Genomic DNA, 288,358 nt, shown 5'->3' with positions numbered 1-288,358 from the left:
CTTTGTGGTTGCCTGTTGAAGTGCCATCGTTCATACTGACCTCTGCTCCTTGAAGCTTACCTTTAAGGTACCTTAATAGCCATAGCCTAGCACAACATTTGACAAGTAGGAAACGATATAACCGCAATTGTGTGGTCCGAAACTCCTTACATTATATCTTAAAATGATGTTAAAATCTTAAGAGGTCATTTTAATCCTTACCTGAGGCTCTTGAAGCAACCAAAGCTCAGAAATATTGGAATCTCATTTTTATGGGCAAAACATCATAAATGAGGTCTCTGCTGGAACCAAAGTATCCAGTCTGTACTGAAAACATATAGAGCAGTCCAATTAGAAATAGTATGTAGAACTAAGTTTTCAAGTTTTGCCTATTTTGTTTATTCAGCTTCAAATTTTTTGCTAAAGGCCAGAGAATCCATCTCAGAACTTGGTTTTCTTATTTTAAATTTAGTAATATCACTAAATTTTAAATTTAGTGATAACTTTGGAAAAGAAGTTAAATAAAGTGTTAATTTTTACTCCTATAGACATTTTTCTTAAAATGTGTTTAGGGTTAGGGAGCAAAGGCATTTTCCTTGCCCTTTTGTCTCTGCTAATTACTTGACTGACTATAATGGTGCATGGTATGTAATCATGTACTGAACCCTTCACAGTACATTTTTTTAGACATCATGAAGAAAGTCCATCTTCACTGTGATTCAGGCAGTAGTCAATGTCCTCTTTTATTTTTCGTTTCTTTTGCTCCTGATGTCCCATACTAGGGTTTGGTAAACATGCTGCTCTGTTCTTAGGATCAACTGCAAGCAGCATTTTGTTGCACCAGATACTGCTTTTATAACTTAATGATCTCTATTGCCTCTTTAGAGACACTTCCAAGTGATGCTCACTGCCATTTTTTTTTTCTATTTCTTCTTATTTTTTTGTGTTTGTGTGAGTTATTGAAAATAGCTGTTATATAACAACAACACATTATCTTAATTTTCCAGTCTTTATTGGATCTGTTAAATTCAACAAGTGCTATCAAGTGAGCAGATTTGGGAGAATGCCAGTTTACTTGGTGATGAAGCTGCTTTATCATCTTAATTGATTTAGCTGAAGTTCATAGGTTGATGGTGAACTTCTTAAAAGCCACAGTTTTAGATGTATGCCTGACAGTACCTGTCAGTGTACCTTTGCTTTCTTATGGATTACCCCTTTCTTTACAATCAGCTTAATGAAGTTCTTTAGCCCTTTGGTTATTGAGCTAAGATTTTTTTAAAAAATAAATTTATTTGTTTTAATTTTTTTTTTGGCTGTGTTGGGTCTTTGTTCTGTGTGCGGGCTTCTCATTGTTGTGGCTTCTCTTGTTGCAGAGCACGGGCTCTAGAGCGCAGGCTCAGTAGTCGTGGCACACGGGCTTAGTTGCTCCGCGGCATGTGGGAATCTTCCCGGGCCAGGGATCGGACCCGTGTCCCCTGCATTGGCAGGCAGATTCCCACCCACTGCACCACCAGGGAAGCCCCAGAGCTAAGATTTAAAAAAAAAAACTCAAAATATATTTATAAAACTCATTTATGCATATTATATGGCAGATATTAGGCAGAGTTAACAATGTATTTTTTACTGGAGAGAAGTCTCTAATATTTTATAACCCCAATAGATTATAGTTAATGATAGCAACTGTGTTCTTCCAGAAGTGTAATTTTCTTGAGGGCAAGATATCTTTGTATTGTTATTAACCATAAGAGTACATTGTTTATAGCTTATGTTCAGTTGTTGGCTGAGCGAATGAAGTGAACCATGCCCATAGGAATGAATAGCTACTAACCTGTCATTTCTGTTTATAGGTATTGCAATTTAAGGAAACCTTCTTGCCAGCAAATCTATGATAAAAAATATATGTAACAGAGGAAACTGTAACTGTTATTTGTCAAGTGACAAGCTTTTAATGTCAGAATGGCTCACCTAAAACGACTAGTAAAACTACATCTTAAAAGACATTACCATAAAAAGTTCTGGAAACTTGGTGCAGTAGTTTTTTTCTTTATAATATTTTTGATTTTAATGCAAAGAGAAGTAAGTGTTCAATATTCCAAAGAGGAATCAAGGATGGAAAGAAACATGAAAAACAAAAACAAGATGTTTGATTTAATGCTAGAAGCTGTAAACAATATTAAAGATGCAATGCCAAAAATGCAAATAGGAGCACCTGTCAGGCAAAACATTGATGCTGGTGAGAGACCCTGTTTGCAAGGATATTATACAGCAGCAGAACTGAAACCCATTCTTGACCGCCCGCCTCAGGATTCTAATGCACCTGGTGCTTCTGGCAAAGCATTCAAGACAACCAATTTAAGTATTGAAGAGCAGAAGGAAAAAGAACGTGGAGAAGCAAAACACTGTTTTAATGCTTTTGCAAGTGACAGGATTTCTTTACACCGAGATCTTGGACCAGACACTCGACCTCCTGAGTATGTTGAAGAATATTCACTGTTTAGTGTTTATCAGGAGGGTTTTCAGGGGAGGGGCATTAGTTAAGGAAGTTGCTTGGTCTTTAGTCACTTTGAGGCAAAGAATCGACAAATACCATTTATTTAACCTGTCTTAATTATTTTTTGCTTATTGTTATTGAGGCTAGATTTCTATATCTATGTTTAGTGAGGCATTGCAGATGTGAAAAATTATCATCTTAGAAATTAGAAAACTGAATTCTAGATCTGACCTCTATAGAACCACAAGGAAATCCTTTATTCTTAAATGCTTTAGTTTTCTCATCCATTTAGGAGGAAATATGAGGTGGATTTTATGGGAAATGTGGGAGGTGGAGGAGTTGTTTCTGTTCTTCTGTGTATTGCTATAGAATAGAAATATTAAAAACTGTGCCAAGATTTTGGGGCTATGATAGTTTATGAGCTAAGTCATGGACTTTGTGGCTACTTTTAGTGCTATAACTACATTTCAGAATATCCTGTGTTTTGTAACCTTTCTTTTAAGAGACAGTATTGTTTTTTTGTCTGTTTGTTTTTGCGGTACATGGGCCTCTCACTGTTGTGGCCTCTCCCGTTGCGGAGCACAGGCTCCAGATGCACAGGCTCAGCGACCAAGGCTCACGGGCCCAGCCGCTCTGCGGCATGTAGGGATCCTCCCGGACCGGGGCACGAACCCGCGTCCCCTGCATCATCAGGCAGACTCTCAACCACTGCGCCACCAGGGAAGCCCGACAGTATTGTTTTAATTACTAGTTCAACTGTGATTCTTTCTCTGGAGTTTTGTTGAATAAGCTCTTGTATTTATAGAGTTTTCTCCCTTTCTCTTCTGAGAGGCCAACATTGCTTTTCATTGTCACTTTGTTTACATGTTAATCTCAAATATACAGTATTTTGATTAAAATCCCCCCCAGCCCCCGATTCTACTGTGCTGTCTCTTTGTTCTTAGTTAACCGTCTTGTTATCTTTGAGGTAGTATTCAAATGCTCTATTTGAACTGAAATACCTAAAATGAATTTCAGCACTTTTAAACAATCTGTAGATTTGTTAAAAGTGCAAGATAGACAAACTGTAAGCAAACAGTGCTTACATATTTTGCTTTCTAGTTATGAGAATTAAATTTATAAGTGAACCTGAAGAAAAGTACTTTAGTAGACTTAGGTCTATTGCTTCCTTCATATTTTTCTAGGTTTATGATCATGAATACCTGCTCCAACTATGAGTTCCTCAATATTGAAGCTGTGTAGATTAGATTTCTGTGGCTCTATTCTAATCTGTGTGATTCAAGGTTAAATTGCTCATCATTTTAAATGAATGTGTGAAGAAACAAATGAATGTAAAATATTCTAGTTGTTCTGACAGGGCATAGTATAGTTCCTTTTTTATGCTAATAGGTTAAAATGCAATATGGCCCTTTACTGATTTTGGGAGAGGTCTTGATTGAAAAGCAATTCCCATCACAAATCAAGAAGCATGATTTTTATTCTCTGACATGACAAAGGGAGCTCAGGATAAGCCTTTTCTCCAATATAGCTTTGAGAAACTGCAGTAATATTCAATAATGTTAATCAATAAGTAAGTGCAAAATAGCTATGCACACAAAGAACCTTTTTTTTTGGACAGGAATGTGTACCTAGAACTGTGAAGATTTAATACTTTCATACTTTAAATTTAACTTATATCATCAAGGAACACATTTTCTGAAGAACTGCTAATCTTTTACATGCTCATTAGAAATATAGATCCAGTCTCTCCCGAAGCCAGATGGTCTTGTGACTGATAATTTAAGCACATTTCTGGATGCCAAATTTTTCAAATGGTTTGACTGGGAATCTGTAATCACTTTGGCAAGTTATTTGAATTTCACTACTTTAAATGACATGTGAAACAACTTTTAAACATAAGTTGAGCATGCTAATTGTTTCAAAATAAATGGGGCTTATGAAATCATACTGTGAAATTTTATTATCACTTGCATTGATGATATAACATGACACTTTTACTTGATATTAGTACTTATCAGTTAAGCAAATAAATCCTTGCTTAAACTGAGGGAAAGCCTTGTGAGATTAAGGAGATAACACTTTATTAGTGTGAATTTTTTTTTTTTTTTTTTTTTTTTTTGGCGGTACGCGGGCCTCTCACTGCTGTGGCCTCTCCCATTGCGGAGCACAGGCTCCGGATGCGCAGGCTCAGCGGCCATGGCTCACAGGCCCAGCCGCTCCACGGTATGTGGGATCCTTCCGGACCGGGGCACGAACCCGTGTCCCCTGCATCGGCAGGCGGACTCTCAACCACTGTGCCACCAGGGAAGCCCTAGTGTGAATTTTTGTAAAGTGTCATACTTTAAATCTTCAAAACCTTTTCATAATTCTATATTAATACTATATTAATTAGTCACGTGGCAAATAAATATAGGAAAAAAATTTTTTTAAATCCCCAAACTCACTCCCCAAAATGCTTATAAGACAAAATTATAAATATTTTTCCTAAAAAAGAAATACTATAGTATGGAGCTTTTCATAATTTTTACTTATACTTTTATGTTGGCTTATAAGACTTTATGTATTAAAAATACAAGCTTATATTTAGTCATTTGTTTCCGTGTAATTTTAATTCGAAGATAGATAAATAGGTAGTTTGTGTTTGGACTTTATTTTTAATTGATAGTTTATCCAAAATTCACTTTAGAATAAATCATTTGCTTTCATCTACCAGTGAGGATGAATGTGATTATTTTCTTCTGGCTATGCATGTATGTTACACTTTAAAATCATGATGGTCCTAGAAAGCAAAATCAGTTTCACCTTCCTCCTCTTTTCCTACTCAGTGGTGTTGACACCCTCTCAGTATTTTATCCCTAATTTAATTCCTTTCTTATCACTACAAATATTTCGACCTAAAGACGTCCTCTCAGGAAAGGATTTGAAACACATTCATACTGAGGTATGGCTGTAAACGTAGTAATTAATGAGAGTTTGTAGAATCTCTCTTTTAGGGTGGCTTTCCCAGGCCACCATTCTGGGGGCTCTGGTTTCCCCATTGGCCCTGGCAGGGCAACCAAAGTGTGCTGGGCTCCTATCTCCATGAGTGAATGGTTTACTTCCTTATCTTTGGGTTTGAACAGCACTGTTTGATTGTTCACACACTACTTATAGTGGCTTTTGACTGTGTAGGAGGATTTCATAGTCTGTTGTCTAAAATTGTACAACCATTTATGGTTATCAAAGATCCAGTTATTTTACTTATTTATCTCTACCATAGATCACACATGTTTTATGTCCCAGCTTCACTCTGTTTGATTTTACAGTGTTTTGAAGCCCTCTCCTATATGTTATTTCATTTGATCCTCACCTCAACTCAGCAGGTGAGGGACTGTGGTCATCTCCATTCTCAAAGCCTGGAGATTGTACAGACCCACACACACCCCAATGGCTTCATATGAAGATTATTTTCATTGAGGATGACATTGCTATCAAAATGAATTCAAGATAAATTTATAACTAAAGTTTTTAGTGAATGAGTAATACCGCTGATCAGTCAAAAACTATTTAGGGTCTCTCTCCTTACTGGAGCAAAATCTTTAACACAGCATGGCATGTGACATATGGTAGGTACTTAAGTTTTTGCTGAAGGAAATAGGATTTTTAGTAAGCAATTTTTTCCCCTTTTGGTTCAGTTACCGGTTAAGGAAATTGATTAAACTTAGAAAATATTACATTCCTAGGAAAGTATCTAATTTAAGATAATCTCTACAAAGATGAATATTCATTTAATAATTAAAAATTGCAAATGTTAAGAAAAATGCATGATTTCTACAAGGAAAGAAAAAAACTTGGTTTGTATTTGAGCAGTTACAAGTATTTGCTATTTTTACAGGTTGTCTCCCTTCTAGGTTATTTTTCTTATTTAAAATGTTATTTGTATTTAAAATTATATTATGGAGAAAGCTTACAATAGCATGTTTTAATTCGTGACATGTGATCAATATCAGTGGACATGATCTCTGGGTAAGTGGTCTATTTGTAAGAAATTTTGTTTTGATCTATTTGCCTTTATATAGCATTAAGATCATCTTACATATAAATAAAGTGTCCACTATCATTTCTATTGTTTTAAAGGTTTAAATAATGATAATTTAGTAATGGTATAGCTGTGAAATAAAGTAATAAAATTCATAATTGTTCTTCTACTTTGACTTTTTCTAGATGTATTGAACAAAAATTTAAGCGCTGTCCTCCCCTGCCTACCACCAGTGTCATAATAGTTTTTCATAATGAAGCATGGTCCACGCTGCTTAGAACTGTCCACAGCGTGCTCTATTCTTCACCTGCCATACTGCTGAAGGAGATCATTTTGGTGGATGATGCTAGTGTAGATGGTAAGAAAGCACATGCAAATTACATTGTTTCCTAAGTAAATCCATGTGGCGTTGTCCAAAGTCTATTTGGGTATATGGTGCTCTCTGTATGCCACCTCAGATCTTGAATATAGTGTCTTGGATGCTATATATGATGGATGAAGGGAGAATCCAAGGAAGTCCATATTCAAATATTTTGGAGTTCAGAACTGTGTAAAACGTGTGAAACACCATTATTTATAACTTTGTAGTCCTCAATATGAGACTTTTATTGTAAGACATAGTGGTTAAGAGCACACACTTGAGCCTTGAGTTAGGCTGCCTTGATTTGAATCCCAGTTCTGGTCCTAACCAGCTATGTAACTTGGGAAAGTTATTTAACCCCCCTATACCTCAGTTTCATTATCTGTAAAATGGGGGAAATGCCATATTTCATCAAATTTATTGTATAATACATCATTAGTTTACATACCAATAGAATAAAAGACCCTTACAGCCAATTAAACGAACATGCCATCGCTTATAAGAAGTATATAATTGTATAGCTTAGAAATGAGGGAATACATTAGTACATAACTCCTAGGGTTGTTTTAAAGATTAGAAGTATTCATATAAATAATCTATTAATTAATAATATCAAAGAGTAGTTAAAAATTACTGAAGAGTTACCACATCCTGTTTTATTTTGGCGCTTTTAAATATTCCAATACCATTTACAAAGCTAGCCAAAATCTTTAATGAATTTTCACTTAATTTTATGTCAATAATCAGTTGCTAAGTTACACATTTTAAATTGGACTCACAAGGATAATCAGACAAATACTATAATTTGCTGAGTTTTCAAACATTACAAGTATTTTAAGTACCAAACAAATACATATTATTTCAACGATTGCAAAATTTATTCCTGAAAGAGCCCAAGTTTGGAACTAGATTCCTTAAAGTCAAATTCTAGCTCCAGCACTAATGAGCAGTTTCCTTATATCTGTAAACTGAGGATAACACTCTTCCGTCAAATCCAAAGCACCATCTACTGTAAGGTAAGTCATTACTTTACAGACCATGGGGAAAAAAAACCCACTACCTATTAGATGACATGTCATCAATTAATTATAAGATGTATCCAGACTTTAGACGTGGTTGTAAGTGAATAAAGCATAACATTTTTAACCTAATGTTTCAACCATTTTAATCTTTTCTTTCCTAATCACTGTCTACATAAACATATAATGTTTATCTAATTATATCCATGTCAGAAATCTAGTTTTGAAATCTGACATTTTCATGTAACATTATTAGCCTGTTTCTGTTACCTTCAAAACTTTAATTTTAATGACAAAAATGGACTAGATACATTTTACTTAACCATTCACTTTTATTTACCCCTTAGCCTTACTATATGTAATACTACAATAAATATCCTTGTGCTTATGTTATTTTCTCTTTTTTTGAATTATATCCTTAGATAAGTTAGGAGAGGTAGGACTGCTTGGTCAAAGGGTCTGAGTATTTTTTATAATTCTTTATAGCAATCAACAATAGATTTGGAAAAGTTTTCTTGGCGAGGGCTATCTTTGAATAGTAGTGTAATTTGTCTTATTAAATCAGTCAAAGAACTATCTAATGAGTCCCCCACTGTGGAAAATGTGTCCCTCGTTACCATAGAAGAGCTTGTGAAGTAGAAACCATAGTCCCTGACTTCAATTTGCTTAAGGAAAAGCAGCATAAATATGTAGGTACTCAGTTAACTGATAGCTAAATCCCAATGATAGCAAACAAAATATAATTAAGATTTTCAGAGCATAGACCATGTGCTAGTTAGTTCTTGTCTTAAATGTTTTATTTGTACAATAATCTCTCATTGTATCCTCCTAACAATTCCCTGTGAGGGTTAGTCCTATTAGCCCCATTTTTTCTATTATCTCACTTTATAGGTAAAGAAACCGAGGTACAGTAAGGTAAAATAATTTGCCCAGGGTCACATAGCTAAAAGTAATGGTGCTATAAATCAAACCCAGGAAATCTGATTTCACGGCTTTGTGTTTTTAACTTCATAAAATTAGGGTGTGGATGGGGGCTAAATTTAAAGGGCAGGTAAGAATTTATAGGAAGTTCAGAAGTTGTGGATGAATAAAAATTTCTTAACATATGAACAGTGGGAGGGTTTATTGAAGAAATCTGTAGTGACTCCGTTTTAAAAATCATCTCCCATTAAGACCTTTAAAATGTTTCTATTTTTAAGTTGCTGCTCTATAAGTCTATGATTAAAGCAGAAATAGCTATGATTATATTTTTAAGACAAATTACAATCCTACTTGTCTTTCGGAGTATTAATTCTGAGGTACTTAGAAGGTGTTAAATAAGTTAATCTGTTACTCTGAGACGATAATGTTTAGATAGGCTTATTTTTCCGCAAAAGTTATTCCTGGACTCTTACCTCCTTCATGAATGTTTAAGCTTTAAATAAGCAACTCTCTTATCTGCACCACTGGAGAATTTTTAAAAATATGTAATTACAGATAAAGTCAAAGTCACCTGCAATTGCTTCTGAAATCTGGTAGAAGCAAACATCTACCCAGGATGTTTGCTGGTGTTCTCAATATTCCCAAATCTTTTTGAGTCTGTGCTATGGGTCCAAGAAGGCCACTTGAAGAACTGCATTATATACTCAACAAAGAGTCAAGAATTCAATGGTGAACAAGCAGGATTAAGACATTGTTTAAAAATATGGACAACACTTGATTGACTTGATTGATGTGTTTTTCTTTTACCTGCTATTTTAACTCTTGCCTAGTATGTATGTCATCCAAATTGGACTATGGAGTATTAAGACATTGTTTAAAAATATGGACAACACTTGATTGACTTGATTGATGTGTTTTTCTTTTACCTGCTATTTTAACTCTTGCCTAGTATGTATGTCATCCAAATTGGACTATGGAGTATCTTAAATTATACACACCCATGACTAAAATTTTGCCTGTTTCTAACCTCATTCCTGATTTACATACTCTTTTCTTCCTTCGTATTTTTACTGGAAAAAATTCTGTGTCAGGAGACTCTAGAGTTTTCAAAAATTTTTTGCTGATTCTTTGTAGAAATATTCCCAAACTGCTGTAGCCCTGGATTTTCCTACTCATCTTTCTCTCAAGATTTTGGTCTTAAATTATTTTGACCACTGCCTAAATATCAGATAATTTTTTTGATACTTGAAACTTTTCTATACATTTGCAGATTTAAATGCCAATTTAAATAAGAATCAAATATCTTTTTGGCCAAATTCAGTTTCTTTCACTCCTTTGTCCCTTTCCTCTGGCTTCTAAATGAGTCTTCTTAACTCCTGGGGCCTATTCCTTTGGAAGTCTCCCCCTCCAAACACATTGTGTTTACTGATATGACATGGGCAGGATAACTATGTGTGGTAATGTCACGCATTATAATCGTTCAAAAGTTAAGATCTGTATATATAATTTTTGTTTTCCAATAAGAGTTGAAGATATAATTTTTGTCTTAAGGATGGATGTGTACAACCGTTAAGATTATGCATGTGGAGGACCCATTGCTCTGTGGTTTCTTTATTAGCTTTCATATATATGAAAATATACTTAGAAAGGAGTTAATCTTGATTTTTTTTCTTACAGAGTACTTGCATGGTAAACTAGAGGAATATATAAAACAATTTTCTATCGTAAAAATAGTCAGACAAAAGGAGAGAAAAGGTCTGATCACTGCAAGGTTGCTAGGAGCAGCAGTAGCAACAGCTGAAACACTCACATTTTTAGATGCTCACTGTAAGTATACAAGTATAGACATAGTTGTAATATTTTCCCTCCCCCTCCCTCTAACTTAAAAGGTAAGGAAGCATTTTCTTTAAATGCCTAATTGCATTTTCTTTAACATCATTTTCAGCTAGTGATTATAGCAGTGACAGCCCAAGCAGATTACAGCTCTGGGTAGGAAATTCCTTTCACTTATTCAAAGATCTTACGTCCTTTTGTTTGAGGCTCCTTAACTTTATGGCCTCCAGTGAACAGCTTCCCCAGCGACTTATCCATGCCTAGGATTTTTTCATATGCTCATTTTGTCAAAAAAATGTGGTTTTCCTTATTATTCTTGATTACTACACTTTAAAGTTTTGTTTAAGTGTAGTCAACCCTATCATTAAACTTTGTCCTAACACTTTTACTTTTTATATTTCAGTTTTTTTTTCCCCCAAAGATTCACACACTCCTTTTTGTGCCAAGTTAGGGGTGCCCCTTTACAGCTTCTGGTATCTTTCCCATGAATGTTGTTAGTTTTTGTTGCTGCTGGGGTTTTTCTCTTTGTATTTTGATTTTTTTTCAGTGTCAGTGATTTTAAATAAAGTACTTAGACAGTATTTTTAGAGTCAATGTTTAATGTACATGTTAGGTATTATTAAAATGTCACTTATTCCCTCGAGCTCTAAGTTTAGTGAGTTTTACTCTTTGTGTGAGTGTTTAGCTTTGGATTGGCCAGCCTTTAGGTTATGTTTGACCAAGCAAATGGTTTTGAGCATACGCTAATTTTTACAGAAGGGCTTTTGGATTTGCTTGAGTCTCTTTAGAGCTTTCACATTCAGTATTCTCTTTTTTTATTCTTTTTTTTAAATGGTAGAATGGGAACTGCCTTGTCCTGTGACTATTTTTTTTTTTTAATAAATTTATTTATTTATTTTTGGCTGTGTTGGGTCTTCGTTTCTGTGCGAGGGCTTTCTCTAGTTGCAGCGAGGCGGTGGCGGCGCGGGGGGGGGCACTCTTCATCGCGGTGCGCGGGCCTCTCACTGTCTCGGCCTCTCTTGTTGCGGAGCACAGGCTCCAGACGCGCAGGCTCAGTAGCCGTGGTTCACGGGCCCAGCCGCTCCGCGGCATGTGGGATCCTCCCAGACCAGGGCTCGAACCCGTGTCCCCTGCATCCACAGGCAGACTCTCAACCACTGCGCCACCAGGGAAGCCCTCAGTATTCTCTTAATACCCAGCATTTAAGAAAGGTCTAAAGGTAATCCAGGAGAGGTGTTTTCAAAAGGAAATGGCTGCTTCTCCAGCATTCCCTCTCCTGGTCCAAAAATTACAATACTGTCAGACTGGGCATTCTTCCCCTCCAGGCAAATGAGTCTGATGGTCCTCCTGGACCATGACTGCCAAACTCCACTGAATGATGGGAAGCCCTGAGTAGCATTGTACATGCCACATCTCCTGAACTCTATGTGTGATGTGAGACAGCCTGGCCTGGGGCCAGAACCCAGACCTTTCATGCCACTCCTCCACTCTCTTTCATTAGCGCTGGGCAGGTTTGAATGGTACTTCGTCTCCAACTGCTAAAATCAGAATATTCTGATTCCTTTACTTATTTTCTCCTAAGAACCTGTCAGAGAAATAAAGATTTCAGTTACTCTACTCAGGGAGACAAGTTTAAGTAAATCAGAACACTTCTGGAGCTAGGTGGTATGGATCAGCAAAACATTATCCTTGATTCATGGCCCATTTTAAACAGAAATACACAGTCTGAAACTTAAATATATCAGTATCATTTTGCTTCCATTGTAAGGTTAAAAAAAATCAGTCATTTCCTAACTATGCTTAATCTTGTCTTATATTTTTCATCCTACCCTTATCTCACAAGAAACCTTTAAGAAATCTCCCCTATATAAATGTTCAAAACACTAAAGACTTGGTTATTCTCATTTCTCTGTAAACCCTCTTCCAAAACACAAAAGGAAAAAAACCCTGAGTGTTTTCATTGAATTAATTAAAATTGTATTCCTTCTAGGTGAGTGTTTCTATGGCTGGTTAGAACCTTTGTTGGCCAGAATAGCTGAGAACTACACTGCTGTCGTGAGCCCAGATATTGCATCCATAGATCTGAACACGTTTGAATTCAACAAACCTTCTCCTTATGGAAGTAACCACAACCGTGGGAATTTTGACTGGAGTCTTTCATTTGGCTGGGAGTCACTTCCCGATCATGAGCAGCAAAGAAGGAAGGATGAAACTTATCCAATTAAGTAAGATGATTGCTCTCAAAGTCTTATATACAGTTCAAGTATTTGAATATGTATGCATTCTTTGCTTTTTACAGTAATTTCTACAAAGGTAATTCACATTAACAAAATAAAGAATACACATATTCTGTATAGAAGGAATAGGAAAGTCATTTATATATTTATGTACTTGTTTATACATGATGTTACTGAGTAGGAAGTAGAATTAAGTGAGCTCTTATGTCTTCCTTATAATCATTACTTAAGAATCTTTTTTGTTTTTGGCCGAGCCATGAGGCCAGAATCTTGGTTTCCTTACCAGGGATCGAACCCGGGCCCCCAGCAGTGGAAGCACGGAGTCCTAACTACTGACCACCAGGGAATTCCCTTGAGAATCTTTTAAGTTTGGTTAGAAGACACAATAATTTTGTTCCGCTAGGGAAGGATACTTAAAGTTCTTCCTCCCCATCCCCCAAAACTTGACTTTGAAGATAGCATTTTTAGTTTTTATTAATCTATATAAAGCCTTGAAATTGTCATCTCTCTTTAATTTATTTGTACATTTGATTCAGTTGCTCTTAAAATATGTTTTTTTCCTTATTTGGTTTTTATAACAAAGTTTAACAATGGATTATTTTTCAGAACACCCACTTTTGCAGGAGGCCTTTTTTCCATATCAAAAGACTATTTTGAACATATTGGAACTTACGATGAAGAAATGGAAATTTGGGGAGGTGAAAATATAGAAATGTCTTTCAGAGTAAGTTTATAAATATAGCGCTTATACTAAACAATGAAATATATATTTCTAGTTGGCTGATACAGATTATCATGGATGAATGTAGTCTTTACTTTTTGTGCTTTCTAAAATTTAATTGTTAGAAATTTTAGAATAAATATATTTCCTCTTAAAGTGTAACTTAATATATTTATTTATTGCTGCCAGTGTAACAAGAAGAATCAGTTAAACGCCTGTGTCCAGGCAGTAACACCAATTAATGCACTTGTAGCTACTGAATTCCAGCCAAGATAAATATAATTAAATCTACTGCTTCAGGAAATTGGTTGATTATCAAGCGAGTCAGCATGGAAAAACATTTATGTATAATTTTAAAGGACATTGAACTTAACTCTTCGGATTAAACAAGCTTTTTTTCCCTATACATATTAAACGTTAATATGAGAAATAAAAGAAAGGTGTTAGATGGTCTCCACATATACGTATTTGATTTCATGAGTTCATTTTCTACAATGATTTTGTCATTCATTTCTTATCACTTAGGCTGGAATGTAGTGGAAAAAGAACTGAACTAGGAGTTGGAAGATTTAAGTTTTGGCTCTGGCTTCATCACATAATGGCAGTGATGATCTTGGCCAAGTTTGAGCTGCTTAAGGGCAGGGGTCTTGTTTTATTCATTTAAGTATTCCTAACCCCCAGCACATGTTGGATCTTAAGCAGTCTGTTGAACAAAACATATCACCAAGCTTTCTCACTTGTTTAAAAAAAAAGAGAGAGAGAGAGAATACAACCACTGCCCTAATATTAGCACATATTATTAAACATGACTTTTAGATTTTTCATTTATGGCAGAACAAACTGTCAAGATATTTAAGTGAGTAGGTATTGATTTAGTGATTTGCCATTTTAGAGTTAATGCAAATAAGTTCTTTGACCCTCTATCTCTAAATAGTATGAAGTTTTTATAATGATCAAGTTTAATAGATTGTGCTTTGGTAATAATGACTGTCTGGAATTTGTTTCTTGATCACAAAATTGAATATACAAGAGATAAATAGAGTCTGGGCTCACTTTCTCCAAGTCTGCTGTGGAAGTCAAATGCAGAAGAGCCATTGGTCTTCTGTGTGGATACTAGATAGCTTGAATAATTTTTGCAAAAAAAAAAAAAAGAAGAAGAAATTGTGGACTTTTACTTTTATGAGAGATCTGAAATCACTATTTTGTTAAAGTAATTTCTGAAAATGTGAGGGGTTTTTGTCTCTTGGGTCTGTACCATTTAATAATAGTTCTTTATCTTTGAGAACTTAAATTGAACTGGCAGTGAACAGAGACTATTTGTAAAGCTGCAATAAATCTCTTATTTTGTTTTTATTAGTATCTTAAAGGTGAACTTAAAAGCAACACTTTGATTTTCCTAAAATACTGTAAATTTAAACAAATATCATTAATTATCAGGTGTGGCAATGTGGTGGGCAGTTGGAGATTATGCCTTGCTCTGTTGTTGGACATGTTTTTCGCAGCAAAAGCCCTCATACCTTTCCAAAAGGCACTCAGGTGATTGCTCGCAACCAAGTTCGCCTTGCAGAAGTCTGGATGGATGAATATAAGGAAATATTTTATAGGAGAAACACAGATGCAGCAAAAATTGTTAAACAAGTAAGTTAGGACTAAATAATTAAATTATGGTAAAAATCCACAAGTTCACATGTCCTTTTACCTGTTTGAGTCAACTCAAGCCTAAAACATTTTTTTAAAAAGTTATTTTTAAAGCTGGGCTTTTGAACTCAAAAATATATAACTCATTGATGTCAGTTTTCTTTTCTTTCTTTCTTTTTTTTTTTTTGAAAAAGTCAAGTAAACTGCATTTAAAAAGTTGAGGCATTCTACCTGATGTTACCCTTTTAATATGGAAGATATTTAGTTTTTGTAACTGCTTTGATTCAGTATTTTACTCAAAGAAAATAAGATTAAGTGGAACTGCTTTTAACTGGTTTTAGGTGATGTGATTAGCACCTAAATCAAGGTGCTTAGTGACATTTTGAACTGGAGAGCTAGACAGTGTCAGAATGGGGCAGGAAAATGAACCAGAAGTATCAAGCTTTCTTATTTCCAGTTCTGGTTCCACTGCTCCCTGGAGGGGTGACTTTGGCAAAGCCCCTTGAGACTGTGAAATGGTTATGGTGCTTCATAGGGTGGTTGACAGATTGGCCTGACATGGAGCATGTGCTCCACCACGTTTCTTCTCTCTCCCTCCCTGTCTTGAGATAAAATACTTGCCTGTCTCCCAGAGCAGCTGTGAAATAAGGAAATAATTGCTAACAAATGCATGGCACTGTGGTTGTTATTGACCTGTCCTAGATCAAAGCTCTGCAGAATCATCATGCCTAATGCATTAGAACTGAGTCCCAACAGTTTCAACATTGGATGTGGTAAATAAACTGGAGAGTTTAAGGACATGCTTCGGCAAATGGCACCGAACTCTTTGTAAGAAACAGTGCCGATTTGCAAGCCGGTATATATTGGGATTAAAGGGCATCAACATTTCGAATGTCATAAAGAAAGATCTGGTTACCTCATTTCACCTTTTCTTTGGTCTCTGGTATCTCCCTGTAACATGTCAGTACCATGCAAAGTCAGAGCACTACTGGGTCAGATTGCTAACTTTTTACCCAGGGCCACCAAAACAAATCGGGCAGATTGTGTACTGCACAAAAGTGCTTGGCTAACCAGGCGAGTGGATGCTAAATACAGTTTATGCTCTCTTGTCACCAACAGAGGGGCAAGTGAGCCAGCAAACCCTTGTTTTTAACATAGGGCAAGTAGATCCATACGGTAAAATGCATAAGCTACCCAGAAGTCCTTCAGAGTTTCATACTTTTTGCTAAAACACCTGGGTTCAAAACATTGAAGGTGGCAGAGAAAATATTTTCCTTAGTTGAACTGATAAGCTTGAGTATTTACTTTTTCATATATTTAGGCACCCACTGTAAATTTTCTTTAAAATTTTGCCTGTACCAAATACCTTTTCAATTTTAGTGCTTTTTTTTTTTTAAGTTTTCTTAGTCCTTTTAAATAAGGTAAAGGAAAATAAAATACAATTGATTAAAAACTTGACTTTTTCTACTAAAACATTGTTATTGTTAGGATATTATTAGAAGATAGTGTTAGGAGTAAGCAATACCCTTAAAACTAGAAAAAAATATTCCCAACTGCGTTGCTTTTTGTGGTCTTGACTGGAGAAGAGATATGTTACATGATGCACAGTTGGCACTGTTTCTCTGTACCTGCTTTCTCACACCACACTTTACAGACCACTTTTGCGTATAAAACCAGGATCAGTTTTGGATGCCCCCACTACCATTTTTTGCCTTCAGCATTTCGCTAGGGATCTTTGTCCCATGACAGAGGTTTGTGGCACAAAGGAAGAACAAAATAGCACTAGGTCGGCACTGCAGTGGTCCTTGATTCTCTTTGAAGCCAGAAGTGAGCAGCCAGGCATACTTGTTGCCTGAATGAATGGTGACTGTAGTTAAATCGCATCTTATATTTTGGCCCACAATTTTTTTTTTTAAGACCTAAATGTAAATACAAATAGTAGCATTCGAAGTACTTTATCAGTTGTGTTTTAATTAAACATCCGCCTTCACTTCTCATCTTTCTCCAGAAGTCATTTGGTGATCTTTCAAAAAGATTTGAAATAAAGCACCGCCTTCAGTGTAAAAATTTTACATGGTATCTGAACAATATTTATCCAGAAGCGTACGTGCCAGACCTTAATCCTGTTATAGCTGGATATGTGAGTATTTTCCTGTTCCTTTTTAGTTGGTATATTCCCTTCCACCAATATTTATGTGATTCAGAAAAATTGCTGAAATATTTTCTGTTTTATTGCTTTTGAGATTTTACATTATTATTAACACCACTTCCTGAAATTAACTGCGAAAAAATATAAACCACATAGATTTTTAAAAAAATTTATAACTTGAAAATTTCCCTTTAGATTAAGAGTCTTGGTCAGCCTCTATGTCTGGATGTTGGAGAAAATAATCAAGGAGGCAAACCATTAATTTTGTATACGTGTCATGGACTTGGGGGAAACCAGGTGAGCACTGCACTAAAAATCCTCCCTTCTCTTTAGTACCTACAAACAGAAGTAAGTTGTTGCGCGTTTTTCAGAATCCCTAAATCAATTTTATGTTCCGGTAAACTGGTATGTGAAACGTTTTTAGATTAAGTTTGGCAATTCATATAGAAGTTGTAGAGTACTTTATTTTGATTTTCACTCTGCCTCTGAGAGCAGTTTGAGGTTGCTTACCCATTTAGTAGAAAGGTAAATGAGAAAATAATAGAATAATACCATTTGAAATGAAAAACAGGATCTTCTATGTGAATCTTTGATGTTGCATGACTATTAGCATGGTGATTTTGCTAAATTATACGTAAAGGCTATATTTAACTGGATTTGACAGCAAATAACATCATGTTCATACTGTATTTTTGTGGTTCATGATATTAAAAGTTTGATGGAGGTACACACACACACACAGATATATACATATACATATATGTACATATATGTCGATGTGTATATATATTCATATCTTAAAAATTTTCCTTATACACTATATATTAGAAGAAAACATAATTATATAAATAGTTACATTCTTTTAGAAATAACACTGGCCTATCCTAGTAAAAATTAAGGTTTTGAGCAATGAGAAATATTTCCTCATTTGTAAAAATCTTATCACTAAATATAAATACTTATAAATTTATTTCAGGCTTCTTCTAGCATTACATCTATTTTATCGTAAAAGTTGAAGATATATTTTATACATTGTTCTGTTTTTCTCCTATCATTGCCATAAAGATGTTTTTATAGTTCTGTCTCTAAAATAATTTTTAAATTATAAATAGCATATAGCCATCTTTTAGAAATTTGGGGATGCTGAAATAATTCACATATTCTTTCAACAAGTGTTTGTTTGGCGCCTATAATGTAACTCACACTCTTATAGTAGTGAAAAAGACAAAGTCTCTATCTTGTTGAGCTTATATTCTAGAAGGAAAGGAAAAAATAAATATGTAATTTTAGGTATAAAGAAAAATAAAGCAGAGTAGGGGGATAATGTGTGTGCGGGGGGGTTGTTAATTTTGGAGGTTCAGGAAGACGTTTTTGAGAAGGTGACCTTAGAGTGGAGGCCTGAGGAGTTGGGAGAGGAACCATGTTCCAGGAGGAGAGCATCTTGGCAGAGGACGCAAGGCCAGAGGCCCAGCGGCAGGTAAAAAGAGCAAGCATAAAGCCAGTGTGGCTGGAGCAGAGTGGTCCAGGAAGAGAGGGGTGGAAAATGAGGTCAGAGACATGAATTAGGGGCCAGGTCATATAAGGCTTTGCTGGCCTCGTTAAGGAACTTGAATTTAATTCCAAGTGTGACAGAAGCCACCTGAGGATTTTGAGCTAAAGAATTATATTTTCTAGTTTATATTTTAAGAAGATAACTCTGGCTTCTATCACCCTGACATAGCCATTGATTTTATTTTGATTTATTTCCTTTAAATGTTATTTTCAATCAAGCATTGCATTTAAACTAGTTTGGGAATTGTAGTTCCTTGAGTGCTAGATGTTTTTGAGATATCATCTAACTCGATCATTTCCTCATGTTCCCTTCTACTGTTTTGACCAGATAATGATATTTTTTTTATAGCATAAAACTCCATTGTAACAGTATTGCACTATGCCAAATGAAAATAAGTATTCTGATAATGTGACTAAATTGACTAATATACTGGTGCAGTGCCGTTTAATTCATTATGGCTTTGTAACACAATGCTTTGCCTCTTCCCCTTTCTCTTCCAGTGTAGTTGTCCTGGTTCTAAGGTAAAATTCTCTCCAGTGTTCTCAACTAGATAATAACATACTCTTTGGTTGTCTAAGTATCTTCAACTATTCTCCATTCCTTATAACTTCCGTTTTAGTGGTTTTTAAAAAATAATATGAGTAATGTAAAGTTCTGGTCAGCCTTTCTTCTCATCTTTGAAATCCTAAGGTTTATCTTTCTTAAAGAAGTACAGCCAGAGTGCTGTTCTCGTGATCTAAACCCATTTTTTTTCAATGTCTCCATCTGAAGAGCTATCAGTTATAAAAATGATCTTATATTTATGGAATGAGATAAATTAAGCATGAGGCTAAGACCAGGGGAACTCAAGATTAATTCGGCTAATGTTTGTGGAGTGCCTACTCTAATACACATAAAGGGTTTAGAACAGTCCCTGCCTAGCACATAATAAGGGCTCAATAAATATTAGTGCTAAGACTAATAATTTCGCTATTGAAAATCAATTATGTTCACTCATTTTTTCTTTGGAATGTCAACATTATGAAATATTTGATGTATAATGGATGTTATTACTAGATACACTGCCTGACTTTGTTCTATGGTGAAGTCAGCTAGCTACACACACAATTCCAATAGAGTGCTATGAAGGTTATCTCTGATGCACTATGGGAAGCCTGAGAAAAGTGTAATTTTGTGCATAAGACAAATTCAGGGAAAACTAAAGAAGGAAGGTAATATTTGAATTGGCTTTTGAAGGATCAAAAGGAGTTAGCTAGGCAGAAAAGGACCCAGAAAGATATTCTAGGGAGTAAAGCAAAGTGGAGTTATGGATACATATGTTCTGCATTGGTAGAATTGTGTGAAAGGAGCATAGTGTATAATTGGGACAATGGTTGGTGTTAGACTGAAAGTGGAAGATTTCACGTACCGATTAAGAAGTGTGGGGGCTTCCCTGGTAGCGCAGTGGTTGAGAATCTGCCTGCTAATGCAGGGGACACGGGTTCGAGCCCTGGGCTGGGAGGATCCCACATGCCGTGGAGCAACTAGGCCTGTGAGCCACAACTACTGAGCCTGCACGCCTGGAGCCTGTGCTCTGCTACAAGAGAGGCCGCGACAGTGAGAGGCCCGCACACCGCGATGAAGAGTGGCCCCCGCTTGCCACAACTAGAGAAAGCCCTCGCACAGAAACGAAGACCCAACACAGCCAAAAATAAATAAATAAATTAATTAAAGTACCCTTAATTTAAAAAAAAAAGAAGTGTGGACTTCATCTTAGCAACAGTAGTGATTGTGAATCACTAAGCAGGGAATGTAAAGGATCAAATCAATGCTACAAAAGAATAACTGGCAGCAGAGTGGACCAAATTATAGGAGCAGAAATTGGAGGTACCTGGAGGTATTGCAGTAGAGATTTTGAGTGCCTGAACAAAAGAAGTGAGGATGTGGAAGTAAGGATCGGTGGGATGGTAACATCTGAGAGGAAACTTCAGTAAGACTAAGGGGCCACTTAATTGGACATGTGGGGAGAGAGAAACATCAATAATAGTAACAATAGCTAAAAATGTATTGAATGCTTACCATGTACCAGTTATTGGTCTAAATGTTTTACATGTATTAAACCATTTATCTTCATAACCCTATGAGGTAGGAGTTATTAAATTACCCATTTTACAGGCAAGGAAACTGAGGCAGGAAAAGTGTCATCGTGTGCCCCCCGCCCCCCACCTTCGTGCGGCTTGCAGGATCTTAATTCCCCAACCAGGGACTGAACATGGGCCATGGCAGTGAAAGCAGAGAGTCCTAACCACTGGACCACCAGGGAATTCCCAAGAGTACCCTGTTCAAATGTTTCTAGTTTAAATGAAAATGCCATTAATTGAGATGAATAAGAGAGAAGAAACACTTGTGGAGAGAAAGAGGTAGTTAATGGGCTTGCTAAACGTTTCCAGACTCTTTTCTGTGGCAAACCTATTCTAGCCTCCATCCTACCTGATAGCTTCCAATTTCTGACATGGGAAGGAAGACAATGCCTTCTTAATTAAGTAACTATCTGTTGGTGATAGGCTGGAGAAAGGCTATAATATCTTCTGTCCCAAAAACTCAGGTTACGATTCTGATACTTACTTCATTGTATTATTTTGGTGAAGTACACCTGACTCCATTATTCAGTGAGTTGCTGATTTTTTTTTTTTTTTGGCTGACAATTTTGCAACTGAGGATATAGAGCACTCTCGTCAGTAACAGCATTCTTCCTTTCACAGTACTTTGAATACTCTGTTCAACATGAAATTCGGCATAACATCCAGAAGGAATTATGTCTTCATGCTGCTCAAGGTGTCGTTCAGCTGAAGGCATGTGCTTACAAAGGTCACAAGACATTTGTCACTGGAGAACAGATATGGGAGATCCAGAAGGTACCTCAGTACAATTAATTCACCCCTTTATGTAATTATTTTGATTAGCTCTAATTGCTTATCTGGGAAAATACATGAAACATACTGTATTGATATTATCTGTCAGAATTTCTGTCTTTGTTAACTTTGTCATTACGTATGTCTACCCATGTGGTAAGAAAGAAGATATCTATGAATTAAATACTCTTAGGAGCAAAATAGTTATAAAATATCTTACAGCATGATTTATGCAGTTCAACATGTCTGTGGATTATTAGTAATATTTGTTTGTATATGTTTTAGAATTTCTTATGATGCTTCTTGTGACAGTCATACTTTTGTTTTCCTGGCAGAGAAGAGAAAAATAATTATTTTTTCTTACCTAAAGTGATTAATTCTTTCCTTCCCTATTTTAGTACTTTTTCATGAATCTAGAATTGAGAGAATATGTGAAAGGCTTTTTTTCTGTTTTTAAACATATGTTTTAAAACTTAGCTGGAAACTAACAGTTCCTACCTGAATATTGTTTTGTGTAATTCTAGAACACTATAAAACTGACTTTTATGACTGGATTTTTTAGAGTTTTATCACTTATATCAATGAAATATTTGTTATTTGAGAACTTGATTGAGACCTTTTTCTGCATACCTCTCTTCATTTATATAACACCTTCTGTGAATTGAACAGTGGTGGCATAAATGATGTTGCCTACACCAAAAACCAACAAGATTTTATCAGACATAGTAGATATTAGAAAGATTAAAAGTTAAGAATGGTGTATATTCGTTACATAAGTCTCTCTTTGGCTTCCATGAGACCATAAATTGTTTTTATATTTCTCCGTTAACTTTGAGTTTTGAAACTTAATGTCTGTTGTATTTCTTTTTATTCTAGGACCAACTTCTATATAATTCATTCTTTAAAATGTGCCTTTCAGCAAGTGGAGAGCATCCAAGCTTAGTGTCATGCAATCCATCAGATCCACTCCAAAAATGGATTTTTAGCCAAAATGGTTAAGTGTTCCTTAAAATTAAGGAGTTGAAAAAGGAGATATTCTTTCTTATAAAACTGTGACTAGGCATACACTGTAGTTTTTGAAAATTATGCAAAAGCAGCTAACTGTAACTTATTCCAAGTGCATTTTTCTTATTTATATCTTAAAATGTCTATGTAGCACCGCTACAGAAATCCCTTAAGTTTCCATTTCAAAGCACAATAGCTAGTAATACCAAAGACTATTTTGAAAAGTCCAGATGCAGAGGAAAAGATGTTTACAGTATGATGAAAATAATTTTCCAAGTAAAGTGATGTTCGTGTGCTTTGTACGCTTGAGAATATGCATAGCTACATTCACACACTCACAATTAAAAATTTTTCTTCTAGTTTTTTTGGGGGGGAGGGAGAAAGATTTGATACTGTATTTTTTTAACTACATAGAAATGGATCAATGAAGGTCAAAAATTGGCCTTTGTGTAAAACCAGGAAATTTTTTATAGAGCTAGAATTTATTATATAAAAATGCAGGTAAACTTCTTTTGCATTTTGTTAACTTATCTGTCAAATATTTCCTTAAACATGAAATTAAATGAATAAGGAGAAGACTATTTTTAACACTTCAATTTCTTGGCAAATTTAAAAAATTTCTTAGTCTAAAGTTCACTTGACTTGAAGCAAAAGACTTAAAAAAATAACTATACTGTGTGTTTTCCCAAAGAAATTTAAAAAAAACCTCTAAGTCGCTATCTGTTAAAAAGGTGTCTTTTTCCTTTCTGTTAGTCTTTTTTCCTATCAAAATTCACTAATCTTGAATGTTTATGAAATTGAATTTCAAATGCAGAATACTTGACTCATTTAAAGCAAAAATTTTTTTGTTACTGATTCAATTATAGATTGTCTTTGTAATGAATTTTTTCACCAAAAAACCTTATTACTATCTATGGAAAACACAATAAAACAAATTCTTATCACTATTGTAACTATTTGTTTTTTTATTTTTTGGATAAAATATATAATTGATAATAGCTAGGGAAAGCATGAATTTTGTATCCTGAATTTCTAAGCACCCACTGCAGAGTCATCAGATATTTCTGAAGGGAAAAAACATTTAATAGTAATGGCATAAAAAGTGGGGAATGGAGAAGATTACGTGTTAGGTATTTAGAAAATTTTGTACCAATTTCTGATAACTTTCCTTGAGCATATGATAGAGTAATTTTTTAAAAATGTGATGCTTACTGAGAAGATTTAACAATTTTTGGTCATTTTATATATAGATCTATTCTTATTGAAGAAGTAATGTATGATTGGCTTTATGTTTTAAACCTGGTTTCAGTTGTACATAAGAAAATATTTTACAATTATTGACTCCATCTTCTCATTGTTTGTACTTTGAACTTACATTAAAAAAAAACTCTGCACTCTTTAATTTATTACAATGCCAACTTTTATTTTAATTCAACTGATATTTATTGTGTGTCTAACTTTGTGCCAGAAGTTATGGTAGGCATAGTAAGACTTATATTGCCTTTGAGCTTAGGTCTTATGGAGCAGGAAGACAAATAATTTTGAAATAGCACAGTGAGTGACATTATGATGTTATATTTTATGATGCAAATGACAGTTCACTATTCATATTGAATATTTCTTTAGTAAGTAAAGGTATTTCTTTATTACTTTTTCTAATACTAATTCTGAAATATACAATAGAGCCCACATACATGTATAATTTCTGTTTCTCAATTTATTAACTCTAGAGTGAACATCCAGGAGCAAATATTGCTCTTAGAGTTCATTGTATCTCACAAAACAAAACAAATCCCCAAAGGTATTTTATAAATTATGAGCTTAAGTCAAGCATATTAAAAAAAACCAAAAAACAAATCTGAGCTCCCTCTGTGTATTAGTCATGTATCGTCATGTTAAGATCCAACCAAAATCTATATAGGTTAGGTTGATTTTATTATGTCTTCATTATATGCATTCAAAGGGAGAATCCTTTTTACCTGATTTGGGAGCCTCAGGCTGTTGCTCAAGGGTCATATAATTCATTTCATTAAGAATTTGCCCTTCAGGGAGAGGGTAGTATCTTTTAAAATCTGAATTTTGAAACGGTGCTAGCAGGAAGTTATTTATGGAATCTGGTTGCCATCTACCTGAGAGATTTGAATGCACTCAAGTGTGAAATTGTGGAACTCTTGTTCAGTTTGAAGCTACCTGGGAAATGATCTAGTGGCTGCAGAAGACCTGGTATGTTGCCTTCATTCCAGAGGACCAAACCTACTCAGGTAAACCTTATGGGTGTAAAGCCGTGACGTGACCACACAATTAACCACAGTAGAAAATAAGCAGTAAACTAAAATTGCCTACTACTACAATTGATGGTAATGAACTTTTAAGTCCCTGTATTGACAGAGAACTGGTCTTACTGTTGATAGACAACTTAATTAAATACTATGTGAACCATCAAAATATAAGTTCAAAAAGATAGGAGCTACTATTTCTGAGAAAATAAAGTTGGATGCTTTGAAGAAGCTAGAAAAAAGTCAAATTATTTTTAAAAACGTTCCTAAGTTATGTGTGGATAAGAATTAGAAAAGAGAAAACAAAAATCAAATTGCTTCACAACTGACCTTAAAGAAAGCAAAACAAAGTATCTTCAGATGATACATTTTTAGTGTGGTTATGCAGAAAACTTGTTGTATAATTCTTGTAAACCAATTCATATTTATTTAATGCTTCTTGTATACCATTCTGTTATTTCATGAATGCAATTTTTCTTTTATTTTGCCGAGAATATTAATGGAATTTGAAAATTTTTGTGTTTTCATCTACTGTATTGACTGTTTCCTCTGAGCTACATTTTTCCCATATTGTTTTACTTTCTGCATTTCATAATGGATACTTTCCTTAAATGTCTGGTGATTCTTTATTGTCTGTTTATCTTTAACAGAGAATCACTGAATACTTATTGGAAAACTTTGTAGTATGGGGAGGGCTTGTTGACTGTGGTCTTTTGTAGTAGATGACGTTACTGGGACTCTTGTACTAAGAAACAAAATGGCTGGTTAGATCCCCAGAGAAGAATTTTCCAATCACCTTCCTGGAGGGTATAGACCCAAATGTCCTTGGGAGAAGAAGACTGGGGGTATGTTTCCAATATAAGACTCCTGTCCTCAACTGTGCTTTGTGTTACCTGTTCTAGATACCCTCTCTGTTTCACCCTCTCCAGTGAGTGAATCTCTCAGCTGCTGCTTGAGTACAGGAGAGGAACTAGGGGTCTACATGTCTGGCAAATAGACTTTTAGCTAGTCCTCCTTTTTCGACTCTATTTTCTCCCTCACTTCCAGAGGCACCTAGTACCAACAGTTCTTTATTATTTCAGCGGACTTGCAGTGTAAAATGGATTACTGCTCTGTTTTCTCCACTGCTAGCTTTGAATTAACCTTCCTTCATTCTGTTGACACTCACTACTAATTGGTTTGCTTTCCAAACTCTGAAATTTTGTCACTGAAACTCTTCTCTTTCTTCCTATGAACTTATGAACTTTCTCTATATCTTTACTGTCATTTTCATAGGACTTTGGATGTTACCAGAAGAGAATGAGGGTCAAATCTGGTATTCTTAATGAAAAACTTCCATTCATTCTTCAATGACCTCCAATCTACCTCTGTCACTGACAACTTCCAAGTTGCCAAATCCAATATCCCTTTTCCTGTCCTCATATAACTAAGCACCGCAACATGTGAAATGATTGACTACAACCTCGTTTTTTAAAATTTTTGAAACCCTTTTGTCTCTGGGCTTCTCTGGCACCACATACTTCTATCTCCAGTCCTACTGCCCTTCTCCAAACCATCATATCTCACATGGAGTAAGATGATCTTTTAACTAAGTTCCCTGATTTTTTTTGTCATCCTGACCCAGTCCATGCCTCTTTCGTGCCTCATCTATGACCAGGTTTCTCTGGCTCGTTGGGCTCCAGATACAGCAGTTGCCTCTTCCATTTATCTCATGTCAAGCTTGTTCTTGTTTCAGAGCCTATGCTTTCTTTGTCTGGATGCTCTTCACAACAGTATCTTTTACATGCTTCAGGTCTTAGATCAAATAACATATTCTCAGAAGAGATTACCTTTATAAAGTAACTCAATCACTACTCATCACCCTGTTTATTTCCTTTATTACATTTACAATTGCCTGAAATTATTGTCTTATTTTATATGTGAACTTGTCTTTTATCTCCACTAAGTGTAAGCTTCATGAGGGCAAGGTAAGAAACAATGAAATTCATGTCACATTACAATTTAGGTAATGTGTACATCTTCTACATAAAACCACTCTGTATTTTAAACACAGAGTGGGTGCCAGTGAGGAAGGGCTATAAGCATAGGAGCGGAGGATGCGGAGGAACAATGGGCAAAAATAAAAAGAACAACAACAAAGAAAGGATTGTGCTTGGACTGATGAAGATAGATACAAATTTTTTAAAAAGTCTTGATAGGAGGGCTTCCCTGGTGGCACAGTGGTTGAGAGTCCGCCTGCCGATGCAGGGGACGCGGGTTTGTGCCCCGGTCCGGGAGGATCCCACATGCCGCGGAGCGGCTGGGCCCGTGAGCCACAGCCGCTGAGCCTGCGCGTCCGGAGCCTGTGCTCCGCAACGGGAGAGGCCACAACAGTGAGAGGCCCGTGTACCGCAAAAAAAAAAAAAAAAAAAAAAAGTCTTGATAGGAAAAATTATCTGAGTCTATACATTATTTCTTCAAAAGATGTTTTACAGAGAGCATAGATTTATTTATAAAATCCTATAGTACAAGAATTTATGGAACCAAAAAATAACAGTACTAATTCACATAGCAAACAGTAAATTTATAAAACTCATTACCTAAAGAGTTTATGTACGTGGAAATTTTGCGTAGATATAAAATAAACTCAGCAAAATTGATGGTTGATCAATTCACAATTGATAAGGAAAGGTAAGATGTTTAGCATGCTCCCAAGATTTTAGGGTGACACAAAGGCTGATAGGCATGTCCCCAGACCTATCCCTTGAGCACATCAGTCACAGACGCTTCTTTGAATGTTAGCTATGAGAGTGCTTTTTTCTATTTAACAGTTTCTTAGTTTTAAGGTGTTCCTTTGGAACCTCAGCTATCCATTGTGTGAATTATGGAGATGTCTATTTTTTTTTCCGGTGGATATTTTGAAAATGTCTCCCCTTTTAAAACAACATTAATTGTGAAAAACACTTTTCTTTGAAAGTATGAGAGGAATCCAAGGTGTTTAAAAAAAAGTTATTTTCAACGACTTAATTAAAAGAACAAAAAAAGACCAAATAACTTCTACTTATTTGTAAAATCTTGTTAACTGAAAGGACCAGTATTTCACATTCTGTATTAGAGTGCTTTTATTATTTTATTTTTCCATCAAGTTCTTAACTCCGGATGACTTCTGTGGAAAAGGAATTTGTTGAAAGGATACTGAGTAGGTTCACAGAATCATTTGGAACACTGGAGATAACGCTAGAAAAATGGGCAGGACAAAGCAAAGCGTGTAGCTTTGAAGCTAAAATCATGCTGCAGAAGGATGCTGGTGAGGATACCATTTCCACTACTACCAAACACCAGATGAATGGTTTGCCCCTCTTACTCACCTGGCATTGGCATTGGCCACTGCTGACACTGGCTACTAGATGACCCTCCTGCTATAGTTGTGACTGGATTCCCGAAGTTACTGCCATGGCTGCTAGCGTGAATTCCCACTGCCAGTATCCAGGCTGTTCGTGTGCCCTCCCTGCAAGGGAATGGAGCTTATGAAAGTTGGTATCTGGCTTTGGGGCTTCTGCAGCAGAAGGCAGAAATTTCACAGGCATAGGAAGGGAGTTCAGATGCCAGGGAGCTAAAAAAAAAAATGACAGATGACTTTAGAACAAATCCTAGGATTTGTAAACTATAACATGATTTCTTTCCTTGCTATCTTTTCCTTTAAAGTTTAAAGCACACATATTTAAATGATTATACATATTATATGTATGAAAATGCTTCCACTTAATCATATTGTGAGCACTTTCTCACTGTCCTCTTTTTTGCCTCTCAGGTCAAAAATATTCTATTTTTTTCATTCCTGTGCTGTGTAGAGTTAGATAATTTGTTTTCTACCAGTAGAAATTTTTAGTTTGTCTTATAAAGTTAAGTTTTTATTGAGACATAATTTATACACAATAAAATGCACAGAGCTTTTGTTGTCCATCATAATGTTTTTGAGATTCATCCATGAAGTTTTATGTATCTGTAGGCTTGCCTTTTAACTGCCAAGTAATATTCCATGTATGGATACACCATGCTTTGTTTATCCATCTTCCATTGATGGACATTTCAGTTGTTTTTAGTTTTTGGCTATTTTGAACAACAGTGCTATGAACATTCACGTACAAGTCTTTCTGTGAATGTATGGTTTTACTTCTTTTAGATAGATACCTAGGAATGGATCATAGATTTGATGTATGTTTAACTTTAAAAGATACTGTCAGTAGTTTAAAAAACATTTTTTATTTATTTTTGATTTTATTTATTAATTTTTTTGGTCACACCACACAGCTTGCGGGATCTTAGTTCCCCAACCAGGGATTGAATCTGGGCCCCCAGCAGTGGAAGCGTAGCATCCTAACCACTGGACCACCAAGGAATTCCCCAAGTAGTTGTTTTTTAAATGGTTGTAATAGTTTATATTCCCACCGGCAGTATATGAGAGTTCCCACTGGCTCTGAGTCCTCACTAACATTTAGTATTTTCAACCTTTTTGATTTTAGGCATTCTAGTGAGTGTGGACATGTATCTTATGGTGGTTTTAATTTTTATTTCTCTGATAAGGAATGATTTTGAACACCTTTTCATGTTCATTTTGGACAGACATATCTTTTTTGGTAAAGTGTTTAAGTTTTTTGTGCATGTTTATTGAGTAGATTTTGTTATTATTGATTTGTAGAAGATCTTCATATATTATGAATAAAAGTCCTTAGTTAGACATACGTATTGTAAATATTTTCCCCCAGTCGGAAGCTTGATTGTTTATTTTCTTAATGATGTGTTTTAGTGTACAGAACTTCTTTTTATTGAAGTGTAATTTTTCCCATTTTCTTTTCTGTTTCTTGCTTTGTGTGTTCTAAGAAATCTTTACCTGCTCCAAGGGTGTGAAGATATATTTCTATTTCTTCTAGACACTTTATTGTCTTAGCTTTTATTTTAGGTGAATAATTCATCTTGAAATACTTTTTATATATGGAGTGGTGTAGGAGTTTGAGATTTATTTATTTAATTTTCATAAGGCTAGCTAGTTGTTCTAATATCATTTGTGAACTTTCTTTCCCCAAAGAATTACATTGGTGCCCTTTTTGAGAAATCCGTGCACTCTGTGTGTCTATTTGTGGGCTGTCTAGTCTATTTTATCTAGATCTACATGTCTTTCCTTATGGCAATACTACACTATCTTGGTTACTACAGTTCTATAATAGGTTATGAAATCCTGTAGAACAAGTTGCCCAACTTTATTATTCCTTTTCTCGAGATTGTTTTGGCTATTCTAGATTCTTGATCTTTGATTTTATATCCTGTATTTGCATTTGCATTTATCTTGTAGGCTGCAAAGTTACTGAACTTGTTTATCAGTTCCAATAGTTTGTTAATGAAATACTTAAGGTTTTATGTACATAAGATTGTGCCATAACTGAATAGAAATAGTTTTACTTTTTTCTTTCCAATCTTTATGTATTTTGTTTCTTTCTTGTCTAGGTGCTCTGGCCAAAACCTCCATTACAATGTCCTTTTTATATATCAAAAGATTTAATTTGCCAGTACTTTGTTAGGGATTTTGTATCTATGTTCATGAAAGACATTCGTTTGGAATTTTCTTGTAATGTCTTTGTTAGGTTTTGTTATTCAGGTTATGTTGACTCATAAAACTATTTGGGGGCTTCCCTGGTGGTGCAGTGGTTGAGAGTCCGCCTGCCGATGCAGGGGACGTGGGTTCGTGCCCCGGTCCGGGAAGATCCCACATGCCGCGGAGCGGCTGGGCCCGTGAGCCATGGCAGCTGGGCCTGTGCGTCCGGAGCCTGTGCTCCACAACGGGAGAGGCCACAACAGTGAGAGGCCCGCGTACCACACAAAAAAACAAAAAATCAAAAAAAAAACAACTATTTGGGAAGTTGTTTCCTCCTCCTTTATTTTCTGAAAGACAATGTGTAATAGAAATATTATTTTTTCCTTAAATGATAGGATTTACTAGAGAAGCCATCTTGGCCTGGATTGCTTTCTTTTTTTAAAAATTTTGACTCCTTTCACCCATTTTACCCACCCCTCCCCACACTCTATTTCTGGAGCCTCAATCTGTTTTCTGTATCTTTGAGTTTGGTTTTTTTTTGGGGGGGGGTGTTCCATGTATATGTGAAATTGTAAAATGTTTGTCTTTGTTTGTCAGACTTATTTCACTTAACATAATGTCCTCAAAGTTCATTCAAATTGTTGCAAATGGCAGGATTTCCTTCTTTTTTATGGCTGAATAATAGTCCATTTGTATATATACCACATTTTCTTTATCCATTCATCTCTTGGTGGACACTTAGGTTGTTTTCCTGTCTTGGCTATTGTAAACACTGCTGCAATGAACATGGGGGTAGAGATATCTTTACAAGATAGTGATTTTGTTTCTTTTGGATATATATCATATGGTAGTTCTAATTTTTTTTTTTTTTTTTTTTTGGTACACGGGCCTCTCACTGTTGTGGCCTCTCCCGTTATGGAGCACAGGCTCCAGACGCACAGGCTCAGCAGCGATGGCACACGGGCCTAGCCGCTCCACGGCATGTGGGATCTTCCTGGACCGGGTCACGAACCTGTGTCCCCTGCATTGGCAGGCAGACTCACAACCACTGCACCACCAGGGAAGCCCTAGTTCTAATTTTTTGAGAATCATATGATAGTTCTAATTTTTTGACGAACCTTCATACTGTTTTCCACAGTAGCTGTACCAATTTACATTCCCACCAATAGTGCACAGGGATTCTCTTTTCTCCACATCCTCATCAACACTTCTCATCTCTTATATGTCTGATGATAGCCATTTTAATGGGACTGAGGTGATATCTCATTGTAGTTTTGATTGGCATTTCCTTGTTGATTAGTGATGCTGAGCACATTTTCATGTTGTACCTGTTGGCCATTTGTATATTTCTTTGGCAAAATGTCTATTCAATTCCTCTGCCTATTTTTTAACCTTTTTTTTTTTTTGGTTTCGTTTTGCTATTTTTTTGCTGTTGAGTTGTCTGACTTCTTTTACATATCTTAGAGATTAACCCTCTCTTTTTAATGAAGGGTTAATTTAGTGTTCTTTAAGTATTTCAACTTTTCTTATATCAACTTTGCTGTATACTTTTGAGGAATTAGTTTATTCTCTCTAAATTGCAAATTTATTGGTATAAATTTATCTAAAACATCCCCTTTATCATCCTTTTAATATCTGGAAGATTGCTAGTGATGTGCCTCTTTTATGCCTGATACTGGTAATTTACACTTTTTTTTCTTACTCTTTTGATTAGTCTTGGTATATGTTTATCAATTTTATTAATTTATATCAAAGAACCATGTTTTGACTGTTGATTTTCTTTATTTTTCTATTTTCTGTTCATGTATTTCTATTCTTATTGGTTTCCTTTTTCTATTTAATTGGACTTTAATGTGTTCTCTCTCTTTTTTTCTTTTGGTTTTTCAAGATGGAAGCTTAAATAGTTGATCTTAAATCATTTTTGTTTAAAAGCTATAAATTTCTTTATTACTTCAGGTGCATCTTACAAATTATGATGTGTTTTCACTCAGTTCAAATTATTTTCCAATTTTCATTTTACAATTTGTATGGAAACACAAAAGACCCTGAATAGCCAAAGCAATCTTGAGAAAGAAAAATGAAGCTGGAGGAATCAGGCTCCCTGACTTAAGACTGTACTACAAAGCTGCAGTAGTCAAGACAGTATGGTACTGGCACAAAAACAGAAATATAGATCAATGGAACAGGATAGAAAGCCCAGAGATAAACCCACACACCTATGGTCACCTAATCTATGAAAAAGGAGGCAAGAATATACAATGGAGAAAAGACAGACTCTTCAATAAGTGGTGCTGGAAAACTGGACAGCTATATGTAAAAAAATGAAATTAGAACACTCCTTAACACCATACACAAAAATAAACTCAAAATGGATTAAAGACCAAAATGTAAGGCCAGACACTATAAAACTCTTAGAGGAAAACATAGGCAGAACACTCTTTGACATAAATCGCAGCAAGATCTCTTTTGACCCATCTCCTAGATTAATGAGAATAAAATCAAAAATAAACAAATGGGACCTAATGAAACTTAAAAGCTTTTGCACAGCAAAGGAAACTATAAACAAGATGAAGAGACAACCCTCAGAATGGGAGAAAATATTTGTAAACAAAGCAACTGACAAGGGATTAATCTCCAAAATATACAAACAGCTCATGCAGCTCAATATCAGAAAAACAAACAACCCAATTGAAAAATGGGTGGAAGACATAAATAGACACTTCTCCAAAGAAGACAAACCAATGGCTAACAAACACATGAGAAGATGTTCAACATCACTAATTATTAGAGAAATGCACATCAAGACTACAATGAGGTAACACCTAACACCAGTCAGAATGGCCATCATCAAAAAATATACAAACAACAAATGCTGGAGAGCGTGTGGAGAAAAGGGAACTCTCTTGCACTGTTGGTGGGAATGTAAATTGATACAGCCACTAAGGAGAACAGTATGGAGGTTCCTTAAAATACTAAAAATAGAACTACCATATGACCCAGCAATCCAACTACTTGGCATCTATCCAGAGAAAACCATAATTCAAAAAGACACATGCACCCCAATGTTCATTGCAGCACTATTTACAATAGCCAGGATATGGAAGCAACCTAAATGTCGATCGACAGAGGAATGGATAAAGAAAATGTGGTACATATATACAATGGAATATTACTCAGCCATAAAAAGGAACGAAATTGGGTCATTTGTAGAGATGTGGATGGACCTAGAGACTGTCATACAGAGTGAAGTAAATCAGAAAGAGAAAAACAAATATCGTATATTAAAGCATATATGTGGAATCTAGAAAAATGGTATAGCTGATCTTCTTTGCAAAGCAGAAATAGGGACACAGATGTAGAGAACAAATGTATGGACACCAAGGGGGAAGGGAGGGTAGGAGGAACTGGGAGATTGGGATTGACATATATACACTATTGTTACTATGTATAAAATAGATAGCTAATAAGAACCTACTGTATAGCACAGGGAACTCTACTCAATGCTCTGTGGTGACCTAAATGGGAAGGAAATCCAAGAAAGAGGAGATATATGTACAGGTATAGCTGATTCATTTTGCTGTACAGTAGAAACTAACACAATATTGTAAAGCAACTATACTCCAATAAAAATTAATTTAAAAAAAGAAATATCTTGTTTTAGTGCACTGTATTTTTGGAACTGTATTTTAGTTCAATTTAGTTGGACTGTATTTTCTATGCTTAAAATATTTTTAACCACTAACTCGCAGGCTTGAACACATTATTTGCCTACCTAAGAGCCTGTAATGGTTTTTCACTCTCAGATAATGCCAAAAGACCCTGTGTGGAATATAAACATCTTTATAATTTGATCCCAAATTATATTTTCAGGCATTTCTTCTTCTCACTATGTTTATTACAGTCACATATATCCAATGTACTGACTTCATTATTCCCAGAAAATGCCCTTTCCTTTTTGTCCTTCTAACCTCCTTAGCCCCCAGGCCACCTCCAAGAGAAGGGAAAGGAAAAAGAAGTGAAGAGAAAACAGCCTCTTGTTTTTTATAAACAGTTTTTGAAACAGAGAAAAATTTATTTGAAGCCAAACTAGACCAGTTGTGTTTTTGATCAAATCTCATCTGTTTCACTGTAGGTGAGAATATAATAATACAGTGAATACATTTTAAAAAGCACACGTCACAAGGGGCGCTTTGGTAGCTTTGTAAATATTCTGTACATTAAACATTGGAAAAACATATGCAACATGTGTATCAGTTTCCTATTGCTGCTATAATAAGTTACCACAATCTTGGTGGTTTGAAACAATACAAATTTAATATCTTATAGTTTTGGAGATCAGAAGCCCTAAACAGGTCTCACTGGGCAAAAAATCAATCTGTTGGCAGGGCTGTGCTCCTGGGAGCTCTAGGTGAGAATCTGTTTCCTTGCCTTTTCCATCCTCTAGAGGCCACTCACATTCTTTGGTTTGTGGCTCCACTTCTCCATCCCCAAAGCCAGCATCTTCACATCTCTGTGACTGATCCTTCCTCTGTCCCTCTCTCCCACTTTTAAGAATGTCTATGATTACTTTGAGTCCACTGGATAATCCAGGATAATCTCCTTATTTTAAGGCCAGTTGATTAGCAACCTTACTTCCATCTGCAACCTTAAGTCCTTTTGACATGTAACGTAACATATTTAGAGGTCGTAGGGACTAGGACATGAACATTTTTGGGAGGCCATTATTTTGCCTCACACAATATAAGACAGAAGTTTGACATCTTGAATTATATAAGGACCTCTTACAGATCAATAAGAATAATAACACTAGCAGAAAAATAAGCAAAGAATATTCACAAGTAATTCATAAAAGAAAAAGTAGAAATAGCTCAAAACTTAAAAGGTTTAATCTAGTAATTAAAGATATACAAATTAGAAAAAATATAGAAGACAAGTTTTTCACTAGCCACACTGGAAGAGAGTTTTTTTCTCCCCCCTAATTACGCTTAGTGTTGGTGAGGGCTGAGAGAAAAGGACACTCACAAGTTGCTGGTGGGATTTGAAATTGGCATAATCTTTCTGAATGGCAGTTCAGCAATATGTGTTAATGGTCTTAAAATTGTGCAAACTATTTGACTCAGCAATTCAGTTTCTAGAACTTTATCTTAGGATATAAAGAAAAGTTTTTATAACTTTTAGTGTAAGAATATTCATCGGAATGTTATTTAGTGAAAGATTGTAACAATATAAATGCTTATTAGAAGAAGATTGTGAATAAGGTTTTGTATATCTATACTATGAAATAGTATATGTATATAAATTTTATATATAAAATATCATGTAAAAAAATAATGAAAAATATTTATGTCTTTAAAATCATGGCTAGACTCGTCACAGATCCAATCTCCCCCCTGTAAAAACACCCACTTTTCTGAGTTTCGTGTTTATTTTCCTTTGTTTTTTATTATAATTTTACTATACATGTATAGATTCATATACAGACACTAAACATTACTGCTTTAGAAGTGTATTTATCGAGATGGGAAGACATGTAGGACATACTGAATTTTTAAAAATCCAGTTAAAAATCAGTGTTCAGAATGATCTCATTTTTGGGGGGGAAAAATCTGGGAGGATATACAGTAATGTAATATGGTTAATTCTGGGTGGTGGGGTAATATCTGATAATCTAGATACCTAATTTTTACTAATTTTTATCTTATAGATTAGTTAAATCAGTAAAGGTGCTTATCTCATAGAAAACTATGGTTAGTAAAGATTATTTAAAAGGCAGTGGCATTCTTAATACATTGTTCACCTTCTAATTATAAAAGTAAAAACAACTACTAGCTGTGTTAGGAAAAGTAGAAGATGATTACATCATACTTTTATTTACTTAGTACAATATACTCGTGTTTGGTTTTAGGCACAAATGAGGGCAAAAATATTTTTGTGACACCTTTATTTCATGCGCATCACTGTGGAGAGGTCTCCTTGCCTGTGCCAAAGACAGTACTGAAATATTTGTATAAGATGTGACATGCCTGAAGCCAGGAGAATGCAAGAAGAATTCACAGGAGCACTTTAACAGAAGAGATTCCCCCAATCCCCTGTTCCTAATAAGGGCGGGGTAGCAAGACCACATATTGTGCCTCATGCTTATCAAGTCTTGGTATTTAGTTTCAATGAAATGTGTACACGTTAGTAAGTTAGGCAAACATTAGGTGACTTATTAAAATGAGTAAGATATGATCTATTCCCTCAAGGAGTGTCCGGTTCAACGAGGAAGTGGACAACTGATCATATGATTACAGTTGAGGTAGGAGTTGGCACCTACCAAAGTTAGATGTTAGAAGTTAGCACAGAGTGCAAAGAGAGTTACAGGGGTGACCCTGCACACAACGGTGTGTGTGTGTGTGTGTGTGTGTCAGGGAAGTTTTACTGGAAGACATGCCCAGGAGCTGTACTTTGAAGAACAACCTAGTGTTAGCCAGGTTGACTGCCCTTCAGCTTCTCCCAGTAATCTGGCATTTATTCTTTGAATCGGGTAAAAGAGGGTCATCTTTCACCCACTCTTGAGAGCAGGAGGTGGGCCACGGTGAGCTTAGACGCAGAGAGGGCAGAGCTGGCCCCTCTCCTGACTTTATTACTTCCAGACCTCCACCTCCGGACTCACACCCAGATGCCCTAGCATTGACAGTCCCTCCCTCCCGGTCTATTTTCCTCTGCTTCCGTATTAGTGACTTTTGTAAACTCCCAGGGAAACTGAAGGCATGCTATGACAGAGAGCCTCTGTCAGCTTATTTTCTTCTGGGAGATGTCCTCTATCAGCAGCAATATTGATCTTTTTCTTACACAGATATGTTGTGGTTGCTACTGAGTTTTTAAAAACTAAACTGTGCGTTGTTGGAGGTAAATCATAGGTAGTAAAAAACCTAAAGAATAGCAAAAGTCAATGACTAACATGAAAGTCAGTGTTTACTGAGAATGTGGAAGGACAGGGCTATGATTTGGAGGGGACACACAAAGACTGTCTAAGGTACATTCTGTTTCTTAAGGTGGGTGCTCATTTCATTCTTCTTGAAAATGAAGATTTATATTTCATACAGTCTTCTGTATTTATGAAGCATTTTATAATTAAAAGAAAACATGGTTAGGTAAAGACGGCAGGAGGGTGAAGATGATGGAGGGTTGGGGGTGCCGGCGGAGGTGGGGTATGCATCACGAGGAGGGTCTGCTTTGCTTACTACTATTCTTATTTTCTCTAAAATGGCCCTGTTGTCTCTACTATGTCCTAAAGCATTCATGATAAATATGTATCTGTGTAAGAGGCTTTGCTAAGCAAAACGCTTGGTGAATTAGATGTGGAACTTAGAATACTTCAGAAGGGCCTACCGGATATGAACACTGTAGAGCCAAAGCGACGAGCATTGAACAAATGCAGCATAAAAGGATTTGCATTATGATCTGACCACAGAGCAAGTGCATTTTGGGAGTTATGAGGGAACCATGGGAACTGTGTGTTTATATAAAGTAGAGTTCAAAGGGAGCTGCCACGGTTTCAGTTGGGAAAGGCTTTGTGAAAGAGGCAGGATTGCTGGAGCCATCTAACGGAAGCAGGAGAGTTTGAACTGGAGGGAAGAAAACGTCTCGGGCTTTGAATTATTTGTGGTCCTGTTGCTATTTTGACGATTAGGGGAGCAGCAGCTGCCTGCATGGTGATCTCCCCAGGCCTGCGATAGATTGTCCAGGAATGCTCCACTGTGGCTTCAACTCCTCTCTGGCAGCTCTTTCCCCAAACCACAAAACCCAAATGAATGTGTTTTTCTTCTAAATGGGCATGGCTTTGAATACGAAACCAAAATTTTTGGTTTGAGAAGAGTCAACATTTTGATGGCATTTATATTTCTGGTGTTTATTTTTCAAGCAGCAGCAAAGATAAACTATCCTCCTCCATCTGTGCTTACATCTTCTATAGTTAGCTGAAAAGTGCTGCTCATCATGTTTATCACCCATTTTTGTCTGCTTGGTACTTACTTTTAGATCTGTTTCTCAACAACGGGAGCGTGCCCGCCCGCTGGCATTCAAATTCACTTTGTGATGGAGGCAGAGAAAATGTTACCAAAGGCCTTATGAATCAGTGTTCAGGAAGATGATTTCAGCATCCTCTCATCTAACTCTGTTTTCTGCTTCTTTTTTTATGCTCTTGTCCCTTTTCATTGTCCGTCCTTCTCCCCCAAGTCCCAAGGTCCTCTGGTTCTTCTACCCTCACTCTGGCAAAAGGCTCCACATTTAGAAAGTCTGATCAAAGTTTCTCCAAGAGAAGACTTGACATAATATATCACTCCCAACCTGTTGTGCGTCACAGGAGAATTTTGCCAGTACTGTCGAGGGTGAGGGACGTACTTGTAAAAAGAAGTCTAAATCACTGCTTAAAATTGGCCCTAATAAAGGAGTCAGTTTATTTATTTTTGATAGAAATTTTATCCATTCATGGTAGAGGTGTGATGGAATTATTTTTATATTCTCTATGTAGAAAATGACATTAAAATATCATTGTATGGAGAGAGCATGCAGCTAAAAAATGCAGGAAAATATAGAGGCATATTAGTTAATTAACCAAGCTTATTTTTATTGATTTTATGGCATTTATGATATTTGTCAGTTTTTTAAAATGTGTCATTTGTTGAGATTTAAATTCTCATTATGGGTATTTACCTTTGTACTCTATGTTCATAATTCTATGTTTTATTTGCATAACAAGAAGCTCCCAAATTGTAACAGCTTCAGCCTCCACAACACTTGCAACTGCCCTTGGTGCTCAAGGAAATGAACAGTTGCAAACGTGAAAGCTGAACAATAAACGAAGGAGACTTCTTTCCAAATCCACATAGGAAGATGAAATGTAGCTTCTCTTCCACTGTATTTATGATGTTTCTGGTTCTGCTTTTTAACCCACTTAAAAGAAAAGTGGGCTCCTGCTATCGTGTAGAACCATTTTTCCAAATACTCAAGTTCTTGTTACACTTTTCAGAGCATCAGTCACCCTCCTAATGCCGAGCTGTGCATTTTGATGTACCGAAAACCTGCCCGGTAGGCTTTGCCCTTGTGTACCCATTTTGATATAGTGTTTCCACAAACTGATGTTTAATAAATACTTAATAGGGTGTGTTCAGCTACATTAGGTCAGCAGCTAAGGTGGGAGGGGAACTGTATTTTTTTTTTTTTTTTTTTTTTAATACTGGAGCAGCTTTGGATGTCGAAAAGCATTAGAAAACAAAGGCCCTGACAGGGTAGACAATAGTTACTGCCCTTTTTTTTTTTTTTCCGGGGGATTCCAGGAGCTGCTCTAAATTCCTGAAACATTGAGATGTTTCAGTCAATAGAAGCTTGGGTCTAATGCTGATATGAAAACCCAGGGACAGAGGCATTCTAACCCTCCAGCCTGTGTGCTTCAGGGGGTATGGGAACTCACCTAGCTAGCAGAGCGGATCCAAATCTCTGTGGAACATTGAAGGATTTAGTGGTGAAGGGGCATCATTTCCGCAACTTACACTCTACCGGTTCAGGAGGAAAAATGTTTGAAAGAGAAAGCAAAGATGATGAAATTTCACACGGGGGAGACTGGGTGACTGGTAGACGTAAATTTTCTGTATTACTCTTGAAATTTTTCTATAAATCTGAAATTATGTAAAAATAAAAAGTTAAACAATGACAACTACAACAAACTAAAAACAGAGCAAAACATAAAGCACTATGGATCTCTATTTTGACCCTACCTTTTTCCTTAGTATAATGAAAACACCACCACAAACAATTTAAATAAAGGATTGAGTCCATCTCTCTTTATGGCACATATTACAGAAAGCTGGGCACCACTGAGTTTTTGGTAACAAATTATTTTAAATGCTGCCCACCTGAGAGAATTGGAACTATCTGTGAATGAAAGGAATTTGAGTCTTTTAGTACTTGACAGAGAATTTCACATTTCAATCCACGTAGATACTACCCCTCAAGTTTTTTGAAAAGTGGGGTAAAGTTAGAGGTCCTAGCGTTCCTGCCTATATCCTGATTTCATTGTTGTTATCATTGTTCTTCACTGTTTTATATTCCCTAATTAATTTTATATATATATGTGTGTGTTTATCTTGGGTTATGGCCTTTGTAAAACAAGATAGGTTCCATTGAAATTGTAAAAGGGTTATAGATGAGATCAAGGTTTTCCAGCTAAGCTTAGCTGAAGTTTTTGCACTGTGCTGGAAGAACAAGTGTTCTGTTCACTAAGCTTAGGAGAGCTTTGACTGGGGTAGTGCCAGCCGACCTGTGGTTTGGCTATGAGGACAATACAGGCCAAAGAAAGGGGTACAGAAAAGGCAAAGAAAGATGCAAAACCACTTTCCTTATGGTGGACCCTGCATTCAGAAAAGAAGAGGAGACACATTTTCCCTTTGTTTCCTCTTTTCTCACCTCTTGTGCCTTCTTCTTGCCTTCTCTCCATGACCTTCTATTTCCAGAACTTCAGATAGGTTTATTGAACTGTTTTTCTGCTATATTATTTTAAATAGACATTTAATATGCTGCAAAAAATTCTAAAAGTGTATTAAACATTTTCACCATTTACTACATCTCCTAAAAGATATTTATGTGGTTCTAAGCAACTAATCTAGAGGTAACTTTAGGAACAAAGACTGTAAACTAAGAAATGCACTGTACATTTTTACTTTTGAATTGAAACAACTTTTCAGTTTTTCACATACTCAGTTATGTAACAGCTATGGAAGAGGAAACCTGACCTGGCAGGGAAATTGGGACTTTTAAGTTTCATGTTCCATATACAACAGCATTTGATGAAGTGTGTCCCCAGTAAATTTTTGCCTTCCCTCTTCTTGATACAATAGATCTTTAGCAACTCGTTCTTACAGTCCTGACAAAAGTTCCTATTAAATTATTTAGCATCATTTCTATCCCAGGAGTCAAACCAACTGCATTCAGACTATCTTTAATGTTTAACTTTGAGGTGTTTAGTCTTTCTGGAAAAGAAATAAAACATATAGCATCGATTTTCTATACTTGGCCAATCACTAGGATCCTTGAAGAGCTTTTAAGCTTCAGGTCTCCAGGTTACTACCTGGAGGACTGGAGCAGATTCCAGAATCTGCGTTCTCAAATAACATCTCCTTATCTAGCTAAGTTTGGGAAACAACATCAATGGAAAGCGGAAACTGGAAAGTCTCCAAATGGTACCAAGTCCCCAAGTCACTCCTACAGTGAAACAGCTTTTATTTATTTTTATTGAAGTATAGTTGATTTACAATATTAGTTTCAAAGGTACAGCATAGTGATTCAATATCTCTATAGATTATATTCCATTTAAACTTATTGCTGTACAATATATCTTTGTATCTTATTTATTTTATACATAGTAGTTTGTACCTCTTTATCCCCTATCTCTTTCTTGCCCCTCCATCATCTCTCTTCCCACTGATAACCACTGGTTTGTTCTCTATGTCTGTGAGTCTGTTTTGTTATATTTATTCATTTGTTTTATTTTTTAGATTCCACATATAAGTGATATCATACAGTATTTGTCTTTGGCAGTACCTCAAAAAGTTATACATAGGTTATCACATGACCCAACAATTCTACCCCTAGTTATATACCAAATGGAATTAAAAGCATATTTTAACACACACACACACACAAATTGGTGCACAAATGTTCGTAACAACATTATTCGTATTAGCTAAAAAGTAGAAATGACCCAAATATCTATTCACCGATGAATGGGTAAAAAAATGTGATATATCCATAGAATGGAATGTTATTCAACCATAAAAAGAAATGAGATCCTGATACAATCTACAACATGGATGAACCTTAAAAACATTAAACTTAGTAAAAGAAACCAGCTACAAAAGATCACTTATTGGATGATTTAATTTACATGAAATAGACATATCCATAGAGAGAAAAAATTGATTAGTGGTTGCCAGAGGCTGGGGAAGTGGAGAGAGAATGGGGAGTATCTATTAATGGTTAAAAGATTTCTTTTGGGCGTAAAGAAAATGTTCTGGAATTAGATAATCGTGATTGTTGCACAGCTCTGTGAATATACTAAAGACAACTTTTAAATGGTGCATTTTATGGTATGTGAATTATATCTCAATAAGAAATATGTTTTAAAAAACTTTTACTCTAATGAGATGTAAATATTGAGGTTGCTATCTATAAATCAAGGCACTTAGAAGATTTTAATTATTGAACAAGGAAAGTCCGGGCGCTCGACTTGGATTAAACATCTTCAGTTATCCATTCCTGCCTCATTATTACTTTACAGAGTATCCATAAGCCCCAGAGTTAATCAGATCATCGTATTGAGGAATAAATAGAGTGACCGGGGAGTCTTCATCATGATCCCTACAGAGCAGCTGTACTGACGCCACAAGAGTCAGAGGCCAACGTTCATCTGATGCTGGATAGCTCAAGAAGGGGCAGGACTTGACTTCGAATGAAACTTAACATTTAAGAATGTGAGGACTTAAGGAAGAGGGAAATACATGTGCCAAGGTAGTGAAACAGAACATATAGGGCCTATCCAGGGGGAGAAATGTGTCTCCTAGTTTGCTCTTCCATAGGAGTGAGGATATAGGAGTACTGGGATAATATGGAAAAGGTTGGGTTAGATTGAGGAGTTACACCTTGAGCGCCAGGTTAAAGAGATAGAACCAAACTAAGAAAATTTCACTTTTCTCCTGGACTTTCCACAGGTCTGTGAGTGAAGTTAGCTAATTTACTTCACTCTTTGTGCTCAAGGTTACTTTTCTATAATGGGAGGTATTGAAGCTGATTTCTACAGCTTTTTATTTGAGTTAATGCCTGGATCACTGTACTAGTTTCCTATTACTGCTGTAACAAATTAGCACAAACTTAGTGGCTTAAAACAACATAAAGCTATTCTTTTACAGTTCTAGAAGTCAGAAGTCTAAAATCAAGATGTTGGCAGAGCAGCATTCCTTCTGGAGTTTTTAAGAGACAATCAGAGAATCTATTTGCTTGTCTTTTCCAGCTTCTAGAGGCTGTCTGCATTCCTTGGCTCGTGGCTCCTTCATCTTCAAAGTGCCTCATTTCAACCTCTGGTCCCATTGTCACATTTCCTTTTTAAACTTTGACCCTCTTGCTTCCCTCTTATAAAGGCCCTTGTAGTTACATTGGGCCCCCCTGGATGACCAGGATAGTCTTCCCAGCTTAAGATCCTTATTTTAATCACATCCGCAAAGTCTCTTTTGTTATTTAAGCTAACTTATTCACACATTCTGAGAATTACAATGTGAACGTCTTATGGGGACCATTACTCAGCCTACCATGATCACTTAGAACAGATTTACTGGAATCCTTAAAATATACAGATTTCAAATAGGTTCCACTCTAGACCTCCAGGAGTGGGATCCAGAAATATGCATTTTAAACAAACTTCTCCAAGTTTGAGAATCAGTGCTGTGAGAAAAGGCATGTCACTCAAAATTTTTGAGAATGATAAACTTGAGCTCTTTAAAATCATGTCAGAATTAAGCTCTGTTGAGGGCTACTGAAGTTTTGGTCTACTTCTGCTCATTTTTTTGGTAACAGAAAATTCTGCACAGAATTCAGATTGAAAAAAAGGAAAACAAAAGCAACTGGTTTCGGTGTGAGAAGATGGGCAAGCCTATTTTTCTAGTCTATGAACCAACCTAACTACTAAATTCCTTTGCCCGTTGGAGGAATCCCACTTTAGCATACCTGCTCTCTGTGGCATTACCTGCCAGGAGGGAAGCCTTTCGAACGCTGCTGCAATCTGAAGTTGGACTTGCCCTGTTATAGCTCCTATGCACATGGAAAGAAATTCAGAATGAAGTTGGCAAGTCCTTTCTCCCATCAGATAATTACTCTTTTTGCACTACTTTCCTTCCAATTTTGTGTGTGACAGAGGCTTAGCGATCCTCAGGCTCAGGATGAAAATATTCCTCTGGTGTCATGGTTCACCAGTCTTTAGGAGGAGAAGCTTGTTTGTGTGAGACTGCTTCGTCATCTCCACACGGCAGTTGCTCCCAGCACATGTCCGTAAAATGAAACACATCAACCAAGATGCCAAGGGGCTTTCTCCTGGACGCAGGTTCATGAAGTTCTAGCAGGTGGCTCAACAGAGCCAGGTTTCTGCAACTTCCACACCTGGTAGATCAGTTCTCAGCCCTGCTGCACATTGGTACCACGTGACGGTCTTAAAACAAGCTGTCCCTGGGCCCCATTCCTGGAAATTCTGATTTTATTAGTTTGGGAAAGATCCCTGGCATCCGTATTTTAAAAGAAACTCTCCAAATAATTCTAATGTGAAGCCAGGATTGAAAGCCACGAAACTGGGGCATCTTAGATGGGTCCGGCTGGGGAAGTATCTAATAGTTACAGTTATTATAATGTTTTTAAAACTGGAGTACAGTTAAGAATTCTATTTTTGCTTGTTTGCAAAGCTCATTCAATACGTTTAAATACATGGCACTCAGTTTAGTGATAATCAAGAGTTGGAAGGGATTATAGAAACATTCTAATGATATTTCGTAGAAAGAACTTGGGTTTTGGAGACAGACTTGAGTTGGAAGGTCGTTTGGTTCTTAAAATTACTAGCTGAGAAATCTTAACCACTTAACCCTCCTAAGCTTCAGTTTCCTCATCTGTACATTGTACATAATAAATCCTAATTTACTGACTCGTTAAAAGGAATAAGTGAGACTTAAAGCCTCTGTCATGTGAGTAAACACACAGTAAATATTATTATCCCCCTTTTCATACAGAGGAGAAATTTTAGGCAAAAAATAAAAATAAAAAAAAAAACCCTCTGCTGTGTGTCTTCCCTAAATAATACAGTTAACTAGCCTAAACTCTGGGACTAGAACTGATGACTTCTAGTGAGAATCTTGTTCTTTTGCAGAATTACAGTAATGTGGCCAGTATATTAATTAGAAACAGTAACATCTTTCCCATTATTAAGGTTTGCTTCTAGATGACTATTACCTTTAATGGCCCAAATCATCATATTTCCTTTTACTCCTCTTTCTTTGGCTGCATAATTAAATTTACAAGAAGCAAGGAGGTTAGTGCAGGGCAAGGCATACCTTATGCGGCAGTAGCAGTAATATGCTTTAGAACAGATAATACGCTGCTCCAAATGAGAGGAAGCTGCTAAGGATGGTTCCCTTCTGGGCAGCTGTATGTCGTACAACTCCCTGAGCTTAAATATGATTCTAGAACTGTGCTGTTCAATGCTATCGTCCTAGCCACATGTAGCTAATTAAAATAAAATTAAAATGAGCTAAAATTAAATAAATTTTAAAAATTTAGTGACTCAGTTGTATTGACCACACTTCAAATGCTGACTAGGCACATGTGGCCAGTGGCTGCTGTATTGAATGGCACAGACATAGAACATTTTCATCATCACAGAAAGTTCTACTGGTCAGCGTTGTATTAGAGGACATACGTGTTGAGGTTGCTCTATTAAGAATTGTTAATTATGTAACTATAAAATGGGGAAAAGGGTGGGCTGTGATATGAAAATAAGCTGCAAGGAAGAGTACAGGAAGAAAGAGAAAATAGAGTTTGTCTTTCTGAATTGACATCTGATAATTGACAGTTGAAGCAAGAATAAACTGTCCCCTAGGATAGGAAGCAGAAACACCCTGGCTAAAGAGTTCATTATGCTTATGTCTGAAAGGCTGGGGATGGTATGTCTGATACAAAGGTCTGGCAGCCAGTGCACCTACTGGGCTCCCAGTGGGTTCCTGCTGGCAGCTGTCACCATGGCAACACTCAAGCTTAAGGCCAGAGCCCTGAAAGCAGCTGCTCTCGCACCGTTGCCCCACGTCTCACACTTATCCTGAGTGGCCCTAACCACAGTCTAATCAATCAATCACTGTGAAATCCCCAGAGAGCTCAATTTAAGTACAATTTATCTCAGTAAAAAGTAAGACTTGGAAAGAAGTTCAGGCATTAAATCTAATCAGCAAATATTATGTTCAGCCTCTTTCTGTTAAAAAATCAAAACATAAATTTCACTGTATCCTGTTGCTGTATTTGATTCTCAGGTAGGAAGCAATGTCCCCTTTCCTTGTATTAAGATAAAGTTCTTCATTCAGTGTAAGTGTGGTAGTTTTTCACGCTGTTCACAGTGTTTCTGTTCTCTTTCCAAGCACATAGTAGGATAGCATTACCCAACCCCCTTTGTTTCTATGAAAGATTAAAGTATTTTTGTTGGGAGTCAACTAAGACAATAGGAAGTAAAATGCAATTCTATTTCTGCCCATCTGACTTATTTTGGTCACTGCAATTGTAGTGGAAGTGACGTGTTACTTCCAGCCAAAAATCCTTAAGAAAGAGTGAGCGATTAACCACCTTCCTCCCGCTGCCTGCAATGTTTCAGATGCTGGAAGTTTCCATCAGTCTCAATACTTGCGTGAGGACGGCTTGGAGCAGAGTGCCCCTCTCATCTAAGATGGACCTGATGTGAGACCAGGTTTCAAACCATTGAGATTTAGAGGCTTGTTGCCCCTAAACATAAGTTCGAATCTCTTGACTAACACGGTGGATATAGTAAAATAAAAAGAAAAGAGTGAAAAATCTAATGAGAGTGAATAATTTCAATGTGAACTGTTAATCTCAAGAGTATCCTATCTCTTGCTGGTCAGCTTAAATTAAAAAAATCAGTTTAATAGTGTGATTACTTCCATGCCAATATCATTTGTCTTGCAAGCAAAATTTACTAGTCTTGGTTTAAAGGAAAAAATTAGTCTTGTAGTAGCAACTGAATTTTTCTACTCAGACTTCTTGACAGCAGAGTGCATATGAAGATATCTGACCATACCTATATATAGATTTTAAATTTTTAAATAAAATATTCCTGTCCTTACGTTTAAATTAAAAAAACACGTACACAACCTGTGGGAAAGGTGGATGATATATATAGCACCTAATGTGCTAAGTTAGCACATTATTTGACATTTTAAAGATTATTTGGGGGGAAATCCTGGGGAACATTGTGGAAGACATATATTTTATTTTTATTATTTTAGATACAATTGTTTAACTTTACTAGTTCATTCACAATTCAACATAGTTGATTCTGAATGATTTTTGGATGTTACAAAATGCCAAAAAGATTTTTAAAGTATTAATACTTGCCACAAAGTTATAGTCCAAACAATAGAATAAAAAAGAAATTCAAGATTGCTTTGAACAATGAGTCTCCTTATTGTAAGCATATAGTCTTCAAAAAATGCAGCTCATTTATATATATCAATCCTGATGTGTGTGTGTGTGTGTGTGTGTGTGTGTGCTTGTGTGTACCTCATCCATCACCTCAAGTCGTTTTTGAAATTAGATGTAACTATAAAAGTTTAAAGAATTAAAACATTTAAAGCAATCATATTACTTTATAAATCACAAATCCTATCATTGGACTCTACCAACCACTGGGGATAATTAATATAAAGATCAAAGAATAAGTCTGGTGGATTTTATAAATGCCATGGCTGAAATTTCCCTTCTTTTACTTTGATATTCAGAAAATAAAATCTACTTTAGCAAATTTTTTTTTTTTTTTTTTTTTTTTTTTTTTTTTTAACGCAGGAGACTTAGAAGTTAAGCAGGACGCCTCGGTGTTATGTATGTCCTCCCACTTGTCTTCAGAATGGGATCTAGGACGTTCTGCCTGTCGGCCAGTAAGGGGAGCCATCACAAAGTAATTATGAACACATTTCCATGACAACCTTTCCTCCTAGAATGAAAGTTTGTGAGGGTTTTTCTAATGTACGTCTTGCTCTTCCGCGAATTTTCTAGGTCATCACTGACCATGCTTTGTCTGTGCGCTCGCAGGCTGTCATAGCAGTGGGCCAGCAGATAGTAAATGCTGTGGAAAAGCTCAGACGCTGTGCTGTTTCTTTGGAGTCCTTTTTTCCCCATGTCCCACGCTTTTTGAAAAAGCCTCTATAACATAGGATCCAGGCCAAAGGCTCTGATCTGAGTCCTGCTGTTGCTTTAATGTGTGCCCCTACTCAGGTCTCTTTATTAACTCCTCTCACCCCTCCAATAATAAATGTAAATTACATGTTTCTTTCAAGTCCACCTACCCACTTCTTTCAGGAAAAGCCATTTGTTTCCATGCACCTGGAGCTAATTCTCACTTCTCGCATCTTATCCACTGAGCCAACCTCCTGCCCTGCCGCCTCCCCCCCAGACTCCCCTAGATGCCATTTTACCTCTTCTGGTGGCCTGAGCCCCTCTGTTTTCAGGCTGGCCCAGAATGAAAGAATTCAAACACTGAGTTTTCCCAGGGATGGTATTTCTCTGCATTGTTAGTGATACCTCAAGAGACGAGGTATAGCGTTTGGGTGTGGCACCTAGCCAAGCATAGACGTTTCAGGAGAAGTCAATAATGCATATTACAAACATGTTTTGGTGATCAAACGCAGCCTCCCAGCTATAGGTCTCCCCTAGAAAAGTGAGGCAATTATCTCAATCAGTCAAGTGAAAAGGTCCATTTATGCTTCAATTCTCTGGCTAATTCAGGCAAAAGTAAAATTTTCATCTGAATGATCTCAGTAATTGGCTTGCTGCTTTGCTTTACCAGTGAAAGCTTGACAAAGAGGCAGAGGCTGTTCCATACCGATAGGGAGGTGCTGATCATCGAGAACTCGTGCATACAAAACGGCTATGAGAAAGTGCGTTAGCAGCGGAGACTTGGTTGAGAAATTTCAACAAAGGCAGCTCTTAACCATAGATTATTAGGTGAACCTTAGAATTCAGTCTTTCTTTCCTTCTTTCCCTTCCCTTGTCCACCGTTACTCCTCTTCTAGTGTTTCTGGTCTAGAGCAAGTGTACCTCTACGTGCAAATCAGGGAATCTCTGCATTACCCTTCAATTCTTCCTCTCCCTTCCTCTGCATTCAGCCTTTGACATATGTTTTGAACAGGTTGCCCCCTCGATGTTCCCATGGCCCTTGTCTTGGTTCAGGTGAGCGTTGGTACTTGGCTTGAGGATACACTCATTTAATGGTGATTTATGGAGGCTCTTCCATGTCCAGCCACCATGCTAGGTACTGCAAATACAATGATGAGCAAGGCAGAACTGCTTCCATCGATCACGGCTACTCTTTTTTTTTAAAATAAATTTATTTATTTTATTTATTTACTTTTGGTTGCGTTGGGTCTTCGTTGCTGTGAGCGGGCTTTCTCTAGTTGCGGTGAGTGGGGCCTACTCTTCGTTGCGGTGCATGGGCTTCTCATTGCGGTGGCTTCTGTTGTTGCGGAGCACGGGTTCTAGGGGCGCGGGCTGCAGTAGTTGTGGCGTGTGGGCTCAGTAGTTGTGGCTCACGGGCTCTAGAGCGCGGGATCAGTAGTTGTGGTGCACGGACTTATTTGTTCCGCGTCATGTGAGATCTTCCCGGACCAGGGCTCAAACCTGTGTCTCCTGCATTGGCAGGCAATTCTTAACCACTGCACCACCAGGGAAGCCCCCGATCATGGCTACTCTTAATCGGTTTCTCTGCTTCCTGTCTTGTACACCTCTCTTAATCCATTCTATTTTGCTGTCAGACGTACCCTTTTAAAACTCTGAGTGGAATAAAACTCGCCACTGCTTAATAGCCAAAGTCCTAAATATGACATACAAAGACCTTGATGATTTGATGATATTATATATGGAGGACAGATACTTCCTGGCCCAAGGTGGCAGTCCAATGGGGATGGTAGAACTCTAAAACAATAGAGGACAGGTAGTGGCACATAACTGCTAAAAACCGGGAGGTTGCAATTATCATAATTAGTGGCAGAGTCAGAGTGGCAGTGAAGGATCCTGAGACAAAAAATAGGTGGGCAGCCAACACAAGTACTACTCAGTTTATACCATCACAAGAAATTAGGATGGATGTCTAGGAGCCTGAAGGCAATCACCCCAATAAAAGATCAAATATCTCTTGCCCATTTTCTAGACCTGGGTTAGTTTTCAGACTCAGGCTGATTGACCCAAGAGGAGGCCAGATCCCTAGGAGGAAGGACCCAGCTATATCATACAAGTATACATGGTAATGGTTCCCCCAGTCCTCCTGAAAAGGGACCTACAACCATTTACTCAGATGCCTGTGCACCAGGGAAAGGGGAATATCCCAACATTTAAGGACTATTTGACACTGGATTAGACTTGACAATGACCTGGAGAACTGAAGCCTCACTGTGAGCCCCCTGTTCAAGAGGGGGCCTATAAGAACCAGGAAATAAACAGTGACCTAGTTAAGGTCCGGCTTAAGTCCACTGGGTCTGTAGACCCATCCAGTGGCCAGTTCCCCTGTCTCCGACTACATAATTGAGATTGGCGTATTTGGTATGTATGCAATCCCCACATAGGACCTTTGGCTTGTGGGATAAAGGCTATAATAGTGAGGAAGCCCAAGAGGAAATCTCTGAAACCGTTCCTGTGCCCTCCCCCTAATCAAGGTAAAATTAAAAAACAAGTTTGCATTCCAGGGAGGATAGTGGAAATTAGTGGTACCCTTAAAGACCTAAGGATGCAGGGGTGGAGGTCCCATCACATCTCCATTTAAGTCACCTGAGCCCCTGCAGAATGCAGATGAATCCTGGAGAATGAGAGTATTTTACTGCAAATTCAACCAAGTGGTAACCGCAATTGCAGTTGCTGTGCCAGATGTAATATCTTTGCTAGAGAAGGCTAACCAACCTCAGGTACATGGGTGAGACCATTGATTTGGCAAATGTATTCCTTTCGATTCCAATTAGAAAAGAGGATTGAAATTATTTGCCTTCACATGGAATGGGTGACAATATGTATTTAGTTTTGTACTCTGTCATAATACAGTACAAAGAAATCTTGACTCTCTGGATATCCTGCAGAATACCGCCCCATTTATGATACTATGCTAATCAGGCCAGATGAGTAATAAATGGTCATCATGAATGCTGAAGGCCTTGGTAAAACACAGGAGCTCTAAAGGGCAGGAGATAAACACTCTGAAGATTCAGAAGCCTGCCACACCAGTATAATCGTTGGGGACCCTGTGGTCTGGGGCATTCCAGGACATCTCCTTCACAGTAGAGATAAATGATTGCACTTCCCACCATGAAGAGGGATAAGTACTGGTGTAGGCAGAAGAACTCGGCCAGCGGACAGCAGCCAGCCTCAGCCATTGGCTACTCCAGTGCTGCCGTGATAGGCACATGAATTGGGTGGCAGTGGGAGATAGGAAGGCTAGGCCCATGGGCATGGCCTCCAATTTACCAAGGTTGATGAAGCTACAACTACTGCCGAATCTATAGAAGGCCAGCAACAGAGCCTCATGCTGGGCCCTCGATATGGCACTGTTCTTCCGAAATCTAACCAGACACTTGCTGGCAAATTGATTACATTGGACTTTCTTACATCCTGGATGGAAAGAGGTTGCTTTTTGCTATTGTTGTTGTTTGTTTGCTTTTAATTAAAAAAATATATATTCTAAGTCTGATTTTGCCTTTCTTAGCTGCAGGGCTTACAGTATATATGATCTGCCCATATGGGGTCCCATTTAACATCGTATCAGAGCCGTGAACTCACTTATAGGAAAGGAGGTATGGAGTGGGCCCATGACCACAAGATCCACTGGTCATATCATGGACTCAGTAGCCGCCAGCCTGACAGAGTGTTGACTGACCTGCTAAAGTTTGGAGGTGATACTCTATAGCAGGGGTCCCCAACCCCCGGGTCACAGGCCACTTCTGGCCTGTGGCCTGTTAGGAACAGGGCTGCCCGGCAGGAGGTGAGTGGTGGGCGAGCGAGCGAAGCTTCATCTGCTGCTCCCCATGGCTCGCGTTACTGCCAGAACACCCCTTGGACCCCACCTCACCCCCCTGTCAGTGGAAAAACTGTCTTTCACGAAACAGGTCCCTGGTGCCAAAAAGGTTGGTGACTGCTGCTCTATAGGATGGGGTACCGTGCTTCAGGATGCAGTATACACATTGGATCAAAAACCTTTATATACTATTACATCCCCAGGAGAAAGAACACACGGGTCTAGGAACCCAAGTGTTCCTTCCATGGGGTGAAGGAAGTGGCCCCACTTAACATGACCCACTGGGGAAAACTGTGCATCCTATTCCACAACTCTATAGGCTCTTCTGGGTTAAAGGCCCTAGTTCCCAAAGGAGGCACACTTTGTTTTGTTTGTTTGTTTTTTGTGGTACGCGGGCCTCTCACTGTTGTGGCCTCTCCCGTTGCGGAGCAACAGGCTCCGGACGCACAGGCTCAGCGGCCATGGCTCACGGGCGCAGCCGCTCCGCGGCATGTGGGATCTTCCCGGACCGGGGCACGAACCCGTGTCCCCTGCACCGGCAGGCAGACTCTCAACCACTGCGCCACCAGGGAAGCCCTAAGAGTCGTCATCTTGATCATCAGGAAGAGATGGGTCTACTATTACACGATGGGGGCCAGGAAGGAGTATCAGTGCACTAAGATGCCTCTTGGGTCTGAGTCATACCACCAAGTAAGCCACTGAGATTAGCAGAAGTGGTTGCTGAAGATGAGGAGAATGTAGAAATTATAGTGAACTGGGGAGATGATGAATATCAGTGGTGGTACTAAGGCCAATTGCAGTGGCAAGAGCTGTAGTTTATTCTACTAACGAAGCTCTTCTAAGTATTCCTGAATCCTGGAGGGCCTGCTCCTTGAAATTCAAATGAAGAAGTGGGTCTGAATTATGGACTGTGGAAGACACAGAGCCGTGCCACCTTCAAGGATTCCCCTTCAAGGAAGGACTTTCCCAGCTTCTGAGAGTGTTCCTAGCAAACAGCCTCCAGTCTTTGGCTCTTTTTGGGCATTTCTTCTATTACAGAGTACCAACTCGCCCCAGAGCACTCCCATCCCAGGGGACCACATCCAGTAACTGACTGTGGGATGACTATAAAAGCCCAGCCATTTTCAGCCCCCAGGCTTGGAGGAGCCCTTTATGCTTCAGAGCACCCAGGTGGGAATGGCTGGTCGGGGCTTTGTTGCATCTGTTTTGTAGCTTGAGTTCTCCCTCTTCCTCACCTGCGTCCTCCTCCAGCTTCCATGAGTATTGGTCCCTGACAAAAATCCTGCTTGCTAAACTCTGTCTCAGCACCGCTGCCTGAGAGCACAACCTGCAACCCCAGCCTTTGAAAGGTTCAGTCCTCTCCTCTGTACATTTCTCATTCTCTCTCTCTGGTTTCCTCTTAAAACACCCATTCATTCCCAATCTCACATCTTCATCTAAGCTCTAGATTCATATTTCCTTCTGTCCATTTGGTATTTTCACTGAGTATTCCAGCCACAATTCAATGTCCAAAATGAACACACCTCTTCCTCCTTGTAACATCGTCATTTCTGTTAACGATATAGCCATTCTCTTAAGTCCTTCCCTGTACTCCACCTGTCGTATTTTAAGCTCATCATCTTTTTGCTGCTCTTAATCTCTCACACCTAAGTAGGCTTTCAAATAAGCAACATTTTCTTTGTCATCATCATCAGGACCCCTATCTTTGTTCGTCTGGAGGGGATCTGCCTGTCTTGCTCAGCTCTGCCCCCTTGTAATCTAGCAAAGTGTCCTAAACAGAGTAGGTCCTTGACAATGATTTTCTGAATGAGTAATGACTGCAATACCTACAAGGATGATTTTTACTCTGGTGTTCCCATCTTCCCAAACTGTCTGTGTCCTGCAACCACAGTGATTCCACTCTGCTAAACATCACTCTTCTTTGGTTGAACTTCCTCTTCTAATCCCTTCAAGATTTCCCTGTTTCCCTAAGGATACAAGTCAGACTCTCTAGACTGGTCTTCAAAGCTTTGCAATATCTGAATCGATTCTCCTCACCTGATGCTCGTTTGTTCCTGAATGTAAATCATCTGCTCTTAGCAACTTCCTTCTACCCTACACAGAAGTGGGTGATTTGGTCCTGACTCAGCCCTTCCTCAAGCTGTTCCACAACGTGGAACCTAGAATGTCCCCTACCAGCCGAATTTCTTCCTCCTCCTGAATCTGACACCCTCTCCACACTTTCAGCCACCCATCCTTCCCTCATCTGAACTCCTACAAATGCACCACTCAGTTTTGTACTGCACATCCGTCAGTAAACATACTTTAAGCATCTACTATGGTCTGGGCGCTAAGCTGGATGCCAAGGACATGGCGAGTAAGAAGACACATTTTCTGTTCTCAGGGAGTTCTGTAGAGGGATTAGGTACCTAAATAAGTGCAGTGAGACCTGAAGGGAGGGGTGCTAATAAACGTCTGCATTAGGCATAAAAGAGCAGGTAATCAATCTTCAGGAAAATCAGAAAGGCAACATAAAGGAAGGGGCATTTGTGTTTTCTCTTGAAAAATAAGAAGTCATTATAATTGTGTTGTCAGGATGGGGTGTGGAGTGTATACTCTGGGCAAAAAGGGAGGCAGGAAAAAAATAGGGTCGTAGGCAAAGTCTAAGTGGTCTGTCTGTGGGCAAGGGAAGCAAAGAGAGAGCCTGATGAGCAAAATGGCTGGGGAGGTTTGCTGTACCCAGATCTTAGGTGATCTCGTGGGGGCATTCCAAAGAGTTTGGGTGTTATCTTGTTGGCAATGAGGAAGGAAGCGTACAGAAGAGTTGTTAAGTGAGCAACACGATCCAATTTGCCTTTGGGGATGATCACACAATCACATATTATTATTTAACTTTCAAAAATGTAGACCAGTGTCCAGATGTAAGAAAAACAAGTTGTTTGAAGACAGTGACCTGCACATCGTAGGAGATTAGGAAGGATCCATTTTCTTTTCTCTTCATTCTACTGCCAATAAAAAGGAGTTTGGTTACCTTAAGTCGGCATTATCAAATAGGTAGGCATATATATGTACTTATGTGTACATATATATTCTAAACCCCAAATCACACAGATTCTGCTTTAAGCAAAGCAAAACACAAATACTACTAAACAGGTGAATTGCAGGATACTACTTGCAAAGGATTGGATTTGTCTTGGTAAAAATATCCTCCCCAGTTTCCTTGGGATAAGATGCTCCTCTCTGGCCCTCATCTTTGTTTACATGTCATTACGTGATGACAGGGTTGAAAGGTTGAGGAGGAAACATTTTATTAAGCATGTCCACTTAAAGACCAATCATAATAAAGTTAGCACATCTTTGAGATGATAAGGTAATGAGCCATTTCACAGGAACTGGCTTCACACACAACTTTTCAGGAATGTATCTTTTGCACCAGAGGAGGGAGGTATTCTTGTGTGTGTGTGACGGCTCAGAAGGTAAAAACAAAGGATTTACACAAAATGCAACAAAAATGCAACAGTAGATACAACTTAGAAACCGGTTTTACTCTGCTGCAAACAAATGGACAAGATATTGTACGATATATAATAAAAAGTACAGCATAATACAAGTGCCACTAATAAAAGAAACTTAAGGATCAGACTTAAAAATGCTTATTTGTAATAGATATATATATATACACACTGCAATAAAAAGCCACAATAAATACACGAATTTCCATGTCATTCATAATAAATACTGAAAATATAAATACAGAAGACTACAGCTAATATGAATAAATTATTACAACATAAGGTCCAGGTTAAGTTCTGTTGAATATTATTGTAGCTTATTTTATATACCCTTTGGCATCTTTGATGTTGTAACTTATACACAAGAGAAATCAATCTAGAAACTACGTGACGTAGAACATGACAACTTAGTGTAAAGTGAAGTTATGTATGAATTGTAGTTTGATTCTCTTCCCTTTCAACCTTTCTAAATGATTATATTGAACATAACAGTAATAAAACATCTATTGAAATACTGTTGAAATTGAGTAAAACTCATAATAGCAATCAACTAAAAGATAAAACCAATCACAATGTTGAAAATGTTACGGCGGATTGATCTCACTGGTTTTAGATTACTTTTTTTTGGCCAGCGAAATCCAAAAGACACAAAACAAAACAAAACAACCCTCTCCCCCCCACAAATACTCTCAAAAGACTTCCCTTGTGTAAAAACCATTCCCAATGTCCGAATGGTTCAATGTAGACTGAAAGATAACACCCAAGTGCTTTGGATCATTTGATCTACCATTACATTCAGCTCACTAGATTTCACCAGAATTTGCAAATGTACCAAATTTCTACGGCAGCTGGAAAGTGGGCACACAGTTGATGTCTAAGACTATGATGGAGATAAAGATACTGCAAAAGGTGACATTTGTCTATGCAACCAATTATACATATACATTTTAAATGGGGAGAATGCATTTTTGACCAATGTCAAATGACCTTTTCCTATCAAATTGTTATACCCTGTGACATTGAGGGAAACACATTGAAATAACAAAGTGCATTTTCTGCATTAACAGGCATTAACCAGTACATATGTATTAATAGTTCTATCTTAAGAGGCTATTACACCAGAAATGCAATAAACTAAAATGAAAGCAGATCAACTTTACTAAGACACGATAAAGGCTGAGGTTCTCAGGAACGGAGTTGTAATCTACAGGTTTTTTTTTTTTTTTTTTAAACTATTTCTGTACTGTAAATGTCTAGCGTTTATTTTACATCAAACACTTTTGAAACATGTTTCACAAACTACGCCTCGGACTTATTTCCAAAGAGGTGTCTAGAGTCAATTAAAACATGGGCCAAATGATTCAACATTCTTTACATAAGCATTCTATAGCTTTTTTTTTTTTTTAAAGCAAAAAAGGTTATTTCCCCTAATGTTATTTGTGGGGAGCAACCACGCACTGATGTGGCTGTCATTTCACAAGAGCATCTGAGTTGGGGGGCATAAGCAGCTGTACCTAGATTGGAAAAAATCCCATGGAGAAAGGAAACATCGATTTTGAGGGTGTTCTTCATTTTCCGGTTAGTTCTGACTCTGAGTTGGAGGCAACTCTGAACAAACAGAAGAAGCTCTCTGCAGGGGGTGCTTGGGTCAAGTGATGTAATCAGGAAAAAATCACCACCCTCCCGGATTCCTTTCGTTTTCAGGCCTTGTCAAGATGACAAATATTTAAATCATTTTGCTGATCCCTGAGAAGGCAAGCAGCCACTGTTTTAACAACATGGGGACAAAGGCTGGGATCAAATGGTAGCTGAGTAATTCTCTGGAGTCGTTTCATTCCACACCAGACTCACCACAACCAGTCACTTCCCCAGAAAAAGTGGAAAAATTTGAGATTCTCATTTGTCATTTTTAGGGTATAGAAAGATGAATAAGAAGGTACTTATTTAGAAGCAAGAAGGTGGAAAATGCTCACTTTTTGTAATTGTAACTTCTCAGAAAATTGAACAGTTAAAAAGTTGAGTCACTTGATCCTAGTGTTGATGTCTGTCACCGGGGATCTGAAACAGTCACTTTCCCTGACATCATAGCAATGGTAAAACAAAAGAGAAAATAAAAACGAACGAACAAAAACTACAGCCATATTTGTTGAGAGCAGGTCACGTTACTGAACACTGTCCCAATACCCACATCTTTATTTTTAAAACTCTGATTTCTTAGGAGACTTATGGAATCATCAAATGTAACAAACATCAAAGGTAGGGGAAACCTAACTTTCCGATTCTCCCAGTACAATGGCCCAAATCACCACAACTGTTGCCAGGTGCCTAACTCACAAAGACTGGCCAAGATATTTTCGTACTGTGAGAAAAACCTAGGAGGACTGGATTGTGTTGCCAAGGAAACTGCCTTCCCTAGAGATGTTAAGAATAGATGGGTGTCTATCCTGTAGAGCATGCCTGAGTGACTGTCCTCCCTGGAGGTAGATGGATGAGCCAGATGACCTCTGGAGATCTCTTCTAGTCTCAGGGCTATAAAATTTGAAGAATACAGAAGAATCTCAAACTTTCCATTATTCACACACAGTTGGCCATTGTGAGTATCTTTGAAAAGATGAAACTATTCTGAGATACCCGTTTGGCATGACTAGTGCCTAATGAATCAAGATTCAGACAGTAACCTTTGGCAGTGGACCCTATTTGATTATGGTACAAAGGAAATGACTTTGCCAGCTACTAAAATTTAAAATCCATTATATTCAGATATAATTTGGGTATCGTTAAACCATCCAAGGATCAACACTAGATTAAAAACAAAACCAACAAATCGCAGGCAATTTATTTTCTAGGTTTAAGTATTTAGATTTTTCCTCTTCAGGAGAATTCAGATTTGGATTTTATTTTATTTCTTCCTTCTCTTTCATATTTAAGTATCATTTCAAAATGGTATATAGATCTTTGATTTCTTTTTAAAAGATGGGCACTTTATATATGGCTAAGGAGGAAAGCTTGGTGGCCAACATAAAATGGAAGAGCAAAACAAAATTGGATAAATTATGCTACAAAGTTAGAAATTTCAACCTTATTTTTTTTAAAATAAATTTATTTTATTTGTTTACTTTTGGCTGTGTTGGGTCTTCGTTGCTGCATGCGGGCTTTCTCTAGTTGCAGCCAGCAGGGGCCACTCTTCACTGTGGTGTGCGGGCTTCTCACTGTGGTGGCTTCTCTTGTTGCGGAGCACAGGCTCTAGGCATGCGGGCTTCAGTAGTTGTGGCACGTGGGCTCAGTAGTTGTGGCTCGCGGGCTCTAGAGTGCAGGCTCAGTAGTTGTGGTGCACGGGCTTAGTTGCTCCACGTCATGTGGGATCTTCCCAGACCAGGGCTTGAACCCGTGTCCCTGGCATTGGCAGGCAGATTCTTAACCACTGTGTCACCAGGGAAGCCCCTCAACCGTATTTTTTATAGGTTCCCTATTTAGAGACAACAGCAAAATCATATTAGGAGGCCACATCCCTGACAAGGTTGTTTCAGGTCTTACCCAGTGTGGCAGGAGGGCTTGATGAAGATCTCTGGTGATAGAAGCTCCCAGACAATTTTTAAAGAGATATTTTCTATATCAATTTCCTTCCTAATACTCATCAATAAATAACTTTTAAGATACTGCTAAGCCAGATAAAAATATTGGGAGAAAGCCACAAGAGAAAGGAGAGGAATACCTAGCAAAGAAGTATTCCAAAATTGCAACTAAAACCATTCAAACAAGGTCACATAAATTAACTTAGACAAAGGCAAGGCTAATTTCTACCATAAATTTGTCTTTTCCTAAATGCTTCTAATCAATATACATTATCTTAAAAATATTTAAGTGGCCTCACACATGTCACTAAAATGAGAGTCATTGAACTGACTTGACTATCACCATGGTAACAAGAAATGCAAAGAAAGGAATGCCACCATTAGCATGTTGAATACAAATACTGTCCAAAATACATTCTATCATACTCTTTTGAAACTTCACTTCTGCCAGAAACTTTTATGAGATGAAATAAAATGACACACCAGAGTTGGCTTTTCTTGAATTATAAGCAAGTGTCAAGTATCAAGTGAAAACAACTACCTTGTATAGTGGTATATTTATCACAAGTGAAAGAAAGTAGTCAACAACCTGACTTAAATCTTCGAGATTCATTTTCCATGAATGTAACAAGTACCTGTATTTACTAAAATCCCAGGCTATAAGTTAGATTACAAAAATTGCATATAATAGATGAACTGGTTTAGGCTTTGAATCTGGTTGTATAGACCTTCCTGCTTCCCATCATTCTGTCTGAATCACCACTGTCAGGATACAGAAATCAAGGCATTATTACACTTACTATCCAGACAGCACAAAGTTAGAGTAACACCAGGACTGCTCACCAGGTAAAACCCAGTTCATATCAAACTTTTGAATTTGAATTTCTGGTAAGAAAGAAAAAAACCAAAACACTTGCATTGGTTAGAAAGGGGGAGGGGAGCCTCATGCTCCCCTTTCTATGAGAGGAGTTGAAATAAAACTTAGAAGTGACTGTTTTAAACAGTCACATTGAATATACAGATTTGGCAGGTAAAATATTAAAGAGCTCTTTTATTTCCATATTCATTACTTTTGACGAGAGTCTATCAGTCTTTTTAATATAAAATGTGTTTAAATCTTTAAAACAGTTTCTTTAGCATGCTGTAGCTCTGTGTTTTTATTTTTTTTAAGCATCAAATGATTTTTAGATCGGAAGGTGAAATTGATGGGGATAGTAGGTCACAGATGGGAACACCAACTGGGCTGTGAGTGTCCACATTGTAATTGACCCTTCTAGGTTTTGGGCTGCCATTTATGAATCTAGTTTTTCCAGTATAATAAAATTCTAGTTTGTCAGCTCTGTTGAAACTTTATGGTTCCTAGGAGACACCACCACTTACTAAGCTTATATTCCATCCTCAACCCCCCGACATGTCTATAATTCTAGTGAGTTTTCAAATTGCTGATATTCAGTTAAATTGTCAATTACATTCTTTAATGCTACGGAAAACATCTGATGAGCTGCGCTGTCTGTGCAAAGCTGTGGCATTTGGCTTAGGCATTTAAGTCACTCAAGTTAGCAGATCTCAGAAAGAATAATGTAATCAGTAGTTGCAAATTTGTGTTAGAACTAAGAGTGATCAAGGCTTTAAGCTTTTGGTGTTGGTTGTGGTAAGAATACATAGATTTGTTCCAGTTTTGAATTACAGTTAAGTCTTGCCTAAGAAAGCATGAAGGTACTTCCCATTTAAGGTTGGTATTTCATACACTGACTACAATAATATACTCTAAACTGTCTTGGAGACAAGGAGCAGATGCCATTTTAAAGAGAAAGATTAAGTCTGTATTTGGAGAAATGGAAGGCTCATGGCACCTTTTAAAAAGGCTGTCTCAACTTCTGAGGATGTTAATTTTCTACTTACTAATTCAATGGTTTGTATCCCTGGCTAAAAGTGAGGGCGCTGAATGACCAATGTGTTTTCTACAAGCTGCAAGGCAATGCCTTTGGAACTAGGAACTCAGGCTTAGCTATTTTGATAGGCTGTTTATAAACAGAAGGAAGAGTGATGGTGTTCTACATTGTTGTTTCAAAGGTTTCCTGAAATGTTTCCTGGGTTATGTGTGAGTCAACCTGCCTTTGAAACTGTCGGGTAGGAGTTTGTTGGTATAAATTTAGCATCACTTACATAGGTCTAACAGGGAAGAAGCAATTATCTGACAATCTCTTTTTCATTGGATTACAGTTCTTCTAGCTGAGTCCAGATTTAATTCATAAATTTCAGATGGGGAGAGAGGGGAGAAGGAGGGTCCATTGAGTTCCATTAATTTAGGCAAAAGAAGTTCTCTCTTTAGTCGCAGTTTGAATGTAATTAGACAAGAATTGATGTCATTATTTCTAATATCACTTTATAAAATCACAGATTAAAACGATCAGAATGGGGCTTGATTATTTCATTCATCATTATCATAATCCCTTAGAATTTGTAGTGTTTTCCCCCTCTTTTTTAACCACCTGGGACAGTTCCTCTAACATAGTAGGTGTTCAATAAATATTTGTTAAAAGAAAGAAGTGATACTTAGTACATTCTAAAGATCAAGAACAAAGGATTTTAACTTGTACAACAATCTCAGAAGTTTAAACAAAGAATCAGTGATATATGTTTATAGAAAATAAATCATATATTTTCCTGTTTAATGATAACCAAACCAGAATGTTGCCTAGAAGTCATCTGTTGGAGTATAAAAATTTAAAGAGCACAATCACTTATAATCCTCTTTTTTCTTGATTAATTTGCGGCCAGTGTTTCTGTAATTCAGCTTTTATTGGGGGAGGTATTGCTGGGCCATATACGATTGTGAAGATTTTAATAATAAAATTTAATTAGTAAGTATTAATTTCACATTTTATATGTGATTGGCACTCTGGGAAAAATATAGTTTCATCACAAAGAAAAGACTGGCTTTCAAAAAGTAACCATATTCTTCAATTAACCAAAAGACAAGAGACAAATGGATTTTACTAACGTCTTTATAATCAATGATCAAGAGATGGGAAAAACTTAAGTAATTCTCTTTCATTGACTTCTTTCTCCCAGAAGAAACCTAAAATGACAAAGGAAATGCAAGCTGCTCCAGCCACTTGACTTGCAAATCAATTTGGCCTGGATTATAAACTGGGAATTAAGCCCTAATAAAAAGTAGAGGGCTGATGCTAAAACAACAGGGACCAAAGCACGAAGCTTTGCCATTGACAGTGAATGACTAAAAAGCTGTGTGTCAAAAAAGACTATAATTTGGTTAGCTATACTACGGGGGCAATACAACAGCTGCAGGTCAGGTTACTGTGTCTTGGTATAAAGATCTGAAGAATCCACTGGCTGCATCCAGCTTGATCCCCATTTAAAAACCTTAGAAAAACTGTAGCGCTTTCCTGGCATGTGGGCAGTTTTTGTTGAATAGAAGGTCTATTAATGGAAAAAAAAAAGTCCATTGGCACACACTGCTCTCTCAGCTTTTCTGGGAAAGGAAGTGACAATGAAATGATTCCCTCATTAGTATTACTTGCAACTTTGAACCAATATTTTTAAACTATAGCTTTAAAAATTATCTTTATTTTTAAACCACATTTTTAGATCATAAAACCCAACCAGATGCTAGGGTGGGAAAAATTCAGTACTCATTACTGGCCATTGCCTAAAATCTGTCATTCGCCAATGTGTGGTATACACCTACTATGTATGTGTGTGTGTGTACGTGTGTGTGTGTGTGTGTGTGTGCATGCATGTGCAACGTCCCGGGGTGATTTAATAGGTAATCTGTGTGTGTAGTTTGTGGGAGACGTTTAGGGGTTAGGTTATGTATATGAACATTTGGAATAGAAGCTGTTGTGGCTGGAAGGTTAATCCTTCTGTGTGGCAGTGACTTTCCACCCCAGTTGGACAGATAGGGGCAAAAGCTCTGTTTTTGTTTGCTTGTTTGCCTGTTTCTAGGTTAAACATCTTTTTGGAAATGAAGCTACAAAACAGAGACCCAGCCAAACATAAACAAGTAGGTGTCAACCTTCTCGTGAAAATAAAGCTAAACTAAATTAAATATCTATCATTTCAGAATCTGGACTGGCATTCTACCCTTCAACTCTGCCCAGCCAGAGTCACCTCTGCCCCACTCTGCCACACTGTGTTCCAAGAATAAGCTGAATACGTCACACGTAGCTGCTTCCAAGGCTTGTAATGGCCCAGCCAATATGGCACACGTGATTCTTTCACGTGCTCAAATGAAGGAACCATAGCCTCCTGTCATTTTCTTTTTGGGCCTGTGCTCTTTAGATTATATAATAGGGGGAAAAATTTGGAGATCAAGCACTAAAAACTGTAACTTTGTAGACAACATGGGATATACTATCAAGATTTGAGCAAAACCCCAATCTGATTAGTCCAAAGGGCTTGTCATTCAAAAGGAACATCCCTGCCCTCATTACTGCTACCTCCATAAGGACCAACCCAAAGCTGCTGTACTGTTAATACTAATGGTTCTAGTTTGGCCCAGTGGTGGGGTAGAGTAGGGGCAGGAACCAACTGCACAGTGGAAGAGCTGCCAAGTAAACATGTTTTCCCCAAATCAAGTCTTAGTAGAAACTTTTCCATTGGAGGACTTTCTCTAGATCAAACATTTTTTAAGTTCAGTGAAATAAAATAGTATTTTTTAAGGACTTGAGATCTACAATATATTTATATCCATATTTCCAAACATCCAAGTCTAAAAGACATAAAAAATAAGTAGCGATGCAGTCACTGAATAGCAAGGCATGTCCACATTTCAAAGAGGCATAAAATGTGAAATGATATAATAGAAGGTCAAAAATATGAAACAGATTTAGCATAGTCATATTGCATTGGAAAAAAAAAAAAAGTAGAACACACTATTTAGTTACCTAAATTAATTTACAGGAAAACGGGATCTTAGAAGTCCTCCGACGAACCAAGCGCAGATAATCTAAAGGCGGGGAGTGCATGTTTTGTTTCTATCTGTCCCCTTTAATAAGAGAACATGAGGTAATTAGAAAGTATTCAATGCATTCTGGACTGTTCTGCTAATTGTCCCAGGCAAGAGAAATCAAAATGCTTCAGAAAAGTAAGGCCTAGTTGAGTATTTGGGTAGAGGCCCCCCCTTCAATCAGCTAGTCACTAAATGGAAATTTCATTATACGCTCATTGTGTAGAGATGGATTGATCACGCTGTAGAAAAAGGCTGGTTGCTGAGGTTCTGTCTCTTCCGTGTTTTCTCGGCCTCCTCTGCTTTTACCGAGTTAGGTCTTGAGAGTGGTGAAGGAAAACAGGTCAATTTTCCTTCATAAAGTATCACTGGGTGATTCCTCTATTTAATTATATGAACCTTATAATAGTTACAGATTAAAAAATGTTTTTTTAAAATTTTTCATCTCAAAGAGTTCTTAGTCCCCACCCCTCACAAGGTACCATGAAGGGGCACTAAAGTGCATTTTGATGCAGGGGAGTAGAGTTTGAAGGTGCTGTCCAAGCTAAGAACCAAGATGATGCTGTTTAAAAAAGAAAGGCAATTCCTTCTACCTCCATCTCTGGAGTCAACTGAGGGAGGGCAATGAACTAGACCCTCACCAGAGGATTGTCCTAACTGTTAACTTTAGAGAAAACTGTGTAAGGACCTGCACATATAGACTCATTTATTTGTCCAAAATAGCAAAAATAGGCCTATTTCACCCTTAAGAAAGTATTTGCAAATTTGATCAGACACGATCATAAAAATGTGAATGGATTCCAGAGGCAATCCATGTGGGCATGCTCGGTGGTACTAACTATGTGTCTTCAGCTTAAAAGAACATGCTGCTGTTCGTTTTCATCAAAACATGACTTCTAACTACCATAAATAAAATACGCATGGAACAATTAAATCTTTTTCTTACAATAATTACTTTTACATTAAAAAGTCACCATCATCTTCAGATATATCGAAAATTAGGACTCTAAATCTTATTATTTCCCAGTCTTAGTTAACAATCTTGCACAGGCCCGATAATCCAAAACTTGGAGCTCTGATCTACACAGCTTGGCAGGTTTCACACAGTTTCACAGGTAGGCAACTGTGAGATACGCTTTTTTAAAATTAGCATTTTCTATCAAAACAGTCTGAAATCGTTTAAAACCCTCATAGAGACTGCATTTGTGCAACGGCACAGTCACGTAGCTAGAAGGGAGAAAACAAAATACAGTCTGGAAGATTCACCACGGTCCAAGTTTTCTTGGTCCTCAGCTGAAACCACGATGAGCCCAGGAAATCCAATTAAATACAGTGCTTTACACAGGAGAAGAGTTGGTCCAAGAATAACTTAAGCTACTAAACAGGGACAGTCTCCACCACGGGCGATTTGATGCACTCTTCATGCAATCTGCTCTTTTCTGAGAGGCTCAAAGAATCTTCAGCAGGATGCTCTGAAATGTGACTGTCCCCATTCAATGCAGAGCCAAACCCTTCCTGGGAGGGGCCTTTCAAGTATGAGTGAAATTCCACTTGAGGATGATTGGACCTGTGTTCGGGATATAAGCTATTGCAGGGCACACCGCTGTCGTTTTCCGAAGAGGAGCAGCAAACGATGACAGAGGGGTTGGCAGCTGGGTAGTGGGAGGCGCCGTACGCCTCTTCCGCTTGTCGGGCATAGTCCACGAATTGCTCCGGGGTCATGGTGTAAGGCACCAGCGAGAGGGCACCGCTTTTGACAGTCTCTCTTTCCGAGTAGTTCTCGGGGATCTGGTTGGGAGTTCCTGGAATGTGGCTGTCTATTTGGTAATAGAGGGTAGAAGAGTTGGCATAAAAGGGAGCGCTTTTCGCGTGGCTTTCGTGGACGGCCGTGCCATCGGAGTAACAAAGGACGGAAGGAAGAGGGACCCCTTCGGCATGGGGACCCAAAGCTTCCACGAAACTGTCCCCTTTCTCGTCGTCGTCCTCCTCTTCCTCCTCGTCGTCCTCGTCTTCCTCCTCGTCTGACTCGCTGGGGGCCAAGCTTTGGGTGCTGGAGTCCGTGACTCCGCTGCAGAAGCTGCTACCGTCCTCCTCTTCCTCTCCTTGGCAATCTAATTCCTCCGCCGACTGCAGGTGCAGCACTGCAGCCTGGGGTTCCGTTTCAATCTCAAAATTGTCTGCGATGGAATATCCGACGGAGTGAGCCACAGGGCCCATGGAACTACTGTGGGCACTTATCTCCCCGTGGCAGCCGTTCAGCGTGGGGATTTGCTGCTCTCGGTTTTTCTCCAGTTCAAGTTTCATTATTGTGTGCAAAAAGTGAGTCCGGACACGGATAGGATTAAATTCAATTCTACCTGCTGTGTTACTACATCCTTCTTTAGTGCAGCCACATGGGAAAGACATTCGATCCACCTTGGAGGGAAGAACACAGATTAGCCCCCTGGAACTCTTACAAATCAAATAAAAATCCAGTACCTCAGGGCAAAGCCTTTGAAATCTGGGATGACTTAAACCCACTTACGCCAGAACAAACGACAATCAAACTGCAGACAGAAACAAAAAGGGAAGTGAAGGCTTAGAACATGAGTTAACCTAATTTTAAACCCATACTCGAAATAAAAATGAGTTATGGTGTGTAGTTTTGTTCATTTATCCCTCCTGTGCTTTCTTTACTTCTGTCGCCATTCTCCGTTTCCCTCTTCTCTCCATCCCATTAATTTTGCTCCCATTTTTTTCAATGCTTGTCCTTTCCCCAAGCTCCCTTTTTTTCTGCTGCATGCCAGCTCACAGGCTCAGTTTGAAACAAACTTACTGCCCTCATCCCCACCTGCTATTTTTAGTCTAAATGACATGACATTCCTCATTCTAGCCAGGAGTTTTTTTTTGCTTATTATAAAATGAACTTCTCTGCCCAAGGTGTCCATTTTGACACCACCTTAGTATCAAGCAGTGTGATAACTCACTCTCATTGGTGTACCTTCTCATTCTTTCGGATCCTTGGTAGGTGATGCACGTACGCAACTGCAGGCTGCGATGCGTACGCACATTCATGACGGTGACTGGTGGATTTCTGTTTAGTTGCTGGCTCCCCGGCCTTCCCTACCCCTCCCTTAGACTACAAGCTTTGGGAGAGAAGGAGATGTTCATTTAATCAATATCCCATGATTATTCGAGGGTTTGGACTCTGTAGATAGAGTGATTAGGTTCAGCAAGTGTTGTTGGACTGAGCTCTTCACTCAGGTGATGAGTGGAATTCTGGGCAATCTAAGGGACTCCTAAGATATTGGCTGGCTTAGATTCCGCCTTTATGCAGACCAGAGCACAGGCAACCAGACAGAACTTGCCCTTCTTTCCACCTTATCCAAGCATGGGGTATTTCCCACGCAAGAGAGGGGAAAGTGGATTCTAGCACAGTCATCCCGGTTCCCACAAAAGTAGTAGCAGATGTCGAGCCAGAATCTATAGCTACTTTCTTACCTGTGATTCCAGTTTCTGTGAATCTACCTCAAGCAACTGTTCAGCTGATAAGAACTGTCCTCTCCTTTTGTCTGCCTGAGAGGCTCTTATTGAAAAAGTTGAGTTTCTGCATACAATAAAAACCCCTAACTAATCATGGCGCACCAATGATATAGATGGATAGGAACCTGAGAGGCATCTAGTTCAGGGGTTGGTAAGCTCTTTTTTTGTAAAAAGGCCAGAGAATAATTATTTTAGCCTTTGTGGGCCATACAGTCTCTGCGACAACGACTCAAGCTCTGCTGTAGAAGTATGAAAGCAGTTATAGGCAACATGTAAACACACACAAAAAATACATGGCTGTGCTTCAATAAAACTTTACTTACAAAAACAGGGCGGCAGGCTAGATCTGACCTGTGAGTTATCGTTTCCCAACCCCTGATCCAGCCCAGCCCATTCATTTTAGAAGTGGGAAAACGGAACCCAGTAAGTTTACCTGACTTGCCAATTTCACATCGTGGCAAAAGGCAGAGCCAGGAGGAAAACTCAGTTTTCTTAAGTCCCAGTCTAGTAATTTTTCCACTAATCTACACTACCTCTAAGCAATCATCAGTTTATACCCCATGGATGGATCAGAGAATACAAACTTTAAATGTCAGGGATGTCATGATCTCCCTGAATGCTTGTAAGAAGACAAAATAAGTTTGCATAATAAATGAATCCAAGAGCAAACAATTTCAACTGACAACTGCAGCTTGGATTGCCTTTCACACTATACCATATACATACATACATATATATATATATATTACATATACCCCTAAATGTTATTGAATTAGTTTTTCTCTCTTCTTGAATCATGTGTCTTGCCTTACCCCAGAATTTTCCTCCACGTGTGGGAAACTTTATTACATGGAACACAACTGCCTCTTTAGGGGTTGGTGTATAATGTCATGCCTTCGGATTCCTTGAAATCCCAATCCTTACCTGACACTTAATGCCTGCCAGGCTGCAGGTACACGTTTCTGGATCACAGAACACCCGGCAGTCACAGCCACAGTCCTCTCGAGATAGGCGGATGGCTCGTAGCTCATGCTTTTCCTCCACATCAATCTTTTTCACCCCAGAGGCCCGCAGCAGTGCTCTCCGTTTTTTTGTTGGCAGGGGTTGGAGAAAGAAGTACTCGTCTACCTCGGTGTTGTCTAAATCGATATCATCATCAGAAATGTCATCCACTGTAAGAGTGCTAGCTTCTTCAGATTCCACGGTGCCATTCTTCGTCATCTAGAAATACAAAGCAGCAAAAAAGAGACTTAGCATGGACAGGGTCTAAAATCCCTACTTCTGCACTTGGTAAGAATGAAGCTATTATATAACATTGTGTCCCCATAATCCATAAGTGTTTGTGGATAGGTGTGGGAGATTAAGAGGCATAAACTTCCAGTTACAAAATAAATGATTCATAGGGATGAAGAAAATGTTTGTGAGTCAAACCATTTCCTTTTACTTTTCTCTTTAGAGAAATTACAGGAAGGAAAATGAATGCATCAAAATGATAGGCTTTTAAATGGACACAAGACTTGTTAATTGGAACTCTTAACCTCTTAATGTTAGGAGGTATAGTTGCTGGAGCTTTCAGCCTGCGCGATGTGAAAAAGGCCAGAGGTTACAGATGCCCATCAGTGAAAGCTATTGTTAGACTCAGTTTGTGATGGGCAGATTTGATGTTGGAATAAATGTGTCCTTGTTCAGAGGTGATAGCATCTTAGCGGAAGCTACTGCCACCTAAATAAGCAAACATGTCCTTGAAATAACAACCCTGTCTTTTGGGCTCCAGAGAAACTATGTACTAGGAAGTAAAGTTTTGCTGTCCTGTGCTGTTGGGATTACAAACACGGTTTCCCTACAGAATGTTCCATGAACGAGAGCTTGATATGACGCACTTAGTCAGGTCACTGTGCTCTCAGTAAGACAAGGAGCAGAGGGCAGCGTGGCAGGCTCTTGCCAACAGGCAACCCAAACAATGAACTCCTCCCTCGAAGGAGTTCATAGGAAACTGCCCAGAGCAATACCTTCCACATAATAGCACCTGTGGACGACTGTGTCTCATACCCATAACTTTTCTGCTTCTGTGTATATTTCTTTTCTAAATTAATTTCACCCATCGGGAAACCCTGAGTCAGTATTTCACTTCTTACTGCCATATCACCACATAATATATTTTCTTCGTGAAAAAACATTTAGAAAGAGACATTTCCTCTGAATATAAGCAAGAACTATATTCTGGGAAGCAGCACAGGAATAAATGAAGAAACTCAGAGATTATTCAAGGAAGTTCTAGATAGGTAAGCTATTTTGATTCTTTAAGTTTTATATGTATCACTTCATGAACTTCATTAACTGCAATTATTACTATGCCTTTTGATCTTAATAACAATTCAGTTATTACACAGTTAAAATACCCTGGTGACACCAGACATCAGTTTCTTATCTTCCTAGGAAAAATCCTATATTTAGATAAGAATATTTATTACTGACCAAAAATCCCAACCTGGACAACTCTGAATGTATTGAAAAACAAAGAGAAGACTGATTTTTGCCCTCAGGTAGAGGAAACAACACAGTAGCAAGTGTATATTAAAATATATTGCAAAGGGTCCCTGAAATGCATTGTCAAAAGCTACTAATTTATGTATTTTTTTATATTTCAGAGCTTAAATCTGCGTTCCTATAAAGTTGGGCATTTCCTTTTATTGGGTTTTGTTTCTTGGTGTGATCTGTAATTTATTTCCTTCCTTGGAATTTCTTTATAAATGTATTGGTTAAGCTGTTTTCATTTTTCTGTGATGTCCACTAACAGTAACTGGTAACATCACAAAAACAACAAAAAACTTCATTTCATATCAACAGGGTTTGATTTTTTAAAAAATAATGGTTGCTCTCATATAATACATGAAATCTAAAAATCAACAAAAAGTAAGACTTCAGCAAACATTTAAAAACGTGACAATTTTTAAGGCAACATGACTAACCAAATGGCATCTAAGAATGAAAAAGAAACAACTGTATCTCAAATAAACTACAGATGATGCTTATTCCAATACCGTATGATCCCACTCCTGGGCATATATCTGGAGAAAACTCTAATTCGAAAAGATACATGCACCCCAGTGTTCACAGCAGCACTATTTACAATAGCCAAGACATGGAAGCGACCTAAGTGTCATTGACAGATGAATTGATAAAGAAGATATATATAAACACACACACACACACACATATATACATACACATATATGTGATGAAATATTACTCAGCCATGAAAAAGGATGAAATAATGCCATTTGTAGCAATGTGGATAGACCTAGAGATTATCATACTAAGTGAAGTCAGACAAAGACAAACATCATATGAAATTGCTTATATGTGGAATCTAAAACATGATACAAATGAACTTATTTACAAAAGAGAAACAGACTCACAGACAGAAAGGAAATTTATGATTACCAAAGGGGAAAGGGGAGGGGAGGGATAAATTAGGAGTTTGGGATTAAAATACACACACTACTATATACAAAATAGATAACCAACAAGGACCTACTATATAGCACAGGGAACTATACTCAATATCTTGTAATAACCTATAATGGAAAAGAATCTGAAAAAGATATATCTATATATACATATATATATGAAGATATATATACATATTCAGTTACATATATATATAAACTGAATCACTTTGCTGTATACCTGAAACTAACACATTGTAAATCAACCATATTTCAATAAAAATTAAAAAAATACAATAAAACAATTCTTCACTCATAAAAAAACAAATATAAGAGCCCTTAGAAATAAAATCTGCATTTCTTATTCCCACACTTAAATTACAATAAACAGTTTCATTTTTAAATAAAAATTCAATTAAGAATCTAAAAGTCCTTGATACACAGCTAGCTACATACTGTTCTTACTCTTGTTCAAGAACCCACAAGGGCCCTAATTTAGATTTTCAAAAAAATCTCACATTATCATTGAAGTGATCTGGCAAGGTTTTCTCCTCATCTATCCAATATCATCTCTGCCATTTCTAGTGAAGACTGGAAATATTCTAGTTCAACCCGGTTAATTGGCTTATCTCTTTGTCCTCACGGTTTCTGGTTTGGTTACATAACCACTGACAGATACTATTCTCTGCTGTCCCCTTGGAAGTCCTTCCCCAGCCCTCTCCTCCAGGATATGCCCATTTGCCCCTTTAAAACGCAGACCAAACCTATCGAGTTTAAATGCTCCTTTAAATCAGAGTATTACATACATTATTTTCAAATGCATTTTTCTATATTAGAGCAACGGGGCAATAAGTCAATGAGCTCTCTATTTCTGTCCATCAACTCATGTTCATCATGCTTTCAAGATCTTGTACAACAAACTCTAGGGAGTCTTCCATGATTTCCTCATCTGTTTTTGCTGACTCCTTTACCCCACTGGCCCATCTTCACAAGAATATTTATTTTGTACATTTTGTCTCTTTGACATGAGTGATACCTATAAATGTCTTCTTCCTATCTCAAAATAGAATCATTGAATTTTCAGATGTTAGTTCATCAAATACAGCCTCCTTATTTTATGCATTACTGAGGCTCAGATTAATTGTGTCCCCTCCAAGACATGCTTATAGAACCTAATTCCCTGACCCCTATTCTAGCATGCTTTTCCCTGTGTAAAACAGATAGATTCCAAGTTTTCAATGGTACCTAATGCAGTACAGGGACTGTAATGTGGAGTTAAACCTCAATGTGTCTAACAAGCTATTTTGTTTACAAAATAAATACATACAGAGTAACCAGCATATTCAAAGGAATGCTCTCTTTTGAAGTAGATTCCTTAGAAGCCAGTCTGGGATTTGGACCATTTCTATCTCAGTGTTCTTTTCCCAAAGAACACTGCCTTTCCAAGAGCTCAAACAAAGCTTGCCAAAAATGTGGTTTAAGGAGACCACCAAAGGATCCTGACCTTCAAGCCTGCTCGTGTGTGTGTGTGTGTGTGTGTGTGTGTGTGTGTGTGAGAGAGAGAGAGAGAGAGAGAGAGAGAGAGAGAGAGAGAAAAGAAGAGAGATTGGAGCTGGAGGTGAAAGAAAGGTGAGAGAATCATACATGAGACGATAATAGTAACAGTTCTGAATCTGTGTGTCACTGCTGCAAGCACTTTACCTGCGTTTACTCACTGACCATCACAAAAATCTCATGAAGTAGATATTAGCATTCTACCCATTTAACTGATGGGGAAACTGAGGCACAGGAATGCTAAATAACTTGTCCAAGATCATAAGCAGTGAGGTGTGTACCACATCAGAATCCTAAATATTTAACTCTACAGCTTGGGTTCTTAACTGTCTTGATAATTATATAGACATACTTTTTATATATTGAATATATATTCAGTGATCTTTTGTGCTTATTTTACATTAGGCTCTAAGTGTGTTGGTGCACAAGACATGGGTCTTGAAATCAATGGATTAGAGTAAAGAGAAGAGGAATCTAGTAATTTCAATCCAATTTATAAGGATTTCCTAGCTGAGCTTGAACACAAGGCATTGAAACCATGCAGGAGGGCCACCTTGAGGTGGGGCTGGTGATGGGGTGAGGAGGGTAGACTTTCACACCTAAGCTTGAATCTGAAGGTGGAGTAGCAGTTAGCTGAACAGGTGGAGGCAGAAGGTATTCCCCACTGAGCAACAACAGCTTCAAAGGCCTGAGATGGGACAGAGCATGCATTCGTTGGCTTGCAAATTAGCCAGACTGGCTGAACTTTTGTGACATCACTTCCTGTCTTGATCCATAAGCAAAAAACAAAAAAGTAAATAAACATTAGGTTTTCAGAAAGTAGCATCTCCCTTCCCCTGCCTTAGCCATTTTACAGGTGAAAAGTAATGACTTAACTCATAATTTGATTTAGTGATCCTTATCTTATTTTATATTTATCTCACATATATGTGCATTTATTTATACTGTATTGGAAGTATCTTAAGGTGTGTGTGTGTGTGTGTGTGTGTGTGTGTGTGTGTACTTGCTTTGTTCCAATGATGCTACTTAAGATAGGACTTAGTTCTTGAGCCACTGTGTAAACTTGTCCAGACTCACTCTACAAATGAAAGGACTATAACTTTTCTTAAACCGAATTGAAACATCTTACTTTTGCAAATCTGTCTGATATGTACTGTTACGTATGAGTAAACAGTTCCCAAAGCGCAACAGAGTAAAACCTTTGCCCATCTAAATACATTTGCGGGATGGGACACATTACACATTACTGTCAGAATCGGCAGAGTGACTCTCAGACTATCCTGAATCAAGTACCAGGTCAGGCGGGGGAGTGAGTGAGTGTGGGGGGGAGGGGATTATCAACTCAGCATTCAATCTTTTGTGTTTTTTTTTGGCTATAGCATGTAGTGGATATATTCCATTGTAAATTGCTACAAGATGAACTTTTTGATGAATTAAGTGCTTGAAGAAACTAATTTAGTGCAAAATGATTATGGAGAGGGAAACAATACTGAAAATGTAGATGGACTATAATGCTGAAAACAAAACAAAATAAAACCCACAGAAATAAAAACACTTCCCTTCAGTGGTTAAAAGGTGTTCTTAGTAATAAAATCTCCTGGTTATTACAAAGTTCTTAACACATGTAACAATGACAGTGGAAACAAGAATGTGAAAGAATAATTCAATTCCACAAACACTGATTCCTGCCTATTATAATGATGATGATCTGTATAATGAGTGGGCCAAGCTATCATATACTGAAAACAAGGTACTGAACTCCCTCCATACTTTATATAAATTATCTCACCTGATTTGCAAACAATCTTAGGAAGTATTTTTGCAGTTGAGAAAACTGGAGCTTTTGTTTTTGGTTTTGTTTTGCAACAGTGCTTTTTTCTTTTTTTTAAAATTGATCTTTATTGGAGTATAATTGCCTCACAATACCGTGTTAGTTTCTGTTGTACACCAAAGTGAATCAGCCACATGCATACATATGTCCCCATATCCCCTCCCCTTTGAGCCTCCCTCCCATTCTCCCTATCCCACACCCCTAGGTCATCACAAAGCATGGAGCTGACCTCCCTGTGCTATGCTGCTGCTTCCCACTAGCTAACTATTTTACATTCGGTAGTGTATATATGTCGATGCTACTGCCACTTGGCCCCAGCTTCCCCCTCCCACCCCGTGTCCTCAAGTCCATTCTCTATGTCTACAGCTTTATTCCTGCCCTGCAACTAGGTTCCTCAGTACCATTTCTCTTTTTTTTTTTTTTTAGATTCCATATATATGCCTTCGAATACGGTATTTGGAGAAAACTGGAGCCTTGAGAAGATAATTTGCCAACGTCTAGTTACATAGATAATTAGTGATTGCACTGAGAATCAAACTCAGGTCTATTTGACTCCAAAGCTTGAGCCAGGCTCACGAGACCAGTTTGGAGTTAAAATTCTTAGAGTAATAGGAAACCTGTATGGAAGAAAAGGATATGGTTGCAGCCACGCTCTAAGAGCTGATCTCAGCACGGCAGGGCAGGAGGCAAAGAGCAGACAAGCTTCCTTATAATTAGCTCATTCAGAAATAAAAAAATATATGACTCATATACAGAGAACAGGAGCTCAAAAAAGAAGACAGGAAGCCAGCTGAAGATATGACATTCTCACCAGTTAGCATTTCCTTTGAGTTTTTATTTTGTGGGCTTGCGGAGGTGTTCTTTCTAATAGATATGCCAGCAAAAGAAGCTGGTCCAAGTGACAGCTACCACTGTTGAAATAATGTTACTTTTGATTTCCTCAGCTGACTTTTAACTCTTTTACCCTGGCCTGCGTTTAATCAGCATAGTATGCTGCCTAATTTTGTAGTAATATATTAGTGTTGGTAATTGGTTTTATGTATACCTCCCTCATTCATTCTACTGTGAATACATTGAGAACAAGGACCATATCTGTCTTGCTCATAATTCTGTCTCCAGCACTGTGTTAACTGCAACCTCATACTAATTGATTAATAAATATTTTTGAATGAATGAATGAATATCCTTAATCACTATGCTATGCTGCCAGCCGCTGTATTAGGTATCAGGGTTTACACATGTATAACAGTGCTTCCATCTAAGTAGCTTCTAGTCTGCTGGGGAGATGACCATGTAACAAATATGATACAGTGTGGCAAGTTCAATAAAATATATGAGCAAGTTATAGAAGCAGTGGGAAGGAGGAAATGATTGACAAATAAAATGGGAGGGGAGGTACAAAGACACAAAGTAGAATTATTTACTTCTTATTCTGATTCCACAGTCTCTATCAAGGAGAAAGACCTTTAAACAAGAAATGGGAAAACAGCTAGGAAGGATTTCATGTAAAAACAAGAGGTGGGAGAGAGTGAAAGAGTACTCAGCTGTTTTATGTAAGAATACCCAGGCCCAGGGTATTCATGTTTTAGAGCAATGAAAAAGCTTAAAGTTATGATTGCTCAGTCAAATATCTGTGAAGAGTCATAGGGAAAGGAATTAAAAGGTAGTCAAAATGCAAGTGAATTATTATTTTAAAAAGTGCTAATTCTAGGGCTTCCCTGGTGGAGCAGTGGTTGAGAGTCTGCCTGCCGATGCAGGGGTCACGGGTTCGTGTCCCGGTCCGGGAAGATCCCACATGCCGCAGAGCGGCTGGGCCCGTAAGCCATGGCTGCTGAGCCTGTGCATCCGGAGCCTGTGCTCCGCAACGGGAGAGGTCACAACGGTGAGAGGCCCGCGTATCGCAAAAAAAAAGAAAACTAAAAAAAATAAATAAATAAAAATAAAAAGTGCTAATTCTAGATAAAATTCCAGAAAAGATGATTTAAACAGATGGTCTGTACATGTGAAAAGAGGGAACAGTGACTGTTGCCTGGGCTCACTAGGGAGAAAATGTCCATTTGTCAAATTAAAGCCCATGAAGAATCTTAATATATAAAACAGACAAAAGCAAGAGTGAGGCACCCAGAGCCCTGACCCCACGGAACATAATTAGAAAACCAGTGATCTAGTCTTGAGATTCTCTGACAAAATTTCTTATGTTCTGTACATGGAAGGATGGAATACAAGATGATTAATAAGGGTATGGTTGAATGCATGGATTTTTAGTTAGTTGAAACGTTGAAAATGTTTCAAAGAACAGCGATGCTCGGCTCCTTTGCACCACCAATGAGGGATGTGGCACCTACACATCCTATCGGCAGCGGTGACCCACCTGGCAAGGAATCTCCAGGGAGGTCGCTGTGGGGTGGTGACAGGAAAGTCTCCCCCTTTTCCTCTTGAGGGTCACTACTCTGAGAGGGTATCCTGAACTTGGCCCTGTCTTGTTAAATATAGTTTTTAAATAATATATTGGATGGATAACTAAAAGGCAGGCTAATCATATCTTCAGATGACAAGATTAGGTTCATTAAAATAGAAAACAAAACTTTATTGATCCTTCTCTGTACACCATGTCTAGCGCTGAAGAGGATTCTTGCCCAGGAGACGTTAAAATGTTTTAATTTATGTAATGATGCAGACCTGATTTACCTGGATTTTGTGTGTTTGCTTGCTTGTTTTTTGTTTGTTGTTGTTGTTTTACTTACCACCAGCATAATATGAACAAAAAAATTGATTAAGGTCCAGAAAGCTACTGTACCTTTAGTGTATACTGTGGATAGAGTATCCACGACTTGGGAGAATGTAATGTAACATACTGAACAAATCTCACTAGGAGTACAATGTCCAGATCGAGTACCATATTGTGAGGTGGACATAAATAAATAGCATTATATCCAGAAGAAGGTAACCAAGGCCATAAAGTGTCTGAAAAACAGCAGGATTAGTGAAAAGAACTAGGGATGTTTAATCTTATAGAACAGAGACACATGGAGCCCACCCATATAGCCTATTATCAAATATTTGCGTGTCCATCAACACTGCTTTCAAACACTTGGAGTTTGGAGAACTGGGACAAGATTTATTCTACGACCTTAGAGGCCAGAATTAGGGTCAAAAGGTATAATTAGATGATAGCAGTTTGATCAACAGAAAGAAGAGCTTTCTAACAATTTACAGCTACAAAATGGAATTGGCTTTCTCAAAAAGCAGTGTGCTTTTATATATAGTAGTGTATATATGTTAATCCCAACCTCCTAATTTATCCCTCCCCCCTTTTCCTCTTTGGTAACCATAATCAACTATGCTACAATAAAATTTTTTAAAAATCAGTGTGCTTTGGGTTGCCGGAGATGTATAGTAAGGGGCTGGATATACAAATCTGCATATGTATTTGATGAAAGGAATTCCTGGTTACATGCTACGAGCTGGATAGATAACCTGGTCATTAAGGTCTCTGGCAAACTGAAGTAAAACATTCATATCATTTTGACATTCAGTCAAATCTTATAGTATAATTCTTTGGCTCATTAGTTGTTAATTGCAGGTGGCAAATTGGAACCAGATTAATCATGTCCTTGAAATGTTAGGTTGTTTTGTCAGCTAATAAATATTTCAACAACCTGAATTTACAATGAGTCTTTGGTTTACATATCGCCCCAAAAGTCACCAGAAAAGATGATAATATCAACAATAAGACATATAAATTTTTCATACATTCCTTTATCCTCCCTTCTGGTTCAGACAAACTTTGTCTCTTTTAGCAGCAGCTAATAAGCTAAATGAATCCAAGAGTGTGGCTGATAAATATTTAACAACTGGGTCTCTGAAAAAAAAAGGGAGGGGTGTTTCTAATTTGTTGTCGAATTTGTTTGTCTAATTGTGCTGTTAGTTTTGTGTTTGGCAAGTCGCACGGTGTGAATACTCCCATCGTGGGTGAATACCCACGGGGAAGAGATGAGACAATCCTCTTTAGTGAAGAACTTTTACAAGCTGGCTACAGACACCGCTGCATGAACCCCATATTTTAACCAGGAGAATCAGTTCAACAGATTTCTCCTCAATGAGAAGATCAATGTTTACTGTACAGGAAGAATGTAGAGATGTGATTACATATGCTTAAGTTTTCCATTTAAATGAAAATGCCAGCAATATTTTGAAAGAACCTATTCTTAAATATATTGCATTTGCTCAGGGCTGAAGCCCAGTCTCTCAGGATGCATCGCTTTGGTTAGGTGTGTCTTCTCTGTTCTTGTCAAAATAGGCTGTACATGTGACATGGCAAATGGAAATCAGAGTTTTGCATTCAGTGTTGGAGCAGGCCTCCACTGAGGGTTGCATTCTGGAAGCACTGGTGCTACGTATGCTCCTGAGTAATCTCTACAGAGGCTGACAAAGAAGTTCTGTAGGAATAAGTGGAGCTTAAGACTACCAAGATCAGCAGATTCTGACCCGTCTAATAAGAACTGTGGTATAAGGAAACAGTTAAAACCACATCCCCAAATTTTGAAACTATAGGTTAGAGATATTCGGTGTCAACCACCTCTCACAAACCTCTAATCCCTCCTATCTCCTAGGTATTTAAGAACTTTACCTGTAGGTTAGTTAAATCACAAGACTCTTAAGAGGATACAAGGGGCAAGGCTGGGGGTGAAGAGGAAGAATTATAATATTGTACAGGTAAATTTCTAAATGAATAACACACAGTCATAAATCTAAGATTTGGGGCGAAGGAGATTTAGATAGAGATATTTTCAAGGTTGCTCCTTAAAGGAAGAGTCACCATCTGGTAACTTTTTTTATGAAGAAAGACAGCAAACAACCAAGCATTAGTCAAGGGACGCATGAGAAAACTGTATAGCTTTGGAAAACCTCTGGAAATGGTACAAGAGTAGAGAAAGGCTTGATCTTAGAAAGGAGAGGAAAAACAATCAATGTTGAAAAAACATTAAGAAAGAGAGTCCAGTGAAAGCTGTGAAAACTAAGGTACATTTCCTACACCAAGGTAGTAGAATCCAGTAAGATATAACCCCAGAGGCAATTCGAATGCCAAGGCTCTTTTGAAACATATAAATAGCCCCCTAATGCATTTTACAGACCCATGTGAAATGGGAATAAAGTCTAATGTAATTGTTCAACAATGTGGTGCAGATGATGAAATCTAAGTACTTAATTTGGAAAAAAGTATAGTATTAAGATGACTGCATTGATTACTGTGAAGAGTACAACATGTCTGAATGGGCTTGACAGGAAAAAAGTACTGTGCGCTGTAATTTAGAAATCTAAAGCTAGTTATTTCTTCTAGAAACATGCACTTTATTCAATAAGCTTTCTCTATTAATTGTTTCTAGGCAATGTTTGGAACACCAATGCCAACAACAAAAAAGACACACTTGAACCCCCCAAATAAAATTGGATTTGTTCTACAAATCTAATTGCATATATTATTTCTTAATATATTTAACTCATAATTTGATTAAGAGATGAATCACTAAATAAGAAGACATTTTACAATGAAGAGCTAAATTTCTATCTTATTTTGTTTCCAAAGAAACATCAAGAAACATCAAGATGCGTGTCTGTGTTCTTTTTACTAACCTTTCACTATGAAGGCCCCATGGGAGGAGGTGTTGTTGTATAAATGGGCTCACTATTTAGAACCTAGAGAGACACCCTGGAAAGACGCACAGGTAGAATGGAAAGAGAAACTTCTTACTCTTCTGGGGCTGTTGATTCTGAAGTAAGTAGGAAGGAAACTACCCAGTTCCAAGTCCAATGAGTTTCCTAGCAAGGGCTTAGGAAAAAGTTTGGTGCTGAGAGCTTTGGAAAGTGTTTTTTGTCAGATGCTGCCTTCTCTTTCCTTACTCAATGGGCAGCTCGCTGTCACCCACAGAGGGCCACCTCCAGGCAAAACCAAAGTGGCAAAGTTTGTCTTTAATAATCCTCCCTTTCCTCTTTGGACCCCTCTCTCAGCTACTGACCCTCTCTTGCTGCTCCAGCCAAAAAATGGAATCAATTTAGTCACATTTCGTTGCTTATGCCAGAGGTATATTTCAAAACAAACGTCACATTAAAAGTGAAATTTCAAGTATCAGAGTGAAATTTTTGGATAGGTAATGTTTTTGGATAGCTAATGTTAGATTTGGGGTAGTTAAACCTTAGACAAGCATAGTCAATGATATTTAAAAACTCATAAAAGTTAATACACTAGAGGAATCACAATTAAAATATATGTTTTCCTTCATTAATTTCCCTCAGCTTTTTTTAGCCAGTGAGTCCACATTGCCGTGATCTTTCATTCGTTTTATGTGACATGTGTTTCCGAGTTTTTGAATACTTTCAGTATAGGGAGGCTTAGATCAGATCACCTTAGAATCCCATTATCTTTTTGCTTGATATTCATTTGGAAGGAGTGATGATGTCCTAATGCCTTTTGTTTATATCTTCACCAAAAGGGAAAGCTGCATGTTTTCGGTTATCAATGACAAACCAAGACATGACACCCACTCGGATGAATGTCTTCCCAACTTCCAAAACTAAGCACAATGACAAAAGTAAATCAATAATAGAAGCCTCTTTTTTGCTTCTTCTTTAGCTTGTTAAAAATAAAAGGGTAGAAGTAACTGAATACAAATTATAGTATCAGAATATATCATTGCCTGGTATGGAGGAAGGACCCTGCAGGTGTGTAGCTCCCCCTAATAGTCATGGAATGTACAATGTGCTTCAAAGGTCACCACAATAAATCTTCTCTCAGATAGAATTACAGTCCCCCAGCTGTTAAAAAACCACTGCACACAGTACCAAACCCCAGAAAGGGACAACTCCCTATAGGTACAGAGATTGTCTTTCCCAATGCCTATAGGGAATAATCAATTAATTTTAGAATAGTAAGGAACAGGATAACAAAACCAGTTTTCTATTGAGTGAGCCAGTTACTTAACATCTTTGTGCTTCTTCTTCTTTGGCTGTACACATGGTCTCATAATTTACCTACCAGTGGGGTTTTGTTAGGGTTAAATAATGTTTATTAAATGCCTGGCAAATAAAAATCACTTAATGAAGAGCAGCCATCACTATTGTTCTGCCAATATTTGAATCTGGAGAATGACTTCACCCTTTGGGTAGGGGGTAGAGTTGGTTTGCAGCGGGTTAGAAAGGCAGAGGGTGGATTTCAGAAGCAAATCTGAGCATTATCATTAAATTAGGCTACATGCAAAGCAATCATGGAGGACAACAGTAACAGTGTCTGGCTACCAAAAAATCTGAAGAGACTTTCATTGAAATCTGTCAAAAATACCACCAAAGAAAATATAAGGCACACTTTAGGCTAGGTTGTGTCTAGCTTCATTTAAGCAACTGCCTTCTTGTAAATTGGGAACAAAGCACATGCATACATTGCAAAACACATAAAAACAAGGTGTTTTGAAACACACATCACACCTCTGCCAACTGACTTCATACTGGAAACTAAAGGTACAGGTAACACAGATGTGCTTATGGTGCTTCTGCTATTTAACCAGTGATCCCTTATGTTTAGCACTCTGGATTTCCTAAGAAAGATTTCCTTTTTCATTAGATAATGATGGGAGAGCACTTTCTACATGTTGATAGGCTGATGGCTCAATACAAACATAAAGAGTGTCTCCGGTTGAGGAAAACGTTTTCTGAGCTGTGTTTCTCTCCACTTAATCTCTAAGGTGGCACAACAATAGTTATCTCCACCTGGACCTCTCCCAGACATCACTTTGATAACTCAAAAGCCTCTCAAAAGCAGTATCTCCAAAAATGATCTCATTATATAACCACCACGGCACTGCCCGCCCGCACCCCCCGGCCTGAACCTGCTTCTCTTCCTGGATTCCTTGTCATATCCTCGTTATTGAGAAAAGTAATATCACCCACAACCCATTTAGTTTTGCAAGCCAGAAATTCAGGAGTCATTCTTGACAGTCCCCCTCTTTCCCTTCCTAATCCAACCCATCATCAAGGACTGTCGATTTTATTTCCTAAATTACTCCCTCTGTCCATCTCTCTTCCTCTCTCTACCATCAGTCTAATCTAACCTACCATCATCTCTCTCCTGGACCACTGTAATAGCCTCTTACCTGGTCTGACTCCATAAGCTCCCCCAACATGGCTGCCCCTGCCCCGAAACTATCCTCACATCATAGCATGAACTGAATCACATTACCCTGCCACCCCCAACCCCATGCTTAGGACTCCTGTATGACTTCTGATGGCATCAGGATGAAGAGGAAACAAATGCCTCAACCAGACTTACAAAGCCCAACCACCACCACCACCCCCCGCATTATTCTACTTTCTTCAACTCTGCTCCAGCCATGCTAGCTCTGTGTGCTCACCGTGATTCCTCCTGCCATGAGGCAGCTCCAGCTCTCCCTGCCGCCTGAACCACTCTCGCCAACACTTCCTGTCTATCTGTGCAGATTTCAGTTCAACCATCACTTCCTTGAGGAAACCTTCCTTGACCTCTGGACCACATCAATTCCCTGTTACTTACTTTCATAGCACCTTGCAACTCCCCTTCACAGCACTTCACGAAGATGTGGTTTTATTTTGTCTACATGATTAATATTTATCTTTCCTATTGATACGTAAGTCCCAGGAGAAAAGGAATCACATCTATGTTTCATACTACATAGTCCCAGCCCAAGCACAGGGTCTAGGATCTAAAGAAATATTCATAGGATGAATAAGTAAACAATGTCAGGTAAGTTTTCCACCCTGTTTTCAGGCGACCATACTGTTTTTGCTTTTAAAAAGCTTCAGCAGACAGTCTGTTGTGGAAAATGCCCAGTTTAATCTGTGGATCTAAATATGAAAATGGTTAATGCAACCAAAGTGAGGTAAGGATGAGGGGGTTGGCAAAAAAAAAAAAGTGAGCGTCTAAGGTTTTTTTACCTTTAGCTTTAAAGAATTCAGTTTTTCCTCCCTGAGGTGTTCTCTCAGCATCTCGCGGTGAAGCCTCTCCTGCTCTCTGGCAAATTCGCCCAGGGTGTACTGGCGCACGCTGTTGTGACGGCTAGACATGCCCAGGGTGCTGCCGCCTTGGCTGGGCACGCTCGTGAAGCCCTGCCTCCTGGTGAAGTAGTACACGGTGACACAACTGAAATGTACATTCTTCGTCCTCAGCCGCTTCTCCCTTTTAAGGATGGAGGAAGCTGAAAGGGAAAGAGACAGTTCAGTGAACGGCCAGGGCAGCAGTCTTCAGAAGAGGCGAAGAATTAGAAATTGCCACTCGATGATCTTCAATCTATGGTCAACCTTTTCTGGCTGGGAGACACTAAAAATGTGGTCTCTCAGAGTTGGCACCGATTTCTCTTTCCTTTCCTCTATTTTCTTCCAGCTGTGGCAGAGTAGACTTTTAAGTCCTTCTATAATGGTAGTCTAAGCAAACTTTTAGGAAAGTTGCCAGTAGTCTGTGGATCAGTGGCACAATTTAATTTCTCATTTCCCCTAACCTTTTAAGTTTTACTTTTATGGTTTTCACATGAGCCGTAGCATACTATAATCAGAAAAGACACATACTACAAACGCTTTGGCTCTTATTTTGATATGGAAGGCATCTGGCATGAAAAACATGTCTGTTTCTAAATTTTAGAAAATTCCAAAAAGCAGTAAAAATGTACACCAAAAAAGGCTCAAAGGCACCATTTAGGTATTTTTATAACCTAAATCTAACCAAGCTTTCATTTGATGAAAACTCCAATAAATAACATTACAGACAGTGGGATTTTAATCCAAGTATACACTGAGAAAATTGAAAACGTCATGAGATATATCAGAACTTTTATTACTAGTTACAGGGAAATCAAGATGCACAGAGCACGATGGAACGTTGAGATACACACTGTATTTGAGGGAAAAGAGAGCTACACGTTATAATCCTGACCTTTTGGAGTTGGAAGACATGCTAGACATCATCTAGCCCAGTCTTTTTCTTTTGTAGTGAAGTAACCCAGTCTTACAGAATTGGAGCTATCTCTTTCATGAAGAAAGAAATGAATGAAATAGACAGAAAGAAACAATGGACTCCCTGGACGTAAAAAAATACATATATGAGCTAACATTTATGGACTATGCAGAGAACTCTACATGAATTATCTCATCTTATCCTTATAACTCCTTGTGTTGAAATTACCCATGTCTCCATTTGAGGAAACCAATCCACCAAAGGTTAAATAACATGGCCAAGGTCACATAACTAGTGGTGAAACTGGGATTCATTATTCAAGAGCCCAGTCTTTTAACCATCATTTCACAGTAGAGAGCTGAGGTCATGCTAAGGGAGATGAACAAGGCTGAGATTTGGTGTCACATTGCTTCTGGTAGATGTCAACTGCTGCAGACTCCAAAGATGACTTTTTTTTGGGGGGGGTGTATATCTCTTTTTAAAAAATGTTTTATTTTTATACACTTTTTAAAGGTTTCTTCCCATTTACAGTTATTTCAAAATATTGGCTATATTCCCTGCATTGTACAATACATCCTTGCACCCATTTTACACTCAATAGTTTATACCTCCCACTCTCCCATCCTTTTATTGTCCCTCCCCCCTTCCCCACTGGCAATCACTGGTTTGTTCTCTATATTTGTGAGTCTCCTTCTTTTATATTATATTCACTAATTTGCTGTATTTTTTAGATTCCACATACAAGTGATATCATATGGTATTTATCTTTCTCTGTCTGACTTATTTCACTTAGCATAATGCCCTCCAAGTCCATCCATGTTGCTGCAAATGGCAACATTTTGTCCTTTTTTATGGCTGACTAGTATTCCATCATATATATATACCACAGCTTCTTTATCCATTCATCTGTTGATGGACACTTAGGATGTTTCCATACCTTGGCTATTATAAATAAAGCTGCTATAAACATTGGGGTGCATGTATCTTTACGAATTAGTGTTTTTGGTTTTTTTGGATATATATCCAGTTCATATGGTAGTTCTATTTTTAGTTTTTTTTTGAGAAACTTCTGTACTGTTTTCCATAGTAGCTGCACCAATTTACATTCCCACCAAAAGTGTACAAGGGTTCCCTTTTCTCCACATCCTCCCAAAATTTGTTATTTGTAGACCAAAGATGATTTCTATTTGGAAGGCTGTATAAGCAATGAAGGAAAAGTGAATACAGCATCACTTTGGATTTATATAAGAATATTCTTTCAAGGGGTTCAAGTTCATTTATCTCATTTTTCCCCCATAAAACTCTCAAGCCAAATACAGAGAGGTGCTATGACACATCTCATTTCAAGGATTTACTTATTCGATAAATATAAACCAAGGGCCTACTACATGCCAGGCACTTTCTAAATGATTGGACATACTGGTGAAAAAAACAGATGGTGATCCCTGCCTGTATGGAACTTCCACTTCCAGTGATGAGAAACTCAGACAGAAGAAACAGACTCAAAGATTACAGAGCAAGAGAAGGAGGACATTTGGGCAAGAATTTAGCTTTCCCAACTTTCTCTCCTCTTTATTGCTTTACCTCTCCAGAAGAGATTGCCAGGAAGCAAATGCTTTCAAGCATGTACGTAGTTCTCCCATTTATTTATGTACACGTTCACGGCAAAATACTTGTACTCCTGGCAGCAGTGACAATTTTCAACTTAGATTTAGAAGCTCTGATCTGCTTCATAACTGTATGTTTAAATCATCTCAAAACAGAGAAGAATTTGTCAAAATGTAAAAGATCACTGTAAAAAGCAAAATTCTATAATCTGCCCAGTAATCTGCTACCCTATCTGACAGCCTCATCCGTCACCACCTTACAGCAGGCTAGAGACTCTGCTTTTTGGGTGATAACTTTCAACCTAATTTACTCTTAGTATCATACAAATGATGCCCTGAAGACATTATCTTTCAAGGCCATAATTTACAAATGAAATAAAAACATTTTAATGTACTCATTTAAAATAATTACTATAAACACCTCTGATAATTTTATTACTTATTTTTTAGACAATTCATAGTACTCTAGACAAATTTCCTTTTAAAAAAATTTACTTAGATTTTGTACCTGTATTTTTAGATTATAAGAATTCTTCATGGACTTCCCTGGTGGAGCAGTGATTAAGAATCTGCCTACCAATGCAGGGGACATGGGTTTAAGCCCTGGTCCAGGAAGATCCCACATGCCACGGAGCAAATAAGGTTGGGCGCCACAACTACTGAGCCCACATGCCACAACTTATGAAGTCTGCACACCTAGAGCCCATGTTCCGCAACAAGAGAAGCCACCACAATGAGAAGCCTGCACACCGAACTGAAGAGTAGCCCCGGCTCGCCGCAACTAGAGAAAGCCTGCGCGCAGCAACGAAGACCCAACGCAGCCAAAAATAAATTTATTAAAAAAAAAAAATCCTTCAACCTTCTGGATGAATCTATTGTACCATCCTTTCACAAAAAGCCAGATTACACTTTTCCCAAAAGACAGTTAAGAGATGTTTTTCCAAGGCTTGGAAGAAGACAATAGTTGCAGAGAGCAGAAGCCCTTTACCTGGGCTCTTGGCCTTTCTAACACTGTCAAAGTGCACTAGGATTAGTGCTTCCTCCTATCCACTAGGGTTTATAATTCAAACATGTGCTTATACTTGTTTTAGCACTTGCATGTTATAAATAGCACTGTAGAAACAATGATCAAAAAGCCTATGGGATATATTTAAGAGGAAGGCTTTGAAATGCCACAAGATCAGCCTTATGAAGGATGTTTTTTTTTTTTTTTTTTTTTTTGCGTTATGCGGGCCTCTCACTGTTGTGGCCTCTCCCGTTGCGGAGCACAGGCTCCGGACGCGCAGGCTCAGCGGCCATGGCTCACGGGCCTAGCCGCTCCGCAGCATGTGGGATCTTCCCGGACCGGGGCACGAACCGGTGTCCCCTGAATCGGCAGGCGAACTCTCAACCACTGTGCCACCAGGGAAGTCCAATGAAGGGTATTTTAAGTGTGGCTTTCCTAAACTTAGGAGCCACTCACGTCTCTCTTCTGATGATTGAATTGGAGTCCCAGAATGGGCTCTTGTGGGCTATCTCCTGTCTCCAGGCCCCGATTTGACTAACATCACAGAATGAAGTTATCAAAAAGGAGTCTGTGTTCTTCAAGCCTGGGAAAAACAGATTAAATTCACTCAGCACAACTGCCTTAGGGAATCTGGAACCTCCCTGATATATCTACCTAGTAATTTGTGCCCTTTACAGAATGATTGAACTCAACTTTGTGTCTCTACAGAGTTCAGGAGTTCATTTTACTACCGTGAGGTCAAGAGCAAGAAGAAAGAAGAGGGAGAAGGTGGCTTTCATTACTGCTTTGAAAAAGAACTAGTCTGTTTTCATACACAAGGCTAAGTTTTTGTTGCCTCTCAGCTCCTCTTCTTTTATCCCATTCACCATTACCATCCTGAAGCAGAAGTGTCTAAATGCAACAGTACTATATATCCTGCCCAGGACACAGCTTTTGGGACCACCATTATGGTGGTCCAACAGGGCATACTGGTGTTGCTGTAAAATGATCACATATTATGGAGATAATATTGACCCTTGTAAATTAAAGGAATAAAAAGCACAGAGTAACTGACATTAGCCATCTGAAGAAGCTACCCAACCTTAAAAAATGCTTTTAAAAATAAGTGAAGAAGAGAGTTGAGAAACTAATTCACAATGGCAGGGTCAGAATGTAAGTAGATAAAATAAAGTAAGCTGTACCATACATTATAATAAAGAGTTCACGATCAGAGTGGATTAAAAATGGAAGCCACTTGGGATTAGCAGATGCAAACTACTATATATAGAATGGATAAACAACAAGGTCCTACTGTAGAACACAGGGAACTATATTCAGTATCCTGCGATAAACCATAATGGAAAAGAATATGAAAAGGAATATATATATATACATGTATAACTGAATCACTTTGTTGTATAGCAGAAATTAACACAGCATTGTAAATCAACTACACTTCAATAAAATAACTTAAGAAAAAATGGAAGCCATAGTGCAGCCACTCTGGGGCCAATGCTTGAGCAGCAATCTAGTTACCCTCCTAAGGCACACCTGGCTCATTTAGTGTCAACAGCTATCAGCAAAGCCCTGGTATAGCTGGAAAGGCAGAAAGCAGTAAACAGAACTATGTATTTTGGCACTAAAGTTGGCACGTGGAGGTTGAGAGTTTATGGTCCAGTCTGATGCTAAACAAGGGGTAAATTGTGGAAAATATTAACTCTACCATTTGGGTCTGAAGTTAATAGCATACTTCTATGCGCTATGCTCAAAAGGAAAATACCAGGTGATTTGTAAGTCAATATTTTGAGTCTATTTTTCATTTATTTGGAGGAAATTCCGTAGAAGCAAAGTAAGATTGCCGAAATTAATTTGTTTATCTTGGTAAATCCTGGGCAATAAAAACTTGTGTTTTTGCATCATACAGACCAAATTAGTCAGGGGCTCTGAAAGTATGCATGTTGTTTCTTACCTTTTGAAGAACAAATCAAGATCAAATCAGTTACGAAATCATGCATGAAAACTAGCTTTCAAACAGAAAATCCAGTTTCATCAGAAAATATTTTGCATAGAAATTAGCATAACAGCTTAGATATTAAATCAATTTCCAATGTTTAAAATTATTAAGACTAAAAAAAAATGTCCTCAGTCTTCACAAGTGACTTCTGAAAATTTCCTGTGATCATATTTTCACATCTTCTCCAGCTTGACATGATTGTCAAGGTTGGCCCCTCTTGATCATGGTGTCACACACACGGTCTCAAATCTTAACCACAAGTAAGGAGTGAAAATGGATCTAGTAACCAAGAAACATAGGAGTAGTTCCTTTGAATATGAAGGCAATTTTGCTATCAAAAGCAATCCCTCCTTGTTCTAATGGTCCCCTTTTATTCCTTTAGGTCACATTCTCAAGTTTCTCAAATATATTTGCCCCAGTTGTGTTTATTTTGTTACTTTGCTCAAGTAAGGTACTTAGGGCTGCAGTAAATCATTTTAGTGGGAGCAATTCCAAAAGACTGATAAGAAGGAAATATCTTAAGGCATGGGTAAATGAGAGGCAAAATGAAAGTAAAGACTAATTGGGAATATTTTCCTTCCAATCATGAACAAAATCCAAATTACCCTAAGTATGTAACATAAAGTGATGGCCAAATCAATGTCATGGTATTTTATACTCAGTATGTTACTTTATACTCAGTTATGAAGGATATAACGCAGGCAAAAACAATCACAAAGGAAAGAAAGAGACTTTCCCAAACACTGAACATGTTAGAGACAATATTGGGGTATTCCCAATATTTTGGAATTGAAGTGCTTTGCATTTCCCAAAATTTCATCAGAACTGAGACAGTCAGTAAGTGTAAGAAAATGTCAGAATCCATCAAAGAGCAAACCAGTGGCTTGTTTTTCTTTTACTACTGACTTTATTTCTATGAAAGCAGCATTCAAAAGCAAAAATCAAGGAAGAGTAGCTCCGACTTGAAGTGATGCTCAAGTTATCAAGTCTCAATTTGTATTTGGTTTCCTACAGTGTGAATGATAGCTCTAAATGCTTTTCAAATTGTAGCGCATCTGTCTCTCCAGCTCCTAAATGCCATTCTTCCCCATCTCGAACCAACCAACCAATTTATGTATTAGTAAAGCAGCAAATAGACTGGAGAATATAAAATATGATAGACATACATAAGAACCAGTCGTCTTCATTCTGATGTCAGTCCTTCTGTAGAGGACTAGGTTTATAATTTGTAGACAAGATTAGGTAGTTTAACCATAAGTATTTACCATCCTATAACAAGATGAAAATATTCACCAATGGATTACTTTTGAGACCAATAATGTCTTTTGTTCATTGCAGCTTCTGAGTGAAATAATTCAAGATGAGACCCTTTGGGTTAAATCCTTAGTTTACAAAAACAAAACAAAAAACCCTCTCACATAAGACTGTGTGATAATACATTTTCTATCAAGATATGTAAAAATATTGTATATGCATTTAAGCAAAAAAAAATTAACAAGAAGAGAAATAATATAAAAAGATGACCCTTGAGGCTAAAGCTTTGTTTTGGATGATGAACATTCATGTCACGTCGTCATCCACTGAGTCTGTCAGCTACGTCCACACAAGCAAGCACGAGATCTGCGTGGAGGGAACCAGCTCTCTCCTGAGTCTCTCCTGACAGCTACAGCCCAGGCCACTCAGCACACTGCAATTATAGGGGTGGTTTAATAGTGTAATCATCTACTTGCAGTACTCAGCTTGAAAAAAAATAAGGTTTATTGCCCAGGATTTTGATGTAAATTCAGAAAGCGGCATATAAAAATTAAGTGCAAGCTTCGACTTTCCAGCTTTGATGTCATAAATAATTAAGATGATTAACTCACAAGGAGTGGTTGGTCATTTCTCAGAACTAGCTGTTTTTCATTCACACATTTTTATTTATTAAAGGTGCCCCCTGCACTTTCCCCCTAATTCTTGTGAGTGATCTAAAAGAATAGGGAGGAGGTCATTTTGTTCTCATACTTGTTAGGACAAAAGGGATAAATACAATAGTTTGGAGTTATAAACTTGATATTAAAAAATTGGGAGAAACTAGTAAGGACCTAGTGTACAGCACAGGGAACTCTACTCAATATTCTGTAATAACCTATATGGAAAAAGAATCTGAAAAAGAATGGATATATGTATATGTATAACTGATTCACTTTGCTGTATTCCTGAAACTAATACAACATTGTAAATCAACTATACTCCAATAAAATTGTTTTAAAAATGGAAAGAACAAAATTTTAAAAAGAAATCATGTTCTCTCTTTTATATAATCTTAATATATAGTTGACTTAGCACTGACCCTCTCCTGCTTACATTAAACTGCTGTTCCACTGAAAATGTGATGTGACTTAGAAAGCGCTAGCCAGCAACATCAAATGCAGTTAATACTGGGGATGGTGAATTGTTAAACTAAAAGAAATTTAGATTAAACCGTAGATTAAAATAGCACCACTAACTGAGCGATCTACCAAGTTTCATTCTAATTTTCCTTTTTCATCAATTCATCCATCAAATAGTACTAGGCATCACGAATCTTGGAGTTTTAATTCTATATTTGACATGAAGTCTTCCTTCTGGTCTTTATATGATAAATTGTGTGTTTATATGATACATCACTTAAAGTTTGCACATTAAAATCCTTAAGCAAAATATTCGAAAGACAGTATAATATTAAAGTGTTCTGCTAAATCTGGGCCCTGCATTCTGTTCAGTTCTGCCCCAAACAGACTGGAAGTTGGGAAATTTCTTTCCTGTTCCATATATTCAACTCGCCATCTGACCTTAGTACTAGTGAGAACAATTTCACAGAATTGTGATCAACATTATTATCACCTCTTTTCTCTGTTCACACTATGTATATTCTTTTAGATAACATTAAAATTTTACAAGGAACCTAAGATTTCAACAGAGCTGATATTAACATTTACATATGGAACATTCATTATTACTGAGGTCTTTACTGTCTTCTCATTTTTAAAGAATGCTTCTTTATTATAAGCATACAGTATTACTAATGAATTAGAGAAAATATTATCCTATCCTGATACCTGGAAAATAGTAAATTGTTAGATAATGTACTTAAATCAAAATCTGAATTCTAAACTTGCTCATCTCCATTATACAGATTAGATTAATGGGCACCTTCATTTCTCAGTCATTAGTATTTTCAGAATTATGTTTCTCCACCTCACAGGAGTATTATCAGAAATAATTATCTTTGTTAAAAGCCTTAGGAATCACAGATGGAAAGCATTACATATGCAGACTACTATCTTGGTATTGCTGTTAAACCAAGCAAAAAGTGTGTTTCTTTATTATCAGTGAGAAAATAAGTACCACCTACTTCCCAGCTTGTTCCTTTAATCTCTCATATGTGCAATTAAACCCTAAAACTTCATGCTTAAGAAATACATTTCTCTGCTACTAAAGTAACAGCTATTTCCAAAATATATAAACTTAAACTCTCACTTTATTAAAATCTCAACATGGATACCATCCTAAGACTATACCGTTTCTTTAATTGGGAAAAAAAGGTAGTCATTACTAAACATAAATATTCGCAGTTCTGGCTGCAGTCCAAGTTGTAAGCACTTTCCTCTGCTGTCTCAGCAATTCTCCTGATGTCAAAGACACATTAAAATAAATGGGAACCATATGGCTCCGCAGCAGAATACCCACGCTCTTACAACGGAGAGGGCAATGCAATTCATTACCACCACTGGAGAAATATTTTGAGGATATAGAATATCTCGATGCAAAATAAAGCTGCATGAGGCAGGTCATTTGATTAAAATGCTCACACGGTGACAGAAGGAGACATTTGCTATTCTTTGGCTCTACTAACCTGTTTTGCTGCTTTTTACATTTTCTCAGTACCACCATGAGCCTCTCCTGTTAGAAGGATTAAACAGCACTTCCCACCTGCTCAATGACTTTCCCACACAGTATCTCATCTGATCCAACAATATAGCCCCATCAAGCCTCACATGTCTCGACAATCCAGGTCAGAACATCACTGAACAACAATAACAACAAAACAAAGCAAAATCCTCTAAAACAACGAGAGCAACAAAACTCTTCTAAGAGCAAGTCATTCTGCAGAACAACACTGGGTCAAAGATAGTACACTTGAACTTTGAACTTTCCCAGGAAGGATGAAATCTGGAATCACCTTTTTCTTTTTTACCCTTAGGCCTAAAAAGTCTTTATTATACTTACCCCCAATAAAAATCCAAATCGTTAAAAACATAAAAGGAAGAAATTCATCAATGCTGTATTATTGGCTCCACATGTTAGAAATGCTAAATTTCAGAAAGAGATCCAGGGCTGCAGAGTTGGGATTAAAGCAGAGGCTGGGAAGGCAGCTGGGAGGGGGGCAGCTGGGGTTACTGAGGTGCCTTCTGTTTCCTGGTTGTCAATGAGTGATTTGGGAGGCTTGTAAACGTCAAAAAGAAAAGAAAAGAAAAGAAAAGAAAAGAAAAACTTTATGATTTTTCTACAAACATATATATTTTTCGATTGAGCATATTCTTCAAGTTCTCATAATCTCCTCCTTGTCTGTTTTAACACTTTTTAAAACTTCGAATAAGGAAATCTCTGAAGTATCACGTCTGGCATAAAATTACTACCCAATACCTAACAATACCAGAAAAATAAATTGAGACTCAGCTCAAATGTCAACTTCAGGAAGACTTTCATAGAATCCTTAAGATGAGGTAAATGCTCTTTCTACACATTTCCAGAACATCGCTGCCTTGATACAGATGAGTATGCGTTTCTCCTCCGCTGCCTGGTAAGGACCTAGGGGGCAACGACTGCATTTTGCTCCCTGGGGAACCCTCAGCGTACAGCACAGAGCTGGGCACCGAGGACTCACTTGATAAATGTCTGTGTCACTAAATTCGATGAATGAATAACTGAACTATGGGCTAAATAAGTAAACATATACATTTCCTAAATATATTTTCCTTAATTTTAAATGATAAGATGACATTTGACAGTTTTCCCCTAAAGCCTCATGGTCAGTGTCTTCCTTCCTCACTAATTTCTATTCACTTTATTTTCTAGAGACACCTTTCAATAAAAACCATTATATACTGAAGAGGGGACACATCGCCCTCATGGCTTGAGGGTACACATAACTTTTGTATTAACAAACCATTTGAAATATGCTATATTTTACATTTCACTAGACCTAACATAAAAAAACAAACCCTGGCACCATAATAAACGTCTAAATAATCCATTAATAATGAGTTGGTAAACCCATCTCTAAAAAGCAAGTAGCTGGCCAGGGAAAGAGTTATCTGAATATTATAAAATGGTTTTGAAAGAGAAATCCTGTTGATAAAATATCACTAATTGGACGGGGCTTCCCTGGTGGCGCAGCGGTTGAGAGTCCGCCTGCCGATGCAGGGGACACGGGTTCGTGCCCCAGTCTGGGAAGATCCCATATGCCGCGGAGCAGCTGGGCCCATGAGCCATGGCCGCTGAGCCTGTGCATCCGGAGACTGTGCTCCGCAACGGGAGAGGCCACAACAGTGAGAGGCCCACGTACCAAAAAAAAAAAAAAAAATATATATATATATATATATATGTACATATATATATATATCACTAATTGATATTGACCTCTGGCAAAAACAGGATTGAAATTCGTGCCTTTAGCAGTTCATTAGTGATAGATCTACAAAACAATTCTGTCTCTTAGTATTTAAATTGTTATCTTCACCTTAAAGTAGTTACTTACCTTAAAATATCATATTGCACAAGATTTATAATTTCCTATGAAATTTTATAATAACATCCATATTCTAAGTCATCTAATTTTTCTCTTTTTGTTGATAGTGGTGATTAAACATAAGTAAAAACCATGGTTGATGAGCTCCTGAGAAAAGTTGCAGAAGCAAGCAAGGAGGATTTAAATTTTTTTTTTTTTTTTTTTGCGGTACGCGGGCCTCTCACTGTTGTGGCCTCTCCCATTGCGGATCACAGGCCCCGGACGCGCAGGCCCAGTGGCCATGGCTCACGGGCCCAGCTGCTCCATGGCATGTGGGATCTTCCCGGATCGGGGCACGAACCTGTGTCCCCTGCATCGGCAGGCGGACTCTCAACCACTGCACCACCAGGGAAGGCTGGATTTAAATTTTTATTGAAATATGAAAGCAAGATAGAATTGATACAATATGGGCTAGAATGTAAATTGAATGAAGGCAGAGATTTGTCTTCTCTGGGACGATTTTACCTTGACACTAAAGAGTTATCTTGTTAACGTTTTGCAGATGGGGGCAAAAACATGAGTTTCTGGATCAGAAACGAACTACTGCATTGTTCACAGTACAGCAAGCAGCATGAGCATCTTGTTCTTGTTGGTACTCCTTGTCCCCCAGATTCTATGGGGGCAATGTGGAGGGGTCAAATAGATGCTACATGCATAGTAGGTTTGCATTGTACCAAAAGCATAGTAAGTTTGGGAACCCACTGTTTTTTTAGTAAGCAGTAAGCAAGCCTGCTCTTCGTCTGGAAGGAAGGAGACATTACTTCATCCTTCAGGGCTGCTTGCTACAAATGCAACAATGAGAAATGGCCCAGGTATAGAGGGGACAGCGCAGTGCATTCTTGGCAAGGGTCTCCCGACAGATTTTTTATTTATTTTGTTCATTCATATATCCCAAGCACCTAGAATAGTGTGGGGATATATTTAATACATAGTTTTTTAATGAATGAGTGGAATTTATTGATAGGGTTCTACTTTTATTAAACTCTGTAATTCTTGCAAAATAAAAATTTCATAAGCACCTACATCATAACTATTTATTACTTAGTATGTGAAAGCAATATTCAAAACACATAAAGAAACAATTTTCCCTATAAAGAGTCTATGAACTAAAGAGTTTCCTAGAGAATGCTTCGTGAGGTATTTTTATTCCTGTAAAGTATAGCATTGTTCCTCTCGGTCTCTTCATAGCTCACAGATACCTCCCTTTGCAAACATCTTGCCAAAGGAGAGAATAAGTCCAAAGTTCTTGGGAATGATTTTGGCAGCCCCCAGGAGTGGTACCAGTTACGATTTGCTATCACATCTATGGGGCATGTAAGGGAATACAGGTGTCCCTCAGTATCCATGGGAAATTGGTTCTAGGACCCCCCAAGGAAACAAAGCCCATGGATACTCAAGTCCCTTATATAAATTAGTATAATATTTGCACATAACCTATGTACATCCTCCTGTATACTTTAAATCATCTCAAGCTTACTTATAATAGCTAATACAATGTAAATGCTATGTAGATTATTGCAAATACAATGTAAATATTATATAAATAGTTGCCAGAGCGTGGCAAATTCATGTTTCTCTTTTTGAAACTTTCTGGAATTTTTTTCTGAATATTTTTGATCATTCATTGGTTTAATCCGCAGATGCAGAATCCATGGATATGGGGGGGCCAACTGTGTGTATCCATATATATTCTCAGGTACCTCTGGAGGTACAGAAACAGTCCTCCTTTTGGGATCTATGTTTTCCCTTTCCTATGCTACTCTTATGACATATGGGTTGTTACAAGAAATATTTTTTCCAAAGCTAAATTTGACCTCAGGTTCAGGCTATGTAAGGGAGAAGCAAAGGTGTAAAAAGGTTTCTTTTCCTTCTACATTTTAGGATTTTATATTCCTTGGGATGGAAGAGAAAAAATGAGCGGAATGAGTATACTGTGTTTAATAAAAGCAGGATTCAGCCTCTTCTATCTTCAAGAGCACCACTTCTCAATGATTTCTATGTTTCTTTTATTGTCTGGAGTGAACTCAAACTTGGAATCTTGGTTCTCAGCATCTTCCACTAACCAGTTCCCTGACCTCCCTCTCATGTATATGTGGTCTTCAATGTTGCTAAGTCCAAGTTTTAAGTGACTTTCACAAGCAAAATACTCATCTCCAACCCCTGCCACAGACCAATTCATTCACCAAAGGGAGCTGGTGCTGGGAGTTGGCAAAAGGAAAAATGTGAGAAGCAGAATCAATTTGAGGTAGACCCTGCCTTGACCCCCAGACTTCTGGCCTTTGATCAAGAATTCAGTAGGGATAACGTAGGATGTTTTTTGAGTATGTGAATAATCTTGGAAGAGTTAAGGGACTATTATTGTTCCCAGATGGTAATGGATATAATTACTTTCCATCAACAGAAGAAGTTACCCCTTTTTCTTTTACAAGTCATTGAAATTAAGAAAGACTAGAGGAGGCCATAGGTAGCTTTGAGCAAAGAACTCTTTGGGGAGGGGAGGTCTGGGTACAAGGATCCAGGGTGCCCCAGGGCAGCTTAGGCATATTAGGGAAAGATAAACCAGGACTTGGTGAACTGTTGCTGTTATCTAGTTTAAAATTTCATGCAATCTGTTACTACAATCTATTGCTACACATTTCGATAATCTATACATAAAGTAAGGATGTTTGTACATATGCCAATTTTAATGATAAAGGTGTGTAATCACAAAGTTTGGAAACTTACTAGTACATAAGAGGTGAAATTGGAAAAGACAAACTTGGATAATTTTAAAATGTTGCTTCTATTATTGAAGTTTTATTTGTGTATTCACCGTGTGCCAAGGACCTTTCTTATTGCTTTATAGGTAGTAATTCATTGAATCCTCACACCAATACAAGCATGGTTTGAATAGGTAGAACTGTTCAATTTTGTGGCTGAAACTGAGGTCCAGAGAGGTGAAGTGGTTTACGAAAACCTCACAGCTGGTAGCAGGGAAGCCTGATCTGAATTCAGACAGTGTCAGTCCATAGCTCAAGCTGTTAATCTTGACAATATCCTGCCTCCCTTCCTTAGTTCCGGAATGGGCTAATACTCTTTTTTTTTCCTTCTTATATTCCATGAACACCTGCTCTCAGGACTCAGAAAAAATCTAGAATTAGGGCAATGATAATCTAGCCGCATTATTAAGAAACCAGGAAGAGAGAAAGCAAGTTGTTTGTGTTTTAGAAGCCGTTAGAAGCAACATAGGTAGTAAACCATTGTAAGCCTCTGCTGTTTTATCACCAGAATGCTAGTGGCCTTGAGCTATAAATCCTAATGACACAGGCTTTAGAGTCAGACACACCAGCAGGTTCATTGCTAACTTAGGTCAGTTACTTAACCCCTGTTTCCTTATCTCGAATCTCCCAGGGCCACTGTGACAAAGTAGAGGTTATAACCATGAACTCTGGAGCCAAAGCACTTAGTTCAAATCCTGGGTCTGCCATTTACTGGCTGTGTGACCTTGGACGAGTTACTCCCTCTATGACTCATGTATAAAATAGTTTTAATAATAAAACCTACTGCATAGTGTTGTTACAAGGACTAAACAAATTAACATTTGTCAAGCATTAAACAAAGCTTGGCGCATGGTAAGTACTATATGTTTGTTAAATAAAAATAAAGAAATTAATAAATCATTCATATAATTTGAATTCACATAAATCATTTATATAGAGCAGTAGAGCGTCTGAAATGGAGTGATCGACGTTTGTTAACTATTCATTGTTAGGGACTAGTCCTGTATGACAAGTGTTTTACAATGAAAATGCTTTGTTCTGTACTTTAAATGTAGAATATTCTGAACTTTAAACATATTTCTTTTCATTTCTGGTACATTTTGGCCATTGAGTATCTGACATATATATATCTGACATAGCTGACATACATATTTTGGGAATTATGCAAAGTCCTAGGGCTGTAACTGAATAAAAGACAAAAGGTACCCCTAAGGGACATTTAGTCTGAGGAGGATATTTTAATCTTGATTTCGTGGAGGAGACCATGGAGGCTCAGAGTGGTTTTCATCCAAGGTCACAAGCTGGCAAATGAGCCTCACGTTCAGCTCCATCTGGCTTCTCGCTGGTGCCCTTTGCATTGCCCTGTTCTGCTCTTTCTCCTCAGGTGTCAACATACCCGCTTTGCCGTTCTCAGTTTTGCTCTTTCCTTGCTGTGGGTATTGCAACTCCTGTCTATACTTCAAAATTATAGGATTTAAAGAACACTTTTCTTTTTACTTGTTCCCTTCAACATGAATTGATTTACATTTATCCGTCTATTCATTTCTTTACTCACCCATATTTATCACCATTTATCTGTGGCCAGATCACGAAGATATGAAGATACAGTCAGTCCTCATTATTCATGGATTCTGTATTTGTGAATTTGCCTACTTGTTGAAACTTACTTGTAACCTCCAATCAATACTCATGGCACGTTCGTGGTCATTCACAGACATGCCCAGAGCAGTGAAAAGTTTGAGTAGCCTCATGTTCTCAGCTGAGACTGAACAAGGGGACTGCCTGCCTCTCTGTTTCAGCTCTCCTAGTGTAAACATGCATCCTTCACGTAGTACGTTTAATGCCACAGGATTTGCACTTTGGGGCTTCTTGTTGGTCATTTTGCTGTTTAAAATGGCCCCAAAGCGTCGTGCTGAAATGTTCTCTAGTATTCCTAAGTGCAAGGCTGTGATGTGCCTTACAGAGAAAATATACACGTGTTAGATGAGCTTTGTTCGGGCGTGAGTCACAGTGCTTTTGGCCATGAGTTTAATGTTAATCAATCAACAATAAATATTAAATAAGGTGTTTTGAAATAGAAACACACTAAACAAGGTATGTATTGATCAGTGAATGAAAATCTTAGGACTAGAGGCTCCTAGAAACCTAGCCCTGTATTTCTCCTAGGAGCAGTGGTTCAGTATTTGCTCATTTGGTGTTTGCTGCAACTTTATAGAACACAACTACCACGAATAATGAGAATCAGCTGTACTTCTTCTTTGTTCATGGGCCATTTTCTAACAATTGACGGCTGAGCAAAGTTAATAAATAGAAAAGTGACAAAAATGGTATTTAAATGATTAAAATATATAAAAAGTGTTCAAACTAACTAATAATCAAATAAGTAAAAATCAAAACAATAACAAAATCCAATTTTCTCCCATTTAATTAGCAAATAATACAAAATTCTAATAATCTTAAATTGTGGCAACAGTACAAAGAGATGAGCACTTTTCTATACTACTGATTGGTATATAAATTATTGCAACATTTTCAGAAAGCAATTTCTCAATGTACACCAAGAACCTTAGAAAATCTTCATCTTGTTTTGAATAAAAATAATTCTGAATCTAGAAATTGATCTTAAAAAATTAAGAAATTTTAAAAATTATTTATGTCCAAACATGTTCAAGTTATGCATACTGCCAAACTGAAAACCCCTAAATGCTCAACACTATGGAAACGGTTGAGTTAAAACAAGCCTCTGTCCATATGAAGGGATAGTTCTGTAGCCAACAAGATTAATAAGATTGTGCAGATGTTTTAATAATACTAGAAAATGCCTGATATAGTGTTCAGTAAAAAACAGTAGCAGATTAGAAAAAAATGCTTAACAATACATAGCAGCTATATAATAATACATGAAAGAAATACTGGGAAAATATACCACAATGCTAATATTGATCATTTTGGAGTGATAGGGTTATAGTTTTTAAAAATCCATTTCTTTATGCTGTTTTGAATTTTCCAACTCTTCTACAATGAACATCACAAAAAGCTGAAAACTTAGACTGTAAAATCTCCACTGTGCCCTTTAAGAACACTTCTATAGCTTTCTGAACGTAAGACAATAAAATTGTTTAGTGCATTCATGAAGTGGCATTACTATAAATGAGTCATCTGATACCCCAGCACTTATGACCATATGTTTCACATTTTCTAAATTCCATTAAATATAAGCACAAGTACTTATACATAGAATTCCATATAGTATGTTTAAGAGCCTAAACTACTCCATAATGGTTATGAATATGTTATTCCTTGCCTGTCTCATCACAACCAGCTGTGAGTACTAATTTGGAGCCAGTGAGGATGAGCCTGGAAATATATTAATAACTTCATCTCCATTAGCATGCCAGGTATACAATTAGTCTGTTCTTCCTCACAGGGCATACCGACATCCACTGGAGAGTAGCGTTTCTGCCAGATCTCTATATAAAGACCCAGACAGTTTAAAGCAGCCTCATTCTTGGTTCTGAATTCACATTCCATTTCCCTGTTAGAACTGAAGCTTTCCTATCAGAGCCCTGGTCTCTTTTAGTTCTTTCCTCCTACTCAGGACTTGGTCTTATTCCTTCAATTCCAAGTTATTTTATGAGTTAGTGCTATATGGCCTTGTTGAATCTACTTAGAATCTTAGCTCTGTGACCTGCCTATTTCCTTGATCCCACAATATCTTCTGCCATACTTCTTTTCACCATATCAGACGTTTTAGCTAAAAACAAAAAATTGGCCTAGACCAGAACCATATGCCATGATACCTGTGGTATCGTGAACAGGACTGCTGATTTTCTTACATAGGGGTCAACCCTACTGCCCAGTCACTGCCCTCAATCCCAATCTACCAATCATAAACCACATCTCTGTGTGCTCTGCTCCAGCACTGGTAAAAACCAGAAGAATTTGTAGGTAATGAGTCAGCTAATGCTTAATTCTCTAATTATTTAAAAAATAATACAAGTGTAGGAGAATTAGCATGATGGAATTTTGGAATGGGTGGAAAAAATATCCATAGAGTCTAAGTTTTGCTAGAATTCAAATATACATGTGACTTACGTATATTGGTTTGGCCAAAAAGTTTGTTCGGCGTTGTCTGTAACATCTTATGGAAAACCCAAACAAACTTTTTGGCTAACCCAATACAAGTAACATAGATATATGTTTTTATAGTCATATATCCATTTGTGATTAGTATCTGGTTGATTTGCTAATTTGATTCTAGCGAAGCCAAGGTTGTACCTGGTAACAGTAATCACCTGTCCTGTCTTGTACATCCATGCTGTCAGTTATGAGAACTAAATGGAAGAGATGAACTTGAGTAAGGCAAATACATCAACATTACTGGGAAAGCATCTCAAGACATGTCTTATCAATGAACTTAGAATGGTTTTCCTCATACACTGATCTCTAAAAACACACAGATCATCTTCTTATGTTATTCACTCCTTCAAGGAGTTCCTCACATATACGCTCCTAATTTATGCACGCAATTATGTAGGCATGCATTCATACTCATTCACTGAAGAAACATATATTAAGCACCTATAACCCAGGCAATTTCTAAGTGGCTTCTGCATAAATTGCCAATCTGCTGACAAAACGAGTGTGCCACTGGCCACAGCCGATAAAGACAAGGAAGTTCATTTGACCCAATGGAAGACATTGTTTTTCTTAATGTCTATAGGAATACTATTAAAACAGTGTCAGGTGTTTACATAGATTCAGGAAACTGAGTTACAACAAAAACCAGGTTTCTTTACTCTTTAGTCTGCCACTCCCATGCTGTGTTTGAATGTTTGGGAGCAGAAACTGGAGGGAGCTAAATGGTTCTGCATAATGAAAGGATGTGCCTTGCAGCTCTCAGGGGAGCAATTCAGGGGGAAAAGAGAGTATGGAGTGAGGAAGAGTAGAGCCAGGGAGAGGAGCAAGGTTACACATTTTGTTATGCAATGATTACCTATGACTCTGAAACAGATTTTCATTTCTACAGAATCATGTCATTCTCATCTGCAATCCTGGTGAACTGCACTGGACCATGGCCACAACATCGAGATGACTACTGTCATCTGTCACAAAATCTAGACCAGTCCCGACCAGTCTCACCATTAAGTGAGATACTGTGTGCAGACAAGATAATACTGTCTCATATGTAAATAGTATAATATATATAGTATAGTATAATAAATAGTATAATAAATAAGATTAAGGATTCAAAATCCTGTCCTGGGTGTACCAACATTCTATGATGCCATGTTTCTACCTGCGTACAAATCACTCACTTGCACTTTGTCACTTGCTCTCTTTCTTTCTGCTTCAATGAACGCCAACCTCCTTGTTAAAGCCGACAATTATCCCAGAGAGTAAAGTCTCAGATGTGCCTCTGAGAATGAGGGTTAGGGTTTCTGAAGACTTTGGAATTTAGTTTCTATTTAAAATTCCTTCTTTTCCTGGGAGGAAAATAGAGGCAGGCTTTTACCAACCTGGATGAATCAAATTACCCCGTGTGGTACTGGGGTACATTTTTGATATCTATATAGAGAGAGAAAAGAGTAAGAGTTTCTCCCAGTTCCACCCACTCACCTCCACTGTGATCACAGTAAGCTTTTCAAACAGAAAGCAAGAGGATGACCTCACAGGTGCCCCGGGGGCCCAGCCTGGCTGCACTGCTTTGGCAGCTCTCCCACTCATCAGATCCGCTGCCGAGGGCTTCTCAGTGTGGATGGTAATTCATAGGGGAGAGCAATCAGCTCCCTCTGCGGAGAACACCCAGACGGAGCTCCAGGCAGCTCCTCCCTCAGTTCCAGCCTCAGTGCCGGGAAGGCTCTGCTCGGGACTGCACTGGCCAAACCCACCAGTCTGCTGGGCCGGGAAGGCACCAGGCACTGTGAACATGCTGGGGGACACCAAGATGAACAACCCATGATTTCTTCCTAGACAAAAGGACAATATAATAAGGAACACAGAAGCATCTAAAATAGCAAGGCAAACACATCGGTACTAGAATGGCTTTCGTCTACAGGTTGTGTTGGCATTGTTTCCAGACACTAGAGTGCAATTATTATCACCTAACAGGTAAGTTTCTTCATGTTGTTGAGAGCAAGGAGCATGCTTCACAGTCTTTATCTTCTCAGCCTCTAGCACAGAGCCTTGCACACTTCCTTGTGTAATCTAGGTCTCTGCTCACGTGCCTTTTCCTCAGGGAGGCCCATCCCTCATTCTCCATTCCTTTCCCTCCTTTATTTTTTGTCAGAGTCCACATCACCGCCTGATGTGATACATTTGTCTGTTTGTTTTCATTATGACCATCAGAATATAAACTTACAAGGCCCTTATCAGACTTTTCCCCACTGTATCTTCAGTGCCTGGAACATTGCAGAATAGGTGCTCAATACATATTTTATAAATAATATTTCACAACAAATAAATACTTGTAGAATGAACGAATTGCTTTAATACTGTACCAGATGTAGGGAATGCTATGAAAACTCAATGGAGAAATTAATCTTGGCTGCTGAAGGATCAGGAAAGGTTTAATGGAGCAGGGCCTTGAAAGTGTGGGTAGGATTTCAACGGTACTGAAAAGAACCCCAAGGGTGCCAGGGACAGAACACATTCAGGGATCCACAAAGAGTGGATGGTTGCAGTTCTGTTCATACTTCAGTTACTAGTTAAATTTAACAGATATTTACTGAGCACCTTACTATGTGCCAGGCACTATTCTCAGCACTGAAGAAATGAACAGAGGAATTAGACACAAGCCCTAGAATCCAACATACAATAGAATAGACCAGCTTGGTTTTAAACTCAAATCTTGTGATCAGGAGACCGGATTTTAGTCTGTTCCCAGTGGGGAGTCTTGGAAAGCTTGTAAGCTGGGGGATTGAAGTTATTATGTGGAAAACAAAGAAAGGCATTAGAATGTTGAATAAAGCAAGACTAAAGAAGCTTCAATTATCAGAAGAGATTTCTTTCTTTTTGTAATTAAAAAGTAAATATTTCCTGGTCAATTTCATAAGAAATCTTAGAAAAATAACAAGATCAAAATACAGTCGATGCCAGAAAGCTGAGGCTTGATGACAGACCATTACATTCTTCCTTAAAGATAGAAACTCAAGGACTTCCCTGGTGGTACAGTGGTTAAGAATCCACCTGCCAATGCAGGGGATGCGTGTTCGAGCCCTGGTCTGGGAAGATCTCACATGCTGCAGAGCAACTAAGTCCATGCACCACAACTACTGAGCCTGTGCTCTAAAGCCCGTGAGCCACAACTACTGAGCCTGCGTGCCACAACTACTGAAGCCCGTGTGCCTAGAGCCTGTGCTGGCAACAAGAGGAGGCACTGCAATGAGAAGCCCGCGCACCACAACGAAGAGTAGCCCCCGCTCGCCACAACTAGAGAAAGCCGGCGCAGAGCAACAAAGACCCAACACAGCCAAAAATAAAATCAATAAATAAAATAAATTTATTAAAAAAAAAATAGAAACTCAAAACCTGCTGACTCTGGGAGGTTAATGATCTATATTCCAACATAGTTACAGGTGATTTAAGTGATAGAAAGAAACAATAAAAGACAGTCCTGGCTGCCTTCTTTTTAACAATATTATTGCATTATTAGTCCTTTGGAGTTGAGCATCCCTAGGTTTCAATCAGTTGAAATGGTATTTATCAGGTAACGACGGAGATGAAGGCTTTCAGAGACAAGAAACCAGCTTCACCATTCCGTCAGCATTTGGTTCACTCGGGTGGTCCTTTTGCTAAGTTTAAGGTGACAGGAACATTTGCATTAAGTATGACATGAAAGAATGGTCAAATATCACAGAATGTATCAAAAAAAGAGAAGGAAAATAACATTTTTCACACATCTACCACAGTGCTCAATGTTTTTCAGGTTTTATATCATTAATTCTCGGCACAGCCCTACAGATAAGATAAAGGGCTTCTACTCTGCAGATAGGAAATGGAAATTGACAGCTGCTAAGTCGCTTGGTCCATGTGGTTCAACTAGACTGGAGAGTGCAAATTCTGGTAAACACAGAAGCAAAGTAAAAATGTGGGCGAATCACGGGGTATGCCACAATTATATTTATTGGAACTATGCCATGAGGAGATATTCATTTAATCCAAGGTTTTTTTGTGAATCACAATGCAATATTCTGCTGGAGAATTTATTAAAACACAAATGGGTTTGATTTGTTGATTTCCTAGATTTAGATTTTTAAAATGTAAATGTAAGACTCTAAACTCCCACTGCAGGGAGAGACTGTTGAAGAGAGAGAAAACATTTGGTTCTTCTTATTTCACTTTTTTTTTTTCTTAATAGGATGTCAGACTTGAGACATTGATAAGAAAATAAAAATAACATTTTCTCACTAAATTCAGAATTAGTACCTAGGCAGTATTCTAAGCACTTATACAATGCTTAACGGTTTTCTATCAACATTAGTGTGAGGATGGTCATATTTCATTACTGTTTCTAGGTTTGGCCACACAGCACAGAAAGCGTGAAAATATTGCAAACAATTCTTGAGTCAAATGCTTTAAATGCCAATAGTATTTCAACCCAACACTTTGAAATAGCTTCATACATATTTTATTGCAGGGGTCAACAAACCTTTTTCCGTAAAGGGCCAGATAGTAAAAATTTTGGTTTTGTGGGCCATTCCATCCCCTGCAACTATTCCACTCGCCATTACAGTGCGAAGGCAGCCACAGACAATGTGCAATGTGTAAATGGACCAGGACGGTTGTATGCCAGTAAAACTTTACTTACGAAAGCTGGTGACAGGAGAGGCTTGGCTTGCAATGGCTGTAGTTTGCTGAACTCTGAATTATAAAATAGATTATTGCTGTAAAAATATCATTTAAAACAAGACATATTCTGATTGTCTAATTACCAGTTTGTGTAACTTATCTGCTTCCAATTCTGCTTCTTCTATTGGACTGAGGTATTTCAGAGCATGGAGTGCATCTAGCTTTTCCTTAATATCCCTGATATATTAAGGGCAGGACAGCTGGGCAGTTGCCAAGCGTTCCTATTAGGGCGTCCGTAACGGGATATTAGAATATCACTGGAATAAATAAAATATATGTGCCAATATAGCTGGATTTCCAAGGGAGACTGGCAACTTGTAAATTGGTCTCATTCCCAACAAAGTATATAAAAAAGCCTTCACTGTCACCAGTCATCTTTGTTGAGGATATGCATGGCACACACACCAAGCTTCTCCTTGCAAGGACAGGAATGAGCCACATCCCTGCACGCGTGCTGCCCCCAGCACCTAGTCAGTTACCTGAAGTCATGGTCACCGGGAGATGAAATTCTCAAAGCACCTGATGCATGGCATAACTACTGTTTACCAGGAACACGTGATTTATTTTATCATTTAAATTTCAAACTCTCTTATATGCCTCCTCAGAAGTTATCTAGTTCAGAAAATTGCAGCAGCAAGGCAATTACGTTTAAGTTATAATGTTACAAAATGTTTAGTGCAGGTAATAAATCTCTCATTTTGAACATAATGAAAAAGGTATACAAATAATTGAAAACCCTGGCCCTAGTAAGAGAATGTGGAACAAACGATTAGCCTCCCTGGGGCATCCACCTGTTCCTGTGTGTCCTGGGGTAGGCTTTCAATAAATGTTTGTTGAATGAATGAAGGCAATAGGCCTTTGCTCCACCAGTTTTGAAGAACTGAAGAGCTGACTCTGAACATGTTGAATATTAGCAATTTTATGATAAGAGAAATAAAAGAATTTCTGATAAAATTCCCACTAGAGGATAGCTGTACAAAGTCAATGTTTCCTGAAATGGTGTTGAAATTCACCATGAGGGAGATATCCATGTACAGGGTAAATATAAAATGTCTACCTTGTCTTTCATCTGATATCCGGGAAAAAAAGAGATGCAGTGTGAGAGCAGTTTTGGAGAGGATACTGGAGACCCAGGCTGCAGAAACTGTTGGCATCTAGCTGAAGGGACAACGCCCCATGGCAGGCTCTCACAGGTACCTGAAACGTGTCCACCACTCACTACAGTTAATGCCCCGGGGAGATTGTGGGCTAACGAACAGGAGAAAATATGGTGGATTTCAAAGTGATTAAGGAGGAGGAATTACAAATGGGTAAAGCAAGAAAGGCAACAAAGCAGGGTGAATCAACACTGAAGGAAAAGGAGTCAGATAAAGCAGTAGAAGAAATAAAACTCGCAATTCTAAATGTCATCTTAGTAAAAAAAGAAAAGACCAATCCAAAATATGTATGCATGATTAATACATTGTTCACTAGAATTTAATTTTTCAGGCAGAAAAGGAAACAAAAAGGAGCTTTCAAAACTTTCTTCAAAAATCAAAGAGCAGGAACCCTCAGATGGTGCCCGCCCCCCAGGTCTTATTTTAGTCTATATACAGATACGATGATTAAGCTTTTGTACAGTCTGTTGAGACTCTTTGAAAGAAAGCTTGTTTCAAACAATCAAACTCACCTGCGTACAAAAGAAAACGCTGCAACCTTTCTTTTAAGTGGTTGAGAACCGAACCACAGGAAATCAGCTCAGCGTCCTCTAGATCTGAGAGAAGGAAGAGTTTGCTGAATACACCAGGCAGGGCGTCCGGGATTAAAAGAGGGAATCAATGAATGGTAGAGTGCAAAATGAAGATAAATAAAGATGAAAACTTTTAAACGGAAGAAAGAGAGGGTGACTGAATAGGATTAATGCTCAGCTGATGCTTCGGGTTTTCACAAGCACAGAAATCTGATGGTTCTGGAGCTTACTGATTTGGTTTCTAAATCAAACATGTAGAGACATCTTCATTTCTCACTTGGTAGACTAAATCACGGCGATCTGGAGGGAGAAGATTACACCCTACCTCTGACTCTGCCCTCTCTCCTGACTTGACAGGTAACCAAATGGCCTTATGATGCTTCAGCCGCTTCACAGAGCTAGACAGATCATAAGCGCACTTCTGAATTCAAAGCATTTTGGAGAAAAGTCATGGGAGCTTTACCTCTGTGAATGAGATGTACGAACCGGGGAAAGAGAAAGCATAGCTACTCCAAGTGAAATGGATATGGGAGCGTTCCAGGGTCATGGAATCTGCTGTTGTTGCATGTTATTTAATGAGTCAGCAGGAGGCAAACAGTGAGCACACACGGTAGTCCTCTATCTGTCCCTGGGCCCCCAAGCAGGAAGGAGGGAGGGATGTCAGAACAACTCGGTGAGGGCCTGAAGGAGCAGACTATGCCTCTAGCAGGGTCACATGTGATCTGTGAAAATGTTCTCAGGCTTTAATGCGTATCAAACTCTAATGTGTATTCATAAAGTTGAACAGGTTGAGGCTAAAAACTACCCATTCTCTTTTACAAGAATTCTACAATGGCTCCAAGAAAGGGCACCAAAAGCATGGTTTGCATGTGGTTCAAGCAATCAGTACAATGTGAAGGGAGAAGAGGGGTTTCAAAAAGGAGAGACTATCAGTGAATTCTTTTAAAAGAGGGAGAAAACGCTATTTCTTGCAGATGGCCACAAATCATTTCTCAGTAAAGGTAGGCTATGCCTACTTCAAGGGTCTAGAATGAAAGAGAATAGAACTCAGGGAAGCTACCTGTGGCTATCATAGCATAGAAAGAGCAGCTAGTGCAAAAGGGCTTGCAGGGGAAATGGCAGAGGATTTCAGGCAATGGAAAGCAAAACAAACTAACCCGGCTTGGACAATAGAGAAATCAAGAAAATGAAAGGGAAATGATTGCACCTGCAGAAGAGAGGCGATGGGTAGGCTTACATCAGAGGTAGAGGTCTTCTCAGGGTAGAAGGAGAAGATCGAGGGGAACATCCAGCCTAGTTAAATGGCTGCCACAAGCTCTCAATGTTGTCAACTAGTGGATGAGAAGAAGAGTCTTTAAGAGAATATTTGAGATAACCAGCAGGGAGTAAAAGAGAAGAGTCAAATAAGGGGTGAAGGGGTTCAAAGGAAGCCACGAAGAACCTCTTCTCTAAAGTGCATGAAAGCCTAAAGCCAGAATAAGCAACACATATCACACCAGAAACAAGGAAGCCAGAGATGCAGCCTCTGCAATGGTGAGGGGAGTGCCACTGGAGAAAGAAAAAAAGAATCAGTTCGTTGTGTTCGTGGGGAAGTGGGATGTGACTGGGGGTGTGGAAAACTAGAGGCAGGAGTAGGGATTTTCTCTGGTTTGGGGACAAATGTAAGTAACTTTAATCTTATGTTTAAAAGCATGGCAGAATCAAGAGCTTTCACACTGGGAGAGATTGGTCCACACTGGGGTGAAGCCACTTGGCCACTGGGTACAAAGAGGAGAGACCAGGGGTAGTGGAAGGTGGTGGCAGAAGGCACAAAGAAAGTGCACACCATAGCAGTGGAGCAAAACAGGAAGTCTTTAGACGTGTGCAGCTCTCACATATGATTTGGACAAGAAATATCGAGTGTTGGTAATACGTGAAAACTTTGAAGGGGAAAAGATGACATTTATGTGCCTGAAATATACCAATCCATACACACTGTAAGGATTAACTTAATCATTAACAAGCTTTTGAGTTAGTTACTACTGAATCCTGCCTTTGGTCCTTTGCCCTTTCCTTTTGCCTGGAATATTCTTATAACAGATATCCATGTTGCTCCCTCCCTTTCTTATTATGAGTCTCTGCTTAAGTTTCACATTCTTGGAATGGTCTTTTCTTCCCCTCTTTTATCTCACTCTCTCCTCTTCCCTGTTTTATTTTTCTTTAGAGTGCTTACAACTACATGATATGTGTATTCATTACCTGCCTTCCCACTAAAATGTTGGTTCCTTGAGAGCAGGGTAACGTCTGTCTTAGTCAGGGCCGTGTCCTCATGGCCTAGAACTGTGGCCGGCACATAGGAGGTGCTCCGTAAATATTTCTTGAATAAAAGGAAGGATCATTGGCCCCATGTTACAGGTGAGAAAATGAACTCAGAAGTTTAGTAACTTGGCTAGGACACAAACCAAATGGTGGAGTCAGGATTTGAAATTGGATTTTTGGACTGTCACGTAGTTTCAATGACTCTGTGCGACTTCTTTAAAAACAGAACGTGACAAGTATGTCTGAATGGCAGTGTGACACAGTGTTGGCTTCAGAGCCAGACTGGGATTTCGATCCTGACTCAGCCACTATTTAGTTTCCCACCTTCTTCCAGCTTTATAACCTCTCTTGCCTGTTTCCTCTTTGTAAAATGAGAATATCTACCTCACTGGGTTGTGGAGATTAACAAGTATAACGTCTGGCACCTAAGCGATTCCTAGTGAATGGTAGGTGAGACAACTGGAGTGGACAGAATAAACAAAGGAATGAGATGTTAGGAAGGAGGAGGAAATAGGGAGAGGCTGGGGGAGGAAAGGTGAGAATCTTGGTGTGTTTGGCTTTCCTTGAGGGTTGTAGGATGGAAAGAAGACTTCTTAGTTAAGAAGAGGAAACCAGGGGCTTCCCTGGTGGCACAGTGGTTGAGAGTCCGCCTGCTAATGCAGGGGACACGGGTTTGAGCCCTGGTCTGGGAGGATCCCACATGCCGCAGAGCAACTGGGCCCGTGAACCACAACTACTGAGCCTGCGCGTCCGGAGCCTGTGCTCTGCAACAAGAGAGGCCGCGATAGTGAGAGCCCCACACACCGCGATGAAGAGTGGCCCCCGCTCGCCACAACTAGAGAAAGCCCTCGCACAGAAACGAAGACCCAACACAGCCAAAATAAATAAATTAATTAATAAACTCCTACCCCCAACATCTTCTAAAAAAAAAAAAAGAAGAGGAGACCAGGCAGCATTTGTGAAGAGGGAGGACCTCTAAGGGGAAATTTATGAGGCACCAGTTTGACAATGGATGAGAACAGCTAGCCAGCAAGGGACTCTGTAGGTACTATGGTACCTCGGAATGGATGAAGCTTCACAAAGTTGCAGTGATACAGGATGAATAAGTCTGGAGAGCTAACGTACAGCATGATGACTCTATTAATAATACTGTATTGTAGACTGGAAATTTGTTAAAAGAGTAGATTTTAGGTGCTGTAACCACACACACACACACACACACACACACACACACACACACACGGTAACTATATGAGGAGATGGAAATGTTAATTAGCTTCATTATAGTGATCATTTCACTATATATGTATACCAAAAGATCATGTCATATACCTTACATATATACAATTTTTATTTAAAAATTTAAAAAACAAAATGAAAGGTGTATCTTGACCCTTCAAGGGAAAAGCGAGAAAATCAAGGTGAAATTTTAAAAATGTATCCTGGGTTTCCCTGGTGGCGCAGTGGTTAAGAATCCACCTGCCAATGTAGGAGACACAGGTTCAAGCCCTGGTCCAGGAAGATCCCACATGCCGCGGAGCAACTAAGCCCGTGTGCCACAACTAGTGAACCTGCGTGCCACAACTACTGAAGCCTGCATGCCTAGAGCCTGTGCTCTGCAACAAGAGAAGCCAGGGCAATGAGAAGCCCACGCAAGGGAGAGTAGCCCCCGCTCGCCACAACTAGAGAAAGCCTGCGCACAGCAACAAAGACCCAACGCAGCCAAAAATAAATAAATAAAATGAATAAATTCATTAAAAAAAAATAAAAATAAAAATGTATCCTACATTGAATGTATACTTTAACATGATGATTTTATTTTATGTGAATTTCACCTCAATGGAAAAAAAAAATACACGGAGGAAAAAAAAAATGGGTGAACCCCCAGAACATTTGTAGTAATTTAAATCCCTGAAAGTGAGAAAATTGTGAGCTTACATCAAAGGAAAAAAAACAAGAAAGACTGCCTTTGGAGGCCGTTTTAGGAAGAAGAAAGGACTGGCTTGACGGAAGCCCTCTATGTGATTCTGCAGAGCTGGCACGGAAGCCTTTGATCATTCCCTCAGGAGGTCCCACAGAACCAGGCTGGGGCATATATACTCAGAATCCCAATACAGTTTTGATAAAGATTATTGTACCCTTTAGCTTCTGAATATATATGGAAAAGCTTAAGAAAAATAAAATATTTAATAAAATTTCTTTATTAAAAAGCCAAAATTATATAAAATAGAAACTATTCCCCACCCCCCAAATTCCAGGATGGCTTTCCTGAATCATCTTTAGGGTCCAGGATGAAAGAAGAAACAAGATAACTGGGCTGGAGTAAGAGTGCAGGGTAGCTAGGACTCTTCTGCTATTGTTTGTAAGGATTGGGGATTGGCAAGAGGAAGCTCCAGAGAGGAATGGAGAAATGAGGCTGACAGGCTTCCTGTGGAATCCCGGGAAAAGCCAGAGAAGGAGAGCATTGCGTTTGTGGAGAACAGGAGACAGGAAGAGTCACTTCACTTGAGGTTGTTCTAAAAACGGAAAGGAAGAGTGTTAGAAAAAGTAATGGTAGGAGACAAAAAGCCAAGACAACAGCCACCCGAAAGAGAAATCAAAAGTAGGAATCAGAAGGGAGGGAGAGAGACAATCAGTGACCGCACACCATCACAATATCTGACGGCTGAAGGCTCTGCTGGGCAGGGTTGTCAAAGAACAAATACATGAAACATCATACAAAAGCCTGGTGTGTCAAAAGGCTTGGGCATGGAGACTCTTCAGAAAAGTGAGGGACAAGTGGATTTAAAGACAGTAGGTCTGGGTTGGAGGAGAAGAAAGTGGGATGTACAGGTGTAGATTAGCATAGAGACTGGTAGTTCTTTCGCCAATATCTTGACTTTTTCTCTGCTAATATCTTCAAGCTAGTCACCCAGCCTCCCTGGCAGTTAAGTGGGGTCATGAAGTGACTAGGTTCTGACCCATGGGTATGAGTAAAAATCATATGTGCAATTTCCGGGTCTTGTTTTTAAGAGAAGTGTCTTTCTCCCCACCATTCTTTTCTTACCCCCTACCCACGAGTGAGAATGTGAACATGGTGGCAGGAGACCAAACAGCCAACCTGGAAGTTGTATGTGAAATATCAAAGGTCAACAAGATAGAAGTAACCTGAGTTCCCACAACCAGGGAGCTGCCATACGGGCAGTGGGCTCCTTATGCTTAGACCCTATGTTTAGAGATAAACTTTATTTTCTTTAAGCTACATAATAACCTTAATCATAAGCTATATTCTATAATGTAGCTAAAGCAGCTATTACTTTGTTACATCAGCCAAACTAATACATAGATACTAAAGAAAAGCTATTTAAATATATGCCTCTCTTTAGTATACTATTTTTAAAATACATATTTTGATTCTTACAAAAATATACAGACCCAGAACTAACCCATCAAAGATCTATAAAGCCAGATGAGAATTAAGGAGGCTTAGCTGGATAATAACATGGTGGAAAATACACGTATGAAAGAAGGGAAATAGGCTACTAGAATTAAAAATATTGATTTGCCAAGAAAAAAGAACTTTTTGAATTCAATTTGAGACATACTCTCTTTTCTGACTGCCACAGTAACTTCAGAAATTATTTTCAATGTGGAAAATATGGCAGAAATATATACAGTAAGATGCCTATTAGAAAGGAGACATTTCAGAATACAATAGAAAGACCAGCACAAAGAGGAAAGTTCTACCTGACCTTCAAGATCTGTAAGAGTAGGGGAGCATGTTAAATGATCTGAAGAAAATTCCCTACGTGGTAAAGCTGATGTCTCCAAAGAGCAAAATAAACATTCGAATCCCCTGTGAGAACATTTAATAGCACACCTAGGTAGAAATATCAAATGAGAAGTCAAAATAAGAAGAGGCAAGGAGTAAATGAGGCTAAGGCAATAGGGAAGCAAGATAAATCCTGTGTGGGTGTGTGTGCGCACGTGTGCACACTTTCAAGCATGCTTAAAGTCAAAATGTGTTGAGACTATTTAAAATAGATTGTTTTTCAATGGTACAAACTATTAAGAACAAGAAAAGATAGAGACTTTGATGAGAACATATGTTAAATTCTCTTCAATAAAGAAATGTTATTATTTTCAACTAAATAAAAACAAAACAGCTCAAATATCCCCTCATCTGTAAGACCTTCTTGGTCCATACCCCTTTCAACAGAAACATTCTGCTCTGTGCTGCTTCACACACTTTTCCTTACTTTTACCGATTCATTTTATGCTCTACTGAAAACTGCTTGCATCTTCTTTTCCCATCACTACAACTGGGAGTTCCTTGAGGGCCAAACCATGTTTTATTTCCTAGTGTCTTCCATTCTTAGCATATTGAATAAAAGAATACTTGAGGACAATTTTGCCTGCTGGGAGGAAAGGGAGATGAAAAGCCAGAAAAGAGCTGGCATCAATGGTATTTCAAAAAAAGGATTGAAGAAGGCAAGCGGAACACAAATAAAAATATTTTGGTAGGACGCCTGCAGTAAAAGCTGCCAAGAACAGCTGTGGTTGGAAAAGACTCAGCGTAACACCCAGGACTACAATGATCCACAATTGCTTACCAAGGACTGGTATTTGTTTAGTTTGGCTTCTGATTTCCAGCTTAAGATGTATCATAATGGGACCATACCCTTCCATTCTTTCAAACATTGGGGAAATAAAGTAAGAAAACTGAGGTTACTATATAGTGGTCATTGCTCTCCTAAAAGTGTAAGTTTGAAGAAAAGCAGACCAGAAAGAGGTCAGCTAAAGAACTGATCATTATATATATTATACTATATATATTATATATATATAATTATATATAATACAATTATAATTATATAATATAATCATTATATATCATTATATATGAATCATTTTATATATATATATGTATATATATACATATATATCACATACACACATGAAGAGAAGATAAAATTAAGGGATGGTAAACAAAGCTTGAGGCCATTTAAGCCATAGGCAACATTGACATTTTGTTGTAGAAAAGGAATTATAATGTAATATCCTTCAGGTAAACTCCTTCTATGAAAATATGTGAGCATTCACTGAATGAAAAAGCACCTTACAAATACCAAACGTAAGATATCAGCCACCACATTTATGGGATACCAATACTACCCACTGTGAGCATATATCACAGAATATAATGGAAAATGAGTCACAATATATCAAGGGTGTGCTTGCAGTATTTTGCAAATTCTATAGCAATATTATTATTATTATTTTATTTTTATTTTTATTTTTTTGCGATACGCGGGCCTCTCACTGCTGTGGCCTCTCCCGTTGTGGAGCACAGGATCCGGACGCACAGGCTCAGCGGCCATGGCTCACGGGCCCAGCCGCTCTGCGGCATATGGGATCTTCCCAGACCGGGGCACGAATCCGTGTCCCGAACCCGTGTCCCCTGCATCGGCAGGCGGACTCTCAACCACTGCGCCACCAGGGAAACCCTCTATAGCAATATTTAAATAAAAGTCTTTTCTGCTTTATTATCCTTCTAAATAATTCTTAAACATTTATGTAGTATTGATTTGAACAGAGTAATCTATTTGGAAGCTACAGAGGCAACTACGCGATACTAATAAGTGCTGAATGGTCTACCTTATCAACCCCATTGGACATACCCTTATTTCTGAATAAATCATATTTGAGGATCTAGAATAATGTTTTTTCAATGTTTTCAACACTGAGGATCCCTTTTAATATCAATATTACCATTCCCCACATTATCTTTTAATTGCGAAATACACACCAAAAAAGCCACTTTGTACTTGTAATCAGTTTAAGTGAATACATTTCATTCAACTACGACAGCATAGATTTCAAAAAAAAACAAAGAAAATTAAAAATATTTATTAACTTTACAAGGTTTCATTCTTTTTTTCTTTTTTTGAACAGTAGATGACCAGATACCTTAGATAATTTTTAGAAGGTTATAAGCTCTGGCTGGATCAAATTGATCAAAAAGAAAAACTAAAAATTTAAAGTGCTTATGTGCTTTATCCAATAACATTTATAGAAAATGATGTATCAAGTAATTATTAACTAAATACAAAGCTGCTTTAATTCTACTTTTTAAAAATTTTGCAATTAAATATTTTTGCTTAGGTGATATATAAAATCTCTAAAAATAAGAGAAGAAAAAAGGTTGCATTTCCTGTGGGTGCCCACTTCAGATACATGCCCTTCATCTGAGAATTTTTCTTTGATTTCCAAGCCTTGCTCTTATTAAGCATCTACTCCTCCAACCAGAGTAGTAAGTTTAGTCTTATTAATAATCAAATGAATGACTTCACTAGTAAGTTTAAAAGAATTCTTTAAATTCTTTTTCCTTGTAACTTCTAAGTCCTTCTGACTTAGGTGGTTGTATAAGCAATTCAGTAACTTCATCAGATTGAGCGAGTAGAGAAACAGCACAGGTCAAAATTACCTACACCAGCATATTTGCCAGTGAATAAACTCTAGGATACAAGGCAAGCATTTCTGAGCCTCCAACTCTCCTCTTTTTGATAATGCTTTACATTGTGTGTACAGAACTTTATAACTGATTTGTAAAAAAACTTATTGGGGTAGAGTTGCTTCACAGTGTTGTGCTACTTGCTACTGTACAGCAAAGTGAATCAGCCACATGTATACACATATCCTCTCCCTTCTGGATTCCATCTAGGTCACCACAGAGTATTGAGTAGAATTCCCGTGCTATACAGCAGGCTCTCACTAGTTATCTATTCCATACATAGCATTGTATACATGTCAATCTCAATCTCCCAATTCATCTCACGCCCCCTTCTCCCCCTTGGTGTCCATACGTTTGTTCTCTACATCTGTGTCTCTGTTTCTGCTTTGCAAGAAAGCAGGAATAGAGAAAGGTTCATCTGCACCATTTTTCTAGATTTCACATATATGCATTAATATATGATATTTGTTTTTCTCTTTATGACTTACTTCACTCTGTATGAGAGTCTCTAGGCCCATCCGTGTCTCTACAAATGACCCAATTTCGTTCCTTTTAATGGCTGAGTAATATTCCACTGTGTATATGTACCACATCTTCTTTATCCATTCCTCTGTTGATGGACATTTAGGTTGCTTCCATATCCTGGCTTTTGTAAATAGTGCTGCAGTGAACACTGGGGTGCATGAGTCTTTTTGAATTATGGTTTTCTCAGGGTATATGCCCAGTAGTGGGATTGCTGGGTCATATTGTATTTCTATTTTTAGTTTTTTAAGGAAACTCCATACTGTTCTCCATAGTGGCTGTATCAACTTACATTCCCACCAACAGGGCAAGAGGGTTCCCTTTTCTCCACACCTTCTCCAGCATTTACTGTTTGTAGACTTTTTGATGATGGCCCTTCTGACTGGTGTAAGGAGATACCTCATAGTAGTTTTGATTTGCATTTCTCTAATAATTAGTGGTGTTGAGCATCTTTTCATGTGCCTCTTGGCCATCTGTATGTCTTCCTTGGAGAAATGTCTATTTAGGTATTCTGTCAATTTTTCGATTGGGTTGTTTATTTGATATTGAGCTGCATGATCTGTTTGTATATTTTGGAGATTAATCCCTTGTCAGTTGCTTTGTTTGCAAATATTTTCTCCCATTCTGAGGGTTGTCTTTTCGTCTTGTCTATGGTTTCCTTTGCTGTGCAAAAGCTTTTAAGTTTAATTAGGTCCCATTTGTTTATTTTTCTTTTTATTTTCATTACTCTGGGAGGTGGGTCAAAAAAGATCTTGCTGTGATTTATGTCAAAGAGTGTTCTTCCTATGTTTTCCTCTAAGAGTTTTATACTGTCCGGTCTTAAATTTAGGTCTTTAATCCACTCTGAGTTTATTTTCATGTATGGAGTTAGGGAGTGTTCTAATTTCATTCTTTTACATGTAGCTGTTCAGTTTTCCCAGCACCACTTATTGAAGAGACTGTCTTTTCTCCATTGTATATTCTTGCCTCCTTTGTCATAGATTAGGTGACCATATGTGTGTGGGTTTATCTCTGGGCTTTTATCTTGTTCCATTGAACTATATTTCCGTTTTTGTGCCAGTACCATACTGTCTTGGCTACTGCAGCTTTGTAGTATAGTCTGAAGTCAGGGAGCCTGATTCCTCCAGCTCTATTTTTCTGTCTCAAGATTGCTTTGGCTATTCAGGGTCTTTTGTGTTTCCATACAAATTAAGACATTTTTCTTCTTCTAATTCTGTGAAAAATGCCATGGTAATTTTATAGGGATTGCACTGAATCTGTAGATTACTTTGGGTAGTATAGTCATTTTCAAAATATTGATTCTTCCAATCCAAGAACATGGTATATCTCTCCATCTGTTGTGTCATCTTTGATTTCTTTCATCAGTATCTTATAGTTTTCTCAGTACAGGTCTTTTGCCTCCTTAGGTAGGTTTATTCCTAGGTATTTTATTCTTTTTGTTGCAATGGTAAATGGGATTGTTTCCTTAGTTTCTCTTTCTGATCTTTCGTTGTTAGTGTATAGGAATGCAAGAGATTTCTGTGCATTAATTTAGTATCCTGAAACTTTACCAAATTCATTGATTAACTTTAGTAGTTTTCTGGTGGCATCTTTAGGATTTTCTATGTATAGTATCATGTCATCTGCAAACAGTGACAGTTTTACTTCTTTTCCAATTTAGATCCCTTTTATTTATTTCTCTTCTCTAACTGCCATGGCTAGGACTTCCAAAACTATGTTGAATAATAGCAGTGAGAGTGGACATCCTTGTCTTGTGCCTGATCTTAGAGGAAATGCTTTCAGTTTTTCACCATTGAGAATGATGTTTGCTGTGGGTTTGTCATATATGGCCTTTATTATGTTGAGGTAGGTTCCCTCGATGCCTACTTTCTGGAGAGTTTTTATCATAAATCGGTGTTGAATTTTGTCAAAAGCTTTTTCTGCATCTATTGAGATGATCATATGAGTTTTTTTTTGTTTTGTTTTGCGGTACACAGGCCTCTCACCGTTGTGGCCTCTCCTGTCGTGGAGCACAGGCTCCAGATGCGCAGGCTCAGCAGCCATGGCTCACGGGCCCAGCCGCTCCGCGGCATGTGGGATCTTCCCGGACCAGGACACGAACCCGTGTCCCTGGCATCAGCAGGCGGACTCTCAAACACAGCACCACCAGGGAAGCCCGATCATATGGCTTTAAAAAGATAAGTTCTCTCATTGTTTTTGACACTTTCTTGATTTTGCCAGCAGCTATGAGGTACACTATAGGGGGAAAATCACATGTGGCCCCAACCAACTAACTCACCAAGAAGCAGTCTTTACTCCCTAGGCTCACTCCTAATGTAATGAAATATTTTGTGGTAGCAAAAAGGGTCAGTTGTAATCTTCAGATTGTGTGAATCTGACTTGAAAGGAGTTTAGGTAAGTAGAAAAAAAATACCTCGTAATTTTTCACTTCACAACTCAGTAAGTGGAAAATTAGGACACAGAAGAGGGGATTTTCCTACAATCCCTCATCTACTCTGCATTCTTTTAGGAATAATTTTAGGTAAAATTATAAATTAGAAGAGCTTCGGCTCTAGTTCTCTTTTTGTTGCTCTTTTGCTTGATTTCATTGGAGCTCTTCTTTAATTCATATATGTAGAACACTACTGGGCCCCCACAAACCTTCTCTTAGAAACCAAGTCACTCACTATGCTGGCTGTGATTGACAGCTTTATGGCTTTAAAGCCCTGATATTAACCATCCCCAAAGAAAGAATGTGAAGGGTGGGTCTAAATGAAAAGGAATGTGTTCCTAACATATTACGGCACTTTTGAACAGCCTCCCAAACTCATACCACATAAATAACAACATTCATAAGGATAATCCACCATACACTGGATACTTCTTTTTCCACCTCTAATACATTACCAAATCATTCTTTAAGCCCAACTCAAAATTTGGGTCTCCTAATAAACCTTTTATAATTAACCTCAGAGCATTTCCCATCCCTGTGAAGGCTATTATTTCTAGCACTCCATAATCCTTCCACATATATAATTTTCTCTGCATGGGCTGTACACAGGGCAAAGAGGTGAATGGATAGCAAACATGTCCTGATGCTGGCTTCACAATTATATGAAATGGTGTAATCTGTGTAAATGTCAATTTGTTTAGTTCTTGGTTCATACTGTCTTTCTGCTGCTATTGCCCCTAAATAACAAAGGTGCCTAACTTTGTGAATTTCAGAGTCCAATTAAATGAAAGAACTGTTTGGGTGCTGTTAGTAAATATTCGCTAACACTGATGACAATGAGAGCTATGTTAATAAGATAACACACTTCAATTTCCAAGAGGGGGAAAAAGACACTCTTAGTTTTTCAAGCATCTGCTTAAAGATAGCATAGCAAATGACCTATCACAACTGTGCTGAAAACTCACAGATGGAACATTTTTGTTGGTATATCATACGTGACTATGATCTGTGTACAAAGATCATTGAGCACCACACACTTTGAACTCTGTTTTTCTGTTGCTGTGGAACATTTTCATTTATTTGTCCTCTAGCCCATTTCTGTAGAATTGGAGAATAGACAGTGTAGCTATATGATCAGAATTGGGGGTAGCCTGTGTCAGCGGAGGAGAAGGAAGCTGATGCAGTTGTCAGTCTGGAATTGTGCCTGATATTCACACTCAAATTCTAACTGAGCTAACTGACCACAAATCAGACAAAAGCTTACAGCATAAAAAGACCTGAAATGGTTGAGAAACATAAGAGAAAAGCCGGATTATTTTTTTTAATATTTAAATATCTATAAATTATTGCCCAAATTATTTTTTCATTTTAGTGTAATGAGTGGCTTTCCCCTCTATTTCTTACAGTTTTAAGAATTTGTAATGAGTCAATATTTATGAAAATTAACAAAATACCATTTTCTCAGTTAAGAAACACTAAAATTTTATACTCAGGGCATTCAAAAGGATAAAGGAAAAGTGCAAAATAATTTTTAAATGCACAAAAAACTGCTGGGTTTAACAATAATCATAGAGCTAACCAAGTAGTTAACAACTGGCTCTCCATAAAAATACATTTATTTATATAAAGAATGCATAGCCCATGATTTACAAATAATAAAATATAAATATTCTTTATTGTAATTCTATTTAATCAATTGATTCTCACAGAATCAATTATTAAAAGACTTTTGTCTAATTTTTGTATCTATCACCAACTTCTGGTTGCAATTGATAGATGAGTGTAGTTAGATATGAATACTGATTGATATTTTCATTTAAGTAAATGGGTAAAAGGAAAATGAAATATCAAAAACATGTTGAAACTTCACTCATTCATCAATGACATGAATGACTTCTCTCCTAAGTAGAATAATAATTTTTGATGACTAGAAGAATATTCACGTTTTTGTGCTATTCACAATGTAAAAGGTACAGAAATGATATAATTTTAATTTGCATTTTTCACATTTTTTCCATCGCTCTTCCATTGCACAATCTACAAAACAATAAATGGATAGCCCTGATGTGTGGTATTTGCCAATTTCTGTGGAGTAAATAACTCCACCACGGCTGGCAAGTAAATATAATTTTATTTCAATATAATATTTATGGGAATAACTCAAAGTACAAAATAAACATACAAGCAAAAGCAAAACAGCTCTTATGATAACCATCAAAACAGTGTAAAACAGTAGTGTTAGAATTTCACTGTTTTGATGATTATGGTGACATTTTTAAGATTATTTAAAAATCAAAATGGAGTAACTATGATTCAGGCATCCAAAATGGAGCCGGGTTACCATTGTAGATGTGGTTTCAGACCCATTCCTGCATCACTGAGAACTTGAATTTTCTCTAAACTGTATCAAACTGAAGGACACCACCAGCCATTTTCAAAACAATATCTGCTAGCAGCTGCTAGCTGCAACCTTGTAGTTTCAAAGTCCCACTTCCACCTTTGCAACTATGTAATCATTTCAGACCCCAAACAAATCCTTGCTTAACAAGCACCCTTAGTTCTTGCCAGCTCCAGTCCTAATTACTGACAAACAACTATGGAACCTTGTAGTTTTTTTGCCGTTGTAAGCCTTCCCCATTTTGTAGTCCTAGCAAACACAATTCAAGTGCTTCTTAAATCTGTTGTCTCCCAGGCTGCAGTCTTAACAAACCCCAAATAAATTCCTCTTTATTTCAATCAGGTCTCCGTTTCTGAAAATTTGGTTACCATTACAAGCAATATTTTCACCCATATGTCCTCAAAACTTTGGACAAATGAATGCAGCTTATATAATACTCTGACATATACTCCTTTACACATGCATAGTTCTATTATTCAAGAATTCTAAGGTAATTGATTTTGCTACTCTATACAAAACACAAATTTGAAAATTGGAGAACTAAATGATTACCAAGAATAACCACAAAAATAATATTTAAAAAATCTTTGCATGTGGCAAATTTGTATTTAATATTTTGGCAAGCATCTTGTGGTTTTTTAAGTATTACACAGACAATATAAAGGTAGTCTTTATTAAAAGCAAGGGCATATATGATAAATTATAAATGTTTTTACTTTTTAGGCAATACTAATAAAAGCTGTACAATGAAGACTTTCTTGAATTAATGATTTTATTTTATACTTAGAAAATTAAATCACACCCACATAGATTTCTGCAAGGGTTAAATTCAAGCCTAGATTAAGAAGCAAATCAGAGAAGAAAAAGATTTCATTGAGCAGGTCCTTTGAGGCTTCCATAGAAAGGGAAAGGTGCATGGTTAAGAGTGGAGGCACTGGAAGGAAGCTGGCCAGGGTTTGAATGTGGTTCTGCCACTTATTAAAAACAGGACCCTGAGGGCTTCCCTGGTGGCGCAGTGGTTGAGAGTCCGCCTGCCGATGCAGGGGACACGGGTTCGTGCCCCGGTCCCGGAAGATCCCACATGCCGTGGAGCGGCTGGGCCCGTGAGCCATGGCCACTGAGCCTGTGCGTCCGGAGCCTGTGCTCCGCAACGGGAGAGGCCACAACAGTGAGAGGCCCGTGTACCGCAAAAAAAAAAACAAAAAACAAAAAAAAACAAACAAAAAAGAAAAAAACAGGACCCTGAAAAACGTCACTAACCTTCTCTGAGTTCCAGTTCCTTCATGTGAAAAATTAGGATTAAAAGTAATAGGCATTAACTGTATAAACGCATGTAAAGTATAGCAGTAAACATCATTTTTTTTAATCTCGCATTTCTTTTACCATTTGAAAGGAAACCCACCCTTCTTGCCAGGTTGCAATGGACTCTGCCTCTTAACTGGAAACTTTAAGAGATGCTAACTGGAACAGTAGCAATTGGTTTTTTAATACACATTCTTACTTATTACTTGTTTGCTGTCTGTGCTTCGGGCCTGAGCCAAGCACACGCCTCTACCCTATGATGCTTTTCCTGCTTACTACCCTTTTCCTTTCCTAATCCCATATTCTGAGTATATAAGTATACATTTTCAGTGCAATCGACTCCATTATCTTCTTTCTCCCTCCCTTCCTCTCCCCTCCTTTCTTCCCTCTCTGACTTTTAAGCCTCAAGTTACTATCCATTTCTTCTAGTAAATTGTCCTTGATAAATGTTATAGAAAATTTTCCAGAAATACCTGTGCCAACACTTATTTCTCTGTCCTGGTATTTACACAAAAGTCACACTCTCTTGATGTTCTGATGGTATCTAGAATTCAGGAGAATAAGTCCAAAAGACATCAAACACCTGCTGTGACTATTTCCCGTAAATCCTATCCTAGAGTGCACTCATAAAAGCTCTCACGTTTCCATTAAGATGGTCTACAAGAGAGCTCTGCAAATGGCTGATGCTAATGAGATCATAGATATTTTTAAAGCCTGATGTGGTCAATCAAAGGGGAGGCAGCTGACAAGACACCCTCTTCTCTGCAGCTCTGAAGCACTTCCTGCGGGGAAGTGGGCCTGGCTGGGAGGTGCCACAATGCCCAGCCTTACACCCTCAGTCATAACAACGTCAGCAACTCTTCTTCCCTGTTCCTTTTACTCTAAAAAGAAAATGTCATTCAGAAAAAGACTAAGTGCTTCAGCTTCAGAAAAACCTAAGAGGACAAAATTCTGACTATCTGCTCTGCAATTTAAACACAAAGGAAAGAGTTAGTCAGCCAATACAGCTTATTTACTTTGAACCCAACCCATGTAATATTTACTGAGTGTCTCTCATTTGAAATGGAATCTAATTAACAGTAGATTATACTATATTTCCTAAACAGTTAGGAGATGTTTTCAGAAGTCTGAGAAGTGATGCTCGAATGAGAAAGACTGTTAATGCTGTTTTCAACAATAATTATGGGAAACAATATGATATAACAATACAGAAGTACAGGTTCCAGAGTCACACTGATATAAAGACTAAAAGCTGGCCCCACTACATATTAGCTTTGTGATTCTGGGCAGCTACTTAAAATCAGCATCAGATGCTTCATAGGTTATGCTAATTAAGATAACATACATAAAATGTAAGTGCAGTCCCTCGCACTGAGTGTTTAATGAAAGTTCAATAAATGGCAGCTAGTACTGCTATGACTATTATTCTGAACCCTTATGACTTTTTAGGACTAATGCCAGCAAGAGTGGAGAATATACTTTGGAAATTCTTACTTCCATAGCTGTTGTGTTGAATCTCATGATATCCTCTGAATAATGTTCCAATGCCTAGGCCAGGAGTAGCAAACAGGTAGTTAGTAAACTGAATACAACCTCAAGAAGAATTTCATTGGATTAGACAGGTTTATTGTTATTATTGTTACCATTAAGTCTAATTCCTTTTAGGGAGGTATACTCTAGATCCGCCATACCTTCATGTCATACACCTGGATGCTTTCTCACAGTTCTATGACTTGCCTGGTTCTGAAGATATTTGGATTTGCATCTCTAATCTATATCTTTTCCAGACTTCTCTCCCAGCCTACCAAAACCACAGCTATCATGTGTCTCCTTCCCTCTGGAGAGTTATTCTCTGCATAGGTAGTTTTCCAAAATAACTGTTAATAAAATTTGTGTTGTCCCTCATTGGAACCATTATCATCATCATAGCTAACACTTCTTGGGCACTTACTAAATATGAAGTACAATGTAAAGCATTTTTGCCTATATCGCCCATTTAAGCCACCATTAAACTTATAATGTAGATACTATTTTTTATTGGTATTTATAGATGAGGAAACTAAGCATCAGAGATACTACCTTACTTGCCCCTGAGTAGACAATCTTTGATGAGAATATAAGCAATTTGAGTATAGACATTACATTTTTAACTACTAGATAGACTACATAGGCCACCTATATGTGGAATTTTTTTTTTTTTTTTTTTTTTTTTTTTTTTTTTTTGCGGTACGCGGGCCTCTCACTGCCACGGCCTCTCCCGTTGCGGAGCACAGGCTCCGCGCCCATGGCTCACAGGCCCAGCCGCTCCGTGGCACGTGGGATCTTCCCGGACCGGGGCACGAACCCGTGTCCCCTGCATTGGCAGGCGGACTCTCAACCACTGCGCCACCAGGGAAGCCCTGTGGATTTCAATAGACATTCCAAAGGAATCATCCCAAAGCGATTACATTAATGGTGGGAATTCCAATTATGTGGTAGAAGATATTTTAGGACAGAAAAGCCTCTTAAAGTATACTGCCTAAATGCCTGTACATTCTGTGGACAAGTAGGGTTGACCCTATCAATATTAAAACACAATTAGCACATAAATGAGACAAATGTAGATATTTAGTTTTATAAATAACATTCCATGGCTTCAAATGACTATGCATTTTAAACATATTCCAGATAAATCATTCCTTCCAATGCATCATTCTTTTGCAGCTTTCTTTAGAAATTTTTAGTTAGAATATTCCTTTGTGGTAATGAGATGTTCTGGAGTGTTCACTTATACATCTCAGATAAAGACAGCTTTGAAGATAATTTTTAAAATTGTAAGTACATGAATAGTCTATTTATTCTCCAACATTTCACTGTCAACAGAACAACATACACAACTCCTTATTCCAACCATCATTACTTAATTTTACTCAGTCCTTATGAAACTGTCTTTTTTACAGTTCTAATGTACTATTCTTTGAGTGCATTATCTGTTTAATCAAGACAGCCCAAAATGTCATCAATTAAAATAACCCACATGATTGTCTTCTTTTTGGGGGGTGGAACCTACAAACTAAAAGCACCAGATGGAATATTCTATTGGACTTGTATATAGGTACACTAATAGTACACAAGCATAAACACTGAAAACACAAAGATGTCCTCAAATACAGTGCTATAAATAACTCAAGCAAAAAAGACTACCAGAGGCATATTATATTTGGAGGGAAAAAGGATTATCTGAATCTTATGCAATTTAAAATACCTTAAAATCAATCTATTTTCACATTTTTCAAATGAAAAAACATGTTATAATCACGGTCAGAGCTACTTGTAACAGAACTAAAACTAGATTGAGGATCTTCTGGCTCCTTGGTTGTGGCTTTTTCAGTTACAACAAATTGAAGGAATTTGCAGTAGAGTCTCATTCTCACAAATTCACCTGATGCACTAGGGAAAGCAAAATCATAGCAAACCTAAATATTTTTCTTTTACAATAGCTCCCACACACAAGCAGCTACTTTACTGATAAATAAAGAAACAATGTTCTATATTAACACCATAGAAGAGGCAAAAATGTTATGTGGGATTTACTGTATATACACTATAACAGTGTATAGTGTTAATATTTTGCATACTTATTTTAGATTGCTCCTTTTAAAATATAAGTGAAAGTGAGAAAGTACAGCTAAAGCAGCCACCACCCCTTCTTATATCCTTTCTCTCTAGAGGAACCAATCCCCACATTGTTGTGTATCAGCCCTTCCTATGTATATTTTTACTTCCATAAAATAGAGTGTTGTCTGTGTGTTTTAATTATGTAAGTACTGTCTTATTTGCAACTTGTGTATTTCACTCAACAGTGTATATATATATATATACACACACACACACACACACACACACACACATGTACGTTGTATACATATATATAAACCTGACTCTTCAGTTCAATCTGTTATCCAATATTTATTAAGTGCCTACTAGATACTAGGCATACAAAGACTGAGTTCCTGCCTTTGATGAGCTTACACTCATTCCTTTAAAACTCATTTTGACGGCTCTGCTTAAAGGTAGAATGTAAGGACATGCAGATAAGGACAAATAGGAAGGTAGCATTCACAGTGAAGGCAAGGTGATCTGTTGAATATGAGGCAGGAGGTGGAGGGACTTGATGAGTCTGATGAACACTCTGCTCTTTGAGATAGAAAAGAAAACGACCGTGGGCACCTTAGGAGGATGTTTTGTGGCAGTAACAGGCAGCTGAGTTTGAAAACATACAGTTTCGTCATTTTCTCCAAAACTTCCTTAAAGTGTTCGGATGTTTTGAATAAAAAGGGAATATGGAGTGAAGGATATGGGAGGAAAATGGTTGAGTCCAAGACTCCAAAAAAAAAAAAAAAAAGCTGAAATAATGGAGCGATTGTAAAGGGTTGAGTGGAAAGATATGTAAAGACAAGACGTGGGTGTTATGTTGGGGGAAAACAGGATGAGGTGAAAAAAATGGGTAGGGGGAGAAAGGAAGTGGAAGGAAAACAGGTTATGGTCTGAGTTTGGAACACTGAAATTTGATATTTCGGTAATAGAGCTGTACTAGTTTATAGAACCATCCTGGGTGAAGCGGTGGACGTAAGCAGCTATATGGAGTGGAGGTAAAGGACGTGAACGGAATGGAAGACTCCAGAATACAGGTGGTCAAGGAAACATGAGGCTAATGGTTCAATGAGCCATCACATGGCTACTGACATCATGGCTTGGTGGGCAAAACTGAGATGGAAAGAAGTTAGAAAACCATTGCCAAAGGTTTTGAATGTTGGTGAAATACCAGGAGATTCAGGCAAAGAGGATGAGTATCATGAGAGACGTGGTAAAGTGTTCATGGAGAAAGAAATATTTGATATGAGCCTTGTAGCAGGTACATAACTTTATAGTTAGAGATTGAGAGGCAGAGTAGAAGACATTTCAACCTGAAGGATGGTCTAAGTAAGGTCAGAGGAGGCAGCAATGGTTGACTATTTCTGATTTATCATACTGGATCTCTCAGGTCTCTCAGATGAAATGATCTGAAAATAATTCCACTGTACCAGCCAACGGCTTTTATAGTACATTCAAGTGAGTATTTTCCAAATGGACCACTAACTCGTATCTATTTCCTCCACTCGTAATTGTGCCAACTACTTAAACTCCCACATTTCCACTAAACTAAACTTAATACTTAATGACTCAACTGGTCCATGTCTGGTGTTCAGATAGGGACATGACCTAGTATAATAGATCTGCAACTGGTTCCAGGTCTGATCTCACAAGGCTAGGCTATTTGGTTCTTTTCCAACATAAGGAGCTGCAGAGTCAGAGTCTGGAGATGTCTTAATTTAATAGCTCATCAGAGGTGCCTTGACCTACGCTGCTTATCTTTTCCCACTTGGTGTCTGCTCTAACTTAAGATGCTATTTTGATCCTTGTTCTTAGAACCATATTATTACAGGGTAGTAAGGAGCTTTTGAGGGTCATGTGGTCCTAAGTCCCGCGCAAAGACTTCCCTAAAATTTCTATGTTCAGTTTCTGCCTTAACACTCCTCCATTGTTTCAAAAATCACTGATCTAGGGATAGATTGCTATGTTTGTCTTTGCTATAGTAAGTTCTCAAATTAATACCACAATGCTGAGCAGACATGATCTGTCACTGTATCTCTGAGTTGTATTTATTACTTGTAGTCTATCATTTTGACATGTCTGAAAGCACCTACCACAGAGACTGTAACATAAGATACACTACATTTGTCAAAACTGAATCTAGATTTTCAATGCATTTTAACTGCTCGGTAAAGAGAATAGATATGTTTCGGTCATACTTCCACTACAAAGTTTCATGTCAAGATCTGATTTCTTTTGATTTTTTTGTCTCTAATCCCACTATGAAATGTGCAGTCATTGTGAGGGAAATGACATTGGAGGAAGACTGTGACTTGGGTGTACATGGCAGCGTATTTATGCCTGTTTATTCAGAGAGAAAAGAGAGGGAAGTAAGAAAGAAAGGAAGGAAGGAGGGAGGAAAACAGATTAAAATCTCAGCCATTGGATAAATTAATAATATATCTCTGAATGTTAATTTCTACTTTTATAAAATGGGTACAATAATGGCTCCTAATCACACAACAACTTTAGGATATCAAATGAACCCAAGAATGTGAAAGTGTAAATTAGAAACTCTTATCCCTATATAAGACATACACTACCTGTTTTCGTGTGCAATTTAGAATACCTATCATTTTGGCTTTTGATATTTCCACTTCCTAAATACTATATATTTATCTGTAGAAACACTCTGTTTCAGGAAAAATGTGTTCCTTTCATCATACAGCTTCTCATTACTCGTGTGAAGCGCCAGGAACCTTGAGAGGGCAGAAAAAAAAATCATTCCAGCTTCTCTGTAGCTCTCCTTTTGACAGCACTCAAGTACAGGCTGATTGGCTATAGAGCCACAGGGATTTGATGAAACAAAGTGTTCCACAGCAATACAGAATCCAGCTACTTCTATCTCAAGGGAAGTATAAGATATGACCTTGGTTCATTGCTGGTAAGTATGCTAGTTGCCTAGCAAAACTCAAAAGTCCAAGGTAAAAGCCATATGCCTTTACTGATTTATATTTCGAAGCTTTTACTATCATAATGTGATGTGCTGCAAGTTGAATAGCTTATAGAAAGCTTAGGATAGATGGAATTTTCTACTACCATAGCTGCTGACTTGTACCACACAGTTTTATCAATTCCTATATTTGCAGTGATAACAAAATGTTATGTTATACAATATGTTAATGCTTATAAAGCACTGAGTGCATCTGACATTTTAAACTTGAAAGATGAGCTCATGATGAGTGAGATTTAAATAACTGTATCTTAAAAGATCTCAGTGTGAAGCTAAATTTGGTTTCCTAATACTATACAAATTTGATAGTCATCAAAAATCCTTTTTTACTCTAAGGTAACTACTTTTTTTCTTGAAAGTAGAAAAATATATTAAAGAAATAAGATTCATCAATAACAATATTTCTAAAAATGTATGTTCATAGATTCATATGCAGGTAAGATCACTGTACTTTAGCTGAAAAAATAAATAAAACATTTTATAAAAATTTGTGCATCAATTTGGAGCTAGCAAATAATCTGAAATACATTTCTAGAAACAAGAAATCTTTTAAACTATTTCTTTTACATTGGTTAACATGTTCAGATCTTTTATACAGCAAATATTTGAGGGAGAATTTTTGTTTTTTGATTTTTGGGGTTTTTTTCTCTCACTTTTTCTTTTTTTCCTTCTCCATAATGTGAATATGGTGAACTAAACAGACTATTAAATCAAAAAGGCACTTTTTATTAAATCAATCATTTAATTATCTTTAAAAATCATGAAAAATCTCCACCAGATTTCATTTAATACAAAGTTAAATCAGCAATTTCATAAACTAACCATTGCCAACTACCACTGATAATAAATAATGAGTTGAAAATTTCAATAAATTCTTGGGCATCACAAAATATTTCTATTTTCTTCAACAGGAAAAATAACATCTGTTGGACATAACTCATAAAAACCCTTTACTAGTTAGCTGAAGTATTGCATGATTTAGCTGATCATGCCATTTGCTTACATAAACACAATCAGAACTACAGTTATCATTTTAGTTTAAATTTAAAATTTCTTTGTTGTGGGATGTATAAATATTAACTGAAATAAAAATTAATAAATATGAAAATTAATCTATCATTCTAATACTTCAACAAATCAAATCGTTTTCAGTTTTTAAAGCACCTTACCATTCTTTGCCATTATGATACAGAGACTTTCCCTGACAGTGTAGGTAAAATTTTGTGTTCTGCTTTTCTTAACATTATCTCCTGTCTTCATACCTATCATGTAAATTAATTAATTGTATAAGCTACCATAACTTAATGCATCATTTCCCCACTCTTAGACATGTTACCTTCCTCTTCCCTGCCCCAGTTCCCATTTTTTGTTATTTCCCTCAAGAACCAACATTTTCAGTTATGCACTTTTCCCCATGTTTTTGATGTTTCCCCCTTCAGATAAATTCTCTGAAGTACAGACTTATAGATATGAATAGCATTATGGCTCTTATATTTCCAAAGTGCTAAACAGACACTTTTATAAATTTCATTGCCATCAAAAGCAATATGGATGTATGCAAAATTTGTACTGCGACCTTCACCAGCACTTAGGTATTAGTATTTTCTGTTGAAGGGAGGAACACTAATTTCAAGGAGATGAAATTTCCATGATTTCATACTAATGAAATCTCATTAGTATTATTTTAATCTGTGTTATTACTACTGGTGTTACATGCTTCAAAATATTTGCTAATCATATTTCCTATCATGTAGATTATGTTTGGGGGTGTGTATCTTAATTTATATAAAAATTTATGTGTTTTTTTATTCGCTATTCAGACAGTAACGCTTTACCATATTAACTATTAACTGCAAATATTTTTTTTCCAATATAGATTATTTTACTTTGGGATTTTTGGGGATCAGGTATGTTTAATATTTTTATATAAATATGTTAAGTATTTTGCAATGTAACTTTTTTATGTTACTTCAACACTCAGATAACAATCCTACCAAATATGAAACTTCCCCTGTGATTTGATTTTTAAAAATATTTGTCTACTTAATCCATCTGAAATGTATTTTGGCAATGTTGTGAGATGTGTTATCTAAATTTTTCTTTTTCAAACTCTAATACCAAAACCATTTATTAAATACTCCTTTTCCCATTGTTTTATAATGCCCTATTCATATACACTTGTGTGTGTGTATATATATATATATATATATATATATATATATATATATATAAAATTCTTATCTATACTATGTTGAGATTTTCTCTATTTTCCTAGATCTAACATGGTACCGAAAATGTTAAACTATATAATTTTCTACTATTATTTGATATCTGGAGTGGCTTTTCAACATTTATGGCTTCTTTTAAAAAATATCCCTTTATTCTCATTAGCTTATTTTTCCAAATGGATTTTTATTATTCCATCACCTTCTAAGAAAATCCAGTTGAGGGTTTTATTGAGATTATCCTTTTATATTCATAAATTAATGTGGAAAGCTTTAACAGATTTACCTTTATAAATGTTTACCAGAAACATAACCTGTCTCTTCATTAATTCCAGTATTCTTTTCTAACTCACAATAAATCACATTTTAAAGATATGTCCAATATTACATAACTAAAGGGCAGAGTGAGATAATGGAAAAGGTGAAGGCTATGGGGTGGAACACATAAATATATGGACATATATATACGTGTGTGTGTGTGTCTATATGTATGTCTAGGCTTTAATCCTGTGTGATCTTGGGCAAGATGTTTAGCCTCTTTGATCCTCAGTCATTTCCTTCGTAAACTGAAAGTAATGGTACTTCCAGGATTGCTATAAAGAATAGGAATAATGTATATAAAACTACTGAATCACAGCATGTACCCAGTAAATGTTAGCTATGAGAATAATTTTTAATATAACATGCGCTTAGTACTTGACATTTTATAAAGTTCCTTCATATGTATTATCTCACTTGCTCTTTGATCTTCACAGAACCCTGTCAGATGATGATGTTGTTGTTATTATCACTGTTAATATTAAGGCCAAATAGGTAAACATATATCTTCTTTTGAATCAAAACACAAGCTCATTTCACATCATAATGATATATGTAAATGTATTTGAAGATCACCTACATCACACAAGAACCTTGTCCCTGAATATTTGATGATTTTTTCCTGTTATAATAAGTGTAGTTGCCCTTTCATTATATTTTCTATTAATTTTGCTTGCTTAAAGGAATGCTGTCGATTTTGTATGTTTGTTTTGTGTTCAATAGTTTTACTGAGTTCCTTATTACCTCTTAAAAATATGGTTAATTCTCTTGGTTTTCTGCGTTGTCACATTTCCAAAATAAATTTTATGTTATGGAATCACATATTAATAAAATCAGCTACTTAACTGAAAAATAAAAAAACTAAGACTAGTTATCTATCATATCATAATATATTAAAATCTTCCTGTTGTAAATATAAATTCAAGATTATTTAGCTATTAATAGTCAGTTTCCTTTAGCCTGTAGATTGTATTTCCTTACAAAATCTTCCTGTCAGTCCTTCAAACCTCACCTTGTCTGACAGGAAGGAGTGATGTTACAGTGTGGCAGAAAAAGGAAAAAGAGAAAGCATACACCTTTTTTTCCTTTGTGGGCTTTAAATATTATTCTTAAGGATAAGAGAATAAAGGGATGAGTGGAAAAGAGGTATACACTGCACTCGCACACTTGGGAGAGTTTTGCTGCTTTTTCATTTCTTAACGCATGGTTGGCTATGCTCTTTCCCACTGAACCTAGAACTTCCACTGCCAAATACATCCTCCCCACTTTATGTTTTCCTCCTAGAATATCATTTCAGCTATGGGAGGATACATATTTTTGTGCCTGGACTTGTCCTTCCCCATCTACTGTTGGAGTAGGGTGCTTCCTTTGAAAAGTAATAATAATAAAATGTCATTTTTTCCATTGAATCAGTTGGTTAACACTATCAAATAATCCACTCCCAAAAGCATTCTAAATAAAGGAACCCACTGATGCCTCAGAAATATTTCATTTTTACTTAATCATGTTTTGTTTTTAGCTCAACTGTAAAAACAAAAACAAACTAGTAATAAAAGTTAAAAAATGACCAAGATGATACAATTATTTTCACTGTAGAAGCAGACAATCGGTTTCAGGTATAGTTTCCATACTCACGGGGAAAATGATTAGAAGTGGATGGATTGACACTGTCCCCACTGTCAGCACTTTCACTGCTGGAAACTTCATCATCTGATTCCCGCACAGAGGAGCAGGGGGAGGAGCCGTCAACTTCTTCAAACTTCCTCTTTAAAATTCCACTCATCGCTGCAGCGCTGTCACATGTACCTGTAGCAGGAACGGGAGCAACGAAGCATTGAAATATCTGACCGCTGATGTGCAGCCAAGGTCCCGGAGTCATTTTTATGTGGCTTTTTATACATGAGCTGAGCTTTCCCTTGAAAGGATCACTAAGCAGTTTTTTAAAAAACATTTACAAATTAACAAAAATTAAATTAAATATGAGCAGTTGACCATTTGCTTACCAAAATGTATCAACTTTTTTAGACATAGTTCATTTTAATGCAATACCTTTATTCCTTTTTGTTGGCAAATTGAGAAAATCCACCTAAGTCCATAAGATTCTGTATCGAAAATAAACACCAATGTTCCCCAAAGTCCTAAATGATTGCTGGAAGGAACACATGTAAATATGCAAAAACTTCGTACTCAAGTTTTAAAATGTAAGAAACCTAATTAGCTGAGCACTATATGAAATCAGGTCTAAATTTTAGGTAGTTTCCATTGAAATATTACAATAAGGTGAAGTATGTCCCTATGACACCTGGTTGCTGAAGCTGCTGCTACTGTTTCGGAAACCTCCTAAGGCTAGTTAGTTGGGACATAGCACTAGTTGGGTGGGAAGAGTGAGGTGTGGGTAGTGGATACGGTTTCTCCTAAATCCTTTCTCTAGGATGAATGGGTTTTCCCCTTTCCTTGAGCTGCCCTTTCTCTACCTTCCCCATTTACCTTGACATATACACAGTCAGCTGAAGGGCATAAACTTTCCTTGCAGTGTAAGAATATTTTCAGGAATAACTTATATATAAATTAGCTTAGATATATGTGATGGTCTTACATTGTTAAATTAATTTAACTTAGCTGAAAGTATTGCTAAATTGATTCCATGCATTCTATCTTCCATCTCATTATGTCAGCTGATTTTAACTCTCTTTTGAGTTCTTAGTTACATTATCTAGGCACTGCCCTCAGAAATCTCTGTAATAACCCCTTCTCCGTGCAGATCACAGAGCAGGCAGCCTGACCAGATCTCCTTAGCTGGGCGAGTTTTCCAAATTTTAATTCAGTAGTTTTCAAGGTCTGCTACTGGGATTAGCAGCATAAGCATCACCTGGGAGGGAAATGCAAATTCTCTCTCTTTTTTTTTTTTTGCGGTACGCGGGCCTCTCACTGCTGTGGCCTCTCCCGTTGCGGAGCACAGGCTCCGGACGCGCAGGCTCAGCGGCCATGGCTCACGGGCCCAGCCGCTCCACGGCACGTGGGATCTTCCCAGAACCGGGGCACGAACCCGTGTCCCCTGCATCGGCAGGCGGACTCTCAACCACTGCACCACCAGGGAAGCCCCTAAATGCAAATTCTCAAGCCTCGTTCCAGATCTCCTGAATCAGAAACTCCCAGAGGGTAAGGCCTAGCACTCTGCTTTATGAAGCCCTCCAGGTGATTCTGATACATCCTCAAATTGGAGGGCCATTTGTCTAATTTCTAGTCTGTTCTCCAGTAGCTCCTTCCTTGGACTTTTCCTTCCTTGGACTTTTCCTTCCTTGGGTGTGTCCACACACCAGCCCTAGAGAGTTATATAACCCAGCACTCAATTCCTAGTCAAAATCTTCTTGGTCTGTCACTGGTGTGAATTCTATAAGTACAGTATTAGATGTCTGTTAAGTATCATTAATTTCAACTTACTCTACTCATCTATTCACGTGTTTAGTAACTGGTATGCATATGCTTGCCTCCTTGGGCGGAGTAGGGGATACAAAAAGGAGTAGAATGTGTTACCTGCTCCCAAGGAGCAAGCATCCACTATGCTGGGCTGCATGGAATTGAGAATAACCTGCAAATTCATGTTCTACTGCCTTGTTTTACTAATTTATGTCTTTTTCACGACTTATATTAACAATAGAGATAACTGATAGCAATAAGACGACACTACACTGTCTATTCTTTTGAGAATAAAATCTCTACTCTGACCGATTTCACCACTATTCAGATTAGCTTATTATTTTCTCCATCTTAAAGAGTGTGAAATGCATAAGATGTTCATGCATATCTGAGAGGGTGGAGAGAAAAACAGATATTTTAAGTAAAGTTCCTGAAAGAAAAGTAGGACAGGATATAAATTTTAAAATTGTTCACTTCAAACAAGATGCAAAGTAATTCATGAGGGAGAAACAGCAAGACAAAATAATACAAAAAGGAAATCCGTGTTTAAAAAGTACATTTTTATAATAAGATATTGCAATGGGAACAGTTAAAAACCATGTCCTTAAGCTCTACTTTCCCATCTGACCTCCCCCAGCTTCCTTAAGAAAGGCAGATTTCTCAAGGATACCCAACAGGCCCAAAGGAAACTATATTCAAACATGGCAAAACATGGTACGTGGTACTCTTCTCTTCCTTTCTCACCTCCTCAAGCACGAGAGGGGAAATTTTTGGAGGGATGATGAGGGAATTCAAAAGTCTCTTTTCCCTTTGTTATTACATTTGTACTGGCAAGACTTGAAGCAATGGAGTTGAAGGTTGGCTGTAATTTCTGTCTACATCTTTGAGACTGAAAGAGCCTGAGCTATTCCCAGGTCAAAGGGACAAAGGAACTGACTGTTTAAGGTGGGATTAGTATCTATGCTGGAAATTAAACATTCAAATAATTACAAGTGGGCATAACTTTAACTTATACCCATGAAACTGGTTAAGTGCTAAATGGCTTGTGCAGCAACCAAGCGAAACACCTGTCTAGTTTCACAGCCTTTAAAAAACATAGTGAGCATAACAAGATGTCATAACGAATTATGAGGGCCAAATGACCTATTGCTTACAAGTATATAAACCTTGATCAAGACCTAATAGTGGAATGGTAATGGGAGCATGTGGTTTTCGCCTACAGCATCTACACTAGCTCACTAGGAAAGAAAAGAATACAAGAATTTAGGAAAAAAAAATAAAAATAAAAGAAAGAAAAAAAAAAAAAAAAAAACAAAGAGATCCTTAAACAAATACTAAAAAAAAAAAAGAATTTAGGGAAAAGACCCTGTTAATAAAGGAGTTGTATATACTTGGTTTGCTTGTACCCTGTATTGGTTCTCTCAGAATTTGAGGACGACAATAGGTGGCTAGCTAGGTATAGATGCAAGTGAGCAGAATCAATGCTTGTCCTGTGGCTGCCATAGCTCCTTAAATAGTCATTTAATAATATATTTTTGTTCCCAAAGACGAGGCATAATTAAACTTGGTAGGTATGAAGCCAGTGAAAAAGTGGTCAACATTTCAAGTTGGCAAACAGCATCAAAGCTCAAAGAACAGAAGATAAACCTGAACAGGCATTAATTTACTCTAAATATGATAAGCTGAGAATCTAAGTCTCGTTATCAGCCATTTAAACACAGCTACCATTTTCCAATTCAAGAAACACATGTTAGTCAAGGGTATCACCATTTCTCATTTGGACTAGGACAGTCACATCCTAACTATTCTCTCCCATCCACTACTGTTTGCTTTCAATGGGTTTTCCAGGTTGGAGGAACAATGATAAATTTAAATTGCAAATGTGATCATGGTCAGCAGCTTAAAACTCTTAAGTGGCTTTGGATTACCTTAGGATAAAGTTCAAAATCCTCAAAATGGCTTATAAAGTCCTTAACAATATACTCTGGCTAACTCTGGCTAACTTCATCTTCTTTTTGAGCCATTGGCCTTTTTGCCAGTATTTCAGCACTAATAATAATTCAGTTTCTCTAACCTGCTTTTTCTCTCTGGAATCTAAGTCTTTTGATGTATGCATGATTCTTTCCGATCTACTTTTTGATTTCTTTTCCCACAGCACTTATCACCTCCTAAATCCATATTATTTATTTATGTATTTTTAGGTTTATTAATTATTTTTTTTTGTGGTACGCGGGCCTCTCACTGCTGGAAGATACCAGGGCAGGGATCTCTGAACTGATGTTCCAAGAGTCTAGAACAATGCTTTGTATCTAATAGAGGCTCGGTAAATATTTGTTTGATGAATGGATGAAACCCTTCTATTTCCATACTTTAATTATTTTGTCAGTGTCTATTTTCTCTGATAGACTAAAAGCTCCGTAAGCAGAATCATGTACATCTCATTCACCACTCTATCTCTCCTATCAAAATATCTGGCATATTTGATTAGATGAGAATTAAAATGAGATGAAATTGACCTCAAAGCGTCATATAATTTTTTTTTTTTTTGCTTGCAAGCAACCCAAAAGCCAATTCTAGCTAACTTAAGCACAAAGACATCTGTTGGAAAAATACTGAACTAGTTCATGCAATCTAAGATAGAGCTGAAATGAAAAACTGAGGAACTGCAGGAATAAGGACAGCTTCTGGGATTATGGTTGTAGAAATTCCATGATCCTTTTTTTTAGAGCACCATAGTTACCAGGTTTAAGCCCAACAACTTCTACGTCTCACAGTTCAAGTTTAATGTTCCAAAGCATGAGCAACCTTTTAGCCCATTTTGGGTCAGGTGTCAGCCCTGCGACCATTCGACTACGTGGCCAATAGACAAGGAGCCAGCCAATTTGCTATCACCTCAGAGAACCTCACTCAGAGGCTTCAATGAGTTCAATTGCATTTCAAAGCCAATATTCTTTCCTTGTCTAACACTGATTTATCTAATTTTTTCACTTATTAATATAGTCCGTTGTTGGGGAAGTTAGTAAAGTAGTCTTGTTCTGGCTTCAGAGGCGACTGGATAATGATGCTAAAGCTGACTGCATGCCTAACTGCTGAGCTACACCCAGGCCAGAATCAATAATAAACCCCTAGATAAGATAGAGCGTAAGTCATGGGACTTCTTTCACCTTGAGGGTCTGGCCAGCCCCTGGGGATCAAGAACATTCCAAAACTTATGAGTTAAGACCAAGGCATTTATGACAACAACCAGAGCTGCAAACCTGCAAGTAGGCTGATTGTTAGGGCCTGCGGCCTGGTGCTAAAAGCTGGGCTCCTTCGAGTGGCAAACTGAAGTCTCACCCGAGGGGTGGACCTTCTCAACTGGGACTCCAGATTGCTGTTCAAGGGACTTCCCAGCGCTCCTTGGACCTGGATGTAGGTGCTTCCCCAATTCGGTGATGTATATACCTCTGCCTTTACTATTCTTTCTTAGTTATACTATTCTTTCCTTAATTAGTATACTGTTATTTGTTAATTCAATAAACTCTCTCTAAATTCTTGTTTAACTGAGTGTAGAGAGGTTATTTTGCGAGCCAATCCTACAAACCTTGAAACCAAAAGTAAGGCTTTCGGCAAAACATCTATGAATTCAACACTTGGCCGGCTTCTCAGTTTGGGATTCCTCTTTCCCTACACCTAAGTGCCCTTTCTATTGCCAAATTCAATTAAGAACACTTTATTTTATTTTATTTTTCGTTTATTTTTATTTATTTTTTTTGCGGTACGCGGGCCTCTCACTGCTGTGGCCTCTCCCGTTGCGGAGCACAGGCTCCAGACGCGCAGGCTCAGCGGCCATGGCTCACGGGCCCAGCCGCTCTGCGGCATGTGGGATCCTCCCGGACCGGGGCACGAACCCGTGTCCCCTGCATCGGCAGGCGGACTCTCAACCACTGCGCCACCAGGGAAGCCCTGAACTACTTTATTTTAAAACTCTAATAAACATCGTGTAATTTTGGATACCTGTTATTCTTAATTATCATATACTATTTATTTCATATTTGTGTTAGATGTAAGAAGTCTCTGGACACATTTAAAGAAAGAGTAGTAGAAAAGTATAAATGTTTCCATTTCTCCTCAAAAAGATACTAATCAACTACACTAGATTTTCTATGGTTATAAGTAAATACAATTATTTTATTTAATATATTTCTGGAAAAAGTGTTGAAAACCAGAAGGCTGCAGGGTGAAGATAAGTAAGACACTGGATAAAAATGTACATTTTAATGCCTCTGGAAGAACTACTGAAGCTAAACTTTGGGTATTTGTTAGGACCTGGTTCATATCCCTCTCTTTTGACTGCCTAAAAATTTCATAGCTTTCCCAGGTAACCCATTGAGTTCTTACTATCCCATTTATATTCATCTAATGTTTAATCCTTTTTTCTTCTTACATTCTGTCCCTATTTCCCAATGTTTTGCTCTGCATTATAGGGAAATGACCACAGGAAAAATGCCTTAAGAGCATCATCAATCTCCTAGTTCTGAAGAGCAAGTTGTCTGATTTGGAGAAGAATCATTTTAGGGTTGCCAGATTTAGCAAATTAAAATATTTAGCAAATTAAAACAGGACACCCAGTTAAATTTGAATTTTAGATAAAAAAATAAATAACATTTGAGATATCATTTTACTTATTATTTGTTGCTTACCTGAAATTTAAATTTAACTGGGCAGCCTGCATCTCTTCTCACAACCCTAACTGGTGCTCTTGGTGAGAAAGTAGAATGACTATAAAATCAACAAAACATCTACGTAAAAAAATGCCACCTACCAACTGGAAATACCATACGTGAATATTCCTGTCCTTTACCAATCAGACAAAACCCAGTAAATAAAATATGTAAGGTTATTAGGGTGAATCAAGAGTTTATCAAACTATTGAAAAAAAGGTGAGGGGGTGGGAGACGGTTAATAGGCTTAGGGCAGGCATGGCCTGTCACTGACACAGGAAAAAATTAATTTCAAAGGAAGTAATTCTGGCATGGCAAGAATTTCCTTATATGGTAATGAGGAGGTCTTTTTGGTGAGATGCTGTTTCTTCCCTGGCCTGATACAAGAAAGGGTGGTGAGCTGTGAGTTCCTGGTTCATTTGACCTGGCAGGTCCTTAGTTCCAATGGAGGCTGCTTAAACCGGGAGCTTTACATGGTCCTCTCTCAGGAACAAGGGGGGTGTCTAGAGCCCCTCTGTTCACTTTTACCTGGGAGTCTGCGTATATCCTTTGCATTGCTTGCTTGCTAGTTTTGTAGTTGATCAAAATGAGAGCAACCTTTAACTGCAAAGGTCATTAACAAACACCCTTCTGCCTTGGCGATATGGCATACATCAAAGGAGCATGTTAACTGCATTATAACCTGACATGAAGGACGTTTCTTCATGATTTGTCAAAGAACAAAATCATCTATTTTACATCTTCATCAAATTCTTCCAGCAAGCACAAAAAGCTAAGAAACCATGACTGTTCTCTCCCAACGACTTTGATAAGCTCAGGCTGTTCGCCTTGAACAGGAAACACCAGTGTCAGGATTAAGTTGCATAGAAAAAGAAGCTTATTCTTCTTTACTTTCATGCAGAATGGAAAACAATTTTGATGTTTCTTCTGGTTGCTTCACCAAATTCAAATGATGAGATGAGAAGTACTGCAAACAAGTTGATGAAAATACTGGTGTGTGGCTCATCTGTGATAGCAGGTGGGAGAAGTTGAGTTGGCAAAAGCAAGATTATTCACAATGTCACACTTCATCAACCAGATTGTCTACAGGGCTAGAGAGAGGATGAAGAGGACAGTTGCTCAATTGGTGGTGTGTAGGTTTTATTCCAATACTCAACAAAAGAGAGCTTGGCTAAAAAAACATCATACTGTGTTATTTTTATTTTCTGGTGGGATATCATTAGTTATCCAGATGTGTTCCTAACTATCAGGATACAATTTTAAACGAGTTAATTTATATTCAATCCTTTTCCTCCTCAAATTTTTTACACCATGAATTTGAGTAATCTTTGTTCTGCCCTAACACTCACACTGCTACTGCCCTTACACTGTTATGTTAATCAAACACTGACTATTGGCTAAAGTTTCTGCTAAATAAGATAATCATTATCTTAAGAAGTTGGCATCAGATTTCAATGCCTTGAACACTTATCACGCCACAGGTCTCAGAATGCTTATGCATTGCTCTTAAAAAAAAAAAAAAAGGGATAACTTCTTTCACAATACTAGGGCTATTTCTGCCTTAACCCATTTGGCAAGAAATTAACCTATCTGCCGCCAAGAAGATAGGGATTTGGCAATTAATTCACAAGATAAAATCCTGCAAGGTGTTTCCATGGGGCACCACCAATGTGAAAAATGCTACTGGTGGCTTGCCAATTCAAGAAGTACAAGTTAGCCAAATACACTTCTCTTGTCTAGGTGTCTGCTTAAGCCAAAAATGCTGGGAGCACTCTTGTCTAATGAATATTTTTGTTGGAGAAATGATTGTAGGGTTCCCCAATTATGTATGAATTCCTTGTGCCGGAGTTGCCCATGACCTTGAGTTAGAGGTCTGAGTTACGTTATGTGCTTTGGATTTCGACAGTTTTGCAGCTTGATGATTTGCAGTTTGAGAATTTGATTAAAGAAATGAGTGCTTATCCCTGAAAACAGTGCACAAATGCACGTCATTTACCCATGGATTCTCCATCAAAGGTAGGTGCCTCTAACTGTCCATACCTCTTCCCTCACTGTGTGCAAACTGCAATGGCTAAATTGATTTATGCCCTGCTGACAAACGGATGGAAGGCTACTCCACTTACTAATGGTAAAGGGGTTCTTTATGAATGTCTGGCTGGGGAGACCCCAAGAAGCTTTCCATATTACCTGTCATTGGGATTAGGATCCATATAAGATACCCAGAACTTGGTTTTTAATGCCTCTTAACCCTAAACATTGTTCATTACTTGTTATTTGTCAACATGATATAGCAGAATACATGTGAACTGAAAGCCAAAAGTCCTTCCCCAACGTTAACTTTCAGGACGTGTTTTCAGTTAGCAAGAGCACAGAGACCCAACCAAGAACATGATAAGGCTTTTAAAACTGTTGAAAATTGATCAAGTGTCTGTTGTCCTATTTTTCCTACCCCAACGACAAAAGTACCAACGAAAAATTTATTTGATGTGCTTGCTATTACGACTAAAAAGGAGTATTTAGCTAGCCTAGTTTCCTGGAAGATTGGCAAGACTTACCACATTAAGGAAAAAAAAAGACCACACAGACATGGAAGAATTTAGAATTACTACTGCAGCACTGGAAGATAACGTATTTTTTTCTCCTTAGCACTTAAGAAGTTTCTCTTCAGTCTTTTAGAAAGTTTCTGACTAAATAATAAAGTAGTCAGTGTAGCTCAAAAGGTATGTAAGAAATATGACATCCTTTTCCTTCAGAAGAATCATTAGAATAGTCTGAAGTGAAAGGATATTTAAAAACACTTCCCTCATAAAGTACTCTAAAGTGGACATCAGAATAAAATATGGTCAAGCTTTAGGACTATACCCATCTAAGCACTGGGATCCTGCCAAAGATACTGTGCAAAAAAATAAAGAAGATTTAAAAAATTAGAGTAAGTAGAAGAAGGTACTTTGGATGTTCTTTAAAATGATTACTACCTTAGGCAAGATATAGATTTCTACTATCTAAGGCAGAGAACAATAGTTATTCAACCTTCAGCTGACATCACATTAAGCAGCAATTAGTAAAAATAATTTAGAGAGTAAGATTAAATACTTGGATTTTCAAGTCTCAGTGAAGGTTCTACTGGCATAAATTAAAACTGGTTCACAATAGAAATAAATCACACCATGCTCATACAATCTTTTAAAACTTGGAAACCCACTATTTAGAAAAGTTTCATCATTCAAACAAGTTTCACAAAAGCAGAGTCATGATATTCCTCCCCAACCAATTTATCCGACACTTGTTACCAATGTATAGTTATCACTTCTAGGTATGCTACTATTATAATAATTTTTAAGTAAAAAAATGTAGGTATATTTTCTAAATTTCTTCTGAAAAACCTTGTGGCTAAATCAATTGATGTAATATTTCTAGACATCATTCTGATACACAGGAAGTGTAAAATAGCAGTAAGTCCATGAATAGAGATCGTTTCATGATTCAAACAAATTAGCACTTTTAAGTCATGAGGTAGAACTGGACTCATGCTCCACAACAGCACTGGCTCAGCAAACATTTCTTGGGCACCTAACATGAGCCAGGCTCCCTCTGTAATTGAAAGGTCCATAGTCTATGGATAAGATAGGAACTGCGGTGAATAGAATGAACAACTAATGCCTTAATTGTACAAAGTCAACATGGAAAAGAAAAAATAGTAGGCAAAGGCCCAAAGATGAAACATTTTAAAGCAACAAGTGATATAAAACAAGAGAGCTCAGAAAATCACATATTACTACATCCTATGTGAGGATTTTGTGGTTATTATGCTTCTGTTTGGTAAGATTTAAGCTATCTATGAAGCCACATATAGTTTGAATTTGGTGACTGCCTTCTCTACTTGTCCCATCTGATTATAAGATATCAGCTGCTTAGTACCTCCTAGGTATGACCTCCAATAAACTCTTAGTGGGTTTCTATTTTTGGAAAACACGGCTTTTCCTCATCCATTGAAGTCTAAGATGTTTTATCAAGATTATCTGTAACTATAGGCTTAAGCTGAACTTGTCTTATCAGCACCAGGGAATCAACCCCTGTGGGATGAAAAATAGTAATATTAGTTATCACTTAAAATGATCTTACTTTGTGCCAGGCATGCATCATGCCATTTCATTTTCATAAAAACCCTTTGATATAGAGACAGTTATCCCCACTTTGCAGATGAAGATGAGGCTTAGAGTTTTCAAGTACCCTGTCCAAGGCCACATGGATTGTAAGTTGCAGACCATGTCTTAGAAGTGACACCAGGGTTGGAACATGAAGGTAAGCTCCAAACCACTGTCCTATTCAGTCTTTTCACACTCCATGATATAGCTTGAACTCACACACTCAATAAACTACATAATAAAAGCACTTACTTATCAAGAAAACAATATACAATACTTTCCTGGTTTTTCAATTGTTCATGAATTGCCCTAAGTTTACAACATTTTATTGTATTAAACAAAGTTACCCAGGTTTGTTAAAGTAGTTCTCAGGCCTTTTTAAATATTAATGGGCAAAAAAAGACCAGAATATGGAGCTTTTCCCCAATAGTTTGGACTATTCTAATTCTTACAGAATGAGAAGCAATATTCCTTCAGCTTTTCAAAGGTCTTCAAAGTGTAAGAGACCACCTATTAGCTGTTATGGTATTAGCCACCTCGTGTATCTTTACACATGCATTATACTAGTGAATTTTAAAAGAAATGGGGATTGATGGCTCTGTTGTCTTACTTTTCTTGTATGTGATTGGGGAGAATGTTAGGTGTGCACACGTGTACGTGCATGCATGCACACACGTACGTGCATGCATGCACACACACGCGCGCCCACACACACACACACGACTAAATGCATTTCTAAATGAATATGTGGATTCGTAAGCTTGCATGGAAATAAGAGATTGCCTGAGTAACAACTCTGCCTAACTAGCATGGTGATGGTGTATCACAAAGCCCCAGGATTTAAGAATGAAATAGATACAATTCCTGAAATTGGCAAGAATGGGTATATGACACCAATGTTTAGTCAAACACCACCAAAACAATTGGTCTGCGTGTTTTCTTTGGTATACCTGTTAGAGATTCCTCATTTCCTTATTAGACAAAGTAATTTCAAATTTCTGTTGGTGGTTTACTATGACAGATTCTCACTGTAGCAACAAGAACCAATTTCTCATTTATCTAGAGCTCAAACATGATTTTCAATATCCTGAACATAAGAAAACTAAAACAAATTCTATTTTCTATGTTTCTATGCTCAGTATACTACATACATGTACGTGTCAGAAGTTCAGTACATAGGAGAAGTATAGAGGGATGTTATCTCTCTCTCTTTGCCCACTGAAGTCTAAATGATTTAGAAGTTAATGTAAAATAAAGTGCACAAACTTGATTTTCGAATTACTCTCAGATAAGGAATAATTGTTAACTATTAAAATAAATATTAACATGAGAAAAGAAGGAGTAAATTTATAAAAAGCATATAAAGTATATAAAAAACATATAAAACTATATGCAAAAAGCATATTAATAGGAACACCATTTAGTGTTGGTGTACAGTTGGCGAACAGTGTTATCATTTGCAATAAGTCAATGTAACGATGGAAATAATGATTCTTTTGCCATGAAGAAAAGCTAAATGGATTTCTACTTTGCTCAATAAGGCAGAATGGCATGCACTGTATTTTGCTTCCATGAAAGCAATTAACACATTTTAAAAAACTGGCCATTTAAGTCATAAACTTTACCTGTTTGGAAAATTGGTTAATTTAGTACAGATTATTTTCCAACTGTCCTAGACAAAGTATTACTATAATGTTGCCATGTGTCTAATACTATGGAATAAAAATAAGACCTTTAAAATCATTTTGTAATTTTATCGTCCTTATACTCTTCAATAAAACTGATACAATTCTATTTAAATTTTAGAATAGGCGATAAAAATGCAATCATATGTTTTGTTTCCTAAGAAATGCCAGGTTAAAATGAAGAAATGTGATTGTTTTGAATACTCAATTATTTTGAATATTTTCCTGCTATATGTTATAAGTTATTTTCTTCTTTTTTCTATTTCATAGGCACCAGAAGTTCAGGAGGACACATATAGTGATAATACAACCTAAAACCTACACATGCGATTTTGAGATTACAACAGTTATTTGTAGATTTTAGACTATGTTCCATACTGCTAGACTGAGTACGACATGTTTGCCCTAACATCTTTTCCAAGCTTACAATATGGTCTCTAGTTTCAAGTGATGACAAAGACAGACTGGTAATCAGAAAGCAGGAAATTAATTTCTGAAAAATCCTTAAAGATTCCTTTGAAGTCTGATGTAACATCACCTCTTCAAGTACACTAACTGCACTTCCTTCAATGATTTGTTTTTACATTATTCTATTTACTCTTTAACTTTCTAAATTTAATTTGAATTGCATTTACACAAATGCATTTTTCTATATACACCCAACTATCCAGACCATGAACTTACTAGGTACACGCTGCTGAGATTTGAATGGAAGCAGTATGGCTCGAGCAAATGCAAGAAAGACTTCAAAGTTCTGAGTGAATTTGCATAGAGACATAAATTCTCCAGGATATTCAAAGCCATAAATTTGCTGCAGGACATATATAGCTCTCTCGTGGCTCACGGAAGCACAACAATTCTCTTTATTTCACATTTGTCTATTACCACGTTTTCTCCAAGAATCTTCACAGGCTCTCCTTCTTTGCCCGCACTGTTTTTATTTCTATATTCAGAATGTGCTAACGGGTAGCGGTTGCATTTAAAGTTAATAGTATTGGACAAGCTAAATGAATTTTAAACCCAGTTCTCTCCTCCTCCCTGTGCCCTGCCTAGACACACGCAGAGGTTGGGAGGTATAAACTATGGGCACTACCTGAGTTAAAAATGAAATAAAGAGTTTTTGCTTTTCAAAATTGTTGGATTAAATATGGTTGACCGTAAGAAAGATTTTATTTGGCTGTTCGAAATATATGTGTGTATGTATACATACAAAATATATATAATTTATAGTACGCATAACAATATATACATATATAAATATATGTAAACATAGGTATTTCATAATCTATGTGTATATATATTTATATATAATTTATATATATATATAAATTATATACATATGTATAAAACAAAAGTAAACAAATACATTGTTTGGACCAGAGGACAGAGGACAGCATTTTCCATTCAACATAAAAAGGAAACAATTGACTTAAAATATACCCCCTTAAGCTTCAGTCATTACTGAAAGTTTCAAAAGAGAATTTAGAAGAAAATGGCAGTTTATTTGTTTTTTAAAAACTCATACCAAAATATGAATTTCTTTTCCTAAATTAATCTCGGGATCCTGGATAAATGTCACAATGTCCCCATAGAGTGATAAAGGGTGAGAATCTGGCCCTGGATGACTACTATGAAGTGATTTCATAAATATTTCAAGTAATTGTCTTTCACTGTTTTAAATCACTGTTTTAAATGGCCATCCTCCTGTTTTGGTCTGCCTTCCATGCTCCCCACCACCCCCCATTTAAAAATAAAAGATATTGTTGCCAAACTGCCAAGCCTTAATCATTATAATAAAATAAACACCCCCTTTTCAATGCAAAAGAAAGTTTATCTAAACATGTACTAGCTCTTTGTACGTAAGCTGCATAAAATTCACTCCAAAATATCTTATGCAAATATGAAAGCATAAAGCAGTTATTTCATGACTAAACATTATTTTGCCTCTTCATCTTTCCAATTTATTTTCATACACGTACAACCTATAATGTAGACAGATGCACACTTGATGCAAATTAAAATAACATTTTTCCCATCAGCATTGTAACTGCTGAATTGATATATTTTAAAATTTTAATGATATAGACAAACAGTCTGATCACGATGCGTTAAGTTTATTTAAAAATATGCTTTGGAAATAAAAAAGCAATATGAACAATAAAAGTGAGTACACATTTGTTTGGTTCAGGTCAGACTTTTCTATGATGTGATCACACATTTTACAAAAGTGTGAAATTTCGTGCATGGAAAAAGACGACTTTTGTCCTGCCTGTGACATTTATGAGGATCACTTCACAATCCAGATTTAACTGAAAGGAAAAGTCATAGGAAGTTGAACATGTTGAGTTCAAAATAGCATTGTCTAAAAAGTTCCAAAGAAAATTAATAACAATTATGAAAATTAAAGTATTTAAAGGATGGGACCCCCAAATAAATTATTTCTTTGATAAGATGTTTAACGATGAAATATAGAAAGAAGAATCTCAAAACTGAAACCCTCTCTTAAAATGAAATGAAAATATAACTTATTAAAACTGTCCTTATGATATCATGTGGGGTATGAACAAAAGAACTCCATTATTTAGTTCCAGATACCTCATTTAAAATACATTTCTTAAAAATGTGAAAATCCTCAAAAAGTTGAAAGTCTTGATATTCAGCTAGATGTTTCAACCCAGACACCTCTCTGCAATCAAAAACTTTCCTCAAAATGGAATTATTTAGAAGCCCCAAACCAGTTTTTTCTCTCATGACATTATTCCATTGGAACAAAACACCTACGTTTCAAATTGAGACAACATTAAGATTTAATAAACTAGTTAAGGGAAGCTGAAAATCGCGAACACCCTGCCAATTTCCACAATGAGTTAAAATAGCCAATCCTCATCAGTGTCTTTTATAGAAATAAAATCAGGCGCATCATGAAATCTGTCACCGTACCTGCGTTTACTTTAAACGACTACGGCACACACGCTGTTAAGATCTTCACTCTGAGAAATAAAGCACACTTCATGTAACTGCTGCAAAACACTGCTGCAGAGGAGCCCAGTGCATTTTTTTTTTTCGGGCAACCGATCCAGCCTTTCCACCAGCCCTGTGACCTCTGAACTCCCTTCTGCCCCCCTCCTCTCGCTTCTGCAGTCAAAGCCTCGGAGCTGGTCTCATTTGCATAAGGCTCAGGCAGCCCTCCAGCAGCTGAAACGGAATGCTGGGTAAGGAATTGTGGAACTGCGGTTCTGCCAGAATACCTGAATCGCCCGAGAGCTGGAATACGCGATGGGGAGTGGGCACCAACTGCGCCGGGCTGTCCGCATCACACCCTCCCGCCTCCCCACCCCACCCCCGCGTCTATTAATGGATAAGTGTTTTTTAACTCTTTGTTTTGGAGTGCTGCTTTCCCCCCTCCCCACCAAAAAGAAGCTGTCAGCAGCGACAGTGGTAACCAAGGAAACTCAAATAGTCAAATACTTCATTTAAATACATGTGGAAGGCCAATTTAAAATTTTCATTAACTTCTCTTGTTTTTGAAACATAGCTATTTTTTTTCCCCTTCGAATACATAGTACACGCATAATCAGGGACATAGGGTATTTCTTTTTGTTGTGGTTTAAACAGCATCTTACAGGCATACAATTATTTGAGTCACTATACAAATACATGAAGTCACCGGTAATTCTATAAAATGTTAAACGTACTCTAGTGCCTTAGAGAAGATCATCCTAAATGGTGTCCAAGAAATTAATTGTAAAGAATTTAGGTCCCACGATGCCTTTAAAACAATACAGCAGTAAAAATGCAGAGCAAAGTTAAACTATGTGTTTTAATGTAAAGATTCATGCAGCAGTAATGCTTGTATGTCTTTGACAGAGATGTTCAGTGTTGTGCTATTATTTGCTAGAGTTATTTCTTCCTTGTCTTCCTACACACAGCAATCTCTCTATTTAAAACATAAACTCTCTTGCTCATAAACCTAAGAAGGGGTTATTTTCTAGATACAGAAGGTCATGTGTGTACATATTTTTATAAATACCCATGAAGGCACATATTCTTCTTTTCTAAATGGTGAGTCAATGGAAATATGCATCATAACATAATTAATCAATTCTTCTTTTTTAAATTAAGCTAATTTGTTTTCTCCACTAATGAGTGAATATTTATGAAATAAAAGGTTTAATGCAATAATATTTTCCATCTATCAAAAGAAATATAACATGCAAAATAAAAGGCACACAACAGATTACTATAGATATATACTATAGTTAAATATAAAATGCATTATTCTGGGAGATAGCATTATTAACATTTCAAAATTTTCTTGGTTTTAAAATTTTTTATTTAAATAATTAAATATACTAAACCTCTTGCAGTGCACTGAAAGACATCAATAAATTTTGAAGGATATATCATCCAAATCATAAGACACAAACTATTGCAATACAGGATTTTTTAATACCGGAAACATTAATGTGAAGCTTTTTATTTGAGCTATTTGTTAGTAGTATTCTGCTTTATGTTCTTTCTGAATCATAGAAGATTAGAAATTATTGAATGATTTTTAACCCATAAATTTTTAAATAGAATAAATAACTTTTCAGTTTACTATAATCATATAAACGTTTCTATATCACATCTGACTACATCAGCCATTTAATTGAATTGGGTCAATTCAAGTGCATCCTTCATATTACACACTGTAAATATCTTGCAAAGTTTTTGTTTAAGGCAAAACACACATCAGACCATCCTAATTTAAATCCAATCAAACACAAGGAAGTGTAGGAGTAATTTATAAAATCACTGACCTGTTCAAATAGCTGTAGTCTTAGTCCTTGCACTCTTTATTCATTAGAATCCAAAATAAATTGATTATCATTTTATAATGTGTGTCAGCATCACCGAAGGCACTGTTCTTCCTGGTTCAGCGGAATCTTCTGAAATTTGCCAGCCCTGTGTTTTATTGCTGGTACCGTATGCTTTATTGTTCAGCGACAAGAGCTTCACTCTGCACAAAGACTCATTACCTACTGCTTGCTGCACGGCATCAGCCTCACTGAGGCTGCCTATATGTGATCACATGGGAGTTTTGTCTGAGAAAGCCAGGCATGCCACTGACTTCACTGTGTGTATGGATATTTTTATCAGCTGAGGTCTGCTAGGAGGAAGGAATAACAGATTAGGAAGCTGCTCTAAGTCATTAATGCAGCACAACTTATGGAAATCCCTTCTCAAGATTTTTTTTTATTATAGAAAGCGTTTGAGCAGGCATTCAAAAGAAGTTCACTAGATTTTATTTTAATAAGAGGCTGGATAATAATTTAAGGAAGGGGAACTAGCAAAGAGCTATTTCCTACCTTCTGCTTTCTGAAAGTACTGTTGTACAAATGTTATTAAAGAGCCTTGCTTAACTGAATGATTTGACAGTATGTTTTAACCTTTAGATTGCTGGTGTTTATTTTTATTGGAGGAGGTTGCTCTCTAAAAGGATAAGTGGCTGTTTCCCTAAAAATCTCCTCAATGAAAATCTCAATCACTAATAGATACAATATATGAATAAAAATAAGATATATGACTAAAAATATGGATGTTCTAATTATTTTTGATAAAGTAGATGAGAGGGTGAGTCTCTTTTATTGATGTATATTAGTGAGGTAGATGATTAATTTATCTTCTCAAAAGATGACACATCCCTAGAACAGCTGACTTAAAAGAACAATGAAGATTTCAATTTAAAGATCTAAAGGACATGTGGTTCATATTAATTCTTAAAATCTCAGTAACTTATTTTAGACCGCTTACCTCAATAAAGCATATGGTTTACCTTATCTGATTTCAGTGTTAACAAGTAGTTTCAGAGCTGAGTACTCAACATTTACAGGAATTTTCTGCTATGTAAATATTGAATTAATACATATACATACACACACATAGGTATAGTCAGATTATCTTTCTAAAATACATTTAAAAATAATTACCTAAAATTATTTCTCAAAATTTGAAAATGGATTGTGTATTTCCAAATGAAAAAGCTATTTAATAATTGGAAGTTGATGAAAAAAATAAACTTCTTATCTCTTCAATAATCTAAATTGAATTTGTAACTGAAAGCTTGTTGCTTGTTAATCTCAATGGAAATCCTATGACAAGTACATGCAATGTGCAACAAAGAGCACAGAAAGAAAAGTCAGAAGCATCATAAATGAAGATCAGAAAATAAATTTTCTGTACAGTTATATAGTACATTTTAATAGTGTTTGTAAGTAATGCAGTAATCTTAAAAATAGTAAATCTGTATACCTGCTTAAACCTTCCATTAATGAGAAGTTATTTTTTGGAAATAATTATAACAAAATTTTTTGTGTCAATGGAAATTTTTAAAAATAATTTAAAGCCAGAATAGGCACATGTGGCTAAATATTTTAGCCAGTCTCTAAATACAATGATTTAACATCATGCTTTATAATATTTTTTGTAGTGGTAGCATTGATTTAGAATGTTTCATGACTTAAATAAATGCCTTTTCATGGATTTTTCTTAACATTGAAAAAATATTCAGATATGTTTTAAATGCCACCATTTTAATGCATTTGTTCCAATGCTCAAGTTCCTTTTTCCCCCTGCACACAAGAGCTACACTAAAGCTGCAAAACCTTGGGGCATTAAGAGGAAAAGGAAAACAGAGTGTTTCTGGCTTATAGTGTACCTCTGGGTTCTTAAAGATATGTACATTCTAGCTAATATCTTTGATGATGTCATCATGTTAATGTACAAGGAAATAAACAAAAGGCAGCCATTTTTCTCTTACTGCATCACTTCAAAAACAGTGAAATAAAATGGTTGCCAAATGGAAGGAAAGAATCAGTAGAAAACTGTTACTTCCAAATTCTTGGGATAGGGAGGGGCAATGGGTGTGAAATTAGAAATAAAAATCCATATATGTGAATTTTGTATGAATGTATGTGAAGAAATAATTTACAGTAAGAAAGAACTATAAATAAATACAAGGGATATAGAAATAGCTAGCAATTAAAACAAATTAGTAAAATAATGTCTCCAATGGAAAGATTATAGTCTGTAAACAATGTATTAAATGTAAAAGCTTACTAAATTCATTAATGTTGAAAAAGGTATTTAAAGGTGGACAACATAGTTGGAAAGACCTAGAAAGAGATAAAATGATCATGAAACAGTAGTAAGCTTCCCAGGTCTACTATTATCTTAAATGACCTTGGTGAGTTATTTTATCATCTTATGCCTTATTTGTCAAGTCTGCAAAACAGGAACAGAAAAATTTTTGGAAAGCATGTCATGGAAATATATAGCAATATTTTTATACTTCAGTTCCCTAAATTGGTTTTATTCAAGCATTGTCCACTAATATTAGTAAAATGAGAAAAAATGATGTAAAATTCTAATGATTATTTAAAAGAATTTTTAAATGCATTATCCTAATAGCCAAGACAAACAGGTATAATAAGTAGATAGGACTTTTGGAAACAAGAGGCAGTTTTTTCCTAATACATACAGAAAAAAAATAGAAATGAATTTAGTAAGTAATTTGAAACAAATCTCATAAAATTGCCTCAGAATTAAAACAAATTATAAAATATACCCATCCTTCCAATCAGAATTCTGGAACTCTGTCAGCGACATGACAAGACAATTGCAGTAGAGTTTCTGATTCTCACATTACACAATGAACAACAGTGCCTCTGCTTATACAACAGTTTCATCACCCAAGAGTTCTTTAAATTTGAAATTAACAGAGAAACACAAGATCACAGCTTAAAGAAGGAAATTCCATTCAAGATTAAAAGGACGTTTTAATTTACTTTGTATATTAAAAGCTGCGAATTCAAAAAGATATGTCAATTCTTATTATTGACTCTTAGTAGCTTGGCTTTTCTCTAATGACAAAGAGGCATAATAGAATCATTTTGTCTGCCCCCCTTTTCTCCAAAATAACTAAAGCTTGTCAGAAGTAATCCAGAATGTTTGCTATCCAGCTCCTGCAGTAATTTGGGCATAGACATGCTAAATGGATGGTCTCTTGAAATTTCTACTGCATGAAGGAAGATGGAAAAGATTAACTGATGCCATCACCTGTGTTTTCTAGAACTGTATTAGTTGGCATATATATATATATATTAATATATATATATCAGTACCTCCTGTTGGATTTACCCTTGATAAGGCTGGATTTTCTTGCTACCTTTATCTTTCTTTACGGTATGTTCAGAGAAGTCATTAAGTTGGCCATGTCAGACTCAAAATCCAGGACTAATTCAATTCAATTCAGCAAACATTTATTGAGAGTTTACTGTGTACCAAGCTCTGAGACAGTTGCTAGGGATATAAAAAATGAAATATACATTGTACCCAAGAAGATTGTAGTCTATCTAGGTTAAAAAAAAAAAAAGTGCTGAGCAAGTTACAGGAGGATGGTAAAGTAGAGATAATGTTTTCTAAAGTGAATATTTTGTTGACAACATGCATTATAGGTACAATCAATACAATTTCTTTTCAATATTGTTTCCTAAAGTCAGAAAATCATTACTATAATTAAAGTCATTTATCAAAAGACTTTATCATTTATTTAATCTCTATATCTATATATTACATATAATGGCTACATATTCCTATGCTATCCTTCTCATCAATAGGTTGAATCCAATTTCACTTGCCTTTACTCTAAGCTAGTCTTAATGATTTGCTTAATCCAATAGAGGCTGCAGAGGTGATGTTTTAGAAATTCCAAGGTTAGGTCCTAAGAAACTTTAAAGCTTCTACTTGGGCCTCTTGGAGCCTCTTGAGTCTTCCAGGAGCCTTGAGTTGCCATGTAAGAGGATTAATTACCCTAAGACTGCCTTGGAGAAGCCACATATAAGCACTTTGCTCAAACAGTCCAAACCGAGCCCAGGGTTCCGGCCATTCCTGATGCCTAACATGTATGTAAAGCCACCTTGGACCCTCCAAACCTACCCATCCACCAAACGGATATCATGAAGTGACCCTAGTTGTCACTATGTGGAGAAGCGCTCAGCTGAGTTTTTCTCAAATTCTTGTCCTACAGAATTCATAAGATGTAATAAAATGGTTGCTGTTTAGACACTAAGTGTTGTGGTAGTTACTCAGCAATTGATAACTGGAACCTATTTACATGTGTATGACAGAGACAACATAATAAACCTAAAAGTACATGAAAGGACTGTCTGATACATATATTCAGTGAAATGGATGAATTTAATGGATGCATTAAAAGAAAATACAACTTAGGAGGGCAGAGAAAGAAGCAAAAACAAATTCAGGGTGTGTCCAAAGCACATAAGGACTGATTTATCTAAGAAGATTGTATTGCAGGAATGGGGTTTCTGAACTAATAGGGAAGAGATTGCCTCACTAGCCAGGAGAAAAGGGAATTCCCAGTAACGGTACTTTGGGAAAAGCCCAGAAACATGGGCAAGAGCTTTACTAACTACAATGAGAGGACTTTGAGGAAGTGTTTTGGGTAACAGGAGATTTAGGCATGTGTTGGGAGGTTGAAGGAGAAAAGGAAGTCTGGTGCCCCTTCTTGGAGTGCAATGAAGCTTGAAGTGAGGAGATTTTTGCAACATATGAGATGTTGGGAAGTGACCAAGGCATAGGAAAAGCGGTATAGTCAAAGTGATGAATAAAGAAAGCAACTTTGGCAGTTGAGGCGTGTCTAGACTCGTAGAGCACCAAGGCAGCACGGAGGTTGAGGAAGAGGAGTTAAGAAGATATGATGAAAGCCTGAACTAAAGGTGACGATTGAGGAATGAGGAGAAAGGAATTCGTCAAAAAGAAAGAAGGAATTTTATATTGGTTGGATAAGCCAAGCTCTGATCTCATTTATAGCCTTAAAAGTCAATGGTTTTATGATTCAGTTACCAATTATATATGACAACTAGAGAGCATTTAACTAGTTTAGTTAGACAGATTTAGTAATTGTACGGGTATTTTGATTTGTATTGGCCTCAGTTTGTCTACTTTCAAATATTGTGAAAATTTGTTAATATCAAATATTGTTAATGTTGTGTTTGGGAAGCTGCAAAAGACTATAAAACAACAAGACCTTCCTTAAATACAGTACATAGAGGAGACCATTTATATTTCTTTCTGCTGTCTGATTCCTAAGTTGGGAAAAGACAAACATGTCTTAATTGTGCAAAGATTAAAAAGATAGATAATTTTGGATAATGCAAACTAAGACAAAACACACCCCACCCCGCAAAACCACACACCATTACCTATCGAAGTAAACAAGCCTATTGGAGTTTTATTTTTCTGATTCTTCATTCTATCTGGATATTAGACTACCAAAGTAGCAGATGTTAAGTTAAGCAGCTAGTGAACGGCCACTCAGAATGATGCAGGTTAAATGGTAGGAATAGCTCTATAACTGCTGCTGCTGCATATACAGTATGTACATAAATCATCTGAACGTGGCTGTAAAGAAGTCTTTATGCAAAGTGACCCAGAGAAGAAAGTATCTAGGTTCCCCCCCAACCTTCATTCTCTTTATCACCACAAAGGCATCAGAAAACAGCATTTATAAAGAGAAAAGAGTAAATGAGGCAAACTTCCTCTCTGAGAACACAAAGGATACATTTATTTCTTAGTGACCATCAGAGTTGATTATAATGATTTCTTCTTATTAATGAATTAGATGTCTAACCAGAGACCAAAAATATGGAGTCAAACAGCATATGCAAAAGCAAACGTGGACTGAGCAGGTAAAAAAGAAAAAAATAATAATTTAATAGGACCAGTGGCTTTTCCATGTCAATGGGAAGGTTACATCATAACTAGAAGGGCTATGACACTGCTTTGGGGTTCAAGGCACAAGAAAGAGTTTCCTATATTTTATTTCACCAATACAAGTCTATAGATACTTGGCTAATAGATTGAATCTACTTTGATTTGTGTAACAGACACATACAGAAACAGTTTTGGCATATTATTTACCTGAGTTTGTTCATTCATTCATTCACTCACACATTTATTCATTTTACATTCACTGAATACTATATGCTCAGGATCTGGTTTGGTGCTCTGACAGGTTAAAGAGATGAATAAGTCACAGTCTTCAAGCTAAGTGGCTTTCCATCTAGAGGTAGGGACCTATATAAAGAGATAGATACAGCATAATGGGATACATTCTCTAACTGAAAATTATATAAGAACATAAAGACGGGAGTGAATAAACTATATAAAAATAGCTAACAGTTATCAAACACTTAACCAGGACTGAAGTGTTTTACTTTACGTGTATTAATTGATTCACATAACCATTGCAACAAGCCTATGAGGTAATTACTTTTACTATCTCCATTTCATTGATGAGACAACTAAGGCATAGACTGGTTAAGTGACTTGCCAAGGTGACAGAGTCAGTATCCAAATCCAGGTAGTATGGCTTTAATGCAGTGTGGCTCTACTGGTATCATGTTACTTACGGTAGTCACAGTGGGCTTCATAGAGGAGGTGACATGGAAAATAAATCTTAAGGGATGAGTAGGAGTTCTTTTGTGGAAAAGGAAAAGAGTATTCTGGGAAGAAGAGCTATAATACATACAGATTCTGAGGCATGACTAATGTATATGTGAAAGAAACTAAAAATTTCACTGTGAAAATGGTAACGTTATTCGATCTTGATATGGGATTGTGCATTTGTAATGCAGGGTTGTTTGGAGTTCAACTAAGAATCAATTTGTACTTACAGGGGATGTTTAAGTGGCTTGACTACAACTGTGTTTTATTAGGTAACTCAGGAGAATGAATTAGAGAGAGGGTCTAGAAGAAAGGAGACCAAATGAGACAGTTGAAATATCCTAGAAAAAAGTTATAAAGCTCTGAATGAAAACAGTGGCAGCCCTGGGGATGGAGAGGAAAGATATTAAGGAAATAAATCAACAGATACTTAAGTGGGAGTGAGGGGGAACCCTGAATCTAGGATTTTTAATTTAGGAGACAGTATGGATGAAGATACCAGTAACCATGGATAGACATATAAGAGGAACTCTTTTCGTGCCTAGTGCAGCTATGGCTCATGGTCTCAAGGAGCACCTGAATTGTGTAGAAACTCCAAAGCATTGGATAAACTGACTAGTGTGTTTGCTCCTTGTCCATCTACAAGTCCCCACAAGCTGAAGGAATGTTTCCCCCTAATCATTTTCCTAAGGAAGAGACATAAGTATGCCTTAACAGAAGATGAAGTAAAGAAGATCTGCATGCAGGGTTTCATTAAGATTGATGGCAAGGTTCACACTGATATAACCTACCCTGATGGTTTTATGGATGTCATCAGTATTGACAAGACTGGAGAGAATTTTCGTCTGATCCATGACAACAAGGATCGCTTTGCTATTCATCATATTACACCTGAGGAGGCCAAGTGTAAGTTGTGCAACATGAGAAAGATCTTTGTGGGCACAAAAGGAATCCCTCATCTGGTGACCCATGGTGCTTGCACCATCAGCTACCCTGATCCCCTCGTCAAGGTAAATGACACCATTCAAATTGATTTGGAGACTGGCAAGATTACTGATTTTGTCAAATTTGACACTGGTAACCTGAGCATGGTGACTGGAGATGCTAACCTGGGAAGAATTGGTGTGATCACCAACCAGAAAAGACATTCTGTTTCTTTTGATATAGTTCATGTGAAAGATGCCAATGGCAACAGCTTTGCCATCTGGCTCTCCAACATTTTTGTTATTGGCAAAAACAACAAACCATGGATCTCTCCAGGGAAGGGGTATCTGCCTTACCATTGCTGAGAAGAGAGACAAGAGACTGGCGGCCAAACAGAGCACTGGATAAAATGATCTCTAGGTGACATGATTGGGAAAGTCTTTGTACTTAATTAAAGATAATAATACATTAAAAAAGAAAGGAAGAGGGCTTCCCTGGTGGTGCAGTGGTTGAGAGTCCGCCTGCCGATGCAGGGGACACGGGTTCGTGCCCCGGTCTGGGAGCGGCTGGGCCCGTGAGCCATGGCCGCTGAGCCTGCGCGTCTGGAGCCTGTGCTCCGCAACGGGAGAGGCCACAACAGTGCGAGGCCCGCGTACCGCAAAAAAAAATAAAAATAAATAAAAAATAAAAGAATAAAAATAAAAAAAGAAAGAAAGAAAGAAATACAGGAGGAATATCAGATATGGAGCCACTCAGTGGTAAATACTGAATGCCTACCATGCACCTGGCAAGAGTACATGGTTCTAAGAACACAAAGATTCCTTCTTGGCCTCTGAGTGCCCAATGCCTGGCAGAGGAGCTCATAGACAAAATCGATTACCTAGATAAACAATTCCCTCCATCACAGCTAACTTTTAAGAGAACAGAATTTCTCTCAGTGGCCTGATTAAAGGTAAAGAAAGAAAAACAACTTCACAATCAAACTTCAAATCTGGAATACCATCAATTGAACTTAATTGTGGTACTCAGATAAGGAAACTATTATTAAAGTGTTCTATGCAGATTAAAATCATGATCCAGATCACAAAATCCACCTCTGTGCTTTATATTAAACATACGACATGAAGAAATACAAGAAACAAATGAGATTTCTCCTTTAGGCAAATTTTTTAATGAGCTTAATCCCGTGGCTTGCTATTAATGCTAGTGACTGGTTTCTTTGAAATGAAGCATGCATTTTCTTCCTTGTTCATAAAGTCGGCTTCCTGTTTAGTATTCACTATTCATGTCTGTTTTATCAAAGAGCACTATTACATGAAACCATGATCCAAGCATGTTTGGCTCTGATTTTTATCTCTGGAGGGAAGGAAATTATACACCCTTATAATACTAGTATATGATTGTTATGTACACATGCGATCATAGTGCATATGTGTTCCTTCGTATTGGAAGGTGGTGTTATTTAATTCGGTCGTTAGGCTAAAGAACCTTGTCTTGGTCACATGTGTCTTAGTTTAGAACATCAACATGCCATTGAAGAAAAGCCATTAGCCTTGTAAATAAACAGTAAAAACAAGTTTTGATCACAGTCTCATTTAAACTCTAGATATTCTAAGAATTTCTTATGTGGGATTAAGAATAGAGAGAACGGTAAATACATTTTATCTGAATACTATAACTCCTGATAACTTTAGCCGACAACTGGGGATACCACAGCTATTGCTACTCTTTGGAAGCCAAAGCAAGATTTGGATCTTTGCCTCTTTAATTACTGATAGTTATCTATGGAACATGCAATTATGACGGCTGAGACAAAATTGGACATTATATTGCTACTGTTTCCCAGCCATTCACAGTGAGGTGACTTTAAGGTTGTCTACATATGCTTATTACATTTTATTTATACAGTATTTCTTTGACCTAGGACACCTATGGCTACATTATTCCATTTTCCGTTTATTTTAATTTACTATATTCCATGGCCACTGTGGAACCAGGTAGCAGCAATAAATTTATGGTTTAATGGGCTACAAGAAGAATGAGGTTTTTAAATACAAAGCTATTTCAAGAAATCACACAATAATTAAAACTTTAGGGGCTTCCCTGGTGCCACAGTGGTTGAGAGTCTGCCTGCCAATGCAGGGGACATGGGTTCGTGCCCCGGTCCGGGAAGATCCCACATGCCACGGAGTGGCTGGGCCCATGAGCCATGGCCGCTGAGCCTGCGCGTCCGGAGCCTGTGCTCCGCAACGCGAGAGGCCACAGCAGTGAGAGGCCCGTGTACCGCAAAAAAACAAACAAACAAAAAAACCAACTTTAAATTACCTAAATATACTTAATATATATTTATCAATGTAGTAGAATATCAGATAGCCATTGAAATCAGTATTTTGACTATGTAAAAACAATACATATGCTTAAAAAATAATTAGTGAAGAAATTTCCCAGAAATATAAAGAAACATGATTACAACTAATATGTATAGAAGAAGACTGGAGAGGAATCAAAGGAATTAAGGGACTATGTGTGAGTTTAAAGCAATATACACACTACGGGCTCAATATTTTAAGTATCTATAAGCATAAAATAATTAGAAAAGTAGAATCAAAATCATAAAAAATAGTTATCTTTTGGACGTTAGGTAATAGGTGATTTTGATTTTTGACTTTGGCTTTTTCTATATTTTACAAGTGTTCTGTTTCCTGTTACTGATACAATGTAAAATTAATAACATTAGAACTTTTATATTAAAATTAATTATGCTAACTTAATTTAATGGTAAGAAAGGCATTTAAAAATAAGGATATATATATTTTTAACATCTTTATTGGAGTATAATAGCTTTACAATGGTGTGTTAGTTTCTGCTTTATAACAAAGTGAATCAGTTATACATATACATATGTCCCCATATCTCTTCCCTCTTGCATCTCCCTCCCTCCCACCTTCCCTATCCCAACCCTCTAGGTGGTCACAAAGCACGGAGCTGATCTCCCTGTGCTATGCAGCTGCTTCCCACTAGCTATCTATTTTACGTTTGGTAGTGTATATATGTCCATGCCACTCTCTCACTTTGTCCCAGCTTACCCTTCCCCCTCCCCGTATCCTCAAGTCCATTCTCTAGTAGGTCTGCATCTTTATTCCCGTCTTGCCCCTAGGTTCTTCAAATAAGGATATTGTTCAAACAATTTCAACTGCTGTAAGTTTAAGCCTTTAGATATGAAGGAAATTGAACTCTGCCTCCACACTCCACCCTTAGGCTGGATTGGACACGATGCCATCCTGTCTACCAGCTTTGTTAAAGATGTGATTTCTTTTGATTGATGAACAGATTCCTTTTCAACATTTTCTTTAAGGAACTACATACTGCACTGCTTTTCTAAATTCACTTTTGAGGTTCTGCAAAGAGATTCACATATCTACTCCCATGCCTTCTCTCAGTGGCAGTGGACGAGAAGGGGTGACTGGAGGTGGCACAAGAAGGTCTCAGTGAGTAGAGTAACCCTACTTCTGACCCAGCTGCTGAGCCCTACATTATGATAAATTACTTTACTTGCCTGGAGGAGAGAGATTGTATTTTCACAAAAAATGGTAAGGGCACTAGAGCTAAGAGATACATGTTTAAACTGGAAGAAGACCTTGAGAATTAAAAAAAAATCTACAGCTGGGCATTATGTAGTTCCGGTTGAAATTTAACAGCAGAAAAATTGGAAAGCCTGAGGTAAAAACATCTAATTGGGAAAATATTGATGCATTCATACTAAATTTTCCTTATGCTTGGAGAGTGCCTGCAAAGCAAATGTCCAGGAGTGGAACTCTTGTTTTCTTGCTATCCCAGAGAGAAATGATGCTGAAACTTCTGAACCTAAATATACTATTGTCAGTTTTGTTATAGTTATTAATTGTATACTGGAAAAGAACCAATCATAACATAGTTGGAGAGTGTTTCCCAGGCAACAATTTGAGGGGCAACTTTTAATCTGTAATGACCCCTACATCTTTAGCTATAAATAGAAGAGTCTGGAATAGAAGCCCATTCTCAGTCCACAGGCCAGTATTAACTGTGAGATGGTCCTCTGATTTCTTATACTCTTATTTCCTCCATCAATCAACTCTTGCCTCCCCTTTAAGACTTAGCTCAAAATTGCCCTCCCTTTAAAACCTATCTCCATATCCTTCGCACATGGAGAGAAAAGGCCATTCCTTTCTCTCTCTTTCATGCGTCTTTGTTTAGTACTCTACTATCCACTTTATAACATCATACTGTATTAATGTGTCTACATTTCTAGAAAGATACCAATAAACTGGGATCTCAAAGATAAAGCCTCCACATTATTCATATTTATACCTTTAGTGCCTACCACAAGGCTTTCACACCAGAGATGCTCAATGCTGTTGCACAAGTTCTTGCAAAAATGTTTTTAGAATATAGACATAAGGTGTACACAGCTTTTAGATAGCTGTCTTTATAACGTTTGATAATGCTGGCAACATGCAGGTTGTTATTCAGAGGACAGAATTATTGTTTAACACCAGCTTCCAGTTTGTGTTTTCTGAGCTCGTCTCAATAAAAAACAAATGAAAACTGGAGATACTGTACACACTTCCTCCTCCCACCCATCACAACAGGGTTATGAGAATTGGATCAGACAGGATACCTTGCAATTTTTCTCCTCTTGTAGCTGTTCCACAGCTGGTAACACATTTTCAGCCTTGTTAAAAATTCCTCCAACTGATAAAACGTCTTGGACCTTTTCCTCAAGTACCAATCATCATTACTACCCTCTTTGCCAACAACTATGCTCCCTTTCCTCCTTTTCTTCCAAATACAGAAGAGATGTGCTTCAACTGTTCCCATGTCCAAGAGCAGTGCCTGTGATTTTGCATGTACTTATTTGTCTAACATAGTCTCTTTGAAGTCAGAGGTAGGTTTCTTTTAGAGTACAGACACTTGCACGTAAGAGGTATTCAGGCTTTGCTAATGGGCCTTCACAAACATTTCACATTTTGGATCAACATGTCTGCCAATATGTAAGCTATTTTAAGAATGCTATTTCTGTAAACAGAAGCTTTCTACCAATTCATGACATGTGTTAAATAAAAGTATGCTAGATAGACTAAAATGTCCACACACTAATATTACATATAGAAGAGCTTTGTATTTATATTTTTTCAGCATTAAGTTCACTAGACTTTAATGGCCATTAACATAAGAAATACTTATCGAGACACTGATTGATGATGAGAACACCCTCCTGCATCAAATCTGCAGCAGATGGACCAGAAGGAAAAAGGGTTTACAAAGTAGAAATTTCTTACTCAGTTTTTGTCTATCACAACTGTCTATTCTTTCCTCTTGAGGCAAGGGACATACTGTGCTATGGAAAATAGTAAGATTTCAGTTTAATTGTGGTGAATTTCATAGGACAAAAGAGAATATAATGTGGCCTGTATTGCAAGAATTTTGTAAATATTGGTGTTAAATTTATAGAAGAGAGAATAAATGTAATTTTATGATATTTGCAGAGAGAATGAAACCCAAATGAACAGTTCATTTTCGGTTTCGGTGAATATATTGCCAAGATTGAAATGACTTTTTGTTGAATATCAAGAGCACAGAATAAACAGAAGAATCGTTGCTGAATTGGAAACGTAAGAAATCATTCTTGGAGAGGAAGAAAAAAACATTTCAACCATTCTCCCTTTATGAGTCCAATTTCATATGGCCTTTGGGAGGGTTTTGCTGGGTAACTTGAATTTATTCAATCTTTTGATGGACTTGAATTTTCTCCTGAGGTGTTTTAAATATACTTTTCATCCTTAAGTAGCCATGCAAGGAAGAAGTTTTACTGGTGGGAAAAGTAAGGCATAAATATTTCAAGTAGCCACTTTCTTAGCTTAGACTAGTGCTCTTTTCAATCAAACACTCTGGCTTTTTATTATTTAACTGCAGAAATGTATTTGACAAGTGGTAGCCCTTAGTAACTACTATAAGGAATTAAAGTCTTTCCTTTTATATGTTCGATAAATGGATAGTGTTTAAGGGGATGTTTCCTGTTCCTAAATGCACTGTGTGAAAGTGGACAGCTATAACTAAATATAAAAATAATAGCATTTTTTACCCCTCAAAGGTTTAAGCTTCAGTGAGCCAAATCATATCATAAACACCAGTGAAATAAACAGTTTAGAGATTAAAGGCAAATCACTAACAGAGTAGATCTGCAAGCCAAGCACATAACGGGAAAAAGTCTGGTTTGCCATACGGACCTGCATTTCATATCTGATCAAGTAGTTAACCAAATTATACACAGATATTTTGAGCTTTGCTTTAGCGGTATGTGGGCCTCTCACTATTGTGGCCTCTCCCGTTGCGGAGCACAGGCTCCGGATGCGCAGGCTCAGCGGCCATGGCTCACGGGCCTAGCCGCTCTGCAGCATGTGTGATCTTCCCGGACCGGGGCACGAACCTGTGTCCCCTGCATCGGCAGGTGGACTCTCAACTACTGCGCCACCAGGGAAGCGCTGAGCTTTGCTTTTAAATAGTACTTTATCACCTGATTACTGTGTTGCTTTTCTTCTTATCAAAAACAGAGTGATTTGAATAACTCAAGCTCAGCATGGTAGCCAGGCTTCCGGTGGTTTGGGTAGACACTGTCACAGGAGATGCAGAGGCTGCGGGGCATGAATGGAATCACTCAGTGAGAACCACGTGGCTTAAGGGTAGAGAGAAAAGATAGCATAGAGCTTGGGTTGGCTATAGAATAACATGATAGACGAAGATGCAGGAAAAGAGATGGGCATATAAGGATTGTTCACAGGTATTATGAAAAGTATGGTTAAGGTGAGTGCTAAAAAGCAGTCGTAACTCCCTGATTCTCTTACTACATAGACCAGTACCATGGGTCATTTTCAAAAAAGCTTTACAGAAGTCACTAAGCAACTTCCTCTGCTCCTGGGAGTATATGTATACTATATAAAATTGACACTCCTATTAAAAATATATTTTTAGGGGAGAAGTCCATTGATCCCATCATTTAACAAGAGGAAATTTTCAGATAAAATAATAGTTTGTGAGCTCTCTAAGACAAGAAATAGGACCTAACCTTTTGTCCTTGGATAAGGATGAATAAAAAATGATATTAGGTTTGAAAAAGTATCACATGCAGAGTAATTCCATAATATGGGACAAACAGGAGACTAGAAAGATGGCTTAAAATGCAAATTTAACATTTTTCCTATTCTTATAGATCTCAATTTAGTTATATTCCCTTAAATTCTAATGTGTCAAAACTAAATGGTGACAATAGAACCTGATTTTGCTCATTAGTACAACTATTAGTTCTATTATACATCCCTTTTCTTTACTTGTAAATAACTGGGACTCCTTCCAGAGAACAGTCTGCTAATAAATTATGTTTTGTTCATTTTTTTAAAAAAATGTCAGCTTCCCAACATTTATCCTGGTCTAATGCATTTAAATGTTGTTCAGATAGAAAGCCTAAAGTAAGATACTTAATGAAAAGCATGTTCAGCTGCAACCATATCCTGTTCCTCCTAGCCTTTACCTATGAGGAGTTTGATACCATTTAGAACAAGTGATCTTAAAGGTACACCTCTATCAATAGAGATCAACAGTTAAACTGACTATTTTTATTGATGTTTCTGTCACCTTCACAGGCCATGCACTGCTTTGTTTGGGGATTTTTTTTCTGGTACCAGAGTGATTTATTGAAGAAAGTGGCAAAGAACCAAAATTTTGTATTTGTTGAAAAATAATGCAGTTGGAAAGAAGAAACAAAAACTCCCATTTTCCAATTCTCATATCCCATGAATTGATTAATAGGCATAATATTTTGCTTTTTTTTTTCCCTTTGCATATGTCCTCTCTCTCTCTCTCTCTCTTTCTCCCCCAAAGCTCCTGACACATCATTTTACTGCAAGTTGGTGCTGTACTTTACATCTGTTAGACAAGTTTCTAGATTAGAGGCGGCAGCCTGGGAGTGTGTAAATGTGCCTAGTTACTATTACTTTGAATGTATAGATATGTTCTCTGTCACTGGGCATTATAACGCTATCATCAGTCACTTCAGAGTATTCTTTTCAGCAATCTATGCCTTACTAGAAGATTACTATAACGATGATCATGCCAAGATGAATACCATTATAGGTCATCACACGTATAGCTCCCTTTGGAGATGGAAAGATTTATTGGGGGGTTAAAGAACATTAGATAACTGGGTGTTTGCAAAATTAATTTTCACAATAGATTAACAGGTAAAATAGACACTTTCACAAACATGCTGTTACTTTTTTTTTATTTTGGTGCTTATTTATTTGTTGACTTATAATTGGCACATAACATTGTGAAAGTTTAAAGTGTACAACGTGTTGGTTTGATATATTTATATATTGTAATATGATTACCACTGTCATGCTGTTACTTTTTAAGTAAACAAGGGAGAGCTGACGATTCGGCTGATTGGGGTGAATTTATGTATATTCATGTAAATATTCTTGTTTGTACATGTGTGCATGTATATTTAAGCCATGATGAAAATAAACCTCAAGTTGGTCATCTGTACTGTTCTGTGCTTTCAGATAACTCTTCATTAGCAATTAGAAATTTAAATACTTTTCAGGTCCGGGCTGGCAATATATTCGTATGAGCAGGTATAAGACAGTAGCAACTGTGACAATGGCAGTGAATGAGTAGTGTATACCCAAGCGTGTTAAAATTCAAGCTCTTAAAACTCACCATGCTGGCTAAATAAAATAACTGAGGGTTGTCATATATGCTACTCTATAATAATTTTTCCCCTTTAACTTTTAAACTTTCCTGTGGTTCCTATTTTCTTTTTACATTGTTAGTAGCTTTAAAAAAAAATCTGTATTAATGACTTATACTTGTATAGTATTTATTCTTAAAACACCTTACTGATATACAAAACTATTCCAGCTGAAGAAAGGGAAAAACAGAACAATTTTAATAAGAATATTAACTCTTTCTGACTATATGGACTCCATTTAGTGAACTGGAAATTAACTGAATAAGAAGTCAGCTTCCATTTTCTTTACACCTCTAAACATATCAAACTTGAATAAATGTGGGCTCAGATAGTAAGAGTATTAAATGCAAGGCCCTAAAGGCAGAGGTTTCTAGGAATGCGCTTATAATAGAGTTTCACCTGGGATTCAATTAAATATTTAGTGAGAGTGGCTGAAAGAAAGGTTCTGTGCTGAAAGCTGTGGGGAAGACAGAGATGAATACGACACAGTTTTTGTCCTCTAGAATGTCATGATCGATGGCAGCTAACACATTTCACTTAGAGTGTGAGGTGTATGTGGTGAGGACGAGCCCCCACCTCTTTCTCCTCCAGCCCCTACAAAACTGTTTATATTTGCACAATCCTATCATCCTTTCCCCGTTTTGTAGGATGAAGCATCTTTTTTCCTGTTCAAGGCCAATACCTCTGCATGTGCCCTTGATCCCATCTTCTCCCTCTCTCTTCTCAAGAATTGTACTATAAATCAGTGGTCAACAAGTTTTTTCTGTAATAAACCAGATAATACATATTTTAGGCTTTTGCAAGACATATGGTCTCTGTTGCAACTATTCAACCCTGTTGTTGCAATGCAAAAGCAGCTGTAGATGGTATGTAAACAAATTGATTTGTCTGCGTTCCAATAAAATTTTATGTATGGGCGCTGAAATTTGAATTTCATGAAATCGTTATGGGTCATGAAACGCTCTTTTTATTTTTTCAATCGTTAAAAAACGTTAAACCGTTATTTGAGGGTCATACAAAAAGAAGTAGTAGGCCACATTTGGCTCTCAGCCATAGTTTGCTAACCTTTGCTAAGAATAATTGCCATTTTTCCATACCTTCAGCCATTCCTTTTCTACCTTCTTCCCTTTAGCCTATAATCACACTAAGGAGAATATAAAAAATATTTAACGATGACCCTGACTCCTGACTCTAGATTCTGAATAGATCGGAATAGATTCCACCATGGAATCAGAATAGGTAAATCTGCCTATCGGATCTAGTAGGAGTCATAAGCAACTAGTGAATAATTGCAATGTGTATAGGATAAATACCAACCCAGAACACACCTTCTCATTTCATTTGAAAAATGAAACAAAGCACTTTTTGCACTGCCATCTTGATATTACTCCACTTCTCTCTTTATATCCAATAATTTGGAAAATTATTGTAATTTGTCATCTCTCATCTATTCTTCCATAAGGCATCTGCTTCCATCATTCCTTCAGAACTGACCTTTCCAGAAGAAACTATCCCTTTAAAATTTTTCAGCCCTTTTTAAGTGTTCTGTTTCTGTCACTTGCATCAAACTCCCCTAGGCATCTTCCACTTTTCCGACTTTTGATTCTTGGTTGCCATGGCAGGTTCCTCTTCATCCAGCCCTCTTTCCTGCAGCCATTCCCACCTGGTGTTCCCCAGCATTCTCCACCCACTGCTCCCTGTTCCCCGTTCTTGCCTTGGCAGTCTGATCCATTCTCAGGGTTTGATTTTCACTTTTATGCAGATGACCTCTATGTCTGCATCTCCAGCCTTGATCTCTCTTTAGACTTCAGACTAATTTTGTTACTTGGATTTCCCTGAGGCATCTCAAAGTCACTGTGTCAGACAATGAACCTGAAGTCATCCCCACCAGACCTGCTTCTCTCGCATGTTCCATATCTTAGTCCAGCAACACCATCCCTGTTGCAGAAGCCAAGAAACTTGGAATCACTCTCAGTGCTTTCCTGCCCTTACTCCTAATTCCACCTAATTAAGCCCTGACTCCTCCGCCAAATATTTCTTAGTTCTGCCCATTTAGCTGCATCCCTACTACTGCTGTCTTTGCCCAGGCATTTTCACTGAGCTGGACCACTGTGCTGGTCTAGTCCCTGGTCTCCCTCTTTACACCTGGCACTGGGTGGGCAATCGCAAACAGAAGTGTAATCAAGGAACACCCCCCCCCCCACCCCTCTAAACTCCTGCATGACTCACTATCAGGATACTTAGCATGGTCCCAAGAGTCTCCACCATATGGACTCTTCTTCCTGCCTCAGTCTTACCTTCTATCAAATGCTATATGTTTTTTTTTTCCATCCCACTAATAGGGCACTGAACATAAAATGCAACTATACACCTCCATGTATTTGCAATGCTATTTCTATCACCTAAAATACCTCCTCTTTTCTTCTCTGGCTATTCCTACTCATCTGTTAAGATTCAGCTTCTGGGCATGGGGTGGGAGGGCGAAGCTGGGGCGAAGTGAGAGTAGCATGGATACATATACACTACCGAATGTAAACTAGTTGGCTGGTGGGAAGCAGCAGCATAGCACAGGGAGATGAGCTCGGTGCTTTGTGATGACCTAGAGGGGTGGGATGGGGAGGGTGGAAGGGAGGCTCAAGAGGGAGGGGATATGGGGACATGTGCATGAGTATGGCTGATTCGCTTTGTTGTGCAACAAAAACTAACATGGTATCGTGAAGCAATTATAATCCAATAAAGATCTATTAAAAAATTAAAAATAAATGAATTTAATTAGAATGAAAAAAAAAGATTCAGCCTCTGAATTCATAAAACTGCTCTAAGAGCCTTTCCTCATTGTTTCCATTTTATTTTCCAATTTGTATTGAAAGTACAACTTCTCTCCTGTAACTATCCCAGCTTCACCATTAATAAGTAAGCAAGGGATGATGAGTCACTGCCACTCCAGGTCCTACTCCAGCATCTGGTAAACAGGTCTAGGTGAAGAGTACTTGGCAAGGCATGGGACTCAGAGTGCCTGGGTTCCAGACTCAGCAGCACAGCTTACTTGCTCTATGGTTTTGGTCTTATACTTTCTAAGCGTCCTATTTAAAATGGGAAACCATTCATGAAAAAATACTTTGGGGACATCGACTATGTTTCAGGCACTTTTCTAGGCACAGAAAAAATTCTCACCTTCGAGGAACTTCATTCTAGTGGACATAGGAGAAGAAGGGGAGAAAGAAAATAAATAGGTAACAAGAAAATAACTAAATAAAATATACACTGTATCATGTGGTAAGTGCACAAGGGATAGGGAGTGAAGTCCTAGGATGGAGAAGGAGGTGGGCAAATTTTAGAGAGTGATTAGAAAAAGCCTCACTGAGAAGTGATTTTTGAGCAAAGACCTGAAGGAGGTGAAGAAGTGAGCCATGAGAGCATCTGCAGTGAAGAGAATTCCAGAAAAAAAGAAATGGCAAACACAAAGGATATGGCCCGTTCCAGAAATAACAAGGAGGTGAGAATGTTGGAAAAGAGTGAGCAAGGGAGGGAGAGAGGAGGAGACGAGGGCAGAGACATGTGTGAGGTGATTGAGGCATAAGAAGAGCACCAGATAGTCCTGTCATTTGTAGCCCCTTGTAAGGACTTTGAGTGAAACAGAAAGTCACTGGAGGGTCTTGAGCAGAAAAGTGAACAATACGAATAAGGTTAAGATGACTCTGAAAAAAAAAAAAAAAAGAGGGCTTCCCTAGTGGCGCAGTGGTTGAGAGTCCGCCTGCCGATGCAGGGGACGCGGGTTTGTGCCCCAGTCCGGGAGGATCCCGCGTGCCGCGGAGCTGCTGGGCCCGTGAGCCATGGCCGCTGAGCCTGCGCGTCCGGAGCCTGTGCTCCGCAACGGGAGAGGCCACAACAGTGAGAGGCCCGCGTACCGCAAAAAATAAAAAAAAAGATGACTCTGGCTGCTGTGTTGAAAATACACTGTGTGAGAGTAAGGGTAGAAAGAGGGGCCAGTTAGGAAGCTGTTAACAATAAACCAGATGAAAAATGATGGGGACCTGAATCAGGTGAAGGTGATAAGACATGGTTTATTCTGAATATATTTTGGAGTAGAGTCAGAAAAGACTTGCTTGATTTGGGATTAGGGAAAACAGAGGAGACAACCTGGACTCCAAGGATTCTCACCTGTGCAATTATAAGGAGGGCGTTAGTGTTTTATGCCTGGAAAGCCTGCAAAAGTTTTCCAAGGGATAAATAAGAATAAGAGTTTAGGTTAGGTCAAATTAACTTTGAGATGTCTATTATATATTTAAGTGGAGAAGTCAGATAGGTAGTTTTACCTATCTATCTATATGTATGAGTTGAAATTTATGGAAGGACTTTAAGCTAAAGATAAACATTTTCCAGTGAACAAATAATATGCAAAGCCTCTAGATTGCAGATAAAGGAGAGAGGCAGTCTGAGGACTGAGTCCTGTGCACCCCAATGTTTAGTGACTGGGGAAATGAGGAATAACTGACAAAGGAAACTGAGAAGAGCCAGCAAACATGGCAAGAGGAAAACGAGGAGTGTAGTTTCTTGGCAGCAAAGTAAAGTTTAAAAAATAAATAAAATAAAATAGGGCGGCGCACAGGAGGGAGTAATCAACTCTCTCCAAAGCTAGTGATGGGTCAGGTAAGCAGAAGGCTGAGAATTACAATCATATTTAGAAACTCAAAGGGCACTGTGACCTTGATGAGCAGCTTTGATGAAGTGGTAGGGGCAATGCCAGACCACAGAGTGTAAATAGCTCTCTCAAGGAGTTTTGCTAAGTGAGTGGATAGAAATGAGGCATAGATGAAAGGTGACGTGGGAGAAAAGAGACTTCACTTTTAAAGAAAAAAAGCATACTTACAAGCTGATAGAAGTGATATAGTAGAGGGAGATATTGATGATATAGGAGAGAAGAGTAAATACCAGAGCAATATCTTTGGATAGGCAACAAAGAATGAGATCTTGTGTACAAGTTGAGTGTCTGGCCTCGATAGCAACACAAACAGTTCACCCATAGTGACAAATAGAAGGCTGAGATATGGAGGAGCGCCTACGACATTTCTCTTCTGCTTCTATTTTCTCAGTGAAATAGTGAACAAGATCATAAGCTGACCACAGAGATGGGGGGAGGAGGTGTTGGAGTTTTGTTATAAGAAGAAAAAGAATGTCTTCTGGATGGGAAGGGACTTAGTGGACCTGGAAAATAAGATAGGATTAGTGACTGCCACCTAGACTCAGTTGAAATTAGTGGTTATGAATTTAAATAGAAATAAATCAGTATAGTTGTACATTTTTCTTCAGTCATGTTCAGCTGGAAACCGGTCTGAAATAGGCAATGTAAGGTTGAACCTGAGGTGGGGTCATGCCAGGAATGTATTATAAAGCAGGAGAGATGGGCAAAGGGAGTTGAGGGTAAATTTCAGGAAGTGATTATAATGATGGGCCATGGAATCTAGTTTATTTTGGGAAGAAAGGAAGACATGAGTGGAAAGGTGGTGGGATCCATGCATGGTAGGTCCCAATGGGGTTGAAGGATTATAAGAATCATATTACTAGGGGGAGGAAGCAAGTAAGATAGGAGGTAGTTAGAGAATGGAGATCACAGAAGGGTTACAATTATTGGTTATGAACAGTTGTATGGTATGTACACAGGAGGAAAGTAAAAGATAAAGCTATTGGAGAAGGTAGTCAGAAACCTACCACTGAAAGGCTTATTTACATGGATATAGATATAACCAAGAATTAGGTTATGAAGGTATGATGTTAGGGAGAGTAACAGTAAGACAAAAGCTAAAATTTTCAGGGAAGGAGGGGGTGATATGGGGGTTGTAGATGGCTGTGTACAGAGATAATGATAATTTGTACCTTTCAGGTTACTGAGGATTAAAGAAGATATGAGTGTACTAGTCCATGGTGAACTCAATAAATATTAACTTCCATTATCCTACCAAGTCCATAGCTGACAACTATGTTGCAAACACCAAAGCATATCTCACCTTAACACTGGTTGATGCAGGATGAGTATTACACTAGAACAGATGCTTGGTTTTCTGTCCAGATTACTGTTGGAGACGGCTGCAGGAGTCTGAAGGGAATGGGCTTAAGGGCACCAGAAGTAGAATTCCTGTGATGAGACGATTTTGGTATATTATACACTTATATTAATCAGAAATTCCATAAAATCATGATTTACCTATTTGAAGAAAAACTGGTAGCTTTTTTCTCTTTTAATTAAATTTCCATTTGAGCCACTCTGCCCAACATGCTTATAAACGAAAAATGTAGGGCAGGAGAATCGGTCAGAGACTGTGTCAGAACACTGGCCTTCCCAGCAATGTGAGTTCTCAGTATTCTGGAGGATGGTCCTCATAAAGTCTTCACAAATCAAGGACGTAGGCTCTCTTGTTGTTTATCATTATGTCATGAGAATAGGCTAGATTCTTCATTGAAAATAAATGTGAATGCTTTTCCACACTTTTTCTATTTATTGAATTTCTGTATTTCTTTGGCAGCTCTTAAAAAGCCCTCTGAAGATTTCTTTCCATGTATCTGTCTCATTTGAGAACAGGTTGACATTACGGCTTTAACTTGGAGTTCTGAGCTGTTCTTTTTGGAATAATCTACATATTTTTGTTTTGTTACCAGATCCAGAGTGGTGACCCAATATTTTATGATATACCCATAAAGTTTGCAGATCAGTGAACATTATTTTTACTTTGTTATGAAGAGCTACTGTTTAGATTTCTCTGGGAATACAATTTTGTCCTGCTCCCAGCTTTTCTATTTTAGCAATGAACAACCAGAATTAGAAAGAAATCGTTATTATCAAGATCTGCAGGGGCTTTTGAAACTGACTTCTGCCATTGCTGGATACACATGAGAGTTTTTAATGTGTAATTTCTCTATCTCCACTTGTGATTTAGCACTCAGGGATAACAGAGAAAGAGAAAGCTGAGTGGTAGCGAGACAAACAGCAGGAGTTCCCACCATTCACTTGGGTATTGGGGGAGACTAAAAGATTTGGGGGGAAATAGATAAAGCATTATGGAAATAAGGTGTGATGGATCCTTCATTTTCTCTTAGTGGGAACTTTTTAAATGTCTGTTTCAACATCCTTTTACAGAGTTCACACTTGGGTAGGGAGAACACATAACAGTGTGCCTTTCCTAGGGTTCTGAGTGGAGATGAAATGATTAGGGGTATTAGCCTGATCTAGCGAGTGTGAAACAGAAGCTTCAACACTCTGTGGGGGAATGACCTTGGAATTACATTTAAAGCTCAGGCAGATTTGCAATCAAAGAATGAGAACACAGGAAGGGACTGTGAAAGCTGTCTAGCTCTGGAAGCAGATGATAGAAAAAGGTAGGAGAAGGTGGATCTGAAAGAGCAACTTCAGGGGTAAAAAAAAAAAAAAAAAGAGTCTTCTTTAGGAGGTGAGGTGGAGAAAGTGAGATTATGTGATAAAACTAAAAATGCAGAGAAACTATGTTTGAGGAAAAGCTGACCACTGTCATTTTATCAAATAGCTGTTCTTGTCAGAGGCCTGAATCCAGTGCAGAGCGACTGATGAGAAAACATTATTCACCTATGGAGTGATGGTGCTTCCTAAGACATAGTTGGTGAACGTGTGCTGGAGATGGAGAGAGAAAGTAGGACAGCGAGGAATGCGGAAGATTCAGAATAGTTGGGCCAAACTTCTCCAGTGAAAATGTATCTACGTTAGCCTAAATATAGAAACTTAAAGAATTTGTGCCCTGACAGTGTTCTAGAAAGCAAAGATGGATGAATCTTCATTTCTACTCAGCAAGTGAAGCCTTTTTTGGCTTGCTCTGTTGTCAACAGGAAAAATGTAAACACATTTTAGTTCGCATTTATGTGAAACATAAAGCAAGTTAGAAAAGCTAGAATATATTTGTCCCAGGAAGACAATGACTTTTAGCTAATTCTAAACCATTGGTACTTAATTGAGCTGTTAATACCATTCCCACTCTATTCAAAATAAATTGTCCACTCTGTTCCCCTTGATTTTTCTTTTTCCCACAGGATCACATCATAATTCATCCATAGGCTCACTGATGTATTGAATTGCCCTCTAAAATAAGGCCTTACTTACAATAATATTCTACAATATCAAAGGCACATTTTGCCTTCTTTCATATTGATATTTTTACATTGAAAAAGTGACAACCATTTCTGGTACTTCCCCGATTTAATAGGGCTCTGAGATGAAGACTTCATAAAAATGCAGTGTCTATTAGCTCAGATTATAAATAGAATCATCTTCACAATATGAAACACCAGCTCAAAATTATTCCTTCAGGCAATCTCAGTATAACTAAGAGCAGATTAAGTAGACAGAGTCAAAGAATTCAAGAATTCAAAAGAAGTTTCCCTTAAGTAAGCCATAAAACTCTTCACTACTATATATACACAGTGTGTGTGTGTATGTGTATATATATATATATGTGTATGTATATATATATATATATATATATATATATATATATATATCCTCAGTAAAATATATATAACCTCAGTAAAACAATTACCAAAACAAGTTGAAAGGATAAGGAAAGTTAGTAGTGGGAAAATATTTTTAAAAGCTAATTCCCTTTTTATTTAGACTGGAATAGAAATTCCTAAAGGAGTAGTTTTGAAAAATGCCATGAATATGGGTTGTATTAATTTTTGACATAATTCTGTCTAAACCTTCTATTTAAAGACTATCCTGTCCACAGTAGATTCTTCATAGGAATATTGAGATACCATGATTAAATATGCTACTCTAATGTCACGTAAAAAAAAAAATGACTCTACTAGTAGGATTTATGTGCTTGCTCGTGTTTACGCTTCTCAATTTTTAGGACGTAATGATTTCCAAACAATTTAGATGCCCTGTGCTTGAAAATAATAAATGTGATGACCTAGTGAAGCTCTTATGTTTTATGTCACAACACTTAAAGTCTTGTTTGCCATCTTTGTGGTAAGTCAAAGACTTTTGGTTATAAATAAATGATGTGAAAATAACATTTCCTGTGTAAATCTAGTTATAAGATAAATATAGCTATACGGAATAGTTTGGATAATTCAAATTCAAATGTATTTATTGGGCACTTTGCCATGTGTCAGGCAGTAATGTCACTTAATCCTCAGAGTACCTTGAAGGGTATGCGTTACTAATCCCAGTTTGCATCTGAGGAGGAGTGAAGTAGTTCTTAATGTCAGACTATTAATAAATGGCAGAAATGGGACTCCAATCACGTCTTCATACCCCATGACTATGCTTTACCCATGATACTTCAGGAAAAGCAAAATTCTGTGATTAATTAATACCAGTGCATATTTTGAGGGAATTTTCACTTCATTATTGCTTAAGTAGGCCTTCTCCATGGGTCTGAACACCAAAATAATAAGGTAATTGTTGAGGACATAATTTAGCAAACCAAAAAGTTAGCTTGTGCAGGAGCAGGGTTGAGCAGAAAGTTTTGAGTTCCACATTACACTTTTCTAGGTATTTGTGTGCTTCACCATGAGTGTGAATTATTTTCACAATAAAAACAAAATACATTACAATTTAAAATACTTCAAATTGTTTAAAAACAATGTGTATTATCATCTTTTATCACTTTGGTAAAATGGTATGCTAAAAAATAAAGTGTATAGATCCACCCAAACGTTGATAGTGGGTACCTCTGGGTTGTTATTGTAACAGGTTTTAACATTTTTCTTAATTGTCTTCTTAATAGTTTTTTAAAAATGGTTTTCTGCACACCTGGATCTTGTTTTTCTTATCATTATCATGACTTACTTTTAGAGTCAAGAAAAAAATCCACAAAAAGAAATATACTTTCCATTTTGAAAATAATGATCTGCACATGTACTCTTATTTCCTGGGTAAAACTTGGGTACTCTCTGGAATATTTCAGTCAAACCTAAAAGGAGAAATCATTGAGAAACTGGGCATATTTTGAATTCTATGCAGATACTTAATAGAAAAAAGAAATACCAACTGCCAATATACAGATGAAAAGATGCTCAACCTCTTTAATAATCAGGGAAATGCAAATTAAAATCCAGAGGCACCAATAAAGCACACACACACACCTCAAATTGGCAGATTTCAAGACTGATGATATTCAGTGTTGGCAAAGGGCTATGATAGCAAGCTTTGGCCTACTTCGTTGCAGAGCAGCTTTTTTTCCCCCGTAATTTGGCACTATCTGTCAAAATTTTTGAATGCCCAATGCTTTTGACCAGTAATTCTATGTCTAGGAACATATTCTCTGGAAATACATAGGTGCTTATTGTAGCACTATTTGTAACAGTGAAAAATTGAAAAGAATTTCAAATGTCCTTCCATAGGGAAATAGTTAAATGAGTATTGACACATTCATAACATGGGATGCTCTGCAGATGTAAAAATGAGTGTGGCTCCTACGTATGTTCCAAAGCAGAGAACACCAAGATAATGTTTTTACTGTACACAGAAAAAGTCTTGAAAAAAGACATAGTCAGCTTTGACCATGCTTACCATTAGGAGAAGGGAGATAAAGAAGAAACTTTCAGTTTTACTTAATATATTTAATATTATTTGAAAAGATTTTCACAATGTTTACTAATATACTTCAAATTTTTAAAAAATCAGAATAGGGCTAATGTAATCCCAGATGCCTATCCAATGAATTGAATTCTGTACTTTAAGTCAGTTAGAATTCCAACTTTGACAAAAGGACAAATAATTCACTTTCTGCTTTGTAATGTTTTCCAGGGTCTCAAACTATAAATGGGTTTCCGTATTGTAAGCTCCTTCTCTTCTCCCACCTTCCCCTGGGAGGAAAGACAGGTATGTATCAGAAAAAGCAATCCGGCTGCACCTTGTTGTTTGAGGAAAATCCTCTGAACTCGTTGAAATGTGCTTCTACCTTTCTTAAAAGGCTACTAATTAAAAATACATTTTAAGCCAAGATAATACTGCTAGGAAACAATTCTGAATTTATGTGGTGAAGAAACTGCTTAGAATGAATCTGATACAAAGAAAATGTTGCATTAGGTTTTTGGGTAATATTTTTATGCAGGGTACCAGCATTGCAAAACACAGACTTGTGAAGTAGGGAAGAGCAGGAAGTCAGACAGACCTTGGTTGAGTCCATGTCTTTCACTTCACCTTGTGATTTCTGTCAAGATACTTAACATCTCTAAGCTTTGGTTTCCTCATCTATAAAATGGGGTTAGTTGTAATATCTTACTACGTAAATGGAAAAGCCTACCATATTATTGGCATCCAATACATATTATTTTTATTTTGGTTTTGCCATCTAAAAATTGGCATTGCCATCTGCCTCTGCAAGGATTAAGTCACTAGCTGCTGCAACCTCTGACCGTCAACACACCCTGGAAGGAATTCAGGGTGGAGATCAGGAATGAGGCACTCTGTGCTCTGGGAAAAACTGGCAGAACAGGCCTTCAGATATTTAGATATTTTCAGGAGAAGATTTTATGAGCCCAAATTCTTGTATCTCCTCATATCTAGAAAAGCACTAAAATCATGAATGGAGACAGCTGCTCCTCGTGACAAGCCTCTGCTGACATGTGTGCTGGACTAAAATCATGTACAACACTGACCTTCGCCTTACTTCTCTGGAGCAGTTCCTCAGAGCTAGCTGAGAGGCTGTCTCCTGGGCTATAGTCCTCATTTTGCCCCAAATAAAACTTAACTCACAACTCTCATTGTGCATTTTTTTTTTCAGTCAACAGTTCAGAATTACACAGTATTTAGCAAGTTGCCCAAGGTAGTTTATTTTTTAAATATTGCTTTTCACTTGAAATCACCAATTATAGATTCCTGGTTCCATTCATTTAAGATTAATAACGTTCATTTTTTAATTTAAAAAGTAATAAGGGTATACATTTTAAACTTATACAGTGCTATATGTCAATTATATCTCAATAAAACTGCAAGAAAAAAGTATAAGGGTAAATTATGCTAAATGTAAGAAATACAGAAAATAAAACATCTCCTTCACCTAATCAGTCAATTAGAAAATATTTATTAAGCACCTCTTTAATGTGCCAGAACCCATCCTAGGCGCTAGGCACACAGAATAAATAAGATAGATATGGTCACTATCCTCATGGCCCCTGGTTAAGAATTAATAACCTAGAAATAAGTGACAGTAAGCCCACATACCTATCCACATGCCACCCACTTCTACTCTGAATCTTGGACTCTTTGAACTATTTATAATGAGACTGTCATGCAGTGTCAAAACAGTATATTAAAATTTTCCCAATATGCTCACCTCCCTTATGTATTAGACCCTACCCCGTCTCGTTTACTCAAGGACACTGAGACAGCAATTCTCTCCTTCTGCCACGTCATTAATTGTGTCATTAATTGTTCACTTTCCACTGGATCCTTCTCATATAAATATGCTGTTGTCTCTCCCAGTTAAGAAAATGACAACCTTCTCCCAACACCACTTCCCATCCAGTTACTGCCCCCCTTCTTTGCTCCCCTTTGTAGCAAAACTCCTTGAAATAACTATCTACACATACACTAAATCTTCTCCACCCATACTCTCTTAAATCCACTTAAGTCAGGCTTTAATTCCACTGACCCACTAAAGCAGCTCTCATCAAGACCAGCGGTGATCTCCGTATCATTAAAGGCAATGGCCAATTCTCAATCTGCCTTTTCTTGGCCTATCAGAAGCAGCTGACACAACCAATCACTTCCTTCTCTTGATGCACGTTCTTGTGACCCATGATGTCACATCCTTTGTCTCTTCTCCTACTTCACTGTTTTAGTCCTTCTCAGTCTCCTTTTCTGGTAGTCCTCTTCTCCCCAACCTCTTGATTAAATTGGAGAGGGTCAGGTCTCAATTTTTGGATCTTTTCTCTATTTACATTTACTGCCTTTGTGATCTCATGCTCTCTCGTGGTTTTACATATCATCTCCCTGCTGAAGCTATATATTTTGTCCAGGCTGTTCTCCTAACTCCATGCTGCAATACCTACCTGCATCCTATCTCTGCTTGAATGTATAATGGATATTTTAAACTTTTTATCCTCACCTGAACTTCTGATTTCCCCTACTCAGTCCTGTTATACGTGGCCTTCTCCATCTCCACTGATCATACTTTGATCCCAGTTGCTCTGTTTGTCTTCTCTCTTTTTCTAGCACTTCACAACCTGTCAGTAAGTCCCATTGCAACTACCTACAAAACATCCAAAATTAGACCACTTCTTACACCTCCACTGCTATCACCCGGTCCAAACTTCATTAGAGGTCTCCCTTCTGCCTTTTTTCTCTTTTACAGTTTTTAATACAGCAGCCTGGCAGATCCTTTTAAATGTCTAAGTCAGATCATGTCACCTTCTTCCCAAAACCTTTCAAGGGCTCTTCCATTTACTCAGAGTAATAAAGTTTTTCACTAGTGAAAAGGGTCTGTATAAACAAGACCCCTTTACTTCTTTGACTTTATCACCTACAACTCTTTTCTTAGTCATTCTTCTTAATCATTCATGCCATCCCTGGCCTCACTGCTGTCTTTGAAGTGGCGTCACTCCCACCTAAGGGCCCCCATTCTGGTTGTCCCCTCTGCCTGGATCACTATTGCCCCTGGTAACCCCTGACTACCTCCTCCACTTCTTCCAATTCTTTCCTTCTCTCAGTAAACTGTCCACCTTATTTAATACTACAATCTGCCCACCCTCCTACTCTGCACTTCAGATCTTACTTCCCCAGTTCTATTTTTCTTTTTTCCTTATCACTTTCTAACCTACTATATGATATTCTGGATAGTTTACATATACAGAATCTATATTATATATAGATTATCATATATATGATATATATATTATATACATTACATGATATATACACAGAACATAATATTACATTAATTGCTAATTGTCTATCTTCTGTTGCTAGGAAGTAAATTCTTGTAAGGAAGGTATCTTCATCTCGTTTGTTGATGTGTTCAAGGCCCTAGAATAGTGTCTTGCACATAAAATAGGAACTTAATCAATATTTATTGAATGAATGATTTAAAACCACTGATTTTATTGCAACTTCAAAATAAGTTAAATCCTACTATTTTAATCAACTTCTACCTTCATTAGAACATCAACAAATCCTGAATGAGAAGGAAATAATTGAGCTTGATGACTGAGAAGTCTTCTCCTCTATCCGTGGTAAATCAGCTTTTTTTTTAACAGATAGAAAATAACATATTTGACCTTTTAAAGCTGTAACTAAATGATAATGGAGATGTGGTAATAGTCACATACCAGTTGCAAATTCTGATTAAAATATAATTGAAATGTTCACAATATTTTACTTAAATCATTTCAAATAACTTCTATTTCTATCTTTCCTAACTAAATGTACTTTTAAGTTGCATGCCCTTTGCTACAAATATTTTCTTCTATTAAAAAAAAAAAGCAAATCAGTTAGATAAAAATTCCAGTAGTAAAAAGAATAAGGGCAGCTAGAGACAAGGGCAGCTCTAGCTCTGCAGTCCAGGGAGATGCTGGGCATAGTTAAGGAAGATGGATGAAACAACCTGGTCTAGTAAAGGTAGAAAATCCTAAAGCCTCAAATTAAATGTGAGTCGATTGATGTTTCAGCCAATTCAGGAAGCCAGATAACTGTCACCCTCAGCGTGTTCAGGAGAGGGACACAACCACATAACATATCTCAACTACTTGTAAGAGCTAACTAATTGTTTGATCTGTTTCAGAGGAGTTCGAGAATCTACTGCTGCTTACAAAAGCACAGATCCTCGGTAAATTCAGAAAAACGTCATTCAGATTTACTCCTGGATACTCCATAAAGACTTGTCACCAGAAATCTTGAAGATTATGAATATTCCTGAATAATCATGTTTATTCATGTTTACTAAGAGAGAATACTGTGATCAGTTGGAATTAGAATATGCAAGATAAATGTCCACTGATTGGCATTTCTTATCAAAAGTCCTAAAATTCATTTCTAAGAATTTATGCAGAGAGAACAATCATAAATGTATTTAAGCACTTAACTCTAAGGATCACTATGAATAGTGGAAAAATATAAGCAATCTCACTGTTTGGAAATAGAGGATTTACTATGTAATCTGATATACCTATGGTGTAATACTATTCAGTCATTAAAATTATGAGGTCATTGGATAACTGCTGATATGAGAAGAGATTCATAATATATTGACAACTGAAAAAAGGAGTTAATGACACATAATGAATTGCTTGAGTATTTTTGTTTAAGTATTACATATTTATATACATATATACTTACATGCATATACCTTTACTGTATTTCACTATATATATTTCACAATATAAATCTCACATATATTATATATATACACATATAATATATATATATATTTTTTCACTAATGCTGACAAGATCAACACCAAATGGTAATAGGGAGTTTTAAGAGATTCATGAATCCTAGGAAAGTATATGCAAAAAGTTGTGTGTATCGGCTTTTTATTTTTTCCCAGAAAGCTTCATCTAATTTTCAAAGGTCTGGTAGTCAACGCTTTTACTTTCTCCATGTCACTCACTTGCACAGAACAGTCCCATCAGTGATATTCTGCATTCAGCAAACTAATTTTCCAGGGGAGGAACTAGAGTGTCAGGAGTGTTGGGATGAAGTTATCAGAAGTTCTGGAAAGGAATAGGCAATTTAAAAAATATCTTTGAAAATTCTAATCATTGCTCCAAGGCTGTGATAGCTATGTTGGGAAACTATCAGCAAGGACACTGGAGTGGTGAACAGATTTCCACTGAGAGCCTGCATTCTAGAAGATATGTGAAAAGTCATCGGTAGAGAATAAGGCAAAAGGGTTTTTCCTTTATGAACGTCTATAGTCTCCAATATGTGAATTACACAAGTAAAAGAACATGACAACCTTTTCTCACGGTCTAAAAAAATCCATTTGGTAGAGAGGATGTAATTACGTAGCAGGTAATCAGGTAGAAACAGGCCAGAAGCTCTAGACAGGGACTGAGCCGAAATTTGAACTCTGAACATTAACTGATCCTTCAGATGAATATTCAAGTAAAAGTTGTTGATTGTTTGATGGAATATAAAATACTGACTCCAAATTCAAGCAGTCAGAGCAATACAAGATGTTATAATGCAACATTTTCTTTGGAAAGGCATGCTTTTCAGAGAAAACCTTGCCATATAGAAATATTTGATTTTTTAAAATATATGCAAAATGTTCCTGTGATGTTATTTCTAGATGCATAAATTATACAAATTATACAGAAACTATGTTAAAGATAAATACAGAATGACTACAAACTACCAACCACAGAAATGGATTATCCTTTCCAGGCAGGCCAGGCAGCTAAATTCTCCCTCTAATTTACCAGAATCCAGAGTTCAGGCTTTAGAGATTTAGACTACGTATGTAATTCAGAATGCAGCCAGAATCCTGTAGGGACAAGCCAGCAGGGATTCCTGTGGAAAACAAAGAACTGGTGCAATAAAACTGGAAAGATCAATGAGGTGTCTTGTGGAATAGGAGGGGAAAGTCTACATGTGTCTCCAGGGCTTAGTGAGCAGAGAATGATGAAGAGAAGCTGACTTCACAGTTAAGCATTGGAAGGAGCTAAAGAAGAGAATGCCTTGCCCAGCAGTAGAGCAAAGGACAAGTTCATAGGTATTAATTATGTTTCCCATAGAATAAACATAATTTTAAATTCAAACATAGAGGCTTTCTTGGTACTGGGTAAAAGAATGCCAAATAGAGGATGAGATAAATTTTATAAGCTTCTTTCTCAGAAAGAATATCAACTTATCCAACACTGTTTACACTAGTAGAAATGTTAAACACTGGGCTACCAACTAAAATTAAAACACTAGCAGTACACTGAATCTAACAATAAAGACAGGGAGTAATTTGCCAAGGCAAGCCACTGAAGCAAATAATATAAACAAGTTCAACAGCCTATTCAATGCATTTTAGAGCAGAAAAAGAGAGAGACCTGGTTGCCTGCCAGCACCTTGCCTCAGTGAGACGATGCACTCTGCTCTCCAGGAATAGTAATAGGCTAGAGGTTTGGGCCAGAGAGTATTGTAATTTCATGTTGTTTCATTGGGGATGGACTACAGGTCAATTACTTCTAGCATTTCATCTTTTAGGTTTATTGGCATATTACCAGCAACTCTGGAGATCTCTCAAGTTCAAGAATTAGGCGTCATCTGTGGATTTATTCTGATTCCCAGTACCTCTAGTTTTAAGTCAAGAAATTTCCTTACAGTTTGCTCTGGCACAGCCACTAACAGACACCCTTAACCAAGAATCAGTCTCACATGAAAACAAAAGAAGCCCAAGCATGTATTAAATTAATTTTTAAAATTTATGCCATTTTTATATCAACAATCACTCCTGTTACTGCTGATTTCTTCCTTATTATTAACCATACCTCTAGAAGGTAACCACTTGATTACAAATATAAATCCACATTCATTCAAGCAAGAAGGTTATATAAAGAAAGCTGTGGAAAAGAAATTTAAAAATCATCATCAAAATGCATTTATTATATATCTTGTTATCCATTAGCCGTACAAGTCACACTATAAATTAGATTAAGAAACAAAGCTTTTGTCTTCTTGGAGTTCTCAAAGACAGCTTTGAGATCAAAGGATCTATGTAAAAATGTTAAAAATACACATTCATTTGGGAAAAATAACCAAATATTGGACAAATCAGTGAGGCTTTTATATCATGTCAGGTGAAACGTCACACAGGAGTGAGGGGAAAAGTGGGTTTGTACATGACAAGGAAGAAGATCAAGTTGATTAACCATAAAAATTCAGTGTCCTAGTTGGGCAGGGTGAAGGAAAAAGCAAATTATTGTCTATTCCTGTTTCTCTATTAAGGGAGGCATGGAAGACCTAACACAAAAGCACAGAGTAAAAACAATGCATATTGATCTATCAGTTTTAATGAAAAAACTTAGAGAAAATGCTGTAAGTAATCAAAACATCCCACTGTATTATAATAAACATAAAGATAGCATGGAGTTGCATACAAAGAGTTGCATGAATTTTAAAGATAAAGGACAAAACTCAAAGAAAATTTAAGCCTATCTTGGTTGCTTAAATATCACTTCACCTTCCCAACCTGCTACCCCACGATAGTTCATATTTCCTAAAATCCATCATTAAGAATATTTCTTCACCAAATGTGGGGAAAATTCTAAATATATTTGGGTGATTTTGAAGTAACAAGTGATAGAAATTTATACATAACGGTTTTTGCTATTTGAAAATTGGTTAAGGCAGGTACCTAGCAATGGCAACAGACGCTAGATCTTTCATAAATGAGGTGTGTGTCCCTAAAATAGCATTCACAAATGTATTGTCACATTCCAGAAAATATGTCAAGATTCAGTGAAAGAGAAGCCATTTCATTATTCTTTAATGAAGGGGAGGGGGACACTTCAACTGAAGCAAGAGACTATTTCTATTCCTGGAGAGGTTATGAAAAAAATGGGAGAAATGTCAAGGCAAAATACTAAGGAGGATGTCATTGAAAATGTCAATGATCCATTTCAAAAACAATTCCATGAAATAGCTCTTTAAGACCATATGAAAATAGTGGAAGACTAGACATGCTCCTGTCTTCCCCAAGAGTTATGGAGGAAGAGATGGAATGGAAGTGGGGGCAGTGGGTAAGTGGTGTAGAACACAGAATTAGTTAACTCCTTTATGGAGATAGGAGAAAGAAGAGGCAGCTAATACAACCTTCAAAGAAGCAAGAATACCAGGGGAAGGGATGAAGGTAACGCTGGAAATTAGAATCCCAGGGCTTTAAAATGGCCTGTCCCACTTTTCTCCTACTGTTTTGGGGGAAATAGCACAGTTAGAGGCAAGATAGTATACAATGATAATAATAATAATAAAATAAATTAAACAGTGCACCATGGGAATCTCAAATAGGAAGAGCTTAATTAACTAGGTTTCTCTCAGGGGTATTTGTACTTATAGACATTCCTATAGTGTAGAATGAAAGATTTTGCCCCTTTAAGGAATTGTAGTCACTACTGAACTGCTAAGGGATCCGGTTGAAGCAGAGCTGGTTCTTGCTAATGATGCTAAAGATAAAGGCTGGGTTTGTCTTCCCCTTTATCCACAAACAATCTAGTTTTGTTTTTCTTACCCCTCCTCAGGAGCCAAAGGGAAAAAAACGCCATAGTTTCCTCAAAGCAGAAGCTATTTCTTCTTCACTTAGGATTCTCAGTGCCTGTGCACGTGGTAGATAATAAATGTTTCCTGAACTGAACAAATCAAAAAGAAAAAGGGAAGGCAAACAGCAGTTCTAGGTCATAAATTTAATTAAGGTGAGGGAAGGAAACCCTAAGATCAATGAGAAGAGAAGAAAATAGAAAGGGGAGGATGGAAAAAAGGAAAAGCAAGCAAAAGAAGTGAGGAAACATTAAGAGGATACAGAAAGAAAAGGAAGTGCTGAGTGAGTAATATAATATTTCGTTGAGTTACCATAAGTGAAATGTGAAAAAAAATTATGAGCTCTTTGAGAGGAGATGTTACATTCTGAACAATTGCTAATAATTCATAACAAATGAGTTTTAAGTTAGTGATAAATTTTTTCTCACATGTACACTTATAATACTGATAAAAGATATTCATTGATGACAAAAACTCTTTCAGCTACTCCTCATGTAACATTTTTGTGAAAGAGCAGATAAATATCATTCATTATATGTCTAGGATCCAGGGATATTGTCATTTGGAAAATTTAAGGTGAGGTTTCTGATGTAAAGGGCCTTTGGGTCCCCTGTTGTTCAGTCTCTGAATATCTTTACCATGTGGTCAACAAATCCCAAAAGCTCAGTATTCACGAGGTCACGGCTGGTAAACCCACTGGCACTCAGTAAGTAGCTTCTTTCCCCCTTGTTTTGTCCCTTTGCCATAAACACGAAAAAGCAGCATGGCACTGAATGTGTCAGTAACAGTCGAGTTTGTTATCCACCATCCTTGTCTCCTGACACTTGAAGACATTGATTTATCTTCTGTCCTGGGGCAACAAAGACAATAAAGTGATGTGAAGAGTAGAAATCTGGACTGCTGTGGATAGTTCTTTTGGGGAACCCATTGAGATAGAGAGAGGAAAGGGAAGGCAGAGCTTCCTGCTTGATTGTTTGTTTTATAGATCCTTTTTTCAATTTCCCTTTGGAGACTACCATACATCTGATACAATATGGAAACAATGGCTATATCCAGTGCAACATATGGTCTCTTTGCAGATCTTAATTAATACATATTGATTAATATTAATGCATATTACTTATTCATCTACCTAATTGAAAACACAATTCAAAATCTTGTTCTCCTGTGATATAACATTTAATGTGTCCTATGACTGACACACAGGAAAGAATTACCTGTAGTGGATCATGACTAAGTATCACTTTTGGAAGAATGAGCAGATTCCACCAGAATCTATGTCTGTGCCAGTGTCTCTGTGGCAGAAGCAGAGCACAATCTTATATACATTTCTGTTTGGTGTGTTGCACTGAAGAGTTTAACACATGTTTAACACACACTCTAGAAATTCTGAGTAATTTCGTAAAGGTGAGGTCAGTAAACACCCAGAATAATATAGCCTTAAAGACAGTTATTATCTATTCGACACCTAACAAAACCAATACTTTAAATGACAAAGCATGGTTTTTATGTGGTCATTGGATATTGACATGTTCATTGATGGGGGGAATCATGTGAAATCGTATTCAGCTGAAATTTATGGTGACGTTGAGGAAATCTTAGTCAGTTCATTCTTAGGGAAGAAGTAAAAAGCATGCCCAGATTCACTTTGAAGAAATCTGTTTAATCATGATCAATAATAAATAAACAAGAGAAATCTGAGGTCAAATGAATCTACATTTTAAAACTTTGAGTCTGCACGTCCTGGACTAACTTTAAAACAATAACAACAACAAAACTACTACTGTTTGTCAAGCAACTAGAATATTCGACACTTTATATTTAAACTGACAAATGCACAGAAAGTTTGTGTCGGCATATCTAATTAAAATGAATTTTGAGAGCATATTATTGGTTCACAAATGTGCATATTACCCTGGAGTTCAAAACCAGATTGTCTTTTCCATCTTTAGTGTTAACCTAAGAAAATCCTTTTGAAAGAAAATCAGGGATCTGTGAATGAATGAACCTCTGATTTCACATGTAAACTTCTGTGTGCATTTTTATAAGGAGAAGAGTCATAGTTTCATGGGAAACAGAAACTTTCGAATGTTACCAATTCTGGTGATGTCAAGAATGACTAACTATACCATTAAATCAACTGTGTAAATATATATCATTCTGTCAGCTTCTCCTGTGGGTTTTATAACGACAGCCTCACCACACGTAATTCAATGCCTTTCATCTAGTGGGTTCTCAGTATATGTTTGCTATTGATAATGATGACAATAGTCCAAGCCATGATCTCATTTTCCAAACTGCCATCCTCTCTTTATTCTCAAGTTCCCCTTAGGCCAGCCAGGTTTTAATTCCCTCTCATCTTGGCAATAAACCTGTCATTGTGATCAGATCAGACATAACATTTTCCAAGGCTAGCACACAAATTCCTTCTTCTGCATGCAAGCTTGCCTCATTCTTGATCCTATCCTTGATGACAAGAAGGTCATCTTGTGTATCATCTGTCCATTTGTAGACCAAATGGTCTACAAGGACAGGTCATCTAAATTTTGCCAAGTTTATTTTGTAACCCACTGCCTAGTTCATGATTAAGACAGAGATGACAAATTTTTCATCTCAACAGCAGGAGGAATATGCTTTTTCTTTCCTTCCAAAACAGGTTATTATAGAATTTTAAAATGTGAGTCAAAGAAGAAATATCTAACGCATTGAGAATAGACCTGGTCCACAGCATAAAAGTTTTCATGAAGCTCCACATATGCTTCTCTTCTTAAGTCTATGAGAAATATGTACCTAAATATTTGTTCTTCTTCTTCCTAAGAATGAGTTAGATTTTAACAATTTTATCTATATCTCTAACAATGCATTTTATTCATTTAAATAAGAAAAAAAGCAACAAAAATCTTGTAAACATAATCAAATGAATGTTTACAATCTGGACCATATATATACCACTGTTCTTAAGCTATGCCTAAGGTATAAATATAGGAAAATTGTTTTTTTTTTTTTTTTAATTTACTTATTTATCCTTGGCTGAGTTGGGTCTTCGTTGCAGTGCACGGGCTTCTCATCTTGGTGGCCTCTCTTGTTGTGGAGCACGAGCTCTAGGCACCCAGGCCTCAGTAGTTGGGGCACACAGACTCAGTAGTTGTGGCTCCTGGGCTCTAGAGCGCAGGCTCAGTAGTTGTGGCACACGGGCTTAGTTGCTCCACGGCATGCGGGATCCTCCCGGACCAGGGCTCGAACCCATGTCCCCTGCATTGGTAGGCGGATTCTTAACCACTGCACCACCAGGGAAGCCCAGGAAAATTGTTTCTTAACTGATAATTTTTTTATAGAAAATTGCAGTGTTTTGGATGTCTATAGTTTAGCTTTTTATTATATGTCATGTATGCTTGCTCTAATTATTTAAATGTTACAGGAGTATGGGTTTAATATATAAGAAACCCATCATGATCCCACCCCATAAAAGAGAGCTACAATTACCAGTTTGGCATACATTAGCAATATAGTCATGTATTATCATTTTAATAATATGAGATAATTATTCACACAAACACAATTTTGCCACTTTCTTTTTTTACTTAATAATATTTACTTGATATATTTCCATATCCCGTGCATTAGAACTACCTCATTCTTTTATTAAAGAGCTATATAATATTCCATTATGTATTTACTATAATTTATTAAACCAATACATTATTGACAGGTATTTGGAAGGTTTCCTATTTTTCACGCTTCATCAATTTATCAGTGAACATCTTTTACGCACCGATATGAGTGTTTCTGTAGAATAACTTCAGCGAGATAGAAGATTCAAAGGAATTAATGTTTTAGTAAATATTACCTAATACCCTCAGAAAACACCGTAAAGAATTTACATGTCTACTGATAGTAAATAAGAGAATCTGTTCTGCACACTTGCTAATGTTTTTAAAATCATGCAAAAACAATTTTTTAAAGCTGGGGTTACAAACCCAGATGACTTCAGGGCCAGAGAGATAACAAAATATGTGAAATAGCAAAAAATAAGAAAATGAAAAGTAGTGGAAATTCAGCAAATTTAATGTTTTAAAAAGCCAACCCTGATAGCCAGAAAATATATATCTTCAGTTTTCAGGCTGCCAGTTTTCAGCCCTGTCTTAATGGAATATGTTTGTTTTAATTCTTTACTTTAAAACATAGATAGTTCTTTACTAAAGAAACCAGTACAATTTGTGATAAGATCATTTCACCACACATGTTATTTTTACTGTATTTTCTTTCTTTACATTTTTTTTCAAGTTTTACAGTTATGAGAAGAATTAATTGTCTCCTAGATCTAGGATTCATTTTATGTGGTATTGACTTCATCAACATAAATCTTCATAATAGACACGTTGAAAACAGTAAAAAGCATAGTCATACTTGCCCATTCATAAATACAATTTAAAAATTCTTGTCAACTTGGTGTAAAGCTTTCACATTTACATATGTTCATTTTAATACTCATTATTCATATACCAGCAATAGAGGGAAAGAAAAGGAAATACACTACTTGTTCTGAACATAAGCAATATTCTGCTAAGATTTATATTTGACCTAGTGAAACATCCTTGAGAAGAAAAAAGAAATCCCATTATTTTACTTTGACAAAAAACAGAAGAGGAAAATTTTAGTTTCCTTTTGATAATGGTGGTTATCTTGTGGTCTGTGGGAAAGGGTGAAGGCCAGGGAGAAAATTAGTTCTGCTCTCATTTTTCTAGTCCCACTGCATCAATAAACCTCTGGAGTTTCAACATAGAGCACATAATGTGAGCGTGAGGCAGCTTGGCCTCTGTTAGCACTTTGTTATGCCCTTTAACCTTACTGATTTTCAAGTAGACGTGGCTAAATAAGGGATTCGCATTGTTACGGGATGAATCAAAAAGTAGATTTCAAAGCAGAATGAGTTTCCCAATCAGTCTCACATGAGGGTGATGCTGATTAAAAGGAGAGTTTGGAAACACTCATGTCATTATAATTACACTTTTGTGTTTCTGACTGTTACTTATGCTGTATTTATTGCTTTAGAAATCTAGAAAGTAGAATACCTAGAGATAAAATTAAGCATAAAATTGCAGCCATTTTTCCAACACTTCCCATTTATATTTAACAGAAAGGCTGAAGCTACCATCTCTGCTGGCTGTAAAAGAAACTAGTTATATGATGTTGACAACTGGAAATCAAACCTGTGTTGAAGAAACTTCCCTAAATGTTTGTCTTCAAGATATACCATATTATCCTGTTCTGAAAAATCATTTTGGAGACTAAAAGAACTTTAAAACTAAGAGATTTTTTTAGGTGTTCTGAAATAGGTTCCATCTGTTAGTTTTAATTTTTTCTTAATATATGAGGCCATGTGAGAAATACCGCATACCACATATTCATTTCTTTTGATTCTTACAGGTAATCATGAGTGAGATAAAAATAACAGTTTCAGGAAATGTATGCCTTAGAGTGGGACATAATTGTCCAAGAGTAACACAAATTTTTAGATGTTTATTTTTGGCTTGATGTTAAAAACCTAAAAAACCAACTAAATTAGAATCAGCTCTACTTAAAATGAAGCAGGGGCAGGAAAACATAAAGTTATAACATTTTGTAAGAAAAAAAAATCCAAGAGGGCCTCCTTATTCATCATGTTCATAAAGATTTTTTAAAAACTAATTAGAAGAGAAAAATTCCTTTCCAACATCTGATGTTATATTTAGATATATACTTTCAAATTTTCCCTGAAAACAACACCAAAACACAGCTTGTGGGCTTCCCTGGTGGCGCAGTGGTTGAGCGTCCGCCTGCCGATGCGGGGGACGCGGGTTCGTGCCCCGGTCCGCGGAGCGGCTGGGCCCGTGAGCCATGGCCGCTGAGCCTGCGCGTCCGGAGCCTGTGCTCAACGGCGGGAGAGGCCACAGCAGTGAGAGGCCCGCGTACCGCAAAAAAAAAAAACAAAACACAGCTTGTAAATATTTTATTATTCATTCATTTGTGTACCATTTGTCCTTATACAAACCAGGAAGATGACATTCCTTTACATTTTCCCTACATTCTTTGTCTGAAATTACAGAAAACTAGAAATGTGATTTTATTAAAATTAGGAGAGTCATTCACTATAAGGTAATCAAACATTTGAATGGAATTTTCTCTCGGGTTTAGACTTCTGGTTCTTCTATCAATTAGTATTAATACTGATTGGCAGATATCCCAGTGCGTATGTAAACTGGGCAACTCCTTGAAAAGGGAATTTTTAAAGGACTTTCAAGTTCTGAGCTTGTAGAATTGGGATGCACAAACACACTCTATCCTCAAAATTTCATTAGCTTTGAAAAGTTATGCTCCCTTTTATAAATCCTCATAGATCTTTTTGTCTAAGACAATGTTGCATTTTAAGTACCTTTGGGAAACTATAAGCATGCATGTTAAAACTTCATTTCCTCATGATTTAAAACCATTTGCAATAATGAAAGTTACTTTAATATGAATTTTTTTCTCTATTGCTTTCTATTTTTCTCTCTCAAATTCCCTCTAACTCTCATACACATCAAGTTTAGTAAACAAGAGAGAGAGGATTTTCCACCTTAATCTACATTTTTAATCACTTCACAACCAACTTCATAAATGTGGATAAGAGTTTGTTAAAATTTTACTTTCAACAGAGTTTACTTTCAACAGAGTTTAAGTTCAACAGAGAGTTCCTATATGGATAAAAAGGATATGGATAAAAATATGGATAAAAAGGCATATTCCTTGCCCTTGCAAAACTTCAGAGCAATGGTCTTCAAGCATGGTAAACTATACATTCCCACCAGCAAAAACAAGTTTCTGCATGCACTGCAATCCTATATATGTATGTATATGCATTTATATATAATATAATGTATTATTGTACAAATATATTATCTCAATTGTATAAATACTTAAACATAGAAATTAGAAATGAGGAACAAACAGAAATAGAGATACTAATATTTTTACTTTGCTTCTCAAAAGATCTTCTTGTTCACCCCATAGGTTATACTTTGGAGCTCACTGGTCTTGAGGGGAGGATAACACGTAAATAGATAATTTGAAAAAAAAAAGCTGTTGATAATCTGATAGTAAACATAAGGAGCTAGAACATGGAAAAAGCTCTGAAAAAAACTTTTCTGCTTGAGGAGTCACTAGATCTAATCCTTTCAGTATAAAGAGGAACTAGTGAAGCAACAAAAAGAGAGGAGAGGATGAACAGAACAGCATTCCAACCAGAAAAAGCATCTATATCAAGGCACAAAGGTATGGAACCAAGGGGGTGAGTATAAGAGTTCAGGATGATGAAATGTAGAATCAAGGTTGAGCACGGTGAGCGAAGATGCTGAAGAAGAATGCAAAAAGCAGGTACTTGAGACAAGTGGCTTGGATCTTATCAATGTATGGGACATTGCTGAAGAAATGCAGGAGGGTGAATGAAGGTCATGGTCAGACATTTGTTTTAGATTGAGCCTCCGGGGACCTGTATTGAGAACGGATTTGAAGGGACACAAGAGGAATCAGAGAAACTCATCAACAGGCTATCACTTTATCCAGCTGAGCAATGAAGAGCAGCAGAATTAAAGCAGTGCAGCTCTCAGGAAGGGATGAGAAGTAGCATGAAGAAAAGACTTAGTCAAATTTGGTCGTGGTTTTCTGGAAATGACTGATGAGTGAGAAGCTTCCTGACTTACATGACTGGCTATTTTTAAATGAGATGGTCAACACAGTAGCAGGAAAAAGTTTGAGACATAGAGGAGATAAACAAATATTTTAAAATTAAGATTTACATGAAAATTATGAACATTTAGTGTCCATCAACAGATGAATGTATAAAGATGTGGTATATATATACAATGGAATACTACTTCAGCCATAAAAAAGAATGAAATTTTGCCATTCACAACAACATGGATGGACTTGGAGGGCATTTGCTAGATGAAATAAATCAGACAGATATTACTTATATGTAAAATCTAAAAAATAAAAAGACTAGTGAATATAACAAAAAAGAAATAGACTCACAGATATAGAGAGCAGACTAGTGGTTACCAGTGGGGAGAGGGAAGGAGGGAAGGGCAATATAGGGGTAGGGGATTAATAGACATATTATGCATAAAATAAATAAGCTACAAGGATATATTGTACAGGGAATATAACCAACATTTTATAATGACTAAAATTGGAAAATAACCTTTAAAAATTGTGAATGACTATGTTGTACTCCTGAAACTTATATAGTATTGTACATCAACTATACCTCAATAGAAAAAAACACTATGAACATTTAGAAATTAACAATACAAATCACTTCCCATTCTACTTTTTAAAAAAAATCTGTTTTCAAATGCTATTTATAACATTTACCTTATTATACAATAATTTAAAATATTTTATTTAATTTCTCTGTCTTTGGTTTACTTTAATGCTCCTTTTATATATTTAATTTATATTTTCTCCACTTTTTCATGTCTATTTTTCTCATCTAACATATGATGAGTATTTTTCTTATTAAAATTTCTCATAAATGAAATTTCAGTGGATGTGTCATATTATATCTTCTGGATGTACCACAATTTTTAAAACAATTCTCCTATTATAGAACACGCTTATTATTTTCAATGATTCAAACAATTATATGTAATTCTATGATATATTTGGTTTTGTCTGGAAATGTATTGTTTACGATAAGAAAGCATAAGCATATGAAAGTTTAACATATTTTGCTACTAATGTATTTCCGTCAACAGTATACGTCAGTGAAACAGATATGCAATAAAAAAATCTGTGCTGGTTTGATAGACATAAAATTATAACACTTTATTCCCATTCCTTTGAGTACTGTTAAAGATGAAGTTTTTTATATGTTTATCAGCTGCTTATATTTCACTTTTATGCATGTTGTTCTATTATTTTAGCCCATTTTTCTATTGGAGTCCTATTGATGTTCATATTAATTGGTGAATTTCCTTAAATAATAAGGCTAATCACCCTTCACTGTCATCTATGAAATAAATAATGTTTTAAGTAGTTGGCTATTTATTTTTTTATGTAGTTTATGATTTCCTATCCCTTCCTATTCCATATTTTAAATTATCTTTTTTTGTAATAATAAGATGTATTTTCAGGAAATTTGGAGACTACTGAAAAACACCAAAAACGCAATTAATTAAATTTACACCCAACCACACAGACCTAATCACTTCTATTATACGTACATGTGTATATGTGCATACACCCATACACATATGCATTTATATAATCATCCTTTCTTACATGCATATACATCATTTAAGAGCATAAATGACATCATACTGTAAAAGCTGTTTTATAGCCTACTTTTTCACTTATTGGTATATTTCAGATGTCACCAATAATAATAAAACATGCTGTGGAACACCTTTATTTTAACCATCTCAGGATATTACTTTACATGGATATTTAATAATTTATTTAATTACTTCATTATTTTCAGACATGCAGATGTTTCCCATTTTCATTATTTTAAATATTATATTTAAGGATTTTTTTGATGTGGACCATTTTTAAAGTCTTTATTAAAATTTGTTACAATATTGCTTCTGATTTTTGTTTTGTTTTTTTGGCCACAAGGCATGTGGGATCTTAGCTCCCTGACCAGGATTGAACCTGCACCCCCTGCACTGGAAGGCAAAGTCTTCACCACTGGACCGCCAGGGATGTCCCTAAATATTATCTTAATAAATGTCTTTGTATACATAGTTTTGTGTTCATAATTGATTGTTTCATTAAGGTTTGTAAATATTTGGAGTTCCTAAGAATATGTAAGGAGTACGATTATTTGACACATAATGACAAATGGTCTTTGAGAAAAGTTGAAACAATTTACTTGTCCACCTTTGCAGTATGATACAGTTCATTTCTCCACATCTTCACCAATAATAATCCACTTTTGTGTTTACAATGTACCAGACTTTATCTTCTTCTACTTAATTGATAGAGTATCTGAACATTAGAAAGTTCGCTTAAATCCTCACAGATAAGTAAAGAATGAACTCAAAGTTCAGTCTGACCTTAAAATGATGCTCTCTGTCAGTATGCTACATTATTTCCCAAAGTTTTTATGTTTTTATGACCATTACACATCAAATGTTTTTGATTACTTGTTATTTTAACATTATTTTTTAAATTTAGAGCTGACCAGAACACCTTTTGTAAAAAGTTCCCACAAGGCCTTGCTAATTACCTTAATGAAGTTTATATTTTCTTAATGATATCTAACAATTCTCCATACTTTAATAATATTGACTGTTTGTATCTTATATATATAGTGAATATTTTTCAAGATTTTTTAATTTAAGTTTAATTTGGAGCATTTTAAAAATATATGTCAATGATTTCCAATCAAAACCCCAGAAGAATTGGGGTTTTTTAGATATTGACAAGATGATTTTAAAATGCATAGGACAAAGCAATTTTGAAAAAGAAGAGGGCACACACTATCTGATCTCAAGACTTACTACAGAGCTACAGGAATCAAGACTGTGATAATGGGAAAAATTACAAATACATACATCAGTGGGACAAAATAGAGAGACCAGAAATAGATCCACACAAATATGATTGATTTTTGACAAAAGTGCAGAGGCAATTTAAAGGAGAAGAGAGAGTCTTCAAGAAAAATAGTGATGAAACAGTTGGATGTCTGTATGCAAAATATTGAACCTCAGTCTCTAACCTTATACAAAAATTTACTCAAAATTGATCATATACCTAAATGTAAAACATGACATTATAAAATATTTAGAAGAAAAATAGGTGAAATCTTTATGACCTTGGGATAGGCAAAGAGCTCTTAGATACAACACCAAAATCCTAATTCATAAAAGAAAAAAATTCATAAATGTGACTTCATCAAAGTTAAAAACTCTTACTCTGTAAAAGAAAAAAGTCAAGAATACAAAAAACGAGCCACAAAGGAGAAAATATTTGCAAATTCCACATCTCCCAAAGGATTTTTATCCAGAGTATTTATAAAGAACTCTCAAAACTAAACAATAAAAACAACTCAATAAAAAAAATCAGGCAAAAAAAAAAAATATATATATATACAAAGAACTCTTAAAACTCAACAATAAGAAAAAAAGATTAAAAAATGGGGCAAAGACCTGAACAGACACCTCACCAAAGATATACAGATGGCAAATAGCATATGAAAAGATGTTCCACATCATATATCATCAGAAAAATGCAAATTTTAAAAATGAGATACCACTATACACCTATTAGAATGGCCAAAATCCAAAACACTGACAATACCAAATGCTGACAAGGATGTGGAGCAATAGGAACTCTTCATTGCTCCTGGGAATGCAGAATGGTACAGGCACTTTGGAAGACAGTTTGGCAGTTTCTTACAAAACTAAACATACTCTTACCATATGACTTAACAATTATTTACCCAAAGGGGTTGGAAACTTATGTCCATGAAAAAATCTGCAAGTGAATGTTTCTAGGAACTTTATTCATAATTACCAAAACTTAGATAACCTTTAGTAGGTGAATGGATAAAAAAGTGTGGTACATCCAGACAATGGAATATTTTTTAGTGATAAAAATAAATGTGGCTTTTCAGCCACAAAAAGACAGGGAGGAAACGTCAATGCATATTATCAAGTGAAAGAAGACAACCTGAGAAGGCTATGTACTATACTCTTCCAAGTATATGACATTCTGGAAAAGGCAAAAACTATGCAGACAGTAAAAAATCAGTGGTTGCCAGGGATTGAGGGTGGGAAGGAAAGATAAGTAGGTGGGGCACAAAGGACTCGGAGGGTAGTGAAAATATTTTGTATTATACTACAGTGATGGATACATGTCGTTATACATTTACCCAAACGCATACAATGTACACCACCAAGAATGAAACCTAATGTAAACCATGGACTTTGGGCGATGTGTCAATGTAGGTTCATCAGGTATAACAAAAGGTATAACAAAGCTACCACTCTGGTGAAGGATGTTGATAATGGGGGAAGCTATGCATGTGTATGGGGTGGGGAATATATGGAAAATCTCTGTACCTTCCTCTCAATTTTGCTGTGAACCTAAAACTGCTCTAAATAATTAAGACTTTTAAAAAAATTGGACAAAATATTTGAACAAACACTTCACAAAAGTATATATGTATATAGATGGTGAATAAGCACAAGTAAAAATGCTCAATATTATTATTTATTAAGGACACACAAATTAAAAACCACAACAATTAGAATGGCTAGAATAAAATAAATTAAATTAAAACTGGAAGGCTTCCCTGGTGACGCAGTGGTTGAGAATCTGCCTGCCAATGCAGGGGACACGGGTTCAAGCCCTGGTCTGGGAAGATCCCACATGCCGCGGAGCAACTGGGCCCGTGAGCCACAACTGCTGAGCCTGCGTGTCTAGAGCCTGTGCTCCGCAACAAGAGAGGCCGCGACAGTGAGAGGCCCGTGCACCGCGATGAAGAGTGGCCCCACTTGCCGCAACTAGAGAAAGCCCTCGCACAGAAACGAAGACCCAACACAGCCAAAACTAAATTAATTAATTAATTAATTAAAAAAAAAAACTGGCAATACCAAATACTGGTAAATGTGTGGAGCAGTGTGAATGTTCATACATTACTGATGGAAACGCAAGAGGATATAAGCCATTTTGGAATACATTTTTGTAGTGTCTTAGAAAGTTATAAACCTAACATGTGACACACAATCCCACCAAAGCAGTTACCCATGATAAACAAAAACTTAGCTTCTCACAAAAAATTCTACTTGGATCCTTATAGCAGCTTTATTCAAAACATCAAAATCTAAACAACCCAAATGTCCTTTAATGGATAAACAAACTGTGATACATCTATACAATGGAATACTACTTAGTAATAATAAGGAAAAAACTATTGAAATATGCAACAACATAAATCTATCTCAAATGCATTTTAATTAAGGGAAAGAGGCCGGATGCAAAAGATTACATTCTGTATGTTTCCACTGATATGACATTCTGGAAAAGGCAAAACTATAGTGACCTATACAGATCAGTTGCCAGGGATTAGGATGGGCAGGGGCCAACAAGGGGCACCTCAAGGGAATTTTGGGGGTGATGAAACTGTTCTGTATCTTTTTTTCTTTTCTTTTTTTTTTTTTTTTGCGGTACGTGGGCCTCTCACTGTTGTGGCCTCTCCCGTTGCGGAGCACAGGCTCCGGACGCGCAGGCTCAGCAGCCATGGCTCACGAGCCCAGCCGCTCCGTGGCATATGGGATCTTCCCGGACCGGGGCACGAACCCGCGTCCCCTGCATCGGCAGGCGGACTCTCAACCACTGCGCCACCAGAGAAGCTCTGTTCTGTATCTTGATTGTGGTGAAGTACATGACTGTGCAATTGTCAAATCTCATGAAACTGTACACCAAGAAGAGTAAATTTTATTGTTTGTAAATATAAAAATGAATAAATCATTTTTCTTTTGCTTTCTTGCATTGCTTAAGTGCTTTCCTAAACCCAAAGCACATAAATACCTGTGAGCTATTGAATTTACTGAATGTTCAATAATAATTTAAACATTTGAAAATATTTAAAGTAATTTTAAATCTTTTAAAATATTTTAAATCTATCCGCAATTTACTTCAGTATAGTATGATGTATAGATCTCACCTTATCTTTCCCCACGTAGTTAAAGAATTGTTCTAGTACCTTCTTCTAAGTAAGCCATTGTCCTTCCCTGCTTCTCCCCATTCAAAGTGCCTTCTTTATCAGACACGAATTAATTATGTGTACTTGGGGTTGTTAACAGCCTTTCATTGGAAGGCCTCCCCCATTGACTGATGATTATTTCTTTGTTGCATGTTATGATCACGTGTATATCGTGTCTGTTTTTGGACTTTGTATTTCCATTGCTCTGATGATTTGGTTTTGTGTCAGTCCTTACTAGGCATTGATATCCTGTAGACATAGACATGTGTGTGTAATGTGTAATTCTGTAGTTTAATCAAAGAACAGGGTTGGAGTCACTGCCATCTATGTCATTCATAATCTTAAGAGTGGCTTTGCTTGATCAGGGAGAGCCAGGAGGGTGGATGAGCAGTAAGCTGAGGGTGGGTCTCTAGGGAGCACTATCATGTGAGCACGAGTGAAATATCAAGACCTTTCGTGGGCAAGCTGTTTGGCCCCGGCAGTGTTTATTGCTTTCAGTCAGCTGATTTCGCTCATTTATATTACCTATGGCTGCCTATTGGTATTTGAGTTGGGATTCCTGACTTTGTGAAAGAACAGAGAAAGAAGAGCCTGTGAAAGGGGACTTTATAAAAGCGTCTCCAAGGTATGAGGCAAACCAAGAGGGAGGGGTGTCACAGCAGCCCAGGGAGTGAAAGAAGAAAAATGAAGTTAACAATGTCAAATACCCCTGAGAGAACCAGTCAAGATAAGGGCTGCAGGTCATCTGAGACTTTAGAGAGAGCATGCTCTGTTAAATGGGGTTAGAAATCAGATCTTACTGTGCTGAGGAGTGGCTGAACCTTGGAGGCTGGAGATAACCGCAGCTATGGAGAGTCTGAATGAGCTGGGGAGTAGAGAAATTGGATGGCAGCAGCAAGTGAAATCTAGTGAAGGGAGAGGCCAGCTTGCTTCTGTTTGCTGATTTATTTTTTGGATAGAAGTTTGAAGAGCATGTACAGGTTGAAGAAAAAGGGCCAGCAAAGAAGAAAAAGTTGAAGATAAAGGACATAAGGGAAATTAATGGCAAAAGCCTCAGCATCAGTGATAGGGAATAAAATCAAATCCACGCTTTGCCTTGAATAGCAGGAAGGACTCCTGATCCCTTAAGATTGGAGGAAAGAAAGAATGGTGATAGATGTTGATGTTTGGTGCTGGAGGGAATTGCAAGGCTGCACAAGTAGTTTCCGCAAAATGACCTTACTTTTCTTGTCAAAACAGCAGGTGCACTGAGAGTGAAGGGGAGAGATTGCATGGCTTGTGTGGGGTGATATGGTTTTGAAATGGTGGCTGACCACAGTCAGGGTGAAAGGATTAGCGAATGCTACTGAGGGGCTGACTCAGATTAGAAAACCATCTATCTGCAGAGGGGTATAATTTGCTCCTGGAGCACTCATGTGCCTGTATGTAAGAAAAGAGATTTCCCCTATGGATTCAGGTTTGCATGTACACTGTAAAAAGGACAGACTAAGAAATGTGGAGGGTGAGCTGCTGGTGTCCACGCCGAATTCCAAGTTAAGACTTGGGGAACATGGAAGTATCCATGAATTCAAGAAAAAAAAAGTGAGAGGAAAAGGGTTTATTCATTTGCAACTCCTGACAATCTTATGTTTTTACCTTATTTTTCCTTTTCCCTAATTTTCTCACTCATTCCGTTAGACACATTTTAGATACAAGGCCAGGTATAAGCAAATAAAAGGGAACTAAAAACAAATACAGATGGTCAGAAGTGAGTTTCACTTTAACAAAGGGGGCTGGAATTTAAAGGGTCTCAGTTGAGTTTTAATGGAGAACAAGATGCTGTAGGTGGTTGGGAGGTTGTTGATATGGAGTGGATGCTTATTGAGGTTGTGACTGTTAGGATTTGATCAGTGGTTCTCATCTGGGGATGAGACAAAGGGACATTGGGCAATGTCTGGAGACATTTTTGGTTTTCACGACTTGTGGGGTGGAGTACTACTGGCGACTACTGCCCGGGAGGCTGCTAAACATCCTACAGTGCACAGGACAGCCCCTCAACAAAAAATTATGCCATCAAAGTGTCAGTAGTGCTGAGGTTGAGAAACCTGGATTAGACAGATCATTTATAAGAATGATGGAAAAGGAGAATGGTAGGAAGTCATTTGGAGAACCACTGAAGAAAGGTGGAGAGGGAGGAACAACCCAGAACATGGGCATGCCAGGTGATGTGAGATTCAAAGGTGTACATTTGTGTGTGGTGGTTTGTGAGAGGACGCAAGAGTCATTATTTGGAAGAGTCCATGGGGAACTGGATTTGTGGTACAAATCTGCAAAATATTCCTGGGTTTAACTTTTGTAAAGCACATATACGGAAGATGAAAGTGAGCGAATTTAAGGGAAAGCATTTGCTATTTTCTACTTGCTTTTGAAAAGTCATGTTTTAGTTACCCTTAAACGAGAGTTTCTAGTTCTTTCTTTCAAAGTCTCTAGATAAATCTAACAAAGATTAATGTTGGTTTGGGAGGAATCTATCTCTGACACAGTGACATTAATAAGAAGTCTTTGTTTTTCCCATAATCTTCCACTAGTCCTCTGCAACTCTTATTTTTTCTTTTCTTTTGGTTTTCCCAAAACAGACAATACTGTTGTGCTGGTTGCCTCTGTATGGTCAGCTTCACAGAGCTGACCATCTCTTCTGTCTACAATACAGCATGTTATATATACCCACTGCCTTGGTTTAATTAAGATAGGTCTTCTAAACAATCGTGACCTTTACTTTGTACTTCTTTTACTACTTCAATACTGGCCATCTATTTCCTTTAGATGATAATACTATTTATAATACCTGTCTTTTGGAAGATTAAAGGAATTGTGATACTTAATAGGTTTTGAAACCTCTTAATCTAAATTTTGTTCTTTTGGATGGCTAGATATTCCTTTCACATTGACTTATTAACAACGAAAAAACTGATTTAACTACTTTTCTGCACATCAAGTTGGCTAAACTTTTCAATTTTATCCAGTAAAGTCAAAACTGAATGGCTTTTAAGATAATGTCAATTTATGTGATGAGTTCATCTATAGTGCAGACTCCAAAAAATGGGCAGGGTTATCTGGCCTGTAAACAACTCCAGAATCTTGTGCTCAGCACCTAATGGTTCACAGAAAAATTCCAACCAGATTACCATCAAAAGAAACCTGATGACTCATTTGTTGAAGATCACAAATAGATTGATTTATTTTAATTTCCAAATCTCCACACTTCTTCTAATAAATCAAATGTACAACGAAACACATGTCTTTTAAAAAATTAGTGTACTATGTGAATGAGGTGGTGTTTAAATAATTTCCTTCTGTCTTCAATCCCAGTACTCTGTACTCTCCCAAAATGATAATAAGACTGATGATAGAACAATAAAAAAATTATATAGAGTCTTCTAGCACCATGAATCATCTATATATATTATCATAGAGATCCTTAACTATTAGGTTTATAATATTTATTCAATTCTAAAAAATGGATTGATTTTCCCCCATACACAGATGGATAGTTACAGTCTTTATCCTTTAGTAAGTGAATGGATGAATCCATGTTCAGTTGTATATTTCTTTATTGCAAACACTTTGACAGTATTTCATGTACATGTAGTAAATGTATTATCATTTAAAAAAGTCTTTTCTTTCCAGCGAAACTGAAATACATACTAGTTATTTTACGTACATTAAAATGATATTTACCTTAGCAAATGATGATTTAGAAAACTTACCATCAGATGCTATATTTCACTATACTTGCTTTTAGTTGGCACGATGTGGGGTAAAGTGACATCTATCTCCTTTGTACAAATTATGTAGTACTAGGTTATTAGGCGCTTTAAAAATTCTACCCCTCCTTACTTTCTATGTTCTTTACCTGTTTTCTTTTTCTCCATAGCACCATCACCATCTAATGTAACATATAATTAACTTTGTTTTTTATTGATTGTATATTTCCACCCTTTAGAATGTAATTTCCACTAAGGCAAGGATATTGGTGTATTTTATTCACTGCTGTTGCCCCCATGCACATAGCAGGCAATTGATAAATATTTGTTGAATGATTGTAGTTCTTATATAAATTAATTTAACCACTTTAATGGAATAATTAAGAAAGGGGTGTCTTCACTGACTTTTCAAAAAGATGTTTACTATTTTTAATTACTTGACTTGCTTTAACTTCTTAAGACATGACCTTTCTAAAAGCTCTTTGTGAGAAGCAGAGTGCTATGCGATTCCATTTCCAACAGAGTTTGGACTCCCACTCCACTGCAAATCTCTTTACTTATCCAGCTATTTGCATATGGATTCCTTAGGGGTTTATATCATTCAAACCTACATTACAAGCATTGCAAATCTACTTGCCTTTCTAGGTCATTGGGGAAATGATTTAATTCTCTGGTGAGCTTAATAAAGTTGCCTGTACAGGAATAAGAAAAACCAAGTAGGCAATGCTCACCTTTGTTCTTTTCATGTGTTTGCATAACTATTTTCTACAACATTAAATTTGCAGTTGTGGCAAAAAAGAGACTTTTCTTTCTTAGAATCTCATATTACTTACTTGTGGTGTACCTGAAGAGCTACTTTAATAAAAGGTCATTTGAGTGTGGGTTGTAACGGAGCATCATTCCCATTGGTATTAACTCTCAGTATTGTAGGCTAATAAAAGCCATAATGTGAAAATATGAATAATCCCCAAATAATTCCCATTGTGCTTTAGAATTCATTACATGCCCTTTTAAATCTAGCCTGTCTTTTTAATTATGTGTTGCTTGTGTTAATAATAAAATTAATTTCCGAGAAACATATTGGTTCGGCAATTCTCGAGAACAAGAACCATATCTTATTCATTTTGAAACAACCAAAGCAGCACTCAGCCATTGTCTTGCATATGGTAAGTCCTAAATAAATTTTGAATGAATATATTCTTGGATGAGTGAGGAAAACAAGTAGATATTGAAGGCAAGCCTGACCAAGGCAATAAAAATAAAACGATCATTACAGAGAACAGAGTAGTGGTTACCAGAGAGGAAGGGGCTGGGAGGCGGTTGGAGGCATGGGGAATGGGTAAGGAAGGTCAACTCTATGGTAACAGACAGAAACTAAATTTTTTATGGTGAGCATGCTGTGTTGTACACAGAAGCAGAAATATAATGTTGTACACATGCATCTTACATAATGTTATACACATGCATCTTACATAATGTTATAAACCAATGTTATCTCAATAAAGATAAATAAATAAACATACAAAACAAATAAAAATAAATAAATAAGAATCATTAATACATTTCATTTAAAATCATGAATATTTGATATTGGGTCCCACAATATAAAGAAGTCAGAAATCATTCACTTTCTCAAGCTATCCCATTAGAATGAGCCATTTTAACCTACGTTGTAACTCAAACTTCCAAATGAATATTTTACATTTGTTTACTATTATAAAAAGCTGTTTAATGAGAGTAGGCTTATTTTGCTTTTCTTTTCTAGACATATGATTCTAACAACTTAGAAAAGTTTCTCAAATATCTTTTTGTTCATTCATATCAACTGTCATTTTATTGAGGTCACATTTTCTGGCAAGAGTAAAATTTCTTTCACTGTACTTGGGAAAGTTGGGGAGTGGGATTCTAAGAATTTTAGAAGGATTGCTGATCAGCTATCCTTCTAAACTATATGTATATATGTGTGTATGTTGTAACCAAAGATACAAAAGAAATAAAAAATTTGCTAAATAGGTGTACATTCCTTAAGAAATCAAAAATAAAATTTTATAGGAATGCCTAACATTTATATTTATGCTAACAGTGTTACCCTTTAAAAAAGAAGAAAATTTTAATAACCAATGGATTCTCTACTAAAACAATATTTTCTTGTAACCATCCCAATTGAATGAAATAATACATTTCTGGTATAAATGAATTTCTAAAAATTTTGAAAAGATCTTTTAAAAAATATGTATTTTATATAAGAGCATTTTTCCTTATTATCCAATTACACATTAGCAATAACAACACGGAGCAGTGACACAGTTATATCTCAGATCTGTAAAAGCATGAAAATAATAATGTATGCTAACCTTGAGATCTTATGAACGCCAGTATCTTCCTGAAGAATCTATGCCTCTGAAAACATCTTTTCAGTCTGTTGATATCTCCTTATTTTTTCCTTATAAAAGAAAATATGTTTCAATATGTTACATAACGTTATATTTTCAAAGAGTAAAGCTGATGACAGGGTGTAAATATAATGTGACACAGAGGAAAATCAATAGGAATCTTGGAATATAAATAAGGCATTAAATTTAGAACTGAATGATCATACCGTATATAAATTAGTGCAGAAAGAACATTCATCTTAGAAAAATGTAGTAAATTTCTAATCATTCATACATGTTCATTCATTTATTTACCTATTATTCAATCAACAACTGTTACTATGGATAAGAAATTAAAGGCATTTTATCTTATCAATCAGCATTACACTAGATTTAAATAACTTTCTAGTCTCCAGGAGATTCGTATCTTCAAGACACAAAAATAAACAGGAAAATCAAAATATTGTAGCTAGATAGTTGATGAAAATCACAATGAATATTTATTATGATTAGTGCAATAATTTAAAGAGATGATAAAATCCTGGCAGCAATTACGTGCTTTTATTTCCCCAGACTAAAATATGTATAATTACTTTTCCTAAAGATTAATAAACTTTCCATTCTAATATGTTAAGATAAATCATTATGTCCATATACAAGTGTAACAATTTTCCTTAAACATGATGTAGAGAAACTTGTGAAGTGTGGTTCATTTATTGTGTTTCCACAATAGCCAGAAATGAACTATTACTGATCATAGCCAATAACAATAGCTAATGTAGAAATACTGTAAATGGGTTATTGAATGAAGAAATAGACTGAGCAAACAATTTATGCTGATGGCATTCAAACAAGCTTAGAACATCAAAAATCCCTAAGAAAAAAATTGTCTCAGGACAATTGTGTCTCCAGGAGCTTCTTTCTCCATTTAAACTTTACGTGTGTCTACACGGATACGCACGGTTACTTGGCAGAACAAACTAGAATACCTGCAGTACTCACTACACCACTATTTGAGTGGGACTGCAGTCCCATGGGTGGCCTTAGCAGTGACAAGTGACATCTGGGACTGATTTGTGGACACATATAACTATCTCAGGTACTATGAAAAATATTCAAGGAGGGTGACATTTATGGAAGACTTGGAATATGTATACTAATGTAAATGTAACATCATTTGTCCTCACAAATCTTTTGTTGTGCTCATCTAAAGAACCTCAGTTTCTGATTATGAGTTCTGTGAAAAACAAAATTGACACAAACCTATATTATCATTTTAAAATGTGCACCTAACACTTATGGTTTATATCTAGTCTTTACTAATACCTGGGGTTCAATTGAGAAATTCCCTGAGAACCAGTTTTCATTTTTAGAAATTTCTGCAATGTCACAGGGCTGGAGGGAAAGGTGAACACCACCTCTCCTAGTTCCAGGCCCTATGGCTTCCCGGTTGCCCACGTACATTACTGCAAATCAACTTACAAATCCCAGCAGCCATTCAGAGTGGCAAGTGAGGGTCAAGGCTCTCTCCTGTGTTTGTCAACATTTTCTCTAAAGGGCACCTTTAGCAGGTCAATGAGGCACAGACTCTTGCTGGCATGTTTTAATCAATAGCCATGCTAGACTTCACTGAGGTCACTGAAGGTCACATCTCAGTGGTGGCCTTGACTGAGCTATAAGATCAGCTTGTGTTGTTTATAGTGGATGATTCAGTGGTTAGATATAACGAATTTTAACTTGTTTAAAACACTCTTAACTGTTGCCATCTCTAAAAAAATAACTTTCTTGCAAATGTGGGGATTTTGAGAATACACTTGTTCCTCCAAGGATCAGGGAGTTCGAGACCCCCAAGCTGATCACTTCTGCAAGTCTGGAAGCCTGCTTCATCTCAGTTTCAGTATGTCAAAAGGAAATACTCTATGAACACAAATGAAGAAAGGTGAATTAGCTGTTCAGGTTTTCTAAGGCGATAATACGACTGGTAAGTTCAGGGCAATAGTTTAGTTATATTTGCAATTGCATCTCGAAATACAGTATTGCATAATTAATATGCCTGCAACCAGCAAAAGCATCTTTCACTCTGAAGGACAACTTCCTGACAGAAGCAAAGGGCCTAGGGCAAAGGAATCTAGCAGGAAAGACCAATCTGCCATGTACAGTTTGGCCCTATTTTTTTTTTAGAGGTTTTTTTTTTTTTTTGCGGTACATGGGCCTCTCACTGCTGTGGCCTCTCCCACTGCGGAGCACAGGCTCTGGACACGCAGGACCAGCAGCCATGGCTCACGGGCCCAGCCGCTCCGCGGCACGTGGGATCCTCCCGGACCAGGGCACGAACCTGTGTCCCCTGCATCGGCAGGCGGGCTCCCAACCACTGCGCCACCAGGGAAGCCCTGGCCCTATTTTTTTTAAGAGAATAAAACACCACTGACAATCACATTGATTCTATTTAGAATGATTTCTTAAGTAACAATACCACTTCAATTTTGTACCTTCATACACCTGATAAAGTGCGGTTATCAAAATATATGCAGCCCTTAATCCACTATTTAACAAACAACAAAATAATTAATTTCCATTTTTTCCTAATATGTGTTGAACTATAATGAAGAGTATCACATGACCAAAAAAGTTTCTAAAATGATGATAGCACTTAGTCATTCCATTTCAGTAAAAGTGGGGACAAGAGTTATCAAAAGAAATTAAATCAGTCCTAGTTAGGCTATTTACATATCAGGTGGTCACCATGGGATTTTTCCACTCAATCAGCTGTGCTCCAAAGTGTGCAAACAATTCTCTGAAAGAGTTCAGATAGATCTCTATTTAAAGACATGGGAAAAGACATAACTATAATTACTAGGAATTTGCAAGAACTATAAGAAAATTTGGGTGAAAATTTAGGTAAAAATTTTAAAAACCTAAAGGAGTAGATAATTTCCCAGAAAATTGTAAATTAGCAAGACTGACCCAAGAAAAGGTGCAAACCTGACTAGACAGATTATCATAAAAGAGATTGAAAAGATGTTTCAGATTCTACCATCGCAAGAGCAATGTATCAGTAAGGTATGGGGAAGCCTTAAAGAATCTTTGTGACGAAAAGTCTCCGATAAACCGTACACTTCATCAACAAAATTTTCTTGACCTCTACACATTTTTCTGTTGTCCCACTCATGTTCACATTTCCCCACTTACTGAATTTAGGGTCCGTTATTCATCATTGTAATCTCTTCCTCACATATACACTCACCATGAAGGACTTTTTCTCTCTTTTTCAAATCAATGTGACCAAAAAAAAAAAAAAAATCAGCTAGTTAACTCTCTTCCTACTATGAACCTGCCTCTAGTAGCTGAACGGATGATAATGACTAGAGAAAATGTAGGCTATTGCAAGTGGGTCCCCAGTAGTCGTGCCTGACAATCTAATATCACATTTCCCTTATTAATTCATAATTCAACTCTATGATACCATGAAAAGGCACCTTTACTTCTTTTCAACTGTCCAACATTTCTTCTCATCTTTTCCATCTCGGTTTATGATATTGCTTCTAAGAAAATTGATAGAACTCCAGGGCCTGGAACTTCTTTCCTTCTTCCTACTATATTCCATGTACTCTTGATATTTGTACCCATATAGTCTGCCTTCAATCCTGTTATGATGGAGAAACTGTTCTTTCTCCCACCTAAGGTCATCTCCTTCTCTTAAGCTTTGGATTCTAATTTCCTCTCACCAATTCTAGGTCTTTGCTACTTTAACGATCCCCTCTTTCTTCTGCATCATCATTTCCCCCCTATTTTACTCTATTATTCCCTTTGTCTGCAAATATGTTGTAATATCTCCAAACTTAAAAATAAATTCCCTTTCTATCATTTCCCCATCTCACTATCACTATTTCTCCACTCCGTTTTGTAGCAACTTCCCAAGAGAAGGTATTCTCCATTTCTCAGATGTAATTCTATATTGAACTCCCCAAAATTAGACTGTGGAACTGGTCCACAGTTCCACTGAAATAGCATTTATCAAGGTCATCAGTGAATTTGAATATTACCAAATCCAATGGTAAATTTTCAGTCCTTATCTTCAATATCTCAAGAGATTTTGACTCAGATTTTCAGTTCAGTCTTGAGCTATTTCTTTACCTGGCTTGCAACATACCATGCACAGAGTAGGGTTTTCTCCTACCTCATTTACTGCCCTTCCTCAACCTTCCTGCCTGATTTCTTCCATTCTTCCTAACCTCTAAATCCTCTCATGGATTGAGGTCTGAGACTTTTCTATCTGACCCTTTCCTAAGAAAGCAGATCTGGTCCTATGTCTTTAAATACCACCATTTATTTGTGATTCTCAAATTTAGATATGTAGCCTGAACCTCTTCTCAGAATTTTAGATTTTTATACACACTGCCTACTCTAATCTACAGCTCCACTTAAATGGCTAATAGGCTTTTCAAATTTTAACATGTCAAAAAATAATTAAAAAATGAAAGAAAGATGGAAGGAAGGAAGAGAAAGAAAGAAAGAGAGAGAGAGAGAAAGAAAGAAAGAGAAAGATAACAAATCTCAGGCTTCCTCCTCTTACTTCAGTCTTACCCATTTTAGTAAATGACATCACCATTTACCCAATGACTCATATTAAAAACCTAACTCTTTGAGAAATGGCTAATTCTAGGATTGGGACAGGGTAAATACAAGATGAACCTGAATCATCTTACAGTAATGAAAAGTAAGAAAGGGAAAGAAAAAAGGATAGGCACATGAGAAGTCTATGTCATGTGAGAAGGACAGAAGGACTGACCTGAAAGAACTCTCAATGGTCAAAGTTGGACTAATTTAAGCAATAAAAATTAATGACAGTATTAGATTATAACCCAAAGAATAAAATGAATATCTGTGAGTCTATAATGATATAAATAAATGACTAAATAAATAAATAGGAGAGAAGGAACAAATCTTCCTTACATTAAATTCTGTGATATGATATTTACGACGTCACATAAAAATGCATGTGTGTCTGCATAAGAGAGAATTATTCAAGGAAACCAATTTTGAAGCACAGAATAGTTTTTGGACATTGGGTCCACATTTTTTTTCAAGCAGAAACCAACTTTTAAATATAAAATTGATTGCAGGGCTCCTTAATTTCACAAGGAAAATACAGAATTGCTGCTAGAATTGATCAGATTCCCAAGAAATGCATAAATTCTTACAGATGGTCCTAGGAACATAGCTAAATTGCAGACTGTGTTAGTCAGTGTACTTTCATGCTCAGCTGCAGAAAATAGAAATTAAACTTAAAAAAAGAAAAAGCAATATCCACTGACAGAAGTAAAAGAGGAAGATCTTTACAGACTTGTTCCCTCCACTTTCAGTTAATGAAGCAGTCTACAGTATCTATTTTAATTGTTTTGATTCTCCTGCATGGAAACCACACAGTCACTATTCTGCAGGGTAGGAATGCCTAAATAATGTCTTGCAGGGTTGCTGGCGCTGCCCTGACAACTTCCATTCTCTTAAAAGAAATGAGAAAAAACCACATATTTGTTACTTAAGAATATGTTCTTCTCTGCCACTGTTAAGATATAAGGAGCCTCACCAAAATTTCCCTGTAGAAAGTGCCCAGCACCTAATTACTACTTAATGTGTTTATATACTTTCTCCACATTTCAGGAATATTGCATGTAGTGGCAGACAGAAATGGGGTATATATAATTATGTATTTAATCTGACCCCAAATTAGTCTGCTTGCAACACCAAGGAGCTCACTGGCTAATGTCAAGTATGCGTGGATGAAGAAAAGAAAAAGTCTAGGGCTTCCCTGGTGGCGCAGTGGTTGAGAGTCCGCCTGCCGATGCAGGGGACACGGGTTCGTGCCCCAGTCCGGGAAGATCCCACATGCTGCAGAGCGGCTGGGCCTGTGAGCCATGGCTGCTGAGCCTCTGTGTCCGGAGCCTGTGCTCTGCAACAGGAGAGCCACAAAAAGTCTTGATGTCATATGAGGAAATTTTTTTACAGAAGTCTATCTATTGATAGACTTCATGATAGATGACTTAATAATAAAGTGATTTTACCATAAAGTGAATAATGACTGAACACTGAGTGAAGATTTTTACAGATATGAGTAGAGAAATGAAGATTCAACGCAGTTCGAGAGAAATATTAGTGGCATGACAATGTAATAAAAAGTGTTTAGGCTCTGGAGTACCAAAAAACAGAGGTTGACATCTTTTGATGTTTTCATCTTTCTTCTGTGACTTTGGGCAAATTACATAATATCAGTTTCTTCATCTATTGAATGGGCTTATGAACTCTGATTTTGCATTTTGTAGGGAAGTCAGTAGGCAAGGCAGTCAGGAAATGCAATTTTCAGAGGAAGGGCAGAGACTGAACATAAATGGGCACATAGTTGACACACTAAGACAATCCTCATGAAAACATGAGCTATTTCACCATCTGAGCTGTTAGAGCCAGGGTTGGAAAAGACTGCTCCTTGTCTTCAAGAATATGGTGCTAGAGGGGGAACCTTCAAGATGACGGAGCAGTAAGACGTGGAGATCACCTTTCTCCCCACAAATACATCAAAAATACATCTACAGGGCTTCCCTGGTGGCGCAGTTGTTGAGAGTCTGCCTGACGATGCAGGGGACACGGGTTCGTGCCCCAGTCCGGGAAGATCCCACATGCCGCGGAGCGGCTGGGCCTGTGAGCCATGGCCGCTGAGCCTGTGCATCCGGAGCCTGTGCTCCGCAATGGGAGAGGCCACAACAGTGAGAGGCCCGTGTACCCAAAAAAAAAAAAAAAAAGAAAATACGTCTACATGTGGAACAACTGTTACAGAACACCTACTGAATGTGGCCAGAAGACCTCAGACTTCCCAAAAGGCAAGAAAATCCCCACGTACCTGGGTAGGGCAAAAGAAAAAAGAAAAAACAGAGACAAAAGAATAGGGACTGGACCTGAACCTCTGGGAGGGAGCTGTGAAGGAGGAAAAGTTTCCACACACTAGGAAGCCCCTTCACTGGCGGAGACAGAGGGTGGATGGGGGGGAGCCATGGAGGAGAGTGCAGCTACAGGGGTGCAGAGGGCAAAGCGGAGAGATCCCTGCACAGAGGATCAGTGCCAAGCAGCACTCACCAGCCTGAGAGGCTTGTCTGCTCACCTGCAGGTGTGGGTGGGGCCTGGGAGCTGAGGCTCGGGCTTCAGAGGTCAGATCCCAGGGAGAGGACTGGGGTTGGCCGTGTGAATACAGCCTGAAGGGGGCTAGTGTGCCACAGCTAGCTGGGAGGGAGTCCGGGAAAAACTCTGGAACTGCCTAAAAGCCAAGAGACCATTGTTTTGTGGTGCACGAGGAGAGGGGATTCCTTCCCTGTCTGCCCACAGAAGGTAGAGCACCGCCTAAATGAGCTCCAGAGATGGGTGTGAGCCGTGTCTATCAGCTCGGACCCCAGAGATGGGCATGAACCGCTAACACTGCTGCTGCAGCCACCAAGAATCCATGTGCAAGCACAGGTCACTATCCACACCCCTGCCCCCAGGAGCCTGTGCAGCCAGCCACTGCCAGGGTCCAGTGATACAGGGACAACTTTCCCAGGAGAACACAGGGCACACCTCAGGCTGTTACAACGTCATACTGGCCTCTGCCGTTGCAGGCTCGCCCCACGTTCCAATTATAACTACTGTACCCCTCCCTCCCCCCAGCCTGAGTGAGCCAGAGCCCCTTAATCAGCCACTGCTTTAACCCTGTCCTGTCTGGGCAGGAACAGAAGCCTGGGGGCAACCTACATGCAGAGGTGGGGACAAAACCAAAGCTGAACCCTGGGAGCTGTGCAAAGAAAGAAGAGAAAGGGAAATTTCTCCCAGCAGCCTCAGGAGCAGCGGATTAAATCCCCACAGTCAACTTGATGTACTCTGCATCTGTGGAATACCTGAATAGACAACGAATCAACCCAAAATTGAGGCAGTGGACTTCGGGAGCAACTGTAGACTTGGGGTTTGCTGTCTGTGACTGACTTGTATCTGATTTTTATGTTTATCTTAGTATAGCTTTTAGTACTTATTATCATTGGTAGATTTGTTTATTGGTTTTGTTGCTCTCTTTTTTTATTACTTTTTAATTTTTTAAATTTTAATAATTAAAAAAATTTTTAATTTAATTATTTTATTTTATTATTTAAAAAAATTTTGTTTTTCTCCCTTTTCTTCTGAGCCATGTGGCTGACAGGGTCTTGGTGCTCTGGCCTGGTGTCAGGCCTGAGCCTCTGAGGTGGGAGAGCCAAGTTCAGGACATTGGACCACCAGAGACCTCCTGGCCTCCCGTAATAATAATCGGCGAGAGCTCTCCCAGAGATCTCCATCTCAACGCTAAGACCCAGATCCACCCAATGGCCAGCAAGCTCCAGTGCTGGATGCCCATGCCAAACAAGTAGCAAGACAGGAACACAACCTCATCCATTAGCGGAGAGGCTGCCTAAAATCATACTAAGTTAACAGACACCCCAAAACACACCACCAGAGGCAGCCTTGCCCGTCAAAAGACAAGATGCAGACCCACCTACCAGAACACATGCACCAGACCCTCCACCAGGAAGCCTACACAACCCACTGAACCAACCTTACCCACTGGAGGCAGACACCAAAAACAATGGGAATTAGGAAACTGCAGCCTGTGAAAAGGAGACCCCAAACAGAGTAAGTAAAACAAAATGAGAACACAGAGAAATATGCATCAGATGCAGGAGCAAGGTAAAAACCCACCAGACCAAATAAATGAAGAGGAAATAGGCAGTCTACCTGAAAAAGAATTCAGAGTAATGGGAGTGGAGATGATCCAAAATCTTAGAATGGAGAAATTATAAGAAACGTTTAACAAGGACCTAGAAGAACTAAAGAGCGAACAAACAATGATGAACAACACAACAAATGAAATTAAATATTCTCTAGAAGGAATAAATAGCAGAATAACTGAAGCAGAAGAACGGATAAGTGACCTGGAAGATAAAATAGTGGAAATAACTACTGTAGAGCAGAATAAAGAAAAAAGAATGAAAAGAATTGAGGACAGTCTCAGAGACCTCAGGGATAACATTAAATGCACCAACATTCGATTGGGGTCCCAGAAGAAGAAGAGAAAAGGAAAGGGTCTGAGAAATGTTTGAAGAGATAATAATTGAAAATTTCCCTAACATGGTAAATGAAATAGTAAATCAAGTCTAGGAAGGGCCGAGAGTCCCATACAGGATAAATCCAAGGAGAAACAGGCCAAGACACATATTAATCAAACTATCAAAAATTAAATACAAAGAAAAAATATTAAAGGCAGCAAGGGAAAAACAACAAATAACACACAAGGGAATCCCCATAAGGTTAACAGCTGATCTTTCAGCAGAAACTCTGCAAGCCAGAAGGGACTGGCAGGACATATTTAAAGTGATGAAAGGGAAAAACCTACAACCAAGATTACTCTGCCCAGCAAGGATCTCATTCAGATTCGACAGAGAAATTAAAACTTTTACAGACAACCAAATTTAAGAAAATTCAGCCCTACAAAACCAGCTTTACAACAAATGCTAAAGGAACTTCTCCAGTCAGGAAACACAAGAGAAGAAAAAGACATAAAAAAACAATTAACATATGGTAATAGGAATATACATATCGATAATTACCTTAATTGTAAATGGATTAAATTCTCTAACCAAAAGACACAGACTGGCTGAATGCATACAAAAATAAGATCTGTATATATGCTGTCTACAAGAGATCCATTTCAGACCTAGAGACACACACAGACTGAAAGTGAAGGGATGGAAAAAGATTTTCCATGCAAATGGAAATCAAAAGAAAGCTGGAGTAGCAATTCTTATATCAGACTAAACATACTTTAAAATAAAGACTATAACAAGAGACAAAGAAGGACACTACATAATGATCAAGGGATCAATCCAACAAGAAGATATAACAACTGTAAATATTTATGCACCCAAAATAGGAGCACCTCAATACATAAGGCAAGTGCTAACAGCCATAAGAGGGGAAATTGACAGTAACACAATAATAGCAGGGGACTTTAACACCCCACTTTCACCGATGGACTGATCATCCAAAATGAAAATAAATAAGGAAACACAAGCTTTAAATGACATATTAAACAAGATGGACTTAACTGATATTTATAGGACATTCCATTCAAAGACAATAGAATACACTTTCTTCTCAAGTGCTCATGGAACATTCTGCAGGATAAAGCATATCTTGAGTCACAAATCAAGCCTTGGTAAATTTAAGAAATTTGAAATCGTATCAAGTATCTTTTCCGATCACAACGCTATGAGAATAGATATCAATTACAGGAAAAAAACTGTAAAAAATACAAACACATGGAGGCTAAACAATATGCTACTAAATAACCAAGATCACTGAAGAAATCAAAGAGGAAATCAAAAACTACCTAGAAACAAATGACAATGAAAACACGATGGCCCAAAACCTATGGGATGCAGCAAAAGCAGTTCAAAGAGGGAACTTTATAGCAATACCTTCCTACCTCGAGAAACAAGAAAAATCTCAAATAAAAAACCTAACCTTACACCTAAAGCAATTAGAGAAACAAGAACAAAAAACCCAAAGTTAGCAGAAGGAAAGAAATCATAAAGATCAGAAGATCAGAAAAAAATGAACAATAAATGAAGGAAACAATAGCAAAGATCAATAAAACTAAAACTGGTTCTTTCAGAAGATAAACAAAATTGATAAACCACTAACCAGGCTCATGAAGAAAAAAAAGGGAGAAGACTCAAACCAACACAACCAGAAATGAAAAAGGAGAAATAACAACTGACACTGCAGAAATACAAAGGATCATGAGCTATTGCTACAAGAAACTATACGCCAATAAAATGGACAACATGGAAGAAATGGACAAATTCTTAGAAAAGCACAACCTTCTGAGACTGAACCAGGAAAAAATAGAAAATATAAACAGACCAATCACAAGCACTGAAATTAAAACTGTGATTTAAAATCCTCCAGCAAACAAAAGCCCAGGACCAGCTGGCTTCACAGGCAAATTTTATCAAGAATTTAGAGAAGAGCTAACACCTATCCTTCTCAAACTCTTCCAAAATATAGCACAGGGAGGAAATGTTCCCAAACTCATTCTACAAGGCCACCATCACCCTGATAACAAAACCAGAAAAAGATGTCACAAAAAAAGAAAACTACAGGCCAATATCACTGATGAACATAGATGCAAAATTCCTCAACAAAATACTAGCAAACAGAATCCAACAGCACATTAAAATGATCCTACACTATGTTCAAGTGGGGTTATCCCAGGAATGCAAGGATTCTTCAATATATGCAAATCAAGCAATGTGATATACCATATTAACAAACTGAAGGATAAAAACCATGTGATCATCTCAATAGATGCAGAAAAAGCTTCTGACAAAATTCAACACCAATTTATTATAAAAACTCTCCAGCAAGTAGGCATAGGGGGAACTTAACATAATAAAGGCCATATATGACAAACCCACAGCCAACATCATTCTCAATGGTGAAAAGCTGAAATAATTTCCTCTAAAATCAGGAACAGGACAAGGATGCCCACTCTCACCACTATTATTCAACATAGTTTTGGAAGCTTTAGCCACAGCATTCAGAGAAGAAAAAGAAATAAAAGGGATCTAAATAGGAAAAGAAGAAGTAAAACTGTCACTGTTTGCAGATGACATGATACTATACATAGAGAATCCTAAAGATGCTACCAGAAAACTACTAGACCTAATCAATGAATTTGGTAAACTGGCAGCATACAAAATTAATGCACAGAAATCTCTTGCATTTCTATACACTAATGATGAAAAATCTGAAAGAGAAATTAAGGAAACACTCCCATTTATCATTGCAACAAGAAGAATAAAATACCTAGGAATAAACCTACCTAAGGAGACAAAAGACCTGTTTGCAGAAAACTATAAGACACTGATGAAAGAAATTAAAGATGATACAAACAGATGGAGAGACGTACCATGTTCTTGGATTGGAAGAATCAACATTGTGAAAATTACTAATACTACCCAAAGCAATCTACAGATTCAGTGCAATTCCTATCAAATTACCAATGGCATTTTTCCCCGAACTAGAACAAAAAATTTCACAATTTGTATGGAAACACAAAAGACCCCGAATAGCCAATGAAATCTCGAGAAAGAAAAACAGAGCTGGAGGAATCAGGCTCCCTGACTTCAGACTATACTACAAAGCTAAAGTAATCAAGACAGTATGGTACTGGCACAAAAACAGACATATAGATCAATGGAACAGGATAGAAAGCCCAGAGATAAACCCACACACATATGGTCACCTTATTTTTGATAAAGGAGGCAAGAATATACACTGTAGAAAAGACAGCATCTTCAATAAGTGGTGCTGGGAAAACTGGACAGCTACATGTCAAAGAATGAAATTAGAACACTCCCTAACACCATACACAAAAATAAACTTAAAATGGATTAAAGACTTAATTGTAAGGTCAGATAATATAAAACTCTTAGAGGAAAACATAGGAAGAACACTCTTTGACATAAATCACAGCGAGATCCTTTTTGACCCACCTTCTAGAGAAAGGGAATAAAAACAAAAATAAACAAATGGGACCTAATGAAACTTAAAAGCTTTTGCACAGCAAAGGAAACTATAAACCAGGCGAAAAGACAACCCTCAGAATGGGAGAAAATATTTTCAAATGAAGCAACTGACAAAGGATTAATCTCCAAAATTTACAAGCAGGTCATGCAGCTCAATAGCAAAAAAACAAGCAAACCAATCCAAAAATGGGCAGAAGACCTAAATAGACATTTCTCCGAAGAAAATATACAGATTGTCAACAAACACATGAAAGGATGCTCAACATCACTAATCATTAGAGAAATGCAAATCAAAACTACAGTGAGGTATCACCTCACACTGTTCAGAATGGCCATCATCAAAAAATCTACAAACAATAAATGCTGGAGAGGGTGTGGAGAAAAGGGAACCCTCTTGCACTGTTGGTGGGAATGTAAATTGATACAGCCACTATGGAGAACCGTATGGAGGTTGCTTAAACAACTAAAAATAGAACTACCATATCACCCAGCAATCCCACTTCTGGGCATATACCCTGAGATAACCATAATTCAAAAAGAGTCATGTACCACAATGTTCACTGCAGCTCTATTTACAATAAATAGCCAGGACATGGAAGCAACCGAAGTGTCCTCTGACAGATGAATGGATAAAGAACATATATACATATATATGTTCTTTGTGGCCCATATATACAATGGAATATTACTCAGCCATAAAAAGAAACGAAATTGAGTTATTTGTAGTGAGGTGGATGGACCTAGAGACTGTCATACAGAGTGAAGTACGTCAGAAAGAGAAATATAAATACCGTATGCTAACACATATATATGGAATCTTAAAAAAAAAAAAAAAGGTTCTGAATAACCTAGCAGCAGGAAAGGAATAAAGACGCAGATGTAAAGAATGGACTTGAGGACATAGGGAGGGGGAAGGGTAAGCTGAGACGAAGTGAGAGAGTGGCATTGACATATATACACTACCAAATGTAAAATAGATAGCTAGTGGGAAGCAGCAGCATAGCACAGGAAGATCAGCTTGGTGCTTTGTGACCACCTAGAGGGGTGGGATAGGGAAGGTGGGAGGGAGACGCAAGAAGGAGGGGATATGGGGATATATGTATACATATAGCTGATTCACTTTGTTATACAGCAGAAACTAACACAGCAATGTAAAGCAATTATACTCCAATAAAGATGTTTAAAAAACAATTAAAGCATTAAAATCCGAAAAAAATATATATATATAGTGCTAGGAAGATGTGTATGTCTATGTGTAGGCACATATCTTCCATAGATCTTAAGGGAAACCCAATACCCCATATGCAGTGGGAGAAAATGAGGCCCTCCCATAGTGAGAACAGAGCCAAGTCATTGGGGTCGGAGGAAGCGCTGAGGTTGGTATTTGACCTCCAGATCCCTTTTTGCCTTTCTCAGTTACTTGAACTAAGATTGCTCTTTTTTGTTTAAGCTAGATTGTGTAGGGCTTCTTCATTTGAGTAAAAAGTCTTCACCAACATAATCGTGACCATTAACTGACTATTTTACAGAAGCGCTAGGACATATGCCAAGTATAACCAGTAAAAGAAATGCAATTAAACAACGGGTATAGTTATTTATTACGAGTAAGGGAAATTAAGTCAATGTGGTTGTGTTGAGAGGTCCTGTTTTACCGTCATACTGAATGAATTCTCTCCCTCTTTTATCTTACATAGAGAATTTAAATACTAAAAAATTAAAAAAAAAGAAATCTAAAAAGGTAATTTCTCCCAGCCTTTTAAGATAGAGGAACCAGTTGATTTCTTTGTTTCATGCCTGGTAATCAGACTACAAAATGAATGCAGATCAATGCCAGATGGAGGCTATCAAAACAAAAATTGGCCACAAAGAAACAAAAATGTGTTTAAAGTTAATCTGCAGCTACAATATGTGGGATGCTGAACAGAGCAGTTTTGTTCCCTTCTATCGTACCTCAATGTTGAAGAAAGATTTTTTTTAATAAAGTGGATGATTTATCCTTTAACCCATTTGCAAAATAGGTAAAGAAGACTCAACAAACCACTATATCTATTTATTTGTACTAAACACTAGTGTTTCTAGCTTTTCCTTCTTTCACATTAAGCAATATCTATACTTTATCTTTTTACTACTCCCCAGTTAAGTGGAAAAAAGTATAGCGCTTTTTTGGCCCATTTTTTTCTTATTACCATATGTGTGTGTGTGTGTGTGTGTGTGTGTGTGTGTGTGAATTTGAAATGCATTTTGAAACATTTTATTGTGTTTATTTATTTTTGTAGCCTTTGATCAATGTCTCCATGTTTCCCCCATCCTCCAGCCTCTGGAAACCATCAGTCTATTCTTGTTCTATGAGTTTGTTTGTTTTTTAATATCACATATAAGTGAGATCATACAGTATTTGTCTTTCTCTGTTTGACTTATTTCACTTAGCATTAATGCCCAAAATTCCATCCATGTTGTCACAAACGGCAGGATTTTCTTCTTTTTATGGCTGAATAACATCCATTGTATATATACACCACAACTTCTATATTCATTCATCCATCAATGGACATAGGTTGGTTATTGTAAATAATGCTGCAATGAACATAAGGGGTGCATATTTCTCTTTGAGATAGTGATTTTATTTCCTCTGGGCATTTGCCCAGATGTGGGAATATGGTTTTAATTTTTTGAGGAACCTCATATTGTTTTCCATAGTGGCTGCACAGGGGTTCCTTATTCTCCACGTTCTTGCCAACATTTGTTATCTCTTGTCTTTTTGATAGTAGCTATTCTAACAAGTGTGAGGTAATTTCTCATTGCTGTTTTGATCTGCATTTCCCTGATGATTACTGAAGTTGAGCACCTTTTCATGAACTTGTTGGTCATTGTACGTCTACTTTGAAAAAATTCTATTCAGTTCCTTTGCCCATTTTTTTAATGGATAATTTATTTATTATTTTCATGAATTCCTTATATATTTTGAATATTAACTCATCAGATATATTATTTGCAAATACTTCCTCTATTCCATGGATTGTTTTTTCATTTTGTTGATTGTTTTATTTGCTATGCAGAGCTTTTCAGCTTGATGTAGTATTACTTGTTGATTTTTCCTTTTGTTGCTTGTGCTTTTAGTGTCATTTCCAGAAACCCACTGCCAAGACCAATGTCAAGGAGATTTTCCCATATATTTTCCTTGAGGAGTTTTGCAGTTTTCAGCCTTACAATTAAGTCTTTAATCCTTTTCAAGTTAACTTTTGTGAATGGTGTATGACAGAGGTCCAGTTTCATTATTTTTATATGAATGTACAGTTTTTCCAATACCATTTATTGAAGAGACTCTCCTTTCTTCATTGAGTGTTTTTGACTCCCTTGTAAAGTATTAGTTGGTCAAACATGCCTGAGTTTATTTTAGGGGTATTTAATCTGTTCCAGTGATCTACGGTCTGTTTTTATGCCAGTACCACAATGTTTTAATTACTATAGTTTTGTAATACAGTTTGAAATAAGGAAGAGTGATGCCTTCAACTTTGTTCTCTCTCAATGAAACATATTTTTAAGTGGATTTTAAAATAACCTTGAACATTTTTAGGACCTCTTAATACACCCACATTTCCAGACTAAATTATATTCTCATGTGAAATTAAAGAATATTTTATGATAAAACAGAGTCAAAAGCAATAATAGTTTTATATTAGAAAAAATAGTTTTCACTTCATCATATTAAAAGTTTGAAGAAAAATAGGATTATCTTGATATATTCCAGTAAAGAATTTGATGTAACTTTACATTCATTATTAATTAAAAACCTTTAATGGAAGGATACCTCCTTAATATAGGATAAAGGATATCCTACAGTCAAATTAAAGGTGAAAACCTGGAAACATTTCCATTAAAAGAAAAAAACCTTATGCCTTTCTCAGTACCAAAAAATAATCTGTTAGAACATATATAGAAAAGTCTCATTCATAACAGGTACAAAAATATTTTATAAACTTAGGGACTCAAGAAAAATTCACTGCAAGAAGAAAAGCATAAAACTCTACTGTGGGTAAAATGACAGTTAAATATGGACAGATTATCTGGCATTCCTGGAATGGAATTATAAGGTGTCAATTTGCCTTATGGCCCAAATTAACCTGTAAATTTAATGTAAATCCAATGGCATAGCAGTGGTTTTTTTGGTAGCTTGACAATATTCTTATAAAATTCAAATAATAATTATGTGAGAATAACTAATAGAGTCTTTAAAGAGTATGGTAGTGTATTGTGTTTCTCTTCATAGCAATGGGTTAGGGAAAATTAGGAACTCCTATGTGACATAAAACTTACTACAGAGTCATAATATAACAGTGTTGTTGGTTTAGGTATAACCATCTAGATGATGAACTAGAAAGAAAACTACAGACACTGATCCTACTACAAATACTGAATAAGAATTTGGTTCAAGATAAGAACAGAACTTCAAATTGATAGAAACTATTATATTATTCAGTATATGATTTTAGGAAAACTGGAAATTTATCTCTTTCATAGAGTATGCCAACATAATTTTCAATTGGTCTAATGATCTAAATTTTTAATGGAAATTTATGAAAGTTCTAGAGGAGGTTATTTGTGTGCAATTAATCTTGGGAACTGAGGTCTCCCTAAACATCTCCTAAAAGTCAAATCCATGATACGTTTGACCACAATGACATATTTCTATGGCAAACATAAACAGAGTTAAAAGATCAATGACAAAATAGGAATGATACTATTGCTTATAGGTTAATCAAAAATCCTTAATATAAAACAATGAAAAAGAAAATCATAATAAAAAAAGAACCAAAATAGACAATTTATACACACAAAAAAGGGCAAATAAATAAATATATAAATAATTAGCTTCCTACTATTCAGAGAAATTCAAGTTAAAGCATTAAGAGAATATCAGTTTTGCTCAGTGCTTTGTGACCACCTAGAGGAGTGGGATAGGGAGGATGGGAGGGAGACACAAGAGGGAGGAGATATGGGGATATATGTATATGTATAGCTGATTCGCTTTGTTATAAAGAAGAAACTAACACACCATTGTAAAGCAGTTATAATCCAAAAAAGATGTTAAAAAAAAAAGAGAGAATATCAGTTTTTACCTATCAAATTGGCCAGGTGTATATGTATGTATGTACGTATGTAAGTATGCACAGAGACAGAGAGAGAGAATGCCTAGTAAGGCTGGAAAGATGTTAGAGGAAAAGGCACTCAGTTACTTCAATTACTAGAAGTGAGCACATAACCTGGTAAAATTTTCTGGAGGGCAATTAAAATGTACCCTTTGAACTATGATTTCCAACTTCAGGGAAAAATTTATAAACATATTATAACAGCAGTAATTATATTAGTGAAAAATTCTAGAAAGCTATTGTAATAAATGGACACAATAAATCTTGTTAAGCTAAAATATATTTATATAAATTGAGAAAATATATAGATTTTGGGAAATATTGAGAAATACATAGATAATTAAAATTACCCATAATGCCACTATTCAGAGAAAACTTAAGGTTTTCTATAGAAACTATGTGTTTCTCATTTTGTTTCTGGATCTTATTACATTCATAACTCATGTGTAAGATTTTACAAATGGAATGAAACTGCAATATAATTTTGCAATTAATGTGAATTATTTATTAATGTGAATATATTTTTATGTCAATAGATACATTTGTTTAGCTCTTTTTAATGGCCACATGGGAATCTACTATATGGGTTTTCCATAGATTATTTAACCAATTGCATAGCATATAGTTTCTTTATAATTTTTCACCATAAGAAAAAATACTGCAAAAATTAAAGCTAAAACTTTTAAAATATTTAACTTTTTAAAGAAATAAATGTTAAATATATTGATTCAAAATATTTCAATGTTCTAATCTTAGAATATTGAATTCTGATTTATTAATAAATTTAAAACTATGTAGGAAGTTTGGAGAGTGATTTCATTTATACTGACAATATTATATGCATACATTGGAAACCATGAACATGTGATATAAAAACATTTTTCCTATGGGTCTGTACCTGTTGAAGGAGACCCTAATTGTATCCAGCAATCTTAATTAATTTCTATACAATTAGTTAGCCTATTTCACTTCACTCATGTCATGTTTAAGATGACAGAAATCATTTGATCAATTAAGACATGTACTTTTTATAAAAAAGTCATGAACATACCAATCAAAAATAAATTTATTTAGGACCTAGTGTTATAAGAATCAAATAAAATAATTTGTTTAAAACATCTAGCGCAATGCCTGGCAAGTGATAAAATGTTTAATAAAGCTTGCTATTATGATTATTAACATTAAGTAATGTGGGGGAAATATAAGACACAGCCTTTGCCATCAAGGAACTTAAAATATTGTAATTATAAATTTCAACCATTTCCATATTCTAGCTGCAAAGCTAGCGAATCCTAAAAATGTAAGAGCTGTTTTATTGAAAATAACAATGCTTATTTAGGTTGCTTATCCTGAATTCCATTCATTCTTTTTTTCATCAAAATATTTATCTCATATTGAGGGGACTTTTAAAATATATACGCTTCTTTATTAGTGTCCATAAATTTTAGTTAAGTTTACTCCCTCAGTTTTCTTTTGCAGCTTATCTAGCTTTATGCATATTTTTATTTTTATTTTTATTTTTTTGCGGTACGCGGGCCTCTCACTGTTGTGGCCTCTCCCGTTGCAGGGCACAGGCTCCGGACACGCAGGCTCAGCGTCCATGGCTCGCGGGCCCAGCCGCTCCGCGGCATGTGGGATCTTCCCGGACTGGGGCACGAGCCCGTGTCCCCTGCATCGGCAGGCGGACTCTCAACCACTGCGCCACCAGGGAAGCCCTGTGCATATTTTTAAAAAAATCTAGGTCAAATATATGATATATATCTTACGGAGCCATGATGTTAGCATAGCATTTAATTTTAGTACTGATTAATGACCACTATAATTGTCAGCCTAGTCATCAATTTTTTTGGTAAATATAAAATTCTAAAAGTGTGCGTGTGTGTGTGTCTAGAATTGTATATGTATCTGAAATATGTACTACTCTCTTCAAGCCAACATGATGGTTGTCATAGAAACAGCAAACAACAGAAAGTCAGAGCTGACATAGCAAGAAGATAAGGGACAACATCTTTGGAGAAATTATAAAATAGAACAGGCTAAAAAGTTAGAAAAATTAACTATGTTTAAAATTAATAGTCCTATTTCTTCCAAACAAGTTTCCTCAAAGATGGAATTAAATACCCCAAATGCTGGCATTGTTAAGATTCAAAATATATACATTTTTTGAAATGTATAAATCGTGGGCATCAGAGCAAAGTTTAAAATGAAATATATTAAGTATTCTTAATTGTGAATATTTAAAAGTAATTTTATTAATATGATTTAAAACTAAAATATATACACTTTTATATCCACTAACATTATCATTCAATCATGGCATAAAAATATATAGCACTGAGTGCATTTCAGTCTCCACAATATCACAATTAATGGGACCCACTATTGTATTTCAGCCAGAAATATCTAGTGCTTTTAGCACTTGGTGCAGCAATCTTCACCAGCTTTCACAGTACTTTGGAAATTGTTTTATTAGAATTTGGTTTGAGGTTTTTATTTTTGTTTTTGTTTTTTGCCATGCTAAGACCACTGCAGATATCCATTAAGGATCTTAAAGTGATTTAATAGTTCATTATATAAAGCGAGTTTCATAACATTTCATTCAAATTTCTAGAATTGTAAATTACATAAATCAGTCTTCATTACTGCTCCATTCGTATAATATTTGTGAGATTAGATAAAGCCAAATGCAAAAAATTGAGTGTCCATTTCAATTTTATTTATTTTTTTCTTTTTTTTTTTAAACATCCTTACTGGAGTATAATTGCTTTACAGTGGTGTGTTACTTTCTGCTTTATAAAAAAGTGAATCAGCTATACATATACATATATACTTTCCTACCTGAAAATTAAACACCATTCAAAGAAAATGTCTTTCTAGTTTCTATATGCTGACCTTTGGTTGAAAATCAAATATTTATGTTTTGTTATATTTATTATGACTGCTCTTTCTTCATTACATTTAAAAACAGTACTTTTAACCTTAATCTAATTCTCAATGGAATTCAGTAAATTTCAGACACTTAACTATTCTAGTTCATGCCTGATCACTGTAGCCGAACGTATAAAACATATGGTACAATAATTCTGTGGCCCTAAAACATTCCCGGTTTACTCCCAAATTCTTTAGACAAAAAAAGAAGTAATATTTTCAGAGTATAAACAAGTATTTTCCAGAGTGAAATGGTTAAATATTGCAGCCAATTCAGAAATAGCACCAACTGGCTTTTTTTTTTTTTTTTAAGCAGAACCAGGTTTAATTCTTTTTTGCATTCACATGCACACAAGTATACTTCCCTCGAGCTGTCAGAAAGCATCAGATTGCCTGATTTGCATGATGAATTTTAAAATCTTTTGAGAAACACAAGGACAGTTGCTTCAGGCACTATGATTTTATCATCACCATCATAAACAACAAGTATAATGCCAGTCAGCCTCTGGTATTCAAACCAAAGCCAAAAGATTATGGGACTTTGAAAATGCTGAGCAGAATTTTAATCACCTAAATTCATTTGGATCCATTTTTCAAGTCACACTATTTTGCAACTGGGTAATCATCTCCTTATTGCTCAGGACCACTTCTAGATGACCCCAAAATAAAGATATGAATGATTCTTATCAAGAAGTATATAAAATGCAAATACTCTAAGAAATATTTGTAAACAAATTACATTGTCAGGTGAAAATATTCTGATCACTAATGTAAAGGTGGTGTCTTTAATATTTAATAGCAGCTCTACTTCTTGTACTCTTTATGAAATTCAGCTACAAGATCAGTTCCATCTATAGACATCCTGAGTAAATAAGAGCTGTGGAAAAATGGAAGATTTTCTATTAAGTATTTTGGATCTCATGCTAATAGGGCCTTATCCCTCGAATAATGTAAGAAATAGTACCATTAACACCACCAGAACTATCTTTATAATTAGTTTTTTATAGTACCTAACTGAGAGTTAAAACCACAAGCAATGTGTTGTTTTTCTAGATTCACTACGATATCAATATATAAAATTTTATTTGAAACTCGGTCTAATCGTGCTTTTACATTTAAAGCCAAATTTAAGTTTTTCAGGGCTTAAAACAAACAAGCAAACATAAAAGCCAATTCTTTACCTAGCCAGTAAAATGGAATATAATTACTGCCTTCAGTCAGAAGCTGTGACTGAGTCTCATTGAAATGCAAGTTAAGTGGGTTTCTGAAGTCTTGAATTATTGAACAAGTAAAAGTAATGTAGGGTCCTGGAGTTCAAGGGATGGAAGGATATCATTATTATTATTTTTTTTTTCAGTGAATCCAGGATGACTATTCACCCTTCTGGCAAAAGTGGAATATACAAAGGTTTTACTTCTAAAGTAAATGAAATAACCTTCTATTCGTTAGCTGCCAGTGAAGATGCACACCGCAGACTGCATCTCACCTACTTTTCATCGTAACATTTTCACATTATCACAAGTAGCATTATGTCACCATGACAAACCAATTTCATTCATGTAAATGTAAAACAACATGTTTGCTGTAAGATATTTTCATCAATGTCAGGGACACACAAGCAAAATCTCAACAGTCTGCCCTGTCACTTACAGCAGGAGGAAGAGAAATGGTTCATTCACACTCAAATCGAATTCTCTGTCCACTACTTCTTTATGCTCATTGAATTTATTCATAAACTCATCACTGGCATTGTATTACAGCCAGAAGATATGCACACTTTCAATAGAAACCAACTGAAGAAAAAGGCAACAGATATGAGATGCCGAAAGATGGGCTCATTCTGTTTCTAAGAGGAGCTGGCACAAAAGATACAGCCATGTCTTTCACTTGATGATTTGGGTCCCTCTACTTAGTAGTCAGTGATATAACAGACCCATCAGAGAGCAGCACAGTGTAGTAGAAAGGCCAATCCTCTAGGGATCTACAATAAAGTTCTCTGCCACTAGCTCACATTTGGATTCTTGTCAAGTAACTCTCCCTGGGCTGTGGTCTCCACATCGGTAAAATAAGGGTCAATCTAGATGTTCTCAAAGGCTCTACTAGTTCTAACATTCTTTGAATTCAAAATGAGGGTTGACTCTACTATTTTTTTTCTTACTCATATATAAGATCATTGGACCCTCTAAAAAAATTCAAATGCACTTTCTTCCTCAATTTGCCCAATTTTATAAAATAATAAGCGTTTGTACTGGAGATCAGGCTGAGAATAACCCACAGTAACAGGAAATCCCCGTTACTGTCACATTTCCATCTATTTTTTTCTTACTCCTCCTCCCCACCGTTTATCCCAAATCGTTTTTATCCTCACACATTCAGTTACAAGGTGCTCAATGATGCATACCATTGTTTCCTTACAGAGGAGTATCGGTAAATATTTCCCTCAAAACCCTTGAATACTTGCAACGAAAAGTAGCTGAAAGAGCTAATCAAACTTCGCCACTGCTTTCACTAGCCTGCTGTCTCCTCTGTACACAACAGACATCTCCTCCTCCATAGACTCGTGCCATGGTGATGAAGCAGGAAAGTTATGACCAGATAGCAAAATAGTTATCAAATAGTTTATTATATCAAAATAAAACCACTCTCCACTCAAACTTTTACCCTCCAGGGAACTGTTCAGGTGCTCATAACAAGTGCCTGACCTATCATTTTTCAAACCCCTGTACACTACTAGAACATTACTTTCATCTGGAAAGTATTTTGATCTGCAATTGTAAGACCTGATGGTGTTTAAATGAACATTATAGGTACTTTGTGAGCTCACAAGCTATAGAAATCAATAGGCACCTTGCATAGAGAAGGCCTGCAATTGATTTTTCCAGGAGAGAGTCAATTTGTAACTTTAGGAGAAGCATAGACAGGAGGGAGGAGGTTTAAGCATGCTGAAGGTTTCAAAACAAATCACAGGTGTGTGGAAAATGCTGCACTGCACTAGAGTAGGAAGACCTCAAAGAAACAGGGTCTAGATTGATGGTGTTTTTCGGGAGTGGCTAAAGGGGTAACAGTTGAGAAGTACTAGGAGCTCCTGCCGTGCTCTAGGGCTTGGAGAAGGAACACTCTCAAGGTACACAGAAAAGGAATTTAATAGTGTTCCTGAGGCTCTTGAATTTATACATGCACTGTTGCTTTTCTAAGGATAAGGGCATCCAGTAGACTCATTCTCTCCAGTTTAAAAAAAAGTCGTCGGAAATTATAAAAATAATGTATTTCATTCTTGAAATTTGCCAGAAGAGTAGATCTTATGTTCTCACCACCACCGCCACCGCCAAAAACGAAAAAAAGGTAACTGTGAGGTGATGGAAATGTTCATTAGCTTGAATGTGATAATAATTTCACAATGCATACATAAGTCAAAACATCATGTTGTGCACATTAAATATATACAATTTTTATTTATCAAAAAAAGTGTAAAAATTGTCTGAAAATTAATCTGTTCACTCAATAAAGAAGTCTAAGCAACATTCAATATTCAGTGCTCTTCTAGGCACCGTGGGTGACAGCAAGGTGTGTGCCTACCACAAGGCTACAGTCACTTAGAGAAAGAGGCAGAAGGCTATAGATAAATTTCAAACAAAACTTATCCCGCAAATCCACTGATTGACAGTAACTGTCCTATGTAACTAGAGAATCTTGTTCTCAAAACAGCTATTGTTTCCTCCCTTCTCCCAAGTGTTCCTTTATCTTCTCCTTACTTTTTTATATTTTCTACAAGTTCATTAAAAATAAGTTCTACTTTAGTCAAGAGATAAATAACAGAAGCTAAACATTCCTATAAAGTTACACCTATTTTTATTCTAAATCCTTCTAATGGTGATGAGGGAGAATTCATGAATACCAAACAAACTTTTGAATTCTTGGCAGTCAGGGAGACAAAGGTTAAAAATGGAGAGAAAGGGAGTTCCCTGGTGGCGCAGTGGTTGAGAGTCCGCCTGCCGATGCAGGGGACACGAGTTCGTGCCCCGGTCCGGGAGGATCCCACATGCCGCGGAGCGGCTGGGCCCGTGAGCCATGGCCACCGAGCCTGCGCGTCTGGAGCCTGTGCTCCACAACAGGAGAGGCCACAACAGTGAGAGGCCCACGTACCGCAAAAAAAAAAAAAAAAAAATGGAGAGGAAGGTTAAAAATGGAATTAGAGGTATCACAGAGCCACATTGTATAAACTTCAGTGTGAATTTTAAAAGGCTGTTTTGGTGAGCTAAAAAAACCCCAAACACAAATGCCCCAGGGGTTTTTATTGACTTTGTTTAGTTTTGCTTTGAATGATGTTAACTCTTCTAAAACATAGTTTGAAAATCACCAGTCTCCTAATGACTGGTGTTGAGTGGACATGGGAATGTTGGAAAGGATTTGCCTAATCTTCATATGAGCATCTGTTACAAGGAATGCAACTTTAAATGGCTACAATTTTAAGTTTGAACATATCACCTTAAGTTAAATGATGTTGTTCACATGAACTGCTTAGGAGAAGTATATATGTGTAGAAAGCTGTATTTACTGTAGTGCATGAACCCGGCCTTGGGTCTGAGGTTTACCAGTATCCAAACAACTACAGAATTTTAGGGTTTTCAAGGCTTTTATTTCAGAGCAGCATTCTTTTAAAAACAAACACCGTTTTCTCACCTGGGAAGTGAATGTTTTGTACTCAGCACTGCAAGTATTCCACAACTCACTGACTAGTATTAGATGTTCAAAAGAGCTCAGATGATTTAATTTCGAAAAGATGAATCTATTTCAGAAAACTGAAGACACACAGGAAATTATTTTCAATTGCTATTTGCTTAACTTTGGACTCATTTCTGCCTCTCATACTCACTCTGTAGAAAGAAACAGGAGTAAACTACTGAGACTTAATTAACCAAAATGGTATCATGTTTTGCAAATTAAGTCTGTTATCATAAACAGCTTAGGGGCAGATATAAGCCATCAGATAAAAACTCCAAGAATCGACCATACAACACAATTTAGAGTACAACCTGAAGTACAGCCTCAGATACTCACCAGTGAAATGATTAGAAGTGGACAGATAGACACTATCAACACTGGTGGCACTGTCACAGCTAAAAACTTCATCATCAGATTCCTGCACAGAGGAGCAGGGTGCGGAGCCCTCAATTTCTTCCAACTTCTCCTTTAAAATTCCACTCATCGCTGCAGCGCTGTCACATGTACCTGTAGCAGGAACGGGAGCAACAGAGCATTGAGATATCTGACCACTGATTGCACAGTCAAGGTCTCCAAATTGTTTTGGGGGGTTGTAATTTTTTGAACCACGTCTGCCAGAGTGTCATATCCATGCAGAAATCATTCTTTACATAATGTTTGAAAGCATTGAAAACAGTTCTACCTTGATTCATTGCTATTTGCATTCTTATTCTGACAACAGTATTTTATGAGAAAAAGTCAAAATTAAGAATGTGAATTCAGAGGGCTGCATAAGGAAATATGGCTCAGTGTTTTGAGTCAAATACAGGAGTCAAATACATTTATTTGATTTGTTCTGGTAAATCACGTACTGTCACAAAGCAGGGGTTCAGAACGAAATAGATCACTCACTTGCATGCTGTCATACCCGGAGCATACTGATTAGGGCATGTCTATGTTGCTTGGGAATTCTTTTTTCTCAGGTACAAAGGCATCTACTTTCCTGGGGCTCTCTGTCCGTTAAAAATCAAATTGGTTGCTAGGAATGGCTATACCTACAGAATTTAGATGCCTTATAATGTTTCCAGTCAGTTCAGCAGAGCTACAGGGAATTCTTGAGTCCTATACCACAGAGGTTGGCAGACTAGATTTAATATAGGGTAAATCACAGTCCTAAATCTTTTGCTGGATAAAATATTAATTTAAGTCTCTTCACTCTTGTATCAACATGGTCAGTGAAAGCCAGTCAGAGGTAGCCTGATGCATTTTTTAAAATTTGTTAATGTCAATTTAGATGAGTCATTAGACCTCTGAGAGTAATAATTTCTTCATAGCCATAAAGTAACTCTTAAGGTAATCAGCGGTTGCAAACACAAGTTCTTACAATGGCAGTTAACCTCAATGAATAAAGAGGGTCAGATATAATAAAATCATGAAGTCATCTCCGTCTTCTCATTTGTCTACTGTTATTCGTAACAAAGGTATCAAGAAATACTTTTCTACCCGAAGGAAAATGATAGCATAGGAACAATAATAAGTGGTCTCACAACCAAAGAGACAGTGGGTAGTAAGCAGTGTGAACTATGGCAAACTGGAGGTGTACACCCAGGCCAAAGTGGGAAGCTACTGCTCAGTCCAGGTCATTTCAGCTCCATGCTTTCCCAATTTAACACACTCCAAAATCTGGCCAATGCCGCATTCACATTCAGAAGCAATCCTTTACACTGTTAGCTTTCACATGCCCCATCCTCCTTTCCCTTATTAATTTTGCTTATAAAGGAGTGTTTTTTAGATTACATTGTAATTTAAAACCCCTCTTGGATTGGCTCTATAAAATAAACAAAGAATGGTTCAGATCTGTGACTTGGAAGGATCAACAGACAAAGGAATCAAAACATTCTCTTCCCCACTAGCCCAACACAGTACCTGAAATGCCTTTACTAGAGATACATAAGTTGGGAGAACAAACTTACTTTACAAAAGACACTTGCACGATACATGTGCAAAGAGAGGTAGTATCTTAAGCCATCAAAACTGAGCATGGCAGTCCTATCTGTAATAAGGAACCAATCTGATTAGCGTGACTTTCTTAAGAAGTCTGGCCACTTGCATTGTGCCTCTCAGTGACTTCATGGAGTCCCTCAGTTTTGGTAGCTATGCTTCTGTGGGGCATATGTGCTCCAGGTCCTTCTGCTGACTGGCTTCCTCTGTTCTGTACTTTCTGCTTCCTAGTATCCTTAACTGGCATATCGTTTTACTTCTGAAAGAACATCCTCTACCGTATTGTAACCTGAAAGCCTCAACACTAAACAACAATTGTCTTGTTCTTTTAAATATATCCTAGTTCAGATTGTTGAGTAAGGGAATCTGTGTCTTCGTTCAGATATTTGTGCCATTCTATAGAAAAGAGATTTGTTTTCTGTACTTTGTTAAGGGGCCACTTATTATTTATTCAATAAATATCTCTTGAGCTTCTAGCATGAACCAGTGACTATTATAGTGACTATCGCTAGAGAGCAATAAAGTAACAACAAGAAAAAAAATTCCTTCCTCTAATGATGCTCACTTTCTGGGTGTTGATGGGGGAAGGGGTAAACAAATAATAAACAGATAAGTAAATTAAATATATAATATGTCCTGTAGAGTTAAATACTATGAAGAAAGATAAGTAGTCAAGTGGTATAGTGACTAAGAGATTGGCTGATAGAGAACATTGCATTTTTAATTACTTGGTGAGCTAATGTTACAGTGAGGAAGGTAAGGGAGCCAGCGATTTTGACATCTGGGGGAAGATTAGGCCAGGGCAAAGGAGCGGTGAGTGTCGAGGTCCTGGGTTCGACATAGTAGGCAATGAGGTTAGACAGGTATTGGGAGCTAGATTGTGTAGAGCCTGTAAGGACTTTGGATACTACTCTACATGAGATGAAGGGCGTAAGTAGTGGAATGATAATATCTCACTTGTACTTTAAAAGGACCACTCATTCTGGACTTCCCTGGTGGTCCAGTGGTTAAGACTCTGTGCTTCCACTGCAAGGGGCACACGTTCAATCCCTGGTCGAGGAACTAAGATACCACATGCCGTGCTGCACGGCCAAAAAAAGAAAAAGAAAAAAAGACCACAAATTTGCCTATTATTTCATTAAAAAAAAAAAACAAAGAAAAAGAGGGCCTACGGTAAAGGAAAGGTAGATTTGATGGGGAATGGAAAAGTCCTAGAATTAAGGAGGACTTAGCAGCTCAGATGAACAGTTAAAATCAGAACCTGACCAGTCGGAGGGTTGAAGAGGTTTCTTTGGTGGGGAAAGAATTTAGAACGAAGTTAGAAGGGGAAGGAAGGTCAAAGTGCTTCCCAAAGTAATGTGGTTACTTAATTTTACCTACAACCATCTCTGGTCTCTAAATTTACCAAATATTTGATGATGGTGGGAGCCACCTTTCCTGTTAGGTTTTAAATAGGACCAATTCTGATATATCCTACCACTTTGTGGTACTGCTTTGGCAAATAAAATTAACAATGAAAAAGAAGGCTTTCCTTTCTTACTCTAAAGGAATACTTCTTTTAATTTGGTAGAGAAGAGGCATTATATGGATGGTGACCATTATCAAAGATTCACTTATTGATGGGAATATGGAGGCAAAGAGTTAATAACTATTTTATCCACCACCCTCCCTAAAGCTACTCATTCAAGATTTTTTTTAAAGTAAAATCCATAACTACTACTTGCTACTGCAAGGGTTATAGGATTCTGGCTTGGAGTTGACCTTGTTTGAAAGCAATCGGTTGAAGAGTCTCTCTTATCTTCAAGCGACTTATGGAGAGTTTAAAAGAATTGCAGAAAACCTCCTAAAAACTGAGAGCTGTTGATGGATTTTTTTAAATGTTGATGTACCCTGTTTAATCGTTATAGGAAGCTATTGCAAGTTTTCCCTTAACTGGTATGAAATCGATGTAAATAATTTGTGTGGATTTGCTCACATTTATACTTTTAGTTCTGATGACCTTGAAGAAACTTGCACAGAGTCATTAAAGAGAGAATGAACTGTGTAATTAGCTGAGTAAACACAAAGAAAGGATGGGAAAAAATGTCCAAAAGCATAAGAAATATTTGGAGAGAGAGAGGAAAAATAGATTCATCCTACTTTGTGTCTGCCAGTTTGATTCTACTGTAGTGTGCTCTGGCTGTAGTACTAAAATTGCAATGTTACAATTATTTCCATGGCAACAGACAGTGAGATCATGCAGAAGTTAAATTGTGAGAGAGATTAAGATGCTACCCCCATTCAGATGTCTGCAGTAATAGGTGGGAAGGGAGAACAGAGTTATTATGAGTGTCCTTGATTGAGTTTGTCCCAGCCACATAGTCCAGGGAGAGCAATCCTAAACAATATTGTCACCCTATAATACAGAATGCTCTTTTGAGAGTACATGGCTGTATGAAACTGTTAGCAAGCAGACAGAAGTATGGATGACTTGATTTATATTTTCTAGCACCTAAAAGATTATGATATTTGTTAAAAGTCAAAAGTTTTAGAATTCTAATTCAGGGCCCCTTAACAAGGTCCTATGTGTCCCAGGTCCAGAAAAAAAAATGGAGTCGACTTAGGTTCTCTTTATCTATCTAATAGTATTCTTATTAATCCTATATCCAAAAATTCCTTTTGAAAAGTATATAAAATAATACAATTTTCTTAATACTGCTCCTAATATGAAAATAGTCATAATTTTATCAAATAGCAGAGTCATATTTTGAATTAAAATATTCAAAATGACAGTTGAATGTTTTTATACAAACCAAGACACTCAAAAGACAAAAGATTACTAGCATTTAGGAGTAGGGGAAGAAAATAAATTATTAATTTTTATGTTCAATTTATGATGTAATGAGAAATAACTGAATTGAGACAGGTCACTAAAAGAATCTAAAGGTAAAAATATAATTTGTCATTTTGAGGTCAGAACTACCATGAATGTTGGGTACATTACCCTTTCTATAAATGGAAATTATTTTTCTAAAAACAGTAGTTCAGAGTTTATATGGATATCCCCCAAGAACTTAAGTATTTGTTGTTATTAGGCAAGTTTTACAGAATAAAGTATCCAATGATTGATTTTATGATTGTATGACACCAGAGAGCCTAAATATACTAAATAGTAAATCTTCACAGCCATATATATATTTTTAAGTTCCCCTTATTCCCCCACTATAAGGACACTTCTATAGAGCTGGGATACAACCATGGGCTTGGGTTGATTACTAAGGTTAATTGACAAAGACTAGAACAAGAATGAGGACAGATTGTTGGATCCAGAGACAGATGCAGAATAAAGGTGAATAAAAGTGAAATGGCCCTGGGGATTGAATGGCCCTGGGGATATGAAGGGAAAGTAGGACATGGGAGAAAGAGTTTGTAAAGAATGGAAGAAAATCCCCAAAGGAGAAATGGACAATTTGGTGACTTGAGAGATCTGGGCAGTGATATTTATCAAGAGTTAAGTCACAGAAGATGAAGAGGTAGAAGAAATTAGCCTGGGTTGTAGTATCTATGGAGAAATGCTAGTTTCAAAGATTATGAAATTTGGTACATCTCCCTTTGGGTTGAGAGGGAAATGGGATGAATTGCTTTAATCTGAACTTGTGGTGATGTCTGGATCCCCCAATTAAAAACACATCAGTTAATTTAAAATTTAGAACCTGAGAGCCTGGAGCTGGAAAAAGCTTAGGAGAAAAAAGCAGTCTGCACTGTTACCACAAATTTGCCTTCAGGTATAGGGAAAGTGGTGATGTGTCCTACAGTAGGACTTAGACTAGGCTAATCATTAAAATTTTCTGGGGAAATTTTTTTAAATGTAAGAGAGTCCCAGGAACTACCAGGAGTCACTGGTATGGTGAAAAAGGTGAAGCCAGTTGCTTGAAAACCTGGTTTCACCATTTCCTTAAATAGTTCTTTCGTGAATTACTTAATTTCTCTGAGCCAAAGTTTTCCCACCTGTTAAATGGGGCTAGTAGTAGCTGTTTTACAGTGTTAGAATGTGCACTGTAGGTATTTCTATGTCCTCCATTGGTATGTATTATGAATTCCAGATGCTTGGCATTATAGCTAAAACAAAACAAAAACAATACACTAAAGTCTTGACTAAGAGTGCAATTTAGTCAGTTCAGTATAGAGGGGGGCTATAAATAGAAGTGAGCGACCAGAGCATGCCATTTCTCTTTAAGGCATGGAATAAATGGCAACAGGACAGAAAACTAGGGGAGATACTACAAAGTCTTCTTTTGAGGATACCCTTGTTCTTTGGATGGATGGGCATGACCAGACAGCATCAGGGTATGTTCCCTCCCTTGTCATGTGAACCTGTCTTGCCGAAAGGCCACTTCACACTCCAGAAGGAGTACTAATTGATTAACACTATATATGCAACTTTGTAACCTATAATTCCTCCACTTATAACATGAGCATGTTCCCTTCTCATTAAATAATTTTCTAAACCACTTGTTTTTATTCGATTTTCATTTTTGTGTTTAAGGCTACACAGCATTTCATTGAATAGCTATGCAATAATATTTAACTACAATTCTAAGGGAGATGCTTGGTTTCTTTTAAAATATTTATTATAAACCTCCATATAATTAACATTTTCTTTCATATATCTTTGTGTACATCTCTGATTATATCTCTAGGATGAATTCCTAGATGTGGAATTACCAGGCTTTCAGTACACATTGCCAAGTTACCTGGCAGAAAGGTTCTACCAATTTATGTCTTTAATGGTGCAGTAGGATGTCATTTCACTATACCCTTGTCATTACTGCAACGTTGCTGTTTTTTTTTAAATTTTGTAAATTTTTCATATATTCAGTAAGAGTAAGAGCTAACACACATCATGCTTACTATATGCCAGGCACTGTTCTGGCATTTTACATATGTATTACGTTGGATTCTAAGGTGGTATACAAGATTGCCCACCTTCTGGTGTGTGCTCTTTGTATAAACCCAGGATTGTGAATATGGTGAAATATCACTCCGTTATGTTCACATTATATGGCAAAGGGAATCTGCATATATAATGGAGGTCCCAAATCAGTGACCTGGTAGATTATCCAGGTGGGCCTGAATTAATCACATAAAACTTTAAATCTAGAGGACAGAAATTAAGGGTGAGAAGGATTCCACACAAGAGAGATTCTCTGCGGTTGACTTTGAAGATGGAAGGGGTCACATGACAAGGAATGTGTGCAGCCTCTAGGAGCTGAGAGTGGCTCCAGCTGCAGCAAGGAGGAAACAGGGACCCTAGTCCTAGAAGCACAAGGAACTGAATTCTGCCAACAGGTATGAGCTTTGAGATAGATCTTCCCCCAGAGTGACCAGACAAGAATTCAGCTGTGCTGACCCTGGTTTCAGCCTTGTTGCTAAGAATTTAGCCACACTCGGCAGAACTTCTGACCTACAGTACTACATGATAATACGCGGGCATTGTTTAAATTGCTAAATTTGCGGTAGTTTGTTGCAAGGCAATAGAAAAGCAATCCGACATGTATCAACTTATTTAATCTTTGTTGTATGCATAGGAGGTAGGCATTATTATTAATGTCATTTTCAGATTAAAAACTGAAGCACAGAGAGGTTAGATGATGAGCCAAGGTCATAAAGCTAATTAGTCTTACAGGCAGCACCCGAACCTGGGCATTCTGGCACTTGAAATCATATTTTAATCATCACACTCTTCCTTGACTCCTGATGGTATCTTACTGCTTAAATTGTTTTTGCAATTTTACTATCTCATACAGTACTAATTTAGCCAGCTGATATCCAATGAGTTAACTGCAGTTAATATGGAAAAAAAAGAAATTTTTTAATCCCCTAATGAGGAATAGTATTTAGGAAGCCATTAAAAACCCTGGGGATTATTTTGCTCCTTCCATTCTTAGTTTATTAACAGAAAAGGATGACTAACAGTAACAACTGAAATTGCACACAATTCCTGACTATGTCTTAAATTCTGTAGTGAAAAATGTTCTACATGGATCTATCAGTCTTTACAATATCACCCAGGTAGATAATAACTGAATTTCACAGAAAGGGAAACTGAGGCTCAGATAGCTTAAGTAACTTGCCCACATTTACACAGGCAGTAAGATAGCATGTTTGGGAGTTGAACTATAGACTGTATAGCTGCAAAGTTTATTATGCATTCCATCGATCATTATGCATTTCATCAATCACTATTCTGTACTAAAGAACTAATAGGTTAGCCAAAGTTACAATACCCAATTTGTACTAGAGTATGCATTTCTAGAAGCAGATGTGCTGACTGGCTGACTGAATCCTTCATTTAAGGGGTATATATGTACACCCACAGTACAGTTCCCACACACATGAGCATATTTAAAGATATATTAGCTATTAGCAGTTGTTCTTTCTCTATAGACTCCCCAGACATTACATCATGGCGTGACGTTCCTTTTTTTTTTCAGTAAGTTCTACCTTGCTGTGGCAGACTGGGACTTCCACCTGTCCTGTATTATCTGCTTGCCTTTACCTTGAGACATATTAAACCCCAGTAAAATGGGTACATTAACTCTTAGTACACACCCTTAGATTCTTTGTAGCTGATTCAGCATTGTCATCTGCCAAACACGATGACTTAAATTTGTTCACCACAACACAAGACAAATGGCAGAAAGTGGACCTGGAGCAGAAGAAAAATATTGCTGAACAATTTAAACTTTAATCAAATGTTGCTAAATAACTCTGACTCAAGAAAGTGGGGAGTTATTGAGAGATGGAATATGTATCAGATTGGTAAAATACTTATTACTATATTTTCTTAAACAAACATTATTTAACATTTATATTACATGTTAATATAAAAATTAATTACATTAATTTTCAATTAGTCCATTGATTTACTATATGATGATGATCTGTGTGTGTGTGCCTGTGTGTGCGTGTGATCAGAAACAGAAGAGTAGTATAATAGAACAGCACAGTGCAGGGAGTCATGAAATGGGGACTGCATACAGATGAAATCCCCTGTTAAAGTCAGAGAGGTCAAAAGGAGTTTGCATAATAAAAAGTCTGCAATACAAAATTTTGCATGGCTTAATGACATTTATGTGACACGAACATTATCACACTGAAGAGTGTTAACAAAGCAGCACATGAAAGAAAGGGACTATCTTTAGCATGTAATGAGTGTCTGTCACTGGGGAAGGTGCAAGAAAAGGGTAAGAATAATCTGACAAGATTATTCACTTATTTATGCAGTCAGAAAAACAATTTTGATACAATTTTGATATATAAAATGTATCAGGCATTATGGTAGATGTTGATGATACAAGACAAAGGAAACCCCCTGCCACAGAATTATAATTGAGTTGATAAAAGGTTATAGAGAGGTCCTAGAAGTGACTGGAAGGACCACACTAAGAAGTAATGGCAGGGAGCACAGGATAGGACTGAGGTGGCCCTGAGGCTGCTAGCTATGGCCCTGCCATAGTGTGTGAAGATCTCTGAATATAGAAGCTTACAATGGAGTCCCTAAGTGCAGTTTCCCATTTGACCCTCAGTCCTATAGGGGACTTCAGTGGGCAGGTTGGGAGAGTCAGCTTGGGGCCCCTTACTGATTTAGACATCACAGTGGTCAAACAACCTAAGGTTTGAGTTTTATGAACTACAAAAAAGGAATTTTGAGACAGCGAAGCAAGAAGTTTTAAAATCACTTTTGAAAACTTTTCCCAGAATCTTTCTGCCTTAATATGCTGACAGCATCAAAACCAGTATTACTGAGTGATGACTGATGACATTGTTGATTTTCCCTGGCTAGCTTAACCTGAGATAGAAAAGGCAATGAAAATCTTTGTAAATACATTCAGGAGTCCTGTTTAGGAAATTACTTGTTTCATTTATTAAGTATGTTGTGATAGATCCACAATATGACAGCAGCTAACTCTAACAACACTTACTAGAAAACAAAACTAAAATGCATTTTTGACCCTGACAGCAAACTCACAGAAAGTCAAGGAGATTATGACAGTAAGACAAAGTGATCAGGCTGACAGGAAACCAAAAGCAGGACTAAAGTGAAGAGTTCTGTGCAACTCTAAAATTCCTGTGTTGTCACGCACTGGGGACCATCTGGCCACACCATGTTTTTCCACCTTCTTCCAAAGTCCTCCTAAACTCTGCTTTCCATCCATCCAGTATTTAATGCATTATATCCAATATTTAATACAAACTCATAGCGTTTGGCTATTCTTATTTTACATAATGCTCAGTTTCCCACTAAAACAATTATTGTGGGAACCCTTCTCTGTGCCTTACTTTGTTCATAGGTAAAATAAGCAGTCAAGGAAGGGATTATCTCTATAGGCCAGCTCCACACTTCTAGAATAATGGAAGACTAAAATACTGAAAGGGAATAAGAAAATTAAATGAGTGTTTGCTAAAGGACTTCGTAGTCAATATCGTTTAAAGATATAAAAATTTACATAAGAACTACTTTTACCTGGTGATTTAATATTGTTACAAATGTGCATGTGAGTCAGGAGAAATATAGAAATGTGTTGTGTGTACTACCTTTTGTTGTTGTACTGGAAGATAAAGTGTTAAGCTCCTGATCTCATTAAAGTACAAAGACTCTTTGGAAATAAATCACATGGCTACTATCTTTTGGCCATGAGACTAAAATGAATGGATGGCAAAGCTGATCTCCCATCAAGTAGTCTTCTTGTTAAAGTGTGATCCTTAGAAGTGGCATTGACATTTACCAAGGTCATCATAATTGTATGAATTAAATGCTTGAAAAGTTATACTGAGTCTGTATTCTCAAAGCATGCACATTCAACAATTTTCAGGTCAAACTACTTAGTCTATTTGTCACCAACTGAGATCTAAACAGTTGACTAAGGAATCAAATGATTTGCCCAACTGAGTTCACTGAGATATGTGAAACATCCAAATGTGATCGTTAGCTTGATAAGCAAATCCATTCCCTGCTCCTTGATTTACGAAATGGTAATTAAAGAGTAATAATGCTGCTTTGGACCAACTCCCTTTCTACAGCTATATAAGCCCTATACTATACTATCAGGTATTCGGTATATACTAAGTCAAAAATAAATTCTGATCAAGAATATATTTGAGTTATGGCCTACCATAGTACAAATGTTAACATGATTTTTCATTTGCTTGAATTACCTTAAGTACATAGCACAGTTTGAACATTGTGAAACCTGACCCGAACTCTCTTAACCTGGAATTTCCATTTCTTTTAAATCCCACCCTTCCGCTTCCAACAATGTGGGGTTATTTGCCAAACCAGCATATTTTCATTATAGCTATAAAGTTGTCTACCTATATTATAGAGGAAACTATTAATATTTCATTTTCCTGAATACATTTTGTGAGACTGAAGAGACCTGTGTAAACTCCCCTACGAATCTGGCAAGCTGCTTTTAGCTAATAAAGAAGCATGAAACAGTAAAGAACCACTACTAACAAACTACTTAAAAATTATCTGTAGTTAGGGTAAGTCCATGCACTGCATCATTTTAAGGAACTTGAAACATACTTGGTAATTTTGATTATGCCTGAAATGAATTATTTATACAGGTTGCATAATCCATTTACTAGTCTATCTGATTTGCTGTTAGCGCGCTCTTTAATGTCATCTGTGTTTACAATGAAAGTGCTGCCACTGAAGTGCTTTGCTCGTGTTAATTGATAAAAGCTAAATACTTCCCATTATCCTAATTCTTTGAAAAATAACATACTGACATATCAAATTAATTTAACTTTAAATAATGTATTGCCTAGATATTAAATATATGAAAACATGGTTTAAGCTTGTAGTACTTTATTTGCTCCATTGCTAACAATAAATCTAATACACTAAGTTAATATTATGAAAATAAGATATTATATGTCAAAAGCATTTAACAAATGGTAAAGAGAAGATAGAGTTAGGACTCTCATCTGAATTATAATAAAATAGGAAAGATGTGACAGCTTTATGCTGATTTTCCCTCTCACCAAATAGCCGAGAGAAAAAAAACTATAATGAAAATGTTGTAATTTTAAAAATTGCCTAGAGTAAAATACGATGGTAGTAGTGATTTTTATTTTTTATAAAGAAAGCCACAGAAAATGAATTTTTATTTCCAAACAAAAGCAAAGGGTTTCAAATAAAACAAAAAGTACATATGTGTATTTATAATAATTTCTATTAAATTTCAAATATATTACCTTAATACTAATAAAAAACAGTTTTAGGTTGTTGCAATATATAATTTTTTATATATGAGATTACAAAGGTAAGGAAATGACTACATTAATAAAAGATAGTCTGGACATTAAGTAAAAAACAGTCTTAATCTGTCAAAATATGTATTTAATCCTCTTCACTATCCATAGACTGAACATATATCTCAAGCTTTTCTTTTTATGACTAAAACGACTAATACATTAAAAAAAGTTTAATTTATTGTCTTGCTCAGTATCCTACTAACCATTACAAACATAAAGAGAAAAAAGGAAGAAAGTATTGTGCACAGGAGACAAAGTTGGATGCAGTGGTCTCCATTAAAAACCTACGTTTGAATCTTAATGTTTGCACTAAAGGAAAAACAAATGGTCTTGCTTTGGCATCTCTCATAGAGCAGCCTTACATGGTTCTCATTTGCCTTGTTTCATCCTTCACTTGGACAGGAACCTCTTAACTGTTTTCTTTCATACTTTTTTTTCTCTTGCTTCCACCCCAGCACGCGCGCCTGTGCACACACTCACACACACACACACACACACACTCTTTTTCATGCAGTCCCTTCAGTAAAGGCTACCATAGTTATCTCATGCAGACGTCTGCCCATGGATGATAGGAAATGCTGATTGAGAAAGGTTTTATCTACTTTTCATCCAAAATATGTGAGCCATTAAGGAAATTATAGAAAGCAGCAACAATATACTCTGGTTTTATTCAGAACCTTTCCCTTGCCAATTATTAAAAGGATGATATTTTTAGCCAAAGAAAGCAAAATGCATCTGCAGCAGCTGGTTTCCAAGGAAACAGAATAATTTAAAACCATGTGGAACTCTGCTCTCTAATTTTCATCAATTCCCCTTCATTCTTGGAGGTAGATTTACTTGGAATTTATAATTTTCAAAAACTATAACTGCCTTAATTTATTTTCTTTAACACATTTCAGGCGAAGAATATCTGGTCTTACATATCACCTTAAATTCCAGTCTAAGGAATGGATTAATTTCTACCATCATTTTGTTTTGAAAACAAGATCAGAAGAATCCATGAATAATTAGAAACATGGCAATATTTTAGTATCATAAGATTTTTGAAATCCAGAAATAGTTCAAAATAAATCATGCAAGAGTATTTGCTTGGGTCAATATGACACTTAAGTGTGTAAACATAACTATGTTCAGCACATTTAGGAAATTAAAGATAGTTCTCCATTCATTTAGATAATCTTTACCCAATATTCAGTAGTTTTTTTCCCCCTCTTTTTTCAATTTTGCAAGAACTGTTATGTTTTTGTCTGTTCTTCAAAGACAAAATCCATCTCCTTTCTCAAACAAAAACAAAAAGCAAACACAAGACCAAAAAAATCCTTAGAAATTGTACATGTTCGTTCCTATTAGTTTGTGAATCATTCAAAAGGAGTATTTTTAAAATATATGAACAAGTCATTTACATCATTGAAAGACTTTGTTTTATTATTATAATCAACAAGTATTAATTGATGGTCAATGTCTTCAAGTCAGTAATGACCTTTTTTAAAATAAGCTCCATTTTAATGAGTTTCCCCATCCTTAATTGACCTATATTTATGAATTAAAATCACTATAATATTAAATGGACTTGGAGTAAAATTATTTTTCATGTCTTTACTGTAAGTGTGTCATTGAGTTTATACATTTATCCTTATTATTTACCCTCTTATAAATAAAAGACAATATTAAGAGAGAGAAGCAACTGGTAAAGTAAAACCTTAACTTTTGAGCTGTTAAAAAATATTGTCCTAGGGATATTACCAACAATATAAATACTGTGATGGAATTCTTATCTAGATATATTTGATTGATAAAGGAAACTACCAATGAAACTTGCCTAATAAGATGCTATTTTTTACAGCAGTGTTTAATCCTTCAAAAACAGGTTTCTAAGCTTTGAAAATGGAAACGGCTCCATACATGTTGATAAAGACAGTTGTTTAATTATCATATGAGCTTACAATTCATTAAACAAAATGATATAGCTACTCAACAGCATGAGGTTTATCAAGAGGAGTGAGTTAAAAAATGCATACAAATCATTCATGCTAAATTAGTGCTAAAAGAGTCTACAACCTGCAAAAATTATTTTCCTAAACCATTTCTTGTGTTGTAACTATTAAACACCATGTGAAATTTTATACTGTATATTCAGAGAAAGCTCCATTTTCTCAGGACCTGTGAATTTTACCGAGCTTTCTTCAACCTTCCTTTGATTTCCAATAACATAAACTTGAATAAAAACAAACGATAAAAGACACATGATGACTCATCTTATCCATTAACTTTGCTTCTGTAACACTTGCTAGAAAGTTATCCAGGATAAGACATGCCTCTGGTGTTTTTATCAGCTAAGGATTTTGCAGGGAGAGAGAACAGCTCATTGCAAAGCTTCCTCAAGTAATGAGAGGGACACACTTTCAAGGAAATGTCTTATAGAATAATTTCTATATCATAAAATTGTCTCAGTAGGAATTGAGAAGCATTCTCTTTTGAAGAAAAATAATTTTTTTCCTTCTCTTTTGCTCTTACCTGTAAATATGGTTTCTGTACTTCGGCTCCGTCAGAACAGACTGAAGAGTTCTCTCCTCCCTAGTCTACCCATCAAGCAGCAGCCAACCAATAACAAAAGCCAGATCCTGGCATTCTCTAGCTCATGCTCCCTGTCTGCTTTCATCCCTTGTTCCCTCCCACCCCCACTCTTAGGAGACAAATCCTTGCAGCTGGAGAGAGGCAGGGAGAGGAGAAAAGGAACATGGAGAGGAAAGGAATAAAGAGATGAAAGATATTTCAAAGAATAGCTCCAAACTATGGAAAATATCTGCAGGGGAACTCGGCTGAAGTAAAAATGTCTTGCTTTGGCTGTAGGAAAATCAATGCTTTACCCACCTGAAATCAAAGCAAAATAACGTAAAGCTTAGGTACCTTGCTTATTTTTCAGTTCCCACTGATTTTTTTTCAGTGAAAAAAATGATCTTCTTATTGTACATTTTGATATGTAGATAGAAGAGGTTGAGACTGAACATCAAGATAACATTATGCACATTCAGTTTGCAAAGAGATAAAATTAAAATGAATCAAGACCCTTTATATTGATGCATAATACTATTTGCATTTCAACCTCTGTTGGGCACTGTTTTCATTAAAAACCAGTTTCAGAGCCTAGTCAGTATGAAAAAGATATTTCATCCGGAGTATTAGAATATTTAAATATTTCAAAGTTATGTGGCTTGCATTTCTTCATATATCTTAAATACGGGCATCAATTTCTCTATGTGAATTATGGAACTTGTTAAAAATTAAAAAGGAGTCAGCCATTCGGTTGCCATGTCTCAAAGTGACTAATTGAATTCCAATATTATTCTAATAACCTTGGGCAAAATCATTTCAATTCTGAACTAAGAGGCATAAAAAGGACAACTGAGGAAAATATCCTTAGACTTCTTTAAGGCAACAAAGCAAATCTGTCCACAGCTTAAAGGAAGCTGGTCTAGGACTGACGAAGAATTTAAACCATATACAGATTGAATTCTTACAAAATATAATACAGATCATGGCTCTTTATGATAAAAAGTGCTATTAATTGAGCTTTCACTAGGTGAGGGTCTGAAAAAGTTTCCGTGGGAGGGTATAAATTAAACAATGAATGTTTTCTCCACCGTACAGATATTTATAGGCTTTGCTATTCAATTTCTTAAATCAGTAATGTGTCCTCATGGAAATAAGACCAAAGGGAGAAAAAAAGAGAAGTGACAAGAAAGTATTCTTCAACTCCAAGAACAACTGGAATGAGGGCAAATCACTGGTAGCCCAGAAATAACTATGGAAAGTTTTTAGGGGTGTAAATCTTGTTAGGAAGGGAGTGGCTGTCAATTAAAATTGACTTTAGAAAGAAGGGTACTGATTTTACTTTGTGTGCTCGGTTATTTGGGGTAGCTCTGCTGGAGATAAAGAGAAGGTTAAATTATCCCTGATTCCCACTTCAAGTCCTCTCCTGCGGAGGATGCTTTCCAAGCTTCTGTGGTCCTACTGCTAGGAATAGCTGGAGGAATCCCTAGGTTAGCATTTCTTAATGTGGGATTTGGGGCCCATCTGCATCAGAAAGGAATTGGGACGATTTTGAGGAGTGGTAGTCCAGATGCATCCACAATTATGTAGTTCAGAAACAAGAAGCCCCGTGCAAGGAGCCAGATCGTCAAAGATAAAAGACCTTCAAATATATTAATGTTTAAGCTGAAGGATCAGTGGAAATATTTCATGTCTCTGGTCTCATAAAATGATTAAAGCATATCAAGGGATTAAAAATATAAAAAATCATTTTTTTATTCCAACCTTCACTAAGGAAGTCATTAAAGGATTCCTAAATTGCCTTTTGAAATTGAGATTTAGAAGCATCAAGTCAAAAGGTAATAAAGAGTATGAAGACTACCGCAGAGCTAACTGATCCACAGGAAAAAGCAGATCAGGAAAACTTGTCGTCAATCACCCAAATGCTTGTAAGAACTCAAGGGTAAAATTTGGTGCAACTGGCCCAAGTATTTTACATGTTGCTATAAATTACCCTGGTGCCAGGAGACCATCAGTGTGGTCTCTACCCATCTGAGAACACCATGATAATCATTGGACAGTAAGAGATGCTCAAAAGTATTTAATAAAAAAACTTAGGGACCGATGCAACTAACTTCATTAGCTGCTTGTGGAATATTAACAATGTAATTCAAAAAGTATGAATTCACAAATATTTATTGAGTATTTTTTTCATGAAAAATACTGTCCTTGGTATTAAAATACAGTAAAGAAGACCAAGTCTCTGACTTTATGGAGCTCCTACGCTAATTGAGGCAAATTATATCTTTTATATATACATGTATGGTCTACACCGTAGAACTGGAGTGTTGAAGTAGGCAATGTGTAGAGACCCAAATTAAACAATGGATGTACTTCCTGCCCTTGAGATGCACCCTTGAGATGCATCCCAGCAGAATGCATGACAAAGAGGAGGATCATGGATTATAGCAATAACTGGAATAACTATGGGAACAAAGGTGACAACATATTTTTGTGAGAAAAAAATGTGCCTTGTGATCTCTTTGTTAAAGAGCTTTAAGAGTCTAAATTTTTATGTGGGTAAGTGATAATTTTAAAAAATTATTTCCAACACTATCACAAAATATAGAAGAGGACTGTGAAAAATGATGTATCAAAAATAAATAATTTGCTTAGTGATAAGATGCTCTGGATAAAAATAAAATTGATAACATGGTTTCCTCAGGAATTCATGCTGAAAACAACTGCAAATAAGGTTGTTAGTTTTACAACAATTAAGCGAAGTTAATAAAATGTTCTTAAGGAACAGTAAAATAACTTGTGTTCTGATTCCATCCACATTTCCTGGAGAGTTCCATAATAAACAAAACTATGAAAACTTTACAGGTCAGCATTAATGAACAATAAGGTAGTAGTAGGTGATTTTCATTAGGGGTAGATATAAAGTTATAATTTAAGAACAAGTAATTTAAATATAAAATATGGTGATGTTGGAACATCAGCTGCAACTCAGGAGGAGATTGATATCATTTTGGTTACTAAAGACATTAGTTCTTGTTGCCAAAAATGCCCACAAACCTACCTGTCTTCTAGAAGCATAATAAATGAGAAATTTTTAAAAGAAGTGTGCATTTATTTTATACAAAATTGCAGTTTTTCTACACTTGAAATGCCACAGTAATTACTGGTTATCACATATCAAGAAAGACATAAAATAAACAGAAAGTAGATGGAGAAAGGCAAGTCAAGTGATCATTGGAATTAATAGGTTTCAAATGAGTTTGACCATGAGATTTGGTAACTTGAAACCTGTAAGAAAAAAATGGAAAAAGGACACAATCCAAGCCTTTAAAATATTGATTGTGGATAACGTAAAGAGAACTTCGTCACCAAACTGCAAGGCAGCTTGAGCACCTGAGAGGGAGATCATTTCATGATCAATAAAAACAAGTAATTGTTTCCACTTCCTTTCCTCCCAAACATTCCACATTTTAATTACCCAACATGCATAGGAAATTCATGATTTAGACTGGATTGGTTTCAAAATGATTTAAGGTTTATTTTTAAGATTTGAAAAATTTGGAGGAAGTGTATTTTATTTAATATTTAAATATGCAGAGCACAGCACAGTGATTGGCAAATAGTAAGTGTTCAATAAATGTGGAAAAGTATAAACCCACAGCAAGAGAGGAGTGGAGATGGGAGAAAATGTTGAGAAGAAAGAAGAAAACAAAAAGGAATGAAAGAGAGAGAGCATGTGCAAATCATGATAAATAATGATAAATTGATCTTGTCTTAGTGTTGGCTATCCTTTAGAATTTTATAGAATAAGCATTTCAAACTCTATGAGCAACGCCAACTTCTGGAACAAAGAGATGAAGTAAAGATCCTAGAAATAAACAAGAAGTAACAACCTCGTGAACCAGACCTGAAACCACTATCTCCTTTGGGATTCATCTAGCTAATGATTCTCTGTCCTGAATGTTCTGAGAAGAATAAAAGTAGAGGAAAGCAAAATACTGCCAAACTCCTTAGTAGGAAACAATTTGGCAGGTGATAGTGAGAGAGAGCCCAACTAACATGGAAATATGCAATGCATTTCTAAGATCCCTGCTGATTTTTTGGTTAGGTATCAGAGCCAAGAAGTTGAAAGGATGCTTGCATTTACGGCTGGTGAAGACTACAGAGAAAGCCTTTACTAAAGTGTGAGTTGGCTTTCCCCCAAACATTACATTACCCTTGAATGGAAAATTGATCGGATGACATATGGTGATAACATCTGCCACCCATGGATAAAGCCGTAGTGCCATGTGGGTGGTAATGGAAGCTGTAATAGTGAGGGTGGAGAATTTAATGACAGTATGTAACACTGAGGAAAGTAACAGCAATCTGAAAGAAAGGAACAATTGCTGTAAATCTTAGTGAAGGGTACTATAGGACTATACATCCTATTCTTCTGTAGTCATCTCAGAGGGAATGATGGAAATGAAACATGCTTTGTCATTTTATTCCCTCCAAGTTGATCTCCGCTGTAACTCCCAGGGAGGCATTTCTCCCAGATAGTGTTTGGGTAGGCACTCTTTCCTTATCAGTACATAGGTATTTATTACAAATCTGGCATGATCACAGGAAGAAATTGTACCAATTCAGGGTTATTTATATATTTAAAAGACAAAGATGAGGGCCAACACATTACCTCTAAAGGTTTCTTAAAAATATATTATTTAAATATGAATTTCTCGAAAGCAAAAGAAAACAAGTAGCAAAATAATTAATAACGTTTCATAAATGATATATGTTCATTTGTTTTGTCCTACTCATACAGGAAGATGTAGTACCTACAGCTACACCTTGCAAACAGAAGAGTTTTATTTGCAAAAAAGCAAAAAGAACAAGAAAAGTCTTGCCATGGTTATATGATAATGTGAGGTTTGGCCAAAGTTTCCCATGGAATTCAAATATTTGAAATGGTAGCAGGTGCCTTGAGAGACTTGGCCAGTAAAACATTTTCAGGTGAATTTTCTGTTTCTCAAAATGGCCTTAAAAATCCTAATAGGGTTTTTAAAAGTGTTCTTGATTAGTTCAAAGGTAGTTCTATGTTTCCTTAAATTTTGAAGAATAACATTTGGTTTTCCTCTTTGCTAAAGCAATAGAATCCAGCAGCTGGTTCACAGAGCAGCTCTGACACTCAGCATACCCTAAATTGACTCCTTAGGGCAATCCATGAGGGGAATGGAATGCCAGGGCCATTTGTTTTCACCCAGTTTAAACTTTTTTATTCATTCTAAACCAGTCCAGGTGAAATCACTGCATTTCCTTACCACTCACACACACAGAATTCTGAAGTGTTTTCACTCTCCCAGTTTTTCTCCCTGTCTCCATTTGCAGGAACAAAAATGACATCAAGATTTTAAGTTTTTATCTTACCAAAGAGGATGCTGTAACGTTGAGACTGGAGGGGAGGCGGCAGGGCACAATCGTTAAGAGAATGACACAGCCGTTGAGAAAAACAGGACATGACGAAGATGCGTTAGAACCTACTAGGCTCAAGATGGCGGAAGATTTGACTTCCCTAAACCCTGACCCTCATTATGCGCTCATTGCAATATATTAGCATACGCTAAACGACACACCCACAAGCACCATGACAGTTCCAAGGCTGACCAAAAAAGGCCAAAATTTGGGTGGTGGGGCTTCCCTGGTGGCGCAGTGGCTGAGAGTCCGCCTGCCGATGCAGGGGACACGGGTTTCTGCCCCGGTCCGGGAGGATCCCACGTGCCGCGGAGCGGCTGGGCCCCTGAGCCATGGCCTCTGAGCCTGCGCGTCTGGAGCCTGTGCTCCGCAACGGGAGAGGCCGCGACAGTGAGAGGCCCGCGAACCGCCAAAAAAAAAAAAAAAAAAAAAAAAAAAAAAAAAAAAAATTGGGTGGTGGCCCAATTCCTGGAAATCCCCGCCCCTTCTCCAAACTAGTTAGAATATTCCTCCCACTCATTAGCATATGAAAATACCCAGCCCATAAAAATTAACCACCCCATATTTCCCACTCTTGCCTTCTGAAACAGACTGCATTCTGCCTATGGAATGTGTATCTATCTAAATAAACTCGCTTTCACTTTACTACAGCTCGCTCTTTAATTCTTTCCTGCGCAAAGCCAGGGACCCTCACTTGGCAGCTTCTCCCAGGAACTCACGCGAGATCACACCCCTTTCTCCTGCTACGACGTGAGTACTATTATTTTTGTTATTGTTATTATTATTTTCTGATAAAGATCAGTCTGCAGTTGTGAACTTATTTGAAGCAAAGGATTAAGAATAAACGTAAGTTCGGGTTTCCCTAGTGGCGCAGTGGTTGAAAGTCCGCCTGCCAATGCAGGGGACGCGGGTTCGTGCCCTGGCCGCGAAGATCCCATATGCTGCGGAGCGGCTAGGCCCGTGAGCCATGGCCGCTGAGCCTGCGCGTCCGGAGCCTGTGCTCTGCAACGGGAGAGGCCACAGCAGTGAGAGGCCAGCGTACCGCAAAAAAAAGTAAACGTAAGTTTATAGAAGGATAAAAATGAATACTATTTTTGTCACCTAAGTATTTGAAGCAAATAGCATTCAGAGGCATATATAATTAGCATTGAAATGTCTCCGCATCCTACCTTTGTTTTGTGAATTTCAGGAAAAATTCTTCTGGATTAAGGTACATACACTCGCTTCAAGAGGAATAACAGAAGTTAAAATGTTTAAAGGCCTCTCGGATAAAAGAACTAGATATACCAGAGAAATCTTAGAGAAAACAGGAATAAAGGTAACTGTTGTCTCGTTGTGAAGATAAAAACACACCTTAAAATCATGGCAACAGGGTATAAATAAGCAAAGTCCTAGGCCATTATCAGTCTCCTGACCCTCCACCTGACATGGATCCCAGACTAACCTCTTGGTCCTCTTTGCTTTTGCCGTACTCATCTGGTTCAAACAATTATAAAAAGGGGTCTTTATCCTGCCTCTAACTTCTAGGCCTTTCCTTAAGGTAGGTTACCAAATGACTGTGCATGTTAAATATGGGCATTTTATGAGATCCTTAGTTCTAGATTCCTTCCTTTTCCCATTCCCTTCACTTGACTAGGAGGGTCCTGATATAATAAATCTGCCCATAGTTAGACAACACTCCTCATTTTTCTTTATTAATGTTTCTATCTGTGCACTTTCTTCCAACCAAAACAGGATCTTGGATTGGAAATTCTGAGAGTTCCTCTGGAAAACCTGATTAAAAAAAATCTTTTTTCTTCAGTCTGCCAAGGCACACATTTTATGAGCTTCCTAGATAATTGGGCCTGAGAAATAACTTTTTTGGCAAAGAGTAAATTGGTCTCAGGCCAATACTGGGCCTCTAGGAAAGGTTGCTTAAAAAGGAAATTCCAAGAGAGTTATAATGTCGGAGTGGCCTGTGACCAAATAGGCATGTTCCCCTTTTAAACGCCATTACTAGCATCGAAAAATATGTATTTTTCTACAGATGAAAACACTATTATGTCATGGTTTCCTCCTGTTTTAAGGCTTTGGGCTCAAATTATGGAAGGAGGAAAAAACTCCATTTTCATGAGATGTTGCCCAGTGTATTCCATCCTCTACTTTAAATTCTGATGTGTGAAACAAACATTCATACCCGGATAGCTCCCTAGTTACCACGCAGGTGCAGCTGCCAAACATAGCACGATTGTAACCGGTTTTGACACCAGCCATTTGTGCTTGAAGAAACGTCTGATTTTTTGCTTCCCTCACATGGTTTCCCACTCCTGTAGCAAGCAGGGGCTTTTATTGCAACACTCGTTTGGGGTCAAACTACATCCATTTTTGGGAACCCACCAACACAAATGTTAATGATATGCAGATCTGGCCTTTCCGAAGATGGCATTGCATCAGCCAAACTTCATTTCCTGGGGACGTTGCTAAGACAATTCATAACTCTTGCCAAAATTCATTAATGTGCTGAGTAGACCTGACGTTATCATATGGGTGTTTGTCAAGAGCCAAAACTCTGTACATACATATTGATCATCTCCTTTTGGTGTGTTTTTCCTGACTGCTAATTTCCATAAAAATAGAAAGTTTGAGGAGTCTCAACAATGTGTATTCCCTTCCAACAATATCCATCACAATATTTTTATGTAGTTTCTCACTTGAAAGTCAAGTAACTCACCATTCCCTAGAAATAGCCTCATGATTTAAGGCAGACTCTGCTTCCCCTGCTGGTCTTGGGTCCTCAGTTGTTATAGGTCATAAAATCTACCTCTGTGAAAAACAGATTTCTTTTCAAAAGTTGGCAAACTGGACACTTCCACCTCCATGTGTCTCACAAGCTGCATACCTGTCCTGGCTGATCACTTGCTGTGGCTTTTGTTTGTTTTCTGGAATTTCAAGTTTATCAGTACTTTGTAATTATGGAATACTCTCTCATTTCCATGCAGTCATACATTTTATTTCCTCTGCTCTCTTGCATTGAAAAACATGGCAAAATTCCACTCAGCCGTAGAGCCTCAGACCAAATATTGCCTGGTTTACAGCCTTTCCCATTTCTTTCAGGGAGACTTGGGCAGTCTGTTTTCCCTCTGTCCTCATCTCCATTATAGAAATGCTCTTTTGTGTGGTAATGGTTTGTTCCATGCCTGATTCATGCAAGGTGGGCATGTATGGCTGTCAAATATTTTTTGAATTTTACCCACTGGGGAAAAAAAAAAAGACTTTTGTTAAAACAAGTATCCTACTTATGCCCAGATTCCAACGTAGAAAAAAAACAACCACCACACAACAATAAAGTGCCTCCTTTTTTTTTTTTTTGAAAAAGTAATTTTATTTATTTATTTTTCTTTACGATCTAGCTTTTTTTTTTTTTAACATCTTTATTGGGGTATAATTGCTTTACAATGGTGTGTTTTATTTATTTATTTTATTATTATTTTTTTTTACATCTTTATTGGAGTATAATTGCTTTACAATGGTGTGTTAGTTTCTGCTTTATAACAAAAGTGCCTCCTTTTAAGAAAATCTGGGAAGTGGAATAACGTACACATTTTCTATCGATACGCATCATCGTGTTTGTTATGGACTGAAAGTCTGTGTCTCCCCCAGATTCATATGTTGAAATTTTAACCATTTAATTCAGTAGATGGGGCCTTTGAAAGGTGATTAGGTCATGAGGGTGGGTGGAGCCCTTATGAATGGGATTATTTCCCTAATAAAAGAGGCCTCAGAGAGCTCTCTTGTTCCTTCCACCAGGAAGCAGGCTCTCAGCAGACGCCGAATCTGCTTGTGTCTTGATCTTGGACTTCCCAGCCTCCAGAACTGTGAGAAATAATATTTTGTTGTTGTTTATAAGCCACCCAGTCTGTAGTATTCGGTTATACTAGTCTGAATGTACTAAGACAAAAGCTTACACTATAACATATATTAACCTTCAGGTAATATTTTTAAAATTATAGGCCAAAAATATTACTAATGCAAACACTGGACATTCCAGATGAATGAGGTTAGCCAAAAATTTTACAACCAACTAAATATGTAATGAAGATAAGCTAAAAGTAATTAAAATTTTAAAGTAATAAATAACTTCAAATAAATCTCAGACAACTCGACATACTTATAACAAAATCTTCACAAAAACTGAAGAAGTTTCAAATGTCTTTATGTTTATGTGCGGTAGGATTGCAAAACTGCCAAGTGTTTTGAGGTAAATAGAACTTTTAGAAACTTAAAATTACTGAGCGGATGGATTCTCAAAGCGCCCAGGAAAAGGACAAACATTCCTAACATTGCCTATGGTCCAGCACAGTCTGGCCTCTAATACTTCACAGATTTCATTAGATTTCATGCCAGTTTCTCCTGGCTAGAGGTGTCTCAGCCATTTTGGATTTCCTTTAATTTCCTCTGCCTCACAGTCTTGTCCTCTGTCTATGAATACTTGAACCTCTAACGGCTTTTCCACTACACGCACCGATTTAAAGCTCGCTAATACTTCAGAAAGAAGCTCAAATCTAACTTTGTCAGAGATGTTTTCTCTTACCCTGTCAGATTATATCTTGTTCCCCATGGTAGTTTTGTTCTAATGTCCTGTATTTGCACTTCTGAGTACCTATTAGTGTTTGTGTTTATATATTTGTATGATGATTTAGTTAGTATCTGTCTCCCTAATTAGACTGTAAGCTCCATGAGGTCAGGAGAGGTGTTTGATTTGCTCATCATTCAATCCCCAACATCTAGTACAATGTAATTAAAGCATGGGCTCCAGATCCAGACCCTGATTCCAGTCCTGGCTCTATGATGTAAATTTCCCTAAGCTTTAGTTTCTTCTTTTGTATAATGGGTTTAATAATAGTACCTTCTTTGTAGGGTTTTTTGGTGTATATTTAAAGAGACAATATATTTATTTATACATATGCATATTTAGTACAGTGCATGTAACAGTAGTAAATAAATGCTAGATATTTTTAAAATAAATATTTGCTGAAAGGATATGTAATAAAAATCAATATAGAGACTTCGGTACATATTAGTAGTGTGCCGATTTTAGTTTATGGATACTCAATGTAAGAAACTCTTGATAACTCAGCTCTGAGTTTGAAATCTGACCCTTGGGTGTATATAAAAAGGAGAACCCATAGAAGTTTCTATCATTTTTCCACCAGATGGAAGGAAACAGGTTAGCATGTAGCTTAGCCCTGGAAGCTTCTTAAAGGCAGAAACTAGGGAATTCTCTGGCAGTCTAGTGGTTAAGACTCTGTACTTCCACTGCAGGGGGCACGGGTTCAATCCCTGGTCGGGAAATAAGATCCCACATGCTGCGCAGCCAAAAGAAAAAAAAAAATCCTATTAAAAGCAGAAACTTGGGCTTCCCTGGTGGCGCAGTGGTTGAGAGTCCGCCTGCCGATGCAGGGGACACGGGTTCGTGCCCCGGTCCGGGAAGATCCCACATGCCGCGGAGCGGCTAGGCCCGTGAGCCGTGGCCGCTGAGCCTGCGCGTCCGGAGCCTGTGCTCCGCAACGGGAGAGGCCACAACAGTGAGAGGCCCGCATACCGCAAAAAAAAAAAAAAGCAGAAACCTTTATTTATCATCAGGTCTTCATGGTTTAGCACTGTGCCAGATGTGTAAAAAGGTGTTCCAAAATATAACTGAATAAATAACACTACTTCATATCAACTTACATTCGGGTCCAAGACCAAATGTATAGTTTTATTTCTGTCAGTTTATCTTGATTTATAGGAAATGGGAGATTTGTTCAATGAGGGTAGGTCGGTAAAAGGGGTTATTGTATCGACTACTTCAATAACTTAAAACAAATCCTCCTAAACTTTGAACTGATGAAACAGAGTCTAAATGCTTACATTCTTTTCAAAGTTCACAGAAAGGCAGAAACTAGTAAACCACATGAATCAGATACAATGGGCAGCAAACTGCATATAAGGTGTACATTGAATATAATACTGTATTCTGAAAACAGATTTCCTTTTTCCAGAAGTGAGAATAAACACAGTTAATAGGAAAAACTTAATAACAGAAGTGTACACTTAATCACACAAGCAGTATCTGGTGCATATTAAGCAGTCCATGAAGACGCATTGAGTAAAGGAACAGAATGTGTTTATTTTGACCTCTCTTTTAAAATGTTTAGGTCTTGATGTTACAGCAGTAGCGAACAGTAACACAGCTTGAGCAAGTACAGCCCTAAAGAGTAAAACAGCGTGAGCACAGTTTGCACAGTACCCAAGGTAAAAGCAGACACGTTTAGCACAGAAAGCATAGTTGAAAGTCGCCACCTACTAACTTCTTCTGGAATCATTCAGACAAGCCCACTTAGGGAAAAAAGAAAGAAAGAAAATGTCTGGCATTAGAAGTGCAAGGCTTGCAAATAAAGATTAACCAATTCCCCCCTAGCTGGGTTTTTTCCTTATTGTTCTTATAGGGCGGGAGACTGAGAAACAAAGAACTGAATTTTGTACGTATACAAAATCATGTACATGTACACACATACACCAAGCACACATATTTGTTTCTGTGCTAAGTCAAGATCAGTGGTGTTTTCTATTTAGTAATATGCCTGAGAAAGAAACCATTTCTGATAAAGGATCGATACAGCATTCCTTGAACACAGTATCTTTTTGAGGAAACTTAAGTAGTGTGTGTGAGGGAGTGGGGAGCATGTATCCTAGTGAGAAGGGATAGAAGTTTTCTTGCTTTATTCCTTCACTTGCTGGGTAGGTGCAGACAAAGCTATGAGGCTTGACCAGGCTATCTAAACAGCTCTGTCACAGAAAAGCAACCACTTTCCTATTACTACTTGACTATTATGTAAAGTTTATAGAGAGTGAGCTGTCGGAGCATCACATCATTATTTTCTTTCAAAAGCCAAACAACGTATTCCATAAGCACATGGTGGATATCAACAGAAACTGAAATCATATATTCATAACCCAACAGGATTTATTTCATTTTGGGCCTAATGACTTCATTAGTTTGCCAGGTAGGAAAGAATTAAAAGAGAGAAGGAACAAAATCAGAGGAAGACAAAAATTATAAGAATGTATAGTGCTTAGAATAAACAGATCAAAAGCATATTGATATTCCATTGTATATATGTACCACATCTTCTTTATCCATTCATCTGTCGATGGACACTTAGCCATGAAAAGAAACGAAACTGAGTTTTTTGTAGTGAGGTGGATGGACCTAGAGACTGTCATACACAGTGAAGTAAGTCAGAAAGAGAAAAACAAATATCATATGCTAACACATATACATGGAATCTAAAAAAAAAAAAAAGGTTCTGAAGAACCTAGGGGCATGACAGGAATAAAGACACAGACGTAGAGAATGGACTTGAGGACACAGAGAGGGGGAAGGGTAAGCTGGGACGAAGTGAGAGAGTAGCATGGATATATGTACACTACCAAATGTAAAATAGATAGCTAGTGGGAAGCAGCTGCATAGCACAGGGAGATCAGCTTGGTGCTTTGTGTCCACCTAGAGGAGTGGGATAGGGAGTGTGGGAGGGAGGGAGACGCAAGAGGGGGAGGATATAGGGATATATGTATGCACATAGCTGATACACTTTGTTGTGCAGCAGAAACTAACACAACATTGTAAAGCAATTATACTCCAATAAAGATGTTAAAAAAAAGCCTATTGATAAAAGCCATATGGAAATACTAGCAGGAAGCATGGTTTCCTCATAATGGTGCAGTTCAATAAAACCTGTTTAATCGTTTTACAGAGTTAAACATGTATTATTTACTCATTCATTCAACTGACGTGGAGAATCATGGATTATATTTCTGAAAAAGAGGAAGTTTAATTTATAAAACAGAAAATAAACTCCTGGTGCTTTTATGGACCAGGAACTTTAAAAGCATGATCTCTTTTAATTCCAATGACACATCAAGGTAGATATCATGACCTCCAATTTACAGGTGGAAAAATGAGATCAGAGAAATTAAATAAATAGCATGAACTAACCCAGTAAGGAATAAGAACACAGAAACATCTGGTCTCAAGAATATATCACTAACATCTTTGAAAATCTTGAAACCTATAAAGTCTCTTGCCAGTAAATGACATACACACAATATTTTGTACACAATATGTGTCTGCTGATCCCCCCCAGCTCCACACACAGTCAGATAAGAAACTGTGCCATTTCAGGCTTCATAGGCGTGAAGACTCACATCGAGTAAGTCACCATTTTTCTTCCTTAGAATTGAAAAGTTAGTGGTAAATACACATATTCATATCAAATACTTGGATAAAGGTGGCTTACTCTAAGATTTTTTTTTTGAAGTTTGAACAATTATTTCAAAGGAAAATATTAAAATGGTTTAAGTAAGATTTGGTAATGTCATACCCATTAATATAAAACATGGGAAAAATACATTAAGACTCACCTCTTTTTTCAACATATTAGGATCTCAAGCCTATAGTGTCAATGTTCGACTATATGGAACTTAATAAATAATATAATACTATTATGCCGTTTAAGTGATTATATATTCACAGTAACAGATGTATTTATTGACATGAAAAGAATTCATAATATGTACTTTATGAGTCAACTCTTTAGTGCCTGTATATGTTTGTGTATAAGAAGAATTTTAGAAGGATGTATCAAAACGTTTGTAATTTTATTTTTGAAAGCAAGGTCATGTCATGTAGGGTTTTTCCCTTTTCCTTTTGCTTATTTGCATTTTACAATTTCTATATAGTAAATATACACTATATACAATTACATAGTAAGTTAGCATAGTCCATCATCACTCAAATGTCAAAACTTCACGGATATTAAAAATCATTTGGTTAAAGCCAGAAGTTCCTTTTATGACTTGGAATCATTTCAACACACAGATACTCCATCAGGTTGGAGGAGAGAGAAGATTTTTTTGCCAGGAAACTGAAGGCATCTTTCCTGCTACTGTGCTCTGCTAAAAAAAACCCTTAATCCTGACTCAAGAGTGGGGTGACATCTAGTGAAATGTTTCTGCAGACAATTGCCGGGTTATCTTCTCTATAGCTCCCTCTCCTGCCTCTTTTCTTTCAGTACACAGTCCTCAATAACTTCTTTTACAAAGCATGCATGTTTCCTTAATATAGAGAAGGAAATATTTGAGTCATTCATATGCATATAAAAGATTCCTCATTTTGTGGACCTTGGCAAGAGAGAGCTGTTCAGTTTGCCATGTAAATAACACACACTCTTTTCTGTGGAAAACAATGGTAGACCTTCAGACTTTGGATCATGATTCATCTAGCTTCTCATCTGTTAGTAGTTAATAAGATGACTCCATATTTGCTAAGGCTTAGGATAGGCAGGAAGTCAGTGTCTATAGTCAATGAGCAGGTCACAGACCAACTCTCCCGCCACCAACAAGCTTCAGTTTTGGAGAACAGACAACTGTCCCTGTGGAGTGCCCACAGAGGCAAAACCAAGTACCTTAATCCTTGGGTTCAAGACAGATAAATTAGTGATCAGTACTGAAGTTCAAGACTGGACTAGCAGGACCTGCAACTGAATGCTAAGCTATAGATTAGTGAGATGGAAACTGTTGTCTAAAGTCAGGACTGGTCCTAAAGAACAGGGTGGATAGTGGCCAAGTGAGAAAAATATTGCAGGCAGAGCTTGGCATTATATGAAATAGTCCTCTGTAATGCTCTTACATAATTGTCTAGTCCCTTTACACCTTAATTTAAAAATTATCAGGATCCGAGTTAAAGGCTTTCCATGGGATAAATTATTGATATAAGTTTGAGATCATGACTCTTCTGAGTTTTAGAGAAACTTAAACAACCTTGGCCAGCCATAAGCTGAGATTTGAGCACTAGATATTGTGTGGCATCGTTCTTGTACTAAAAAAAATTGAGATCCGCTAAAGTACAAAATTCAGAGGGTAGAATGGGGCTGGGAAGTGGTAAAAGAGGAAAGGGTTGGAGTCACATGACAAAGCTTGCTCGTCGTCCATATGTTATCAATATTTGCCCTAAAACATGAGGTTGGCTGAAGATCCTATAACACTGGAGATTCAGATTCTAGTCAATAAATATCAAAAGAGTAAAATAAACAGCTTGCACACTTGCATAAAAATAGACAGTAAACCATCATACTTAAAAATCTGGAAATTAAATAAAATTGCCTTAAAGCAAACTGAAGGTACCAGTATGTACCCATTAAACTAGCAAAAGCAATAAAGATCCATTGGTGACAGGTTAGGGTAAAAAAGGTACACATATATTTTAAGTGACATTGTAAATTGGTTCCGATTTCTGCAGAGCCATTTGTGAAAAAAGCTATACAATGCTTTCTTTCTTTTGACCTAGTAATTGCACTTTGGGGAATATACTCCCAGAAAGTAGTCTAAAGGCAAACAAGTAATTTTTTCCAAGTTGTTCATACAAAGCTGTTTATGAAAAGGAAACTTTGAAAATAACTCAAATGTCCGACAGTAAGCGATAGTCCAAGGAAACTAGTGTCTAATACCATAGAATGCTAGCTGGCCTGTTAAGTTGTATGGACTACCTTAATACAGGCCCATCTTTATAGCAAATAATTAAGTGAAGTAAGAACAAGATCTATATGTGAAATTTGGTTAGAATCATATAAATACATATGGATGTGCATGAAGGGCCATCAGAAGAGACTCAAGTGAGAGGAGGGAGTGAATTCAGATTTCTTGATATATTGAGGACTTCTGTATTTCCATAATTCCAAGATATTTACATAATTCACATCTTTTAATCTCAGATCAATCTTATGAGGCAGATATTATTTATCCAATTCTTACTCAAGAAATCAGTTGAGTAGCTTGTCCACAGTCACGTTGATGGACAAGTGACAAAGTTGGAATTTGAATACTGTCTGGGATTTCAAAATCCATGGCTTTTCAGTATATCATGTAGAACACATTCTTCTGAAGTTCTTTTTAAAAAACACTAATCTCATCACATGACCCTCCAAGGTGGATTGATTGGTTGAATAATTTTGGAAACGTGTTAAAATATATCCTCCTAATGTTAATTGGCATAAGCTTTTCATTTTTTGGAGTAATTAAGCCAGTTTGCATTTACTTAAGACAGCACCTCCCAATCTAGTAAATTCTGTGTGTGTGTGTGTGTGTGTGTGTGTGTGTGTGTGTGTGTGTGTGTGTGTGTGTGTGTTTACATTGGTACATGAGTGTATGGGCAACTGCTAACACACCATAGAACCCTAGGTCTGCAGAACACAGTTTCGGAAATACAGACTTGAAAGTTTTGTGTTCACTAGATATATCCTTTTGATGTTAAGTATTAAAACTTAAAATATTAAAATTTATAGAAGTTGGTTATCTCTACTGTGTAAATCTCTATCTGTAGGTTCTCAGAGGATTAAATGTAAATTAGGGAATTACTCAGAGCTTAAACGGAAATAAATGTATGTATCCATATTTTCTCTCTTCCTTAAAGTGATAAGTGACAACTCTAAATATTGGCACAGAAAATTACTAAGGAATCCTTTAACGGAAGCAAGTTTGTGGCAATTTGTCCTAGTTATCCTGTAGATAAGGATAATAAGAATTTCGATGTTCTGAAGGTCCAAATATTAACTGTCAGAGTGGACATTTAGGAAGAAGTAGAAGTGAGGATTCTGAGTCCATAACGTGGCATGTACCGGAAACAACACTGACCCAGCACCTTGGGAGATGTTGATGAACTTAAATAAACTAACACTAGGAGCTGTAACCCTCTGAGGTCAAGTCTAGTCAGGAATAAACTTTTCACCACTGAGTGTCATTCAGAGTATTGATGTTTTTCCCAAACCCATCACTTCAAGGCCTGTGCCAGTGGCCATGCTAGAGCATTCAGCCTCCCTCTCTGCCCCTGACCTTGTGTTTAAGAATTGCTTTGACAACCAGCCGGCTCTTAAACTAAACCATCACAGACATCACAGATAGATGGCTGGCTGGGATATTTGGTTAAATCCATAATCTCCAACAGCCTTTCATGGCTCTATAACTTCTTGTATTGCAAATAAACACATGTTCTAGGTAAAACAAGTGATTTGTTTTGCAAATGTAACTTTAAGACAGGTTTCAAAGGACTATTCTCCTCCCTGCCAGCCAGAGTTCAGCCTCCTATGCAGAATTCTGGTGCTCTCTGGAATGCTTTTACATTTTCTATTAGGTGGACTCTACTACAACCTTGTCCCTGAGCATGTCCAGCAAGTGGTGCTTCGTTCTGTCAATGTCCTAATCTCCTCTACTGCTTTGAGTCCCCAGAGAACTAAAAGGACTTTAGTCTTATTGACACAAGCCACTTTATCTGGAAACTGCTGTGCTGGCCAGGGAAATAGACACTGAGAGGGAATCATGAACTCGATCAGCTTTGGCACTTAAGATGCAATTAACTAAGGCTCTCGGTTCCCTCTTCTGTAGTCAGCACATCACTATGGGACTGAGATGGATTTGTCCCTCCTCTTTAGTTACTGATGCTGGACATCCTGGGATGCATGACAAGGACTGATATGAGCACTTAGAGGAGAACTTACCTACTTCTGGATCCCTTGTTATTTCCACCATGTATCAGTACCACTGGAGGTGGTACTTATCTCAGTGGAGCTGCACTGGGATAAGATATCTGTATGCCCACCTCCCAGATCAATTCAATCAGAATTCTTTGTTGGGCACTGGGTTTTTTTTGTTTTTTTGTTTTTTAAGTTTCCTGGGTGATCTGGGCTGAGGAACACTGATGTAGAGTCTTTTTATTAAACATTTGAAGTGTGCTTTGTGATGTATTTTGTGATTTAGGCCTTTCTTAATCTTTGCAGCCATACTCTCATCTTCAGATTTTAGCCATTTCTGGTCTGGTTGATCCTGTTTCCAATCTTGTGTAGTTTGTGAGACAAGGAGCAATGCATGATGGGCCATTTTAATATAAAATCTCTTCGGTGGACAAAATTTTATCTAAGGATATAGAAACCTTACTTTTTATAAGGAAGGTCTGGTTGATTTTACCAGTGATGTATTGGAATTTTCTTGAGACTTTAGGGAAAAAACACTTTAAATGCACAAAACAAAATGCAATGTAATAATATAAATGCAGGGAGAGAGATTATTCTTGCAATTTCGGTAGATAATTTTCTCTTTCTCTAAATTACAAATCCTAAAGCATTCATGAAAATAATAATCTAATAGAAGTAATATAAAATATATCAATTTCCTTGCATTAGCGAAACTTTAACTGTAATTCAGAGACTGCTATGTTATTCTACACAAAAGAATTTGGAGTTATTTTAAAAATGCAGTGAACACAAATTAAGCATTATTACTCTACATTGCATCTCAGATGTTGGGCCATATCACCTACTCAAACAAAGCCTTGTTGTCACTTTCTAATCGACAAAACAAATGCCTTCTTGCTTCCATGATCAAAGATATAAAACAGTTTCCGGACACTCCATCCCCACAGAGTACATGCTTGCAAACTTCCTTCCTGACTTGTTTAGAAAATACCTCTATCAAGTCACCAACACTTATGGTTGATAAACTGAAGTTTCTGTCTAAGATCCAGGATGGTCTTAAGGCAAGTTTTCATATTAGTCTGAACTTTAGTTTCCTCAGCTATGAAACGAAAGTTTGGTCTAAGCACATTCTGCGACCTGGTAGCTCATGGACTAATTTTGGCCTGAGGATATGTTTTTTTGGACAAAAAGTACTTTTTTTGTGTGCATCAGTTGCCAGCATTTAAAAGAGAGGATGTTACTGGACAGCTACATGTAAAAAAAAGAAACTAGAAAATTTTCTCACACCATATACAAATATAAACTCAAAATGGACTAAAGACTTAAATGTAAGACCTGAAACCATAAAATTCCAATAAGAAAACATAGGCAGTATAGTCTTTGACATCAGTCTTAGCAATAGTTATTGGATCTGTCTCATCAGCGAAGGCAAGAAAAGCAAAAATCAACAAATGGGACCTTGGGACCTAATTAAACCAAAGCTTCCTCACAGTGAAGGAAACCATCAATAAAGCGAAAGGGAATTTCCTCCATTTCTACTAAATGGAAGAAGATATTTACAAATGATATGTCTGATAAGGGGTTAATATCCAAAACATGTAAAGAACTCATACAACCCAATATCAAACAAACCACCCAATTAATAAGTGGCAGAGGACCTGAATAGGTATTTTTCCAAAGAAGACATACAGATGGCCAACAGGCACATGAAAAGATGCTCAACATCACTAATCATCAGGGAAATGCAAATCAAAACCACAATGAAATATTACCTTCCACCTGTCAGAATGGTTATTGTCAAAAGCACAAGAAGTAGTAAGTCTTGGTAAGGTTATGGAGAAAAGGGAACCAATGTATATTGGTACAGCCACTATGGAAAACAGTATGAAGTTTCCTCAAAAAACTAAAAATAGAACTAACCATACAACTTAGCAATTCCACTCCTGGGTATTTATCCAAAAAGTCAAAACAGTAATTTGAAAAGATATATGTACTTCTGTGTTCATAGCAGCATTATTTATAATAGCCAAACTATGGAAGCAACCTAAGTGTCCATCAATAAATAAATGGATAAAGAAGATGTGGTGTATGTGTACATATACAAAATAGAATATTACTTTGTCATAAAAAAGAATGAAATCTTGCCATTTGTGACAACATGGATGGACCTGGAGGGTATTACGCTTAGTGAAATAAGTCAGACAGAGAAAGACAAATACTGTATGTTTTCACATATATGCAGAATCTGGAAAACAAAACAAGGAACAAATATAACAAAACAGAAACAGACTCACAGATACAGAGAACAAACTAGTGGTTATCATAGGGGAAGGCGGTGGGGGAAGGGACAAAATAGGTGAAGGGGATTAAGAGGTACAAACTGTCAATTATAAAATAAATAAGTAACAGGGATATCATGTACAGCACAAGGAATATAGCCAATATTTTATAAAAACCTTGTACGGTATGTAATCTACAAAAATATTGAATCACTGTGTTGTACCCCTGAAACTAATACAATATTGTAGGTCAACTATACTTCAATTTTTTTTTAAGTTTAAAAAAATAAAATTAAAATTGGGATGTTTATATAAAAATCCATTTTTGAATTTTCTTGAAGGAACTGGCAGAGCTGGCCTACATTCTCTCTTGGCAATAACTGCCTGGATCTGAGTATGCACTGCCTCCTTTGGACAGGGCTTGTGTTTTCCAAGACAACACAGTCCTTGGCAAGCCCACTGCACCCACTGCCCAGCTCCAGGGGGCACTGGAGATTGTAACCTAATAGTCTCTTAGGTCCCTTTCAGCTCTGAAATCCTATGATTCTTCTTTTCCTAAAAGACCAACCCATAGAGGAGAGGATGAGAGGTGGGTGGAAAGGAATAGAACAAGATGAGGAGAAAGGGGACTCTTTTCTTCCACTTCCTGATTGAGTGTGGATGTATAATTTCTCTAGAATAAACAGGCTTCATCACTTCAAAAATTTTATCCATAATTTCAGAGGGGCTGGAGGGTGATAAAAACATACAAACACCACTGTTGTGTTTACCAGGTGACGTAGAACTGAGAGGAACATCAAGGCAGAAAGGTAGCTACTGAATTTCACTTTTGTTGTTATTTTTTTTTTTATTTTTATATTTTGCGGTACGCGGGCCTCTCACCGCTGCGGCCCCTCCAGCTGCGGAGCACAGGCTTCAGACGCACAGGCTCAGCGGCCATGGCTCACGGGCCTAGCCACTCCGCGGCATGTGGGATCTTCCCGCACCGGGGCACGAACCCGCGTTCTCTGCATCGGCAGGCGGACTCCCAACCACTGCGCCACCAGGGAAGCCCTACTTTTGTTGTTATTTTAAAGCATAGTTTCCTTTCAGATTATGAAAATAATATTAATTTTAGAATCTGGAAAATTCAGAAATCTAGAAAGCAATACCAGATTGACATTCATTCAATTGAAATCTACAAGAGGATAAAATATTTTATTTCAATTGATTATAACAAGGATTAATTGTGCACCTATGTTTGTATTAGGTACTACAAGGGGTACAAAGACAAACCAAAGAAATAATACTGAACTTTAGGAAGCACATAATCTACGAGGAGGAAAGAATAAAAATACACACACCACTGATGCATTGCAATAAGATACAACTGGTAGAAGAAAAATACCAAATATAATTATTTCAAGGTCTATATTTCAGAGAAAGTTACCAATGAAAGAATATAAAGACTTTTTTTATTTTCCAGAACAAAGAAAAAAGAAAATATTTTCAAATTTTCATTGAGTTATAACCAATTCAAAAAATAAAGAATTAAAATGGAATAATTACCTATCAATGTAATGCATATACATGATTATATTTAGTCAAAAATATTTCAAGGCAAAAACTTTTAAAGTATTGCAAAAACAAGTCGAAAATAGAGCCCATCCCTAATTACTTTTGTAGTAGAAGAAATGCAGTTAGATTTCACAGCTTACTGAATGAACATTGTACTTTGACCCTGACTTCATGAGACCTAGAACTGAAAGTAATTACCATAATTTAAAATACCTCTGTTTGAAAGATTTTCATTCTTATATAGGTCATAAACCAACCAGAACAGGTTTTCAGTATGTTGTGAATAATAATTGAGAGAAAACTTGTCATGTCCAGACATATACTGGTAGGAAAAAAAAAAACCCGAAACTGTCTCCTGATTTAATTTAAAAATAATTGGTTCATTTTTCAAAGGACCTTAATTCTGAAAATGTTTTGCCATAGCATTTTTGTGAATGTAAAACCTAATGATACCTTAGATAACAAGTTCCCTAATGAAATTACCAACAATTAGATGCTACATATATTGCTTTCGAATCTACAATGTTATTAAATTATCATTGCTTTGCAAATTAATACTTGCTTTCATTTTGTAGAATGACCAAGGGGAAAATAGTTTCAAAATGAGTATAAAACAGTAACTATGAATCACCAAAATCTGTAGCTTTTTTTTCCCTAAAGTCATTTTCTCCTACATGAAAAATATGGTTTATAAGAATAAGAAAACATTTCCCCCAGCTTTTTATAGTTTTAAAGACTGATATGTTTACCACAGGCTCTTTATTTGTCTAGAAAATTTAGTGGAAACAGCATACAGTCCACTGGATAAAGCATGTATAATAAATGTGATTGTGCAAATTTACTGCTGATTTATCAAATGTACAGTTGTCAACTAGATCAATTCATTTGATGGATCAACATTTTCATTACTAAGGAAAAAACATACACCTCTGAGCTGTATAGTATTCTCTGCAGACCAAAAACCGTGGTTGTCATGGCAACTGCAAACCTTGCAGTGTCTGTCATGACCCAGTAGCAGTATAATGGAAAACATCTGCTGGGAAATCAGACTAGCACAAGGTCTTTGGGAGGAAGTATTTGTGAGAACTTAACCTTAAAAGATTTCCTCAATTCTGATCTCAGGCTCCCCCAATACAGTATTTAAAATGGTGCTATTCTTGCCAATCTCTGCAGCACACAACTTAAGGGAAACACAGAGAGAATGCATGAGGTTTTATTCATTGTCAATAATACAACTTTTAAGAAATTAATTTAGTTTTTAAATAGGAAATTATTATAAAGTCCCTCCCCACCAAAAAATGGGGCAGGTAATTTTCATGATTTGACCTCAACCAGTAGTCTCCAACTTAAGTGTGCATCAGAATTACATTCAGGGGTCCTTACAGCACAGAGTGCTCAGCCCCACCCCAAAGTTTCTGATTCAGTGGGTTGGGATGCGGTCTGAGAATTCGTATTTCTAAAGTTTCCAAGTCATGCTGCTGCTGCTGGTCTGGGATCCTCACTTTGAGAACCACAGATCTAAACTAAGAACCTCAAAGAACTCTAAAAGCTTGTTAGCAAATTGAATCTTGAGAGGAATAAGAAAAATGTCAGTTCTTATTACAAAGCTCACTTCAGTGATATAGACTGCAGTGGTTTCCATACTGGGTCCTGCATGAGAAATCACGTAAAAAATACAAAAGTCTGGGTCCTACTCTTAGAGGTTTGGTTTTAGCTGCTCTCGGATGGAATCCAGTGTCTGGATATTTTTAACAAGCATCCCGAGTTAATTCTGATATAAGCCTGTTTTTCTACTTTGCTTGGGAATCACTGATTCAAGACAAATTGTCCCTTTGTTGTGTAAAGTGGTGACCTGTAAAGCTTGTTTTAAAACTCTGATCATTGCCCCAGTAGGTCTGGATGGGACTCAGGAATTGAAATTTTATCAAGCATCACCAGGACTTGGTGAAGGTGATGACCAACATCAGTCTTCAAAGTGAATTGTTCAAGACGTCTATTGAAGATGGGGAAAGAAAAAACTAAAAATATTTTATTAATTTAATTTAATTTAATTTTAATTTGAAAGCTAAGAAAGGCATTAGGCTTTACTCATACTCTGGCCCTCACAGTGAGCCCATCAGCAGGGGCAGTCATGGGTCACCTACTGAGGTAGGGAAAGTGGGTCTTTAGAATGGAGGAGGGGTTGACAGAAACATTCTCATTCAAACGTTATTACAACACAAAGCATTTCACTGGGACTCATTTAGGTGGATGTATGGATTTTACCCCCTGATTTTCACTGGCCTAAGCCTTCAGAAAATGGACTAGTGGCTTAAAAAGAATTGTGATTGATTGAAGACACTGCAAGTAATGCAACCACAAGTAAGCCACCTGAAAATGACACAGCTGACACATTTCCTACTCTTTTTTTTTTTTTTTGCGGTATGCGGGCCTCTCAGTGTCATGGCCTCTCCCGTTGCGGAGCACAGGCTCCGGACGCACAGGCTCAGCGGCCATGGCTCACGGGCCCAGCCACTCCGCGGCATGTGGGATCCTCCCGGACCGGGGCACGAACCTGTGTCCCCTGCATCGGCAGGCAGACTCTCAACCACTGCACCACCAGGGAAGCCCACATTTCCGGCTCTTAATGCAAGCTGTTTCTCAACCTAATTAAGAGGAATAATCTACTAAGATCCAAGAAGTTGATCAATAAAAAGAACTCTTTTCTGAAATAAATGCAGGCTATGGAAAGAACATTTTGAAAATGGATGTTTCCATCATTACATAATTTTGTTGCTAAAAATCTGCACACTTAAAAACATGGAAAACAAATTTTCTACCCTGATAAAAAATTTTCAAAAGTGGTTCAGTGGGTTTTGAACCATTATTTAAAGATATAATTAACACTTGATTAGTTTACAAGAAAAACTGATGGACTTCAGGGAAGATTAAATCTTGATTGAATTTCAACAAAAATCTTTAATGGACAACATAGAGAAATGAGTGGGATGATTTGAGAAGAAAAGTAAAAAAAAAAAAAAAAAGATGTTTTTTTTGTCTGGATCTGCATCCTTTTTTTGTCAGCTAAGATGGGCTACTAAACCCAAGTGTCTAAGTAAACTGAACTTAAACTCATATCTGCAAATTCCTATATTATAAAGCGTTAGGCTAAAATATTTTTATAAATAATGAGGCACATGAAATGTTAGTTTTGTCCCCTATAACATAATATATATATATTTTTAAAAAGCATTTTGTTCCCCTTCATATTAAAATAGTTATTAAAATAATGTTTATGGCTTCCTCAGTTCATTTTTTAAAAATTCTGTTGCATCCTTTGTAATGTAAGGAATATAGACATATTTATTTATAACATAAATAAATAAACACCCATAAAATGAGGATATTTGTTTGAAAATATCTTACTGACTTGAGTATGCAGATTAAAAAAGTTTGCAGATCTGACTTTTGGAAACTGGATTAGAGAGAATACTTTTCCTTTGACCTCTAGTCAATAAGTTAAAAATTCTTCCTTTTCTCATCTATGAATTAGAAATATGTACCAACTGATGATAATGAAGTGGTATTAGTTATCTGGGTATTGTAAACATTGTCTTAATGCTACCTGTTATAGATGTTAAAAACTTTGGTAATTATTAAGCAATTATTGGGCTAAAAGTAACTGACATTTATTATTTGTTTTGTGAGTAAATAGTGTTTAGTGTCAAAAAAGGTTTTGGCATTATAGTTGAATGGATATTAATCAGGATCTTGAAAGTCCTAGAAATAAAATGAATATTTTAACTAAATTATAGTAACCATCCTTGGGAAACTGGTGAAAGAGCCATCAAGGAAAAAAAATGTCATTTGCTTTTGTCTATTATACACTGAATAGACTTAAAGCAAAATACATTATAAATACTTTTTAAATGGTTACAAAAATTTCATAGCACATGCTCCCCCCAGATGGAATGCACAATCTAGGTGGGTGGAAAGACATAAAAGTGTATACTGTGTATCTTTTTACTTGAAGGGAAAGAATATCACCCATCTGGGTCTTTGAGTGTTTCCTCTACACTAGCTGAAGGTGCACACTGTGGGTAGTGGGAAATTCTCACCACTTCCGAGGGACAGATAGCACTGGCAACAAAGAAATGCTTTGAAAGAGTTTATGTCATAATGACCAGAATGAAACTCCAGCACCAACTCTAGATAGGCATATTCATTTTCTATTGCTGTGTAACAGATGACCAGTGTCTATGTGTCCAAAGTCCGAACACCACATTACCGTATTTTCTGCTCAATCAAGGTGTCAGCCAGAGCTGGAGTCTCATCTGAGGCCTGGGAATCTCCTCTTCCAAGCTTATATGGTTGTTGATAAGAATTCATTCCCTTGTGTTGATAGAACTTATTGCGGCTCATTCTTCAAGGTCAGCAGAATGGCTCTCTTAGATACCACCTCTTTTTAAAGGGCTCACCTTGGTTAGATCAGATCCAGGAACGATAACTCCGTTCTTTATTAACTCAAAGTGAACTGATGGGTAACGTAATTGCTGGAGCGCTCTGCCATGACCAGTCCTGTCCACACTCATGGGGAGGGGATTGTGTAGGATGTGTACACCAAGGAGATGCTAATAATGGAGACCGTCTTAGAATTCTGTCTTCCACAGCAGGCATGGATACAGTCTTTAGTCACTAAGTTTTTGGGAATCATTTATTCACGCATTCTTTGGCTTATATTCAGTATTATTCTTTCAGCTATGCACTGTATTCATGTTTGTGGCTTATAATCAGAAACCTAGTTTAGAATAACCTTGGTCTTTAACAGTTTCGACTAGTGTTTTTTTTTTAACATCTTTATTGGAGTATAATTGCTTTACAATGATGTGTTAGTTTCTGCTTTATAACAAAGTGAATCAGCTATGCATATACATATACATATATCCCCATATCTCCTCCCTCTTGTGTCTCCCTCCCATCCTCCCTATCCCACCCCTCTAGGTGGTCACAAAGCACTGAGCTTTTTTTTGTTTTGTTTTGTTTTGTTTTGTTTTGCGGTACGCGGGCCTCTCACTGTTGTGGTCTCTCCTGTTGCGGAGCACAGCCTCCAGACGTGCAGGCTCAGCAGCCATGGCTCACGGGCCCAGCCACTCCGCGGCACGTGGGATCTTCCCGGACCGAGGCACGAACCCGTGTCCCCTGCATCGGCAGGCGGACTCTCAACCACTGCGCCACCAGGGAAGCCCAGCACTGAGCTTTTTTAATCAAAGACCCAACCTTATACTTCTTGGCAGAGAGGCTTTAATGAAAATTAAATCATAAAGCTGATGATTTTTGAATGAGATGAGGAAGACTTTTGTTCCTGGCCGCCGAGAGTAATGGGCCGAAGTTTAGAGGACAGTGAACCTCTGGGGGTCAGGGAGCTCCATGATACCTCCTTCTAATCACACCCTTCCCCTCCACCTCCATCAGGGGGAATTATTGCTCTGTTTTCTGTCATTATAGTTTTGCCCTTTATAGAATTTTATATGAAGGGGATCATGTAGTAGATAGTCTTTCTTCAGTAGATAGTCCTGCTTCACTTAGCATAAATGATTATGAGATTCATCCATGTTGTTGCATGCATTAGTTCATTCTCTTATTGCTGAGTGGTATTCCATTCTATGGATATACCACAATTTGTTTATTCACCAGTTGGTGGAAATTTGGGTTGTTTTCTGCTGGGGCTATTAAGAATAAAGCTTCGGGACTTCCTTGGTGGCACAGTGGTTAAAAATCTGCCTGCTGGGCTTCCCTGGTGGCACAGTGGTTGAGAGTCTGCCTGCCAATGCAGGGGACACGGGTTCGTGCCCCGGTCTGGGAAGATCCCACATGCCGCGGAGCGGCTGGGCCCGTGAGCCATGTCCGCTGAGCCTGCGCGTCCGGAGCCTGTGCTTCGCAACGGGAGAGGCCACAACAGTGAGAGGCCCACGTACCGCAAAAAAAAAAAAAAAAATCTGCCTGCTGATGCAGGGGATAAGGGTTCAATCCTTGGGCCAGAAAGATCCCACGTGCCACAGAGCAACTAAACCCCTGCGCCACAACTACTGAGCCTGTGCTCTAGAGCCCACGAGCCACAACTACTGAGCCTGTGTGCCACAACTACTGAAGCCCACACGCCCAGAGCCAGTGCTCTGCAACAAGAGAAGTCATGCAATGAGAAGCCCATGCACCGCAATGAAGAGTAGCCCCAGCTCACCGCAACTAGAGAAAGCCCGTGAGCAGGAACGAAGACCCAACGCAGCCAAAAAAATAAAAAAGAATAAAGCTTCAATAAATGTACACATACAAGTTAAAATATCTAGTAATGGAATTGCTAGATTTTATGGTAAATGTATATTTAGCCTGGAAAGAAATTCTTAAATTGCTTTCCAAAGTGACACCAAGGTATTTTGCACACTCATATGTAAGGCACTAGTGTATGAGAGTTGCCTTATTATCCTCACCAACACTTGATATTGTCAGCCTTTCCTTGTTTTTTGTTTTGTTTTGCTTTGCTTTGTCTAAAGTATCTTTTCCTTTATTCCTCATTTTCTTCTTTCTTTATATTTTTATAAAAGAATATTTTTATAATTTTGTTTTATCTCCATATTGGCTTATTAGCAATACCTTATTATTTTATATTTAAGAGGTTTCAAGGAGTAAAGTATACCTCTTTAATGTATATTATAAAGTAATATTATACCATTTTATACCATTTTATGTTTAGTATAAAAATGTAAAATTAGTTTATTTCCATTTTTCTCTATTTTTGTAAAATATTTTACTTCTACATATGCTTAAACCCTTCAACGTTATTTTTGCACTGATTATCTTTTAAAGAACTTAAAAATGAGAAAATATATTTTTTATATTTACCTAAATATTTAACATTTCTGGTGTTCTTCATTTTTTGGTGAAGATTCAAATTTCCCTCTAACATAATTTTCCTTGTACTTGATGAACTCCCTTCAATATTTCTGGTGGTGAAGGTATACTGGTGATGAATTCTCTAAGCTTTTGTTTTTCTAAAAAGATTTTTAATTCACCTCTATTTTTGAAAAATAGTTTTGCTGAATATAGAATTCTAGGATGAAAGGATTTTTTTCCCTTTTTAAGTATTTAAAATATTGCTTTATTGTGTTTCTGACCAGAATCTGCCATCATTCTTTTCTTTTGACTTTTGTATTCAGTTTGTCTTTATTCTCTGGCTATTTTCAAGACTTTCTTTTTATGACTTGGTTTTCAAAAATTTGATTATAATATGCCTTATATGGTTTTCTTTTATTCTCTTTGGGGTTGTTAAGCATCTTTGAACTATTGTTTTATAAGTTTTATTAAACTTGGAAAACTTCAACCATTATATCCTCAAATATTTTTTCTGTTCCTACCACCCTCCTTGTGGGACACCAATTACACATAAATTTGGCCAAGTGATGTTGTCCCGCAGGTCACAGATTCTCTGTTCATCTTTTTGTTTTCTTCTTTTTAATCTTCATGACTTTTAACCTATCACAGCTCCAGTTAGCCAGTCCCCGTACCATGGAAGCACTTGGTAGCTTTGATCTGTCTGCTTCTGCCAACTGTGTTGACAAAGAAGCAAATAAAACTTCTCTGCAGAAGAAAGAATAATGAAGTCTATTCACTGAAAGAAATAAAATTGAGAAACAGAGAAAGCATGCTTTCTGAACTCTTGATATTTTTCTATTTCTGGATTTAAGTTCCTTTCTGAGGCTTTATTAATTCTTACCCTGGTAGTAACAGGCTTAATTCTTGCCCACAGTTTTGTTCTTGGTTTCTGAGAAATGCCCAGTTTCTTTATAATAAGTCATCTTTATCTTCCTTAAGCTGGCTGAATTTAGTTTTCAACAACGATCCTAAAACACTGACTATTTTTTGTTTCAGCAGAGGAAAAGGTTTTCAAAATGAATTATATGGAACCTCAATATATATAGAAACAAAAATAGAGGTGGTCTAGTGTTTTGGGTGTTGAAGGGCTCTCTGAAGATCCAGTTACTTAGCATTCCTCCCCTTTATCATGGCACTTCATTTACCTCTACATGACTGTAGGGTTTCCTGGAACACAATTTGACAACCACTGTCCTATAGGACCACTCTAGATACTCACCATTTTCCATATATGCTTTTTGCTTCCTCATATCTGTGTTTTAGCCAATTCTGTTCCTTTGTTCTATTACATTCTTTTCCTTAACATTTTCTTTATCTATGCTTTGATCATTCCTCAGGGTCTATGTTGCTTAAATGGTCAACCATTCTGGCAGCCTTAATCATTCTTCTGTCTTCTGAACTCTTATTCTATTTAATAACTCAAGGCATTTACACTCTTTGTATTATAATATAAGCTATTTATTTAAGTTTCAACTATATTATATAAATTCTGTGAGTGCACATACCCTCTGCACTCACATGGAGCCTATTGTGGTACCTTATACTTGGTAGATACTTGATAAATATTTGTTAGATAATTTTCACCTTTTAATTATCCTCCTGGATTTCTTTGTTTTTTAAATTAATTTATTTCTTTATTTTTGGCTGCATTGGGTCTTCGTTGCTGCATGCAGACTTTCTCTTGTTGCAGCGAGCTGGGGCTACTCTTTGTTGCGGTGCGTGGCCTTCTCACTGCGGTGGCTTCTCTTGTTGTGGAGCATGGGCTGTAAGCACGTGGGCTTCAGTAGTTGTGGCACATGGGTTCAGTAGTTGTGGCTCACAGGCTTTAGAGAGCAGGATCAGTAGTTGTGGCGCATGGGCTTAGTTGCTCTGCGGCATGTGGGATCTTCCCGGACCCCAGGGCTCGAAGCTGTGTCTCCTGCATTGGCAGATGGATTCTTAACCGCTATACCACCAGGGAAGCCCTCTCCCAGATTTCTTTAGTAGAGTTTTAGCATTACTTTCAACACTACTCAATCTGACACACAAATAATCAACTGAATGCAGTGACTGATCCATATAAACCTTAATGACTAAAAAGCCAGTATTAATCGAATATTTTTTAAATGGGTAAATTTCAGTTAAATTTGAGATAGGAAGTATGAAAATAAAACTTCTTATAAACATAAACATGGTGGAAAAGAAATTTTATTTTAATTTTTTTGTTCTATTGACAGAGACACGTAGGTATAGAGAAATTGTAATCATTTTCAAACTGTACTCTGCAAAGTCTTAGGAGTTCATTGAAGCCCCTTTAAGTATCACAATTGTTGGTGGATAGTTATGTATAGAAAGAGATAGAAGTGAGGAGAAGCCAAGATTTGGTGTTGTTTAAACAAATTGTCCCTTGTTTATTTTTTTTAAGTTTGAAAATCAACTAATTCCTCAGAGAAAAGTGAACCAAAATGATTCCAGTTAGATGTTATCAAATCTTTGTCATACTTTCTCCACAAAGGAACTAACTGCATGCTTATTTAAGTACTTGGAAGGAAAACTTCTAGAGAACAGTGTTGATTTTATACATTTACATAGACTGCACAGCTATTGTTCTAAAAGACTATCAGACTTTGATGCTCTGAAAATTTTGCATGAAGCCATTACTCCATCACATCAATAGGGGAGGGAGAATAGAACTAATATTGACTAAAATTACTGTACACCAGCCAACGTGTTCAATTTAATTTTTAAAAATTTTTACAATATAATGCATGGTCAACTTTCAAAATTTTTGCATTTGTTAAGTTGTGGAGTCAGGATTCAATTGAATGCACTTATTGAGATTAACAATGAGTAAAAATAATCCAGCATATTAAAATTCTTATGTTAATTTTTTCTTGGAATCCAAAGATTTTTTATATATTCTAAGTTTATTCTTTTTAAAGAACAAAGTAGCCTCAGCCTGATTTTTATTGTTAGAAGAAATGAAACAAAATCTCGATATACAGCAATAACTACTTCTTCCTAATGGGGGTTTTATAAATCACACGTGTCAAGTATAAATCATTTAATATCAACACAGCTCTTGAAGTAAGAGCAGGACAGATTTTGTATGTGATAGCAGTTTTGTGGTTGTTTGGTAATATGTATCCAAGTTTCTGCTGCAGCCATTTCTTTTCTTTTGTTAATCAACTATCAAAAATACTAAATGGGGAGGTGGGTAGTGGAGGGAAGAACTGGGAGTTTGGGATTAGCAGATGTAAACTGTTATATATAGAATGGATAAGCAACAAGATTCTACTGTATAGCACAGGGAACTACATTCAATATCCTGTGATAAACTGTAATGGAAAAGAATATTGAAAAAAGAATGTCTATATGTGTATAACTGAGTCACTTTGCTGTACAGCAGAGATGGACACAACATTGCAAATTAACTATACTTCAATAAAAAAAATTAAAAAAATACTAAATGGATGATATAGTATCCTGTGAGAGATGGTCTCTTCAATCATGTAGAAACAAGCATGATAAAATAAAATATCTATAGATTTAGCATAATGTAGCATAACTGCCAATGATAAGTCCACGGATTCAAAATAGTGATAACTAAATTACTATAAAGTCACATCTTTTATAAAAATGTATTGTAATAATAATCTTTGCATTGTTCTGCCATGAACAGCAAATACTAAAGCTTTCCAAATCCCTTATACATCAACTTCCCAACCTATCTGCAACTTTCAAATATACTTGTCAAATATTAAAGATTAAGAAGGCAGTATTAGTAGTAGTAATACCAGGTGTGGAATTATGCTTTGCATTGGGAAAGAAATATGATAGATATAGTCTTTTCTCCAAGAGTTTGTAACCTAAAACATTCAATATGAGATCTGAGATAACGTCACCATTACACTAACACACACTTAACGTAGTAGCTTCTTCAGAAGCTCAGTTTTTAACTGCGAGTTGCTTAGTTTTCACCATATTAAGTACTTAATGGAAAAGCACTCTATAAATGGGCTTTCATAAACAACTTAAAGTTGCTTGTGAAGTATTTGGGGGACAGGGAAAGCAAGTACATTTTGCTGGACAGAAAGTATATGGCCTTTATCACATTCTTAATTAGTGTGTGTTACCCCCAAAAGTTTTAGAACTATTAATATAGGAAATCAATTTGAGTACTATTTTATTGTTAATGGGAATTACTGTTGTTTTTGTATAATGTTGCTATAACAAAAATCTGCTGAAATGCAATTTAACGATATGGATTTAGGCCTCGCTCTCTGTTTAGGTTGATATTCAGAATTTAGTGGATATTTACAGTTATCTTGAGCAATCTAGTTAAAATCAGGAGACACTTGCTCAACTGCCTTCAGGTGCTATAAAGTTATTAAAAATATGTAAGAAGCAAGTATGTCGAATACTACAGAGGAGCGGGAATGATATAAAACCAGAGTATATGCCTCTCGTAAAGGTAGTCAAAATTCGCCGTTTCTTTTAATACCATGCGGCTGAAGAAAACACGAATTTGTGAGCCCTGAATGGTTAAGAATCAGAGTCACGTAAATGCACTGTTGGCGTCCCTGATGCTAATCCACGCTTCCTATGGTTCTATTGATTATGCAGAGTGAATTCAGCTCACATTTGCCAAAATTTTAAAGAGTAAATAGTTATAAAATGGTTAAATCATACTAATTCTGGTCTGGGTACGCCTGCCATTTTAATACCAATTTAGATTGCCTCAAATTTGATAAGATTGAATATTGTCTGCAAACCAAAAACTTTACCCTCTTATGTTAAGTGTTTGGGACCTCCAATTAAACTGACAAGTGACAGATTAGCAAGAAGAAAGAAACCAGATTTAATTACATGTGTATACAAGGGAGTTCACAAAGAAATGTGACTTAAGGAGGCGAATTTGGGGCTTATATACCATCTTAAGAGGGAGTTGGGGGGAGCAGAGTGGCACTTCTGGGAGAACAAATTACTCCTTAGAAGGGGATTAAAAAGGCCACTTATGGAAAAACAAATGACTTTTTAAAAGATAAATGGGCTTTAGGAGAATAGATGGGAGATAGGATGGTTTTGTAGCAATGTCTGCTTGGGTGCAGTACTGACTACTGGTCTCCAAGAAGAAATTAGCATTGCCCCCGGGGGGGTGATTTGTGACAGCTGGGTTCTTTTGGGGAGGCTCTGCTTTTAGGCAGATAAGGGATTTCAGCAACTCAAAGGTCTTCAGCTCAAAATAATTTTTTATGCCACAGTGGTTTATTCTGGATCCCTTTAATGTAAAGCAACAAGCTATGAATATATTTTTTTAAAAAAAAGACAGCGTGCATTGTGAAAAGTCAACATCTAAGGCTCCTTAGATTGTCTGTATCAGATTCTTATTGAAGTTCATATTTTTGCTAAGTGGAATGAGTTAGAACCACAAGTCGACAGTTTAATAAGCTTAGGGAAAAACATTTTTTTTTTTTTCTTAAGGAGACACTTCTGAGTTGCTAAATCACAGATCACAGACAGGTGAGCCGAGATAAAATAATTAGAGTAAATCAGTGGTTTATCCTTCTACTCTTTAAAGATCAGAGACTTTACAATGTTTTTCTGAACTCACATGACCATCACCAATGGTGATTTACTAGTTTTGTTTTAATTAATACTGTTTCCAAAAAGCTGAATCTGAGCAGAGTAATCTGGATTCTAATAGGGAAGTAGTTTTCTTCAAGAGTGTACACTTTTTAAAAAGATAAAAATAAAATTTGTTCTATTTTTCACTGACTATACAACAAACCATAGATGTTCCAGAGTAAACCACTCACACCTACAAGCACCTTCCCTCTTCAGATTTGCTTCTTCCTCATCCTTCCCAGGGTCCTTTTCTTCTTACCTTCACAGTCCTTCCTTCCTCTGTAGAAGGATGGGGATGAGGTGGGATTTGTTTTACTTTCTAGAAATATCTCTATTACCCATTGGCAGAAATTTAGAATCACAGAGCACCCATAGATGAGAGATATGGGAACAGCTGCTTTGAAAACAATGAAAATGAGAGAAATGGATGAAGGTGATTTTTACGAAGTTAGATTAGTCCTTTTCAATCATTAACAAGCATACAAGTCTCCTGGGGATTTTGTTAAACTGGATATTTTGGGACTGGGAACTGAGATTTGGCATTTCTAATAAGCTCCCAGTGAAGCTAATGCTTCCATGGACCACTCTTTGCCACAGTATCAAGGAGTTGGGCTGTTACCTTTATGAAAGCACACTTTCCTTGAAGTTTCTGGAAAACACGGAAGAATTAAACTGCTTCTTATTGTTTTTCTTGCTGCTTTATTACCTTTTTGCATGTGCTCAAGGCAGGACTGGACCCCATGTTGCCAGGATTTATATAGCATTTATGAAATCTGGTTTCTCTGAGGCGATAGTGTATCTCATAGTGGAGCATATATCATGAGGTATCTGTATGAGAATCAGAAGATAAAACAACTTTGCTTAGATTCTCTCGACAGGATAATAGTATTGACTTAAAAAACATCAACAACAACAATCTCAAGGACCATTTGTTAAATACCTATTTTGTTTCAGGCACTGTACCAGGTCCTGGGGACCCAAAGTTGACGATTACATCATCCCTGCTGGTAAAGATCTAAACTTCATCATGATCAGTGCTGCAGCAGGGTATGTGTAAATGACAGGGGGAAACAGATGGAAACATAACTTGCATGTGGGGAAGACCACAAGGCCATAGAGAAGAGGTGAGACTGGAGTTAAGGCTTGAATGACAGGTAAGGTTTTAGGGGGGAGAGGACATTCTCTGCAGAGAAAACAGCAGGTGCAAATGCGGGGAGGCACTTGCCCTTGCAGCATGGCTTTTGATGGGGATGTTATGCTCTCCATCAGACAAGTTCATTACGGAATAAATACAGTCAGAGCTGTGGTGAAAAATACTCTATTATTCACAGCAACTAATAATTGAAATAAGAAGCAAGTACTTTTGTTTTTTTTAAAGTGCTTGAAAAGGCAAGTGGACATTAAATGTTTTATAATTACCCTCCCCACTGCCTTTTTAAGGGAAGCTATTGTCAAGGAAAGAAAAAAAAGGAAAGAATGTGTTTTGCACCATTTGTTATAGAGGTTGCCATGGAAAAGCTGACCTTCCATGCAGGGCTCAAGGATGGGAAGTTACTAGAGCATGCATCAGAAGCCACCTCTGCGTTCAGGCACGAGACCAGTTCCACTATGGAATTAAAGACGATCTCTTTTGACTACGTAATTTTTAGGATATCATCACATGCAGGGTAAGCCTTTTAAGAGACCAGCTTTATAGAGTCTGCTTTTTTGTTTGTTTGTTTTGTTTTGTTTTGTTTTGTCTTATCAGCCAAAATAACTGATAGACATTTATTAGGGGAACACTGAAAGCAAAACAGTGGAGTGCAAGCTTCAGATATGACTAACATTAAATACATCGTTTGTTATATACATATTTACTTTGCAATATTTCATGCTGAGCAGTTTTCTAGGCTTTGAAACTAAAATGACAAACAAGACAGGCATGAACCTGACTCCAAGAAGCTTATATTTTAGTGGAAGCATCACTAAGCAACAGGGAGTGCTATTTCATCAGCAGTTTTCAAAGTGTGTTCCATGGACCCTCTGGGGCCCCCAGTACTCTCTCAGTGGGTCCATGAGATCAAAATGCTTTTCATAATACCACTAAGACATTATCTGCTTTCTTTCCCACTTTGTTGACATTTGCATAGATGATGCAGAAACAATAATGGTAAAACTGCTGGTGCTTTAGCACAAAGACCATCAGTGGCACCCTACTGTCCTCCATTTCTAGTAATTTTATTCTTCCTGCCACAAACACGTGGGAAAAAGAAAGATAGAAAAAGCCAGTTTCACTTAAGAATGTTAATGAAGCAGTAAAAATTAATTTTATTAAATCTTGACCCTTAAGTACATGTCTTTTAAATACTCGGTGTGATTAGAGAGACAGATCTAGGACTTTAGCTAGCAGACAGAGTAGGAAATCCTTACTTTTCATCCTCCCATAAAAACAGATTGCTATTCATGAATAAAAATAGCCCTGGGAGGGCTCAAGCATTCAATTAAGATCCTACAGCAACTCAGTGGAGGGAAGAGAAAGAGAGTATGACGGCACAGAAAGGATTGCCGAGGAGACTGGATTGGCTGAAACATCTGGAGAAAGCGGGAAACAGAAAAGAAGGTCAGGGGCTCTCAGAATCAGCATCGACACCAACCACGTGGCGGGCGCCATCGAGATCCTCAGTGACCTGCTGCACAGAGGACACCGGCAGCCTTTGTCCCCGAGGAGCTCAACAGCTCCGGTGACAACTGCGAACTCTGCAGCTTTCACAGCAGAGGACCCCAAAGTCTTCACCTCCGCTCTGCAGAGGGCACTGGCAGCTTTTGTCACTGCTGTAATCTGGTATAGTGCCTGGAACAGAATAGATGTTTAATAAATGGTATTTGGGAGTGTTGTTTGCTTGTTTTTTAAGTCAACAGAGTATTGCCAACCAGGGGAACTCACCCACGCTTCAGTGTCTAGAATTTGTATTGGGTTCCCTTTACATAGGCATGAATGAGTGAGTCACGGGCCATATGATGGAACTAAATCTATACCCACCCTCCTCTTCCTGGATATTGGGCTTCTGTCACATGGCTCAAAGCCCCAACCCTCTAATTACATGGCTGGTCCTGAGTCATCTCAGCATAAACTCCCTATGAGTAGGGAACTAGTAGGTCACAAGTATAAAGTGTCAGGGACCACCATCGTGAATAACAAAAATACCCTTATCACTTGGAAAATTCCAAGGATTTAGAAGCTACTTCCCAGAAACTGAAGACAAAGACCAGCTAAATTCTTCACTCTACAACAGGGACCAACCCGTAGGCATTGAAATATAGAGACTTGAACATGCGTGTGTTGCATGAGTAAAGACTTCTGGTCTGTGTGGCTTGACTCCAAGGTATTTTGAAACATAAAAATGAATGCTAAGCTATGGACAGAAGTTTGGGGACATTTTATGAAGTATCTTTGAAAGTAGCCTAAGAATTTTATCTTTTTAATAATAGAAAATCTCTTCCTAATACCGGATATATTTCCATATATTCCATACCTGAATTACTTCTGTTTGGTGAGACTATAGCATCTAAAAAGATTCTAACAGGGAGAATGGCCCTTGACCATGTTTCTGAAGATCTACCTCGTACTTATAAACTGTTTCCAATTGGTCCAAGAAAAGTCACTGAGAAACTAGCAGTTTAACAAAACTAACAAGGGCCATCCTGATGCAGTTATTTAGCTGAGTGCCTATTTAGCTTCCTCCCTGGGTTCTCTATCTGCTCTGGTCTCTGTTAGAGAGCTACCCATTTTTTTTCCTGACTCAATTTTTTCTCTAGGATTCCAGATTCCTGGCTCCTCCCTGAAACCTTTTTCTGTGCCTCAACTTAATGGCCCTGCTGACCTGTTAACTTACCTATATGTTACCTCCCAGGATGGCGACACAGCCAGAGGCCTAATTATACATCCCTGTGATCAGTGTGTCCATGCCAGGACAAGGCGCTACCTCTCAGCTCTTTAGCCTTGCACCCCTTTCCTGCGGTGCTTGAATGTTTCTTGGACAAGAGCCCTTCATTCCATTCCAGCTCTCAGCTCTCAGTCATGGGGTGGGATTCCTCCCCTTGCACACTGCTTGGGCAGGCACAGTGCATTGTACAGGATGGGCACACTGATTCTGTCACATTAAATCCACAAGTACTACTTCTGCTGAAGTCATTGACTACTATACTGATTTACCCCTTTCTAAAAAAAACATGGATCCTCAGGACTGTGGTATACAATAAACAAACTAGCATCTGGTCTGGCTTACAAGAGCTTCTCAACATGGTTAAATGCTAGGTGCCAAGTGAGAAATGTAGATAAATGAAAGGAGCCCTGACTTCATAAAGCTGACAGTCAAGTGGGTAGCTTATAACTTTTTTGAATGTAAACACTATCAGTTAATTTTTAAACATATCCCTAATTACCTATGGCTACTTAGTAATTACTAATCTAATAGTATATTAGTATATTGTGTATATTATAAAATATATATAAACCAGAAAATCAGAAGGATAAATTACATAATCTTTTTCTAGACTTGATAATGTCTAATGTTTTTTGGACAACTGTTTATTAGATATGATTTTTTTTATCAGGTAAGATTCATTGCTTTTACCTGATTATATGGCTGAAGGAGAGGTCTAAATCGTAATAGCAGAAGTGTCATTTTCTTGTTATTATATAAATTCCACAGTTCCTTGCAGAGCTCTTTTAAAGCTATTTAGGCAAAAAATCCAGAATAATTCTCTCACTTTTACACATTGGCCCCAACCTATGGTAAGTCAGGTCTATATTCTCCAATCCTTTATGTGCACAAGACGGGTTCCTATCCCAAAGGCAACCATCCAAAGTGGCCTGGAATAGAAATCTCTAAGCACAGGTAAGTCATGAGGGGAGCTAGTTTCCTTCTCTGGAATTTAAGCCAGGAAACAGAGAGAGAATCTGCAGGAGAAGACCATGTGGGAACAGAAGCCGAGAAGATACCCAGGAGACCATATTGAGGCAGGGCCATGAGAGCCATGAGTGAAGTGAAGACATGAAGGAGAAGAAGAAGCTACAAATGAGATGCACGAGCTGGGTGGGGGCTGGTGGGAGCAGAGATAAGTCTCCATCATTGCCCAAGAAGGATGTGCTCGGTTAATGAGGTGACCAAATAAATGAACCCTAATGCTGTGTGGATAATTCTACCTCACTTTGTTCAATTTCACTGCATCTCAACCATTCAACTCTTCCCGAGTTTCTGTGGGGTTCTTGCCTTCCTGATTTCCACACATATCCCTTTATCAAACTTATACAGTGTGAGGTAGTCTGAGTTTCTGTTTCTGACCAACAGACAGCACCACCCACTGATCCAGGGCCATTTGTTAATGATTTGATTACTGATTAGTAAAAAGGGAGAGATGGTGGGGGTAGGAGGAGTCTTTTTTGTTTTTTATGAGTTTAAGAGGCATGTTCCAGAACTAAGGCTAGGGGATATACTCAGAACCTTTTTATTCACTTAATTTAGAAAAAATTCATATAAGTGGGGCAAACAGAATGAACATCACACACTGCAAAAGGCTGATATGCTTCCTCATCTCCCTGACATTCAACTGTGATCAACCTGAATGAAGCCATTCAGGAAATATCCATTCTTGTTGGGAAGATATCATGAAGGTAGGCAAACAAGTGAAAGAACAGATTGGTATGTCCTTTAAAATTCCTATTAGTAATATTCTATTATTAAAAACCCATGCCTGTGGCCAAAACAAAATCATCCAGATGAGTGTAATATAAAAGAAAAGTTTCCAGCGCAACCTCTAGGCCCTATTTCTATTGATACTTGCCAGAAGTGATGAGTAACGGTTTCATGTTTATCCTTCCAGAATATTTTTTTGTATATACATTTTTATACAAATAAACTCATTCTAAACGTGTTATTCTTTTTTTTTTTTTTTTTTTTTTTTTTTTTTTTTTGCGGTACACAGGCCTCTCACTGTTGTGGCCTCTCCTGTTGCGGAGCACAGGCTCCGGACGTGCAGGCTCAGCGGCCATGGCCCACGGGCCCAGCTGCTCCGCGACATGTAGGATCTTCCCGGACCGGGGCACGAACCTGTGTTCCCTGCATCAGCACGCGGACTCTCAACCACTGCGCCACAGCAACTATCATTTCTGTTAATATAAATCTGCCTCATTCTATCAACAGTTGCGTTGTATTATATTAAGTAGTTGTCACATTATTTAACCAGAACTCTACTGACAAGCATTAAGTTATTTTCAGTTCTTTGCTCTTATAACTAATGCAGA

The 288,358-nt window shown here is 37.1% G+C and overlaps 2 protein-coding genes, 1 long non-coding RNA gene and 1 pseudogene across 12 annotated transcripts; 3 read left to right on the top strand and 1 right to left on the bottom strand.

The window, feature by feature from the left end:
• Positions 1 to 1,834: 1,834 nt before the first annotated feature.
• On the top strand, positions 1,835 to 23,685 carry GALNT3 (polypeptide N-acetylgalactosaminyltransferase 3). The gene is made up of 10 exons (XM_079923738.1): positions 1,835 to 2,450; positions 6,674 to 6,846; positions 10,467 to 10,616; positions 12,613 to 12,847; positions 13,466 to 13,583; positions 15,018 to 15,218; positions 17,227 to 17,358; positions 17,563 to 17,664; positions 21,661 to 21,813; positions 22,687 to 23,685. The coding sequence occupies exons 1-10, from the start codon at positions 1,936 to 1,938 to the stop codon at positions 22,807 to 22,809; spliced, it is 1,902 nt and encodes a 633-aa protein (XP_079779864.1). The 5' UTR covers positions 1,835 to 1,935; the 3' UTR covers positions 22,810 to 23,685.
• Positions 23,686 to 64,029: 40,344 nt separating this feature from the next.
• On the bottom strand, positions 64,030 to 253,253 carry CSRNP3 (cysteine and serine rich nuclear protein 3). 6 transcript variants are annotated; one of them, XM_079925138.1, is made up of 8 exons: positions 253,140 to 253,253; positions 233,235 to 233,405; positions 207,446 to 207,534; positions 174,403 to 174,530; positions 134,866 to 135,036; positions 83,851 to 84,110; positions 68,980 to 69,276; positions 64,030 to 66,948 (listed from the first exon to the last, which is right to left on the bottom strand). In XM_079925138.1, the coding sequence occupies exons 5-8, from the start codon at positions 135,011 to 135,013 to the stop codon at positions 65,911 to 65,913; spliced, it is 1,743 nt and encodes a 580-aa protein (XP_079781264.1). In that variant the 5' UTR covers positions 135,014 to 135,036; positions 174,403 to 174,530; positions 207,446 to 207,534; positions 233,235 to 233,405; positions 253,140 to 253,253; the 3' UTR covers positions 64,030 to 65,910. The 6 variants fall into 6 exon arrangements, with proteins under 6 accessions (XP_079781264.1, XP_079781263.1, XP_079781265.1 ...); XM_079925137.1 differs by lacking the exon at positions 174,403 to 174,530; XM_079925139.1 differs by lacking the exons at positions 174,403 to 174,530; positions 253,140 to 253,253 and adding an exon at positions 247,698 to 247,737.
• LOC307188065 (small ribosomal subunit protein eS4-like) lies at positions 159,241 to 160,020 on the top strand (annotated as a pseudogene). The gene has a single exon. The product of its transcript is annotated as a small ribosomal subunit protein eS4-like (transcript).
• Positions 253,254 to 253,263: 10 nt separating the features above from the next.
• Positions 253,264 to 285,558, top strand: LOC307188256. 4 transcript variants are annotated; one of them, XR_013828875.1, is made up of 7 exons: positions 253,835 to 253,934; positions 254,086 to 254,243; positions 254,374 to 254,502; positions 256,971 to 257,038; positions 283,030 to 283,229; positions 283,577 to 283,742; positions 284,508 to 285,558. It is a non-coding gene; the product is annotated as an uncharacterized lncRNA (long non-coding RNA). The 4 variants fall into 4 exon arrangements; XR_013828876.1 differs by having other exon boundaries at positions 253,850 to 253,934; positions 254,051 to 254,243; XR_013828873.1 differs by lacking the exon at positions 254,086 to 254,243 and having other exon boundaries at positions 253,264 to 253,934.
• Positions 285,559 to 288,358: the final 2,800 nt, after the last annotated feature.

The sequence above is a fragment of the Stenella coeruleoalba genome, assembly GCF_951394435.1.
Source record: "Stenella coeruleoalba genome assembly, chromosome: 6".
In the NCBI taxonomy this organism is placed as follows: Eukaryota; Metazoa; Chordata; class Mammalia; order Artiodactyla; family Delphinidae; genus Stenella; species Stenella coeruleoalba.
The sequence above is the reverse complement of the archived record's forward strand: the minus strand, read 5'-3'. Positions and strand labels throughout refer to the sequence as shown.

What these genes read in the sequence shown, in the direction of transcription:
- GALNT3 (XM_079923738.1), top strand. Translation starts at nt 1,936, where the DNA reads ATGGCTCACCTAAAACGACTAGTAAAACTACATCTTAAAAGACATTAC. An exon ending in CAGCAAAAATTGTTAAACAA is followed by an intron (nt 15,219 to 17,226) that starts GTAAGTTAGGAC and finishes ATCTTTCTCCAG; the next exon opens with AAGTCATTTGGTGATCTTTC. An exon ending in ATGGACTTGGGGGAAACCAG is followed by an intron (nt 17,665 to 21,660) that starts GTGAGCACTGCA and finishes TTCCTTTCACAG; the next exon opens with TACTTTGAATACTCTGTTCA.
- CSRNP3 (XM_079925138.1), bottom strand. Translation starts at nt 135,013, where the DNA reads ATGAGTGGAATTTTAAAGAGGAAGTTTGAAGAAGTTGACGGCTCCTCC. An exon ending in CACTTCTAATCATTTTCCCC is followed by an intron (nt 84,111 to 134,865) that starts GTGAGTATGGAA and finishes TTTCCCTTTCAG; the next exon opens with CTTCCTCCATCCTTAAAAGG. An exon ending in TGGCAGGCATTAAGTGTCAG is followed by an intron (nt 66,949 to 68,979) that starts GTAAGGATTGGG and finishes CTTCCCTCCAAG; the next exon opens with GTGGATCGAATGTCTTTCCC.